The following is a 288,358-nucleotide window of genomic DNA, read 5'->3' as shown; positions in this document are numbered from 1 at the left end:
GGGAAACCTTGGTGGCGTGGTGGCGTAGTGGTTAAGTGCTACGGCTGCTAACCAAAGGGTTGGCAGTTCGAATCTGCCAGGTGCTCCTTGGAAACTCTATGGGGCAGTTCTACTCTGTCCTATAGGGTCGCTATGAGTCAGAATCGACTCGACGGCACTGGGTTTGGTTTTTTTTTTTTTGGAATTGCTAATAATCATGAGCATTTCTTTATACATTTGTTACCTGCCTGAATGTCTTCTTTGGCGAAGCGTCTGTTCATATCCTCTGCCTATTTTATATTTGGATTGTTTGCCTTTTTCTTGTTGAGGTGTTGGAGTTTTCTATAATTTTTTTATATTAGACCCTTGCCGTGTATGTGGTAGCCAAAAAATTTTTTCCCAATCTGTAGGTTCTCTTACTTTTTTGGAGAAGTCTTTGGTCGAGCATAAGTTTTTAATTTTTAGGAGGTCCTGTTTAGTTCATCTTCTGCTGTGTGTGTACATTTTTAGTTACGTTTGGTATTCTATTTATGCATATATTAGGGTCCATAGTATTGTCCCTATGTTTTCTTTCACGATCTTTAGTTTTAAGTTTTATATTTAGGTCTTTGATCCATTTTGACTTAGTTTTTGTGTATGGTGTGAGGTATGTGTCCTGTTTCATTTTTCTACAGATAGATATCAGGTTTTGCCAGTACCATTTGTTGAAGGGACTGTCTCCCTCCCATTTAATGGACTTCAGTGGATGGATTTACATCTGGGTTCTCAATTCTCTTCCCTTGGTCCATGTCTGTCATTGTAGCAGTACTAGGCTGTTTTGACTACCGTGGCTGTATAGTAGGTTCTGAGATCAGGCAGTGTGAGGCTTACTACTTTGTTTTTTTTTCTTGAACAATTCTTTGCTAATCTGGGGCCCCTTTCCTTTCCATGAAAGTTGGTGATTAGTTTTTCCATTTTGGTAAAGAATGCTGTTATTATTTGGATTGGGATTGCATTATATTTGTAGACTGTTTTGGGTAGTATTGACATTTCACAATGTCGTGTCTTCTTATCCATGAACATGATATACTTTTCCATTTATGTCAGTCTATTTTGGTTTCTTGCAGTAGTGTTTTGTAGTTTTCTTTGTGTAGGTCTTTTATATCCCTGGTTAGATTTATTCCTAAGTATTTTATTTCTTTGGGAGCTATTGTAAATGGTAGACACTTGGTGGCACAGTGGTTAAGAGCTCAGCTGCTAAGCAAAAGATCAGCAGTTCGAATCCATCGATCACTCCTTGGAAACCCTATGGGGCAGTTCTACTCTGTCCTATAGGGTTTCTATGAGTTGGAATCGACTCTTCGGCATTTTTTTTCCCCTTTTAATTGTAAATGGTATTGTTTTCCTGATTTTCTTTTCGAAGTTCTGTTTCTTGGTGTAGAGGAATTCAACTGATTTATGTATGCTGATCTTTTATCCTACTACTTTGCTGAATTCTTCTATTAGTTCTAGTAGCTTTCTTGTGGAATCTTAGTAGCTTTCTTGTGGATCCTATGTATAGGATCTTATCGTCTGCACATAGGCATAGTTTTACTTTTTCCCTACAAATTTGTATGCTCTTTAATTCACTTTCTTGCCTTATAGCTCTAGCTAAGAATTCCGGTACAATGTTGAATAAGAGTGGTGATAAACAGCATCTTTGTTGGATTCCAGTTCTCAAGGGGAATGCTTGCAGTGTCTCTGCTGAGAATAATGTTGGATGTTGGTTTTATATAAATGCCCTTTATTATGTTGAGGAATTTCCCTTCTATTCCTATTTGGCTGAGAGTTTTTATTGGGAATGGGTGTTGGACAATATCAAATGATTTTTCTGTGTCAGTTGAGATGATCACATGATACGTTTATTTTATTTATGTTGTGGATTACGTTGATTGATTTACCAATGTTGAACCATCCTTGCACACCTGGTATGAATCCCACTGATCATGATGTATTATTATTATTTTGATATGCTGTTGAATTCTATTGGGTAGAATTTTTTGTGGATTTTTGCCTCTGTATTCATGAGGAAAATTGGTCTGTAATTTTCTTTTTTAATGGTGTCTTTTCCTGCCTTTGGTATCAGGGTTATGCTGGTTCATAGAATGAATTCAGGATTAGCCCTCCCTTTTCTACACTCTATAATAGTTTGAGTAGTATTGGTGTGAGTGCTTCTCTGAATGTTTGGTAGAATTCTCATTGAAGCCATTCAGACCAGGGCTTCTTTTGTTGGGAGATTATTTTAATCACCTCTTCGATCTCTTCTTTGGTTGTGGGTCTGTTCAGCTTTTCTACCTCATTTTGTGTTAGTTTTTCTAGGAATTTGTCTCAAATTTATTGAAGTACAATTTTTCATTTTTATATTTCACTTGATTCTGTTGTAATGTCACTTATCTAATGTCTTATATGGGTTATGTGCTTCCTTTCTTGCTTTTCTTATGGCAATTTGGCCAATGGTTTCTCAATTTTATTGAACCCTTCCAAGAACCAACTTCTGGTCTTGTTCATTCTTTCTAGAGTTTTGCTGTTCTCTATTTCACTTATTTCTGCTTTAATTTTTTATTTCCTTTCTTCTGGTGACTGTGGTCTTCATTTGTTGCTCTCCGTTTAAATTTTATGGTTAATGTTTGGATTTGGGCTGTTTCTTCTTTATTTATGTGTGTGCTTTTTGATATAAATTGTCCTCTGAGATGTAAAAGACCTATACAAAGAAAACTATAAGGCTCTACTGCAAGAAACTAAAAGAGACCTACATAAGTGGAAAACATACCCTGCTCATGGATAGGAAGACTTAACATTGTCAAAATGTCTATTCAACCAAAAGTGATCTACAGATACAATGCAATTCCGATGAAATTCTAATGACATTTTTTAATGAGATGGAAAAACAACTCACCAACTTCATATGGAAGGGAAAGAAGCCTTGGATAAGTAAAGCATTACTGGAAAAGAAGAACAAAGTGGGAGGCCTCACACTACCTGATTTTAGAACATATTATACAGCCACAGTAGTCAAAACAGTCTGGTACTGGTACAACAGATACATAGACCAATGGAACACAATTGAGAACCCAGACATAAATCCATCCACATATGAGCTGTTGATATTTGATAAAGGCCCAAAGTCAGTTAAATGGGGGAAAAGACAGTCTTTTTAACAAATGGTGCTGGCATAACTGTATATCCATCTGCAAAAAAATGAAACAAGACCCATACCTCACTCCATGCACAAAAACTAACTCAAAATGGATCAAAGGCCTAAATAAAAAACTAAAATGATAAGATCATGGAAGAAAAAATAGGGAAAATGCTAGGAGCTCTAATACATGGTATAAAGAGTATACAAAACATTACTAACAATGCAAAAACACCAGAAGAGAAAGGAGATAACTGGGAGCTCCTAAAATCAACCACCTATGCTCATCCAAAGACTTCACCAAAAGGATAAAAAGGTTACCTATGAAAAAAAATTTTTTAAGTTTTTAGCTATGACATTTCCGATCATGGCCTGATCTCTAAAATCTACACGATACTGCAAAAACTCAACTACAAAAAGGCAAATAACCCAATTGAAAAATGGGCAAAGGATATGAACAGGCACCTCACTAAAGATGACATTCAGGTGTCTACCAGATACATGAGGAAATGCGATCATTAGCCATTAGAGAAATGCAAATCAAAACTACAACGATATTCCATCTCACTCCAACAAGGCTGGCATTAATCCAAAAAACACAAAATAATCAATGTTGGAGAGGTTTTGGAGAGACTGGAACACTTATACACTGCTGGTGGGAATGGAAAATGGTACAACCACTTTGGAAATCTATTTGGCACTTCCTTAAAAAGCTAGAAATAGAACTACCATATGACCCAGCAATCCCACTCCTCAGAATATATCCTAGAGAAATAAGAGCCTTTATTTGAACAGATATATGCAAACCCATGTTCATTGCAGCACTGTTTACAATAGCAAAAAGATGGAAGCAACCAAGGTGCCCATCAATGCATGAATGGATAAATAAATTATGGTATATTCACAGAATGGAATAATATGCATCAATAAAGAACAGCGAGAAATCTGTGAAACATTTCATAACGTGGAGGAACCTGGAAGACATTATGCTGAGTGAAATTAGTCAGTTGCAAAAGGACAAATATTGTATAAGACCACTATCATAAGATCTTGAGAAATAGTTTAAACTGAGAAGAAAACATTCTTTTGTGGTTATGAGAGAAGGGAGGGAAGAAGTGTGGGAGAGGGGTATTTACTAATTAGATAGTAGGTAAGAACTTTTTTTCTCTTAAGAACTGCTTTAGGTGAAAGGAAGGACAACACTCAATACAGGGGAGGTCAGCACAACTGGACTAAACCAAAAGCAAAGAAGTTTCCTGAGTAAACTGAATGCTTCGAGGGCCAGTGTAGCAGAGGCAGGGGTATGGGGACCGTGGTTTCAGGGAACATCTAGGCCAACTGGCATAATAAAATCTATTAAGAAAACATTCTGCATCCCACTTTGAAGAGTGGAGTCTGGGGACTTAAACACTAGCAAGCGGCCATCTAAGATATATCAGTTGGCCTCAACCCACCTGGATCAGAGGAGAATGAAGGACACCAAAGACACAAGGTAATTATGAGCCCAGGTGACAGAAAGGGCCTCATAAACCAGAGACTACATCATCCTGAGGCCAGAAGAACTAGATGGTGCCTGGTTACAACTGATGACTGCCCTGACAGGGAACACAACAGAGAACCCCTGAGGCAGCAGGAGAGCAGTGGGATGCAAACCTCAAATTCTTATAAAAAGACCAGACTTAATGGTCTGACTGAGACTAGAAGGACCCTGGAAGTCATGATCCCCAGACCTTCTGTTAGCCCAAGACAGGAACCATTCCCAAAGCCAACTCTTCAGACAGGGATTGGACTGGACTATAGGATAGAAAATGATACTGATGAGGAGTGAGCTTTTTGGCTGAAATAGACACATGAGACTATGCAGGTAGCTCCTGTCTGGAGGGTAGATGAGAAGGCAGAGGGGAACAGAAGCTAGCTGAATGGACATGAAAATAGAGGGTGGAGAAAAGGAGTGTGCTGTCTCATTGGGGGAGAGCAACTAGGAGTATATAGCAAGGTGTATATAAATTTTTGTATGAGAGACTGACTTGATTTGTAAACATTCACTTAAAGAGCAATAAAAATTTTTTTTAATGTCCTCTGAGTACTGCTTTTGCTGTGTCCAAATTTTGGTAAGACATGTTTTCATTTTCTTTTGATTGTATGAATTTTTTTTTATTTCATCTTCGGTTTCCTTTATTACCCAGTGGTTTTTAAGCAGTGTTATTCAGTTTCCATGTATTTGATTCTTTTCCCTTGCTTTTCCTGTGATTGATTTAAACATTTATAGCATTGTGATAAGAGAAAGTGCTTTGCCTTATTTCAATGTTTTGGATTTTATTGGGGCTTGCTTTGTGGCCTAAAGTGTGGTCTATTCTGGAGAATGACCCACGTGCAATGGAAAAGAATGTATACTTTGCTGCTGTTGGGTGGAGTGTTCTGTATGTCTGTGAGGTCAAGTTGGTTGATTGTGGCAATTGGATCTTCTCTTTGTTGAGTTTCTTCCTAGCTGTTCTGTCCTTCACTGAAAGTGGTATGTTGAATTTTCCTATTATTGCAGAACTGTCTATTTCTCCTTTCAAGGCAGTTAGAGTTTGTTTTCTGTATTTTGATGCTCTGTCATTGTGTACATATGTATTTATTATGGTTATGTCCACTTGGTGGACTAACACTTTAATCAATATGTAATGTCCTTCCTTATCTTTTATGGTGGATTTTGCCTTGAAGTCTATTTTATCAGGTATTAATATTGCCACCCCTCCTCTTTTTTGGTTACTGTTTGCTTGATATATATTTTCCCCATCCTTTGAGTGTTAGTTCACTTATGTCTTTATGTCTAAGGTATGTCTCTTGTAGACAGCATACTAATGGGTCATGTTTTCTTTTTCTTTTCCATTCTGCCACTCTGTGTCTTTACTGGTGCATTTAAGCAATTTACATTCAGTGTGATTATCAATAGGTATGTGTTTATTGCCATCATTTCGTTGTGTGTGTGTGTGTTTGGTGGTGATGATTTTTTAGTTCCTGTTAGTTTTCTGCTCTGATTTCTTATTATTAGCTGATGTTCTTTTCGTTTCTTGCATTGTTGTTGAATTTGTGATTATTGAGACTATGTTTTTCTTCTTATTTTTTAATTTTTTTTAGCATGTAACACACAATTTTTATTTATTTCTTTTCACTGATTAATTTTTTTAATTAACTTTTATTAAGCTTCAAGTGAACATTTATAAATCCAATCAGTCTGTCACATGTAAGTTTACATACATCTTACTCCCTTCTCCCACTTGCTCTCCCCCTATTGAGTCAGCCCTTTCAGTCTCTCGTTTCGTGACAATTTTGCCGTCTTCCCTCTCTATCTTCCCATCCCCCTTCCAGTCAAGAGCTGCCAACACACTCTCAAGTGTCCACCTGATTTAATTAGCTCACTCTTCATCAGCATCTCTCTCCCCCCCACTGACCAGTCCCTTTCATGTCTGATGAGTTGTCTTCGGGGATGGTTCCTGTCCTGTGCCAACAGAAGGTCTGGGGACCATGCCCGCCAGGATTCCTCTAGTCGCAGTCAGACCACCAAGTATGGTCTTTTCATGAGAATTTGGGGTCTGCATCCCACTGATCTCCTGCTCCCTCAGGAGTTCTCTGTTGTGCTCCCTGTCAGGGCAGTCATAGATTGTGGCCAGGCACCAACTAGTTCTTCTGGTCTCAGGATGATGTAGGTCTCTGGTTCATGTGGCCCTTTCTGTCTCTTGGGTTCTTAGTTGTCGTGTGACCTTGGTGTTCTTCATTTTCCTTTGCTCCAGGTGGGTTGAGACTCTTCTTATTTATTTTGATGAGTAGGTTTGTCAACTTTCTTTGTGGTTACCTTCAAATATACCTTTACATTCTTGAGTTTAAAAGTCTTTTATTTCTTGATATCACCTTGACTTACTCTTCATATGAAAGTTTTATAACTACAGCATTTATTCCCTCTTTTTTTTTGACGTCATCATTTACAGATTGATGTCTCTGATTCCCTGTTTTCAGTCTTTAAGCATTGTTTTAATTTTGGAAATTCTTTATCTGGGTTGGTATCTGGCTGACGTGCTCCCATGTTCTTAATCTCAGGTTGTTGCCTGATGTTGTTGGTTCTCTGTCCAAAAAGGGCTCCCTTAAATATTTCTTGTAAATTTCATCTGGTTTTTACCAATTCCTTTAGCTTCTCTTTCTCTGGAAATGTCTTAATTTCTCCATTGTATTTGAGAGATAATGTTGCTGGGTATGTAATTCTTGGTTGGCAAATTTTTTCTTTCAGGGCTTTATATCTGTCATCCTATTGCCTTCTTGCCTGCATGGTTTCTGCCTAGTAATCAGAGCTTGTTCTTATTGGTTCCCCTTTGTAAGTGACTTTTATTTTTTCCTAAGCTGCTTTCAGAATTCTTTCTTTATCTTTGGTTTTGGTAAGTTTGATTGTGATATGTCTTGGTAACTTTCTTTTGGAGTCTATCCTGTAAGGGTTCGCTGATCTTCTTGGATGGATATCTTCTTGCCTTTCATTATGTAAGGGAAATTTTTTGTCAATAAATCTTTGACAATTCTCTCTGTGTTTTCTATTGCCTTCCCCTGTTTTGGAACTCCAATCACACACAAATTTTTCCTTTTGATAGTGTGCCACATAATTCTTAGGCTTTCTTTGTTCTTATTTCTGATTTTTCCTCAAACAAATTGGTGTGAAGGGATTTGTCCTCAATTTTGCTAAGTCTGGCTTCCAATAATTCAATTCTGCTCCTATATCCTTCTATTAAGTTTTCTATTTCTGAAATTTTATTATTAAACTTTGAATTTCTAGTTGCTGTTTTTGTATGGTTTCTAATTGTCTATTTTGTTTTTTGTTCTTGTATTGTTTTCCTGAGTTCTTCTATTGTTTTATCTACATTTTCCTTGATCTGTTTCTCGATATCTTGGAGAACTCTGTATATCAGTCTTTTGAATTTCTTATCAGGTAGTTCCATTACCATTTCTTCCTCTGAAAGGTTTTCTGGTTCTTTATTTTGATCACTTGCTGGAGCAACCTTGACCTGCCCATTTATGTGATTTGATATTGTCTGTTGTCTCTGAGACATCAAGGTATCTTTATATTTATTGACTTACTGTATGTTTGTTTGTTGCACCCTGATTTTTTGTTTTATTTTGATATATCTGAGTCAGCAGGGCATGTGTGTTACTCTGGTTGCTAGTCTGGCCACACAGGAGCTCTCACCTCCTGTCTCTGGGTGGGTGGAACAGTGACTGTGTGTGTGAGCACAGGCCTCTGATTACTGGTCTTTCGGGATGGCTGAGGATGTAGCTGGTGTTTCTAGTGAGATGATGTGTCTGCCAGCTGGTCAGTTGGGCATGGGTGCAGGGAGTGTTCTCACTGGTCACTGGGTTGGAAGTTGTGTGTATGCACTATTGGTTACTGGGTGTTCTGGATGAGGGTGGCCAGGTCATTAGTCACCGGGTGGTGGCATGGAAACACTCATTGACAGTCCTGGGACAGCTGGGCTGGCTGGGGGTGGTCAGAGTTGTCACAAGCCTCTGGCTATGGAGGGGCAATGAGGGGGGCAAGGCAAGGAGGATGCCGCCAGTCCATGGGTGCCTGGTTGGAGGGAGTGCCCCTGTCCAATAGAGTGCACCATGGGGAGGGTATGCCACTGGTCCTCAGTCTCCCAGCACAGATGGCTTGAGGGAGTAGGACCACAGGCCACTGTGAGGGTGGCTGGACATAGGAGTACAAGGACACCTCTGCTTGCCGGGGAGGGAGGTGGATGATGGGCACGTGAACACATGCTTACACTCACCTGGTGGGCAGGGTGGGTGATGAGTAGACCAGCTCATGACTGCATGCACGCATGATTGGGTGGGCAGTAAAGGTGGGGCTGGTGGCTGAAACCACACTGGAGTGACCTGCTGGCACTTGGCGGGGCGGTTGGCAGGTGAGAAGAGTAGCCAGGTCCATGTGAGAGTGGCCTTCCAATGCTTGCCACAGTTGGGCAACATGACTGGTGGGACAGGGGGCTGAAGCCTAGCTGGCATAGCCTGCCAGCACTTAGTGTGGTTGGGCAGGCAGGAATGGAAGAGCATTTGGATGGGTCTGTGCTGGAACAGCCTGCCAGCACTTGGCTCAATTGGGTGAGTGGGAAAGGCAGGGTGGGCGGCTGAAGCTAAGCTGGCGTGGCCTGCTTGCACTCAGTGCAGCCAGCTGAGCAGAAAAGGAAGGGTAGGTGGCGGGGTCTGTGCCAGAGTGGCCTGTCAGTGTTCAGGTCGATCAAGCAGGTGGGAAAGGCAGGGAGGGCAGCCAAAGGAATGCTGGAGCAGCCTACCGTCACTTGGCTTAATCAGATGGGTGGGAAAGGCAGGGTATGTGGCTAAAGCCACGCTAGAGAGGCCTACTGGTGCTCAGCTTGAGTGGGTGGGTGGGAAAGACAGGGTGGGTGGCTGAAGCCAAGCCCGTGTGGCCTTTCAGCACTCAGCATGGTTGGTTGAGTGGGACAGGATGGGCTCACAGCTGGGTCTGTGCTGGAGTTGCCTGCTGGTACTTGGCTCAATTGGTCATGCAGGAAAGGTGGGACAGGCAGCTAAAACCACCCTGGAGCATCCTACCAGTTCTCAACTCTATTGGACAGATGGGAAAGGAAGGGTGGGCAGCTGGGTTCATGCTGGAGAAGCCTACCAGTGCTCGGCTTGATTGGGCAGGCAGGAAAGGTGGGGTGGGTGGTCAGAGCCATGCCAGAGTGGCCTGCAGGTGTATGGTGTGGTCGGGTGGACTAGTAAGACAGGGAGGGTGGCTAGGTTCATGCCATAGCAGCCTGCTGGTGCTCAGCATGATCAGGTGGGTGAGAAATGCAGGGAAGGTGGCTGGGTTGGGGGGGAGGGAGACCGCTCCTGGCAGTCTGGGCTGCAGGGATGGGGCGTTTGTGCCACTGTTCACCCTGTTTCACTCCACATGTGTCTTCTCAGTTTCTCTGAGTCCTGATGGGAATTTTGAGAAGTTGCCTTCTGTGCTCCTTACTCAAGATGGCCATGCTATGCTGGACCAGTTAGCTGGGCACCTCCACTCTGTCCCTTCTTCTTTGCTGTTTTCAGTCTGTTTCTTCTTCTGTTTGGTGTTTGATCTAGTTCCTTATCCCTTCATTCAACACTCAAATTTCCAGGATTGACATCTGTATCTGTTTTACTTGGATAGCAAGGTGCATCCGACTAGTTTGCCATCTTGGCTCTTCCTTCTTTCTCAAGGATTTTTTGGTTCTCTAGGGCCCCTTGCAATTCTATATGAATTTGAGAACTACTTTTACCATTACTGCCAAAAAAAAAAAGGTTATTGACATTTTGATAGGGATTGTGTTGAATCTGTAGAACACTTTGGGTAGTATTGATATCTTAACAATATTAAGTCTTCCAACCCATGAACACAATGTTTTTCTCATTCTTTCAGCAATGTTTTATAATTTTCAGTGTACAAGATTTTCACTTCCCTGGTTAAATTTATTCCTAAGTGTTTTATTCTTTTAAATAGTATTGTAAAAGAAGTTATTTTCTTAATTTCATTTTCAGATTGTTCATTGCTAGTGTATAGAAATGCAACTGATTTTTGTGTGTTTATCTGGTACCACACCACTTTGCTGAATTCATTTATTAACTTGTGGGTTAAAAAAGAACTAGTTTTACTCCAAGTAAGGTGGCTTTTGTCCTTGGCTCTGGAGAAATAACCCTATGAGTAATTGGTGTATTTTGGACTAGGACTTCTGGGTCACACTTGAGGATTTGTGCTGATGAGTGGGGGTTGGCCAGCCCAGAGAAGACTCACCTGGGAAGCTGATATCACCTAGCCTCAGGGGGATGCAGAACTGGTAGATAAAATTCCTGAATAGAGGTTCAGAGATCTTCCTGTTTTATGAGACCATCTGCTCTTGAGACGGTAACATGTCCTTTGGGATATAGAAGCCCTATTTTGGGAACCCTTCCATACTTCACCCTATGTGTCTCTTCATTGTATCCTTTTTCGATATAATAAACTTGTAGCTGTAAGTATGGTACAATCTTTATGAATTCTGTGAGTTTTTCCAGTGAATTATTGAACCTAAAGGGATAGTAGGAGCCACTAGATCAGAAAGTACAAGTGTCATGTGGACTCCTGATTTTGTGGCTGGCATCCTGAAGGGGTAGTGGGAAACCAGCCCTGAATTTGTGGCCAGCAGGTCAAAAGATTGCTGTGTCATATGAACTCCCCAAAATTTCAACTGGTAACCATCACTATAAATCAGATTTAGAACAGGTTTCTCATGTTCACAAATATCCATCACCACAGAGCTGTCATTATTTGACTTGTCTATAAGCACCTGAAAAAAATCACATCCACAGGACTTGCCTTTATTTGGCCTATCTATCTCAGAACAATGCCTCATAAGCAATGTCATATCCCCAGGGACTTTGTAGGGGAAAAAATCAGTTACAATTGTTTACAGTACATTAGAATGTTGGAGTAAATAACAGGACGGACAAAAACCTTAAAAGAAGAATCTAGTGAATAAAATGTCCATAGGGGGCTTTGAAAAGCTCCAACATGTTTCTGGGAATCTAAAAGGGCACATGTATGCCCAGGGCTGTGTGCATGTCAAAAAAATACCTGAGAAGGCCATAATCTATCAACTCTGGATGATCTTGAGGCCCTGTTCAAGCAGGAAGTCCAAGGCTAAGGAAGAGTTGTAAACTATTGGAATTTTGAAGGTGTTCCCCAACGTATGCTCAATTCCTCTTACCAAATGGTAGAAGACTTATTTGTTCAGTGCATTTAAGGAAATCTCTGTCCAATTATTCGTTGGCCACTAAGCTAAATGAGAAAACACTTCACTGGCCACATATAACAAAGAATGCAGACTTTACAGAAGTATTCCAGGAAAATCACTAAACAAACAGACAACAACAACAAAAACAAACCCTGAAGAGGGGAAGTATCTGATTTCCAGAGTTACTATATTATATTATTTAAAATGTTCAGTTTAAAACACAAAATTATGAGGCGGGGCCAAGATGGCGGACTAGGTGGACGCTACCGCGGATCCCTCTTGCAACAAAGACTCTGAAAAACAAGGGAATCAATCACATACATAACAATCTACGAACTCTGAACAACAAGCACAGACTTAGAGACAGAAAACGAACAAATACGGGCAGACAGCGACTGTTTTCAGAACCAGGAGCCAGCGTACCAGCCGACTACCTGGAAAATCTAGTTTCCCAGTGATGGCTCAGAGACAGCAGTCCATATCAAACCACATAAAGAAACAGACCATGACAGCTTCTCCAACCCCCCAAACAAAAGAATCAAAATCTTTCCCAAATGAAGATACAATCCTGGAATTATCAGATACAGAATATAAAAAACTAATTTACAGAATGCTTAAAGATATCACAAATGAAATTAGGATAAATGGAGAAAAAGCCAAGGAACACACTGATAAAACTGTTGAAGAACTCATAAAGATTATTCAAGAACATAGTGGAAAAATTAACAAGTTGCAAGAATCCATAGAGAGACAGCATGTAGAAATCCAAAAGATTAACAATAAAATTACAGAATTTGACAACGCAATAGAAAGTCAGAGGAGCAGACTCGAGCAATTAGAATGTAGACTGGGACTTCTGGAGGACCAGGGAAACAACACCAACATAGCTGAAAAAAAATCAGATAAAAGAATTTTAAAAAATGAAGAAACCCTAAGAATCATGTGGGACTCTATCAAGAAGGATAACTTGCGAGTGATTGGAGTCCCAGAACAGGGAGGGGGGACAGAAAACACAGAGAAAATAGTTGAAGAAATCCTGACACAAAACTTCCCTGACATCATGAAAGACGAAAGGATATCTATCCAAGATGCTCATCGAACCCCATTTAAGATTGATCCAAAAAGAAAAACACCAAGACATATTATCATCAAACTCGCCAAAACCAAAGACAAACAGAAAATTTTAAAAGCAGCCAGGGAGAAAAGAAAGGTTTCCTTCAAGGGAGAATCAATAAGAATAAGTTCAGACTACTCAGCAGAAACCATGCAGGCAAGAAGGGAATGGGATGACGTATACAGAGCACTGAATGAGAAAAACTGCCAACCAAGGATCATATATCCAGCAAAACTCTCTCTGAAATACGAAGGAGAAATTAAGATATTTACAGATAAACACAAGTTTAGAGAATTTGCAAAAACTAAACCAAGACTGCAAGAAATGCTAAAGGAGATTGTTTGGCCAGATGACCAATAATATCAGGTACCAGCACAACACAAGGTCACAAAACAGAACGTCCTGATATCAACGCAACTCAAATAGGGAAAGCACAAAAACAAACAAATTAAGACTAATTCTAAAAAATAAATAAATAAACAAAATAATACACACAACAGGAAATCATGGAAATCAATAGATAAACGATCACAATAATCAAAAAGAGGGACTAAATATAGGAGGCATTGAACTGCCATATGGAGAGTGATACAAGGCGATATAGAAGGATACAAGTTAGGTTTTTACTTAGAAAAATGGGGGTAAATAAAAAGGTAACCACAAAAAGGAATATCAATTCCATAACTCAAGAAAAAAGCCAAGAAAAACGTAACGACTCAATAAACACAAAGTTAAACATTATGAAAATGAGGATCTCACAAGCTACTAAGAAAAACGTCTCAGCACAAAAAAGCATGAGGAAAAATGAAACGGCCAACAACACACATGAAAAGGCATCAAAATGACAGCACTAAAAACTTACTTATCTATAATTACGCTGAATGTAAACAGACTAAATGCACCAATAAAGAGACAGAGAGTCACGGACTGGATAAAAAAACACGAACCATCTATATGCTGCCTACAAGAGACACACCTTAGACTTAGAGACACAAACAAACTAAAACTCAAAGGATGGAAAAACATATATCAAGCAAACAATAAGCAAAAAAGAAGAGGAGTAGCAATATTAATTTCTGACAAAATAGACTTTAAAGTTAAATCCGCCACAAAGGATAAAGAAGGACACTATATAATGATAAAAGGGACAATTGATCAGGAAGACATTACCATATTAAATATTTACGCACCTAATGACAGGGCTGCAAGATACATAAATCAAATTTTAACAGAATTGAAAAGTGAGATAGACACCTCCACATATATAGTAGGAGACCTCAACACACCACTTTCGGAGAAGGACAGGACATCCAGTAAGAAGCTCAATAGAGACACGGAAGACCTACTTACAACAATCAACCAACTTGACCTCATTGACTTATACAGAACTCTCCACCCAACTGCTGCAAAGTATACTTTTTTTTCTAGTGCACATGGAACATTCTCTAGAATAGACCACATATTAGGTCATAAAACAAATCTTTCCAGAATCCAAAACATTGAAATATTACAAAGCATCTTCTCAGACCACAAGGCAATGAAGCTAGAAATCAATAACAGAAAAACTAGGGAAAAGAAATCAAATACTTGGAAAATGAACAATACCCTGCTGAAAAAAGACTGGGTTATAGAAGACATCAAGGAGGGAATAAGGAAATTCTTAGAACGCAACAAGAATGAAAATACTTCCTATCAAAACCTCTGGGACACAGCAAAAGCAGTGCTCAGAGGCCAATTTATATCGATAAATGCACACATACAAAAAGAAGAAAGAGCCAAAATCAGAGAACTGTCCTGACAACTTGAACAAATAGAAAATGAGCAACAAAAGAACCCATCAGCCACCAGAAGAAAACAAATAATAAAAATTAGAGCTGAACTAAATGAATTAGAGAACAGAAAAACAATTGAAAGAATTAACAAAGCCAAAAGCTGGTTCTTTGAAAAAATTAACAAAATTGATAAACCACTGACTAGACTGACTAAAGAAAAACAGGAAAGGAAACAAATAACCCGAATAAGAAACGAGAAGGACCACATCACAACAGAACCAAATGAAATCAAAAGAATCATATCAGATTACTACATAAAATTGTACTCTAACAAATTTGAAAACCTAGAAGAAATGGATAAATTCTTGGAACAATACTACCTACCTAAACTAACACATTCAGAAGTAGAACAACTAAATAGACCCATAACAAAAAAAGAGATTGAAACGGTAATCAAAAAACTTCCAACAAAAAAAAGTCCTGGCCCAGATGGCTTCACTGCAGAGTTCTACCAAACTTTCAGAGAAGACTTAACACCATTACTATTGAAGGTATTTCAAAGTACAGAAAAAGACGGAATACTACCCAACTCATTCTGTGAAGCTACCATCTCCCTGATACCAAAACCAGGTACAGACATTACAAAAAAAGAAAATTTTAGACCTATATCCCTCATGAACATAGATGCAAAAATCCTCAACAAAATTCTAGCCAATAGAATCCAACAACACATCAAAAAAATAATACACCCTGATCAAGTGGGATTTATACCAGGTATGCAAGGCTGGTTTAATATCAGAAAAACCATTAATGTAATCCATCACATAAATAAAACAAAAGATAAAAACCACATGATCTTATCAATAGATGCAGAAAAGGCATTTGACAAAGTTCAACACCCATTTATGATAAAAACTCTTATCAAAATAGGAATTGAAGGAAAATTCCTCAACATAATAAAGGGCATCTATGGAAAGCCAACGGCCAATATCACTCTAAATGGAGAGAACCTGAAAGCATTTCCCTTGAGAACGGGAACCTGACAAGGATGCCCTTTATCACCGCTCTTATTCAACATCGTACTTGAAGTCCTAGCCAGGGCAATTAGGCTAGACAAAGAAATAAAGGGTATCCAGACTGGTAAGGAGGAAGTAAAGCTATCACTATTTGCAGATGACATGATCGTATACATGGAAAACCCTAAGGAATCCTCCAGAAAACTACTGAAACTAATAGAAGAGTTTGGAAGAGTCTCAGGATATAAAATAAACATACAAAAATCACTTGGATTCCTCTACATCAACAAAAAGAACACCGAAGAGGAAATAACCAAATCAATACCATTCACAGTAGCCCCCAAGAAGATAAAATACTTAGGAATAAATCTTACCAACGATGTAAAAGACCTATACAAAGAAAACTATAAAACTCTGCTACAAGAAATTCAAAAGGACATACTTAAGTGGAAAAACATACCCTGCTCATGGATAGGAAGACTTAACATAGTAAAAATGTCTATTCTACCAAAAGCCATTTATACATACAATGCACTTCCAATCCAAATACCAATGTCATACTTTAAGGGGATAGAGAAACAAATCACTAATTTCATATGGAAAGGAAAGAACCCCCAGATAAGCAAAACATTACTGAAAAAGAAGAAGAAAGTGGGAGGCCTCACCCTATCTGATTTCAGAACCTACTATATAGCTACAGTAGTCAAAACAGCCTGGTACTGGTACAACAACAGGCACATAGACCAATGGAACAGAATTGAGAATCCAGATATAAATCCATCCACATATGAGCAGCTGATATTTGACAAAGGACCAGTGTCAGTCAATTGGGCAAATAATAGTCTTTTTAACAAATGGTGCTGGCATACCTGGATATCCATTTGCAAAAGAATGAAACAGGACCCATACCTCACACCATGCACAAAAACTAACTCCAAGTGGATCAAAGACCTAAACATAAAGACTAAAACGATAAAAATCATGGAAGAAAAAATAGGATCTACCCTAGGAGCCCTAATACAGGGCATAAACAGAATACAAAACATTAACAAAAATGATGAAGAGAAACCAGATAACTGGGAGCTCCTAAAAATCAAACACGTATGCTCATCTAAAGACTTCACCAAAAGAGTAAAAAGACCACCTACAGACTGGGAAAGAATATTCAGCTATGACATCTCAGACCAGTGCCTGATCTCTAAAATCTACATGATTCTGTCAAAACTCAACCACAAAAAGACAAACAACCCAATCAAGAAGTGGGCAAAGGATATGAACACACATTTCACTAAGGAAGATATTCAGGCAGCCAACAGATACATGAGAAAATGCTCTCGATCATTAGCCATTAGAGAAATGCAAATTAAAACTACGATGAGATTCCATCTCACACCAACTAGACTGGCATTAATTCAAAAAACACAAAATAATAAATGTTGGAGAGGCTGCGGAGAGATTGGAACTCTTATACACTGCTGGTGGGATTGTAAAATGGTACAACCACTTTGGAAATCCATCTGGGGTTATCTTAAACAGTTAGAAATAGAACTACCATACAACCCAGAAATCCCACTCCTCGGAATATACCCTAAAGATACAAGAGCCTGCACACAAACAGATATATGCACACCCATGTTTATTGCAGCTCTGTTTACAATAGCAAAAAGCTGGAAGCAACCAAGATGTCCATCAACGGACGAATGGGTAAATAAATTGTGGTATATTCACACAATGGAATACTACGCATCGATAAAGAACAGTGACGAATCTCTGAAACATTTCATAACATGGAGGAATCTGGAAGGCATTATGCTGAGCGAAATGAGTCAGTTGCAAAAGGACAAATATTGTATAAGACCACTGTTATAAGATCTTGAGAAATAGAAAAAACGGAAAAGAACACATACTTTTGTGGTTACAAAGGGGGGAGGGAGGGAGGGAGGGAGAGGGCTTTTTATTGATCAATCTGTAGATAAGAACTGCTTTGGGTGAAGGGAAAGACAACACTCAATACATGGAAGGTCAGCCTAATTGGACTGGATTAAAAGTAAAGAGGTTTCCGGGATAAAATGAAAGCTTCAAAGGTCAGCGAAGCAGGGGCTGGGGTCTGGGGAACTTGGTTTGAGGGGACTTCTAAGTCAATGGGCAAAACAATTCTATTATGAAAACACTCTGCATCCCACTTTGAATTGTGGCGCCTGGGGTCCTAAATGCCAACAAGCGGCCATCTAAAATACATTAATTGGTCTCAGCCCACCTGGAGCAAAGGCAAAGGAAGAACACCAAGGTCACATGACAACTAAGAACCCAAGAGACAGAAAGGGCCATATGAACCAGAGACCTACATTATCCTGAGACCAGAAGAACTAGTTGGTGCCCAGCCACAATCGATGTCTGTCCTGTCAGGGAGCACAACAGACAACTCCTGAGGGAGCAGGAGACCAATGGGATACAGACCCCAAATTCTCACTAAAAGACCACACCTAATGGTATGATTGCAACTAGAGGAATCCCAGAGACAATGCTCCCCAGAACTTCTGATGGCACAGGACAGGAACCATCCCCGAAGACAAATCATCAGGCATGAAAAGGACTGGTCAGTGGGGGGGAGAGAGATGCTGATGAAGAGTGAGCTAATTAAATCAGGTGGACATGGGAGAGTGTGTAGGCAACTCTTGACTGGAGGGGGGATGGGAAGATAGAGAGAGAGGGAAGATGGCAAAATTGGCATGAAACGAGAGACTGTAAGGGCTGACTCAATAGGGGGAGAGCAAGTGGGAGAAGGGAGTAAGATGTATGTAAACCTACATGTGACAGACTGATTGGAATGGTAAATGTTCACTTGAAGCTTAATAAAAATGGAAAAAAAATAAATAAAAATAAAACACAAAATTATGAGACTCACAAAGAAACAGGAAATTATGGTCCATGAAAGCAGTCCACCTGAGGGAGCCCAGATGTTGGACTTACAAGAAAAATACTTGCAATCAATTATTACAAATATTTTCAAAGAACTAAAGGAAACCTTACCTAGGGAATTAAAGGAAATTATAGAACAATGTGGAGCCCTGGTGGTGTAGTGGTTAAGACTTTGGCTGTTAACCCAAAGGTCAGCAGTTCAAATCCACCAGCCACTCCTTGAAAACTTTATGGAGGCACAGTTCTTCTCTGTCCTATAGGGTCTGTTTGAGTCGGAATTGACTTGATGGCAATGGGTTTAATGGGTTTAAAGAACGATGTCTCTTTAAGTACAGAGTATCAATAAAGAGATAGACATTATAAAAAAAGAACCAAATAGAAATTCTTTAATTGAAAACAACAATAACTAAAATTAAAAAATTAAACCCACTCTTCATCAGAGAGGCTTAATACCATATTTTAGCTGGCAGAAGAACAAGTCAGTGAACTTGAGATTATTCACTCTGAGGAAAAGAAAGAAAATAGAATAGAGTGGAAGGGGCCAAGATGGCTGACTAGGCAGATGCTACCTCGGATCCCTCTTGCAACAAAGACCCGGAAAAACAAGTGAATCGATCACATACATGACAGTCTACAAACCCTGACCATCAAACACAGATCTAAAGAGTTGACCTGAGTGACAGGTGAGCGGAAAGCTGCGCTCTGAACCAGCAACCGCTTCTGGAACCCGTGACCCACCCCACAGCCTTGAGCCCCCGTGGTTCCCTGGTGCCGAGTGGCAGGGCTGCTTGCGGCTTGCTGAGGCAGGGCAGGCACCAGACACAGCCCTAACCCCTAGCCCCCTGGGGTAACCTCCGTAGAGACTCAGCCAGTGCAAGCAGGCTGCACACAGATGGGGCTAAAGAGAAAATGAACAACCACGCAGAAGCAGTGACTGTTTTCGGAGCCCGGAGGCAGCGTCACAGTCAGAAAACCTTGGCACCGGGCTTTGGACTGGGCGCAGGGGAGCTGAGCATGGCATCCTGAGACAGCACAAACATGGGGCGCAGCCCTAGTCCCATAAAGTGACCTCGGGGGAAGCCCAGCCAGCGCACGCAGGCAGTGCAGTGATGCGGCTGACAGGAGGAGAAGTCACCGGGAGGCAGCGACTGGTTTTGGAGCTGGGCGTGCGGTGTCCCAGGCTGGGAACCTTGGCGCTGGGCTTTGCACTGGGAGCAGAGGAACTAACCACGGCTTCTGGGACAGCACAAGCACAGGACGCGGGCCTGACCCTCAGGGGCAATCTCTACCCAGCCAGCGCACACAGTCGACACGCCCCTTGGGAATCTCAGATAAAACACTCATCCCAAGCAAGATAAGTAACTCTGTTTATATTCCTGGGTAGACACTCTCCTGTCTATCTGATCCCTCCCCTCCCCTTCCCAGGCAGCTTCATTAACATTGGAATTTCCTGGGCCAGAGAGTGAAGTGCACTGTGGTTTTTTTTTTCTTTGTTTGTTTGTTTTGTCTTTTCCTAACCCATTCTCCTGGCCTGAGAGAAGCAGCTACAAAAAACTGAGGGACTAAGAAACCTTTCCTGACTTCCTGAAATTGGACTAAAAATACAGAACCAGCTCCAGCCAAGCATTTGTGATCCACACTCTTGGGCTTTCATCCCTACAGGGAACAAGGTGGCTATTATAATGCAAAGGCAATTCTGATAGTGATCTGACTGCAATTGTTTTAGGGGATTACTGGAAAGACAAGTTTCCCAGGTCTGATATCTCTACCTACTAAACAGAGCCCTCACTGACCCACAATGGGGAACTGAGGGCTGAAGCTCCACCCAAACCACCTAACCTCCTGCCATAGGGGTCTGAGGATAGTGACATCTACCAATCTGTAGACGTACATGCATTGGGTGTCTAAGGTACAGCTGCAGAGCCCACCCACCAAAGTGCTTTAGGAATAGAGACACACCCACCTCACTGGCACTTGGGGAAGCCTGTCAGCATCCTGCCCCCCCCCGGAATGTGACCCCCTGCTGCTACTAGAATCTGGTGCACACAACTATCACCACTATTCCTCTAAGAGAATGGATGACAGTCTACCCCACACGCTTGGTGACCCAAAATCAGATTCTACTCAAGAATAGTGAATGGACTCTTAGGCTTATATTTCTGGTAACAGCCCAAACCAGCTAGTAAGAGGACATAAGTGATTCAAAGGCTACAGCAATCAAGACAGCGCAGTCTAGTAGCCCATCTATGTATATTGAAAGAAAACAAAACAAGGTAAGACTCAGTGAGCAAATATAAAATAAATCATTACAATATCTTATAGATGGCTCAGAGACAACAGTCAATATCAAACCACATAAAGAAGCAGACCATGATTGCTTCTACAACTCCCCAAACTAAAGAATCAAAATCTTTCCCAAATGAAGATACAATCCTGGAATTCCCAGATGCAGAATAACAAAAACTAATTTACACAATTTTTTTTCAAGACATCAGGGATGACCTCAAAACTGAAATAAGGCAATCTACACAAAAAGCCAAGGAACACACTGAAAAAGCAGTTGAAGAAATCAAAAAGATTATTCAAGAACATAGTGGAAAAATTAATAAGCTACAAGCATCCATAGAGAGACAGCATGCAGAAATCCAAAAGATTAACAGTAAGGTTACAGAATTAGACAACTCAATAGGAAGTCAGAGGAGCAGAACCGAGGAATTGGAATGCAGAGTGGGGGAGGTGGAGGATAAAGCAATTGACACCAATATAGCTGAAGAAAAATCAGATAAAAGAATTATAAAAAAATGAAGAAACCCTAAGAATCATGTGGGACTCTATCAAGAAGAATAACTTGCGTGTGATTGGAGTTCCAGAACAAGGAGGGATAACAGAAAATACAGAGAGAATAGTTGAAGATCTGTTGGCAGAAAACTTCCCTGACATCATGAAAGATAAAAGGATATCTATCCAAGATGCTCATCGAACCCCATATAAGATTGATCCAAAAAGAAAATCGCCAAGACATATTATCATCAAACTTGCCAAAACCAAAGATAGAGAGAAAATTTTAAAAGCAGTCAGGGATAAAAGAAAGGTCTCTTACAAAGGAGAATCAATAAGAATAAGTTCGGACTACTCAGCAGAAACCATGCAGGCAAGAAAGCAATGGGGTGACATATATAGAGCACTGAAGGAGAAAAACTGCCAGCCAAGTATCATTTATCCAGCAAAACTCTCTCTCAAATATGAAGGTGAAATTAAAACATTTACAGATAAGCACAAGCTTAGAGAATTTGCAAAAACCCAACCAAAGTAACAAGAAAAACTAAAGGAAATTGACTGGTCAGAAAATCAATAACACAACACAAGGTCACAGACCAGAACATCCTGATATCAACTCAAATAAGGAAATCACAAAAACAAATTAAGATTAATTTTAAAAAGAAAAAAATGCTCAAAACAGGGAATCATTGAAGTCATTATGTAAAAGATCACAATAATCAAAAAGAGGGACTAAATACAGGAGGCATAGAACTGCCATATGGAGAGGAAAACAAGGTGATATAGGATGATACAAGTTAGGTTTAACTTAGAAAAATAGGGGCAAATATTAAGGTAACCACAAAGAGGTCTAACAATTCCATAACTCAAAATAAAAACCAAGAAAAACATAACGACTCAACTAACATAAATTCGACTACTATGAAAATGAGGAACACACAATTTACAAAGAAAAACGTCTCGGCACAAAAAAGTATGTGGGAAAATGAAATTGTCAACAACACACACAAAAAGGCATCAAATTGACAGCACTAAACACATTCTTATCTATAATTACACTGAATGTAAATGGACTAAATGCACCAATAAAGAGACAGAGAGTCTCAGACTGGATAAAGAAACACGATCCGTCTATATGCTGCCTACAAGAGACACACCTTAGACTTAGAGACACAAACAAACTAAAACTCAAAGGACGGAAAAAAATACATCAAGCAAACAACAATCAAAAAAGAGCCGGAGTAGCAAATTAATTTCTGACAAAATAGACTTCAATGTTAAATCCACCACAAAGGATAAAGAAGGACACTACATAATGATTAAAGGGACAATTGGCCAGAAGATATAACCATATTAAATATTTATGCACCCAATGACAGGGCTGCGAGATACATAAAACAAACTTTAACAGAACTGAAAAGTGAGATAGACACCTCCACAATTATAGTAGGAGACTTCAACACACCACTTTCAGAGAAGGATAGGACTTCCAGTAAGAAGCTCAATAGAGACACGGAAGACCTAATTGCTACAATCAACCAACTTGACCTCATAGACCTATACAGAACACTCCACCCAACAGCTGCAAAGTATACTTTTTTTTCTAGTGCACATGGAACATTCTCTAGAATAGATCACATATTAGGTCATAAAACAAACCTTTGCAGAATCCAAAACATCGAAATACTACAAAGCATCTTCTCAGACCACAAGGCCATGAAAGTGGAAATCAATAACAGAAAAATCAGGGAAAAGAAATCAAATACCTGGAAACTGAACAATACCCTGCTGAAAAAAGACTGGGTTATAGAAGACATTAAGGAGGGAATAAAGAAATTCATAGAATGAAAACACTTCTTATCAAAATTAACAAAGTCAAAAGCTGGTTCTTTGAAAAAATTAACAAATTTCATAAACCATTAGCCAGACTGACTAAAGAAATACAGGAAAGGAAACAAATAACCCGAATAAGGGACGAGATGGGCCATATCACAACAGACCCAACTGAAATTAAAAGAATCATATCAGATTATTATGAAAAATTGTACTCTAACAAATTTGCAAACCTAGAAGAAATGGATGAATTCCTAGAAAAACACTACCTACCTAAACTAACACAATCAGAAGTAGAACAACTAAAGAGACCCATAACAAAAAAAGAGATTGATAAGGTAATCAAAAAACTCCCAACAACAACAAAAAAAAGCCCTGGCCCGGATGGCTTCACTGCAGAGTTCTACGAAACTTTCAGAGAAGAGTTAACACCACTACTACTAAAGGTATTTCAAAGCGTAGAAAATGATGGACTACTACCTAACTCATTCTATGAAGCCACCATAGCCCTGATACCAAAACCAGGTAAAGACACAACAACAAAAGAAAATTACAGACCTATAACCCTCATGAACATAGATGCAAAAATCCTCAACAAAATTCTAGCCAATAGAATTCAACAACATATCAAAAAAATAATCCACCACGACCAAGTGGGATTTATACCAGGTATGCAAGGTTGGTTTAATATCAGAAAAACCATTAATGTAATCCACCATATAAATAAAACAAAAGACAAAAACCACATGATCTTATCAATTGATGCAGAAGAGCCATTTGACAAATCTAACACCTCTCTGTGTGAGTGAGGTGAACACCCATTTATGATAACAACTCTCAGCAAAATAGGAATTGAAGGAAAATTCCTCAACATAATAAAGGGCATCTATGAAAAGATCAATAAAACCAACAAAACTTTAGGTAGACTGATAAAAAAAAAAAAAGACAAGATGCAAATAACTAAAACGGGGACATTACAACTGACTCAATAGAAATAAAAAGGATCATAACAGAATACTATGAACAACTGTACACCAACAAATTAGATAACATAGATGAAATGGACAAATTCCTAGAAAAACACGATGTACCTAAGTTGACTCAAGAAGAAATACAAAATCTCCAACAGACTCACGACAAGTGAAGAGATTGAATCAGTAATCAAGAATCTCCCAATAAAAAAAGTCCTGGATCAGATGTATTCACTGTCCAATTCTACCAAACATTTAAAGAAGAATTGGCACCAATACTGCTTAAACTCTTCCAAAAAGTGAAGGAGGAAGGAACACTCCCTAACTCACACTATGAAGCCAGTTTTACCCTAATACCAAACCCAGAAAAAGACACCACAAGAAAAGAAAACTACAGACCAATATCCTTTATGAATATAGATTCAAAAGTTCTCAAGAAAATGCTAGCAAACAGAATCCAACAGCATATTTAAAGTATTATACACTATGACCAGTTGGAACTTATTCCAGGAATGCAAGAATGGTTCAATATAAGAAAATCCATCAACATAATACAAAAAGGGTTCAATCCAAAAAAAAAAGCAACTAAACAACATTAATAGAACAAAGGAAAAGAGCTACATGTTCATCTGAATCGATGTAGTACACACTTTATTAATTAAACAAAACAAAAACACTCAACAAGCAAGGAACAGAAGGAAAATTCCTCAATATAATTATACTCAATGGAGAAAGATTGAGAGCCTCCCGCTTGTGATCAGGAAAAGACTAAGACTCTTGGTCTCAACACTGCTATTTAATGTTGTGCTAGAAGTCATGGCCAGAACAATAAGGCATGAAGAAGAAATAAAAGGTATTCACATCAGGAAGGAAGAAGTAAAACTATCCCTATTTGCAGATGACATGGTCCTATATTTAGAAAAGTACAATTCACAAGAAAGTTTCTAGAGCTAATAGAGGAATTCAGCAAAGTCTAGTGTACAAGGTCAACACAGAAAAAGCAGCTGGGTTTTCACCAGCAATGAGTGATATGAAAAGGAAATTAAGAAAATTCCATTTGCAATACCTTCTGAAAGAATAAAATACCTAGGAATGAATTTAATTAAGGATGTGAAATACTTATACAATGGAAATTATAAAATACTGCTGAAATAGATGAAAGAAGACATAAATAAGTGGAAAGACATTCCACGTTCATGGTTTGGAAGACGTAACATGTTAACAGTACTGAAAGGTGTCTAGATTCAACACAATCCGTATCAAAATCCCAACAGTTTTAGTAACATGAACGGAAAAACCAGTCCTCAAATTATATGGAACTGCAAGGGACCCTGAATAGCCCGAGCGATCTACCTGTCCATCCATCCATCTATCCAGGTATCCACCTATCATTTATATGTATATATAGTTTATATTATTTCTGTTATTCCTGTTGAGAATACACACTGCAGAACATAAACGAATTCCACAATTTCTACATATACAATTCAGTGATATTGATTACATTCCTCGAGTTGTGCAATCACTCTTACCGCCCTTTTCCGAGATGTTCTTCCCCAATTAATATAAACTTCCTGCCCCCTGAATTTCCTGTCTAATCTTTCAAATTGTTGTTGTCAATTTGATCCCATATAGATAGTTCTTTCAAAGGGCACAATGCTCAAGGCAGACATTCTTTACAAGTTAAGCTAAATTATTGTTTTAAGAAGACTTCAGGGATATTCTTGGTTAAGGTTTAAAGATTACCTCAGGGCAATGGTTTCAGGGGTTCATTGAGCCTCCATGACCCCAGAAAACCTGTATTCCATGAGAAATTTAAATTCTGTTCTGGACTTTCTCCCATTTGATCAGGATTCTTATAGAATCTTTGATCAAAATGTTCAGTAGTGGATTGGGGCCAAGATGGCTGACTAGGTAGACGCTACCTCGGATCCTTCTTGCAACAAAGACTCGGAAAAACAAGTGAATCCATCACATACATGACAATCTACGAACCCTGAAAAACAAACACAGATTTAAAGAGTTGACCTGAGTGACAGAGACGGAGGACGAACAACTACGGGGAAGCAGCGATTGTTTTCGGAGCCTGGAGCCAGCGTCCCAGTCAGGTAACCTTGGCGCTGGGCTTAGGACTGGGCGCAGGGGAGCTGAACATGACATCTGTGACAGCGCAAACACGGGGCGCAGTCCTACCCCCCTGAACTGACCCTGGGAGGGGGCCCAGCCGGTCCGCGCGGGCAGTGTGGCGACGCAGCTGGTGGGAGGAGAAGTCCCCAGGAGGCAGTGACTGGTTTTGGAGCTGGGAGTGCAGTGTCCCAGCTGGGGAACCTTGGCGCCGGGCTTTGGATTGGGCACAGGGGAGCTGAACACGGCATCCGGTCATGGCACAAACACGGGGTGCAGCCCTACTCTCCTGAACTAACCCCGGAAGGGGGCCCAGCCAGTCCACGGAGGCAGCGCGGCAACGTGGCTGGCGGGATGAGAAGTCCCCGGGAGGCAGCGACTGATTTTGGAGCCAGGAGTGCAGCGTCCCAGCAGGGGAACCTTGACACTGGGCTTTGGACTGGCAGCAGAGGATGTGACCACAGCTTCAGCGGGCCAGACCCTCGGGGACAATCTCCACACAACCAGCACACATAAGCGACACGCCCCTCGGGAATCTCAGATAAAATAGTCATCCCAAGCAAGATAAGAAACTCTGGCTATATTCCGGGGTGCTACTCTCTTCTATTTTTCTGAACCCTCCCCTCCCCTTCCCAGTCGGCTTCATTAACATTGGAATTTCCTGAGCCAGAGGCAGAACAGCTCCGGCTCCACAGCTTTGCTTCCCCCCCCTTTTTTTTTTGGTCTTTTCCTAACCCATTCTTCCGGCCTGAGAGAAGCAACCACAAAAAACCCAGGGACCAAAAATCCTTCCCTAGTTGGACTAAAAACACAGAACCAGCTCCAGTCAAGCATATATGATCCAAATCTCTGGCTTTCATCCTTACAGGGAACAAGGTGGCTGTTATAATGCAAAGGCAATTCTGATAGGGATCTGACTGCATTTTCTTTAGCGGATTTACTGGAAAAACAAGGTTCCCAGGTCTGATATCTCTGCTTATTCAACAGAGCCCTCACTGACCCACAACAGGGAACTGAGAGCTGAAGCTCCCCCCAGACCACCTAGCCTCTTGCCTTAGGGGTCTAAGGAGGGTGACATCTACCAATCTGTAGAGGTACTTGCATTGGGGGCCTAAGGTACAGCTGCAGACCCCTCCCACTAAGGTGCTTTAGGAATAGAGACACACCTACCTCACGGACACTTGAGGGAAACCTGTCAGCATCCTGTCCCCCCTGGAGTGTGAACCCCAGCTGGTAATAGAATCTGGTGCACACAACTATCACCACTACATCTTGAGGTGGATAGGTATTAGGGTGCAGCACACACGTGATGACCCAAAATCAGATTCTACTCAAGAATAGTGAATAGACTCAGGCATATACATCTGGCAACAGCCCAAACCAGCTGGTAATAGGTCATAAGTAAGTCAAGGGCTACAACAAACAAGACAGCACAATCTAGTAGCCCATCCACGTACATTGAAAGAAAACAAAACAAGATAAGACTCAGTGAGCAAATATAGAATAAATCACTACAATATCTTAGAGATGGCTCAGAGACAGCAGTCCATATCAAACCACATAAAGAAGCAGACCATGACATCTTCTACAACCCCCCAAACTAAAGAATCAAAATCTTTCCCAAATGAAGATACAATCCTGGAATTATCAGATACAGAATATAAAAAACTAATCCACAGAATGCTTCAAGACATCAGGGATGACCTCAGAAATGAAATAAGGCAAACTTCAGAAAAAGCCAAGGAACACACTGATAAAACAGTTGAAGAACTCAAAAAGATTATTCAAGAACATAGTGGAAAAATTAATAAGTTGCAAGAATCCATAGAGAGACAGCGTGCAGAAATCCAAAAGATTAACAATAAAATTACAGAATTAGACAATGCAATAGGAAGTCAGAGAAGCAGACTCGAGCAATTAGAATGCAGACTGGGACATCTAGAGGATCAGGGAATTAACACCAACATAGCTGAAAAAAAAATCTGATAAAAGAATTAAAAAAATGAAGAAACCCTAAGAATCATGTGGGACTCTATCAAGAAGGATAACTTGTGTGTGATTGGAGTCCCAGAACAGGGAGGACAGAAAACACAGAGAAAATAGTTGAAGATCTGCAGACAGAAAACTTCCCTGACATCATGAAAGACGAAAGGATATCTATCTATCATCAAACTTGCCAAAACCAAAGATAAAGAGAAAATTTTAAAAGCAGCCAGGGAGAAAAGAAAGGTCTCCTTCAAGGGAGAATCAGTAAGAATAAGTTCAGACTACTCAGCAGAAACCATGCAGGCAAGAAGGCAATGGGATGACATATAGAGAGCACTGAAGGAGAAAAACTGCCAGCCAAGGATCATATATCCAGCAAAACTCTCTCTGAAACGTGAAGACGAAATTAAGATATTTACAGATAAACACAAGCTTAGAGAATTTGCAAAAACCAAACCAAAGCTACAAGAAATACTAAAGGTTTTTTGATCAGAAAACCAATAATATCAGATACCAGCACAACACAAGGTCACAGAACACAACATCCTGATATCAACTCAAATAGCGAAATCACAAAAACAAATTAAGATTAATTAAAAAAATGCTCAAAACAAGGAATCATTGAAGTCAATATGTAAAAGATCACAATAATCAAAAAGAGGGACTAAATACAGGTGGCATAGAGCTGCCATACGGAGAGGGATACAAGGCGATATAGGACAATACAAGTTAGGTTTTTACTTAGAAAAATAGGGGTAAATATTAAGGTAACCACAAAGAGGTATAACAACTCCATAACTCAAAATAAAAGCCAAGAAAAACGTAACGACTCAACAGACATAAAGTCAAATACTATGAAAATGAGGATCTCACAATTTACAAAGAAAAACGTCTCAGCACAAAAAAGTAAGTGGAAAAATGAAATTGTCAACAACACACATAAAAAGGCATCAAATGCTCCCCAGACCTTCTGTTGGCACAGGACAGGAACCATCCCGGAAGACAACTCATCAGACATGAAAGGGACTGGTCAGCGGGTGGGAGAGAGATGCTGATGAAGAGTGAGCTAATTATATCAGGTGGACACTTGAGATTGTGTTGGCAACTCTTGTCTGGAGGGGGGATGGGAGGATAGAGAGAGAGGGAAGCTGGCAAAATTGTCACGAAAGGAGAGACTGAAAGGGCTGACTCAATGGGGGAGAGCAAGTGGGAATACGGAGTAACATGTATGTAAACTTATATGTGACAGACTGATTGGATTTGTAAACGTTCACTTGAAGCTTAGTAAAAGTTAATTTAAAAAAAGGCATCAAAATGACAACACTAAACACTTATCTATAGTTACACTGAATGTAAATGGACTAAATGCACCAATAAAGAGACAGAGAGTCTCGGACTGGATAAAGAAACACGATCCGTCTATATGCTGCCTACAAGAGACACACCTTAGACTTAGAGACACAAACAAACTAAAACTCAAAGGATGGAAAAACATATATCAAGCAAACAATAAGCAAAAAAGAAGAGGAGTAGCAATATTAATTTCTGACAAAATAGACTTTGAACTTAAATCCATCACAAAGGATAAAGAAGGACACTACATAATGATAAAAGGGACAATTGATCAGGAAAATATAACCATATTAAATATTTATGCACCCAATGACAGGGCTGCAAGATACATAAATCAAATTTTAACAGAATTGAAAAGTGAGATAGACACCTCCACAATTATAGTAGGAGACTTCAACACACCACTTTCGGAGAAGGACAGGACGTCCAGTAAGAAGCTCAATAGAGACACGGAAGACCTACTTACAACAATCAACCAACTTGACCTCATTGGCTTATACAGAACTCTCCACCCAACTGCTGCAAAGTATACTTTTTTTCCTAGCGCACATGGAACATTCTCTAGAATAGACCACATATTAGGTCATAAAACAAACCTTTGCAGAACCCAAAACATCGAAATATTACGAAGCATCTTCTCAGACCAAAAGGCCATAAAAGTAGAAATCAATAACAGAAAAACTAGGGAAAAGAAATCAAATACTTGGAAACTGAACAATACCCTCCTGAAAAAAGACTGGGTTGTAGAAGACATCACGGAGGGAATAAGGAAATTCATAGAATGCAACGAGAATGAAAATACTTCCTATCAAAACCTCTGGGACACAGCAAAAGCAGTGCTCAGAGGCCTATTTATATCGATAAATGCACACATACAAAAAGAAGAAAGAGCCAAAAGCAGAGAACTGTCCCTACAACTTGAACAAAGAGAAAGTGAGCAACAAAAGAATCCATCAGGCACCAGAAGAAAACAAATCAAAAAAATTAGAGCTGAACTAAATGAATTAGAGAACAGAAAAACAATTGAAAGAATTAACAAAGCCAAAAGCTGGTTCTTTGAAAAAATTAACAAAATTGATAAACCATTGGCTAGACTGACTAAAGAAATACAGGAAAGGAAACAAATAACCTGAATAAGAAACGAGAAGGGCCACATCACAACAGACCCAACTGAAATTAAAAGAATCATTTCAGATTATTACGAAAAATTGTACTCTAATAAATTTGCAAACCTAGAAGAAATGGATGAATTCCTGGAAAAACACTACCTACCTAAACTAACACAATCAGAAGTAGAACAACTAAATAGACCCCTAACAAAAAAAAGAGATTGATAAGGTAATCAAAAAACTCCCAACAACAACAAAAAAAAATCCCTGGCCCGGACGGCTATACTGCAGAATTCTACGAAACTTTCAGAGAAGAGTTAACACCACTACTACTAAGCATAGAAAATGACGGAATACTACCCAACTCATTCTATGAAGCCACCATCTCCCTGATACCAAAACCAGGTAAAGACATCACAAAAAAGGAACATTACACACCTATGTCCCTCATGAACATAGATGCAAAAATCCTCAACAAAATTCTAGCCAATAGAATTCAACGACATATCAAAAAAAAAATTCACCACGACCAAGTGGGATTTATACCAGGTATGCAAGGCTGGTTTAATATTAGAAAAACCATTAATGTAATACACCATATAAATAAAACAAAAGACAAAAACCACATGATCTTATCAATTGATGCAGAAAAGGCATTTGACAAAGTCCAACACCCATTTATGATAAAAACTCTCACCAAAATAGGAATTGAAGGAAAATTCCTCAACATAATAAAGAGCATCTGTGCAAAGCCAACAGCCAACATCACTCTAAATGGAGAGAGCCTGAAAGCATTTCCCCTGAGAACGGGAACCTGACAAGGATGCCCTTTATCACTGCTCTTATTCAACATTGTGCTAGAAGTCCTAGCCAGAGCAATTACGCTAGACAAAGAAATAAAGGGCATCCGGATTGGCAAAGAGGAAGTAAAATTATCTCTATTTACAGATGACATGATCTTATACACAGAAAACCCTCAGGAAGCCTCCAGAAAACTACTGAAACTAATAGAAGAGTTTGGCAGAGCCTCAGGTTATAAGATAAACATACAAAAATCACTTGGATTCCTCTACGTCAACAAAAAGAACATCGAAGAGGGAATCACCAAATCCATACCATTCACAGTAACCCCCAAGAAGATAAAATACTTAGGAATAAATCTTACCAAGGGTGTAAAAGACCTATACAAAGAAAACTACAAAGCTCTACTACAAGAAATTAAAAAGGACCTACTTAAGAGGAAAAACATACCATGCTCATGGATAGGAAGACTTAACATAGTAAAAATGTCTATTCTACCAAAAGCCATCTATACATACAATGCACTTCCAATCCAAATTCCAATGTCATTTTTTAAGGGGATAGAGAAACAAATCACCAACTTCATATGGAAGGGAAAGAAGCCTCAGATAGGTAAAGCATTACTGAAAAAGAAGAAAGTGGGAGGCCTCATTCTACCTGATTTCAGAACCTATTATACAGCCACAGGAGTCAAAACAGCCTGGTACTGGTACAACAACAGACACATACACCATTGGAACAGAATTGAGAACCCAGATATAAATCCATCCACATATGAGCAGCTGATATTTGACAAAGGCCCAGTGTCAGTTAAGTGGGGAAATGACAGTCTTTTTAACAAATGGTGCTGGCATAACTGGATATCCATTTGCAGAAAAATGAAACAGGACCCATACCTCACACCATGCACAAAAACTAACTCCAAGTGGATCAAAGACCTAAACATAAAGACTAAAACGATAAAGATCATGGAAGAAAAAATAGGGACAACCTTAGGAGCCCTAATACAAGGCATAAACAGAATACAAAACATTACCAAAAATGACGAAGAGAAACCAGATAACTGGGAGCTCCTAAAAATCAAACACCTATGTTCATCTAAAGACTTCACCAAAAGAGTAAAAAGACCACCTACAGACTGGGAAAGAATTTTCAGCTATGACATCTTCTACCAGTGCCTGATTTCTAAAATCTATATGATTCTGTCAAAACTCAACCACAAAAAGACAAACAACCCAATCAAGAAGTGGGCAAAGGATATGAACACACACTTCACTAAAGAAGATCTTCAGGAGCTAACAGATACATGAGAAAATGCTCTCGATCATTAGCCATTAGAGAAATGCAAATTAAAACTACGATGAGATTCCATCTCACTCCAAAAAGGCTGGCATTAATCCAAAAAACAGAAAATAATAAATGTTGGAGAGGCTGTGGAGAGATTGGAACTCTTATACACTGCTGGTGGGAATGTAAAATGGTCAACCACTTTGGAAATCTATCTGGTGTTATCTTAAACAGTTAGAAATAGAACTACCATACAACCCAGAAATCCCACTCCTCGGAATGTACCCTAGAGAAATAAGAGCCTTCACACAAACAGATATATGCACACCCGTGTTTATTGCCCCTCTGTTTACAATAGCAAAAAGCTGGAAGCAACCAAGGTGTCCATCAACGGATGAATGGCTAAATAAATTGTGGTATATTCACACAATGGAATACTACGCATCGATAAAGAACAGTGACGAATCTATGAAACATTTCATAACATGGAGGAACCTGGAAGGCATTATGCTGAGCGAAATCAGTCAGAGGCAAAAGGACAAATATTGTATAAGACCACTATTATAAGATCTTGAGAAATAGTATAAACTGAGAAGAACACATACTTTTGTGGTTACGAGGGGGGGAGGGAGGAAGAGTGGGAGAGGGTTTTTTACTGATTAATTAGTAGATAAGAACTGCTTTAGGTGAAGGGATGGACAATACTCAATACATGCAAGGTCAGCTCAACTGGACTGGTCCAAAAGCAAAGAAGTTTCCGGGATAAACTGAAGGCTTCAAAGGTCAGCAGAGCAATGGCTGGGGTTTGGGGACCATGGTTTAAGGGGACTTCTAAGTCATTTGGCAAAATAATTCTATTATGAAAACATTCTGCATCCCACTTTGAAATGTGGTGTCTGGGGTCTTAAATGCTAACAAGCGGCCACCTAAGATGCATCAATTGGTCTCAACCCACCTGGAGCAAAGGAGAATGAAGAACACCAAGGTCACACAATAACTAAGAGCCCAGGAGACAGAAAGGGCCACATGAACCTGAGACCTACATCATCCTGAGACCAGAAGAACTAGTTGGTGCCCGGCCACAATCGATGACTGCCCTGACAGGGAGCACAACAGAGAACTCCTGAGGGAGCAGGAGATCAGTGGGATGCAGACCCCAAATTCTCATAAAAAGACCATACTTAATGGTCTGACTGAGACTAGAGGAATCCCGGCGGCCACGCTCCCCAGACCTTCTGTTGGCACAGGACAGGAACCATCCCCGAAGACAACTCATCGGACATGAAAGCGACTGGTCAGCGGGTGGGAGAGAGATGCTGATGAAGAATGAGCTAATTATATCAGGTGGACACTTGAGACTGTGTTGGCATCTCCTGTCCTGAGGGGGGATGGGAGGATAGAGAGAGTTGGAAGCTGGCAAAAATGTCACGAAAGGAGAGACTGGAAGGGCTGACTCATTAGGGGGAGAGCAAGTGGTAGTACGGAGTAAGGTGTATATAAACTTATATGTGACAGTCTGACTTGATTTGTAAACGTTCACTTGAAGCTCAATAAAAGTTAATAATAAAAAAAAATGTTCACTAGTGGTAGCTGGACACAATCCAGTTCTTCTGGTCTCATGGCAAACAGTTAGTTGTTCATGAAGACAATTAGTTACGCATTCCATTTCCTCCTCCTATTCCTGACTCTCCTTCTTCCTCTGATGCTACAGTATATAGAGAATAATTGTTGTACCTTGGGTGGCCACTTGCAAGCTTTTAAGACCCCAGGTACTATGCAACAAAGGTGGGGGTAAAACAGAAACACTGAACACAATATTAGGCCAGTTAAGTGGGGTGTTCCATGAAATCATGACCTTAAACCTCCAAACTAAGGAATCAAATCCCTCCAGGTGTTTGGTTGCACATATGCAGCCTAAGCAGCTAATCTTTTTTGTCATTGTTGTAAATATATCTGTCACACAACTTTTGCCAGTTCAACTTTTTGCAGGTGTACAACGTAAGGACAGCAATTATATTAACCAGCTGTGCAACCCTACCCTTAATCAATGTGCTCCATAAACAATAACCACCCTTTCCACTTCCCTGCCACCCCTGGTAACCACTAATAAACCATGGTCTCTGTAAATTTGCCTTTTATTGTCTTTTTATATACACGAAGTCATACACTTTTTGCTCTTTTATGACTGATTTATTTCACTCAGAGTGTCTTCAAGCTCCATCCATGTTGTAGTATTCATTAGGACTTCATTTCTCTTTCTAGCTGAGTAGAATTCTATTGTATGTATGTAGCACGTTTTGTTTATCCCTTCGTCCATTGATAGGCATTTAGGTTGTTTCCACCTTTTGCCTATCATTGTAAATAATGAGGCAATGAACACTGGTGTACAAGTCTGTTTGAGTCTCTGCTTTCATGTCCTTTAGTTATATACCTAGGAGTGGAATGGGTCATATGGTCTTTCTATTTTTAGTTTTTAGGAACTGCCACACTGTTTTCCACAATGCCTGTATCATTTTGCATTCCCACCAGCAATGGCTGAGGGCTCCAATTTTGCCACATCCTCACGAAAATTTCTTATTTTTCTGTTTGTTTGTCTGTTTGTTTTATCTTAGTCATCCTGTTGTTGTTGTTAGATGCTGTTGAGTCAGTTCCGACTCATAGTGTTCATATTTACCACAGAACAAAACACTGCCTGACCCTGCGCCATCCTCACAATCGTTGTTATGTCAACATCTCATTGAGGGTCTTCCTCTTTTTCACTGGCCCACTATTTACCAAGCCTGATGTCCTTCTCCAGGGACTGATCCCTCCTGATAACACGTCCAAAGTATGTAAGATGTAGTCTTCCCATCCTTGCTTCTGAGGAACATTCTGGTTGTACTTCTTCCAAGACAGATTTGTTCGTTCTTTTGGCATTCTACGATATACTCAACATTCTTCACCAACACCACAATTCAAAGGCATCAATACTTCTTTGGTCTTCTTTATTCATTGTCCAGCTTTCACATGCATATGAGCAATTGAAAATACCATGGTTGGGTCATGCGCACCTTAGCCTTCAAGGTGACATCTTTGCTTTTTAACACTTCAAAGAGGTCTTTTGCAGCAGAGTTTCCCAATGCAATGCATCTTTTGATTTCTTGACTGCTGCTTCCATGGGTGTTGACTGTGGATACAAGTAAAATGAAATCCTTGACAACTTCAATCTTTTCTTTGTTTCTCGTGATGTTTGTTGTCTATTGGTCCAGTTGTGAGAATTTTTTTTCTTTAGCCATTCTAGTGGGAGTGAAATGGTATCTCATCGTGGTTTTGATTTGCGTCTCTCTGATGGCTAATGACATTGGTCATCTTTTCATGAGTTTGGTGGCCATTTAACTATCCTTTTTGGTGAAATGTCTACTCAAGTCCTTTGCCCATTTTGTAATTGAGTTATTTGTCTTTTTGTTGTTGAGTTGTAGAAGTTTTATATATGTTTTGGTTATTAGATTTTTATCAGATATATAGTTTCTGAAGATATTCTCCCAGTCTACAGTTTTTCTTTTCACTTTCTTGGTACAGTCTTTTCATGAGTAAAAGTTTTTAATTTTCATGAGGTTCCACGTATTTATTTATTTATATATTTTATAATTTTTATTGTGCTTTAAGGGAAAGTTTACAAATCAAATCAGTCTCTCACACAAAAACCCATATACACCTTGCTACACACTCCCAATTACTCGCCCCTTAATGAGACAGCCCGCTCTCGCCCTCCACTCTCTCTTTTCCTGTCCATTTCACCAGTTCCTAACCCCCTCCACCCTCTCATCTCCCCTCCAGGCAGGAGATGCCAACATAGTCTCAAGTGTCCACCTGATCCAAGAAGCTCACTCCTCACCAGCATCCCTCTCCAACCCATTGTCCAGTCCAATCCATCTCTGAAGAGTTGGCGTCAGGAATGGTTCCTGTCCTGGACCAACAGAAGGTCTGGGGACCGTGACCACCGGGGCCCTTCCTGTCTCAGTCAGACCATTAAGTCTGGTCTTCTGAGAATTTGGGGTCTACTTATCCCACTGCTCTCCTGCTCCCTCAGGGGTTCTCTGTTGTGTTCCCTGTCAGGGCAGTAATTGGTTATAGCTGGGCACCATCTAGTTCTTCTGGTCTCAGGATGATGTAGTCTCTGGTTCATGTGGCCCTTTCTGTCTCTTGGGCTTGTAATTGCCTTGTGTCCTTGGTGTTCTTCATTCTCCTTTGATCCAGGTGGGTTGAGCCATCTTAGATGGCTGCTTGCTAGCATTTAAGACCCCAGATGCCACTCTTCAAAGTGGGATGCAGAATGTTTTCTTAATAGATTTTATTATGCCAATTGACTTAGATGTCCCCTGAAACCGTGGTCCCCAGACCCCTGCCCCTGCTATGCTGGCCTTTGAAGCACTCAGTTTATTCAGGAAATTTCTTTGCTTTTGGTTTAGTCCATTTGTGCTAACCGCCCCTGTATTGTGTGCTGTCTTTCCCTTCACCTAAAGTAGTTCTTATCTACTATCTAATTAGTGAATGCCCCTCTCCCACCCTCCCTCCCTCCCTCCACCCTCTCATAACCACAAAAGAATGTTTTCTTTTCAGTTTAAACTATTTCTCAAATTCTTATAATAGTGGTCTTATACAATATTTGTCCTTTTGCACCTGAATAATTTCACTCAGCATAATGCCTTCCAGGTTCCTCCGTGTTATGAAATGTTTCACAGATTCCTCACTGTTCTTTACCGATGTGTAGTATTCCATTGTGTGAATATACAATAATTTATTTATCCATTCATCCTTTGATGGGCACCTTGGTTGCTTCCATGTTTTCGCAATTGTAAACAGTGCTGCAATGAACATGGGTGTGCATATATCTGTTTGTATAAAGGCTCTTATTTCTCTGGGATATATTCCAAGGAGTCGGATAGCTGGATCCTCCTGGTAGTTCTATTTCTAGCTTTTTAAGGAAGCACCAACTGATTTCCAAAGTGGTTGTACCATTCTACATTCCCACCAGCAGTGTATGTGTCCCAATCTCTCCACAGCCTCTCCAACATTTATTATTTTGTGTTTTTTGGATTAATACCAGCCTTGTTGGAGTGAGATGAAATCTAATTGTAGTTTTGATCTGCAATTTCTCTAATGGCTAATGATCATGTACATTTTCTCATATATCCATTGGCTACCTGAATGTCTTCTTTAGTGAAGTGTCTATTCATATCTTTTGCTCATTTTTTAATTGGGTTATGTGTCTTTTTGTAGTTGAGTTCTTGCAGTATCATGAAGATTTTAGAGATCAGGCGCTGATCAGAAATGTCATAGCTAAAAACTTTTTCCCAGTCTGTAGGTAGTCTTTTTACTCTTTTGGTGAAGTCTTTGGATGAGCATAGGTGTTTGATTTTTAGGAACTCCCAGATATCTAGTTTTTCTTCTGCATTCGTTATAAGGTTTTGTATACTGTTTATGGCATGTATTAGGGCTCCTAACATTGTCCCTATTTTTTCTTCCATGATCTTTATCGTTTTACATTTTATATTTAGGTTTTGGTCAATTTTTAGTTTTTGTGCATGAATTGAGGTATGGGTCATGTTTCATTTTTTTGCAGATGGATATCCAGTTATGCCAGCACCATTTGTTAAAAAGACTGTCTGTCCCCCATTTAACTGTTTTGGGGCCTTTGTCAAATATCAGCTGCTCATATGTGGATGGATTTATGTCTGGATTCTCAATTCTGTTCCATTGGTCCATGTATCTGTTGTTGTACCAGTACCAGGCTGTTTTGACTACTGTGGCGGTATAATAGGCTCTAAAATCAGGTAAAGTAAAGCCTCCCACTTTGTTCTTCTTTTTCAGTAATGCCTTATTTATCCAGGGCCTCTTTCCCTTCCATATGAAGTTGGTGATTTGTTTCTCCATCTCCTTAAAGAACGTCGTTGGGATATGGATTGGAATTGCATTAAATGTATACATCGCTTTTGGTAGAATAGACATTTTTATGTTGTCTTTCTATCCGCGAGCAAGTTATGTTCTTCCACTTATGTAAGTCTCTTTTGGTTTCTTGCAGAAGTGTAGTGTAGTTTTCTTTGTATGAGTCTTTTACATCTCTGGTAAGATTTATTCCTAAGTATTCTACCTTCTTGGGGGCTACTATCAATGGCATTGACTTGGTGATCTCCTCTTCGATGTTCTTTTTGTTGGTATAGAAGAATCCAACTGATTTTTGTATGTTCATCTTGTATCCCGATACTCTGCTGAACTCTTCTATTAGTTTCAGTAGTTTTATGGAGGATTTCTTACGGTTTTCTGTGTATAAGATCATGTCATCTGAAAATAGAGATACTCTGACTTCTTCCTTGCCAATCTGTATGCGCTTTATTTCTTTATCTAGTTTAATTGCTCTGGCTAGGACTTCCAGCACAATGTTGAATAAGAGTGGTGATAAAGGGCATCCTTGTCTGGTTCCCGATCTCAATGGGAATGCTTTCAGGCTCTTTCCATTTAGGGTGATGTTGGCTGTTGGCCTTGTATAAATGCCCTTTATCACGTTGAGGAATTTTCCTTCTATTCCTATTTTGCTGAGAGTTTTTATCATGAATGAGTGTTGAACTTTGTCAAATGCCTTTTCTGCATCAATTGATAAAATCATGTGATTCTTGTCTTTTGTTTTATTTACATGATAAAAAAATTTTTTTTTTGGACTACATTAATTGTTTTTCTAATGTTGAACCATCCCTGCATACCTGGTATGAATCTCGCTTGGTCATGGTGAATTATTTTTTTGATATGTTGTTGAATTCTATTGGCTAGAATTTTGTTGAGGACTTTTGCATCTACATTCGTGATTGATATAGGTCTATAAATTTCTTTTTTTGTGGTGTCTTTACCTGGTTTTGGTATCAGGGATATGGTGGCTTCAGAGAATGAATTTGGAAGTATTCTGTCCTTTTCTATGCTCTGAAATACCTTTAATAGTAGTGGTGTTAATTCTTCTCTGAAAGTTTGGTAGAACTCTGCAGTGAAGCTGTCCGGGCCAGGGGTTATTTTTGTTGGGAGTTTTTTGATCACCTTTTCAATCTCTTCTTTTGTTATGGGTCTATTTAGTTGTTCTACCTCTGTTTGTGTTAGTTTAGGTAGGTAGTGTGTTTATAGGAATTCATCCATTTCTTGTAGGTTTTCAAATTTGTTTGAGTATAGTTTTTCATAGTAATCTGATCCCAATCTGATATGATTCTTTTAATTTCCGTTGGGTCTGTTGTAATATCGCCCACTCATTTCTTATTCGGGTCATTTTCTTTCTCTCCTGTTTTTCTTTTGTCAGTTTGCCCAGTGGTTTATCAATTTTGTTGATTTTTTCCAAAAACCAGCTTTTGGTCTTGTTAATTCTTTCAATTGTTTTTCTGTTTTCTATTTCATTTAGTTTAGCTCTAATTTTATTATTTGTTTTCTTCTGGTGTCTGTGGGTTTCTTTTGTTGCTGTCTTTCTATTTGTTCAAGTTGTAGGGATAATTCCTTGATTTGGGCCCTTTCTTCTTTTTGGATGTGTGCATTTGTTGATATGAATTGACCTCTGAGCCCTGCTTTTGCTGTGTCCCAAAAGTTTTTTTTTTTTTTAAAAAAAGTTCTAATAGGAAGTGTTTTCATTCTCATTGGAGTCTCTGAATTCCTTTATTCCATCCTTAATATGTTCTATAATCCAGTCTTTTCTGAGCAGGGTATTGTTCAGTTTCCAAGTGTTTGATTTCTTTTCCCGTTATTGATTTGCACTTTTATGACCTTATGGTCAGAGAAGATGCTTTGTAATATTTCAATGTTTTGTATTCTGCTAAGGCTTGCTTCATGACCTAATATGTGGTCTATTCTAGAGAATGTTCCATATGCACTAGAAAAGAAAATATAGTTGGTTGCTGTTGAGTGGAGTGTTCTGTATACGTCTACGAGGTCAAGTTGTTTGATTGTGGCATTTAGATCTTCCGTGTCTTTATTGAGCTTCTTTCTGGATGTCCTGTCTTTCACCGAAAGTGGTGTGTTGAAGTTTCCTACTATTATTGTGGAGCTATCTCACTTTTCAATGCTGATAGAGTTTGTTTTATGTATCTTGCAGCCCTGTCACTGGGTTCATAAATATTTAATATGGTTATATCTTCTTGGTGTATTGTCCCTTTAATCATTATATAGTGTCCTTCCTTATCCTTTCTGATGGATTTAACTTTAAAGTCTATTTTGTCAGAAATTAATATTGCTACTCCTGCTCTTTTTTGATTGTTGCTTGCTTGATAGATTTTTTTTCCATCCTTTGAGTTTTTGTTTGTGTCTCTAAGTCTAAGGTGTGCCTCTTGTAGGCAGCATATAGACGGATCTTGTTTTTTAATCCATTCTGCCACTCTCTGTCTCTTTATTGGTGCATTTAGTGCATTTACATTCAGGGCAATTATGGATAGGTATGAAGTTAGTGCTATCATTTTGATGTCTTTTTTTGTGTGTTGTTGACTGTTTCTTTTTCCCACTTGATTTTCTGTGGAGTAGATTTTCTTTGTATATTGTCCTTTCCTTATATTTGTTGTTGTTGATTTTGTTTCTGCTAGGTCTCTATTTTTCCCTCGTATTCCATTTTGATGAGCAGGATAGTTTGTCTCCTTTGTGGTTACCTTCTTATTTGCCCTATTTTTCTGAATTTAAAACTAACTTTTATTTCTTTGTATTACCGTATTTTCCCCTTCATATGGAAGGTGTATGATTACATTTCTTAGTCCCTCTTTATTATTTTATTGTTGTCTTCTTTTATATAATATCATCGTTGTTACACTGTTTTGGGCCTTTTTTATATATAATCTTGCTTTCTTTTTTGGTTTTCCTGTGTGGGTTGACTTCTGGTTGATCTGCTCTAGTCTTGGGTTGATGCCTGATATTATTGATTTTCTAACCAAAGAACTCCCTTTAGTATTTCTTGTAGTTTTGGTTGGGTTTTTACTAATTCTCTCAACTTGTGATTGTCTAGAAATGTCTTAATTTCACCCTCCTATTTAAAAAAAAAATTTTTTTTTTTTTAGTTATTTAGGAGACAGTTTTGATGGATATATGATTCTTGGCAGGCAATTTTTTTCCTTCTATTTTTTAAATATGTCATCCCATTGCCTTCTTGCCTGCATGGTTTCTGCAGAGTAGTCCGAGTTTATTCTTATTGGCTCTCCTTTGCAGGTGACTTTTCGTTTATCCCTCACTGCTCTTATAATTCTCTCTTTATCTTTGGTTTTGGCAAGTTTGATTATAATATGTCTTGGTGACTTTCTTTTAAGATCTACCTTATGTGGAGTTCGATGAGCGTCTTGGATAGATATCTTCTCATCTTTCACAATATCAGAGAAGTTTTCTGCCAACAAATCTTCAACAATTTTCTCTGTATTTTCTGTTATCCCTCCCTGTTCTGGTACTCCAATCACTTGTAGGTTATTTCTCTTGATAGAGAAATAACATGATTCTTAAGGTTTCTTCAGTTTTTTAAATTCTTTTATCTGATTTTTCTTCCAATATGTTAGTGCCAAGTGATTTACCTTCGAGTTCAGAAATTCTAGCTTCTACTTGCTCAATTCTGCTCCTCTGACTTTCTATTGAGTTATCTAATTCTGTAATTTTATTGTTAATCTTCTGAATTTCTGATTGCTGTCTGTCTATGGATTTTTCCAGCTTATTAAACTTTTCATTATGTTCCTGAATAATCTTTCTAATTTCTTCAGTTGCTTTATCTGTGTGTTCCTTGGCTTGTTATGCATATTACCTCATTCCCTTCCTGATGTCTTGAAGAGTTCTGTATATTAAACTTTTGTATTCTGCATCTGGTAATTCCAGGAATGCAGTTTCATCTAGAAGACCACTGGGTTGTTTGTTTTGAGAGCCTGTTGAGGTGATCATGGTCTGTTTCTTTATGTGACTTGATATTGACTGTTTTCTCCAAGCCATCTATAAGTTATTGTATTAGTTTATTCTTGCTTACTTTGTTTTGTTTTGGTATACCCCTATGGGTTGCTCGAATGAGCTAGCTTGATTATTTTCACCTTCAGAGCTCTGGTGTCCTGTCCCCAGCTGGCTAGAGCTGTTATCAAGTATATCAGTCTAGGAGTCTATTCAGTTTTCTCGTATGAATTCAGCTCAGGTTTCCAGGTGGCTGATATCAAATGTGCAGTACAGGCTCTGTCCTACAGTCTTAGAGGGGCAGGGGTGATTGGCGTATATACCCGTATCTGATTGCAGCAGGGGGCCACGCTCTGAACAAGGCAGGGGGCTGAGAACTGACCCCCAAGTGTCTCTGAGGAAAACGCATCTCTGTTCCCTAGAGCATGCTGGTGGGTGGGTTCTGCAGAGGGACCGTGGGCACCCAAAGTTTTCGGTTTAAGGACTGGGAGGTACCAGTTATCTTTGGACCCCTGTCGCGTGTGGCTGGGTGACCTGAGTGGAGCTACCAGTGCTTAGGTCCCTGATGTGGGTAGGTGAGGACCTTGTTTCATGGGCAAAGCAAAGTCAAACGTCAAACGCCCACCTCTCCACGGCACAGCTGAAATGGTTGGAGTTTGCCAACAAGGGCCTATTCTCCCAAAATACGCCCACACAGGTACATGCAGAAGGGAAAGGTGATCAAGGTCCATGGATGATTTATGCCTGGACAGAAGCCACTTCTGTCCTGAGCTCCCCTGGTTAATGGAGCTAGCAAATTATCTTTTCCCCCCAATTGCAAATTTTTTCCTTCCCCAAGGCTGGGAGGATGACTCTAGGTGCTCACCAGGGTCTATCTGAGGCCCAGAGATTCAGCTGCTGAAGGCTGCTTGGGGGTGGAGGGGATGTGGTAAAATATACGCAAGTACTTAGCTTTTGCCGAGAGCGCCCTTCTCCTCAGGTTCCAGAGGTGTGAGTGGGCTGTGTGGCTGGCTGCTTCTCCCTTAGGAAACTCCAGCCAAACGCTACGACCAGCCTGCTGCTGCTGCCACCGCTCTGGGAATGGTGCCTGAGGGTTCCCGGCAATTCAGGTCCAGTAACGCCTCTCCACTTCTGAACGGCTTCTTCCTCCCCCTGCCCCTCAGTTCGTTTTCTAAGCTTGCCTTTGATGCTCAGGGCTCCCAGTTTGTCACAAATATACTGGTTTCACTTGTTTTTTCAGGTCTTGTGGTAAAGTGGGCTCGCTGGAAGCGTCTGTCTATTCCGCCATCTTGGTTCCGCCTCCCACTTTTTTGTGTGTGTCTTTTGGTTTTTGGGCTTTTGTTTTGCCTGACAGCATTGCCACTGCATTTTCTTCTAAGAATTTTGTAGTTTTAGTTTACACATTTAGATTTTTAATCCATTTTGAATTTTGTTTTTTTGTTCGTTGAGAGGCATGGATCCTGTTTCATCTTTCTGCTTGTGGAAATCCAATTTTCCCAATACCGTTTATAGAAAAGACTCTTCTTTCCCCCAACAAATAGACTAAGCAACCTTGTCAAAATCCATTGAGCATAGATATGTGGGTTTATTTCTGAACTCCCAATTCTATTCCATTGGTCTATGTGTCTGTTGTTATACTGGTACCAGGTTTTGTCTTTTTTTTTTTACTGTAGCTCTTTTAAAATCAGGAAGTTGTGTCCCCCTACTCTGTTCTTCTCTTTCAACACTGCTTTAGCTGTCTGGGGCCTCTTACCATTCCATATAAAGTTGAGAATTTGTTTTCCTATTTCTGTAAAGAAGGCATTTGGAATTTTGATCAGAATTGCATTGAATATATAGACCTTTTTGGGTTGTATTGATATCTTAACAATATTGAGGCTTCCAACTCATGAACACAGAGCATCTTTCTATTTATTTAAGTCTTCTTTAATCTCTTTAAGCAGTGTTTTACAATTTTCATTGTATGTCTTTCTCACCCCTGGTTTAATTTTTTATTCCTAGACGCTATTGTAAATGGAATTGTTTCCCTAATTTCCCTTGCAGATTTATCATTGCTGGCGTATAGAAACCCAGATGATTTTTGTGTGTTAACCTAGTATCTTGCAACTTTGCTAATTTCTTCGATTAGCTCTGGAAGCTTTCTTGCAGACCTGTTGGGATTTTCTATATATAGGATCATGTCGCCCACAAATAGAAATAATTTTATTTCTTCTTCTCCCATTTGTATACTTATTTCTTTTTATTGCTCTGGCCAAGACTTCTAATCAATACTGAATAGAATTGGTGAGAGTAGACCCCTTGTGTTCAAGGGGAAAGCTCTCAATCTTTCACCAATAATTATAATGTTGGCTGCTGGTTTTTCATATATGCCGATTCATATTGAGGAACTTCCCTCTATCCCAATCTTCTCGAGCATTTTCATCAAGAAAAGGTGTTAGATATTTTCAAATGCTTTTTCTTCATCCATAGAGAAGATCATGTAGTTCTTTTCCTTTGTTCTACTGATTTGGTGTATTACATTGATTTTATAGTGTTGAACTATCTTCCATTCCTGGAGTAAATCCCACTTGGTCATGGTGTGTGACTTTTTTAATATGCTGTTCTCTTCTCATTTTGCTAGTATTTTCTTGAGATTTTTTGCATTTATATTCATAAAGGGTATTGGTCTGTAGTTTTCTTTTCTTATGATGTCTTTGTCTTGTTTTGGTATAAGCCCAAGCAATCTTAAGAAGAACAAAGCACTTACCAATCTCAAAATATAATATACAGTTACAGTAATCAAAACAGTCTGGTACAGGTATAACAATAGACACATAGACCAATAGAATAGAATAAGAATCCAGAAATAAACCTATACATTTACAGCCAACTGATTTTTTACAAGGCTGCTAAGTCCATGCAATGGGGAAAGAATAATCGCTTCAATAAATGGTGCTGGGATAACTGGATTTCAACATAGAAAAGAATGAAGCTGGACTTATATTTTCCACTATATACAAAAATTAACTCAAAATGAATCAAAGACCTAAAGATAAAAACTAAAACCATAAAACTCCTAGAAGAAAACAGGTGTATTGCTCTCGGACCTAGATTTTGATAATGGAATTTTAGATTTCATACCAAAAGCACTATCACCAAAAGACCAGATAAAGTGGACTACATTAAAAAAAAAAAAAAGTTTGTTCAACAAAGGATTTAAACAACAAAGTGTAGAGACAACCTACAGACTAGGAGTAATTTTTTGGGAACCATATATCTGGTAAGGGTTTAATATCCAGAATATATAAGTAGCCCCTACAACTTAACAGCAAAAAGACAAACTGAGATCAAGCAAAAAAAAATGGGCAAAAGACCTGAATAGACATTTCACCAAGGAAGAAATAGAAATTGCCAACAAACGTATGAAAAGATGTTTAACATTATTAGTCATTTTTGTTGTTAGTTGCTATTGAGTCAGTTTCTACTCAAGGGGCCCCATGTGTGCAGAGTAGAAGTGCTCTGTAGGGTTTTCAAGGCTGTGACCTTTTGGAAGCAGATTGTCAGGCCTGTCTGCTGAAGCACTTTTGGCTAGCAGTTCAGCACTTAACTGTTTGTGCCACCAAGGGACTCCTCATTAGTCATTGTTGTTGCTGTTGGTTGCAATAGAGTCAATTATGACTCATAGCGACCTCATGTGACAGAGTAGATTTGCCCCATAGTGTTTTCTAGGCTGTAATCTTTATGGGAGCAGTTCGCCAGGTCTTTTCCCCCATGGAGCCTCTAGGTGGCTTCGAACCGCCAACATTTCAGTTAGCAGCTAAGCACTTGTTGCATCACCAGGGCTAATTCCATTAATCATTAAAAAAAACTCATTGCCCATTGAGTTAATTCTGACTCGTAGTGACCCTATAGGACAGGGTAAAACTGCCCCATAGGGTTTCCAAGGCTGTAATCTTTACAGAAGCAGACTGCTTAGCCATTAAAAAAAAAAAAAAAGTTGTGTCAAGTTGATTTCAACTCGTAGTGAACCTGTAGGCCAGAATGGAACTGCCCTATAGGGTTTCCAAGGAGTAGCTGGTGGATTTGAACTGCCAGTCTTCTGGTTAGCAGCCACGCTCTTAACCACCGTGCCACCAGGGCTCCAAAAACACGTCGCTGTCCATTAATTCTGACTCATACCCTATAGAACAGAGTAGAACTGCTCCACAGGGTTTCCAAGGAGAGGCTGGTGGATTTGAACTGCTAATGTGTTGATTAGCAGCCAAGCTCTTTTTGTTTGTTTGTTTTTTATTGTACTTTAGATGAAGGTTTACAGAGCAAACTAGTTTCTCATTAAACAATTAATACACATATTGTTTTGTGACATTGGTTGCCAACCCCACGAAATGTCAACAGTCTCCCTTTCTCAACCTTGAATTCTGCATTACCAGCTTTCCTGTCCCCTCCTGGCTTCTCGTCCTTGCCCCTGGGCTGTTGTGCCCATTTAGTCTCCTTTTGTTTTATAGGCCTGTCTAATCTTTGGCTGAATGGTGAATCTCAGGAGTGACTTCATTACTGAGTTAAAAAGGTGCCCCGGGGCCATACTCTCGGGGTTTCTCTAGTCTTTGTCAGACCAGTAAGTCTGGTCTTGTTTTGTGTGTGTGTGAGTTTGAATTTTGTTCTACATTTTTCTCCAGCTCTGTCCAAGACCCTCTATTGTGATCCCTATCAGAGCAGTTGGTGGTGATAGCGGGGCACCATCTAGTTCTGCTAGACTCAGTCTGGTGGAGGCTGTGGTAGTTGTGGTCCATGAGTCCTCTGCACGAATCTTTCTCTTGTGTCTTTGATTTTCTCCGTTCTCCCTTGCTCCAGATAGGGTACGGCCTGTAAAGTACCTTAGATGGCCTCTCACAAGCTTTTAAGACCCCAGATGCTACTCATCAAGTAGGATGTAGAACATTTTCTTTATAAACTATGTTATGCCAATTGAGTTAGATGTCCTCCAACACCATGGTTCTCACAGCCCTCAGCCCAGTAATTCAGTCCCTCAGGGAGCTTAGATGTGTCTATGGAGCTTGCCTTGCCTTGGACAAGTTGTGCTGGCTTCCCCAGTATTGTGGACTGTCTTACCCTTCACCAAAGTGACCACTTACCTATTGTCTATTTAGAGTATTTTTCCTTACCGTCCCTTGTAACCATCAGAGATTGTTTCTTTTTGTATAAGTATTTATAGTAGCGGTCTCATACAATATTTGTCCTTTTGTGATTAACTTATTTCACTCAGCATAATACCCTCCAGGTTCATGCATGTTGTGAGATGCTTCACAGATTCATCATAGTTCATCGTTGCAGTTGTGTGTATATACCATAGTTTGTTTATCCATTCATGTGTTGATTGGCACCTAGATTATTTCCATCTTTTTGCTATTGTGAACAATGATATAATGAACATGGGTGTGCATAGGTCTATTCGTGTGACGGCTCTTATTTCTCTAGGACATATGCCTAGGGGAAACGCTGGTGACGTAGTGGTTAAGTGCTACAGCTGCTAACCAAAGGGTCGGCAGCTTGAATCTGCCAGGCACTCCTTGGAAACTGTATGGGGCAGTTTTACTCTGTCCTGTAGGGTCGATATGAGTCAGAATCGACTCGACAGCCCTGGGTTTGGTTTTTGGTATATGCCTAGAAGTGGTACTGCTGGATCATATGGTATTTCTATTTCTAGCTTTTTAAGGAAGTGCCATATCTTTTTCCAATATAGTTGTACCATTTTGCATTCCCACCAATAGTGCATAAGAGTTCCAGTCTCCCTGCAGCCTCTCCAAAATTTGTTATTTTGTGTTTTTTTAGATTTGCACCAATAATGTTGGGGTGAGATGGTATCTCATTGTGGTTTTGATTTCCATTTCTTTAATGGCTGGTAATTGTGAGCATTTCCTCATGAGCCTTAGCCACTTGAATGTCTTCTTTGGTGAAGTGTCGTTCCATATTCTTTGCCCATTTTTCAATTGGATTATTTATCTTTTTGTTGTAGAAGTGTTGGATTTTCCCATAGATTTTAGACATTAGACCCTTGTCAGATTTGTGACAGCCAAAAAATATTTCCCAGTGTGTAGGTTCTCTTTTTTACTGTTTTGGTGACGTCTTTTTTTTTTTTTTTTGTACTTTAGATGAAGATTTACAAGACAAATTCATTTCTCATCAAATAGTTAGTACACACATTGTTTTACAACATTGGTTAACCACCCCACGACATGTCAACACTCTCCCTTCTCAACCCTGGATCTCCTTTTGCCAGCTTACCTGTTCCCTCTGACTTCCAGTCCCCACCCCAGGGCTGGTGCACCCCTTTAGTCTTGTTTTGTTCCATGGGCTGATTCAATCTTTGGCTGAAGAATGAACCTCAGGAGTGACCTTATTACTAAGCTGAAAGGGTGTCCCTGGGCCACACTCTCAGGGTTTCTCTAGTCTCTGTCAGGCCAGCAAGTCTAGTCTTTCTCTTTGAGTTAGAATATTGTTGTACATTTTTCTCCAGCTCTGTCCAAGACCGTCTATTGTGATCCCTGTCACAGCAGTCAGTGGTGGTGAATGGGTACCATGTAGTTTTACTGGACTCAGTCTGGCGAAGGCTGTTGTAGATGTGGTCCGTTAGTCCTTTGGACCAATCTTTCCCTTGTATCTTTAGTTTTCTTCATTCATCCTTGCTCCCGAAGGGGTGAGACCAGTGGAGTATCCTAGATGGCCGATCATAGGCTTTTAAGATCTAGACGCTACTCGCCAAAGTAGAATGTAGAACATATTCTTTATAAACTATATTATGCCAATTTGAGCCAGATGTTCCCCAAGACCATGGGCACCACAGTTCTCAGCTCAATAATTCAGTCCCTCAGGGAGTTTGGATATGTCTATGGAGCTTCTATGACCTTGCCTTGTACAAGTTGTGCTGGCTTCCCCAGTATTGTGGACTGTCTTACCCTTCACCAAAGTTGCCACTTACTATTGTCTATTAAGTGTTTTTCCATCCCCACCCCTCCCCTCCCTGGTGACCATCAAAGGATGTTTCTTTTTGTATGTAAATCTTTTCATGAGTTTTTACAGTAGTGGTGTCATCAATATTTGTCCTTTTGTGAGTGACTTATTTCACTCAGCATAATGCCCTCCAGATTCATCCATGGTATTAGATGCTTCACAGGTTCATCATTGTTCTTGATCGTTGCATAATACTCCATTGCGTGTATGTACCACAGTTTTTTTATCCATTCATCTGTTGATGGGCATCTAGGTTGTTTCCATCTTTTTGATATGGTGAACAATGCTGCAGTGAACATGGGTGTGCATACGTCTATTCGTGTGACAACTCTTATTTCTCTATGATATATTCCTAGGAGTGGGATTGCTGGATCACATGGCGTTTCTATTTCTAGCTTTCTAAGGAAGTGCCATATTGTCTTCCAAAATGGCTGCATCATTTTGCATTCTCATCAGCAGTGTATAAGAATTCCAATCTCCCCGCAGCCTCTCCAACATTTGTTATTTCCTGTTTTATTTATTTGTGCCAGTAATGCCAGTGTGAGATGGTATCTCATGGTGGTTTTGATTTGTATTTCTCTAATGGCTAGAGATCATGACCATGGCCCAGGCCATGGTATTTTCAATCACATCATATGCATGTGAAAGCTGGACAATGAATAAAGAAGACTGAAGAAGAGTTGATGCCTTTGAATTGTGGTGTTGGCAAAGAATATTGAATATACCATGGACTGCCGAAAGAACGAACAAATCTGTCTTGGAAGAGGTGTGGCCGGAATGCTCCTTAGAGGCAAGGATGGCGAGACTGCGTCTTACATACTTTAGACATGTTGTCAGGAGGGATCAGTCCCTGGAGAAGGACATCATGCTAGGCAGAGTACAGGGTCAGCGGAAAAGAGGAAGACCCTCAACAAGGTGGATTGACACAACGGCTGCAACAATGAGCTCAAGCATAACAACGATTGTAAGGATGGCGCAGGACCGGGCAGTGTTTTGTTCTGTTGTGCATAGGGTTGCTATGAGTTGGAACCGACGCGAGGGCACCTAACAACAACAAACAGAGATCATGAGCATTTCCCATGTGTCTACTGGCCGCTTGAATGTCTTCCTTTGCGAAGAGTCTGTTCATTTCCTTTGCCCATTTGTTAATTAGATTGCCTTTTTGTAGTAGAGGTGTTGGATTTTCTTGTAGATTTTAGAGATTAGACCTTTGTCTGACTTGTAATAGCCAAATTTTTTTTCCCAGTCTGTAGGTTCTCTTTTAACTCTTTTGGTGAAGTCTTTTGATGAGCATAAGTGTTTAATTTTTAGAAGATCTCAGATATCCAGCTTATCCTCTGGAGCTTGTGTGTAGTTGGTTGTAGTTTGTAACCTGTTAATGCCATATATTAGGGCCTCTAGCATTGATCCTATTTTTTCTTCTATGAACGTCATGGTTTTTGGCTTTGTTTTTAGGCCTTTGATCCATTTTGAGTTGGTTTTTGTATATGGGGTGAGGTATGGGTCCTGTTTAATTTTTTTATAAATATACATCCAGTTTTGCCAACCCCCTTTTGTTAAAAAGACAGTCTTTTCCCCATTTGATGGACTTTGGGCCCTTAACAAAGATCAGGTGACTTTAGGTGGATGGATTTACATCCGGATTCTCAATTCTGTTCCATTGGTCAAAGTATCTGTCATTGTACCTGTACCAGGCTGTTTTGACTACCATAGCTTTCTAGCAGGTTCTGAGGTCAGGTAGTGTGAGTGAGTCCTCTTACTTTATTCTTCTTCAATAGTACTTTACTTATCTGGGACTTCTTCCCTTTCCATATAAAGTTAATGATAAGTTTTTCCATCTCTTTACAGAATGTTATTGGTATTTGGATCGGTATTGCATTGTATTTGTTAATTGCTTTGGGTAGAATTGTCATTTTCACAATGTTTAGTCCACCTATCCATGGGCATGGTACATTTTTCCATTTATGTACATCTGTTTTGGTTTCTTGGAAGAGTAGTGTTTTGTAGTCTTCTTTGTATAGGTCTTTTACATCCCAGGTTAGACTTATTCCCAAGTATTTTTTTGTTGTTGTTGTTATAAATGGTATTGTTTTTGTGATTTCCTTTTCATCGTTCTCTTTATTGACGTATACGAATCCAACTGATTTTTCTATGTTTATCTTATATCCTGCTGCTCTGCTGAATCTTTCTATTAGTTTCAGTAGTTTTCTCCTGGAGTCTTTTGGGTTTTCTGTGTATAGTATCATATCATCTGCAAATAGCGAGAGTTTAACTTCTTCATTATGAATTTGGATGCCCTTTATTTCTGTTTCTTGCCTTATTGCTCTAGCTAAGACTTCCAGCACAATGTTAAATAGGAGTGGTGATAGAGGGCATCCTTGTCTTGTTCCTGTTCTCAAGGTGAGTGTTTTCAGCCTCTCTCCACTAAAAATGATGTTGGCCATTGGTTTTGCATATTTGCCCTTTATTAAGTTGAGAAATTTTCCTCCTATACCTATTTTATGGAGAGTTTTTATCAGGAATGTGTGTTGGGCTTTGTCGAATGCCTTTTTTGGTCAATTGAGATGATCATGTGATTCTTTTCTTTCTTTTTATTTACGTGGTGGATTACTTCGATTTTGTAATGTTGAACCATCCTTGCATACCTGGTATGAATCCTGCCTGGTCGTGGTGTATTATTTTTTTGATATGAAGCTGATTTAACTCTATTGGCTAGAATTTTGTCGAGCATTTTTGCATCTATATTCATGAGAGATATTGGTCTGTAATTTTCTTTTTTGTGGTGTCTTTGCCTGGTTTTGGTATCGGGGTTATGCTGGCTTCGTAGAATGAATTAGGAAGTATCACTTCCTTTTTTATGTTCTGAAATAGTTTGAGTAGGACTGGTGTAAGCTCTTCTCTGAATATTTGGTAGAATTCTCCAGTAAAGCCATCTGGGCTAGGGCTTTTTTTTGTTGGGAATTTTTTTATTACCTTTTCAATGTCTTCTCTTGTTATGGGTCTGTTCAGATTTTCAACATCATTTTGTGTTAGTTTGGGTAGATAGTGTGTTTCTAGAAATTTGTCCATTTCCTCTAGGTTTTCAAATTTGTTGGAGTATAGTTTTTCATAATACTGTGTTATGATAATTTTTATTTTGGTTGCGTCTGTTGTAATGTCCCCCATTTCATTTCTTATTTGGGTTATTTGCATCTTCTTGTGTTTTTCATTTGTCCATTTGGCCAGTGGTTTGTTGATTTTATTGATCCTTTCAAAAACCAACTTTTGGTTTTGTTGATTCTTTGTATTGTTTTTCTATTCTCTATTTCATTTATTTCTGCTCTGATCTTTATTATTTCCTTTCTTCTGGTGGCTGTGGGCTTTTTTTTGCTGTTCTCTTTCTGATTGTTCCAGTTTTGTAGCGAAAATTTTGATTTTGTCCCTTCTTTTTTGATGTGTGCATCTATTGCTATAAATTGACCTCTGAGCATTGCCTTTTCTGTGTCCCAAAGGTTTTGATATGATGTGTTTTCATTCTTGTTTGATTCTAGGAATTTTTTAATTCCATTTTTGATTTCTTTTGTTACCCAGTGGTTTTTAAGGAGGTTGTTTGGTTTTTGTTGTTCAGTTTGCAAGTAATTGATTTTTTTCCCCTTACTCTTACTGTTGTTAATTTCTACTTTGATGGCATTGTGGTCAGAGAAGATATTTTGCATTATCTCAATGTTCTGGATTTTGTTAAGGGTTGCTCTGTGGCCTAAGATGTGGTCTATTCTGGAGAACGTTCCATGTGCACTGGCAAAGAGTGTGTACTTTGCAGCTATTGGGTGGAGTGTTCTATATGTCTATGAAGTCAAGTTAGCTGATTGTGCACTTTAGCTCTTCTGTATCTTTGCTGAGTTTCTTTCTAGATGCTCTGTCCTTTACTGAGAGCAGTGTGTAGATGGTTAAGCCTTCATGATGGTTTGTCTCTTTAATCATTATATGGTACCCTTCTTTGTCTTTTATGGTGGATTTTGTTTTAAAGTCTATTTTATCTGAGATTAGTATTGTTGGTCCTGCTCTTTTTTGTTAGTTATTTGCTTGATATATGTTTTTCCATCATTTGATTTTTAATAAATTTACATCTTTGTTTCTAAGGTGTGTCTCTTGTAGACAGCATATTGATGGATTCTTTTTTTTTTTTTTTTTTACCCACTTTGTCACTCTATGTCTCTTTACGGGTGCACTTAGACCATTTGCATTCAGTATAATTATTGATAGGTGTGAGTTTATTGCTGTCATTTTGTAGTTTTTTTTTTTCGTGGTGATAACATTCTCTTTGTCCACCTTACTTTCCTGTGCTGACTTCCTTTTGTTTGTGGATTTGTTTTGTTTTTTGTAGAATTTTTTTTTATTGAGACTTTATGTTTTCCTCCTTTATTTTGATGAGTAGGCTTGTTAATTTTCTTTGCAGTTACCTTGAAATTTACCCTTATCTTCCTGGATTTGAACCAGTCTATCACTACTTAGTATTACCTTGCCTTCCTCTCCTTTGGAAAGTTCAATACCTACACCATTTATTACCTCTTCTATTGTTCTAACATTGCTGTCATTTAAAGATTAACCTCTCTGGTTCCCTGATGCAATTCTTTTGGTTTTGGATAGTACTTGAGAGTTCATTTTCTACATTGGTATCTGGCTGGTAAAATTTTGTGCCCTAGATTCAGGCTGTGGTCTGATGTTGTTTGTTCATAGACCAAAGGACTCTCTTTAATAATTCTTGTAAGTTTGGTTTGGTTTTTACATATTCCCATAATTTCTGTTTATCTGGAAGTGTCCTAATTTCACCATCATATTTGAACGAAAGTTTTGCAGGATATATTTTTTGTGGTTGGCAATTTTTTTCTTTCAAGGTTTTATATCTGTTGTTCCATTGCCTTCTTGTCTGCATGGTTTCTGCTGAATAATCAGAGCTTAGTCTGATCGTTTCTCTTCTGTATGTGACTTTTTGTTTTTCTCGAGCTGGTCTCAGCATTTTATCTTTGTTTTTGGTTTTAGCTAGTGTGATTATATGTCTTGGTGTTTTTCTTTTCAGGTCTATCCTTCATGGGGTTCATTGACCTTCTTTGATGGTCTGCTTTTCATCATTCATGATATTAGGGAAGTTCTGTGTCAGCAACCTTCAATGATCCTCTCTGTGTTTACCATTTTCTCTCTCTGTTCTGGAACTCTGATCACTCACAGATTTTTGCTTTTGATTGTATCCCACATGATTCTCAGAGTTTCTTCATTTTTCTTCGTTCTTTTTTCTGATTTTTCTTCAAACAGAGTTGTATCGAAGTGTTTGTCTTCAATTTCACTGGTCCTGTCTTCCATCATTTCAAATTTGCTCCTCAGACCTTCTATGACACTGACCATTTCTGAAATCCTGTTGTTTATCTTTTGGCATTCTAATTGTTGTTTCTGTATGATTTCTAGTTGTGAATTTATTTTGGCTTTTTGTTCCAGTGTTATTTTCCTGAATTTTTCCTTTTTTTGTCTGTATTTTCCATGAATTTGTCTTCCTTTTCTATAAATTTGTCTATTTTTTCCTTATTTTTGTCTTCTTTTTGCTTCAACTCTTGGATAGCTCTAAATATTAGAGATTTGAATTCCCTGTCAGGTAGTTCTAGTGTTTTTTCTTCTACTGGAAAGTCATCTGGTGTTTTGTTTTCATGCCTACTGGGATCATCCTGTCCTTTTTTTGATATGTTTTGATATTGTCTGTTGTCTTTGGGACATTCAGTAGTTATTTGCTTTGTTCTGGATTGTAGATTTGTTTGTTTTATCTTTTTATTTTATTTGGTTGTCTGAGCAGGCAGACTGTGCATTCTTTGTTGTTTGCTCATCTGTAGTCACGATATTTTTCACCTCCTGGTCCAATCGGCGGGGTCAGTCACTCAACTATGGTGCAGCAGAGCTGGTCCAGCTGAAGGGGAGGGGCTGGGATGGGTTGTTTGTGGCACATACCACGGCTGACAGGGCAGGCCAGGAATCAGCGCCAGGCAGGTTCTGGTAGGCCTTGCCTGTGGTGCTCGGAGGTGTTATGTTCAGCACACGGTGCAGGTAGGCAGAAAAGAGAGGGGAGGTTGTGATGTATGGAGCAAATATGGGTATGGAAAAGAGGAGAGAGAAACAGGAGCCAAAAATAAACAAAGGAAAAAAAAGAGTGCAAAGGGAGCTTGCCATTGGAGTGGAGTGATGAGAAACCAAGAAATGGAGAAAAGGAAAAAGAAAAAAAAGCTAGATAAAAATTTGGAATAGAAAAAAAATGACCCTAGGGGTCCCACCAGTGTGGCTGTGACAACTGGGGAAGTCTCCCAGATTGTGGCAGTATATCCTGGCTAGAGGGGATATAGGTGTCACACAGCACCAGGTATTCAGGAGACAGGAAAAGAGGGTAAATATAGACAGATGAGAAATGGAGAAAGACAGAAAGGGAGAAGGAGAGAAGAGAAAAAGAAAGAAATTCCCCTAGGGATTTTGCCTAGCAGCTGCACAGATTTGGGGAGTGGCTCCTAAGCTGTGTAATGCAGCCCTGCTAGAAGGAGCTCTTGAGTGTGAAAAGAGGAAAAAAAATGAAACAAAACATAACAAAGCAAAAAAAGCACCAGGGATCCCACCAGCATGGTGTCACAGGTGGGGGGAGTGGTTCCCCAGTTGAGCCAGGCTTCACAGCCTTTGAAGACGAAGAAGTATCACCAGCTCAGCGACCCTGCCAGCAGGGCGAATCCAAGCAGCCTGGAGTGGAAGCAGTTACCTCCTGGCCAAGAGACTGCGGCTGGCAGGAAGCAGAGGAGGCTGAAGTGGGAGGGGAGCAAGGGTCGGTGTAGGAAAGTGTATATCACTCATTACCAGGTGCTCTGTCTTCTGCTGGGAACTTTGTGGAGCTGCTTTCCAGGACTCCCTGTCCACTGATCTGCTATGTGGGCAGGGCAAATCCAAGCTGCACGGATGCTGCACTTCCCCACCAGCCAAGACACTGCAGCCAGCCAGGAAGCTCAGAGGTAGAGCAGGGGGGAGAGGATGGGGGGTGGGAAAGCATGTATCTGTCTGTCTCCTGCTGGGAGCTCAGTGAAGCTGCTTTCCCGTGCTCCCTGTCCATGGATCCCAGACAGGAGTCCAAGATGGCAGATCCATGCTGGGTTAGCTGATAAGGAACCTCCACGTTTATCTCTCCTCGCTCTCTGCTCTCTGTCAGTTTCTTATTCCATTCAGTGTTTGGTTGAGTACTTTCTCTCTTCATTTGACACTTCGGGTTCCAGGAATGATGTTTGTCTCTGTTCACTTAGTTTTTCGGGTCTTTGGTGTGGAGAGACGGGGTGGTGCTTCTGTCTATGACACCATGTTGGCAGGAAGTCCCCTGGTGAGGTCTTTTGAAGAGCATAAGTGTTTAATTTTTAGAAGATCCCAGTTATCTAGCTTGTCTTCTGATGTTTGTGTATTGTTAGTTATGGTTTGTATCCTATTGATGCCTTGTATTAGGGCCTCTGGTGTTGACCTTATTTTTTCTTCTATGATCTTTATAGTTTTTGGTTTTATATTTAGATCTTTCATTCATTTTCAATTACATTTTGTGTATGGTGTGAGGTATGGGTTCTGTTTCATTTTATTGCAGATAGACATCCAGTTTTGCCAGAACCAGTTGTTTAAAAGACTATAATTTCCCCTATTTGATGGATTTGGGCCTTTGTCAAAGATCATTTGACCTTTGGTGGATGGGCTTACATCTGGGTTCTCAATTCTGTTCCATTAGTCAATGTGTCTGTCATTGTACCAGTACTAGGCTGTTTTGACTGTAGCTGTATAGTAGGTTCTAAGGTCAGGTAGTGTAAGGCCTCCTACTTTATTCTTCTTCAATAGTGTTTTACTTATCTGGGGCTTCTTCCCTTTCCATATAAAGCTAATGATTAGTTTTTCCTCTCTTTAAAGAATGCTACTGCTATTTGGATGGGGATTGCATTGTATTTGTAGATCGGTTCGGGTAGAATTAATATTTTCACAATGTTCAGTCTACTTATCCATGAGCAAGGCATGTTTTTCCATTTATGTAGGTCTCTTCTGGTTTCTTGCGTAGTGTTTTCATAGTTTTCTTTACATAGGTCTTTTAAGTCCCTGGTTAGATTTATTCCTATGTATTTTATTTTTAAAGGGCTATCTAAAAAAAATTTTTTTGTTTATTATAAATAGTATTGTTTTCCTGATTTCCTTTTTGCAGTTCTGTTTATTGGCATATAGGAATCCAACTGATTTTTGTATGTTTAGCTTGTATCCTGCTAATCTGCTGAATCTTTCTATTAGTTCCAGTAGTTTTCTTATGAAGTCTTTTGGGTTTTCTATGTATAGTATCTTATCCACAATTAGGGACAGTTTTACTTCTTCCTTACCTTTTACCCTTTATTTCTTTTTCTTGCCTTATTGCTCTAGCTAGGACTGCCAGTACAATGTTAAATACTAGTGGTGATACAGGGCATCTTTGCCTTGTTCCTGCTCTCAAGGGGAAAGTTTTCAGTCTCTCTCCTTTAAGAATGATGTTGGCTGTTGATTTTGTATAGATGCCCTTTATTATGTTGAGGAATTTCTCTTCTGTACCTATTTTACTGAGAGTTTTTATAAGGAATGGCATTGAACTTGGTTGAATGTCTTTTTTGTGTCAATTGAGATGGTCATGTGATTGTTTTATTTATGTGATGAATTACATTGATTGATTTTCTAATGATGAACCATCCTTGCATACCTGATATGAACCCGACTTGGTCATGGTGTATTATTTTTTTCTTGTGATGATGTATTCTATAAATAATAGAAAATTCTAAATAAGAATTTTTGAATCTATATTCACATGAGGTATTGGTCTGTAATTCTCTTTTTGTGTGATGTCTACCTGGTTTTGGTATCAGGGTTATGCTGGCTTCATAGAATGAAATTGGATGTATCTCTTCCTTTTCTATGTTCTCCCCATTACCAGCTTTCCTGTTCCCTCCTACCTTCCAGTCCCCGCCCCAAGGCTGGTGTACCCCTTTAGTTTTGTTTTGTTCCATGGGTCTGTTCAATCTTTGGCTGAAGGGTGAACCTCAGGAGTGACCTCATTACTGAGCTGAAAGGGTGTCTGGGGGCCATACTCTCAGGGTTTCTCCAGTCTCTGTCAGGCCAGTAAGTCTGGTCTTTTTTTGTGAGTTAGAATTTTGTTCTACATTTTTCTCCGGCTCTGTCCAGGACCCTTTATTGTGATCCCTGTCAGAGAGTCAGTGGTGGTAGCCAGAAACCATCTAGTTTTACTGGACTCAGTCTGGTGGAGGCTGTGGTAGATGTGGTCCATTAGTCCTCTGGGCTAATCTTTCCTTTGTATCTTTAGTTTTCTTCATTCTCCCTTGCTCCTGAAGAGGTGAGACCAGTGGAGCATCTTAGATGGCTTGTGTTAAGCCCTTTGGTGTTCTTCTTCTTACCCTTTGTGTACATTTTTTAGATATATTTTCTCTGGTTGCCATAAAGATTACATTTAACACCTTACATTTGCAACCACCTAGTTTCACTTTATTCCAACAAATAATATACAAGCAACAAGTAATATAGAACAGTAACACAAATATTCTATTCCTCTTTCACTCCCCCATCTTTGTTATTGTTGTCACCAATAATTTGCAGACAAAAATCCCATAAAATTGGCTCTTTTACTTGCCCATGCCATTGCCTTTACTGTATTATCTCTCTTTTTTCCCATGATCAGCTTTGAGTAGCTGTCTAGTGTCCTTTCCTTTCCATCTGAAGACCTCCTTTAGAATTTCTTTCAAAGCAGGTCTGCTAGTAACACATTCCTTCAGCTTTTGTTTATGAAGGAATGTCTTGATTTCACCCTCATTTTTGACAAACAGTTTTGGTGGATAGAAAATTCTTGGTTGACAGTTTTTTTTTTCTTTCTTACAGCACTTTATTTATATGGTTTCATTGCCTCTGGCCTCCAAAGTTTCTGAAAAGAAACAGCATTTAATCTTATTGAGAATCCGTTATATGTTACACAGGGCTTCTCTCTTGCTGCTTTCAAGAGTCTCTTCTTATCTTTGGACTTCAGGAGATTGATTACAATCTGTCTCAGTGTGGATCCATTGGAGTTTGTTGAGCTTCCTGAATTTGCAGATTCAACTCCTTCATCAAATCTGGAATGTTTTCTGCCATGTTTCTTCAAATATATTATTTTGTCCCTTTCTTTTTCTCCTCTCCTTCCAGGATTCTCATGACATGTATGTTGGTTCACATGGTGGTGTCCCACGTTTCCATTCAACCTTGCTCATTTTTCTTTATTATTTGTTTCTGTTTCCTTTGAGATTCAATAAATTTGACTACATTTTCTTCTAGTTCACTTATTCTTTCTTCTGCCAGCTCAGATTTTTGTTTTTGTTTAATCCCTCTGTTGTATTTCTCATTTCAGTTATTGTATTCTTCAGCTCCAATATTTCTGTTTGGTTCTTGTTTATATGTTCTATCTCCTTATTCAGATTTATTTAGCTTATTGTCCATATGTTCTTTAAATTCATTGAGCATATTCAATATTGTTATTTGAATGACTTCTATTTTGCCCATTATCCAGACTTCCATAGAGCTGATTTCTGTTTCTTCATATTGTTCTTTTATTTGGGACATCTTTTCTGCTTTTTTCTATGCCTTGTAATTTTTTAGGCAAGCCACATTTGAATATTATACTGTGGTAACCCTGGAACTCAGTATCTTCTTCCCCAGGGATTTTAAATTTCTTTCTATAGATAGATAGGTATAGATATAGATGATATACACATAGATTCAATTCATAGCAACCCTATAGGACAGAGTAGAACTGCCCCATAGACTTTCCAAGGAGTGCCTGGCAGATTCCAACTGCCGACCCTTTGGTTAACAGCTGTAGCACTTAATCTCTACACTACCAGAGTTTATATATAAAACCCTGGTGGCATAGTGGTTAAGTGCTACAGCTGCTAACCAAAAGGCCAGCAGTTTGAATCCACCAGGAACTCCTTGGAAACTCTATGGGGCAGTTCTACTCTGTCCTATAGCTTCACTGTGAGTTGGAATCAACTCAATGGCAGTGGGTTTTATGTATATATTTCCCCTTCCCTGATTTTTGAAGGCTGTAGTAGTCCACCTGTTCAGTAAATGTCTTTAACTATTGTTAAAAGGACTGCCCTCCAGGACATGTGTTGATAGCAAGAACTCTGATCCAAAGCTCTTGTCCACTTAGAGTTTCAAAGGATATTTTCTTATAGTTCAGGGAGAAAAACAAACAACAGAGTACAGAAAGTGTCTGATTCTCTAACTCTTCAGCAATTGTGATTTTTACTTGATGTAGGTTGTAGTCAATTGTTTACTTAGTGCTTTTTCCAAACCACTTTTTGTGTAGCATCAGTTTCAGTTATGGTATATTTGCAGTCAGTCAGTGATCTGGCTTATCAACTAGAATGCACTCTGGCCCTTTGATTCTGCAAGCAATGACTCAGCACTAGCAAAAGGCCAAAATCTCCACTCTTTTTTTTTTAATTTTTATTGTCTTTAAGTGAAAGTTTACAAATCAAGTCAATCTCTCACACAAAAACTTATATATACCATGCTACATACTCCCGATTACTCTCCCCCTAATGAGACAAAAAAAAAAAAAAGAGAAAAAAGATTTTTTTTTTCCTAACGAGACAGTCTGCTCCCTTCCTCCACTCTCTCTTTTCGTGTCCATTTCACCAGCTTCTAACCCGCTCTACCCTCTCATCTCTCCTCCAGGGAGGAGATGCCAACATAGTCTCTAGTGTCTACCTGATCCAAGAATCTCACTCCTCACCAGCATCCCTTTCCAACCCATTGTCCAGTCCAATCCATGTCTGAATAGTTGGCTTTGGGAATGGTTCCTGTCCTGGGCCAACAGAAGTTCTGGGAGCCATGACCACTGAGGTCCTTCTAGTCTCAGTCAGACCATTAGGTCTGGCCTTTTATTGGGGTCTACGTCCCACTGCTCTACTGCTCCCTCAGGGGTTCTCTAAAATCTCCACTCTTGTTTGAATCTTTCAGCACACTCCCTGACCAAGCCTTCTTTGCACACTGTGCAACCCCCAAACATTGGAGTACAATGTCCCCACTCACAGTGCTGGCATCAACTAGCTGTTCTGGGAACATGGGCCACTGTCCCCACTTCTATGTCAGGGCTGAGGAATGAGGGATATTAGCTAGTTGGTACACATGGAAGCATTAGATTATTCCTTCTTCAAGTACTTCCCTGGTTGATTTAAATGCTCTATCTGCTTCCAGAGTCCCAAAATAGTTCCAGGAGCTCTTTCACGCACAGTATATGATCTGGTGGAGAGGCCGATATTTATAAATTTTTAATCTGCTTTTTTGTTTTTTGAGTTTTAACTTCTGTGTTAAACTCTCCCTCCCAGCACAAGGCTTCTTCAGACTTCAGGCCATGGAAGCCTATTGTTTGCAGTTCTTAAGTAAATTGCTCCCAACTGAATCATGGCATGTGGGAGAATTATAAGGTTTTCTCTCTCTCTCTCTCTAGTCGTGCCAAGAGCATGGGACAGGCCTTCCTGAGGATCTTGTGTTGCCTCAGTTTTTCTGGATCTCCCCAGAAATATATGAAGAATTTGATACAACAGTCCTCCAGCAAAGCTACACTCCAGGACCAAAGCGGAGCACAGTTTGTGGTTTGTGGGTGGTAGGTTGCAGTTCACAGCCCAGTGTGCCTGGAGCTTCCACTGCCACAGAAGCTGAAAGGGCAAAGCCTTAAACTATAGACAAACTTTCCTACCTTGCTGGATTTTCTTTGTTCGGTTTTTGATTGGATTCTGTATCTTTTTTACTGGTATACAAAGTTTTGAGTCCATTAGTTCACCAAATTATTTTATTTTTTCCTGTAATTGTTTTTTGGGGGATGGCAGCATTCGGTTGCTTATGCCACCATCTTACCCCTGGTGCAAGGGAAGTTTTTGAATCCAATTTTTTAGGTTTATTCAGATCCCAGCAGGACTCTTCTTAGCTATGCTTTTCTTTGGTTCTGTCCGGTGAACTAACTGACCTATGGTTTATCTTGTTGCTCTTAATTAAGAGTTGAGGTTTTCAAGAGTGCCTTTAGCCTTGAACTTCTCCACACTCTGTTACAAATAAAGTCAGTTCTTTTGGGAAGACCTTCAGAGCTCTTTTTTCCTATGGACTGCCTCTCCCCCTGGGAAAAAAATCTCTTAGCCACTACTCTGGGTATTGGGTGGGGCAGTAGCTTCTTGTTCTTCTCAGCTTGCCTCTCCTGGTGTGGAAACTTTGCCCTATGAGCAAGCTGGGATGAGGTTGATTGGTGCCCCTGTATTATCGGCCTGTTGTGCTTGAGGTAGAGCCTCCTCACTATGAATGGGAGCTGAGTGGAAGAATGGATCTTCATGTATCTTGAACACATTCACTAGGAATTAAGCCTCTTTGTCTTGGATTTGGAAAAAACTTGGATTTGGAGGGGGTGAGAAATGCTGGTGGCCGTTCCTATGAGTAAAATATGGTAATACTTGATTTGGTGCTGAAAGGCCATATTCACCCAGAGCAGGTGAACAAGATGGGAGTGAGAGGGAAGGACTGGCTCAAAAACCACAGACTGTCACTGTTCTTATCTATTTTTTGTAGATTTTCTTGAGTAAATGCTTCTTCATTTGCTGTATGCCCTTCAGACAATTTCTAGAGGCTTTAAATGAATTGTGTGTGTGTGTGTGTATATATATATATGTTTTCATCAGTTTTTCTTGTTTTCCTAGAAAGTGATTCTGTGGAGCTTCTCACTCTGTCATTCTGGAAGTGAACTCTATATTTCAGCAATATTTTCATTTGTTTTGTTTTCTAAAATGCAAGAGACTTGAACATGTTTAATGGCTTCATCAGTAGAAATCAGTAGAAAAGAAGAGGGTGAAGATACTGTTTGGAGAGAGGAAACTTATAGATCAAGGTTCCTGAGGAGATATCAAGGAATGGGACAGAGAATGCTGCAGGTAGGATTAGAAGCAGGAAAAAGGGCACCTCTTCTACTGTGTCAGGAGGGAAGGAACAAGGAAAAGGACAAGTGGGGATTATCATGAGTTTGTAGGTAGTTTGCAGGAAGGATTTAAGGACACTGCTGTCTGGGGTCTTCTATTTTCAGTGCAGTAGCCACGGAGGTCATCTACTGAGGGTGAGGAAGAGGTGAGTGAGGGAAGGCTTGAGGAGAATAGGAGTTTGGAAAAACTACTCTGGAGACTCAGGGTAGACTTTCATATTTCTCTTGGTCTTCGAAGGAAGATGCTCAGAGTCATGTGTGAATAGACTTTTAGTGTCCTGTGAAACCACAGGTAAATTTTTGGTTGCAGATGTTTACTGAGCTGGCCAAAAGATTAACTCCTCCTGGAATTTTAGTCCAAAGCAAATATCCATTTAGACATGTCTGCACGCCTCCTTTTATCCAGGAAATGGAAACTTAGAAATTCTGCCTCCCCCATACCTGCTACAGCTGTCAGGAAGTTTAGGAACAATCCCCCGTACTCTCTGAGGCACTTGCTTACATACATTTCCTTGGCTTCCTTCCTTTTAGAGATCATTGTTCTGTTTTATCCTCACAGAATTGCTCCTACCTTCTGTTTTAACCTTTAAAGAGAAGGAGGGTGGGGCTGCCAGTTATAGTTTAGGGCTTAAGCATGCAGACTCCAAGGATTAGATGCCCTGTGAGCCCAAGTCCCTGCTGCTGACTGTGTGATCCTGGACAAGTTATTCACACTCTCTAAGCCTCAGCCTCCTCATCTGTAACATGGAATTTTAAGAGCTCTTATTTCATACATGGTGGTTGTGGGGATTAAATGAGACCATTTCTATAAAGCATTTGGCACCATATTAAGTTCTCAATCATGTTAGCTAATACAGTTATCATCAAATCCTCATTACTCTGCACCAAATGATTTGGAGGGAGGAGTTACCTCAAATTCTTACAATGGCCCCGAACCAAAGATGCATTTCCCCCATTGTACGGATGGGAAAACTGAGGTCCCATGTCAAGGGAGGATTAAAACTGGGATTTGAACCCAGGACCATGTGTCTGTCTACCTGTCTCCACTACTTAAACCACACTGCCTCTCTGGGTCAACAGCAGGGTCAAATTAGTCAGAATCTCCAATGCAAAGCATTTCTGTAAAGGTAGCCACATGAACTCTGTGGCTTCTCTGTGCCTGTCCACTCATCTCTCAGATGAGGTGGCTAAGCCACTCAGTGGTTCCCCAACCTGGCTGGGCTTCAGGTTCACCTGGAAACTGCTTAAAAACAGATTCCTAGGTCCCACCCCAACTCACTGAACCAGACTCCAGAAGTGTAAGGTTCAGAAATCTGGACATCTAGATGAAATTTGAAACAAACTCAGCAGCCAGGACACCTCATGCTCTCCAGGGACTGAGATAGAGCCTCAAGGGCTGCCCACACTTCACACTGTCCTTTCATTCTCTTCCATTGTCAGTGGTGATGCCAGGGGAAAGCAAGATTTGGGCAGCATGGCTTCCACAGCCTTTTACACCTTCTCTCATTTATTCTTTCCCTCATTCACAGCTACTTGCTTAATATAGTCATTTACTCACATTACGTTCACTCACTCTTCCCTTTACTCCCACATTCACTTATTCACCTTCTCACTCATATTCCCTCTCTGGTTCACCCCATATCAGTCAATCAATGAGTAAACTGAAGATAAATTAGTGAACACATTATTTACAGCAGTGTGGGCATGTTAAGGGAACCCACAAGGGATGGTCCAATACCCATGGACTAGCATCAGTGGAAAGGCATTACTACTCCAAGAATTGAAGGGTTAAAGGGGAAGTGGTTGTAGAAAACTGTCAAAAATTACAGCCATGGAAGAGGGGCTGCCCAACAGGAACTTATGGCCATAGCTCAGGGAACTTAGACACTGCCAGATAGGGTGGCATGGGGGTAAATACCACCAAACTCTCACCACTCCCACCCTCAATCTTGTGCCAGTGCTTCTTATTTGCAGAACAAGGGAGCCCAAATGATGCAGTCAATAAGGGTCAGCCTTCTGAGACTTACAGCTGCACAGTCATGGGTGGAGAGTGGATCTAGAGGACCAAATGGTGAAAAACAATGACAGCCCCCCATCACGTGTCCTCCACATTACCCTTGCTTAGGTCTGTCCCAGCCACCTGTCCTACATGAGGATCTTTGACACGGGCATCTGCCACATGGTGAACTGAGTGCAGGACAACATCCAGAATGGCATGGTCTACTACTACTACTCGACGGCAACGGGTACTACCTCATAAACTATCCATGTCACACCCCGCTCCATCTACCTATGCCAGCATGGTGAGAGTGAACTTAACCTCAGAGGTCACACTGGAGGCGACTCTGGTGTCTCAACTCAGGGCAAGCAGGTAGAGAGGGCCTCCTGCACCCAGATGGGGTTGGCTGGGCCAGCCCAGGTGGGGTGGGATGGTCACTGCCTGAGTCCTGAGGACAAAGGACCCAGTGTTGGGGTAGAAGCAGATTCTGGTCACTCCCCCTCTTGATCCCATCACTCAGTCTTGACCATCCATTGAATGGCTTCCATGTGCCACCTGCATCTGGAGGTGGATAGCTTGGATCTGGCTTTTCTCCAGCCCCATTACAATGATCACCTCTGCCCCTGCCTGACTGGTCCCCTCATCATTCTGACAGCTCTGTACATTTCCTTATGCAATTCTCCCAACCTAGTCTGCCCTCCCCTCTCCCCTCTGTCAGCTGGTGGCCATCAGTTGCAGAGACAGTGACCCTGAAGTGCCCACCCTTGAATCCATCTTCTCTTCCCAGACTCAGGACCGATGCTACTATCCCCATCCCCACCCTAGCCACAGGTCTTCACACTGTCATCATTTGTCCCCAACCAGTTACTGCTTCTCTCCTGACCTCCTTCCCTCTCTTCTCTCCCAAGACCCAGCTCCTACTCCAAGGCCTGGTCCAGGAAGCCCTCCCCTGAGCTCTCCTCTCCTCTCCATCTGTCACCTGACCCTAGGCTCAGTCTCTCCCGGTTGTGGCCCCTTGCTGACTCTCATGGCACGAGTCTCTTCTCCTCAGACAAGTATAGCGACCTGACCATGATGAGTGCTGTTTAAACCACAAGATGCATTTTCTGCAGCTTTTGGCCCTGTCCCTGGGTTTTTGGGTACAGGCCTTATTCTTGCTGAAAGGACCTCTAGGGGGTTGAGAATGGACTGCAGGTTGGAGGGAGCTTCTTCATCTACTGGACACCTACTATGCATAGTCATTTAATCTTCACAACAGCTCTGTGGGATGGGCATTGCCAGTTTTATAGATAAGGAACCCAAGGCCCAGAGAAGAGTAGAGAGGCCCTGGTAAAAGACAGAGCCAGGACTGAAAATCGGGCCTTCTTGCTGCCCTCCTCAGCATCCCCCACTGTAGACTCTGAGGTGCTCCAGGCAAGATATGGGACCACAAAGTCCCAGGCCTCATGGCTCCCTTTCTGTTACCTTCAGACTAGCATTCTTCATGCACAGGAGATGCTGGACTCTGACTCTCACCGATCCTGCTCCTCAGAGCAGAGCCAGAGTCCACTGGAAGGTGTCACCTTTACCCCATGACAACACCTGCAGTCAGGGGTCTCTTGGTTTCTCTGTGCCCCCCTGTTGGAGCAGGACATGGTGCCTTGTTGAAGCATCTCAATTGGTATCATCAATTCCTACAGCCTTGTTTAAGCCCTGGTGGTGTAGTGGTTAAGAGCTCAGCTGCTAACCAAAATGTCGGCAGTTTGAATCCACCAGCTGCTCCTTGGAAACCCTGTGGGGCAGTTTTGTTCTGTCCTATAGGGTTGCTGTGAGTTGGAATTGACTCAACAGCAACGGAGTTTTTGTTTTGGGGTTTTTGTTTGTTTGTTTTTTGCCAATGCCTTCAGCATGGCTTCTAGTTCTTCCTTCAGTACCAGCATTTCTTTGTTGTTGTTGTTGTTTTTTCAGGCGTGCAAGTAAATAGTTTATTTTCAAAAGTCCTGGTTGCTTACATATAAGCAACCCTCTGGGAAGGGAAAATGAAATTCCGATCTACACTTTTCTTGACCCAAGACATTCACTGAATATTTTTACTGGGCAATTTAGAATACCCATTCCCAATACAACTTGTCTGTTTACATTAATTATGACAACTTTTATGGTGTTGAGATTTGAACTCTGTCTATACAACTTCCCGCAAGTCTCCATTTACAAGTTCCCTATAGTACGGATTCAGTGATGTTTATCAAGGTCTAACCTCTGTCTGAAGACTTTTCTATACTTATGCTGGCTGGATTTCTCTTTAGTGTGAATTCTCCAATGCTGAATAAAGTTGATGATTCCATAGAAAACATTTCCACATTTATAAGATCTCTCTCCAGTAGATTATTTGGTGCACAGCCAGTCCTGACTTCTGGGTGAAGGCTTTCTTACATTCTTCACACAAGGTTCTATAAGGTTTCTTTGCTGAATGAAGACCTCCTCATGGTCCTCACATTTATGAGCTCTCTTTCTTACTTGGATTCTCTGATATCAACTAACGTCACTATGACTAAAATCTTCCTCACATTCCTTACACATTTTTCCTTGTGGTGGATCTCCTGGTGAGAAAGGAGGGATCCACTATATAAAAATATCCTTTTCAAACTTGTTACTCTCAAAGAGATTCTCTTCAGCATGGACTCTCTGATGCTGTGTAATGACTCACTTTTAACTAAAGGGATTACTACATTTGTTGCATCGATGTGTCAGTTCTGTAGAGATTCCACCACATGATTCAGTATCTTCAGTTTTTTTTTTGTGTGTGTGAGTGTTGGAGCCAAGTTTTTATTTCCTTAATAAGACTTATGTTGAGGAACAGAGAGATAAAAATAAAACCTAGTTTTACCTGAAGTGTGCTGCTTTCTATGTCTCTAAACTGGCACCCAATTTTGTGAAGTACCAAAGGGGAGAGAGGGAGTTCAGTTTGAATGAAAAGAGGAGACAGCAGGGCAGAAAGAGATTGGAAGAACATGGGGGATTTTCTCACAAAATATGACAAAGAATCAGGAAAGGATAATAAAAAATTCAAGAGAGTTTGAATCCAGAACTGAGAAACAGGGAGTATTATGAAACCAAGGGAATTTAATATGTTAAGGATAGTTAAAAGAACTATTTACACTTACATAAATGTACCTAGTCCACTAATACAGACGTATGAAATGCTCAATAAATATTTGTTGAGTGGATCAATAAACTATGGGATTTTTTAAAAATATTTTATTGTGTTCTTGGCAAAAGTTTACACAGTAGTTTAGATTCCCGTTCAACAATTTCTACACAAATTTCCAGATGACATTGATAACGTTCTTCACAACATGTGAACATTCTTATTATTTCCGTTCTAATTGTTCTGTTTCCATTAATCTAGTTTCCCTACCCTCTTACATTCTCATCTTTGTTTTAAAGTAATTGTTGTCTATTTGGTCTCAAAAAGGTGATTTTTTTTTTTAAAGGAGCACAGTACTTATGGGTGATATTCATTATTTTATGAGACAGTTTGTTATTTAGCTACAAGGTTACCTTAGGGGTTAGTTTTGGTTCAAGGTTTGAAGAGTATCTCAGGGCAGTAGTCTTGGAGAGTCCTCTAGTTTCAACCAGTGGAGTAGGTCTGGGTTCACTTGTTTTTGTTTCTTAGGAATTTGAGGTTCTGTTCTAAATTTTTCTCCCATTCTATCAGAGTCTGTCTATTTGGCCCTGATTAGAATGGTTGGTAGTTTTAGCTGGGCACCGTCTAGTTCTTCTGGTTGCAAGGTAGATGAGGCCATGATTTGTGTAGACTATTTGTCTTATAGACTAGTGTTTTCTTTATGTCTTTGGTTTCCTATCTTTCTCTTTTACTCTGGTCAAGTAGAGACCAATAGTTGTATCTTATATAGCCACTTACAAGCTTTTAAGACCCCAGACACTGCTCACCAAACTAGGATGTAGAACATAACTTTATGAACTATATTATGCCAGTTGACCAAGATGGTCCTAATTCTATATACCCACACATATATTTTGGGGTTGTTTTTGCTGTTGCTTAAAAATTATATATGCCATAGCAATTACCAACAGGCTCTTTTTTTCTTGTGTATTTTTAGTGGCATTGTTTACATTTGCCAAGCTGTGTACACTTCACCTTCATTCAGTGTTGCCTTTCCCATCACCAAAAATAACAAGTGTCTACTATCAAGAGAGGAAACCCTGGTGGCGTAGTGGTTTAGTGCTATGGATGCTAACCAAAAGGCCAGGGGTTCGAATCCAGCAGGTGCTCCTTGGAAACTCTATGGGGTAGTTCTACTCTGTCCTATAGAGTCGCTATGAGTTGGAATCGACTCGACAGCAATGGGTTTGGTTTTGGTTTTTACTATCAAGAGAGTGAATCCTCCTCTACCCTCCCCTCATCCCTGGTAACCAATAATGAACATTCATTTCTATATATTTACTTGTTCATGTCATTTCATAAAAGTGAGAACATGCAGTATTTGTTTTTTTGTGAATGACTTATTTCACTCAACATAATGTCCTCCAGGTTCATCCATGTTTCAAGATGTTTTGGGAATTCATTTTTTCTTTATTGCTGAGTAGTATTCCGTTGTATGTATATACCACCTTTTACTTATCCATTCATCCACTGATGGGCACTTAGGTTGTTTCCATCTTTTTGCTATTGTGAATAGTGCTGTGATGAACATAAGTGCATATGTCTGTGTCACTTCTATTAGATTCCTAGGGTGTACACCCAGGAGTGGAATTGCTGGGTGATATGGCAGCTCTACCTCTAGTGTTTTGAGGAACTGCCAGACTGTCTTCCACAAGGGTGTACCATTTTGCATTCCCACCATCAGTGGATGAGGATTCCAGTTTCTCCACATCCTCTCCAACACTTGTTATTTTAGGTGTTTTTTTTTCTTTTTTTTTTTTTAAATCTTGGCTTTCCTGGTGGGACTATCTCATTGTGGTTTTAATTTGCATTTCTGTTGTGGCTAATGACACGGAGCATCTTTTTGTGTGTCTGTTGGTCATTTGAATATTCTCTTTGGAGAACTGTCTGTTCATGCTCTTTGCCCAGGCTTTGATTGGGTTATTTGTCTTTTTTTTGTTAAGTTGTAGAAATTTTCTATATATCTAAGATATTATCAGTTATATTTTTCCCAAAGAATTTTTCCCGGTCTGTAGGTTGTCTCTTTACTCTTTTGATAAAGACTTTTGATGAACATAAGTATATAACTCTTACGAGGTCCCAGTTATCTATTTTATTTTCTGTTGCTCATGTATTCACTGTTGTGTTTGATAATCTATCATTGAAAAAAATTAGATCCTAAAGCTTTGCTTCTACATGTAGTACTGGCAATTCTTGATTATATGTTACTCCCTGAAATGGTTGAATATTGACTAATTCTTTTTGAAGCAGTGACTCTGTGTATTCCTTCCATCTTCTTTTGATGCTTTCCACATCATTCAATTTTTTGCCCATAGAATTCTTCAAAATTGCAACTTAAAACTTGAATTTTCTCTCAGTTCTTTCAGTTTGAGAAATGCCAATTGTATTCTTCCTTTTTGGTTTTCTAACTCCAGATCTTTGCACATTTCATTAAAATAATTTACATTGTCTTCTTGAACCACCCTTTGAAATCTTTTGTTCAGCTCTTTTACGTCATCATTTCTTTCATTCACTTTCAGTATTCTATGACCAAGAGCAAGTTTCAGAATCTCTTCTGGCATTCCTTTGGCCTTTTCCTTCATTCCTTTCTTCTGGGATGATGTCCTTGACATCACCCCACAATGCTTCTAGTCTTTGGTCATTAATAACAAGAATACAATAAAATACTTATAGAGTATATTATGTGCAAAGCACAGTTCCAATCATTTTGCCTACATATATATGAGGAGTAAGCGAACAAATCTTTTCACTTAGTGAAAGTCTTTCAAAAATTTTGTTTCACAGGAAGTTGATGTTGCCCCCTGGTCACTTGGGGCTCCTCCGGCCATTGAACCAACAGGCAAAGAAAAAAAAGGATGAAGTTTACTGTGCTGGCTGGGATGAGTGATCCTTATTATCAAGGGGAAATAAGGTGTTTGCTACAGAGTGGGGCTGGGAAGAGCACGTCTGTAACCCAGGAGAGTTCCTGAGTGACCCTAGTACTGTCATGTCCAGTAACAAAAGTTCATGGCAGATGACAGCAGATCAATACAGGTAGAACCTCCAAGAGCTCAGATTCCAAACAGTCATTACGGAGGCAGCTTCTGGGGTCCTTTAGGAGCATAATGCACAGCTTGCTCCTACCAGGCATACTGAGCACGGCTAGACCCACTGGAGAAGGGCTAAATTGTCCTTCTGTATGTGAGTGTCAGGACATTCCCTGGGTGCTTTCATCCACACCATGTCCAGTGATAAAGGCTAATCAAAGATTAGCCATACATACTCAGTACCACCAAGGATATCACCCTACAAAGCAAATGACCATAATGAGCTAAGGTGCTTTCTAAAGGTAAGAGGCACACAAGGATTCAATATAAAAAGGGGGAAGTAAAAAACAACAGCTATGGCCTCTGGACTAGTTTCAGCAACAAGGACTATCCCAAGCCCACTGCCGTTGAGTCAATTCCGACTCATAGCGACCCTATAGGACAGAGTAGAACTGCCCCATAGATAACCATTCTTATTTCCTTCCTTGCTCTGTGTGCATGTGTATGCATTTATATATTATCTATCTTTTTACCTACCTGCCTACCTACCTACCTATCTATCTATATCTACCTATCATCAGTTAACCAGAAGACCCTGGGTGGTGCAAATGGTTAATGCACTCAGCAGTTAACCAAAGGGTTGGAGGTTGGAAGCTACCCAGAGGCACCTCAGAAGAAAGGCCTGGCTGGCTATCTACTTCTGAAAATTCAGTCATTGAAAATCCTATGGAGCACAGGTCTACTGCAATATACATGGAATTGCCACGAGACAGAATCGACTTGAAGACACCTGGTACTGTTGATAGTGCCTTGTTTAATGCATTCCACACTTAATTCATCTTGGTCTGATTTTAAGATTGTTACTCCAATATTGTGAAGTGACTATTCAAGTCTTTGTTTCTATTGTTCAGTGGCAATGGTGAAAGACCATTCCTGTAGAAAATCTTAGCTGTGCCATGTCATACCTACCTTGGTTCCTGACCTCACCTGGTTCTCCAGGTCTCTCATGGATCTCATGGATTACCTGACACCTTTTCCTATTATGCTTTTGTAATAAATAAATCCCAAATATCAATGAATTAACACATACAAGTTTATTTCTTTTTTTTAAATAATTTTTATTGTGCTTTAAGTGAAATATTACAAATCAAGTCAGTCTCTCACACAAAAACTTATATACACCTTGCTACATACTCCCAATTACTCTCCCCCTAATGAGACTGCCTGCTGTCTCCCACCACTCTCTCTTTTCCTGTCCATTTTGCCAGCTTCTAACCCCCTCCACCCCCTCATCTCCCCTCCAAGCAGGAGATGCCAACATATTCTCAAGTGTCCACCTGATCCAAGAATCTCACTCCTCACCAGCATCCCTCTCCAACTCATTGACCAGTCCAATCCATGTCTGAAGAGTTGTTTTCGGGAATGGTTCCTGTCCTGGGCCAACAGAGGGTCTCGGGGCCATGACCACCAAGGTCCTTCCAGTGTCAGTCAGACCATTAAGTCTGGTCTTTGTATGAGAATTTGGGGTCTGCATGCCACTGCTCTCCTGCTCCCTCACGGGTTTTCTGTTGTGTTCCCTGTCAGGGCAGTCATCGGTTGTAGCTGGGCACCATCTAGTTCTTCTGGTCGCAGGATGATGTAGTCGCTGGTTCATGTGGCCCTTTCTGTCTCTTTGGCTCATAAGCGCCTTGTGTCCTTGGTGTTCTTCATTCTCCTTTGATCCAGGTGGGTTGAGCCATCTTAGATGGCTGCTTGCTAGCATTTCAGACCCCAGATGCCACTCTTCAAAGTGGGATGCAGAATGTTTTCTTAATAGATTTTATTATGCCAATTGACTTAGGTGTCCCCTGAAACCGTGGTCCCCAAACCCCTGCCCGTGGTACGCTGGCCTTCAAAGCATTCAGTGTATTCAGAAAACTTCTTTGCTTTTGGTTTAGACAATTTTATTTGTTGCTTATGCAATATCTATTGCAAGTCCACTGGCTTTTCAGGACAGCTCCCTTCCAAGCCATAACTCAGGAATCCAGGCTGAAGGAAGCTCCATCATTTTGTGGCTACCTCATCTAGCACCTGAGGCCTCCATGGCTGTCATAGCAGAGGACAGAGAGCTAGAAGACTGAGTACTAGTTCTTAAATACACAGCCCATTGGCCAGAACATGGCCCCATCTAACCCTAAGAGGACTGGGACATGTGCGGGACCACATGGATATTCAGTAAAGATCAAATGACTCTGTAACACCTTCCAATGATTTCATTTTCTGTGACAGTTACCCAGAGTCATCTCTGATATTTGCAATCAATATCCCTGACTAGTAAAGTATATGGGGATTTGACAATAGATGGTCCTGGAGAGAATGGGAGAAAAATGTAAAACAAAACAAATTCCTAAAAAAACAAAGGCCAGACTTACCAGACCCGTAGAGACTAGATGAACCCCTGAGACTATCAACCTGAGATATTCTTTTAAACCACTCCCAGAGGTCACCTTTCAGCCAAATGACAGTTTGGCCCATAAAATAAATATGGCCCATGAGTACTGTGCTCCTGAAAATAATCATCTACATGAAACCAAATGGTTAACATTTACTCTAAACCAAAGATGAGAAGGCTAGGGGAGAAAGGGAAACTAGATTAATAGGAACGGTACAGCCAAAATGAAAATAACAAGAATGCTGATGTATTGTGAAGAATGTAACCAATGTAATTGAGCAATAATAGAAATTGTTAACTGAGAACCTAATTTCCCATGTAAACGTTCACCAAAAACGCAGTAAAATATTTAAAAAAAAAAAAAAAAAGGATATGGGAGGCCAAATATTTTAAAATATATATCTTCAATTGTTTTTCTGATTATGAAAGTGATAAACATTTAATGTAGAAAGTGAAAAGTCCATCATAATCCACCCCCTGAAATAGCTATTATTAATACTTTGGTATATATTCTTCCTCTATATATTTTCTATGCTAATAATAATACATTTTGAATTAAAAATAGGATCATACTCTACATATTGTTTTGCAAATTTTTTTTCACTTAATGCTATATATTTGACATCTTTCAAAGGTATATAAATCTATACATTTCTTGTTCTTTCCCCCATCTTCATTTTTAATAACTTTTAATTACACAGTAATACAGGAATCTCCTGTTGCTGTTAGTTGTCAACTCTGACTCATGGCAACCCTATGGGTGCAGAGTAGAATTGCTCCATAGGGTTTTCAAGGTTGTGACCTTTCAGAAGCAGATCACCAGGCCTGTCTTCAGAGGCACCTGTGGGTGGGTTTGAACCACCAACCTTTGTCTAGTAGTGGAGCACTTAACTGTTTGTATCACCCAGGAACCCCCAAAGATGTTTACTGTATTAGTTAACTACTGCTGAGTAACAAAATACCACAAATGTAGTTGCTTTGGGAAAAAAAAAAGTATATATCTGTGGGTTTCTGTGGGTCAGGAACCTGAATACAACTTATCTGATCAGGAACCTGAATACAGTTTAGCTGGGTCATCTTCTTAGACTCTCCTATTAAAAAAAAAAAAAAAACATTGCCATCAAGTCGGTTCCAACTCATAGGACAGAGTAGAACTGCCCCATAAAGTTTCCAAGGAATGCCTGGTGGATTCAAACTGCCGATCTTTTGGTTAGCAGCCAGGCTCTTAACCACTATGCCACCAGCGCTTCCCTTAGACTCTCACAAGGCTGTGATCAAAGTGTTGTACAGGGCCGGGGGGGGGGGTCTCATCAGAAGGCTTGATGGAGGAAGAATCCGTTTTGAAGATCACCTGGTTGTTGACAGATTTTCAGCTCTTTAAGGACTGTTGGAATGAAAGCCTCGATTTCTAGCTGAATGTTAGCCTTCAGCTCCTTGCCACATGGGTCTTCCCAACGTGGCAACTTGTTTTATCAAAGCCAGCAAGAGAGAGAGCTAGCAAGATATAAGTCACAATCTTATGTAGCCTAATGACGGGTGACATTTCATTACCTTTGCTGCATTCTGTCGATAAGAATCAAGTCACTAGACCAGCCCCACTCAAGGAGAGGCAATTACACAAAGGGATCAATACCAAGAGTTGAAGATCACTGGGGCCATTTTGGAGGCTACCTGCCCCAATTACCAAGGATAATGGACAGAAATGTAAGGCATGGTAGGTTTGGTGGCATTAACTAACTCAAAATTTGCTGAAAGAATGTCCTAGAAGTTCACTGGCACGTGGGCAAAAGAAGAGATATGGGGTTCTCAGGGATCTTCTGTAACCTAGATCAATTGCATTTCCAAGAGAATTATGGCCTCTGGTGGAAAAGGAGACTCCAGTCTCTTTAGACCAAGTAAATAATTATCACCTCTTTCTTTGTATAGCACTTTAGGGTTTACAGCCTGTTTTTTGGAGCCATTGTTTAATTTGATTCTCATAACAATCTTGTGAGGTAGACAGGCAATGAAAGTAACATTCAAAGAGGCCATGCAGACTCTCCAGATCTTATAATCCCATTGGTGGCAGAGTTGGAACTAGAACTTCAGTCTCCAAATTCCTAGCCTGTTACACCAGAGTTCTTTCTCCAAAACCCAGACATATGCTGTTTCCTCTTTGGTAGCCTCTCCCTCCATCTTCTTCCATCTTTGTGTTCTTGTCCTGGCTCAGTTATAGCTCCACCTTCCAGAATTACTGTAAAGATTAGAGATGTTTGTAAAAGCCCCAGCACACTGTCATATTACGCAGTACTTCTCACTAAATGGTTGTTGTTGTTAGTTGCTGTGGAGCTGCTTCCAACTCATGGCAACCCCATATGTGCAGAGTAGAACATTTTTTTTAGAATTGCTCCATAGGATTTTCAAAGCTGTGACTTCCAGAAGCAGATTGCCAGACATGTCTTCCCGGGACATTTCTGAGTGGGTAAGCTATTAAACCCACTGCCGTCGAGTCGATTCCAACTCATAGTGACCCTATAGGACAGGGTAAAATTGCCCCATAGAGTTTCCAAGGAGCACCTGGTGGATTTGAACTGATGACCTATCATTATTCTTTCAACAGTTCCAGCCCAGCCTCATTGCCAATCACCTCCAAACCAGTTCCTTCCCTTAAATCTCTATGGTACCACGTCTCAAGGTACAACATGCTTTCAGAAGACACTGGCACCCAACAGCTTTTCCAATAGAGACCATAATTCTTTTGGAAATGCAATTGATCTAGGTTACAGAAGACCCTGGAAACCCCGTATCTCTTCTTTTGCCCATTGGCCAGGGAACTGCTACAGTGAAAAGCTCTGCCCAACACCTTTTATAGGCAGATATTTCACATCTTCCAATACTTCCAACAAAGAGCATTTGGCGGTCAGTAGTATGACTTCAGCTCTTTTGGAAAATGTGATGTGATCACCCAATCAGTCATATGGGGAGATTCCTTGATGGTATGGCCTGAATCCAGTATATACATGGACATTTTGGCAAAACTCACTCTAGTGCTCTGGATCCTGCTTCTGGCTCATCATCATCTGAACTCTGGTTCTCGGGACTTGAGCCAGCTGCATGCTGTATTGCCTGTAGATCTTGGAAATCATCAGCCTCCACAGCCTGTGAGTCAGCAGCCTGCCATCTTACCTGCCAATCTTTGGTTCATCAGCCCCTGCACTGCATAAGTCAAGTGAAGCCTTCAGCCTGACCCCTGACCCATGGACTTGGGATTTGCCAGCCTCTACAACCATGTGAGTCATTTCCTTGAGATAAATATCTCTTTATATATATATATGTATATATACACTTCACTGGTTTTGCTTCTCTGGACAACCCAGCTGAAGGCATTTGGTACCAAGAGTGACAAATCGTAAGGATGAGTTTTCTAAATTGGTTTCAAGCCTGACTAGTTTTAAAAGTGCTGATGGGGGGCCAAGATGGCAGAATAGCCAGATGTTTCCGGCAATCCCTCTTACAACAAAGACCCAAAAAATCAAGTGAAATGATTATATTTATGACAAGCTAGGAGCCCTGAACATCAAAGGCAAAGTTAGAACAAGGACTGGGTGTCAGGGGGAGAGAGAGGCAGTTTAGAAGTGGAGAGGAGTTGCCAGACCTGAATCGCTGGGATCCCTCAGACACCATTCCCGGGAGCAGCTGCTGCGGGCTGGTAGTAGTTTTTGGCTGCAGCTTCCTCAGGGAGAAGCAGCCAGCTGCACAGCCTACTCACACCTCCTGAACCAGAGAAGAATGGCACTCTCAGCAAAAGCTAAGTACTTGCATGTATTTTACCACACACCCCACCCCCAAACCGGCTTCAGTGGCAGTTGATTTCCCTGGGCCTGAGATAAGCCCATATGAGGGCCCTGAGCCATACTCCCAGACTTGAAGAAGGAATAAATTCACATCAGAAGGGAAAGAAAATTTGCCAGGACAGAAGTGGCTCCTGTCCAGGCATAAAAGGTCCGTGGACTTTGAATACCTTTCCCCCCTGCATGGACTTGTGTGGGCCTATTTCAGGAGAATAGGCCCTTGCTGGCTGACTGCAACTGTTTAAGCTGTGCAGTGGAGAGGTGGGTGTTTGATATTTGACACCACTTTGCCTATTAAACAGGGTCCTCGCCTACCCACATCAGGGGCCTAAGGACTGGTTGCTCCATTCAGGTCACCAAGCCATCCATGACAGGGGTCCAAGGATAACTGGCACCTCCTAGATCTTACAACCAAAAGCATTTGGTGCTCATGGTCCAACTCCAGAACACACCCACCTGTACGCTCTGGGGAACAGGGACATGCTTTCCTCAGAGACACTCGGGTGACAGTTCTCAGCCCCTGCCATGTTCAGACTGTGACCCCCTGCTGCAGTTAGATACCAGTACCTACACCAAACACCTCTGCCCCTCTAAGACTGTACAACAGAGACTGTATCGCACACTTGATGACCAGCTACTGGACATATGAACTGAATCCATACAAGAAAAGCGAATAAACTCATAAGCTCATATACCTGATAACAGCTCTAGCCATCTGGAGCAGGAGGTCAGAGTTCCAAAAGTCAAAATAATAAAGTTAGCTCACTCAAGCAACCCATTTGGGCACATGAAAACAAAACAAAGAAAAAAACTAGGATACAGTAAGCAAACATAAGATAAACTAATATATTAACTTATAGAAGGCTTAGAGACAACAGTCAATATCAAACCACATAAAGAAACAGACCATAATTGCTTCAACAAGCTCTCAATACAGAGAATCAAAGGATCTTCTAGATGAAGGTGCCTTCCTGGAATTACTGGATGCAGAATACAAAAGATTAATATACAGAACTCTTCAAGATATCAGAAAGGAGATCAGGCAATACACAGAACAAGCCAAGGAACACACAGATAAAACGGTTGAAGAAGTTAAAAAGGTTACTCAAGAGCATAAGGAAAAATTTAATAAGTTGCAAGAATCCTTAGAGAGAGAGCAGTCAGAAATTCAGAAGATTAACAATAAAATTACAGAAGTAGACAACTCAATAGGAAGTCAGAGGAGCAGAATCAGGCAAGTTGAAGGCAGAATTAATGACCTTGAAGATAAAGCCCTTGGCACCAATATATTTGAAGAAAAACCAGATAAAATAATTAAAAAAAAATGAGGAAACCTTAAGAATCATGTGGGATTCTATCAAGAGAAATAACCTACAAGTGACTGGAGTACCAGAGCAGGGAGGGATAAAGAAAATACAGAGAGAATTGTTGAAGATTTGTTGGCAGAAAACTTCCCTGATATCATGAAAGATGAGAAGATATCTATCCAAGATGCTTGCTCATCGAACACCACATAAGGTGGATTTTAAAAGAAAGTCACCAAGACATATTATAATCAAACTTGCCAAAACAAAAGATAGAGAATTTTAAGAGTGGCTAAGGATAAACGAAAAGTCACCTACAAAGGAGAGTCATTAAGAATAAACTGGGACTACTCGGCAGAAACCATGCAGGCAAGAAGGCAACGGGATGACTTATATAAAGCATTGAAGGAAAAAACTTTCCAGCGAAAACTGCTTCTCAAATATGAAGGTGAAATTAGGACATTTCCAGATAAACAGAACTCTAGGGAATTCATAAAAACCAAACCAAAACTACAAGAAATAATAAAGGGAGTTCTTTTTTTTTTTTTTTTTGGTTATAAAATCAATAATATCAGGTATCAACCTAAGACTAGAACACTTGACAGAACAATAAATGTTAACCCAGACAGGGAAACCACAAAAACATAAGATTAAAAAAACACTGAAAACAGGGAACCAGCGATGTAATTATGTAAAAGAAGACAACATGAAAATAATAAAGAGGGACTAAGAAAGGTAGTCATAGATCTTTCATATGCAGAGGAAGACAAGGTGATATAAAGAAACAAAAGTTAAGTTTAAACTTAGAAAAATAGGGGTAAATATTAAGGTAACCACAAAGGAGACAAACTATCCTACTCATCAAAATAAAATACAAGAAAAAAATAGAAACTCAGTAGAAAAAAAATCAAAAACAACGAATTAGAGGAAACGACAACATAAAAAGATAAACTACTCAGCAAGAAAAATTAAGTGGGAAAAAGAAACTGTCAACAACACACAAAAAAAGACATCAAAATGACAGCACTAAACTCATACCTTTCCATAATTCCGCTGAATGTAAATGGACTAAATGCAACAATAAAGAGACAGAGAGTGGCAGAATGGATAAAAAAACTCGATCCATCTACATGCTGCTTTAAAGAGACACATCTTAGACATAGAGACAAAAACAAACTAAAACTCAAAGGATGGAAAAAAACATACCAAGCAAATAACAATCAAAAAAGATCCGGAGTGACAATATTAATTTCTGACAAAATAGTCATTAAAGTTAAATCCACCACAAAGGATAAGGAAGGACATAATATAATGATTAAAGGGACAATATACCAGGAGGATATTTATGCACCCTAAGACATGGCTGCAAGATACATAAAACAAACTCTATCGGCATTGAAAAGGGAGATAGACAGCTCTACAATAATAGTAGACACTTCAACACACCACTTTCAGTGAAGGACAGGACATCCAGAAAGAAGCTCAATAAAGACACGGAAGATCTAAATGCCACAATCAACCAACTTGACCTCATAGACTTACACAGGACACTCCAACGAATAGCAGCCAAGTATATTTTCTTTTCTAGTGCACATGGAACATTCTCTAGAATAGACCACATATTAGGTCATAAAGTAAGCCTTAGCAGAATCCAAAACATTGAAATATTACAAAGTTTCTTCTCTAACCATAAGGCCATAAAAGTAGAAATCAATAACAGAAAAGCAGGGAAAAGAAATCAAACACTTGGAAAAAGAACAATACCCTGCTCAAAAAAGACTGGGTTATAGAAGACATTAAGGATGGAATAAAGAAGTTCATAGAATCCAGTGAGAATGAAAACACTTCCAATCAGAATCTTTGGGACACGGTGAAAGCAGTGCTCAGAGGTCAATTTTAATATCAATAAATGCACACATCCAAAAAGAAGAAAGGGTCAAAATCAAAGAATTATCCCTACAACTTGAACAAATAGAAAAAGAGCAACAAAAGAAACCCTCGGGCACTAGAAGAAAGGTAATAATAAAAATTAAAGCAGAACTAAAAGAAATAGAAAACAGAAAAAAATTGAAAGCGTTAACAAGACCAAAAGCTGGTTCTTTGAAAAAACTGATAAACCATTGGCCAGACTGAGAAAAGAAAAACAGGAGAGGAAGCAAATAACCCAAATAAGAAATAAGAGGGGGGATATTACAACAGACCCAACTGAAATTAAAAGAATCATATCAGATTAGTATGAAAAATTCTACTCTAACAAATACGAAAACCTAGAAGAAATGGATGAATTCCTAGAAACACACTACCTACATAAACTAACAAAAACAGAGGTAGAACAACTAAACAGACCCAGAACAAAAGAAGAGATTGAAAATGTAATAAAAAAACTCCCAACAACAACAACAAAAAAAACCCTGGCCCAGACGACTTCACTGCAGAGTTCTACCAAACTTTCAGAAAAGAGTTAACACCACCACTTCTAAAGGTATTTCAGAGCATAGAAAAGGATGGAATACTCCCAAACTCATTCTATGAAGCCAGCATATCCCTGATAGCAAAACCAGGTAAAGACACAGAAAGAAAAGAAAATTACAGACCTATGTCCCTCATGAACTTAGATGCAAAAATCCTCAACAAAATTCTAGCCTATAGAATTCAAAAACATATCAGAAAAAAAAATTCACCATGACCAAGTGAGATTCATAACGGGTATGCAGGGATGGTTCAACATCAGAAAAACAATTAATGTAATCCATCATGTAAATAAAACAAAAGACAAGAATCACATGATTTTATCAATTGCTGCAGAAAAGCCATTTGACAAAGTTCAACACCCGTTCATGATAAAAACTCTCAGCAAAATAGGAATAGAAGGAAAATTCCTCAACATAATAAAGGGCATCTATGCAAAGCCAACAGCCAACATCACTCTAAATGGAGAGAGCCTGAAAGTATTTCCCTTGAGATCAGGAACCAGACAAGGATGCCCTTTACCACCACTCTTATTCAACATGGTGCTGGAGGTCCTAGCCAGAGCAATTAGGCTAGATAAAGAAATAAAGCGCATCCAGACTGGTAAGGAAGAAGTAAAAGTATCTCTATTTGCAGATGACATGATCTTATACACAGAAAACACTAAAGAATCCTCCAGAAAACTACTGAAACTAATAGAAGAGTTCAGCAGAGTATCGGGATACAAGATAAACATGCAAAAATCAGTTGGATTCCTCGGCACCAACAAAAAGAACATCGAAGAGGAAATGACCAAATCAATATCATTTACAGTAGCCCCCAAGAAGATAAAATACTTAGGAATAAATCTTACCAGAGACATAAAAGACCTGTACAAAAAAAAACTACAGGACACTACTGCAAGAAACCAAAAGAGACCTACATAAGTGGAAAACATACCTTGCTCATGGATAGGAAGACTTAACATTGTAAAAATGTCTATTCTACCAAAAGCCATGTATAGATACAACACCATTCCGATCAAATCCCACCGGCATTTTTTAACGAGGTGGAGAAACAAATCACCAATTTATATGGATGAGAAGGAGGCCCTGGAAAAGCATTACTGAAAATGAAGAACAAACTGAGAGGCCTCACTCAACCTGATGTTAGAAGCTATTTTACCACCACAGTGGTCAAAACAGCCTGGTTTTGGTACAACAACAGATACATGGAGCAATGGAACAGAATTGAGAATCCAGACATAAATCCATCCATATAGGAGCAGCTGATATTTGACAAAGGCCCAGAGTCAGTTAAATGGGGAAAAGACAATCCTTTTAACAAATGGTGCTGGCATAACTGGATATCCATCTGCAAAAAAACGAAACAAGACCCATACCTCACACCATGCACAAAAACTAACTCAAAATGGATTAAAGACCTAAATATAAAATCTAAAACAATAAAGATCATGGAAGAAAAAATAGGGACAATGCTTGGAGCCCTAATACATGGCATAAACAGCATACAAAACATTACTAACAATGCAGAAGAGAAACCAGATAACTGGGAGCTCCTAAAAATCTAACACCTATGCTCATCCAAAGAATTTGCCAAAAGAGTAAAAAGATTATCTACAGACTGGGAAAAAGTTTTTAGCTATGGCATTTCTGATCAGTGTCTGATCTCTAAAATCTACATGATACTGCAAAAACTCAACCACAAAAAGACAAATAACAGAATTAAAAAATGGGCAAAGGGTGTGAAAAAACACTTCACTAAAGAAGACATTCAGGTAGCTAACAGATACCTGAGGAAATGCTCACGATCATTAGCCCTTAGAGAAATGCAAATCAAAACTACAATGAGATTCCATCTCACTCCAACAAAGCTGGTATTAATACAAAAAACACAAAATGAAAATAAGACTGGAACACTTCTACAGTGCTGGTGGGAATGTAAAATGGTACAACCACTTTGGAAATCGATTTGGCGCTTCCTTAAAAAGCTAGAAATAGAACTACTATACGATCCAGCAATCCCACTCCTTGGTATATATCCTAGAGAAATAACAGCCTTTACACAAACAGGTATATGCACACCCATGTTCATTGCTGTACTGTTTACAATAGCAAAAAGATGGAAACAACCAAGGTGCCCATCAATGGATGAATGCATAAATAAATTAAGGTATAGTCACAGAATGGAATACTAAGCATTGATAAAGAACAATGATGAATCTGTGAAATTTTTCATAACATGAAAGAATCTGGAAGGCATTTTGCTGAGTGACATTAATCAGTTGCAAAAGGACAAATATTGTATAAGACCACTATTATAAGAACTCGAGAAATAGTTTAAACAGAGAAGAGAATATTCTTTGATGGTTACAAGACAGGGGAGGGAGGGAGAAAGAGAGAAGGTTTTCACTAATCAGATAGTAGATAAGAACTATTTTAGGTAAAGGAAAGACAGCACACAATACAGGAGACATCAGCACAACTGGACTAAACCAAAAGCAAAGAAGTTTCCTGAATAAACTGAACGCTTCAAAGGGCAGTGTAGCTGGGACAGAGGTTTGGGGACCATGGTTTCAGGGGACATCTAAGTCAATTGGCAGAATAAAATCTATTAAGAAAACATTCTGCATCACACTTTGAGGAGTGGCATCTGGGGTCTTAAACACTAGCAAGTGGCCATCTAAGATGCATCAATTGGTCTCAACCCCCCTGGAGCAAAGAAGAATGAAGAACCCCAAAGACACAAGGTAATTATGAGCCAAAGAGGCAGAAAAGGGCACATAAAGCAGAGACTACATTAGCCTGAGACCAGAAGAACTAGATGGTGCCCGACTACAACCAATGACTTCCCTGACAGGGAACACAACTGAGAACCCCTGAGGGAGCAGGAGGGCAGTGGGATGCTAACCCCAAATTCTCATAAAAAGACCAAACTTAATGGTCTGACTGAGACTAGAAGGACCCCCGTGGTCATGGTCCCTAGACCTTCTTTTAGCTGAAGACAGGAACCATTCCCAAAGCTAGCTCTTCTGATAGGGATTGGACTGGACTATGGGATAGAAAATGATACTGGGGAAGAATGAGCTTCTTGGATCAAGTAGACACATGAGACTACATTGGCACCTCCTGCCTGAAGGGGAGATAAGAGGGTAGAGAGGGTCAGAAGCTGGCTGAATAGACACAAAAAGAGAGAGTGGAGGGAAGGAGTGTGTTGTCTCAGTAGGGGGAGAACAATTGGGAGTATATAGCAAGGTATTTATAAATTTTTGTATGAGGATCCACCTTGATTTGTAAACTTTCACTTAAAGCAAAATAAAAATTTTTAAAAAATGCTGATGACTCTGCCTCCAGTAGTAAAGAGGGTGCTGCTAATCCATGGCATGCGGTGGCAATATTAATATGCAAAATATCACCAAGTATTGGTGAGGAGCAAGGCTCTGGGTGGTTTCATGTTTGACACTTTTCCACAATTTTGTGAGAATGAGAATTATAGGAAGCTGGTTGATTGGTCCTACTTTCTCTAGAGAAAATGGTGAAGGAAGGAGATGAGTTCAGGGCTTCAGAGTCACAGCTGAACACTGCATAAAAGATCTCAAAGTTGTCACTTGTGCCCTGAAAGAAAGCCATATTTTTTTGTAGTAACAGACCTGATATTGCTGAAAACCAAACCCAGAGTCTGGTTGTAAGAGTGGCTGAATTACAATGCCACCTGAATTCCCAGCCTCAAATGGTGCCTGAAGTTAAAGTGATTGGGAAAAAATGGGATCCTGAAACCTGGTATGGGGACATATGAGCAGATAATCAGGAAGCTCAGGACTTTGAGCCCCTAAATTCTGTTGAATCACTGCTGCCAACAAAACCAGCCCTCTGGCTCCCAACCTAACATATTACTCTGTCTTTGTCTGCTCAGCCACCCTTCCCAGTAAAACCATTATCATCTCTACCCCCATCTGACGAGATTAACCAAAATGTGTCTGAAGACCTTTGTCTGAAACATCGCTGTGGTGGGTTCTCATCAGCAGTGTCTGAATTATTGCCTGAGGCATCCCCTGTGGTAGATGCTTTACAAGATATTCAGAATGTTCCCAAAACCCACTCCCACCACCCATTTTAAGACTTAAGTCCCAGTGAGCCCCAAAGGTGAAGTACAAAGTGTGACGCAGGAGAAGATACGCTACACTTCAAAAGACTGCTCGACTTTTCTAATATGTACAAACAGAAACCTGGGGAATATATGTGGGAATGGCTATTAAGGATGTGGGATAATGGTACAAGGAACTTAAATAAAGACGGGTCAGTCTGTGTGTATTTGATATGGGCCCACTAAGCAGAGGTTCTTCATTCAACATTTCAGATCAGGAAGTTGAGAAAGGATCTAATAGTTTAATTTGTTGGTTCACTGAAGCATGAGTTACACAGTGGCCTGCACTAAATCAGATTGAATTGCCAGACCTGCCTTGGCATACTGTAGAAGAAAGTATCCAAAGGCTTAGGGAAATTGGCATGTGAGAGTGGGTTTATCAGGTTAGACCTACAGACCCACACATAGAATACCCAGAAGACACACCTTTTACCACAACTGTGAAGAACAAATTTGTGAAGGGAGGCCCAGCATCCTTTAAGACTGCTGTGATTGCTATTTTATGTAAGTCAGATTTGACAGTGGGAACTGCCCTAACTGAACTAAGACACCTAACTACAATGGAGCTGATTGGATTCTGTGGTGGTAGGGCCAAGTGGCTTCACTCAATCAACAAAGACAAAGTGGGCATGGTTGCCATAATGGACAGCGGAGTCATAGCAGTAATCAGAATAGTCTAACTTGTATGGATTTATGGCATTGGCTACTTAGTCACGATGTCCCTAAAGAGTGAAATAGATGGGAAGTCTACTAAATATTTACTTGATCTGTACAAGTGGAAGAATTCTAGGTCAAGCGAAGGGCAGTCTAACTTGAATCACCAGAATAGAGTCACGACCCGTCAATCAATTCCCAGACCCACTACTCCTTGAATGAAGGGGAGGCCAGGTCCCCTTGAGAAAAGTTCCCACTACACACTGCCAAAAATTTATACTGTTAATCTTTCTCCCAGCCCTCCCCAAAGGGATCTATGGCCTTTTATGAGAGAGACTGTTCCTTTGGGAAAATGAAGTAATCAGGCTTTTGGGGGATTGCTGGACGCTGGCTGCAAACTGACACTAATTCCAGGAGACCCAAAATATCACTGTGGGCCACCAGTCATATTGGTGATCAGGTTATTAGCGGAGTCTTAGATCAGATCTGTCTCACAGTGAGTGCAGTGTGTACCCAAACCCATCCTTTAGTGATTTCCCCATTCCAGAATGCATGATTGGAATAGATATACTCAGAAACTGGCAGGACCCCCATATTTTATCCCTGACAAGTGGAGTAAGGGCTATTATGGTAGGAAAATCCAAGTGGAAGTCATTAAAACTGCCCTTTCTTGGAGACAAGGAAGTATGGGGAAGATGTATGTGGATAGATCTCTCTGAATGGGCAAAAAAAGTGAAAGTGTTTGTGTCTCATGTGAATGCTCACCACAGGTTGACCTCAGCAGAGGAGAATTTTAACAATCAAGTGGATAGGATGACACATTCTGTGGAAACCAGTCGTCCTCCCTCCCCAACCACTCCCATTATTGCTTAATGGGCTCATGAACAAAGTGGCCATGGCAGCAGGAATGGAGGTTATGCATGGGCTCAGCAACATGCACTTCCACTCACCAATGCCAACTTGGCTACAGCCACCGCTGAGTGCCCAATCTGCCAGCAACAGTGAACAATACTGTGTACCAATATGGCACCATTCCTTAAGGTTATCAGCCAGCAACCTGGTGGCAGGTTGATTATATTGGGCCACTTCCATCACGATAAAGGTAGCATTTCTTTCTTACTGGGATAGACACTCTTGATATGAATTTGCCTTCCCTTCATGCAGTGTAAAACTACCATCCACCAACCTACAGAATACCTTATTCACTGTCATGGCATTATACACAGCATCACCTCAGATCAAGGAACTCGCTTCACAGCAAACGAAGTGTGGCAGTGGGCTCATGCTCTAGGAATTCACTGGTCTTACCATGTTTTTCATCATCCTGAAGCAGCTGGCTTGATAAAACGATGGAATGGCCTCCTACAGACACATTAACAGTGCCAGCTAAGTGGCAACACTTTGCAGAGTTGGGGCAATGTTCTCCAGGAGGCTGTATATGCTCTAAACCAGCGTCCAATATATGATGCTGTTTCTCCCATAGCCAGGATTCACAGTTCCAAGAATCAAGGGGGTGGAAATGGGAGTGGTACCACTTACTATTACCCCTAGTGACCCGCTCGCAAAATGTTTGCTTCCTGTCCCCATGGGCTTATGCTCTGTGGGTCTAGAGGTCTTAGTTCCAAAGGGAGTAATGATTCCACTTGAAGACACAACACAGATTCCATTGAACACTGGGAGTTTAGAATGCCACCTGGTCACTTTGGGCTCCTCATGCCCAAATCAGCAGGCCAAGAAGGGAGTTACCATATTGGCTGGTGTGATTGATCCTAATTTTTGTACGAAGGGGAAATCAGATTTGTGTTGCATAATGGAGGTAAAGAAGATTATGTCTGGAATACAGGAAATCCCTTAGGGTGTCTCTTAGTACTCCCATGCCCTGTGATTAAAGTCCATGGAAAATCACAGTATCCCAATTCTGACATGTCTACTAACGGCCCAGACCCTTCAGGAATGAAGGTTTGGGTCACCACACCAGGCAAAGAAACACGACCAGCTGAGGTGATTGCTGAAGGCAAAGGAAATACAGAATGGGTGGTGGAAGAAGGTAGTTCTAAATACCACTTATGACCACATGACAGTTGCAGAAATGAGGACTGCAATTGCTATAAGTATTTCTTCCTTGTATGTGTGCATCAAATATTTTTGTTTTCTTCACATCTAAAATGTAAGGTATAAATAGGGCTAGTGCATTGTACGCATGTGAGTTGTATCATGTTAGGCACAAGTATGACTTTGTAATTGTCTTTACTTAGAGATCATGTATGGTTTAAGGAGATCTGTACAGGTGCCAAGCTGACAAGGGGTGGACTATGATGGTTAAGTTTGTGTCAACTTGGCTGGGCCTTGATTTCAGTGGTTTGGCAGTTATGTAATGATATAGTTTGGCAGTTATGTATGATGTAACTTGGCAGTTATGCAATGATGTAGCCATCCTCCATGATGTGGCCTGATGTGATCAGCCAATCAGTTGTAAGAAGAGTCTCCTTGAATGTGTTGCCTACGTCCAACATTCTGTCAAAGCTCGCTCGCTTGCTCTGGATCTTGAATCCGGCTTGTCATCATCTGACCTCTGGTTCCTGGGACTGGAGTCAGCTCCATGCCGTACTGCCTACTGATCTTGGGATTCATTGTCCTCCACATCCTGTAAGCCAGCAGCCTGCCATCTTACCTGCTGATCTTGGGTTCTTCATTAGCCCCTGCAGCCATATGAGTCAGGAGAAGCCTCCAGCCTGACACCTGATCCATGAACTTGGGAATTGCCAGCCTCTACAACTGCATGAGCAATTTCCTTGAGATAAATCTCTCTCTCTCTATATATATATGCTTCACTGGTTTTGCTTCTCTAGAGAACCCAGCCTAAGACAGGTGGCATTAGAAAATCACCATTTGGCAACCACACAGGTGAGGATCAACAGTAAATGCTAAAACTTGGGGGTGAAAGTGGAGTGACCTGGCCAGCATTGCTTAACCAAATGATCAACATTAACATCACCATTAATGGGATGAAAAGATATGATGCCCTGAAAAGGACACATCACATTTGTGATATTTCTACCAAAAAATGCATAACCTGAATCTAATCACGTGGAAACATCAAGACAAACCCAAGTTAAGGGTCAATCTAAAATAACTTGCCTCTGCCCTTCAAAAGGAAACCCTGGTGGCATAGTGGTTAAGAGCTACAGCTGCTAACCAAAAGGTTGGCAGTTCAAATCCACCAGGTGCTCCTTGGAAACTCTATGGGGCAGTTCTACTCTGTCCTATAGGGTCTCTATGAGTCGGAACTGACTCGACAGCACTGGGTTCGGTTCGGTTACCCTTCAAAGCTGCCAGTGTTGTTAAACACAGAGACTGAGGAACTGTTGCAGATGGAAGGATACTAAAGAGATATGATGACTGAATGCACATGATTCAAAATTTTCTTTCGCTATAAAGGACATTGCTGAGGAAAATGGTGAGATCTCAATAAGTTAGGTAGGATATATATATATATAACACTATTGTATCAATAGAGGGTCCCAGACAGAGCTGGAGAAAAAGGTAGAACAAAATTCTAACTCAAAAAGAAAGACCCAGGGGACCTCATACCACCAAGAAAGCAGCACCGGGAGCAGAACGTGTCCTTTGGACCTGAGGCTCCTGCACTGAGATGCTCCCAGACCAAAGGAAGACTGATGCATCACAAGGACCTTCCTTCAGAGCGGACAGAGAGAGATAGCCTTCCCCTGGAGCTGGCACCCTGAATTCGGGCTTCTGACCTACTGGACTGTGAGAAAAGAAACTTCTCTTTGTTAAAGCCACCCACTTGTGGTATTTCTGTCATAGCAGCACTAGATGACTAAGGCAGAATGTAGTACTGAGAGAGTGGGGTGCTGCTCTAACAGATACCTAAAATGTGAAAGCAGTTTTGAAACTGTGAATGGATAGAGTTGAGACAGTGGCAGAGGGCCAGTGCAGCAGAGAATCTGCAGCGGCAGAGAACCAGCAACAGCAGGGAACCAGCAGCAGTAGAACCAGGAAACCAGTGGGAGACAGTGCTGGAGCTGACCCACGGAATGAGAGAGCTGAGTGCCTGTGCACAGGTGGCTTCCTGGCAGAGTGGGGTGCCTCCAGGCACTTATCGATGGAGCTAGGCTTGCTGATCCACGGAGCCAGGGAGCTGAGTGCCTGTGTGCAGGAGGCCTTCTGGCTGAGTGGGGTGCCTCCAGGCACTTATCGGTGGGTTACTGAACTTTGGAATACTTATCCCAGCAGGGCAGATGTGGGCATGTGGCCCAAGGAGCCAAGAGGCCAAGAAACCAGGAAACAGAAGCTGAAGAGACAACACAAGAAGCCCAGCTGCCTCAGTCCCAAAAGGTATGGCCATGACCTCAGGGGCTTCAAAGGGTGGAGCCATGGCCTCTGGTGTTTCTAAGGGTGGAGTCGCCACTCAGATGGACTAGGAGAATGATGCGTCTAAAGCCAAGGGAGCAGAGTTACTATCCCATTGGGCCTGGAAGGCAGAGTTGAAGCCCAGAACTGAGAGGCTTCCACTCAGAATCTGGAGTGTAGCCAATACTCAGAGTCTGGAGGGCAGGTCCGTTGTATAAATTGTCTCAGAGAACAGAGAATTATTTTCAAAACTCTGAGGGCTAGTGTAATGTGTTCTGCTGACTTGCTTGGTGCCTGTTATCCCTTCTTTTCCTCCAGTTTTTTTCCGTTTGTAATGGAAATGTCTAGCTTGTGCCTGTTCTGCTATTGTACACTTGGAAGCAGATAACTTGTGTTCTAGATTTCACAGATGAAGAGGAATTTTTGGATTTTGGACTTGGAGTTAAGACTTTTGCTATGATATGATGAGATGAATATGTTTTGCATGTTGCAAGACATGAATTTTTGGGGGCCAAAGGGTAGAGTGTGATGGATTGAATTGTGTCCCCCAAAATTATGTGTCAACTTGGTTAGGCCATGTGTGGTTGTCCCCCGTTTTGTGATTTTCCTATGTGTTATAAACCATAATCTCTGCCTGTGGTTAAAAGGATTAGGGTGGGATTGTAACACCACACTTATCCAGGCCACCTCCCTGATCCAATGTAAAGGGAGTTTCCCTGGGGTGTGGCCTGCAACACCTTTTACCTCTCAGGACATTAAAGGAAAGGGAAGCTAGCAGAGACTTTAGGACCTCATACCACAAAGAAAGAAACAGTGGGAGCAGAGCACGTCCTTTGGACCTGTGATTCCTGCACTGAGATGTTCCCAGACCAGGGGAAGACGGATGCATCACAAGGACCTTCCTTCAGAGCCAACAGAGAGAGAGATTTCCTCTGGAGCTGGTGCCCTGAATTCTGACTTCTAGCCCACTGGACTGTGAGAAAATAAATTTCTCTTTGTTAAAGCCAAAAAAAAAAAAAAAACAGAAAGACCAGACTTGCTGGCTTGACAAAGACTGGAGAAACCCTGACACCCTTTTAGCTCAATAATGAAGCCACTCCTGAGGTTCACCCTTCAGCGAAAGATTGGACAGGCCCATAAAACAAAACAAGACTAAAGGGGCATGCCAGCCCGGGGCAAGGACTAGAAGGCAGGAGGGAACAGGAAAGCTGGTAATAGGGAACCCAAAGTTGAGAAGGGAAAGTGTTGAGACGTCATGGGGTTGTTAACCAATGTCATAAAACAATATGTGTACTAACTGTTGAATGAGAAACTAGTTTGTTCTGTAAACCTTCATCTAAAGCACAACTAAAAAAGAAAAAAAAATAGTATCAATGTGGATTTCCTGATTTTGATAATTGCTCTGTGCTTAGGTAAGATAATTCCTTGTTTTAGAAAATACACACTGAGGTATTTAAGTGTAAAAGTGCATCATGTCTGAAACTAACTCTCAACTGGTTCATGGGAAAAAGATTATATATATGTACAGGATTGACACAGTGGCTATAACAATGGGCTCAGACATAGCAACAATTGATAAGATGGCACAGAACTGGGCAATGTTTCATTCTGTTTTATATAAGGTCACTATGAGACAGAGGTCACTTGATGGTACCCAACAACAGCATATATAAACATGTTGTTGCCATCAAGTCGATTTCAACTTGTTGTGACCCCATGTGTGCAGAATAGAACATAGGGTTTTCAAGGCTGTGACTTTTCAGAAGCAGATTGCCAGACCTCTCTTCCCAGGCACCTCTGGGTGCATTGGAACCACCAATCTTTCGGCTAGTAGTCGAGTGCTTAACTGTGTCAGCCAGGGACTCCCACACACACAAAAAAAATTTCCTACATATACTTATATAAATAGATATTCATATATATGTATGTATATATTATTTTTTTTTATATATTATATCCCTGGTGGTGTAGTGGTTAAGTGCTACGGCTGCTAACCAAAGGGTCGGCAGTTCAGATCTGCCAGGCACTCCTTGGAAACTCTATGGGGCAGTTCTACTCTGTCCTATAGGGTCGCTATGAGTCAGAATCGACTCGACAGCACTGGTTTTTTTTTGGTTTTATGTACTTTATGACAGGAGAGGGAGAAATAGACAAGATAAAGCAAACGTGGTAAAATGTTAACATCTGGAGAATATGAGTGAAATAGACAGGAGTTCTTTGTACTATTCTTGGAACTTTTCTGTACGTATGACATACTTATAATAAAAATGTCAAATTAAACACTTACGCTCATCAAAAGACTTCACCAAAAGAGTACCCATGGACTGGGAAAAAAAATTTGGCTATGACAAATCCGACAAAGGTCTTATCTCTAAAATCTACAGGAAAATCCAACACTTCAACAACAAAAAGACAAACAATCCAATGAAAAAATGGACAAAGGAAACGAACAGACACTTCACCAAAGAAGACATTCAGGCAGCTAACAGACACATGAGGCAATGCTCGTGATCACTAGCCATCAGAGAAATGGAAATCAAAACCACAATGACATGTCATCTCACCTCAGCATTACTGGCACACACACACACAAAAACAACAACAACAAACAAACAGAAAATAACAAACGTTGGTCAGGCTTCAGGGAGATTGGAACTCTTATGCACTGCTGGTGGGAGTGCAAAATGGCACAACCATTTTGGAAAGTGATATGGCATTTCCTTAGAAAGCTAGAAATAGAAATACCATATGATCCAGTAATCCCACTACTAGGAATATATCCTAGAGAAATAAGAGCTGTGACACGAATAGACAGAAGCACACCCATGTTAGTTGCAGCATTGCTCACAATTGCAAAAAAGATGGAAACAACCTAGGTGTCCATCAACAGATGAATGGATAAACAAACTATGGTAGATACACACAATGGAATACTATGCAACAATAAAGAACAATGATGAATCTGTGAAGCATCTCACAACACTGATGAACCTGGAGGGCATTATGCTGAGTGAAATAAGTCAATCACAAAAGGACAAATATTGTATGAGACCACTACTATAAAAACTCATGGAAAAATTTACACACAAAAAGAAATAATCTTTTATGGTTATAAAGGAGGGGAGGGGTGGGAATGGAGAAACACTAAATAGACAATAGATAAGTGGTAACTTTGGTGAAGGGTAAGACAGTACACAATACTGGGGAAGCCAGCACCACTTATCCAAGGCAAGGTCATGGAAACTCCATAGACACATTCAAAATCGCTGAGGGACTGAATTACTGGGCTGAGGGCTGTGTGGACCGTGGTCTCGGGGAACATCTAGCTCAACTGGCATAATACAGTTTACAAAGAAAATGTTCCACATTCTACTTTGGTGAGTAGCATCTGGGGTCTTAAAAGCTTGTGAGCAGCCCTCTAAGATACTCCATTGGTCTCACCCCGCCTGGAGCAAGGGAGAATGAAGAAAACAAAAGATACAAGGGCAAGATTAGCCAAAAGGACTAATGGACCACAACTACCACAGCCTCCACCAGACTGAGTGCAGCACAACTAGACGGTGCCCAGCTACCACCACTGAATGCTCTGACAGGGATCACAATAGAGGGTCCCAGAGAGAGCTGTAGAAAATGTAGAACAAAATTCAAACTCACACACACACACACACAAACCAGACTTATTGGCCTGACAGAGATTAGAGAAACCCCAAGAGTATGTCCCCCAGACACCCTTTTAGCTCAGTAATGTAGTCACTCCTGAGGTTCACCCTTCAGCCAAAGATTAGACAGGCCATTAAAAAAAAAAAAAAAAGGAGCACACCAGCACAGGGACAAGGACTAGAAGGCAGGGAGGGGGACAGGAAACCTGGTAATAAGGAACCGAGGGTTGAGAAGGGGAGAGTGTTGACATGTCGTGGGGTTGGTAACCAATGTCACAAGCACTATGTGTGCTAATTGTTTAATGAGAAACTAGTTTGTTCTGTAAACCTTCATCCAAAGGAGAAAAAAAATGTCAAAGAAAAAAAATCCTAATTAAATACATAGCTACACATACATAGGCTTAAAATGTCCACACACGGGATATACGAGGAACTGATAATTGATAATAGTTGTGGCCTCTGAGGGAACTGAGGGTGAGCGGTGAGAAACGACTTATTTTTTACTGTGTATCTTATTGCATCTTTTGAAGATTTTATCTTGGGCATGTATTCCATACTCCAAAGTTCCCCTCATATAATGATGAGGTAGTTGTTAGCTGCCATCAAGTAGGTCGTAGACTCATGGTGATCCATTGTGATCCACTGGCTGATTTTTCAGAAGTAGATATCCAGGCCTTTATCCCCAGTCTGTCTTAGTCTGGAAGCTCTGCTGAAACCTGTTCAGCATCATAGCAACACGCAATCTACTACTGACAGACAGGTGGTGGTGGCTGCACTTCAGGTCCACTGGGGGGTGGGAATCGAACTCAGTTCTCCCACATGGAAGACAAAAACTCTACCACTAAACTACCACTGCTCCCTTCAAGTAGTACTGCTTCCCACTCTGCTTTTCCTAAATTCTCTCAAATAACAACACAAAAATATGAAACTAAAACCCAAACAAATTTAAACAAAGAAACAAGGAATTTTCTTGTTTCTTTAAACAAATTTAAAGAAAGAAAATAAGGAATGCCAAAACCCAAGCAAAAAGGAATTCCTTAAGTACATCCATTCATTGGAGTATTTTGCAGCCATTTAAATGATGCTTGCAAAGAATTTTAATGGAAAAATGTTTCCATGAAAATGACAGTATGTAATTGAGCATACAGCATGATCTCAAATTTTTTTTTTTAAGGCCTACCATAAAGCCTAAATTCAAGATGCTAACATAGGTTGTGTATGGGTGGTAAGATGTGGTTTCTTCTCACATTTTCATCAATGAACAGGCATTACTTTTAAGGGTTGTCATGATTAAGGCTGGGCCATGATTCTTATTGGGGCAGTTATGATGTAGTTTGGCAGCTATGTAACAATGTAATCACCTCCATAATGAGATCTGATATAGTACAATCATCTCCATGATGAGATCTGCTATGAGCAGCCAATCAATTGAAAGGAAGTTTTCTTGGGGGTGTGACCTGCATCCAATATAAGTGGACTTTCTGGCAAAGTTCATGGGCTTTTACTCACTCTGAATCCTGCATCTGGCTCCTGTTCATCTGACCTCTGGTTCTTGGGACTTGAGCTATCAGCTTATCTGCCGATCTTGGGTTTGTCAGCCCTGCAGCTACATGAGTCAGGAGAAGCCTCCAGCCTGACCCACGGACTTGGTACCTTCCAGCCTCTACAACCACATGAACCATTTCCTTGATATAAATCTCTCTCTCTATATATATACATATATGCTTCACTGGTTTTGCTTCTCTAAAGAACCCAACCAAAGACAGGGGGAAAGGAATTTATTTTAATATTTTGGAACTTCAGAGTAGAGGGTAAGGTTACCCATGCTCCTCAGATAAGACACATTATCATCATTGGCTCTTTCAAGGTTCTTCTCTTGATTGATTGTGCATTTATTTATTCTCCTGAATTCCCACATCCCACTCTTTCTCCTTCCTCCCAAAGACAAACATCTTAATGTATTTAATAAGTTTTACTTTTAGCATCAGAAAATTTTAAATATATATATGTGTGCGAGTGTGTGTGTATAGTTGTTGTTAGTTGCCTTGAGTGTATTCCAACTCATGGAGACTCTGTATGTGCAGAGTACAATTGATCCATAGGGTTTTCAAGGCTGTGACTTTTCAGAGGCAGATGCCAGGTCTGTCTTCCTCTGGGTGGTTTTGAACTGGCAATCTTTTGGCTTGTAGCTAAGTGCTTAACTGTTTGTGCACCTATAAAAAAAAATTAAAAAATTTTTTGATAGAAAGTGCCCTGTCTGGATCTGATGTTCTAGTTTGGGGCCCTCCATTGCCAAACTCCACCCTTCCTTTCCAAACACAACTCCCACGGGTCCCTTCTCTAAGCAGGGGCATAGGGAAGGTAACAAGTGCCCAGGGACAATCTCTAGGTTGTGCCCCCCCAATGTGAGCGCCCAGGAGCAACCTTTAAGTTGCCCCCCCCACACCCCGAATTTCAAGATGAATAGGTGTTTATAGTGGCGCTTAGCAGAATGCCCTCCCCCCTCTTATCTGGCTGCCTCAGTCAGGTGCCTTTCATATTTGTGGTGCCTTGGAATATCATTTCACACCTTATCTGGTGCCTCCTTGGATTTGCACCCTGGGGCAAGTTTTCCCCTACCCTCCCCCATGCTAAACCAGGCCAATTCCCTCTTTTTCACTCTTGTTCCAGCCCCTTGCAGAAGCCACATTCCAATTTGTTTCTGAGCCTTTGCTTTTCCCTTTCTGTTGTGGAGTCAGGCATACCTATTTAAGTGTTGCTCTTGCTGCTTACTGGGTTCCTAACCTTAGGCAAGTCACTTCCACTCTATGAGCCTCAGTTTTTTCAGACATGACTTGAGGACATTAGTAAATTCCACATAAAGAGGCTGCTTTGAGTATTACGTATGGAAACAACTGAACAGAAAATAAAAACTTAATGTTCAAACTCCACCCCCTGCTCTGCCCCCACACCCGCCATCTCCCATTCTTCTTGGTTGGTATGGCACAAGGGCACAGTAGGTGTTCAAAATACAATAACTTCTCTCTCCTGCCTTCACAATTGTTTCTCTAAGACCCAAGCTCGAGGCCTAACTCCACCATTAACTACCAGCAAACTTGTTGTCCAAAGAGAATGTCGTGAGAGACCAGGACTCTATGGAAAGAGATGTGGATTTGATTAGAGTCGAGTCTCATCACACCAGTATTAAACTTTGTGACTATGGCAAGTTGCCTGTCTCCCTGTGCCTCATTTTCCTCACCTACCTGAGAGGGTCTCCTCATTTTCTATCCCACACCCCTTCCCTTCCACTACTCCTCCAAGACCTGGCTAGTTTTGATTGTAGTCCACCTCATCCTGTTCCAGCTGACCCAAGTCACACCCCTTGCTGGAAAAACCACGTCCATGGAGGGGAAACAGCCAGGCAACAACTAACATTATGCAGGCACTTTTGGGCAAGAGTATGCAATCACAAAACTGAACCTGAATTTCATTCATCATTCAACCATTGATCAATTCATTGGCTGACATTTCATCTGGGACCTGCCCAGTGCTGGGCTGGATGGAATTACCATAAGATCCAGGAATTCCACTGCTAGGTATATGCCCAAAATAATTAAAAGCAGGAACACAAACAGATACTTGTACACCAATGTTCATTGCAGCACTATTCACAATAGCTAAAAGTTGAAAACAGCTGAAATGTCCATCAACAAAAGGATGGATAAACAAAATGTGATACATACATACAATGGAGTATTACTCTGTCATAAAGAGAAATGACGTTTTGATACATGCCAGAATGACAAATTGATGAGGAATGGTGTCAAATTCATCACCAAAAAGAACATTTCAAGATCTATACTGAAGTACAATGCTGGCAGTGATAGGATAATATCCATAGGCCTACAAGGAAGTCCAGCTAATATGACTATTATTCAAATTTACACACCAACCAATAAGGCCAAAGATGAAGAAATTGAAGATTCTTACCAATTTCTGCAATCTGATATTGATCAAACATGCAATCAAGATGCATTGATAATTACTAGTGATTGGAATGCAAAAGTTGGAAACAAAGAAGGATCAGTAGTTGGGAAACAGGGCCTAGATAGAAACAACACCAGAGATCGCATGATAGAATTTTGCAAGACCAGTGAGCTATTCATTGAAAACATCTTTTTCCAACAACATTAATGGACACAACACGTGAACCTCGCTGGATGGAATACACAGGAATCAAATGGACTACATTTATGGAAAGAGAAGATGGAGAATATCATCGGCCAGAAAAAAACAGGAGCTGACTGCAGAGCATCAGTTGCTCATATGAAAGTTCAAGTCAAAGCTGAAGAAAATAAGAATAAGTCCACAAGAGCCAAAGTACAACCTTGAGCATATACCACCTGAATTTAGAGGCCATCTTAAGAATAGATTTGATGCATTGAACATTAATGACTGAAGACTAGATGAGTTGTGAGATGACATCAAAGACATCATACACAAAGAAATCAAGAAGTCATTAAAAAGACAGGAAAGAAAGAGAAGACCAAAATGGATGTCAGAAGAGACTATGAAGTTTGCTCTTGAATGTAGAGTAGCTAAAGCAAAAGGAAGATGGAGTTAAAGAGCAGAACAGAAAATTTCAAAGGGTGGCTCAAGAAGACAAAGTAAAGTATTAAAATGAAATGTGTAAAGACCTGGAGTTAGAAAACCAAAAGGGAAGAAGACACTGGGCATTTCTCAAGCTGAAAGAACTGAAGAAAAAAATTAAGCTTCGAGTTGCAATATTGAAGAATTCTGTGGGCAAAATATCAAATGATGCAGGAAACATCAAAAGAAGATGGAAGGAATACACAGAGTCACTGTACCAAAAAGAATTGGTTGACATTCAACCATTTCAGGAGGTAGCGTATGATCAAGAGCTGATGGCATTGAAGGAAGAAGTTCAAGCTGCACTGATGGCATTAGCAAAAAACAAGGCTTCAGGAATTGACGGAATACCAATTGAGATGTTTCAACAAATGGATGCAGTGCTGGAAGCACTCATTTGTCTATGCAAAGAAATTTGGAAGAGAGCTACCTGCCCAACCTACTGGAAGAGATCCATATTTGGGCCCATTCCAAAGAAAGGTGATCCAGCATAATGGGGAAATTATCAAACAATATCATTAATATGACACCCAAATAAAATTTTGCCAAGAAAAATTTCAAAACATTTGCAGCATTTACATTGACAGGGAACTGCCAGAAATTCAAGCCAGATTCAAAAGAGGACGTGAAATGAGGGATATCATTGCAGATATCAAATGGATCTTGGCAAGATGTTTCAGCCAAGAATACCAGAAAGATGTTTACCCATGTTTTATTGATTATGAAAAGACATTTGACTGTGTGGATCACCACAAATTATGGGTAACATTGCAAAGAATGGAAATTCCAGAACTCTTGATTGTGCTCTTTCGGAACCTGTACATAGACCAAGAAGCAGTTATTGGAACAGAACAATGGGATACTGTGTGGCTTAAAGTCAGGAAAAGTATATGTCAGGGTTGTATACTTTCACCAAACTTCTGAATAAGTCTGTATGCTGAGCAAATAATCAGAGAAGCTGGACTATATGAAGAAAAACATAGCATCAGGATTGGAGGAAGGAAGACTCATTACAAACCTGCAAAATGCAGATGACATAACCTTGCTTGCTGAAAGTGAAGAGGACTTGAAGCACTTACTGATGAAGATCAAAGACTACAGCCTTCAGTATGGATTACACCTCAACATAAAGAAAACAAAAATCCTCACAACTGGACCAATAAGCAACATCATGATCAACGGAGAAAATATTGACATTGTCAAGGATTTCATTTTACTTGGAGTCACAATCAATGCCCATGGAAGAAGCAGTCAAGAAATCAAAGCGCAAATCTGCTTCAAAAGACCCCTTTAAAATGTTAAAAAGCAAAGATGTCACTTTGAGGACTAAGGTGTGCCTGACCCAAGCCACGATATTTTCAATAGCCTCATACACATATGAAAGCTGGACAATGAATAAGGAAGATGGAACAATAAAAAAAAAAAAGATACCTTTAAATTATTGTGTTGGTTGAAGAATATTGAATATACCATGGACTGCCAAAAGAAAGAACAAATTTGTCTTGGAAGAAGTACAGCCAGAAAGCTTCTTAGAAGCCAGGATGGTGAAACTTTGTAACACATACTTTGGACGTGTTATCAGGAGGGACCAGTCCCTGGAGAAGGACATCTGCGAAAAAGAGGAAAACACTCAGCAAGATGGATTGATACAGTGGCTTCAACAATGGGCTCAAACATAGCAAAGATTTTGAGGATGGCACAGGACTGGGCAGTGTTTTGTTCTGTTGTACATAGGTTCACTATAAGTTGGAACCAACTCGACAGCACCTAAGAACTACACAACATGGATGAACCTTGAAAACATTAAGGTGAGTGAAATATGTCAGTCACAAAAGGACAAATGTCCTATGATCCCACTTACATGAAATACCTAGAATTTGGAAAAAATATAGAGACCAAAGCTTATTCATTGATACCAGGGGCAGGAGGGAGAGAGAAAGAGGGAGTTATTACTTAGAGGACACTGAGCTTTTTTAAGGGTGATGGAAAAATTTGGAAATGGATGGTGGTGATGGTTGCAAAACATGTCACTGAATTGTACATGTAAAAGATGTTGAAATGACACATACACACATGCATATTCATCACAAAAAATGTTCTTTAGTAAGATTGTACACAATTAAAAAGACAGAAAGTCAATCAGATCCAGGTTCTGCCCTCGGGGAGCTTCCAGTCTGATAGGAGAGAGAGCCCCAGTTGTCAGGTCCGCACAGTGCAGGGGCACAGGGGAGCTCTGGGGGCTGTGGGAGCCCAGAGGACAGGATCCAATCCAACTTGGGAATCCAGGTAGGCTGCTTGGGGGAAATGGTACTTGAGCTGAGTTTATCAGTTTAGGGAGTCAGTGTGAAGGGCCTTTCACGCAGAGGGAACAGTAATTGCAAAGACATCTAGATAAGAGAGCCTGGTACCTCCTCTGGTAGGTAGCTCAGTGGTCAGAGCACAGTGTGTGAGACCAAGAATGGGAAGAGATGAGGCTCGAGAGGTTTGGCAGAGGCCAGAATTGTGGATGATCTTAATTTACAAGCAAGGAGCTAGAACTTTACCCTGTGGGGGGTGGGGTGTCATAGAAGGAAGTGATGTGTTAACTTTTTCCTCAAAGCCCTCTCACTGCTGCTGTGCAGAACAGTAGATTGAAGATGGCCAGTCTGGAAGCAGAGGTCTTCCATGAGAGGGATGGTGAGGCTGGAGCAGGGCAATGGCAGTGGGACTTGGAAAGACGCAGACTTGAGAGAAAGAAAGGAGATCAACTGGGCCTGTAAGGGATTGGCAATGATGAGAGAGGAGGAATCTGGACTGCATATAAGAGAATACAAAGAACATGTATTGCAAAGTGCCAAGGGAGTGTTTGCAACAAAGATCAGTGTTGGAGGAACTCTGAGGGCTGAGAAATAAGTGTGGGATAGAATGGACAGAATTGCCTTTCTGGAGGAGGAAGGATCCATTGGGCTAATACTCAGTGTGCAACCTTGGGCCGGTCACTATATTTCTCTGGTCCTTTAGGTTCTCACTTGCTAAATTGGGAGAAGGGGAATGATAATTTTGAGGATTTAATTACATAACAGAACACTGAGTAAGTGCCTAGCCCTGTAAGTGATTTGGAGGGGGAGGTGTGTGGCAGGTGTGCTAGGGCCAGGATGAGGTGCAAGTGGGGGTGGAAGGGGTGGGCTGCCATTTTTGAAAAAGAGTTGGTGTAGGTAGAACACCACACATACATGCAGACAATTGGGGTGGAGTGGAAGAGGAGGGGAAATGTGACCCGAACACATGCCTATTGGATTGAGGGATCAAAGGCCAAGACAGCCAACTCAGTCTTACCCTGGAAAGACTTATCTTTGCAGTCAGCAGTGAGGGGCTTCTCTGAACCTTGATTCTAGACTGTCACTTCCCCAAGAAGTACCTGGTCCTGGAAGGCCCAGGGTCTCTAGGTTCTGGTCTCAAGTCAGTGCCTGAATTGCTGTGAGACCTTGAGTCAGTCCTAACCCATTCTGGGTTCCAGGTTTCCCACATAAACAACAACAGAAAGGTGTGTGTGTGTGTGTGTGTGTGTGTTGGTGGGGACGTGGATGAAATATTTCCAAAGGATTTCTCCAGGTTTATTATGCGGCATTTCTGTGGCCCTGAGTCTTTTTAAAAAGTCCAGCCCTGTCTCTGTCCTAACTTCCTATGTGGCCTTGAGTCATCTGCTGGACCTCTCTGGGCCTATTTTCACATCTGTAATATCAGAAGATTAGGCAGGAGTGTCTCCAATGCCCAATGGTTCTCCTGGGAAGATTATCACCCTCATCTCCAGCTGAACAATTCAAACAAATCAGGGAAACGTGAGGTGCTGGTCACAGGCACCCCCATCTTAGTTATCTAGTGCTGTTATAAGAGAAATACTACAAGTGGGTGGCTTTAACAAAAATAAATTTATTTTCTCACACTTTACGCTAGAAGTCTGAATTCAGGGTACCTGCTTTAGGGGAGGCTTTTTCTGTTGGCTCTGACGGAAAATCTTTGTCTCTTCTGAGCTTCTGCTCCTGGGTAAACTTCATGTGTCTTGGCATCTCTCTTCCCCCATATCTGCTTAACTAGCTTTCATTAAACACTTTTATATCTCAAAAGAGATTGACTCAAGATACACCCTACACCAATCCTCTCTCATTAACATAACAAAAATAACCTATTACCAAATGGGCTTATAACCACAGGCATAGAGGTTAGGATTTACAACATGCATTTTGGGGAGATACAATTCAATCCATAACACCTGGCTTCCAATCTTCCATCTTCTCCCACTGCCCTTTTCCTCCCTACTGTCAGGAACTTACATAACTGGCTTGCTTCCCAAACTTGTTGCCATGACAACGAATTACAAGTAACTCAGATGCAGACAAAGATTTTAACTTAAGAGCTGCGCGGGCCAAGGACGTCTTGCCAGACCAGACTGAAGGAACAAGCCAACAACTTCCTTGGGGTCAAGACACGTCTATGCTCACAAGCCTTCCACAGCTCCTTAGTGTCAACAAGAATAAATCCTGGCATTTGAGACTTCCCGAAAACCTCATTCAAATCTTTCAAATCACATTTCCTACTTGCTTCCTTTATAAAAGTGACCACTCCCACTTATTGAGTGCCTACAGCCAAGCCTTGTGATGAATCCTTTACATATAATATCTAAGGAAATCCTCCTAGAATTCTATCAGGTAGACATTATTATTCCCGTTTTACAGAGGAGAAAATTGAGGCCCATGGATGGAAATAACATGAGTAAGTCAGATAGTCAGGATTCAAGAAGCTTAAATCCATCAGATTTCCAGGCTCAGGCTTTTGTCACTACCAATATAATATTGGCCTACAGACTTGTATATACAAACCATCTGGGGCAGTTAAAAATTCAGATGCTGACTTCCATTCAGGAAGGTAGAATCCATTTGTCTCCTCCTCCTGAGACCCCATAAGAGTAAAAGAATAAGGAATCAAGTGTATAAACCCATAAATCCAAAGAAAACTGAGGAGGACTTATCAGTGGGGGAAGGATTTCAAAACTTCTCTGGCAAGCAGAAAAGGGATGGAGGGGTGAGAAAACAAGGTAAGACAAGGCATAGGCATAGTCCACACATAGGAGGGAATCAGCTCAGGAGAGAGCTAATCTCCCTGCAAAATCCTGGAAAGGCTCTGGCTTAGAAAACATGAGATCTGCCTGATGGTGAGAGTGAGGTTTAAGAGTCCCAAAATAAGGGAATAACTGAAAGTTTGCATTATATCCATAGACCTCCCCCACACTTTCTCTACCCTCTCCCATGCTCATGGGCAGAAATCACAAGAGCCAACCATCTGCACTCAGGCAAAACATTGGAGTTCTCTAAAGAAATCAAACGGCCCTGAGCAAAAGCCTTCATTTTCTATACTTAGGGCTCCTCTGACAGATTAGGCAGGTCTCTGCCCAGTCACCTTAAAGGGAAGTCTAACAGTGGTCTCGAAAAACCTTGCACCTTACACAGGGCTCCCAACCAACCTTTTATTACTTTCTGCTTAAATCAATGGGCTGATATATTTGAACATTTGTGAAAATGTGCTAATAGGTTTATGAATGAATTGATGAATCAAGTGGGAAAAACTAAGGCTAGGAAGAAGAACAATGTGGGAGGCCTCACACTACCTGATTTTAGAACCTATGGTAGTCAAAACAGCCTGGTACTGGTACAACAACAGATACATAGACCAATGGAACAGAATTGAGAACCCAGACATAAATCCATCCACCTATGAGCAGTTGATATTTGAGAAACGCCCAAAGTCTGTTAAATGGGGAAAAGAGTCTTTTTAACAAATGGTGCTGGCATAACTGAATATCCATCTGTAAAAAAATGAAACAAGTCCTATATCTCACACCACACACAAAAACTAACTTAAGTTGGATCAAAGACTTAAACATAAAATCTAAAATGATAAAAATCATGGAATAAAAAGTAGTATACAATCCATAACTAACAATGCACAAACACCGGAAAAGAAACTAGCTAACTGGGAGCTCCTAAAAATCAAACACTCATGCTCATCAAAAGACTTCACCAAAAGAGTAAAAAGAGAACCTACAGAATAGGAAAAATGTTTTGGCTATGACAAATCCAACAAAGGTCTTATCTCTAAAATCCACAAGACACTGCAACACCTCAACAACAAAAAGACAAATAATTTAATTAAAAATGGGCTAAGGATATGAAAAGACACTTCACCAAAGGAGACATGCAGGCAACTAATAGACACATGAGGAAATGCTCATGATCATTAACCATTAGCAAATCAAAACTACAATGAGATACCATCTCACCCCAACAAGGCTGGCGCTAATCCAAAAAACACAAAATAATAAATATTGGAGAGGTTGTGGAGAGATTGCAACTATTATGCACTGCTGGTGGGACTGTAAAATGGTACAACCACTTTGGAAAATGATTTGGCACTTTCTTAAAAGGCTAGAAATAGAAATACCATATGACCCAGCAACCCCACTCCTAGGAATATGCCTGAGAAAAATAAGAGCCATCACACAAATAGACATATACACACCCATGTTCATTGCAGTACTACTCACAATAGCAAAAAGATGGAAACAACCTAAATGCCCATCAACAGACTAATGGATAAACAGATTATGGTACATCCACACAATGGAACACCATGCAATGATAAAGAACAATGATGAATCTGTAAAACATCTCACAACATGGATGGATCTGGAGGGAATTATGCTGAGTGAAATTAGTCAGTCACAAAAGGACAAATATTGTATGAGACCACTATTCTAAGAACTCAGGAAAAGATTTAAACACAGAAAAAATCATTTTTTGATGGTTACAAGGGTGGAGAGGGAGGAGGAGGAGAAATCACTAACTAGATAGTAGACAAGAATCAACTTTGGTGAAGGGAAGGACAACACACAATACAGGGGACGTTAGCACAACTGGACCAAAGCAAAAGCTAAGAAGTTCCCTGGACACATCCAAACACTTTGAGCAACAGAGTAGCTGGGGCTGGGGCCTAGGGACCATAGTTTTGGGGGAAATCTAGGTCAACTGGCATAACAAAGCTTATTAAGAAGATGCTCTACATCCCACTTTGGTGAGTGGTGTCTGGGGTCTTAAAAGCTTGCAAGCAACAATCTAAGATACATCAATTGGTCCCATCCCACATAGAGCAAAGGTTAATGAAGAAAACCAAAGACACAAGGAAAATATTAGCTCAAAGGGCTAAGGGATCACATGAACCAGACTCTAGAAGCCTGAGACCAGAAGAACTAGATGGTGCCTGGCTACCACCAATGACCATCCTGACAGGAAACACAACAGAGAGTCCCAGACAGTAGAACAAAACTAAAATTCACGTAAAAAGACCAGCCTTAATGGTCTGACAGAGACTGGAGGAATCCCTGAAACTATGGCACTCGGATGCACTGTTAGCCCAGAACTGAAAACATTCCCAAAGCCCACTCTTCAGACAAAGATTAGACAGGACCATAAAACAAAAAATAATACCTGTGAGGAATGTTCTTCTTAGTTCAATTAGACAAAAGAGACCAAATGGGCAGCTCCTGTCCAAAAGCAGGATGAGAAGGCAGGAAGGGACAGGAACTGATCCAATGGACACAGAGAACCTGGGGTGGAAAAGAGGAGTGTGCTATTATATTGCGGGGATTGCAGAGAATGTCACAAAATAATGTGTGTATAAATTTTTGTATGAGAAATAAAGAAGAAAAAAAAACTAAGGCTGGGCACGTTGCAAGTGGGAAAAAAAAAAAGCCAAACGGTTACTGTTGTTGTGTGCTGAGGAGTTGATTCTGGTTCATAGCGACCCTATGTGACAGATTGGAACTGCTCCCATAAGGCTTCCTAGGCTGTGATCTTTACGGGAGTAGATGGCCAGGTCTTTTCTCCCACAAAGCTAGTGGGTGGGTTTGAACCACCAATTTCCTTAAGCAATTACTAAGTCCAAGAGAATAAAAAATTTTAAAAATGGGGGGAAAAGGTAATTATATAGCACACTTTTAGGGTCTGTAGCAGCTACTGATTTACGTCCAGAGCAGTACTATCTAATACAAATATGTGGCTACAAACGCAATTTAAAGATTTTCTAGTAGTCACATTAAAAAAGTAAAAAGAAACAGGTTAATTTTAATGATATATTTTATTTAACTCAATATGCAAAGGATTATCATTTCTACATATATAAAAATTTTTTTTTAATATTAATGAGGTAGTTTACTTTCTTTTTTTTTTTTTGGTATTAAGTCATTGAAACCTGGCAGGCAACGTTTCATTCTGTTAGACATAAGGTCGTCATGAACAAGAATTCTTTATATTTGCATATTTTGCTAGGAATTGTGATATAAACATATTGGATAAAGAAAGGCAGGGAAAGTAGAAGTGTGTGTGGAGAAGATATTTTACATAAAACCAAACTAAACCCGTTGCCATCAAGTCAATTCCAACTCATAGCGACCCTATAGGACAGAGTAGAACTGCTCCATAGTGTTTCCAAGGAGCAGCTGGTGAATTCGAACTGCTGACCTTTTGGTTAGTAGCCATAGCTCTTAACCACTGTGCCACCAGGGCTCCTATTTTACATAATGAGGTGTCAAAAGATAGTGTCGAGAGAGGTAGGGCCAAGCTGGCAAAGAAGTCAGATGCTTCCGGTGATCCCTCTTACAACAAAGACCCAAACAAACAAATGAGACAATTATATTTATGACAAGCTAGGAACCCTGAACATCAAAGGCAAAGTTAGAAAACGGAACGAGCAGCAGAAGGAGGGAGAGACAGTTCAGAAGCAGAGAGGAGTTGCCGGACCTGAATCACTGGAAGCCCTCAGGCACTATTCCCTGGAGCGACCTCGGCAGGGCTGGCAGTAGGTTTCCTCAGGGAGAGACAGTGAGCGGCACAGCCTACTCACAATTCCAGAACCAGAGAAGAATGGTGCTCTTGGCAAAAGCTAAGTACATGAGTTCATTTTACCTCACTTCCAGCCCCCAAGGTGGCTTCAGTGGCTGTCAATTTCCCTGGGCCTGAGATAGGGCCTCCTGCGTGCCCTGAGCCATTCTCCCGGCCTTGGAGAAGAAATAAATTCACAGTTGGGGGAAAAGATAATGTGCCAGCTCCACTAAGCTGGGGATCTCGGGACAGTAGCAGCTCCTGTCCAGGCACAAATGGTCCATAGACTTTGAATATCTTTCACCCCTGTGTGGACCTGTGTGGGCCCATTTCAGGAGAATAGGCCCTTGCTGGCAGACTGCAACTGTTTCAGCTGTGCGGTGGAGAGGTGGATGTTTGATGTTTGACACTGCTTTGCCTATTAAATAGGGTCCTCACTTACCCACAGAAACCCTGGTGGTGTAGTGGTTAAGTGCTACCGCTGCTAATCAAAAGGTCGGCAGTTCAAATCCACCAGGCACTCCTTGGAAATTCTATGGGGCAGTTCTACTCTGTCCTATAGGGTTCCTATAAGTCGAAGTCAACTCGATGGCAGTGGGTTTGGTTTGGTTTTCACCTACCCACACCAGCGACCTAAGGATAGGTGGCTCCACCCACATCACCTAGCCACCCATGACAGGAGTCCAAGGATAAGGGGTACCTTCAAGTCCTTACAACCAAAAGCATTGGGTGCCCATGTTCCAGCTGTAGAACCCACCCACCCGTGCACTCTAGAGAACAGGGATCCGCTTTCCTCACAGACACTCAGAGGAAGGTGGTCAGCCCCCTGCCTTGTTCAGAGTGTGACCCCCTGCTGCAACCAGATACCTGTACCTACACCAATCACCCCTGCCCCTCTAAGACTGTAGGACATAGCCCATACCACACACTTGATGACCAACTACCTGGACACCTGAGCTGAATCCATACAAGAAAATTGAATGGACACCTAGGCCTATATACCTGTAACAGCTCTAGCCATCTGGTGACAGGACAATAGAGCTTCAAAAGTGAAAATAATCCAGCTAGCTCACTCAAGCAGCATATTTGGACAAATCAAAACAAAACAAAGCAAGAAGCTAGGATACAGTAAGAAAACAAAATAAACTAATACAGTAACTTATAGATGGCTTGGAGACAAGGGTCAATATGAAATCACTTAAAGAAGCAGACCATGAGTGCTTCAAAAAAATAAAAGATAATTTTTTATTTTTTTTTTTTTGATCGCTTCAACAAGCCCTCAAAACAAAGAATCAAGGAATCTTCGAGATGAAGGTGTCCTCCTGGAACTACTAGATGCAGAATACAAAAGATTAATGTACAGAACTCTTCAAGACATCAGGAACGAGATCAGGAAGGACATCAGGCAAAATGCAGAACAAGTCAAGGAACACACAGATAAAGCAGTTGAAAAAATTAAAAAGCTTATTCAAAAACAAAATGAAAAATTTAATAGGCTGCAAGAATCCATAGAGAGACATTAATCAGAAATCCAGAAGATTAACAATAAAATTACAGAATTAGACAACTCAATAGAAAGTAGGAGGACCAGAATCTAGCAAATAGAAGGCAGAATTAGTGAGATTGAAGATAAAACACTTGGCACCAAACATTCGAAGAAAAACTCAGATAAATGATTTTAAAAACATGAAGAAACCCTAAGAATAATGTGAGACTGTATCAAGAGAAATAACCTACAAGGGATTGGAGTACAAGAACAGGTAGGGACAAGGGAAAATACAGAGGAAATTGTTGAAGATTTGTTAGCAGAAAACTTCCCTGATATTGTGAAAGATGAGAAGATATCTATCCAAGATGCTTGCTCATCGAACACCACAAAAGTTGGATTTTAAAGGAAAGTCACCAAGACATATTATAATCAAACTTGCCAAAACAAAAGATACAGAATTTTAAGAGTGGCTAGGGATAAACAAAAAGTCACCTACAAAGGAGAGTCATTAAGAATAAGCTCAGAATGCTCCGCAGAAACCACGCAGGCAAGACTTATATAAAGCACTGAAGGAAAAAAAAAATTGCCAGACAAGAATCATATATCCAGCAAAACTGTGTCTCAAATGTGAAGGTGAAATTAGGACATTTCCAGATGAACAGTTTAGGGAATTTGTAAAAACCAAACCAAAACTACAAGAAACACTAAAGGGAGTTCTCTGGTTAGAAAATCAGTAATATCAGATGTCAATCCATGACCTGAACACAGAACAGAGCAATCAGATGTTAACCCAGACAGGGAAACCACAAAAATATATCAAGATAAAAAAAAACACTCAAAACAGAGAAACAGTGATGTCATTACGTAAAAGAAGACAACATTAAAACAATAAAGAGGGATTAAGAAATGTAGCCATAGATCTTCATATGGAGAGGAAGTCAAGGCAATACAAAGAAATAAAAGTTAGGTTTAAACTTAGAAAAATCAGGGTAAATATTACGGTAACCACAAAGGAGACTAACAATCCTATCATCAAAATAAATAAAAGAAAAAAATAGAGACTCAGCAGAAAAAAAAAATCACTACAATAAATAGGGGGAAAAGAAAATATATAAAGATAAACTACTCAGCACAAAAAATTAAGTGGGAAAAAGAAACTGTCAACAACACACAAAAAAAACACATCAAAATGACAGCACTAAACTCATATCTATCCATAATTTTGCTGAAAGTAAATGGACTAAATGCACAAATAATAAGACAGAGAGTGACAGAATGGATTAAAAAAACATGATCCGTCTATATGCTGCCTACAGGAGACACACCTTAGACTTAAAAACACAGGAAAAAAAATAAAACTCAAAGTACGGAAAAAATATATCAAGCAAACAACAATCAAAAAAGAGCAGGAGTGGTAATATTAATTTCTGACAAAATAGGCTTTAAAGATAAATCCAGCACAAAGGATAAGGAAGGACACTACATAATGATTAAAAGAACAATATACCAGGATGATATCACCATATTAAATATTTATGCACCCAGAGACAGGGCTTCAAGATACATAAAACCCTCTAACAGCATTGAAAAGTGAGATAGACAGCTCCACAATAATAGTAGGAGATTTCAACACATCACTTTGGGTGAAGGACAGAACATCCAGAAAGAAGCTCAATAAAGACACAGAAGATCTAAATGCCACAATCAACCAACTTGACCTCATAGACATACATAGAACACTCCACCCAACAGCAGCCAAGTATACTTTCTTTACCAAAGCACGTGGAACATTCTTTAGAATAGACCACATATTAGGTCATAAAGCAAGGCTTAGCAGAATCCAAAACATTGAAATATTACAAAGCATCTTCTCTGACCATAAGGCCATAAAAGTAGAAAATCAATAACGGAAAAAGCAGGGAAAAGAAATCAAACACTTGGAAAATGAACAATACCCTGCTCAAAAAAGACTGGGTTATGGAAGACATAAAGGATGGAATAAGGAAATTCATAGAACCCAATGAGAATGAAAACACTTCCAATCAGAACCTTTGGGACACAGCTAAAGCAGGGCTCAAAGGTCAATTAATATCAATAAATGCACACATCCAAAAAGAAGAAAGAGCCAAAATCAAAGAATTATCCCTACAACTTGAGAAAACAGAAAGAAAGCAACAAATGATACCCTCAGGCACCAGAAGAAAGCAAATAATAAAAATTAGGGCAGAATTAAATGAAATGGAGAAGAGAAAAACAACTGAAAGAGTTAACAAGACCAAAACCTGGTTCTTTGAAAAAATTAACAAAATTGATAAACCATTGGCCAAACTGACAAAAGAAAAAGAGGAGAGGAAGCAAATAACCTGAATAAGAAATGAGGTGGGCGATATTACAACAGATCCAACTGAAATTAAAAGAATCATATCAGACTACCACAAAGAACTGTGCTGTAACAAATTTGAAAACCAGAAGAATTGGATGAATTCCTAGAAACACACTACCTACCTAAACTAACACAAACGGAGGTTGAACAACTAAATAAACCCATAAAAAGAGAAGAGATTGAAAAGGTAATTTAAAAACTCCCAACAACAAAAAAACGGCCCAGCCCAGAGGGCTTCACTGCAGAGTTCTATCAAACTTTCAGAGAAGAGTTAACACCACTACTACTAAAGGTATTTCAGAGCAGAGAAAAGGACGGAATACTCCCAAACTAATTCTATGAAGCCAGCGTATTCCTAATGCCAAAACCAGGTAAAGACACCAGAAAAATAGAAAATTATAGTCCTATATCCCTCATGAACTTTGATGTAAAAATCCTCAACAAAATTCTAGCCAATAGAATTCAAGAGTTTATCTAAAAAATAATTCACCACGACCAAGTGGGATTCATATCAGGTATGCAGGGATGGCTGAACATTAGAAAAACAATTAATGTAATCCATCATATAAATGAAATAAAAGACAAGAACCACATAATCTTATCAATTGATGCAGAAAAGGCATTTGACAAAGTTCAACACTCATTCATGAAAAAAACTCCCAGCAAAACAGGAATAGAAGGAAAATTCCTGAACATAAGAAAAGACGTTTATACAAGATCAACAGTCAACATCATCGTAAATGGAGAGTCTGAAAGCATTTCCCTTGAGAACAGGAACCAGACAAGGATAGCCTTTATCATCACTCTTATTCACCATTGTGCTGGAGATCCTAGCTAGAGCAATTAGGCTAGATAAAGAAATAAAGGGCATCCAGATTGGTAAGGATGAAGTAAAAAGTATCTCTATTTACAGATGACATGATCTTACACACAGAAAACACTAAAGAAAACTACTGAAACTAATAGAAGAGTTCAGTAGAGTGTCAGGATACAAGATAAACATAGAAAAATCAGTTGGATTCCTCTACACCAACAGAAAGAACATCCAAGAGAAAATCACCAAATCAATACCGTTTACAGTAGCCCCCAGGAAGATAAAATATTTAGGAATAAATCCTACCAGAGACGTAAAAGACCGATACAAAGAAAACTACAGTACACTACTGTAAGAAACCAAAAGAGACCTACGTAAGTGGAAAAACATACCTTGCTCATGGATAGGAAGTCTTAACATTGCAAAAATGTCTATTCTACCAAAAGCGATCTATAGATGCAATTCTAATTCAAATTCCAATGACATTTTTCAATGAAATGGAGAAAGAAATCACCAACTTCATGTGGAAGGGAAGGAGGCCTCGGATAACTAAAGCGTTACTGAAAAAGAACAAAGAGGCAGGCCTCACACTACCTGATTTTAGAACATATTATACCACCAAAGTAGTCAAAACAGCCTGGTGCTGGTACAACAACAGATACATAGGCCAATGGAACAGAATTGAGAATCCAGACATAAATCCATCCACATATGAGCAGCTGATATTTCACAAAGGCCCAAAGTCAGTTAAATGGGGAAAAGACAGTCTCTTTAACAAATTCGTGCTGGCATAACTGGATATCTATCTGCAAAAAAATGAAATAAGACCCATACCTCACACCATGCACAAAAACTAACTCAAAATGGATCAAAGACCTAAATATAAAATCTAAAATGATAAAGATCATGGAAGAAAAAATAGGAACAATGATAGGAGCCCTCATACATGGCATAAACAGTATAGAAAACATTACTAACAATGCACAAACACCAGGAGAGAGACCAGATAGGTGTGAGCTCCTAAATATCAAACACTGATGCTAATCCAAAAACTTCACCAAAAAAGTAAAAAGGTTATCTACAGACTGGGAAAAAGTTTTTAGCTATGACATTTCTGATCAGTGCCTGATCTCTAAAATCTACATGATATTGAAAAAACTCAACAACAAAAAGACAAATAACTCAATTAAAAAATGGGCAAAGGATGGGAACAGGCACTTCACTAAAGATGACATTCAGGTAGCTAACAGATACATGAGGAAAAGCTCACGTTCATTAGCCATTAGAGAAATGCAAATTGAAACTACAATGAGATTACATCTCACTCCAACAAGGCTGGCATTAACCCAAAAAACACAAAATAATAAATGTTGGAGAGGTTGTGGACAGCCTGGAATACTTATACGCTGCTGATGGGAATGTAAAAAGGTACAACGACTTTGGAAATCGACTTGGTGCTTCCTTAAAAAGCTAGAAATAGAAATACCACATGATCCAGCAATCCCACTTCTTGGAATATATCCAAGGGAAATAAGAGCTTTTACACAAACAGATATATGTACACCCATGTTCATTGCAGCACTGTTTACAATAGCAAAAAGATGGAAGCAACCAAGGTGCCCATCAACAGATGAATGGGTAAATAAATTATGGTATATTCACACAATGGAATACTATGGATTGAAAAAGAACAATTATGAATCCATGAAACATTTCATAACATGGAGGAATCTGGAAGGCATTATGCTGAATGAAATTAGTTACAAAAGGACAAATATTGTATGAGACCACTATTATAAGAACTCGAAAAATAGTTTAAACAGAAAAGAAATATTCTTTGTTGGTTATGAGAGCTAGGAGGGAGGGAAGGAGAGGGGTATTCACTAATTAGACAGTAGATAAGAACTATTTTAGGTGAAGGGGAAGACATCACAAAATACAGGAGAGGTCAGCAGAACTGGACTAAACCAAAAGCAAAGAAGTTTCCTGAATAAACCGAAAGCTTTGAGGGTCAGCGTAGCAGTGGCGGGGGTTTGGGGACCATGGTTTCGGGGGACATCTAAGCCAGTTGGCATAATAAAATCTATTAAGAAAACATTCTGCTTCCCACTTTGGGGAGTGGCGTCTGGGGTCTTAAATGCTAGCAAGCGGCCTAGATCTAAGATGCATCCCAATTGGTCTCAACCGACCTGGAGCAAAGGAGAATGAAGAACACCAAAGACACAAGGTAATTATGATCTAAAGAGACAGAAAGGGCCACATAAACCAGAGACTACATCAGCCTGAGCCCAGAAGAACTAGTTGGTGCCAGGCTACAACTGATGACTGCCCTGACAGGGAACACAACAGACAACTGAGGGAGCAGGAGAGCAGTGAGGTGCAGACCTCAAATTCTCGAAAAAGGCCAGACTTAATGGTCTGACTGAGACTAGAAGGACCCCAGAGGTCATGGTCCCCAGACCTTCTGTTAGCCCAAGACAAGAGCCATTCCCAAAGCCAACTCTTTAGACAAGGATTGGACTGGACTACAGGATAAAAAGTGATACTGGTTAGGAGTGAGCTTCTTGGCTCAAGTAGGCACATGAGACTATGTGGGTGGCTCCTGTCTGGAGGAGAGACGAGAAGGCAGAGGGGAACAGAAGCTGCTGAATGGACATGAAAATAGATGGTGGAGAGAAGGAGTGTGGTGTCTCATTAGGGGGAGAGCATCTAGGAGTATATAGCAAAGTGTATATAAATTTTTGTATGAAAGACTGACCTGATTCGTTAACTTTCACTTAAAGCACAATAAAAAAAATTTTAATATGCATAAAAAAGCATAACATCTTGGCAGTTCTTCAAAAAGTAGAACATATAACTGCCATATGACCCAGCAATCCCACTCCTAGGTTTATACCTAGAAGACAGGAAAGCAGGAATACAAACAGAAACCTGTACACAATGTTCATTGCAACACTTTTCACAACAGTCAAAAGGTGGAAATAACCAAAATGTCCATCAATAGATGAATGGATAAACAGAATGTGGTATATACATATAATGAAATATTACATAGCCATAAACAGAAACAAAGTTCTGATGCATGCCATGTGGATGAACCTTGAAAACATCATGCTGAGCAAAATAAGGCAGTAGGAAAAGAACAAATACTGTATGATCTCACTTATATGAAATAAGCAAATATATAGAAACCAAAGTTTATTAGTGGCTACTTTTTTTTTTTTTTTACCACGGTAGGAGGGAGGGGGAAAGGGGGAATTTTGTTTGGGGGCATTGAGTTGATGTTAATGGTGGTGGAATACTTTGGAAAAAGGATAGTGATAATGGCTGCACAGCATGAAAAATGTAATCAGTATCATTACATTGTAAATGTAGAAGTTGTCACATTGGTGAATGTTTTGATGTGTATATTTTCATCACAATTAACTTTTTTTAAAGGTAATGTCTCAAATTGCTAAATTAAGACATAGTAGTATAAGCATATTATTTAGAAATATGGAGGTCCATTAGTTAAAAATCATTTCAGCTATCAGTAACAAAACAAAAACAAACACAAAAAACCCAATTGACAGTGGCTTAAATACATATGGTTTTATTGATTTATTCATTCAGTTAACAGCAAATGTGACATGGTTCCATTCCTCAATGATGCTATCAAGAAACCAGGGTCTTTCTAATTTTTTCTTCGTTAATATGCTGAGTTTTCATCCTCCTGCTCACTGCCTCATGGTCACAAGATGGCTGTCATAGCACGACTATATTTAAGGCAGAAAGAAGGAAGAGGACGGTATCAAATCAGTGTGTCTCTTTGCTCAGGAATGCAAATGCTTTTCCAAAATGCCTCCACCAAACATATCATTGGTCATAACTGGGCCACATAGTCATCTCTAGCTGCAAGGAAGGCTAAGAAAGCAATTATGTGATTCTTCAGCCTCTGGGTGGGAGGTGGCAAGAGAGAAGAGGGTTGGGAATGATGATACATACCAGAAGAAATAGCTCAAAGAGTGGAAAGCAGTGCCGCTAGGAAGCAGGACTTGCAGTGGGAAGGAGCAGGACAGGATATTGCTGGGTTTCATTATAAACACTCTTTTTTTTTTTTTAACTATGTACATATATTGAGGACCCCTGGTGGCGCAGTGGCTAAAGCAATCGACTTCTAACTGAAAAGTCAGCGGTTCAAAACCACCGGTGGCTCAGCTGGAGAAAGATGTGGCAGCCTGCTTCTGTAGAGATTTACAGCCTTGGAAACCCTATGCAGTTGCTATGAGTTGGAATCGACGGTACTGGGTTTGGGTTTTTGTTACGTGCATATAATACTTTGATAAAATTTTACAAATAAAGTGCTATGCTTTCTATGAAAAAGCATTTTCATAGAAAGCATTTTCATAGAAGCTGGTAGCAATTTTCTGTCTCTAGAGATAGTTAGCTCACCTTGAGAGCTAACTTACCAGAACAAGAGCTTCAGTTTGACTAGGGTAGTTCAGGTATCCATCTACTGATCTTGAGAAAGTGTGCTATCACCACATAGTGGCTAGTGGAAACCTGTGCAGCACTGTGCAGTGGTAACATGGGTTGGGTGTGGTTAGACAGCCCTGGTTTAATTTCCTGTCAACCATTTATTAGCTCTGTGACCCTGGGCAAATGACATCTGTGAGCTCCACTTTCCTTCCTTATGAAAGGAAGATAATTCAAGTGGCTAGTACAGAGTAAGCACTCAGCACATATTATCACCTATGACTAAAATATTAAGTGTTCTGTGTAGCGACATAATTTGGGTGTACCTTTAACAGTATTATGCTAATTTCTTGGGTTCGCCTGCCCTGTGGCTACATGAATCATGAGAAGCCACTAGCCTGATCTATGGATATGAGCTATTTCAGCGTCTAACAACCATGTAAGCCATTTCCTTAACATAAATTTGTCTCTATATATATTTATGCACTTTACTGGTTTTGCTTCTCTAGAGGACCCAGCCTAAGACATTTGGTACCGAGAGTGGTTCTGCAGAAACAAAATTGCAAGGATGAGTTTTCTAAATTGGTTTTCAAGTCTGGTTAGTCTTAAAGATGTTAATGACTCTGTTTCCAGTAGTAAAGCAGGCACTGCTAATCCATGGTGTAGGTAGCAATAGAAACATGCAAAATATCACCACTAATAGATCAGGTATTGTTGAAAGGCGAGGCTCTAGGTGATCATGTTTGATACCTCTCCAAAATTTTGCCATAATAAAAATTATAAGGAAGCTGGTTGGTTGGTCCTACTTTTGCTAGATAAAGTGATGAAAGAAAAAGGTGCACTTCGGGCTTCAGAGTCAAAGCTCAAGTGCCGCATACAAGACCTAAAAGTTTCCACTTGTGCCTTGAAAGAAAGCCTTATTTCTTGTAGTAACAGAGCTGATATTGCCAAAAACCAAACCCAGAGTCTTATCATAAAAGTGGCTGAATTACAACACCAACTTAATTCCCAACCTTAAGTGGTGTCTGAGGTTAAAGTGAGGGCATTTATTGGGAATAAATAGGATCCTGAAACTTGGGATGGGGTCATATGGGCAGATAATCAGGACGCTGGGGACGCTAAGCCCCTAAATTCCGCTGAATCACTCCTGCCAAAAGATCAAGCCCTCTCAATTCCATCTGAAGAGATTACTCCACCTTTGCCTGCTAAGCCACCCTCCCCAGTAAAATCATTAGCCTCCCACTCCTACTGGATGAAGTTAAGCCATCTGTGTCTAAAGAGCCTTTGTCTGAGTAATTGCGTGGAATATTGCCTAAGGCAGATGCCTTACAAGACTATGCCGAATGTTCTCAAAACACATCCGTACTGCCCATTTTGGCTTCTAGGCATATAACTAGACTTAAGTCCCAGAGAGCCCCAAAAGGTGGAGTACAAAGTGTGACCCAGGAGAAGGTACACTATAAAAGAACTGCTTGACTTTTCTAATATGTACAAACAGAAACCTGGGGAATAAGCATGGGAGTGGCTGTTAAGGGTGTGGGATAATGGTGCAAGAAACATAAAGATGGATCAGTCTGAATTTATTGATATGGGCCTACTAAGCACAGATTCGTTATTCAGCGTTTCGGCTCGAGAGGTTAGGAAAGGATCTAATAGTATTTGGTTGGGTTGCTGAAGCATGGATTATACGGTGGCCTACATTACATCAAGTTGAAGTACCAGACCTGCCTTGGTATACTGTAGAAGAAGTTATACAAAGGCTTAGGGAAATTGGCATGTTAGAGTGGATTTATCAGATTAGACCCACAGCCCAACACATGGAGTGCCCAGAAGACAGATCTTTTACCACAATGGTAAGGAATAAATTTGTGAAGGGAGCCACAGCATCCTTGAAGACTGCTGTGATTGCTATTTTATGTAAGTCAGATTTGACAGTGGGAACTGCCCTAACTGAATAAAGACACCAAACTAATATGGAGCTGATTGCACCCCGTAGTGGTAGGTGCCAAGTGGTGGCACTCAATCGACAAGACAATTTGGATGTAATTACTGTAATGGACAGTGGATTCAAAGCAGTAATCAGAATAATCTGACTCGTATGAACTTCTGGCATTGGTTACTTAGTCATGGTGTCCCTAGGAGTGAGATAGGAAATCTACTTAATGTTTACTTGATCTGTACAAGCAGTAAAAAGCAGTCTAATTCAAATTGCCAGAATAGAGTCACAGCCCCTCAATCAATTCCCAGACTTGAGCAAGTTTACAGACCCACAACCCCGTGAATGAAGGGGAGGCTGAGTCCCCATGAGGAAGGACCTCACTACACTACCAAAAATTTATGCTGTTATTCTTTCTTGCAGCCTTCCCCAAAGGGATGTAGGGCCTTTTATAAAAGTGACCATGACCTCTGAGGTCATTCTAGTCTCAGTCAGACCATTAAGTCTGGTCTTCTTACAAGAATTTGGGGTCTGCATCCCACTGCTCTCCTGCTCCCTCAGGGCTTCTCTGTTGTGATCCCTGTCAGGGCAGTCATCAGCCGTGGCTGGGCACCGTCTAGTTCCTCTCATCTCAGGCTGATGTAGTCTCTGGCTTATGTGGCCCTTTCTGTCTCTTGGGCTCATAATTACCTTGCGTGTTTGGTGTTCTTTATTCTCCTTTGCTCCAGGTGGGTTGAGACCAATTGATGTGGCTGCTTCCTAGCGTTTAAGACGCCAGACGCCACTCTACAAAGTGGAATGCAGAATGTTTTCTTAATAGATTTTATTATGTCAATCGACTTAGATGTTCCCTGAAACCAGTCTCCAAACCCCTGTCCCTACTACACTGGCTTTGAAACCTTCAGTTTATTCAGGAATCTTCTTTGCTTTTGGTTTAGTCCAGTCGTGCTGACCTCTCCTGTATTATGTGTTCTCTTTCTCTTCACCTAAAATAGTTCTTATCTACTATCTAACTAGTGAAAACTTCTCTCCCTCCCTCCCTCCCCACTCTCATAACCATCAAAGAAAATTTTCTTCTCTGTTTAAACTATTCTTCGAGTTCTTATAGTGGTGGACTCATACAATATTTGTCCTTTTGTAACTGACTAATTTCACTCAGCATAATGAAATTAGAATAATGAATTATGAAATTCATCATTGTTTCTTATCGATGCATAGTATTCCATTGTGTGAATATACCATAATTTATCCATTCATCCATTGATGGGAGCCTTGGTTGCTTCCATCTTTTTGCTGTTGTAAACAATGCTGCAGTGAACATGGGTATGCATATAACTGTATCGTGTAAAGGCTCTTATTTCTCTGGGATATATTCCAAGGAGTGGGATTGCTGGATCGTATGGTAGTTCTATTTCTAGCTTTTTAAGGAAGCGCCAAATCGAATTCCAAAGTGGTTGTACCATTTTACATTCCCACCAGCAGTGTATAAGTGTTCCAGTCTCTCCACAACTTCTGCAACATTTATTATTTTGTGTTTTTTGGATTAATCTCAGCCTTGTTGGAGTGAGATGGAATCTCACTGAAGTTTTGATTTGCATTTCTATAATGGCTAATTATCCTGAGCACTTCCTCATATATCTGTTAGCTACCTGAATGTCTTCTTTAGTGAAGTATCTATTCATATCTTTTGCCCGTTTTTTAATTGGGTTATTTGTCTTTTTGTGGTTGAGTTTTTGCAGTATCAAGTAGATTTTAGAGATCAGATGCTGATCTGAAATGTCGTAGCTAAAAACTTCCTCCCAGTCTGTAGGTAATCTTTTTACTCTTTTGGTGAAGTCTTTGGATGAATATAGGTGTTTGATTTTTAGGAGCTCCCAGTAATCTAATTTCTCTTCTGCATTGTTAGGAATGGTTTGTATACTGTTTATGGCTTGTATTCGGGGTCCTAGATTTGTCCCTATTTTTTCTTCCATGATCTTTAACGTTTTAGATTTTATATTTAGGTCTTTGATCCAGTTTGAGTTAGTTTTTGTGCATGGTGTGAGGTATGGGTCTTGTTTCACTTTTTTGCAGATGGATATCCAGTTATGCCAGCACCATTGGTTAGTCTTTTCCCCATTTAACTGATTTTGGAACTTTGTCAAGTATCAGCTGCTCATATGTGGATGGATTTATATCTGGATTCTCAATTCTGTTCCATTGGTCTATGTATCTGTTGTTGTACCAGTACCAAGCTGTTTTGACTCCTGTGGCAGTAAAATAGGTTCTAAAATCAGGTAGAATGAGGCCACCCATTTTGTTCTTCTTTTTCAGTAATGCTTTACTTATATGGGGCATCTTTGCCTTCCATATGAAGTTGGTGATTTGTTTCTCCATCTCATTAAAAAATGTCATTGGAATTTGGATCTGAATTGCATTGAATCTATACATGGCTTTTGGTAGTAGAATAGACAATTTTACAATGTTAAGTGTTCCGGCAGAGTCTGTTTTTCCACTTATGTAAGTCTCTTTTGGCTTCTTGCAGTAGTGTCTTGTAGTTTTCTTTCTATGGGTCTTTTACATGTCTGGTAAGATTTATTCCTAAGTACTTTATTTTCTTGGGGACTATTGTGAATGGTATTGATTTGGTCGTTTCCTCTTTGATGTTCTTTTTGTTGGTGTAGAGGAATCCAACTGATTTTTGTATGTTTATCTTGTATCCTGATACTCTACTGAACTCTTCTACTAGTTTCAGTAGTTTTCTGGAGGATTCTTTAGTGTTTTCTGTGTATAAGATCATGTCATGTGCAAATAGAAACACTTTTACTCCTTCCTTACCAATATGGATGCCCTGTATTTTTTTTTATGTAGCCCAATTGCTGCGGCTAGGGCCTCCAGCCCAATGTTGAATAAGAGTGGTGATAAAGGGCATCCTTGTCTGGTTCCCGATCTCAAGGGAAATGCTTTTGGGCTCTCTCCATTTAGGATGATATTGGCTGTTGGCTTTGTATAAATGCTCCTCATTATGTTGAGGAGTTTTCCTTCTATTCCTATTTTGCTCAGAATTTTTATCATGAGTGGGTGTCGAACTTTGTCAAATGCCTTTTCTGCATCAATTGTTGAGATCATGTGGTTCTTCTCTTTTTATGTATATGATGGATTACATTAATTGTTTTTCTAATGTTGAACCATCCCTGCATAAAAAATGAATTCCACTTGGTCATGGTGAATTATTTTTTTTTTTTACTAACTTTTATTAAGCTTCAAGTGAATGTTTACAAATCCAATCACTCTGTCACATATAAGTTTACATACATCTTACTCCGTACTCCCACCTGCTCTTCCCCTATTGGGTCAGCCCTTTCAGTCTCTCCTTTCGTGACAATTTTGCCAGCTTCCCTCTCTCTCTATCCTCCCATCCCCCCTCCAGACAAGAGCTGCCAACACACTCTCAAGTGTCCACCTGATATAATTAGCTCATTCTTCATCAGCATCTCTCTCCCACCCGCTGACCAGTCGCTTTCATGTCCGATGACTTGTCTTCAGGGATGGTTCCTGTCCTGTGCCAACAGAAGGTCTGGGGAGCATGGCCGCCGGGATTCCTCTAGTCTCAGTCAGACCATTAAGTACGGTCTTTTTATGAGAATTTGGGGTCTGCATCCCACTGATCTCCTGCTCCCTCAGGAGTTCTCTGTTGTGCTCCCTGTCAGGGCAGTCATCGATTGTGGCCGGGCACCAACTAGTTCTTCTGGTCTCAGAATGATGTAGGTCTCTGGTTCATGTGGCCCTTTCTGTCTCTTGGGCTCCTAGTTGTCGTGTGACCTTGGTGTTCTTCATTTTCCTTTGCTCCAGGTGGGTTGAGACCAATTGATGCATCTTAGATGGCCGCTTGTTAGCATTTAAGACCCCAGACGCCACATTTCAAAGTGGGATGCAGAATGTTTTCATAATAGAATTATTTTGCCAATTGACTTAGAAGTCCCCTCAAACCATGTTCCCCAGACCCCCGCCCTTGCTCCGCTGACCTTTGAAGCATTCATTTTATCCCGGAAATTTCTTTGCTTTTGGTCCAGTCCAATTGAGCTGACCTTCCATGTATTGAGTGTTGTCTTTCCCTTCACCCAAAGCAGTTCTTATCTACTGATTAATCAATAAAAAACCCTCTCCCTCCCTCCCTCCCTCCCCCCTTCGTAACCACGAAAGTATGTGTTCTTCTCAGTTTATACTATTTCTAAAGATGTTATAATAGAGGTCTTATACAATATTTGTCCTTTTGCCTCTGACTAATTTCGCTCAGCATAATGCCTTCCAGGTTCCTCCATGTTATGAAATGTTTCACAGATTTCATCACTGTTCTTTATCGATGCGTAGTATTCCATTGTGTGAATATACCACAATTTATTTACCCATTCATCCGTTGATGGACACCTTGGTTGCTTCCAGCTTTTTGCTATTGTAAACAGAGCTGCAATAAACATGGGTGTGCATATATCTGTTTGTGTGAAGGCTCTTGTATCTCTAGGGTATATTCCGAGGAGTGGGATTTAACTGTTTAAGATAATGCCAGATAGATTTCCAAAGTGGTTGTACCATTTTACATTCCCACCAGCAGTGTATAAGAGTTCCAATCTCTCCGCAGCCTCTCCAACATTTATTATTTTGTGTTTTTTGGATTAATGCCAGCCTTGTTGGTGTGAGATGGAATCTCATCGTAGTTTTAATTTGCATTTCTCTGATGGCTAATGGCTAATGATCGAGAGCATTTTCTCATGTATCTGTTGGCTGCCTGAATATCTTCTTTAGTGAAATGTGTGTTCATATCCTTTGCCCACTTCTTGATTGGGTTGTTTGTCTTTTTGTGGCTGAGTTTTGACAGAATCATGTAGATTTTAGAGATCAGGCACTGGTCTGAGATGTCATAGCTGAAAATTCTTTCCCAGTCTGTAGGTGGTCTTTTTACTCTTTTGGTGAAGTCTTTAGATGAGCATAGATGTTTGATTTTTAGGAGCTCCCAGTTATCGGGTTTCTCTTCATCATTTTTGGTAATGTTTTGTATTCTGTTTATGCCTTGTATTAGGGCTCCTAGGGTTGTCCCTATTTTTTCTTCCATGATCTTTACCGTTTTAGTCTTTATGTCTAGGTCTTTGATCCACTTGGAGTTAGTTTTTGTGCATGGTGTGAGGTATGGGTCCTGTTTCATTCTTTTGCAAATGGATATCCAGTTATGCCAGCACCATTTGTTAAAAAGACTATCTTTTCCCCAATTAACTGACACTGGTCCTTTGTCAAATATCAGCTGCTCATACATGGATGGATTTATATCTGGGTTCTCAATTCTGTTCCATTGGTCTATGTGCCTGTTGTTGTACCAGTACCAGGCTGTTTTGACTACTGTGGCTGTATAATAGGTTCTGAAATCAGGTAGAGTGAGGCCTCCCACTTTCTTCTTCTTTTTCAGTAATGCTTTGCTTATCCGAGGCTTCTTTCCCTTCCATATGAAATTGGTGATTTGTTTCTCTATCCCCTTAAAATATGACATTGGAATTTGGATCGGAAGTGCGTTATATGTATAGATGGCTTTTGGTAGAATAGACATTTTTACTATGTTAAGTCTTCCTATCCATGAGCAAGGTATGTTTTTCCACTTAAGTATGTCCTTTTGAATTTCTTGTAGTAGAGCTTTGTAGTTTTCTTTGTATAGGTCTTTTGATATGTTGTTGAATTCTATTGGCTAGAATTTTGTTGAGGATTTTTGCATCTAAGATGATGGGGGATATAGGTGCGTAATTTTATATTTTTATGGGTTACTGGTTTTGGTATCAGGGATATGGTGCCTTCATAGAATGAGTTTGGGAGTATTCTGTCCTTTTCCATGCTCTGAAATACCTTTAAGTAGTGGTGGTGTTAACTCCTCTCTGAAAGTTTGGTAGAACTGTGCAGTGAAGCCCTCCGAGCCAGGGCTTTTTTTTTGTTGGGAGTTTTTAAATTGCCTTTTCAATCTCTTCTTTTGTTATGGCTTTATTTTGTTGTTCTACCCCTGTTTGTGTTAGTTTAGGTAGGTAGTGTGTTTCTAGAAACTTGTCCATTTCTTCCAGGTTTTCAAGTTTTTCAGAGTATAATTTTTCATAGTAATCTGATATGATTCTTTTAATTTCAGTTGGATCTGTTGTAATATCGCCCATCTCATTTCTCATTTGGGTTATTTGCTTCCTCTCCTGTTTTCCTTTTGTCAGTTTGGCCATTGGTTTATCAATTTTGTTGATTTTTTCAGAGAGCCAGCTTTTGGTCTTGTTAATTCTTTCAATTGTTTTTCTGTTTTCTATTTTATTTAATTCTGCTCTAATTTTTATTATTTGCTTTTTTCTGAAGCCTGAGGGTTTCTTTTGTTGCTCTCTTTCTATTCAAGTTGTAGGGATAATTCTTTGATTTTGGCCCTTTCTTCTTTTTGTGTGTGTGCTTTCACTGTGTCCCAATGGTTCTGATAGGAAGTGTTTTCATTCTCATTGGATTCTATGAATTTCTTTACTCCATCCTCGATGTCTTCTATAACCCAGTCGTTTTTGAGCAGGGTATTGTTCAGTTTCCAAGTGTTCGATTTCTTTTCCCTGCTTTTTCTGTTATTGATTTCTACTTTTATGGTCTTATGGTCAGAGAAGATGCTTTGTAATATTTCAAAGTTTTGGATTCTGCTAAGGCTTGCTTTATGACCTAATACGTGGTCTATTCTAGAGAATGTTCCATGTGCTTTGGAAAAGAAAATATACTTGGCTCCTGTTGGGTATGAGTGTTTTGTATATGTCTATGAGGTCAAGGTGGTTGATCGTAACTTTTAGATCTTCCGTGTGTTTATTGAGCATCTTTCTGGACGTTCTGTCCTTCACTGAAAGTGGTGTGTTGAAGTCTCCTACTATAATTGTGGTGCTGTCTATCTCACATTTCAATGCTGTTAGAGTTTGTTTTATGTATCTTGCAGCCCTGTCATTGGGTTCATAAATATTCAGTATGGTTATATCCTCCTGGTATATTGCCCTTTAATCCTATAGTGTCCTTCCTTATCTTTTGTGGTGGATTTAATGTTAAAGTCTATTTTGTCAGAAATTAAAATTGCCACTTCTGCTGTTTTTTTGATGGTTGTTTGCTTGATATATTTTTTCCATCCTTTGAGTTTTAGTTTGTGTCTCTAAGTCTAAATGTGTCTCTTGTAGGCAGTTTATAGATAGATTGTGGGTTTTTTTATACATTATGCCACTGTCTATTGGTGCATTTAGTCCATTTATATTCAGCGTAATTATGGGTAGGTATGAGTTTTTTTTTTTATGAGTTTAGTGCTGTCATTTTGATGTCTTTTTTTTGTGTCTTGTTGACAATTTCTTTTTCTCACTTAATTTTTTGTGTTGAGTAGTTTATCTTTATATATTGTCTTTTCCTCTTATTCGTCGTAGTTGATTTTGTTTCTGCTGAGTCTCTATTTTTTTCTTGTATTTTATTTTGATGAGTAGGATTGTTAGTCTCCTTTGTGGCTATCCTAATATTTACTCCCGTTTTTCTAAGTTTAAACCTAGGTTTTATTTCTTTATATTGCCTTGTCTTTGTCTCCATATGAAAGATCTACATTTCTAAGTCCCTTTTTATTGTTTTCATGTTGTCTTGTTTTACCTAATGACATTGCTGTTTCCCTGTTTGGAGCGTTTTTTTTTTTTTTTTAAATCTTGATTTATTTTTGTGATTTCTCTATCTGGGTTGACATCTGATTGCTCTGTCCAGTGTTCTAGTCTTGAGTTGATATCTGATATTGTTGATTTTCTAACCAAAGAACTCCCTTTAGTATTTCTTGTAGTTTTAGTTTGGTTTTTACAAATTCCCTAAAGTTCTGTTTATCTGGAAATGTCTGAATTTCACCTCATATTTGAGAGACAGTTTTGTCAGATATATGATTCTTGGTTGGAATTTTTTTCCTTCAATGCTTTATATAAGTCATCCCACTGCCTTCTTGCCTGCATGGTTTCTGCTGAGTAGTCTGAGGTTATTCTTATTGACTCTCCTTTGTAGGTGACTTTTTGTAGGTGACTTTTTGTTTATCCCTAGCTGCTCTTAAAATTCTTTACCTTTGGTTTTGGCAAGTTTAATTTTAATGTCTTGGTGACTTTCTTTTAAGATCTACCTTATGTGGAGTTTGATGAGCATCTTGGATATCTTGTCATCTCACGATATCAGGAAAGTTTTCTGCCAACAAATCTTCAACAATTCTCTCTGTTCTCCCTCCCTGTTCTTGTACTCCGTTCACTCGTAAGTTATTTCTCTTGATAGAGTCCCACATGATTCTTAGGATTTCTTCCTTTTTTTAAATTTCTTTTGTCTAATTTTTCTTCAAATATATCAGTGCCAAATGCTTTATCTTCAATCTCACCAATTCTGCCTTTCACTTGCTCAATTCTGCTCCTCTGACTTTCTATTGAGTTGTCTAAATCTGTAATTTTATTGTTAATCTTCTGAATTTCTGATTGCTGTCTATGGATGCTTGCAACTTATTAAATTTTTCATTATGTTCTTGTATAACCTTTTTAATTTCTCTACTGCTTTATCTGTGTGTTCCTTGCCTTCTTCTGCGTATTGCCTGATCTCCTTCCTGATCTCATTCCTGATGTCTTGAAGAGTTCTGTATATTCAGCTTTTGTATTCCGCATCTGGTAATTCCAGGAAGGCACCTTCATCCAGAAGATCCCTTCTTTGTTTTGAGAGCTTGTTGAGGTGATCATGATCTGCTTCTTTATGTGATTTGATAGACTGTTTATTTTTGTCTCTGTGCCATCTATAAGTTATTGTATTAGTTTATGCTTGATTACTATATCCTAGCTTCTTGCCATGTTTTGTTATGATATGTCCAAATAGGTTGCTTGAGTGAGCTAGCTTATTTTCGCCTTTGAAGCTCTAACGCTCTGTCATCAGATGGCTAGAGCTGTTACCAGGCACATTAGCCTAGGAGTCCTTTTACTTTTCTTGTGTGGCTTCAGCTCAGGTGTCCAGGTAGTTGGTCAAGTGTTTGGTACAGGCTCTGTCCTACAGTCTTAGAGGGGCAGGGGTGATTGGTGTAGGTGCTGGCAAGTGGTTGCAGCAGGGGATCATGCTCTATCAAGGTAGGGGGCTGACAACCATGCCCTGAGTGTCTGTGAGGAAAGCACGTCCCTGTTCCCTAGAGCACACAGGCGGGTGGGTTCTTCAGACAGACCTTGGGCAACCAATAGTTTTGGTTGTAAGGACTGGGAGGTACCAGTTATCCTTGGACCACTGTCACGGGTGGCTGGGTGACCTGACTGAGCCACCAGTCCTTAGGCCCCTGATATGGGTAGGTGAGGACCCTGTTTAATTGGCAAAGTGGTGTCAAACATCAAATACCCACCTCTCCAACACACAGATGGAACAATTGCAGTCTGCCAACAAGGGCTTATTCTCCTGAAATACGTCCACACATGTCCATGCAGAGGGGAAATTTATTTAAAGACCGTGGACCATTTATGCCTGGACGGGAGCCACTACTGTCCTGAGCTCCCCAGGTTTGTGGATCTGGCAGATTATCTTTTCCCCAATTGTGAAATTATTCCTTCTCAAAGTACAGGAGATAGGCTCAGGGCACGCAACAGTACCTATCTCAGGCCCAGGGAAATCGATAGCCACTGAAGCCGGCTTTGGGGCTGGGGGTGTGGTAAAATATATGCAAGTACTTAGCTTTTGCTGAGAGCGCCATTCTTCTCTGGTTTCAGAGGTGTTAGTAGGCTGCGCGGCTGGCTGTTTCTCCCTGAGGAAACCTCAGCCGAACAATACCACCAGGCCACCGTAGCCTGAGGGTTCCCAGCAATTCAGGTCTGGCAACTTCTCTCCAATTCTGAACTGTCTCTCCCTCCCCTTACCACTCAGTCCATTTTCTAACATTGCCTTTGATGTTCAGGGCTTGTAGCTCGTCATAAATATAATCGTTTCACTTGTTTTTTGGGGTCTTTAAGAGGGTTCACCAGAAGTGTCTGCCTACTCTGCCATCTTGGCCCCACCTCCACATTTCTTTATAAACTAAGTATATATGCCAATTGAACAAGATGTTCCCTAAGACTATGGTCCCCACAGGTCTCAGTCCAGTAATTTGGACCCTCAGAAAGTTTGGATGTGTCTATGGAGCTTCCATGACCTTGCCTTGCCTTGGACCAGTTTTGCTGGCTTTCCCAGTATTGTGTACTGTCTTATCCTTCACCAAATTTACCACTTACCTATTGTCTTAATTTTTTCCCTCCCACTTATCCACTTCCTCATAATCAAAAGCTTTTGTGTGTGTGTGTAAACCTTCCCATGAGTTTTTATAGTATTCTCTTACAGTATTGTCCTTTTGTGATTGACTTCACTCACCATAATGCCCTCCAGATTCATCCATGTTGTGAGATGCTTCACAGTCATCATTGTTCTTTATTATTGCGTAGTATTCCATTGTGTGTATTACCATATTTGTTTATCCATTCATCTGTTGATGGGCACCTAGGTTGTTTCCATCTTTCTGCAATCGTGAGCAATGCTGTAACTAACATGGGTGTGCTTATGTTTATTCATGTGACGGCTCTTATTTTTCTAGGATATATTCCTAGAAGTGGGATTGCTGGATCATAAGGCACTTCTATTTCTAGCTTTTTAAGGAAGCACCATATCGTTTTTCAAAATGGTTGTACCATTTTGCATTCCCACCAGCAGTGCATAAGCGTTCCAGTCTTCCTGCAGCCTCTCCGTTTTTTTTTTTTGATTCATGAGTTAATGTTGGCCTGAGATGGCATGTCATTATGGTTTTGATTTGCATTTTTCTAATGGCTTTCATTGGAAACTATGGGGCAGTTCTACTCTGTCCTATAGGGTCGCTATGAGTTGGAATCGACTTGACAGCAGTGGGTTTAGTGATCACGAGCACTGCCTCATGTTATCTGTTAGCTGCTTGAATGTCGTCTTTGGTGAAGTGTCTGTTCATATCCTTGGTCTATTTATTAATTGGATTATTTGTCTTTTTGTTGTAGAGGTGTTGGGCTTTCCAGTATATTTTAGAGATCAGACCTTTGTCGGATTTGCCATAGCCAAAAAATATTTTCCCAGTCTGTAGGTTCTCTTTTTACTTTTTTGGTGAAGTCTTTTGATGACCATACGTGTTTAATTTTTAGAAGATTTCCACTATCTAGCTTATTTTCTGGTGTTTGTGTATTATTAGTTATGGTTTGTATCCTGTTAATGCCATGTACTAGGGCCTCTAAAATTGACCCTATTTTCTTCTTCTATGATCTTTATATATTTTGGTTTAATATATGGGTCTTTGATCCATTTTGAATTTTTTGTGTATGTTGCAAGGTATGGATCTTGTTTCATTTATTTTTTTTTGCAGATGCACATTCAGTTTTGCCAGCACCATTTGTTAAAAAGACTTTTCCCCATTTGATGGAATTTGGGCCTTTGTCAAAAATCAGGTGACCATAGATAGATCGATTTACATCTGGGTTCTCAATTATGTTCCATTGGTCAATGTGTCTGTCATTGTACCAGTACCAGGCTGTTTTGACTACCATAGCTGTATAGTAGGTTCTGAGGTCAGGTAGTGCAAGGCATTCTACTTTATTCTTCTTCAATAGTGCTTTACTTATCTGGGATCTCTTCCCTTTCCACATAAAGTTAGTGATTAGTCTTTTGGGTTTTCTATGTATAGGAGCATATCATCTGCAAATAGGGACAGTTCTTCTTCTTCCTTACCAATTTGGATGCCCTTTACTTCTTTTTCTTGCCTTATTCCTTTAGCTAGGACTTCCAGCACAATGTTAAATAGGAGTGGTGACAAAGGGCATTCTTATCTTGTTCCTGTTCTCAAGGGGAAGGTTTTCAGTCTCTCTCCATTATGAATGATGTTGGCTGTTGGTTTTGCATAGATGCCTATCATGGGTTGAATTGTGTCCCCCCAAAATATCTGTCAACTTGGCTAGGTCATGATTCCCTTGTATGACCGTCTACCATTTTATCATCTGATGTGATTTCACTATGTGTTGTAAATCCCATCACTATGACGTAATAAGATGGATTAGCAGCAGTTATATTGATATGGTCTACAAGATTAGACAGTGTCTTTAGCCAATCTCTTTTGGGATATAAAAGAGAGAAGCAAGCAGAGAGACATGGGGACCTCATACTATCAAGAAAGCAGCACTGAGAGCAGAGCATGTTTTTTGGACCTGAGGTTCCTGTGCGGAGATGTGCTCAGACCAAGGGAAGACTGATGACGAGGACCTCCCTCCAGAGCCGGCAGAGAGAAAACCTTCCCCTGGAGCTGGCGTCCTGAATTTGGAATTCTAGCCTATTGGACTGTTAGCTCCTGAGGATCCAAATGTTCCTTAATGCCTCTGCTTCACTGTTTCATCACTGATCCACCATAAGGCTCCATAGGACACTAAAAGGCAACCATCCAAGGTCACTGTAATGCTTGTGCATCTCCCCTGGTTACCTATCTCCATGCTTTTGCTGGGGAGCCACCAGCCTCCTTCTACCTGGAATGTCTATTTTAACATGGCCCAAATTCTACCCTTTCAAACTCAAAGCCTACTCTGGAAAGGAGAAGTGTTGTGATTGACTGGGGACACATGGGAACTTTCAGGAGTGATAATGTTCTGTATCTTGATGGGGTGTGGGTTACACAAGTATAGACATTTGTCAAAACTCATGAAATTATACTCTTAATATGTGTGCATTTCATTGTATGTATACTTTACCTAAGAAATAATCACAAATATTGAACTCTAGTTAACGACATGCATGCCGAAATGTTTAAGAGCCTGTGTACTGATGTCAGTAACTAATTTTGAAACGCATAAAAAAAATAAGATGGGTCGATGAATGATGGAGGGATGGATGTGTGATAAAGAAGTACAGTGAAATGCTAAGTGTAGAACCTAGATGATATATGGATGTTCACAGTAGAATTATTTTGACTTTTCTGGATTTTTGAAAATGATCATAGTAGAACATTAGGAAAAAAAAAGTGTGGGTTAACATCTCTGGTATTTTCATAGTGACTGCCCTGGCTTAGACATTACATCTTAACTGGAATCATGCAATCACCTTTACACTGGTGTCCATGCTAGTTCTTTTCAGTGTTTCCCTTACCCCAAGGATTGCCAGGTAGAACATTCTGGAGCATAAATTCAGCCCCCATGATACGGTTTGTGCTAACCTCTTCAGCTTCATCTCCCAAGACTTGCCACCTTACCCAACTCAAGGGTTTGTAGTTCCACCCACATATACCTGGCTGCTTTATGGCTGTACTTTTGCTTATGCTGTCTCTTTTGCTTAAAATGCTTTATTTCAACTAATCCCTCTGCCTCTCCTTGCCTGGTGAATACTCTGAGATTCAATTCAGGTGTTACTCTTCCCAGAAGCCTTTCCTGCTCCTCAGACTGGGTTGGGTCTTTTCTTCATGCTTCCATAGCACCCTGTGCATATTCTTAACATTGTGTTTATCCCAGTATGTTGTACTTAGGTTTCCATGTCTATGTACTATGTACATGCTCCTTGAGGGTCAAAGCCTCCAGTGTCCTGCACAAGGCCTGATACAAAAGAGTCTTTGATAAACTGCTGTACAATTGGACTGCTGATAATGAACTGGCATAGATACTGTGGCACCTTTCAGCAACTTTCTCATAGATTTGGTTGTACGTCCTACGAAGGAGTTTAAGGCCTACCACCCTTATTGACTCAGCCATCTCCCCATGTCCTTCAAACACCACCTCCCTTGTGAAGCTAACTCAATTTCCTTCTCCAATTTGAAATAATCTCTCCAATTCCTTCAAAGGCTTACTTTTCCTGTACTTCTATTTAAGGTTACAGGACCTACTGGGCAAATTGTGACTAGGTAAAATTAACTACATTTACTAATCACCTTGACTGCCAAACACTGAATTAAGTTCTTTAAAAACACTAGCTACAATTCCTCCCAACAACTCTATAAGGTAGGAATTATATCTTCATTTGACAGATAATAAAATTGAGGCAAAGGAATATAAACTAACCAGTTCAAAACCAGAGGTGGAATTAAATTACTGGCCATCTCAACTTCCAGGCACATCCTTTTTCCACCACAGCCCAGTGTGTGTCCAGGTTGGGCCAGATTCTGGGAATCCTTGAAATTCAGAGGGTTTGATAAACAATGGGAAGCCAACGGATGGTGAAGACAGGACTTTAGGGAGATAAACTTGAAAGCCTGTGTATAATGGAATGGAATGGTACGTGGGGAAGGTTGAACTCCTGACAAGGAAATATAAAATGAGTCTTATTGTCTCTCTTACCACATTCATGGGTGAGTGTTGGCATTACAATGTAATCCTATAGGGAAGTAGGTGGCCTGGGAAGGTGAGCTATTTTGAGAGTTGAAGGCTGAAAGGGGGATAGAGTCTACTGTCTCTTGGGTTGTACGAGTGGCTGACCCCATGGCTCTGCCTCCTGGAAACAGCCCGAAATTTCTGCCCTTTAAAAGAAAGATCAGAGTTGACTAGAGTTGGGTGAAGGCTTCCTTAGGGAAAGTGACATTCAATGAGGCATTAGAAGATAATGATGCCCTCCCCATCTCTGGTTCATACAGTGCCCCCTGGAGTAATTTCCTCACTGGTCTTCCTGGCTTCAGTGTCCACCCACCCCTCCACAGTCCAAGATTGCCAAAGGGATTTTTTTTAAAGCAAGTTGGATCATTCCATTGTCTGCTTAAAACCTTTTAATGGTTCCTTTTCTTCATGGGATAAAGTCCAGCCTTTTCACAAACATCATAATTACATATTCTGCATTAGCTAGAGTTTTTAAAATAAGTATTATTCCTAAAAGCTAATCAATTACGATCATATGCCTTATCAAATTACATATTCTAAGAGTCTGTATATGTTTACCCCAGGTGAAAGTCAAAGCTCCAGTTATAGTAAATTGCTTGCCTTTCTCTATATGCACATGCTTTTTTACACCTCTGTTGTATTCATGTTATTGCCTTGGCTTGGAATATTCTTCCCACCATTCTCTGCCTGACTGGCTAATTACTTCTCATTCTTCAGCTCAGGCATCACCCCTGACAGGAAGCCTTCCCTGGACTACCTGCTTCCCTGCCTAGCACTGTGCACTCATTTCTATCATTGTGATGTACCATAATGATGTTCTTCTCCTCCACTTAACTTACTGGAGGGCAAGGGTCATTTCAGTCAACTTGGTGTGAATAGAGTCCTGATGGACATGGAGGGGCCCATGCAGTTGAGCCAGGGGCAACATAAGCAAACAGAAATGGGGATCTGTACTCAGGACAAGTCAGGGCTAGAAGATTCAGTTTGAGAATCAAAAGAATCCAGACAGGTTAGAGATGATCAACATTTCAGAGGGCCTCATAGTGGAGATAATTCCATCTGGCAAATATAGAAACTGAGAGCCAGACAATTAATGTCTCCCAGATTACTTGGTTAGTCATTGAAAAGGTGGGCTCTTAGCAACCAGTCCAGTATACTTTTCCACTCTACGCCGGAATGAGGGAACTCTGAGGTTGGGTGTCCTGTTCCCTTCCCAATTTTTAGACAGGAGCCTCTGGTCTGCCGGCACCTCCTGCCTGGACTGAGGAGTAAGTAAGGTGACTGAGATGATAGCTTATCCTCTAATCTGAGGCCTTGGCCTCTCACTGGAGAGTGTGGGGTGGGAGTTGGGGACAAAGAGAACCAAGCCCATCATTACTGAAAGGGCTCTGACCTCCCTCTTCCTCTTTCCTGTTGCCTTTCTACCAGGAGATACAGTTCCCAATCAATACCCTGGATTTTGTGAGCCTTTTCTATTAAAAAAGACATCACCTTACTGGCAGGAATCCTGCCTAATACCAAGATTTAGATTGTGAGAGCTGGAGGAAGTCATTTAACCACTAGGTGCCAAATTCAGACAGCCTCACCCCAGACCCACAGAAGAATCTCCAGGAAGGAGAAATCCTGGTTAAGTTTAAACTCCTTTTACAGTTGAACCTCAGCCAGCAAGCTGCCTGCCGTGGGTCAGAGTCAGGGTGTAGGTGACTTAGGAACTGAGGCTCCCAACATCATCCCAGGGGCTCTCCTCAGGACACAATTTTCACTTTGCACACAATAGGTGCTCAGTAAACATCTGTTGGATGATCGTGCCCCAAAAGATTTTCTAACACAGTGAACTTGGGAAAGAATGAGCTTTGGGGTTAGGCAGAATCCAGCTGTGGAAGATCACTATCAAGTTTCAGTCTCTTCATCTGTAAAATAGGGCTAGTATCTACTACATTGGGTTGTCAGTCAGGATAAAATGAGATATCCGAAGTAAACCCCTAGCCCAATGCCTGACACACAAAAGGCACTTAATATATGGTAACGGTTATCAGTGATAGGTGGCAGATCAGAGTGATAAGAACACAGACTCTGGAACCAGGCTGGTTCCACAACTTACTACATGTGTGATCCTGGAAGGTTATTCTGTTTCTTAATTAGTAGGATGAGGATGTTCATGAGGATGAAATAAGTCAATATACATAAAGCACTTAGAGCAGTGCCTGGCACTGGGAAGAGTTAGGTATTAGCTCTGACAATTATATTCTATCCTTGCACTGGCCCCAAGCACAGTAATGAAGTCCAAATTGTACCACAAGTGCTTGGAGTAGTATGTCAGAGAAAGAGAGAAAAAACAAAAAAACACATTTGCAGAAAGAGGACAATAGGTGGAGTCATTAAAAACAGCCTGTGGAAGCTATGGAAAGCCCTCCCAAGGAACCTGTCAGGTCCCTTTGAATTGTTGTACCCTTTCTTTTTGGTCCACTGCAATTCTGATTGCCTATTTTGGGTGTGTGGATGTGTTCCTTCTGAAGGCAGGGATCCTGTTCCGTCTCCACCCCAGGCACAAGGTTGGGCACCAGAGAAGTGTCCAAGGACAACTTGCTGAGTTGATGGTAGGGAGGGAGAGACAGACAGAGAATGTGCAAAGACAAGAAGGCACTCCTGGACTCCACTTCTCACCATCACCACCACCGCCACCACCACCACCAAAAAAAGACCAAGCAAAGCAATTGCTAAGATAAATCACTTTTATCTCTATAGGAAAGGGAGGATCTAAAAAAAATATAAATTACATTAGTAACACAACATAAGAAAAAAGCAGGGGGGAAAAAAACCAACAGAGAAGTCTGGATGATGCTACTCTAACCTGTTTATAAAAAGGTCCTGCATCAGAAATTCACAATTCTACCCACTTCTAAAAATATATTTAGACATGTACAGAAGCGGTGGGCTTGTTTTTTAAATTGTTTGCTTTTTTTTTTTGTAAAAAATATATTAAAGGTGAATAGAAATCCTCTCTCCCCTTCCCCTATCCCAGCTCTCTGCTAGGGAGTGGAGACCAGAGATAACTCTCTTACCATGTTCTAAACCTTGGTTACTATCACCCCCAACCCCTCCCCAACTCACTTCAAACACTTAGAACATGAAACAAAAAAAGCACACTAGTCTCTTTGGAAAAGTGTAACTCTGAGGGTAAACTTGCTTTTCATTTGAAACAACACAAAACAACAAACAAGAAATTATGAGAACCCAACCAAACTAAACAAAACCCAGTCAAATGGAGGTTGGGCTTCAGCTCCACAGAAACTTCTAACAAAGAAACAATGGGCAAGAGGTCTGGGACCAGGGGGATTTGCTAGTAATTAGCTGCCTTTGAAAGATCAAGAGGGGTGTTAATGGGCAGAAGGGCTGGAGACCTGGTCTTGGTTACAGCAGTCAGGACCTAGTGGGGCAGATGCCTTCACAGGGACACAGGCCTCCCCTTCCCTCCCCCTCACTACCCTCTGCTGCCTTCAAATCCCTAAGATAAGCAAAGCTGGGTAGAAATAGAGGGGAGGGAGTAGGGGCTTCATGTGCTGGGGGGAGGTAGCCAGGCATTTTGCCTTTGGTGTGACTAGATGGAGGAATGCTTGGCCCCTGGGGTCCCCAATGTAGAAAAAGCTAATGGGGCTGAGGGACCCCTGATTCCAAGGAAGGGGAGTAGAGGCAGGACTGTGGAGAAAAGAAAGACAAACTGGAGAAACAAAGAAGACAAGGGAAGCCTCACATATTCCCTGTGGCCTGCATGGTTAAATTCCCCAGAAGCACTGGGCAAGTTGGAGTGAGGTTATAGTGGGGGGCGGGGGGGGGGTAGAGGGCAAAGATACACTCCACTTGGGCAGTGGCAAAAAGGAAAGAAGAGGGGGTTTTCCATCAAGTGCAGATTGCCAGTGAGGCAAAACAGGTAGGAGGCAGGGAGGTGGGGTGGGAGAGGGAAGAGGACAATGGAGAGGATCCACAAAGGGAAGAAGAGGAGAAGGGGAGGATCAGATTATCCGCTCCTTCACAGAGGGACGTCTCTTCTACTAGGCTTGGGCTCATGAGTGGCCCATCTGAACTCTGCTTGAGTGCTGACCTGACGTCTGGAAGTGCAAAGGCCCAGGAGTGAAGATGTGAGTCCTGAAGTCTTCTTCAGACCAAGACCTCAGGTGGGGAAAGAAGTAGGGAGGTTTCCAATGGCGGACCCAGGGGTGAGCTGTCCCACCACAACCCCTCCAGAAGGTCTAGGCTGTGCTCTGTGATACAGGTGAAGGGAGCAGGCCATAAGGCCAGGGTTATCTGCTTCAGTCACAGGTGCTTTCAGGTTTCTGGGAGATGGCTTTTCACCTGCTGGGGTCCAGCCACAGCCATGTTGATAATGTTCTGCAGGACCTCAAAGTCCAGGCAAATCCCTGGAGCTCACCCTGGGACAAGGGGCTTCACCTGTAGCCACCTAAAAGCAGCTTCCTCCAATAGGCTGCAAAGTCATGGTCAAAGACATAGGCATCTGTCCTCTCCCCACCTTGAGAAGTGACAGGAATCTCCCTTCTTCTCAAGGATGAGTGAAGTCAGCCCATGTCCTTTCTATGCCATCTCTGAAAACGGCCCACAGTGGGGCAGTAAGAACACTCTGGGCCTGCCTCTTTATTTCCATGAAGCATTTGGCATGAGGGAGCAGAGGCTAGACCCTTCTCCACAAGTGTGGAGGTGGGGCACGTCCACTAGACTGGGAGAAAGAAGGGGAAGGAACAGTGGACAGAAATAGGCAGGCTTCTGGAGACAGGACTGGAACTGCAGAAAGTGTCAAGTGCTGGGCCTCCCACTTCATGACCAGGGAAATACCGAGGGACCCAGGCTCTCTTCATGCTGCCTTCTGGCTCTGGGGCAGGGTGGCGAGAGTAAAGGGCAGACAAGGCAAGTAAAAGGAAAATGGGTTGGAGCAGCAGCAAAGAGGGCTCTTGTCAGCTGGACGCCATTCCCATTTACCTGCTACTCAGGGGAACGGAGAAGGCAGGCAGGATGCTTTAGTGGAAGTGGGGAAAAGAGTTGGGAGAAGTTGGTGGAGGGGTCCATGGGGGAGTCCATGCCTTTGGTCAGTCCCAGGAAAGCAGGACAATGCACCTCAGCACCTTGTCTGGGGCAGACAGGATCCAGGAGTGCCCCAAAAGTCGACAATGGAGAAGGTAATGGGGGTGAAGGGGTGGGGGAAGGAGTATAGGGGGGGCTCACAGAAGGAGTTTGCCATTTCTGTGGATTTTCAGGATACGGCCGAGTCTCTGCTTTGCTGTGGCCAGGCCCTTTTTGGGACGCTTTCCTGTAGGGGAAGGGAGAGGTAAGCAAGGTCCCCCCGCAGCTTGGGCAAGGGCTTCAGCATCAACTTTGCCAATGGTCCTCAGGCCACCTCCCTTCTCTTTTCCTCTGCCCAGTAAGTCTCCCCATCCTAAGGCCTGGCTTCCAGCCCACCGTAAGCAAGAAGTTCTTGTTAACTACTTACATTCAACATTACATGCCTTTGCTCTTTTTCCTATGACCTCCTGCAGCAGCTATGAACTACCTGTGCTCTGGTTACAATCTGTCCAGTTCCTTTCCCCCACTGCTTTGGTCTCAATCATTTTGCCTCCTTAATTCTGCAGGGAGGTGATTGTGCTACTGTGTCCTCTTATCCTGACCACCAGGATTGGACACGCACCTAGTTAGTGACTGTAGCTCAGTATATTTGAATTTGTTATCCTCAGGGCCTTGTTTCATTAGAAATCCCTGTCCCCATCACTCTAATGTCATACCAAACTCACCCTCCTTGAGCTGAGCACTCTAGGGACTGGGCTTTGAGGGCCAAAGTGAGGAAAAGAAGGGGCTTGACTCCCCTCTCTCTTGCCTCTTCCTCTTTCCTCATATCAAATCACCTCCCATGTCCTTTTTGACTTCTTTCATATTTGATTAATTTTTTTCTCTACCTCTCTACTTCCTCTGCCAGAGCCCCAGCCCCTCTTTATTCCTTCCTGAATCTGTGTATTTGTCTCCTCCCTAGATTTCCCATATACAGTCCACCCTCCACTCTGGCCACCAGAAGAATCTTTCTAAACCCAAACCTGATCTCTCTGCTTAACACCATTCAATGCTACAACACCATTACCTCTGGGATCAAGTCCATGCTTCTTAGATTAACCCTCAGTGTCCCTCCCTGGTGTTCTCATTTATCAAAGAACTTAGAGGTTGGAGTAGGTGGCCCTAAGATCCTTCTCACTTCTACAACCATACGGTAGTTGTACCTTGTCCTGACTGATTGCTCTGGGAGCCAATTGAAGGGCGCCGCTGGGTCAAGAAGACACCGGGGGCCATGGGTGTAGTGCTGCGGTTTGCCTGGGCCATGCCAAAGGCATTGGGACGAGCAGTATACTCATGGTCAGCAAGGCTTCCTGACAGGGCCTCTTGTTTAGGCTCAGGAGGTGGCAGGGGGTTGAAAAGCTGGGGTGTAGTGGCCAGAGGAGGGGCTGGTGTTGCCAGGTTGAGATTGGAGTCTTGAGGGCGAGGTTGTTCTACCTCCTTCAGCAAAGGTTTCTTCTTGACATATTTCTTCTTTTGGGTCTTCTGCAGCTCCTGAAACACAAGCCAAGTGGGAGGGGAGAGTTCAGGAGTGGAAAAAAGAAAAGAAAATTTCCCAGAAAGGGAACTGGATAATGGACACCCCCTCAGTCTAGCCTGAACGTACACACAACACAGAGGCCTTCCAATATCCAAGGTTATCTCTTTGGTAAATGAGTTAGGAAATTTGGGTTTCGGTCCTAGCATTGCCACTAATGAGGTAGACCATGGACACTTCTATTAATAATAGCTAAATTTATGCCAGCAGCTAAGGTACTTTATCTCATTTAATTCTCCTAACAGCCTTGAGAAAGAAAAATCCTCATTTTACAGATGAGAAAACTGAGGTGCAGGGATATTAAGGAACTTGAGCCTAAAGCTTCACATCTGAAAAGTAGTTTGAGTCCAGTATTCAGCCCAGGTCTACTCAACACAGAACCTATAAACTTCAAGATGGAAGACCTAAGAATAGAAAAAAATATTAACTTTGCAATGAGATAAATCTAAGTTTAAATCCAGGCTTGTGACTTCCTAAATTGTGTGACCTTGGTCAAGTTACTAACCTTTCTGAATCGCAGTTGCCTCATCTGTAAAATGGGGAAAATAATATCTGTTTTTCAGGGTTGTTGGAAAGATTAAATTAAAAAAATGTAAAAACACACAGCACTAAGCAGGAGGAACTCAACAAGTGGTAAATTATTATTTTTAGTTTCATCTCTTATAATGGCTTCTCTTCCTTTTGCTGGTCTTTTTAACAGAGGACTTGACAATCCTCCAGGTCACTGGGTCTTAAAACCTCAATTTTGGATGAGAGGGATGAATAAGGAGCTGTGTCACTTCTCCCAGTGTCTTAGATTCCATCCATCCATTGCTTTATGGCTCTACTATCCACTGCATAGTGGGTACCTGTATAGTGGGCATCTGGAGCCCTGAGAACCTGGAAAAGGTGGTGCTGAGAGCATGTGAACGACTTCACCTTCTGAAATGCTACACAGCCACACAGACCAACACAATGGTTACATTTCTTTGCCTTCTCTTGGCAACACAGGCCTACTCCTGCCACTCGGAAGATCTGACAGGCTGTGGCTACCATAGGAATTTCTGGGGGACAAGAATAATAATATTAGCAATACATGCCAGGCACTGTTCTATATTTACTCATTTAATACTTATAAGAACCTGAAAAGTAAGAACTATAATCCCATTTTAAGGATAAAGAAAACTGTGGCACAGAGAGGTTAAGTCTTTTCCCCAAGGTTAGGGGACCAATAAGTGGCCAAGCCAGGATTTAGACCCAAGCCACCTAGCTTCAGATCTCTGCTCTCAGCCACACTGCTATTCCACCCATTCCAGGAATTGCATTTCTGCTCCCATTTCTCTCATCCTAATCCAGAAATTATCTCTTCACATCTAGATCACTTAGCCTAAGTTTTTCTTCCTTTGCCACCAATCTCTTTCTCATCCAGACACCCTCACAGAAGATTAGACTGTCTTATGACTAGACCACTTTTATCTTGCCAATTTCTTTACTCAAAAAACTGTTAGCAGGTTTCTACCCAAGTTCAAGCTCCTGACCTGGTGTGTATATCCTTCCAGTCTGCCCACTTACGCCTAGCCAACCCATGATGATAATGATGAAAGGCTAACATAGCTAACATGTCTAAGGCACTTGCTCTGTGCCAAGTACCGTTCTAAAAGCTTTTACATGTATTACCTCATTTAATCTTCATACAAAATCTATGAGGAAATTGAGGCACAGAGATGTTAAGTAACTTGCCCAAGTGGCAGAGGCAGGATTCAAGCCCAAGTAGGCTAGCTCCAGAATTCATGCTTTTAACCACTATTTATCTTACCCCATTCCCCAACATGAAGCTTCCAATCCAGAAATATCTGATTATTCATTCATTCACTCACTCCAACACTAAGTAGATACGTGTGCTTAGCATAATGGGAATACCAAGTTGACTTAGATATATCCCCACCCCAGGGGCACTTAAGAGTTTAATAAGGGTCACAGAAAAGTATATTTATGATTGTAAGTACCATGAGAGAATGCTATGGAAGCACAGAAGGAGGCTAATGAAATAAATTGGTAATAGGTGTTGTGAAGGGATGTTAGGTAAGATGTCTGAAGGAACATGATGCCCAATGGGCAGAAGCTTGTGTAAAGGGACAGAGGCATAAAACAATCTGATATGATGACTGAACTATGAGTACCATGCATATTACATGAGTACCACAATGCAGTATGGTTGTAAAGTGCATCTATGAAGGGCTGGCAGGCAAGAGAGGAGAGGTGACTAAGACCAAATCAAGAGGACCTTGTGTGCTATATCAAGGAGTCCCTTTTTCCTGGAATGCCTCCTTGTTCCCTACCAGAAGCTTAGCCTACAAAACCCCTCCCCAATTTCAAAACCTCTTCATTGAGGTAATTCCAAACAGAAGTGAGGTCCTTAAAAGGCACTAACAGTAGTTTTCACACCTTTCATTAATTTATCTGTTTATTTAAAGCAGTAGAACCCCTTTTATCAAATCACATCTTACATATACATCTTGCATATACGCAACACAGAGAAGTTCTGGTCAAAGAAGGGCTGTTTTGCCAGCTTGGTTTCTGCTGGCTCCCAATGATAGCCTCTGAGACATTTCTAAGCAACTCTAGAGCTCCACAGAACATCATATGAAAAACAAGTCTATTAAATTTTATTAAAATAGGATTTACTTAATTCTATAAACATTTAACTATTTCATTTTATTTAAATAGCAAGTAACATGAAATTTGAGGTTAGAGGATATGAGTTTGAATCTTGTCTCCTCCATTTACTGGCTGTATTATCCTGGACTAGTCACTTAAAGAGAGTCTCATTTTCTTCACCTGTAAAATGATGAAAATACCACCCATTGAACGGGGCTATTGGGCATGTTACATGAGACATTGTAAATGGAAGCACCTAGCATACAGCAGATATTCAATAAATGCTCTAAGCTGCAGGATATGATATGAGGAGCTAAGGGGATATTGATAAGGGAAGAATTAGAAGATTCATCTCCAACTGCTCCCAGAGTCACTGAGCACATTACACAGGTTAAAGAACGCTGTAAACTGTAATGTTTGGGGGTGAACTTGATTCTAGTGAAGATGGCCCTTTAGGACAAAAAGTAGCGGTGGAGTTTTCTTAGGAAGCAGGGGATGAAGATCAAGGCAATAGTATTTGGTAAAGAAAACAAGAAAAACCTCTTTCCAATATACCAAATTACAGTACTAGTCGGTGGCTGAGACCTTGAGTGTACTCAGCTGAGTCACCTTCTTGAGGTGTCATTGAGGGTAAATGCTCTCACCCAAGGACAGACTTGGCCCTTCCCAACTGAGAGGTTTTTACATATCCAGGAAGGCAAGTGATATTAGCAAGGGTCTTTCCCTGGCCCCGTATTTTCTTTCATACCAAATATGTAACCAGTGGAAGCAGTATGTTAATAAGTTGGGGTGTGAAGTATATAGGAGGGGATTGGGACTCTACCACGGATAAAGACCAAAGGTTACCCACTACCCAGTAAGACAACAGTGGGATCCTATCAGCCTGAAGGTCTGAGTTTTGAGGCTTTAAGTCAAACAGGGATAAGTAGCAGGACCATTGCCTGGGGTGTCAGCACCTACCTGCTGGGCCAACTTTGCAGCTGCTGCAGCCAAGCCTGTCTCAATGGAGGCTACCCGGGTCCCCTCACGCACAGGGCGGTCCTGTTTTGGTAGGGTTGGGGTCACACGGGCTGCAGGAGAAACAGGATGAAAAGGTGTCACTCTCTTGAGTATAGCTGAAAAAATGTATCTGAATGTCAATCATGTCCCACACCTCCCAGCTCCCCAAAAGGTGGTTTGATTGGTCTTCATGGTTCTAGTTTTTTATAAAGACAGATTTTGCTTTCTGTAGGTAAGAAGCTAATCCACAAATGACAAAAACACACAAAGCACACACTGATGAAAGCATCGAAGGTATCCTCCCTGAACTGGCATTGAAGGTTATCCATGTTCTGGCTCCTGATCTACCTACCCCCCTCCCCCGCCCACAACTTATTTCTACACCCACAACCACAGCCTCTCCAGACAGCATGGCTTCCTTATTACACTTCCAAAATATGTACAGCTGTGTCTTTACCCTCACTATCCACACTGCCTGGAGTGCACTCTTGCTTTTTGTTTACCTATTCAAAACCTGCCCATCCTTTAAAGGTAAGCTGAAATCATTCTCCCATGTAAAACCTCTGGAACCTCTCCAGCACACATGATCTCTCTGTCCCCTAAACTTATGATCTGTACAAGTCACTTGATACATACCACGTACAACCCTGTCTCGTTCCCGATTATTGATGCATGTTATTTTGTCCACCAATCACACTATGAGCTCCTGAAGAAGACTGTCTTCTCTTATAACTCCCTTATACTGCTTTAACAACCCTGAATCAAGAAATAGTGAAAGTCCTACCTGGGCAAGAAAAAGAAAGGGCGTCCAAATGGGAAATGAAGAAGTAAAACTACCCCTACTCGCAGATATGATGCTATACATATGGAACCCCAAAGATTCCACACCGTTGTCCTTCTGCAGCAAAGATCCGAAAAACTAAGTAAAACAGATACAAACGTAAGTCCTAGAACCCTAAGCATCAAATGAAGGGATAAAGAACTCAATCAAGCACTGAATGGAATAAGAAACTGACAGAGAACAGAGAACAAAGAGAGCTACAGAGTGGAGGTCCCCTACCAGCTAATGTGGCATGGACTCACCATCTCGGACCCCTCAGCCACCAAGAACAATGGAAAGGGAGTACAGGAAGGCAACTTCGCAGAGCTCCCAGCAGGAGACAGAGCACCCAGTAACCAGAGATACATGCTTTCCCAACCCCACCCTTCTTCCCCCTGCGCAGCTTCTGCTGCTTTCCTGCAAGCCGTGGTCGCTTGGCCAGAGAGATGTCAGTTCCATGCTGCTTAGATTTGCTCAGCCCCCACCAGCTGGCTCCTTCAGTGCCATCTTTGGTTGTTGTTGTTTTGGCTTCTTTTTGTTTCTTCTCTCTCTCTCACCTCCTTCCTTTCCTTTCTCCTGTCCAGCTGGCACCATGTGCCATCTCTGCTCCCAAGCCCCACACTGTGGGCCCCAGGACGTGCTGCAAATACCCATTCCTGCCCCTTCCCATACGCTGGACCTACCCTGCTGCACCATAGGTGAGCGACTGTGAGAAGTATCATGCCCACAGGCGAGCAAACAAGAACGTCCAGCCCGCATGCCCAGAAATAACCAAATAATACAAAAAAGCAGGACAGAACAACCAAATCTACAATTAATAAATGAAGAAAATAATTACTGACTGTCTTGAAGACAGCAGACAATATCAAAACATAAAAAAAAAGAGACAGGATGGCTCCAAAATGAGTCCAATATAAAATACCAGATGACCTTTGGATAGAAGAAAAAAAAATTTTTTTTTTTTTTTGGAATTACCTGATAGGGAATACAAAGCTCTAATATTCAGGGCTCTCCAAAAGACGATGGAAAAAAATAGACAAAATCATGGAAAATACAGGAAAATCATAGAAAACACAAACAAAAGAATGGAACAATTCAGGAAAATAATACAGAAACAAAATGTCAAAATAAACAAACAACTGGAAATAATACAAAAACAGCAATTAGAAATCCAACAGATACACAACAAAATTTCAGAAATAGTGCCATAGAAGGTTTTAAGAGCAAATTTGAAACACTGGAAGAGAGGATCAGCAAAATTGAAGACAAATCCTTGGATACCATTTCATTTGAGGAAAAGTCAGAGAAAAGAATGAAGAAAAATGAAGAAAGGTAGAGAATTAAGTGGGAGGCAATCAAAAACAAAAATCTATATGTGATCAGAGTTCCAGAACAGGGGGAGAAAATGGAAAACACAGAGAGGATCATCGAAGATTTGCTGACAGAAAACTAATATCATGAAAGGTGAAAAGCTGACAATCCAAGAAGCTCAACAAATGAAATACAGGATAGACCGCTAAAGAAAATCACCGAGACATATTATAGTCACACTCACTAAAACCAAAGACAAAGAAAGAATCCTGAGAGCAGCTTGAGAAAAACAAAAAGTCACATACAAAGGGGCAACAGTAAGTCTAAGCTCTGATTACTCGGAACAAACCGTGCAGACAAGAAGTCAATGGGATGACATATATAAAACCTTGAAAGAAAAAAATTGCCAACCAAGAATAATATATGCTGCAAAACTCTCACTGAAATATGACAGTGAAATGAGGACATTTCCAGATAAACAGAAATTAAGGGAATACATAAAAACCAAAGCAAAATTACAAGAATTATTAAAGGAAGTCCTTTGGTTAGAGAACCAATATCATCAAACAACAATATGAATCTAGGACCCGAGACTGCATCAACCAGACACCAAACTAGGTAATGAACTCTCAAGGATAAAATAAAACTAAAAAATATACAATACGAAACCAGGGTTCAATTTGAAAATGACAACAACGTCAGAACAATAAAAGAGGGAATAAAGGTGTAGGTATAGAGCTTTCAAATGGAGAGGAAGTCAAGGCAATACCAATAAAAGACTGGTTTAAACTTAGGAAGATAGGGGTAAATTTCAAGGTAACCACAAAGAAAGGCAACAAACTTACTCATCAAAATAAAGAAGAAAAACAAAGTCTCTGTAAACACAAAATCTACAAAAATGAAATAAAGGAAAAAAGATCCACAAATAAAAGGAATTCAGCACAGGGGAGTAACAGGAACAAAGAAAATGTCAGCACCATGAAAAAAAAAAGGCACTACAAAATGACAGGAACAATCTCACAGCTATCAATAATCACACTGAATGTAAATGGCTTAAATGTACCCATAAGGAGACAGAGTGACAGAATGGATTAAAAACAAACAAAAAAACAGGACCCATCAATATGCTATATACAAGAGACACACCTTAGAAACAATGACATAAATATATTAAAAATCAAAGGATGAAAAAAAATCAAGCAAAAAAAAAAGAGTAGAAGTGGCAATACTAATCTTAGATAAAATAGACTTTAAAACAAAATCCACCTTAAGAGACAAAGAACGGCATTACATAATGATCAAAGGGACAATCCATCATGAAGGCATAACCGTAATAAACATCTATGCACCCAATGAGAGGGCTCCAAAACACAAAAAACAAACTCTAATAGCACTGAAAAGAGAAAGACAGTTATACAATAATAGTAGAAGACTTCAACATACCACTCTCAGTAAAGGACAGAACATTTAGAAAGAAACTCAACAAAGATGCAGAAGAGCTAAAGGCTACAACCAACCAACTTGACCTCACAGACACATATAAAACACTTGACCCAACAGCAGCAAAGTCCACATTCTTTTCCAACAAACATAGAACGTTTTCCAGAACAGACTACATCTTAGTCCACAAAGGAACCCTCAACAAAATTCAAAACACTGAGACTATAATACAAAGTATCTTCTCTGATCACAATGTCATCCAAGTAGAAATTAATAACAGGAAGAGCAATGAAAAAAAAATCAAATACATGAAAACTGAGTAACAGCCTGCTTAAAAACTACTGGGTAACAGAAGAAATCAAAGATGGAATCAAAAAATTCCCAAAATAAATGAGAATGAAAACACCCCATACCAAAACCTTTGGGACATAGCAAAGGTAGTGCTCAGAAGTCAATTTATAGAAAAAGAAGCACACATCAAAAAAGATGAGACAAAATCAAAACATTAATGGTACAACTCAAACCAATAGAAAGGGAACAGCAAAAGAAGCCCACATCCACCAGAAGACAGGAAATAATAAAGATCAGAGCAGAAATAAATGAAATAGAGAATAGAAAAACAATACAAAGAATCAACAAAACCAAAAGTTGGTTCTCTGAAAAGGATCAACAAAATCGACAAACCATTGGCCAAACGGACAAAAGAAAAACAGGAGAGGATGCAAATAGCCCAAATAGGCAATGAAATGGGGGACATTACAACAGACACAACTGAAATAAAAAGGATCATAACAGAGTACTATGAAAAACTATACTCCAACAAATTTGAAAATCTAGAGGAAACGGAAAAATATCTAGAAACACACTATCTACCCAAACTAACAAAACTGAAGCTGAAAATCTGAACAGACCCATAATAAGAGAAGAGATTGAAAAGGTAATAAAAAAAAAACTTCCAACAAAAAAAAAGCCCTGGCCCAGATGGCTTGATTGGAGAATTCTACAAAACATTCTGAGATGAGCTTACACCAGTACTACTCAAACAATTTCAGAACACAGAAAAGGAAGGGATACCTCCAAACTCATTCTATGAAGCCAGCATAACCCTGATACCAAATCCAGGGAAAGATACACACAAAAAGAAAACTACAGACCCATATCTCTCACGAATATAGATGCAAAAATTGTGAACAAAATTCTAGCCAATAATATTCAGCATCATAACAAAAAAATAAAACACCACAACCAAGTGGGATTCATACCAGGTATGCAAAGATGGTTCAACATTAGAAAACCAATCAACGTAATCCACCACATAATTAAAAGAATCATATGATCATCTTGATGCAGAAATGGCATTCAACAAAGTCCAACACCCATTCCTGATAAAAACTCTCAATAAAATAGGTACGGAAGGGAAATCCCTCTATGTAATAAAGGGCATCTATACAAAACAAACAGCCAACATCATTCTTAATGGAGTGAGGCTGAAAACATTCCCCCTGAGAACAGGAACAAGACAAGGATGCCCTTTATCACCACTCCTATTTAATGTTGTGCTGGAAGTCCTACCTAGAGCGATAGAGCAAGAAAAAGAAATAAAGGGTATCCAAACTGGTAAAGAAGAAGTAAAACTGTCCCTATTTGTGGATGATACAGTACTATACATAGAAAACTTAAACGACTTCATGAGAGAACTACTGGAGATAATAGGAAGATTCGGCAGATTAGTAGGATACAAGATAAACATACAAAAGTCAGTTAGATCCCTATATGCCAATAAAGAGAATGACAAAAAGGAAATCAGGAAAACAATATCATTTATAATACCCACCACCCAAAACCCACTGCCATCGAGTCGATTCCGACTCATAGTGACCCTTTAGGACAAAGCAGAACTGCCCCATAGAGTTTCCAAGGAGCACCTGGCGGATTTGAACTGCTGACCTTTTTGGTTAGCAGCCATAGCACTTTTATAATATCCCCTAAAAAAATCAAAATACTTAGGAATAAATCTAACCAGGGACGTAAAAGACCTATACAAAGAAAACTACAAAACACTACTGCAAGACACCAAGAAACTACTGCAAGACACCAAGAGATCTACATAAATGGAAAAACATACCATCCTCATGGATAGGTGGCCTCAACATTGTCAAAACGTCAATTCTACCCAAAAAAAAAAGCCATCTACAAATACAATGCAATCCTGATCCAGATACCAACGGAATTCTTTAAAGTGATGGAAAAACTAATCATTAAGTTTATATGGAAAGGGAAGAGACCCTGGATAAGTAAAGCACTACTGAATAAGAATAAAGTAGGAGGACTTGTAGTACCTGACTTCAGAACCTACTATACAGCTATAGCAGTCACAACAGCCTGGTACTGGTACAATGACAGACATATTGACTAATGGAACAGAATTGAGACCCAGATGTAAATCTATCCACCTATGGTTACCTGATCTTCGACAAAGGCCCAAAGTTCATCAAATGGGGAAAAGACAGCCTTTTAAAAAATGGCGTTGGCAAAACTATCTATCTGCAACAAAATGAAACATGACCCATACCTCACACCATGCACAAAAACATTCAAAATGGATCAAAGACCTAAATAAAAAACCAAAAATAAAAATGATCATAGAAAAAAAAATGCAGTCAATGCTAGAGGCCCTAATCCATGGCATAAACAGGACACTAAACGATACCTAACAACACATAAACACCAGAAGATAAACTAGATAATGGGGATCTTCTAAAAATTAAACACTTATGCTCACCAAAAGACTTCACCAAAAGTGTAAAACGAGAACCTACAGACTGGGAAAAAATTTTTGGTATGACACATCCTACAAAGGTCTAATCCCTAAAATCTACAGGAAAATTTGACACCTCTACGACAAAAGGACAAATAATCCAATTAAAAATGGGCACAGGATATGAACAGACACTTCAACGGAGAAGACATTCAGGCGGCTAACAGATACATGAAGAAATGTTTATGATCACTAGCCATTAGAGAAATGCTAATCAAAATCACAATGAGATAACATCTCACCACGACACAACTGGCACAAATCAAAAAAAACAGAAAATAACAAATGTTGGAGAGGCTGTGGGGAGATTGAAACTCTTAAGCACTGCTGGTGGGAATGCAAAATGGTACAACCATTTAGAAAAAAAATATGGCACTTCCTTAAAAAGCTAGAAATAGAAATGCCTTATGATCCAGCAATCCCACTCCCATGAATATATCTTAGAGAAATGAGTCATCAGATGAATAAACATATGCACACCCATGTTCACTGCAACATTATTCACAATAGCAAAAAGATGTCTTTAGTTACCACTCACGTTAAAAAATAAATAAATGAAAAATAAATTTTTTATTTATTGTCTATTTAGTGTTCTCCCCTCCCCTGTAACCATCAAAGATTGTTCCGTTTTGTGTATAAGCCTTTTCGTGAGTTTTTATAGTAGCAGTCTCATAAAATATTTGTCCTTTTGTGATTGACTTCTTTCACTCAGCATAATGCCTTCCAGGTTCATCCACTCACAGATTCATCATAGTTCTTTGTCGTTGCATAGTCGTTGCTGGGCACTTAGGTTGTTTCCAGTGAAGGGTAAGACAGTATCCAATACTGGAGAAGCCAGCACAACTTGACCAAGGCAAGGTGAGAGATACCCCATAGACACCCCAACTCCCTGAGGGACCGAATTACTGGGCTGAGGATTGGGGACCATGGTCTTGGGGAATGTCTACCTCAACTGGCATATAGTTTATAAAGAAAATTTTCTACAATCTATTTTGTTGAGTAACATCTGGGGTCTTAAAAGCCTGTGAGTGATCATCTAATATACTCCACTGGCCTCACACCGTATGGAGCAAGGGAGAACGAAGCAAACCAAAGACTCAAGGAAAGATTAGTTCAAAGGACTAATGGACCACAACTACCACAGCCTCCACCAGACTGAGTCCAGCACTACTAGATAGTGCCCAGCTATCACCACCGACTGCTTTGACAGGGATCACAACAGAGGGTCCCAGACAGAGCTGGAGAAAAAAGCAGAACAACATTCTAACTCACATAAAAAAAGACCAGACTTACTGGTCTGACAAGACCAGAGAAAATCTGAGTATGGCCCATGGACACCCTTTTAACTCAGTACTGAAGTCACTCCTGAGGTTCATCCTTCAGCCAAAGATTAGACAAGCCCATAAAATAAAATGAGACTAAATGCATATACCAGCCCAAGGGCAAGGACCAGAAGGCAGGAAAGAACAGGAAAGCTGGTAACGGGGAAACCAAAGTTAAGAAGGGGAGAGTGTTGGCATGTTGTAGGGGTCACAAACGATGTCACAAAACAACATGTGTATTGTTTAATGAGAAACTAATTTGCTCTGTAAACCTTCACCTAAAGTACAATTAAAAAAAAAAAAGATTCAGCAGAGTGGCAGGATACAAGATCAACATACAAAAATCACACCAACAACGAGAACTTCAAAAAGGAAATCAGGATAACAATACCATTTATAATAGCCCCTTAAAACATAAAATACTTAGGAAAAATCTAACCAGGGATATAAAAGAAAGAAAACTACAAAACACTACTGCCAGAAGCCAAAAGAGACCTATGCAAAATGGAAACACGTACTATATGATCATGGATAGGAAGACTCAACATTGTGAAAGTGTCAGTTCTACCCAAAGCAATCTACAGTTGCAATCCTGATCCAAATGCCAACAGCACTCTTGGTGGAGAAACTGTCAACTTTATATGGAAAGGAAAGAGGCCCCAGATAAGCAAAGCATTATTGAAGAAAAACAAAGTAGGGGCCTCATACTACCCTGTCTCGGAACTTACTATACAGCCATGGTAGCCACAACAGCCTGGTACTGGTACAACAAGAGACACATAGACCAATGGAACAGAATTGAGAACCGAGACATAAATCCATCCACCTATCGTCAGTTGATCTTTGACGAAGCATCAGAGTCCATTAAATGGGGAAAAGACAGTCTTTAACAAATGGTGTTGGCAAAACTGGATATGGATATCCATCTGTAAAAAAATGAAACAGGACCCATACCTCACACCATACACAAAAAGTAACTCAAAATGGATCAAAGAACTAAATACAATATCTAAAACGATAAGGATCATGGAAGAACAAATAGGGACAATGCTAGGGGCCCTACTACATGGCATAAATATAATGCAAACCATAACTAGCAATGCATAAACACCCAAAGATAAACTAGATAACTGGGAGCTCCTAAAAATCAAACACTTAGGGTCATTGAAAGACTTCACCAAAAGAGTAAAAAGAGAACCTACAGATGGGGAAAAAATTTTGGCTACAACATACCTGTCAAGAGCGTAATCTCAAATCTATAAAATACTTCAAGATCTCAACAACAAAAAGACAAATAATCCAATTTAAAAAGAAGCAAAGGATATGAACAGACACTTCACCACGATCAGTAGCCATTAAAAAAAAAAAAAAACCCAAATCGAAACTACAATGAGATACCATCTTACCCAGACATTACTGGCACTAATCAAAAAAACAGAAAATAACAAATGTTGGAGAGGTTGTAGGGAGACTGCAATCCTGCTGGTGGGAATGTAAAATGGTACAACCACTATGGAAAAGGATATCCCTCACCCACTGCCATTGAATCAATTCTGACACATAGCAACCCTGCAGGACACAGGAGAACCACCCCACAGAGTTTCCAAGGAGCAGCTGGTGGATTCAAACCGCCGACCTCTTGGTTAGCAGCTGAGCTCTTACCACCGCGCTACCAGGGCTCTAAAAAGTGACATGGCATCTCCTTAAAAAGCTAAAAGTAGAAAAACCATATGACCCAGCAATCTCACTCCAAGGAATATATGCTAGAGAAATAAGATTCGTCACACAAATAGATACATGGACACCCATGTTCAATGCAGCATTATTTATAATAGCAAAAAGATGGAAACAACCTAAGTGTTCATCAACAGAAGAATGGATGAACAAATTATGAAGCACACAATGGAATACTATACAACGATAAAGAACAATGATGAATCCACGAAACATCTCACAACATGGATGACTCTGAAGGGTATTATGCTAAGTCATAATAAGTCAATCACAGAAAGACAAATATTATATGAGACCACTATTATAAAAACTCAAGAAAAGTTTTACAAATAGAAAAATACAATCTTTGATGGTTATGAAGGAGGGAAGGGAAAATCACTAGCTTGATAGTAGACAAGTGTTAACTTTAGTGAAGGGAAAGACAACACACAATATAGGGGATGTCAGCACAACTTGACCAAAACAAAGTCTTAGAAGCTGCCTAGACACATCCAAACACCTTGATGGACGGAGTTACTGGGGCTGAGGGGTGGTCTTTCAGGGGACATCTAGGTCAACTGGCATAACATAGTTCACAAAGAAAATGTTCTACATTCTACTAAGGTGAGTAGTGTCTGGGGTCTTAAAAGCTTGCGAATAGCCATCTAAGATATTGGTCCCATCCCGTCCAGAGCAAAGGAGAATGAAAAAACCAAAGACACAAGGAAAATATTAGTCCAAAGGACTAATGGACCACATGAACCACACCCTCCCTCTACCAGCATGAGCCCAGAAGAACTAGATGGTACCCGACTACCATCACTGATGGCTCTGACAGGGATCAAAATAGAGGGTCCCAGACAGAGCAGGAGAAAAATGCAGAACAAAATTCAAATTCACAAAAAAAGACCAGACTTACTGGTCTGACAGAGACTGGAGGAACCCCTGAGACTACGACCCCCGGATACCCTGCTAACTCAGAACTGAAGCCACTCCCGAAGTCCACCTTTCAGCCAAAGCTTAGACAGGCCTATAAAACAAACAGGTAACCCTGGTAGCATAGTGGTTAAGTGCTACGGCTGCTAACCAAAGGGTTGGCAGTTCAAATCCGCCAGGCATTCCTTGGAAACTCTATGAGGCAGTTCTACTCTGTCCTATAGGGTCGCTATGAGTCAGAATTGACTCGACGGCACTGGGTTTGGTTTTTTTTTTTTAATAAAACAAACAATAACACACATGAAGAATGTGCTTCTTAGTTTAGTCAAGTGTGAGACCAAATGGGTAATAACACCTGTCCAAAAGTAAAGATGAAAAGGCAGGATGGGACAGGAAAACTGGACGAATGGACACAGGAACCGGGGGTAGAAAAGGGAAGAGTGCTGACACATTGTGGGGGTTGCAACCAATGTAACAGAACAATTTGTGTATAAATTTTTGAATGAGAAACTAATTTGTGCTGTAAACTTTCACCTAAAGCACAATTAAAAAAAAAAACCTATTTGCTAACTAAATTGAGGCAAAGGCATCAAAAACACAAAGAAAGAAATCATTACTCATTTTGACTTTTCAATAGGAAGTATATTTCAGGATAACCAAACAGCCAGAATACTCATTAGAAGCGAGGCTGGTGAGACTTTGTCTCACAGACTTTGGATGTGTTATCAGGAGGCACCAGTCCCTGCAGAAGGACATCATGCTTGGTAGAGGGTCAGTGAAAAAGAGGAAGACCCTCAATGAGATGGACTGACATAGTGGCTGCAACAGTGGGCTCAAACATAATAACAATTGTGAGGGTGGCACAGGACTGCGCAGTGTTTTGTTCTGTTGTACACAGGATCGGTACGAGTCTGAACCGACTCGATAGCACCTAACAACAACCACCACCAGCCCAGTTGGTGAGAGAAAGCTCTTCTTTATACGAGGATGCTAGCCAATAAATGCAGGAGTGACATAATTAGAAAATCACAAGTTTTGCAAATCATCTAATGAAACAATTCATGCTAGGGAATTGAATATTCATGCAATGCCGAAGTACTGCCTCCCAGATTATTTGCTAGTTGCAAGATGAAAAACCTAACTTTACAATAGTGAGATTAGGGGATCATCACCTTAACTAAATATTAAACTTAATGTCACTAATAGTGGGACAATCCAACTTCATGTGTCTCCTGACGAAATAGGAAATTCATAGCATCATTTGAGAAGTAGTTTTGCCAAAGACCTCAAATCAAGCAATCCTTTGATAACTTCCATTTTTTAGCAAACACGAGGGCAGAAGAATGAGTTAAGTGACACCACTAAGAAAAATCTATCTACAAGATACCTGTCTCTTCAAAAAGACAGTGTCATAAAGAAGCAAACAGACAAATCTAGAAGGTGGGGCATGCTACAGGCCAATTAAGAGACTCAAAAGGCATGACAACCAAATGCCATGTGGATCCTGCTCGGATTCTGATTTAAACCAACTGTAAAAATACCATTTTATTTTTTTGTTACACAACTGGAGAGAATTGATTATGAACTCGGTATTAGATGACATTAAGGACTTATGGTTAATTTTGTTACGTATGTTAACAGGATTATGGTTATGTGAGAAAGTGTCTATATTTTTTAGAGATGCATACTGATAAACATGGTGATAAAAATAACACAATACCTGGGGGTTTGCTTTAAATACTTCAGCAAGGAAATTTTTTTTTTAAAAGGAGAAAGCAAATATGGCAACATCTTAGTAACTGCTGATTCTCAGTGCTAGGTATATAGGGAGTCCATTCTACTAGTCTCTATTTTTAATTAAAGAAAAAAGCCAGTATCACAGAACAAACAAGATATGGTGGCACTTACCTAGATTAAAAAACTCCTTAGTAGGTTAGCTATTATTTTTGTTAAAAGGAAAATTTCTGGATAAGCAGCATGCAGATACTAGAACAGCCAACTCGGGGGGCTGGAGTCTTTCTTTAAAGGTGACATTTTGTTTTTTTAAAAAAATGACCTAAAACAACTCTAGCAAAAATGTTAGTACATAAATTTTGGGTCATGGATGCTTGGGTATTTTTTATATTATTCTCTATAGTTCTGTATGTGTGGTAGTTTTAAGACATGGTCCCAAATTCATGGATGCTTTTCCTACTGATAGGTGGGGTCTGTGACCCCTCCCCTTAAATCTCAACAAGTTCCTTTATAACCCATAGAATGTGGTAGAAGTGATACTGCATGATTTCTGCAGCTAGGTTAGAAAAGGCAATTTCAGTTTCCATTTTGCTCGCTAGAACAGTCATGCTTGGAGCCCTGAGCCCCCATGCAAGAAGTCTGACTAGCCTGAGGCCACTAGGCAGTGAATAAACCAGAACATGGAGAAGCTACATGTTGGAAGTCTGGTTGGCACCTTTAGTCTTTGAGTCCTTTCAGCCCAGGCACCAGACATGTGAATGAATGAGACTTTGGATGACTCAAGCCCCTAGCTATGAAGTCACCCTAGCCTTCCAGTTTTCTCAGCTGATGCCCCAGACATCATGGAGCAGAGATAAGCTGTCCTCACTGGGCCTTTTCCAAATTCCTGACCTGCAGAGTTTATCATGAGCATAAGAAAAATGATTGTTTTAAGCTGAAAACACCAAACACCTTGATTGGACCTGAGATTTGGGCAGGGAATGGGGGGAGGGAACAAACTATAAAAGACATTTTGGGGGAACAATTGGAAAAATTTTTATTATGGATGGGGTATTAGAAGATATTCTAAAACCAAAATCAAACCCATTGCCATTGGGTTGATTCCAACTCATAGTGACCCTGTAGGACTGAGTAGAACTGCCCCATATGGTTTCTATGGAGCGGCTGGTGAATTCGAACTGCTGACCTTTTGGTTAGCACCCTGAACTCTTAACCATTGTGCCATCAGGCTCCATTAGGAGATATTAAGGAATTATTACTAACTTGTTAAGTATAATAAAGGTATTGCTATTGTTATTAGGTGCTGTTGAGTCAGTTTCTACTCATAGTGACCCTATGCATAACAGAACAAAATGTTCGGTCCTACACCATCCTCACAGACCACCTGTCTGTCAGTTTGTCATGCTGTGGTAGCTTGTGTGTTGCTGTGATGCCGGAAGCTACGCCACCGGTATCTCAAATACCAGCAGGGTCACCCACAGTGGACAGGTTTTCAGTGGCATGGTGGTTAAATGCTACAGCTGCTAACCAAGAGGTCAGCAGTTCAAATCCGCCAGGCGCTCCTTGGAAATTCTATGGGGCAGTTCTACTCTGTCCTATAGGGTCACTATGAGTCAGAATCGACTCGACAGCAGTGGGTTTGGGTTTTTTTTTTTTTTTGGCCAGACTAGGAAGAAGGACCCAGCGATTTACTTCCGAAAAAAAATTAGTCATTGAAAACCTTATGGATAGCAGCAGAACATAGTCTGACATAGTGCCGGAAGATGAGCCCCTCAGGTTGGAAGGCACTCAAAGCATGACTAGGGAAGAGCTGCCTCCTTAAGGTAGAGGTGACCTTAATGACATGGATGGAGTAAAGCTTTCGGGAACTTCATTTGTTGATGTGGCATGACTCGAAATGAGAAGAAACAGCTGCAAACATCCATTAGTAATTGAAATGATGAATGTGAGAAGTATAATAAAGGTAGCATGATTATATAGGAAGGTGCCTTTATTCTTAGGAAATAATGAAGTATTAAGGGGTAAAATATGTTATGATGGCTGCGTATTATGTTGAAGTGGTTCAGCAAAAACTACAGATAGATGGATGAAGCCAATAAGGCAAAATATTACAATTGTAGAACCTAGGTATTGGGAATATGGGTGTTTATGTACTAGGCTTCTTTATGCATAATTGAAAACTGTCACAATAAAAAATTTAAAATAATGAATGAGACTAAGAGATTATAATAACCAATGGGTAGTCCTTGAATGGATCCTGATTTGAATAAACCAACTGTAAAAGATACTTTTGGTATAATTTGGGGAAATTTGAATAAGGACTTGATATTAGATGATATTAGGAAATAAACGTTAATATACTTTAGTAAGATATAATGGTACTGTGGTTATGGAAGAAAATGCCATTATTTTAGAGATGCATACTGAAGCATTTAAGATGAGATGTCATAATGGGTGACATCAGTAAAAATGGCAGAGTAAGGACCTCCAAAGGAGCCTTGGTAGTATAGTGGTTAAGCACTCAGCTGCTAAACATAAAGGTCATTGGTTTGAACCCACCAGCCGCTCCACAAGAGAAAGATGTGGCAGTCTGCTTCCGTAAAGACTTACAGCCTTAGAAACCCTATGGGGCAGTTCTACTCTGTCCTACAGGGTCACTATGAGTTGGAACTGACTCTACGGCAATGAGTTTTAAGGACTTCCAAAAACTTGTTCCTCTATAAAAGCCCCAAAAAACTGGCAAAAATTGTCAGAATCAGTGTTTCCATTCATCAAATACTTGTTGAACATCTCCATGTGTTAGGTACTATGTGAGTAGCTGGACACAGTGATGGACAAAAATAAACCGATTCCCACCCTTTAGTGGTGATAATGGGCACATTTGTCTGGTTCCTGATTTTAATGCGTATACCTATAGAATGTCTCTTATAATCTCTTTTGGGTTAAGAACTCAAAATGTGGCTCACGTTGAAAATGTGATAAGTTATTAGCTTTTTCTCTAGAGAAATATACATGCATATATGCATACATTTATATAAAATTTATATACAATTTTAGGGGATTCAAGGACCCAAAAGTCCATGGACGCCAACTAAAGAAGCTCTGTTCTACTGTTTCATCCTATTGGTTTAAGCTAGATGCTCTTCTTCATACTAAGGTAGCATCCTTTTATTTTTAGCTGACTAAAAGTCACTTTAAAAATATATTTTATTGTTTTTCGGTCAAAGTTTACACAGAAAAAAGGTTTGGAGATTTTTGGTTTGTTTGTTTTTTCCCCAGCATAAATAGGCATTGAATGAGTAAAAGACCAATAGAAATACAGAAACAGATAAAAGGCTGATGAAACAAAATGAATGATCCCCAAACAGCTCCGGATATATATGAGTCAAGAGATACGGCAAAGAAAACTCCCAGCTTAGTGGGAAGGGGAACAACTGTTCCATATGATTTTGGAACCAACAGTTACCTATTGGGGGGAGGGGGAGAAACTTAGATCTTCTGTTTGGTACCATATGCTAAATAAATTATAGATTAAAAATTAGAGTTAAATTAAAAAATCAAGCTTTAAAAAATACCAAGGTGGTAATTATCTGCTCTCTGAATAGGGAAACAATGGGAAAAGATCAATATTTGATATAAAAATATTCCTATTTTTCATGTAGAATGAGAAAAAATACCATAAGCAAAGGAAAAAAAATTATTTATATATACATATATAGAACAAATAATGACTATTTCTTTACTATATAAAAAAGGCAATTTGAAAAGCTTAAAGACTCATATAGATAAATGGGCAAAAGACAGAAAAAAAATTACAAAAGAAAAAATTTTAATGCTAATGCAAACATATGGGAAGTGTTTAATCAAAGAAGTACAAATTAATCAATGAGATACTATTGTTTGCTTGTGAATTACCAAGATCGAAACAATATTGTAATAAGAGACTGCTTGTGGTCAACCCAGTATCATTCTCCCTTTCTTGCTTACTAATCCTGATTTTGTAGGGACAACAATATTGTTGCTGCTGTTATTTGCAATTGAGTCGATTCTGACTCATGCGAGCAGAGTAGAACTGCTCCATAAGATTTTCAAGGTTGTGACCTTTTGGAAGCAGATTACCTGGCTTGTCTTCAAGGTGCCTCTGTGTGGGTTTGAACCACCAACCAACCTTTTGGCCAGCCGCTGAGTCCTTAACCATTTGTACCACCCAGGGACTCCGGGAAAGCAATGTGCCTAGCTAAAAACTACATTTTCTGGCCTCCCTGGCAGAGAGTTGTGGCCATGTAACACAATTTTGGCCAAAGGAATGTAAAAAGAAGTGGAACTTGGGGGTGAGGGGCCTCAGCATGCCAATTCCATCTTCTTTTTGTTCTTCCCCTTCTTCCTGACTACAACCCAGCCTGATGCTGGAAGTAAACAGTCATCTTGTGACCCTGAGAGGGTAAGCACTCACTAAGGATGCAAAATTCCTGTTACTCACAGGCAACCACTATTCCTAACTGAAAGACATACTCAATGCTTGGGAGGATTTCATAAACAAGTAGGAGTGTAAATTGGTACAACCTTTCTGGAAAGCTATTTGGCAATATGTATCAAGAGTTTTTAAAATGTTCATACTAATAAACTGTGTTGGCATGGGTGTAGGGAAACAGGCATTCTTATGCGTTGATTGTGGGAATGTTAACATTCTCTAAGACGTATTGTTAAGTGAGAAAAGTGAATAACAGCGTATAAAGTATGCTTCCAATTGAATAAAAGTGTGGGGGAAATATATACATGTATTTGCTTGTATATGCATAAACTATCTCTGAAAGAAAACCCAAGAAACTTTTAACAGTGGTTGACTCCAGGAGTGGAATTGGAAAACTGAGTAACAGGGGTGGGACGGAGATTTTTCCTATGTATTCTCATATACCTTGGCCTTCTAGGATTTTATGGAGATCCATTGTTAAGTAAATAATCAGAGAGATACAAACATTTATATATAAACGTTCATTCTAAATGTTATCAGTAATTGTGAAAAACTGGCAACCTTAAATGCCCCACATTAAAGAAGAAGTTAGGTAAATTACGGTCTTTTTATGCAAATAACATGCACCTTTTCCATTTGCTTGCCAACCAGTCCAACCTCTGCAATGTATTTTCAGAAGTACCCCTATGCCAACTTGTTTTTACATGTTGTTATAAAAAAATTAGCAGAGCATGCTTATGAAAATACCTCACAGGGGGAGGGAGTGGTTGGCAAACAAACATAGAAGGCACATGCTATTTGTATAAAAACACAGTAGGTATATCCATGGAATGGAATTATAATATTATTTATAAACAATGACATAGAAACATGCTTATGATATAATATTAATTTGAAAGGCCATATACTTTTATTGGTTTTCAACTTTTACAGTCACCTAGTCAATGACTCGATGGCACTGGGTTTTTGGGTTAGTCAATGTAGACTATTAATTTTAAGACAGAATGTAAATGTTAACAACTTTGACAATGTAAATGAAAAAGTGTGGCTCATAGAAGGAAGAAAGAATAGGAGCACAAATGTCCATATCCCTTAAAGTGGGTAGTCACGACAGACAGATGGGAAATGATGGAAGGAGAAATAGACGTTAAGTTGATAAATCAAGAAATGGCAAAATAACCCTATTATTATCTTGAATTTTGGAGGTAACTACCAGAAAAATGAAAACTATAAGGATGTCTCTCAGGCATAGGACTGAAGGTACAGAAAGACCATTGCTTTTCATCCTAAACTTCTCTTACTAATTTATTTGCTACCAGGTACACACACTAAAACCAGTAAACCAAATGCTGTTGAGTTAACTCCTACCCATGCTGACCCCGTATGTATCAAAGTACTCCATAGGGTTTTCAATGGCTGATTTTTCAAAAGCAGATCACCAGGCCTTTCCTCCAAGGTACTTTTGGTGGACTCAAACTTCCAATCCTTCGATTAGCAGCCAAGTGTGTTAACCATTTGCACCACCCAGGGACTCCTGTGCACATACTACTTTGATTAAAAGCCAAAAAATAAAGAAGCAGGATATAAGATTATATACTTTGTGATTTCAACCATAAAAAGAAAAAATACATAGAAAAAAAAGCCTAGAAAGAAATATGTCAAAATGTTAATAGTAGATGCTTCTGGGTGGCAGACTTACGGGTGGTTTCTTCTTTATGTTTTCCTCTATTTTCTGTATTTTCCAAACTTTCTGTTATTATAACCAGAAAAATCTACTCTGACAGGTGAAAATAAAGCCAGAAAGTATAGAAGAAAAAAATTAGAAAATAGGCCTGAAGAAAACTGAAGAAGAAAAAAAAGGGAAACATTTGCTGACTGACTAAGAGAACACTTCTTAGTACAGCCCCACACCTCCCTAACCTCAAGCAACCACTACAAAGGTCAAAATAAGGCTGGGTGGAAGCAGCAGGCTCTTTATTTCTTGGGGAAACACAGGTATTGAGATCTCAACACTCTCTCTGGTAGATTCTTGCAGTAATAGCCCTCAATTTGCTAATACCATCTTATATGCATGACCCTCTGCAATGTGACTTTGCAGCTTTCTACCTCAGGAGGTGGAATCTATTTCTCCACCCTTGGAATCTAGGCTTGGCCATGTAACTTGCTTTGGCCAACAGGACAACAGCAAACAAGATGCAAGCAGAGGCTTGAAAAGTACTTGCATATTGGGGCTTGTCCTCTCTTGCTATTGGAAACCCTTCTGCCACTATGTGAAAAAGCCCCGGCTGGCCACCTGGTGGGTGAGAGACTATATGGACAAAGGCCCTTTTTAAAAAAAAAAACCCATTGCCGTTGAGTTGGTCCTGACTCATAGTGACCCTACAGGACAGAGTAGAACTGCTCCAGAGGGCTTCAAGGAGCGGCTGGGGAACGTGAACTGCCGACCTTTTGGTTAGCAGCCAAGCTCTTAACCACTGTACCACCAGGGCTCCTAAATTGTGCCACCAGGGCACCAGCCATCCTATATTAGGTCCCAGATACCTGAGGCAGGTCTTTTTAGACTATCCAGCCCTAGTCTAACTATCCCAGACTAGAATAACAGCTCAGCCAACCTACAGAATCATATCAGAAATAATCAGTGGTTGTTGTTTTAACCCACTAAGTTTTGGGTAGCTTGTTAAGCAGCAAAAGAAAACTGATACACCATCCAATATGAAAACTACCTGGCCAGTGAGATGAGGAAAATACTTTTATAACCTCCTAAACTCCATGCTCTCAACTCAATGAACATTCTTCCCTCCTTCCTCAGAGATGGCCTCTCGAGCCAGTACAGGTGGTAGTCTAAAGAGTCTTGGGCCCTTTGGAGCTCAACAGTTGATAGAATTTCCCTCCTTGGACAGCAATATTATCAGAGGACTGGGCAGATGGTATCAGAATGTTCTTCAAAGCATTTAGGCTGCTTGCTGAAATCTGCTCAAGGTCTTTCCTATCCATCTCAAGTCACATAATATCAGAAGCCAACAAGCTCCTTTACCTCTGATTTTGCTGCACTGGGAACACCCTGAGGGCATGAACTCTGTGTCTCACTGATCATTTTAGCTCCAGAAGAATATGCTAAACAAACAAATCAATGACTGAATCAGATCTTCCTATCTTAAATATCTTTCCTCCTCCCCAGCCTATTTTTTCTCCGACCACCCTCACAAAATTTAAAGGACAGAATACTGAATCACCTTTAGGGCTCCATGGAGCATCATCTGAATTCTTCTTTTTCTTGTGTCGAGATTTTAAAGCAGGATCATCATCATCAGACTCCAGGGATGGATAGACTGCAGGAAGAAGGAAAAGAAGGGTTACTGAGATCTCAACGAAAATGGTGAAGACAGAATGATACCTACACCTCAGCTACTCCTACTCCCCTACAAGTGTATCCTTTACTTAATCCATTCTCAACTCCAGCAGTCCCTGAATATTCCACACTTTTCATGCCCTTGTACTTCTGCTGCAAATGCCTTTATTGCAGCTTCACGTAATTAACTTCAGTTCATTCACCCAACATCCATAAAATGAGTAACTTCAAGAGCTACTTTACACAACGTTCAAAATTCAACTCTTGACTCAACTCCTACAAGAAGACTTACCTCACTCCTTTAATCTGATTCAGATGCCTCCTTCTAAACTCTCCACAGCATCCTGTACATACCTCTACTGGAGCTATTTGTCATATAGTATTTAAGAGTTGATTGGTAAATCGGTTGCCCCCAATTTACTGTGGGGGCAGGAATGTGTATTATTTTATTTCATAACAACAGAGCCTAACACAATGCACAGTAGGTGCTCAGTCAATGTGTGTTAATGAATAGATAAAGAAATAATACACACATTATTCACACAAATGGAGCAGAAAGACTACCTGGGTTGAACTGGGAACAAGATTACGGGGACTAAATGCTCTGAATAACAAAACACACATATACAAGTTTCCCATCTAATACAAACATACACAGACATACAGTCTTATCACATACTCCTTCACAATCTACATACAAAACATAAGATTTAATGCGAAGACAGACCAGAAAGGTCCTACTGATGGGGTCTGCTGTGCTAACCCAGAAGAGAAAAAAAGTGAGAGAGAGAGAGAACTTCTACCTTTCCAACTCCTCCCAATGACCAGCTTCATGCTTTTTTTTTTTTTTTTTTGCCCTAGAATTCTATTTCATCAAAGGAATACAGTCTTCCACTTCTTCTAGAATGGCTCCATTCTGGGAAAATGAGTCTATTTTTTCAGGCCTTCCTCCTTGGGCAAAGAGGTAAAACCCTGCCCCTGATTTCTTGAATAAATAAATAAATAAATAAATAAAAAGAGGGCTCACTGTCCCTAGAAAGAAATGACAGCTGGTAACAGTTATTTGAATGTCTCATCCCTAATAGCTCCAATGGCTGTCAATGTTATTTCTTCGGTTCTGAAAGGTTTTTCCACTTCAAGGAAAGCAGCAGTGTGCTATGGTAGAAATACCCAAGTCTCCGGGTCAGCGATTAGTTTGAAACCCTGGATTGATCTGCTAGCTCTGTGGCCTAACGAAACTTCTGAGTCCCAGTTTCTCCATCCATTACATCGAAATAACAGATATCACCTATTTTGCAAAGTTGTTGTAAGGATTAAGAAATAATATGTGTAAATTAACTTGTAAAAGGTATTCCATTTGAAGGTTCATGCCTTATTCAAGAGTGGGCTAAGACATATATATAATAATTAGGATATTAAAAGAAAATATAAGCTTAAATATGTATATTAAAAATAAAAAGGGGGAAAAGTGATGACACCAAAAACGGCAGAGTAGAGAGCTCCAAGGCTCCGCTCCTCCACTGAAACAATTACTAAGCTGGCAAAAACTGTGAGATTCAACTTTTTGGAACTCTGGAATCTAATAAACTTACAGCAACCAAGGAAGGTTTAATGAAGAAAAAGGTTGCTAAATTTAGGTGTTTAAGGAAATCTCTGTCAGGTCACTGGCTGACCACGGAGGTAACGGAATAGAAAATGTAGTGACCACACTTAACAAGGAATATAGTCTTTCCAAAAAAAAAAAAAAAGGGAGAAGTCACTAACTAAATGGATGATTTCAGCCCGCAACAAGAAACAAAGAGCAAACCCTGGGAACAGGGGGAAATCTGATTTCCAGAGTGACTATAATTTTAAAACGTCTAGTATTCAGCAAAAAAATTATGAGGCCTGCAGAGAAACGGCAACACATGGTTCATTCACAGGAAAAAAAGAAATTGACAGACACTGTCCCTGAGACTTATAAGACTTTAAATCAGCTGTATTAAATATGCTCAAAGAGCTAAACAAAAACAGGAGAACAATGTCTCAACAAGTAGAGAATATCAATTAAGAGACAAATGATAAAAAGAAACCAAATGCAAATTCTGGAGTGGAAAAGTACAATAACTGAAATGAAAAATTCACTAGATGGTTCAACAGTAGATTTGAACAGGCAAAATTAAGAATTAGGGAACATGAAGATAGTTTAACTGAAATTCAGTCTGAGGAGCATAGAGAATAAAGAAAAATTAAGAGTAAGGTATGTGTGGAATGCCATCAAGCATACAAACATATACATAGGAGAGTCAGAAGAAGAAGAATGAAAGAAAGGGTAGATATGATATTTGACAAAATAGTGGCTGAAAACTTCGCAAATGTTATGACACAAAGCTACACATCCAAGAAGTGCTAAAAACTCCAAGTAAGATACTCTAAAACATCCACGCTGGGACACACTATAATAAACTGTCCAAAGTCAAAGACAAGGAGAGAATCTAAAAAGCAGCAAGCCCACCCAGTAACCCAGTGCCATCGAGTCAATTCTGACTCATAACGACCAGATAGGACAGAGTAGAACTGCCCCATAGAGTTTCCAAGGAGTGCCTGGCGGACTTGAACTGCTGACCCTGTGGTTAGCAGCCGTAGCGAGACGTAAATTATCATGTACAAGGAAGCCACAAAAAGATTAACGGCTGTGCTGGGAAAACTGGATTTGCACGTGCATAAAAATGAAAAAGGATATATGCCTCACACTACATACAAAAACAAATATGGATTAAGGACCTAAATGTAAAAAGTAAAACCATAAAATTCTTAGAAGAAAATGCAGGAGCAAAGCTGTCAGGTCTAGCTTTTAACAATGGATTACCTAATATAATAACAATAGTACAAACAGTAAAACACAAAATAAATGGGACCTGATAAAAATGAAAAACTTTTGTTCATCAAATGACCTTACCAAAAAAAGGAGAAGACGAGCTACTGACTGGGAGAATATCTTCAGAAACAATTTTTCCAATAAGAATCTAATACCCAAAATATATATACAACTAAAACAACTTAATGGGCTCAAGTATAGCAAAACATTATAAGTACAGCACAGGACAGGGCAGTGTTTCATTCAGCTGTACGTGGGGTCACTATGAATCAGAATCAATTCGATGGCACCTAACAACAACAACTTAACAACAAAAAGACAATGCAATCATAAAATGAGAAAAGGACTTGAACAGACATTTCACCAAAGAGAATATGCAAATGGCCACCAAACACATGAAAAGATGCTCAATGTCATTAGCTATCAGAGAGATGCAAATCAAAACCACAATGAGATACCATTTAACTAACACTAGGATGGCTAAGATTAAAAAAACGAAAAAAAAAATCCAGAAAATTACAAATGTTGGTGAGGACATGGGGAAGTTGGACCTCTTACTCACTGCTAGTGGGAATGCAAAATGTCATTGTATAAAACAGTGTGCAGTTCTTCAAAAAACTAAAAATAGAACTACCATATGACCCAGTAATTCCATTCCTAGGTATATACTCAAAAGACGTGAAAGTAGAGACTCAGAGACTTGTACACCAATGTTCAGTACGGCACTATTCACAACAGCCAAAAGGTGCCCATCAACAGATGAATGGCTAAACAAAATGAGGTACATACAATGGAATACTACTTAGCCAGCAGGAGAAATGAAGTCTCGATACATGCTATAATATGGATGGAGCTTGAAGACATTACGCTAAGTGAAATAAGTCAGTTACAAAAAGACAAATATTTTATGACCTTATTTACATAAAAAGACAAGAAAAGGCAAATGCATAGAGACCAAAGGAGCAGGAGGGAAGGGGAAAAAAGAGGATTAACAGTGATGGAAAAATTGCATTGATTAAGGGTAGGGTTGCACAGCTGATTATTGTAAGTGCTGTCAATAAGTTGTACAGCTGCAAAAATCTGAAGAGGCAAAAGTTGTATGAGATATTTACAACAACAAAAAAGAGTAGTTGCTGAGGCTGCTTATGTACAACACCTCATGGGATTTGGTTCCTTTCTCATGGGCCATCTCAGTAAACTGGCCTAATAACATATTTAGTGCTTCTGTTCTGCCTCCTAATTCGTTGCGTAGTGCCTGCGGTCTTGTAAGCTTCCAAGCAGACATCCAAGGCACAACAATTGGTCTCTCTATCCCACGGACCAACAGAAGAAGGAGAGCCAGGAAGGAGTAGCATATGGACTGTATGGCTAATTGCCTCCGTGAATAACTGCATCCTTTGCCATGAGACCAGAAGAACTAGATGGTGTACTGAACATTTTGATCAAAGATTCTATAGAAGAATCCTGATTAAAAGGGGAAAGTGCAGAGCAGAATTTTAAATTCTCATGGAATTTGGATTTTCTGGAACCACAGAGGCTGGATGAACCTCTGAAACTACTGCCCTGAGATAAAACTCTGAACTTTAAACCAAAAATATTCCCTGAAGTCATCTTAAAACTGAACAACAGTTCAGCTTAACTAGTAAAAAAAAAAAAAGCCTGCCTTGAGTGGTAATGCTCTCTTAAGAACTACCCCAATGGGAAGAAATTGACAACAGAAACTTAGAAGATTAGATAGGAACCTTAGGGAGCAGCGAGTTTATGTTAATGGGGGAAGAACAACTCACAAAAGGAGAGTGAGAATGGTTGCACAACTCAAAGAATATAATTGATGTCACTGAATTGTACATGTATAAACTGCTGAATTGGTGTATATTTGCTGTGTATATTCTCAACAACAACAACAAAATAAATAAATAAGAGATTAAAAACTGATTTCTCCTCAGAAACAATGGAGGCCAGAATGCAGCTGGATGATGTATTAGAAGTGCTGAAAGAAAAGAAAAGAAAACAAAACAAAACAAAAAACTGTCAATTAAGAATACTTTATCTGGCAAAATTCTCCTTCATTCCAAGATAAACAAAAGTGGAAGCAGTCTATTGCTAGTAGGTCTTCCCTACAAGAAATGCTGAAGTGAGTTTTTCAGGTTGAAATGAAAGAACACTAGAGAGTAACTCAAAGCAATGCAGAGAAATAAAGAACATCAGTAAAGGTAAACATGAACGGCAGTATTATTATATTTTTAATTTGGAACTCCTATATATATAATTTAAAAGACAAATGCATAAAACATTAATTATAAATCTATGTCAATGGAAACACATGTATAAAGGTGTAATTTGTGACAATAACTACATAAAAAGGAAAAATGAATCTGCACAGGGCCAAAATTTTTGTATGCAATTAAAGCTAAATGTTATCAATTCAAACTAGAACGTTATAAATTTAGGATGTTAATTGTAATCCACATGCAATCATTAAAAAAAAGAAAGCTAAAAAAAATGAGAATCAAAACTAGAAAATAAACACAAAGGAGAACAGTAATGGAGTATCTGAAGAGTAAAAAAGATGTAAGGCATACAGAAAATACCAAAATGGTAGAAGTAGGTGTTTCCTTATCAGTAATCATTTTAAATGTAAATGGATTAAACTCACCAATTAAAAAACAGAAATTGGCAGAATGGATAAAACACATGACGCAACTATATGTTATCTACAAAAAATTCACATTAGATCCGGACACAAATAGGTTGAAAGTAACTGGATGGAAAAAGATATCCCATGAAGAGGTGGCTATACTAATATCTTAAAAAAAAATTTGAAATGAAAAATTTTTACAAGAGACTAAGAAGAGCATATTGATTAAAGGATAAATCCATCAAGAAGGAATAACAATTAAAAACACATACCACCCAATAACAGAACCCTGAAATATATGAAGTAAAAATTGACAGATTAAAGGAAGAAAAAATCAATTCTACAATAATAGTTGAAGACTTCAATAACCCACTTTTAATAATGGATAAAACAACCAGAGAGAAGATAAATAAAGAAATAGAGGACTTCAACAACACTACAAGCCAGCTAAATGAAACAAGACATATATAAAACACTCCACCAAACAACAGTAAAATAGACATTCATCTCAAGGGGACATGGAACATTCTCAATAAATTTGAAAAGACTGAAACCATACTAAGTATCTTTTCTGACCACAATGGAATGAAATTAAAAAAGCAAACACAAGGAAAACTGGAGAATTCACAAATATGCTGAAATTCAACAACACACTATTAACAACTCAATGGGTCAAAGAAGAAATCACAGGGAAATTAAAAATACTTTGAGGCAAATGAAAATTAAAACATAATATACCAAAACTTACGGGATATAGCAAAAGCAATGTTTGGAGGGAAATTTATAACTACAAACCTCTACATTAAAAGAGAAAGTCTCAAATCAATTACCTAACTCTTTATACCTTAATTAAAAAAATACCTTAAGGAACTAGAAAAAGAAAACTAAACCCATAGTGAATTAAGGACAGAAATTAATGAAGCTGACAAAGAGGAAAAATAAAGAAAATTAAAACAAAAACTGGTCCTTTAAAAAGATCAATAAAACTGATAAAATACTAGAAATAATGAAAACAATAGAGAGAAGACACAAAATACTAATTTCAAGAATGAAAAGGAGACTCACTAAAGACCCCAAAGACATTAAAACGATAATAAGTAAATACAACAAATGACCCTATCACATCAATTCTACAACTTAGATGAGATGGGACCAACTGCTTGAAAGACACAAATTACCAAAACTCACACAATATGAAATAGATAACCTGAACAATCCTACATATATTATAGCAAACAAATTTACAGTTAAAACCTGAAAAAGAAATCTCCAGGCCCAGAGGGTTTCACTGACAAATTCTACTAAATATTTATAGAAGAAACAACACCAATTCTATACAACCTCTTCCAGAACAGAAGAGGGAACATTTCCCAAGTCATTCATTGTGGCCAGCATTACCTTGATACCGAAACTAGAGAAAGACAGTATAAGAAAAGATATCCCTCAGAAGCACGGACACAAAAATCCTCAGTGAAATACTAGCAAATCTAATCCAGTGATACGCACTGCGCCACAAGGGCTCCTTGTAAGTGGAGTTTATTCCAGAACCACAAGGCTGGTTCAACAAGTGAAAATCAATCCAGGTAATCCACTATATTAACAGACTAAAGAAGAAAAACCACATGACCTTAGCCATTGATAGAAGAAAAATACTGGACAAAATTCAACGCCCATTCATAGTAAAAAAACACTCAGCAAAATAGAATAAAAGTGAACTTTATTAACCTGACTCAAAGCTATGAGTTGCAATCGACTCGAAGGCAGTGGGTTCGTTTCAGTGGTTTGGTTATTAACCTGATAACCTAAAGCTAGTATACTTAATGGTAAAAGACTGAATGCTTCTCCCTTACATTAGGAACAAGGCAAGGATGTTGACTCTCACCACTCTCATTCAACAGCATGCTTGACGTGTTAGCTAGAAAAAAAGGCAAGGGGGGGGGAAGACATACAGATTGGAGAGAAAGGAATAAACCTGTTCCTATTTGGAGATGGCATCATCATCTATATATAGAAAATCACAAGAAATATACAAAAAAGCTCCTAAAACTATTAAGTGAGTTTACCAAGGTTGCAGGATATAAGGTCAACACACAAAAATCAATCATATTTATACATACTAGCAAAAAACAAAAGGAGCCCTGGTGGCACAGCAGTGAAGTGTTCGGCTGCTAACCAAAAGGTCAGCAGTTTCAAACTCACCTGCCGCTCCAAGACAGATATGGCAGTCTGCTTCTTTAAAGATTTACAGCCTTGGAAACACTGTGGGGCAGTTCTACTTTTCCTATTGGGTTGCTATGAGTTGGACTTGACTGGACGGCAACAAGTTTGGTTTTGGTTTAGCAAAAAACAATAGGAGACCAAAGGTTTAAGAAAATACCATTTATAATATCTCCAAAAACAATGCAGAACTTAGTGATAAGTCTAACAAAACATGTGCAGGATCACTACGCTGAAAACTGTAAAATGCTGATGAAAGAAAAAAAAAGACCTAAATAAGGAGGGATATACCACATATACGACTTTGAAGACTCAATATATTTAAGATGTCAATTATCCACAAGTTTAAGTTTTGATTTAACTCAACTACAATCAACATCCCAGCAGAAATTTTTGTGAACTCAGACAAACTGATTCTACAATTTATACAGAAAGGGAAAGTTGAACAAATCACACTACTCAATTTTAACCTACAGTAATTAAGACAGTATGGTGTTGATAAAGGGATAAACACACAGATCAGTGGAATAGAATAAAAAGTCCAAAAACAGACACACAAATATGGCCCTTTGATTTTTGACAAAGATGCAATAGTGATTCAATGGAAAAAGGATAGTCTTTTCAACAAATGGTGCTGGAACAATTATACTATCCTTATGCAAAAAGAAAAAAATGAACCTTGACCTAAACATCATACCTTATGCAAAACTTAACTCAAAATGGACCATGGATATAAATGTAAAATCTAAAAGTATAAAAATTTTAGGTGAAAAAATAGGAGAAAATTGTAATGGCCTGGGGTTACACAGAGTTGTTAAATGAGACATCAAAAGCACAACCCATAAAGAAATGATAAACTGGAATTTAAAGAAAATAAAAGTGCTTGCTTTATGGAAGACAATGTTAAGAAAATGAAGGACAAACTACACACTGGAAGAAGATATCTACAAATCATATATCTGATATGGGACTTGTATTCACTATATAAAAAGAACTTTCAAAGCTCAACGGTTAAGAAAAAACAAAACCCAATTAAAAAAATGGGGAAAAGTTGTTCAAAGTGTCTGTTTAAAGACACTACAAAAGGCAGGGCACATGAGGAGACGGAGCCAAGGTGGCGGAATAGACGCTTCCGGAGAGCCCTCTTTACAACAAAGACCTGAAAAAAAAGTATATTTGTGACAAGCTGGGAACCCTGAGCATCAAAGGCAAGCTTAGACAATGAACTGAGGGGCAGGGGGAGGAAGACACCGTTCAGAAGTGGAGAGGAGTTACAGGACCTGAATCATGGGGAGCCCTCAGGCACCATTCCCGGAGTGCCAGCGGCGGCGGGCTGGTACTAGCGTTCGGCCGCAGTTTCCTCAGGGAGCAGCCAGCTGCACAGACCACTCACACCTCTGGAACCAGAGGAGAACGGCGCTCTCGGCAAAAGCTAAATACTCAGGTATATTTTACCACGCCCCCGCCCACCCCGAGTCGGCCTCAGTGGCTGAATCCCTGGGCCTGAGATAGACCCTGGTGAGCACCTAGAGCCATCCACCCGGCCTTGGGGAAGGACAAAATTTGCAACTGGGGGGAAGAGATAATTTGCTAGCTCCATGAACCGGGAGGGCTCAGGACAGAAGCGGCTCCTGTCCAGGCATACACCGTCTGTGGACCTTGAGCACCTTTCCCTTCGGCATGGACCTGTGTGGGTGTATTTTGGGAGAATAGGCCCTTGTTGGCAAACTCCAACAATTTCAGCTGTGCGGTGGAGAGGTGGGTGTTTGACGTTTGACATTGCTTTGCCTGTTAAAAAAGGTCCTCACCTACCCACATCAGGGACCTAAGGACAGGTAGCTCCACTCAGGTCACCCAGCCACCCGCAACAGGGGTTCAAAGATAACTGGTACCTCCCAGTACTTACAACCAAAAACTTTGGGTGCCCGTGGTCCCTCTGCAGAACCCACCAACCAGCACGCTCAAGGGAAGAGAGACGTGGTTTCCTCAGAGATACCTGGGGGTCGGTTCTTAGCTCCCTGCCTTGATCAGAGCGTGACCCCCTGCTGCAGTGAGATACCGGTATATATGCCAATTGCCCCTGCCCCTCTAAGACTGTAGGACAGAGCGTGCACCACACATTTGATGATAAGCTACCTGGAAACCTGAGCTGAATTCATACAAGAAACCTGATAACAGTTCTAGCCAGCTGGGAACAGGACACTTGAGCTCCAAAGGTGAAAAGAATCAAGGTAGCTCACTCAAGCAACCCATAGGGGTATACCAAAACAAAAAGCAAGCAGCTATGACACAGTAAGCAAGCATAAACTAATACAATAACTTATAGATGGCTTGGAGACAACAGTCAATATCAAGTCACACAAAGAAACAGACCATGATCACCTCAACGGGCTCTCAAAACAAAGAATCAAGGATCTTCTAGATGAAAGTGCATTCCTGAAATTACCAGATGCAGAATACAAAAGTTTAATACACAGAACTCTTCAAGACATCAGGAAGGAAATGAAGTAATACGCAGAACAAGCCAAGGAACACACAGATAAAGCAACTGAAGAAATCAGAAAGATTATTTAGGAACATAATGAAAACTTTAATAAGCTGGAAAAATCCATAGACAAACAGCAATCAGAAATTCAGAAGATTAACAATAAAATTACAGAATTAAACAACTCAATAGAAAGTCAGAGGAGCAGAATTGAGCAAATAGAAGCTAGACTTTCCGAACTCGAAGGCAAATCACTCGGCACTAATATATTGGAAGAAAAATCAGATAAAAGAATTAAAAAAACTGAAGAAACCTTAAGAATCATGTGGGACTCTATCAAGAGAAATAACCTATGAGTGAGTGGAGTACCAGAACAGGGAGGGATAACAGAAAATACAGAGAAAACTGTTGAAGATTTGTTGGCAGAAAACTTCTCTGATATTGTGAAAGATGAGAAGATATCTATCCAAGACGCTCATCGAACTCCACATAAGGAAGATGTTAAAAGAAAGTCACCAAGACATAATCAAACTTGCCAAAACCAAAGATAAACAGAGAATTATAAGAGCAGCAAGGGATAAAAGAAAAGTCACCTACAAAGGAGAGCCAATAAGAATAAACTCGGACTACTCGGCAGAAACCATGCAGGCAAGAAGGCAATGGGATGACATATTTAAAAAACTAAAGGAAAAAAATTGCCTGCCAAGAAACATATCCACCAAAACTGTCTCTTAAATATGAAGGTGAAATTAAGACATTTCCAGATAAACACAAGTTGAGGGAATTTGTAAAAACCAAACCAAAACTACAGGAAATACTAAAGGGAGTTCTTTGGTTAGAAAATCAATAATATCAGGTATCAACCCAAGACTAGAACACTGGGCAGAGCAACCAGAAGTCAACCCAGACAGGGAAATCCAAAAAAACAAAGCAAGATTATTAAAAAAAAAAAAGCCCCAAACACAGTAACAGCAATGTTATTATATAAAAGGAGACAACATTAAAACAATAAAGAGGGACTAAGAAATGTAATCATACACCTTCCATATGCAGAGGAAGATACAGCGATACAAGGAAATAAGTTAGTTTTAAATTTAGAAAAATAGGGGTAAATAATAAGGTAACCACAAAGAAGACAAACTATCCTGCTCATCAAAATAAAATACAAGGGAAAAATAGAGACTCAGCAGAAAAAAAATCAACAACAACAAATATGAGGAAAGGACAATATAGAAGGAAAATCTACTCAGCATATAAAATCAAGTGGGAAAAAGAAACTGTCAAAAACACACAAAAAAAGACATCAAAATGATAGCACTAAACTCATAAAAACCCTGAATGTAAATGGCCTAAATGCACCAATAAAGAGACAGAGAGTCTCATACTGGATAAAGAAACATGATCCGACTAATTGCTGCCTACAAGAGACACACCTTAGACTTAGAGACACAAACAAACTAAAACTCAAAGGATGGAAAAAAAATATATCAAGCAAACAACAATCAAAAAAGAGCAGGAGTAGCAATATTAGTTTCTGACAAAATAGACTTTAAAGTTAAATCCAACGGAAAGGATATGGAAGAACACTATAAAATGATTAAAAGGACAATACACCAAGAAGATATAACCATATTAAATATTTATGAACCCATTGACAGGGCTGCAAGATACATAAAACAAGCTGTATCAGCACTGAAAAGTGAGATAGACAGCTCCACGATAATAGTAGGAGACTTCAACACACCACTTTGGGTGAAGCACAGGACATCCAGAAAGAAGCTCAATAAAGACACGAAGATTTAAATGCCACAATCAACCAACTTGACCTCATAGACATACACAGAACATGCCACCAAAAAGCAACCAAGTATACTTTCTTTTCTAGTGCACATGGAACACTCTCTAGAATAGACCACATATTAAGTCATAAAGCAAGCCTTAGCAAAATCCAAAACATTGAAATATTACAAAGCAACTTTTCTGACCATAAGCCCATAAAACTGGAAATCAATAACAGGAATAGCAAGGAAAAGAAATCAAACACTTTGAAACTGAACAATACCCTGCTCAAAAAAGACTGGATTATAGAAGACGTTAAGGATGGAATAAAGAAATTCAAAGAATCCCATGAGAATGAAAACATTTCCTATCAGAACCTTTGGGACACAGCTAAAGCAGTGCTCAGAGGTCAACTTATATCAATAAATGCATACATCCAAAAAGAACGGCCAAAATCAAAGAATTATCCCTATAACTTGTACAAATAGAAAGAGAGCAACAAAAGAAACCCACAGGCACCAGAAGAAAACAAATAATAAAAATTAGAGTTGAAAAAAAAAATGAAATAGAAAACAGAAAAACAACTGAAAGAATTAACAAGACCAAAAGCTGGTTTTTTGAGAAAAATCAACAAAATTGATAAACCACTGCCCAAACTCACGCAAGAAAAACAGGAGAGGAAGCAAATAACCCGAATAAGAAATGAGAGGGGTGATATTACAACAGACCCAGCTGAAATTAAAAGTATCATATCAGATTACTAGGAAAAACTATACTCAAACAAATTTGAAAACCTAGAAGAAATGGATGAATTCCTAGAAACACACTACCTACCTAAATTAACACATAGGTAAAACAACTAAACAGACCCACAACAAAAGAAGAGATTGAAAAGGTGATCAAAAAGCTCCCAACAAAAAAAAAACCCTGATCCAGAAGGTTTCACTACAGAGTTCTACCAAACTTTCAGAGAAGAGTTAACACCACTACTACTAAAGGTATTTCAGAGCATAGAAAAGGACAGAATATTACCGAACTCGTTATATGAAGCCACCATCTCCCTGATACCAAAACCAGGTAAAGACAACACATGAAAAGAAAATTATAGACCTATATCCCTTGTGAATGTAGACACAAAAATCTTCAACAAAATTCTAGCCAACGCAATTCAACACCATATCAAAAAAAAATAATTCAGCATGACCAAGTTGGATTCATACCAGGTATGCAGGGATGGTTCACCATCAGGTAAACAATTAATGTAATCCACCAGATAAATAAAACAAAAGACAAGAATCAAATAATTTTATCAATTGAGGCAGAAAAGGCTTTTGACAAAGTTCTACACTCATTGATGCTAAAAACTCTCAGCAAAATAGGAATACAAGGAAAATACCTCAACATAATAAAGGGCATTTGTACAAAGCCAACAGCCAAAAGCACCTTAAATGGAGACAGCATGAAAGCATTCCCATTGAGATCGGGAATCAGGCAAGGATGCCCTTTATCACTCTTCTTCAACATTGTGCTGGAGGTCCTAGCCAGAGCAATCAGACTAGATAAAGAAATAAAGGGCATCCAGATTGGCAAGGAAGAAGTAAGAGTATCTCTATTTCCAGATGACATGATTTGATACACAGAAAACCATAAGGAATCCTCAAGAAAACTACTGAAGCTAACAGAAGGGTTCAGCAGAGTATCAGGATACAAGATAACACACAAAAATCAGTTGGATTCCTCTATACCAACAAAAAGAACATCGAAGAGAAAATCACCAAATCGATACCATTTACAGTAGCCCCCCAAGAAGATAAAATACTTACGAATAACTCTTAACAGAGATGTAAAAGCCTTACACAAAGAAAACTACAAAACACTACTGCAAGAAACCAAAAGAGACCTACATAAGTGGAAAAACATACCTTGCTCATGGATAGGAAGACTTAACATTGTAAAAATGTCTATTCTACCAAAAGCCATTTATAGATACAATGCAATTCCAATCGAAATTCCAATGGCATTTTTTAATGAGATGGAGAAACAAATCACCAACATCATATGGAAGGGAAAGAGGCCCCGAATAATTAAAACATTACTGAAAAAGAAAAACAAAGTAGGAGGCCTCACTCTACCTGATTTTAAAAACTATTATACCACCACAAATTGACTCGAGGGCACTGGGTTTAGGTTATACCACCACAGTAGTCAAAACAGCCTGGTACTGGTACAACAACAGATACATGGACCAATGGAACAGAATTGAGAATCCAAACATAAATCCATCCACATATGAGCAGTTGATATTTGACAAAGGCCCCAAAACAGTTAAATGGGGAAAAGACAATCTTTTTAACAAATGGTGCTGGCATAAGTGGATATCCATCTGCAAAAAAAATGAAACAAGACCCATACCTCAGTCCATGCACAAAAACTAACTCGAAATGGATCAAAGACCAAAATATAAAATATAAAACGATAAAGATCATGCAAGAAAAAATAGGGACAACGTTAGGAGCCCTAATACATGGCATAAAGAATATAAAAAACATTATAAAGAATGTGGAAGAAAAACTAGATAACTGGGAGCTCCTAAAAATCAAACACCTATGCTCATCCAAAGACTTCACCAAAAGACTAAAAAGACTACCTACAGACTGGAAAGGTTTTCAGCTATGACATTTCCGATCATCACCTGATTTCTAAAACCTATGTGATTCTGCTAAAACTCAACCACAAAAAGACAAATAACCCAATTAAAAAATGGGCAAAGGATACGAACTTCACTAAAGGAGACATTCAGGCCGCTAAGAAATACATGAGGAAATGCTCACGATCATTAGTCATTAGAGAAATGCAAATCAAAACTACAATGAGATTCCATCTCACCCTAACAAGGCTGGCATTAATCCAAAAAACACAAAATAATAAATGTTGGAGAGGTTGTGGAGAGACTGGAACACTTATACACTGCTGGTGGAAATGTAAAATGGTATAACCACTTTGGAAATCGATTTGGCGCTTCCTTAAGCTAGAAATAGAACTACCATAGGATCCAGCAATCCCCCTCCTTGGAATATATCCTAGAGAAATAAGAGCCTTTACACGAACAGATATATGCACACCCATGTTCACTGCAGCACTGTTTACAATAGCAAAAAGGTGGATGCAACCAAGGTGCCCACCAATGGGTGAATGGATAATTAAATTATGATATATTCAGACGATGGAATACTACACATTGATAAAGAACAGTGATGAATCTGTGAAACATTTCATAACATGGAGGAATCTGGAAGGCATTACCAAAAAACCCAAACCAAACCCAGTGCTGTCAAGTCGATTCCAACTCATAGCGACCCTGTAGGACAAAGCAGAACTGCCCCACAGAGTTTCCAAGGAGCGCCTGGCGGATTTGAACTGCCGACTCTGGTTAGCAGCCGTAGCACTTACCTGCTATGCCACCAGGGTTTCCTGGAAGGCATTATGCTGAGTGAAATTAGTCAGTGGCAAAAGGACAAAAATTGTATAAGACCACTATCATAAGAACTTGAGAAATAGTTTCAACAGAGAAGAAAATATTCTTTGATGGTTACGAGACAGGGAAGGGAGGGAGGGAGGGAGAGGGTTTTTCACTAATTAGACAGCAGATATAAAGTATTTTAGGTGAAGGGAAAGACAACACTCAGTACAGAAGTGGTCAGCACAACTGGACTAAACCAAAAGCAAAGTTTCCTGAATATACTGAATGCTTTGAAGGCCAGTATAGCAGGGGCAGGGGTTTGGGGCTCATGATTCGGGGAACACCTATGTCAACTGGCATAATAAAATTTATTAAGAAAACATTCTGCATCCCACTTTGAAGAGTGGCGTCTGGGGTCTTAAACATTAGCAAGCAGCCATCTAAGATGCATCACCTGGTCTCAGCCCACCTGGAGCAAAGGAGAATGTAGAACACCAAAGACACAAGGTAATTATGAGCCCAGGAGACAGAAAGGGCCACATAAACCAGAGACTATATCAACCTGAGACCAGAAGATCTAGATGGTGCCCAGCTACAACTGATGGCTGCCCTGACAGGGAACACGACAGAGAACCCCTGAGGGAGCAGGAGAGCAGTGGGATGGAGACCCCAAATTCTTGTAAAAAGACCAGACTTAACGGTCTGACTGAGACTAGAAGCACTCCCGTGGTCACGGTCCCTTGGCCTTCTGTTAGCCCAAGACTAGAACTATTCCCACAGCCAAGTCTTCAGACAGGGATTAGACTGGACAATGGGATAGAAAATGATACTGGTGAAGAATGAGCTTCTTGGATCAAGTAGACACATGAGACTATGTTGGCATCTCCTGTCTGGAGGGGTGATGAGAGGTTGGAGGGGGTCAGAAGCTGGCTGAATGGACACGAAAAGAGAGAGTGAAGGGAAGGAGTGTGCTGTTCTCATTAGGGGGAGAGCAATTAGGAGTATATAACCCAAACCAAACCCACTGCCGTCGAGTCAATTCTGACTCATAGCGACCCTACAGGACAGAGTAGAACTGCCCCATAGAGTTTCCGAAGAGCGCCTGGCGGATTCGAACTGCCGACCTTTTGGTTAGTATCCATAGCATTTAACCACTATGCCACCAGGATTTCCATAGGAGTATATAGCAAGGTGCATATAAAATTTTGTATGAGAGACTGACTTGATTTGTAAACTTTCACTTAAAGCACAACAAAAATAAAAAAAAAATGATGACGACTAGGCCCTGAATCAGATTTTAATTTGATGAAGCTGGTATTTATTTTAAGCAAATGCCCTCAAGGATCTATATCTGAGAGTGGTAAGCTGCATTCCAAGGTTTAAGGCTACAAAGGATGCTGGGTGCAAACGGGAATGGGCTCTAACTGGGCAAGGATTATTATTAGGACTGTCATTATTTGGGTCAGTGTTTTGGCTTCAAAACCTATCCTACTTTCCAGAGATAACCGTTGTTAATAGTTTGGTAGGACAAGTACAAAATATTTAACAAATAACAGTCCCTAAACCTCTTTTTCTTGCAAGCCCTATTATTTTTAGCATGTACATTTGAAGAATGTGAGGTTTTCCAGGAATGCATAATCCATTGCCATGGAGTAGATTCTGACTCATAGCGAGCCTCTGCATACATTCCATTATAGCAGAAAGGCTTCTGATGAAAAGATTTCATTCTCCATGAATTAATCTACAAATGCCATGCAATCCCAATAAAAAAATCCTAATTTTTCACTGAATTTGACAACCTGAAGAGAAAAAGCTCAATAATATTCTAGAAAATTTGGGAAACTAAGAACAAGTAGGGAGGTCTCTCATTGTTAAATTGCCTTTCCAGTGTTGCTGGGCAAAGGAGGCAGGGGGAGAGGGAAGCAGAAGATGAGTGAGCTGTTTGCTCTAAAGGGACTGATTAAACCAGGTACAGGTGTCTTGGCTATAGAATGATGTGATTGGCTATTGATGGTGGGGTGGGTGGCCAGGAGAACTTGGAAGGTCACTAAAGATCAATCACAGATTAGCCCAGAAATGATGGGTTTGCTGAGTAGCTGTACTCTGCTCAAGTTCAAAGCAAGTCCTGCAGAAGGGATCTGCCCTACCTCAACCAAAGCCTATCTTAACTCACCTACATGGTACTGCCACAGGAACAAATTAATTTATGGAACAGAAAAATATTAATAATATATAACATTTACCATGTGACATTTGCCATGTGCTGTGTACTGTTCTAAGTACATTAAAAAAAAAAGTACATTACACATGTTAAATCATTTAATCTTCACAACAACTTATAAGGTAGGTTCTATTATCACAGAGAGGCATAGAGAGGTTAACTAACTTGCCCAAGGTCACATAGCTACTAAGGGACAGAACTGGGCACAGAATAGAAAAACAAGTCCACATATATATGGGAATTTAGGTTATGACAAAGGTGGAACTTGAAATCAGGATAATGATGAATGAACTAGTTAAATAAATGGTGCTGGTATAAATGACTATTCATATGGGAAAAAAATAAAGTTAGATTCTTACCTTCCATAATTCATAAAACTTAACTTCAGATAAAGAGCTAAAATTTTAAATCTTATATAGGTTTTAGGTGAAAACATAAGTAGACGAGTTTAAAGAAGACATAAAATACAAGAAATATTAAAAATTGAAATCTACATGCTCAAAGATACCATAAATAAAATATGAACAACAGACTAAAATAAATTATTTTTTAACATATGCAGGATATACGAAAAACACTCCAACAAATCTGGAATATATTTAAAAAAAAAAAGAACTCCTATAAATCAATTAGAAAAACAAACATAGCAACAGAAAAATGGATGAAAGACTGAACTAGGTAAGTCACAGGAAAGGAATAAAGAATAGCCAAAACCCATTGCCGTTGAGTCAATTCTGACTCATAGTGACCATATAGGACAGAGCAGAACTGCCCCATAGGGTTTCCAAGGAGTGGCAGGTGGATTCGAACTGTCAACCTTTTGATTAGCAGCCAAACACTTAATCGTTGCGCTACCAGGGCCCCAAAGAATAGCCAATAAACATAAAACAAAATTGAGACACCATTTTTTGCCCGTTGGATTGGCAAAAACTAAAAAGGCTGATAATATCCACTGCTGGAAAGGCTGTAGGGAAACATGTATTCTCATACACTGCTCATATACTGGCCCCTTTGGAGGGGAATTTGGCACTATCTTTTTTCTTATTAATATTTATCTCGTGCATACCCTTCATGCTTTCTTTTTTATACCCTTCAACCCAGCAAGTATGTCTACCCTAAATATTAATTGGCACACAAAAGGTTATTTACAAGAATTTTCACTACAGTATTGTTAAAACCCACCACCCAGTGCCGTCGAGTCTATTCCGACTCACTATTGTTAGTAACAGTAAAAAATCAGAAAAAACCTGAACATCAATCAGTAGGGAATAGTTGCATATATGACGGTACATCTATGATATAGAATACCATATAGCAGGTAGATCTCTATGTACTGATGCTAAAAGATACCCTAGCGAGTTGTAAAACAATACACACTAAACAAAACTCTGTGTGTATGTGTGTAAACACAATAAATGAAAATGAAAGGTATGCACCAAACTGATAACAAAGGTTATCTGTGGGCTCGCAGGGGGAAGGGTGTACCATCAAAGGGAATTTTTGCTTTCTCTGTTCTAATTTTGGTCAATGAGCATTTATTCATATTTGTACAATTTTTAAAAATAATATCTAAAAAATCTACATTAAAGTCGTTGGCACTACAGAAAAATGTGCTTTATATATCATTGATAGTAAATTTATCATTGGTGGTAAATCTTAGCTTAAAAAAGAGTTACCTCTTAAATGTAAAATATCCACTGAAAGATTATAAACCTCTGCAAGGCATGAACTGCTGACACAGAATACAAACGATATAGGGGATAAAGGTAAAACAGGCAAGAGGGAAGAAAGAGACACTAGCAGTGAAGGTTGGACAATGCTAAAAATAGACGATAGCTAATTATAACAGCTACCATTACTTGAGGGCCTCCAATGCGCAAGGCACTGTGCCAGGTGTTCTGCAAGAACATGCCAGGTAATCTGTAAGAACATCAACCTGTGAAACATCCCCATTTTACAGATTAAGAAAATATAGCTTGTTTTGTTATATATATTTTACCATGATAAAAAAAAGAAAATATGGGTCAGAGAAACTAAGCATCAGGCTTAAGGCCAGGCCTTTGCTCACTACAGTCTGGACTCTCTTGGGGTTTGAGATTGAAATTGGGACTGGGGGGGCCCTCCTGGCCTGGACCCAAGGGCCCAGCTGCCCTTACTATACTCTGCATCCTTGAAGCATGCTCCCAAGCTGTCCTGTTCATCCAGACTGGCGTTCTCCTCCTCCTCGCTCTCGGTTCTCCAGTATGCTGGCCGCTTGATGGGCCTCTTTCCTGGGGTGCGCTGGGAAGCAGGACTGTTAGACACCGTGCCCAGCCCACTGCTGGAGCTCCCACTGCTTCGGTCCTGCCCCCCGGTCCACCAGGCTTGCAGGCTGGAGGTAGCTGGTGAGGATGATGAGGACTGCAGGTTGGCCATGCACAGCATGCCCTGGATGGCCTCCTGAGTGCTGGGAGAGGCAGGGGCCTCACTGTAAGGGAGAGAGGAGAAACACTGAGGGAGTTTCAAAGGAAACCAGTCATTAGAATAGTCAGGGAAGATGGACAACAGCTTCAAGGGTCAGGGTGGGAGGAAGAAGGGGAGAATCATCCAAGGTGAAAAATCAAGCTAAAGGATCAAGGCTGTATCGAAGATTGTTTTCATCAAAAAGCCAGTCCTTCTTGCCTTTAGCCTCTCCATAGAGAGCAGAGAAGATGGCAAAAAGAAAGGTGTGAGCTGAAGCCCTTGGCTCTGACTCAGTACCTTGTTCACCCATGCTGCATTCTTTCCTTTTTTTTAATCAATACTCAGAAAAGGCTCAGTTCTCCCTTTCATGACTCTTCTAGCCCCTCTTCCAACTTCCAAAGTACCCAAAATTCCCCCTAAAACTCCTCAGGTTATAAGAAATCTGTATATTCTATCAATGTCAAATATTAAGTTCCTCAGGACAGGCTTTGTGTATACTTTATTCTTTTAGCCCAAATGTCCCAGGTAATTCTTTGTCACTTTAAATGACTGACTGACTGACCTAGCCCTTGAGGGGTAGCAGTTGCTGTCTGATGGCCCAGAAAGGGGAGATCAAAGCCAGTACTCACGTGAGAACAGCATAGTCAGGTCCCCCCACCTGCCTGCTGGCCTTGAGCAGATCAAGAATTCCACCAGCTCCAGTCCCATTCCCAAGCTTGCCTTCAACCCCTACTACCATGTCCTCATCTGTTGTATAGTCCTCCTGTTGGGAGAGAGAATATCACCTCAGCTGCTCAGGATTAGTCTGGTAAGTCCTCAATACAGGGCTGACAGTTTCACTTGTGTTACTAATAGCTTCTGAGCAACAAGTATATAGAGCAAGTACTCAGCAGAATATCCATTCTTCTTTCATCTTTTCATTTTAATCTCCATAGCATCTTTGTAAGGTAGATATTATAGTTCCCACTTCACAGAGGAGGAAACCGAGGTTCAGTGAGGTTAAATAATTTGTGTAAGGTCACACAGCTCCAATACTGATACTCTTTCTGTTACATCATACTGCCTTTTATTCTACTCCATATTAAAGGATTTTAAAAATATTTCAACTAAATTGTAATCTATTTATATGCTTAGCAGCATTCAGGACATAATCCTTCCCTTAATAAATATTTTAGGAATTGAATGCATAGAATGTTTCTTTTTCTTCTAACAAGAATGACAATCTGCCTTCTGTCTCTGTGACCAGAATGAGCAGAAGGCTAGACATAAAACAGGCTCTTACCTCAATGTCAAACTCAACTTCTCCTGGTTCACGAACTCGGTTGGGGTCAGAGCAAGGCTTCGCACGGGGCAACTTCCGAGGAAACTCTAGAAAACAACGGAATACACTTGTTATGAAGCTAAGATTAGGATTTGAGCCAAACATCCAGGGGAAAGAAAATAAGACTATCTTTCCTAGAAGTAATAACCACAGATGACTCATTTTGGAAGGCCAGAGATAAGCTTATAAATAAATCTGTAGAATAAAGGAAATGGTAGTGGCCTACCAAAAAACCCCAAAACAAAACCCACTACTGTTGATTCCGACTCATAGCAACCCTACAGGACAGAGGAGAACTGCCCCAAGGTTTCCAAGGCTGTAATCTTTACAGAAGCAGACTGCTACATCTTTCTCCTGTGGACCAACTGGTGGGTTCAAACTGCTGACCTTTTATGGTTGGCAGCAGAGTGCTTTAACCACTGCACCACCAATGCTCCTTCAGAGGCCTACAGAGCCTGGTAAATCAAGCCCAGGCCTAAGGTCTTAAGAGTAACAAGGGCGCCCAAAACAAATGTGAAATGGGCAGGGAAGGAAAGAGAAGGAAGAGACACACTTGGTCTAATTATCAGGGTCGTCTTCTCCTTTCCTAATCTTTCGTCAATCTGCAGTTCATCTTCTGAATCCAAGTCAAATTCATCCTCCATCACCTGTTCTGTCACCAGTCTAGCTTTATGTGTTTTCTTTGCGATCTTGGCTCGCCGAGACTTGGATAAGCTCTTCACCCTCTTGGTACTGGGGAGAAAAGGAAGGAGAACATAAAAAAAGTCACACTCAATACTGTTAAGATGACAGTTCTCCCCAAACTGACTTACAGATTCAATGTAATTCCTATGAAACTCCACCTGGCTTTTTAGTAGAAATTGATGAGCTGATTCTAAAATGTACATGGACATGCAAAGGACCTAGCCTAGCCAAAACAATTTTGAAAAAAGAACAAAAGTTGGAGGGCTTACACTACCCAATTTTAAAACTTACTATAAAGCTACAGTTATCAAAGCAGTGTGATATTGGCGTAAGGACAGACATATAGATCAATAAAAACAGAGCTAGGCATCTAGAAATAAACCCTTAAAACTTATGATCAATTGATTTTTGAAAAAGGTGCCAAGACAATTCAGTGGGGAAAGGATGGTCTTTGCAACATATGGTACTGAAACAACTGGATATCCACATACAAAGAAATTAATGTGGGCCCTCACTTCATACCATACATAAAAATTAACTCAAAATGGATCACGCATCTAAATATAAAAGCTGAAAATACGAAACTTCTAGAAGAAAACATAGGACAAAATCCTTGTGGCCTGGGATTAGGCCAAATTCAAAACTTTTGTGCTTCAAAAGACACCATTAAGAAAATGAAAAGACAAGCCACAAACTGGGAGAATGTATTTGCAAATCATATATCTGGTTAAGGATGTGTACCCAGGATATTTAAGAGCCCTTACAATTTAATAATAAGACAAGCAACAAAACTAAAAAAAATGGACAAAGGTCTGAATAGACATTTCTCCAAAGATGATATATAAATGGTGAATAATCACATGAAAAGATGCTCAACTTCATTACTTATCAGGGAAATGCAAATCAAAAGCACAATGAGATACCACTTTATATCTACTAGAATGGCTATAATTAAAAAGACAGACAATAACAGTGTTGACTAATATATGGAAACATTCATACACTGTTGGTGAGAATGTAAAAATGGTATAGCCACTTGGGAAAAAGTTTGATAATTTCTTAAAAAGTTAACGATAGAGTTACCATATGACCCAACAATTTTACTACTAGGTGAGAAACAAAAACCTATATGTATGAGTATGTTCACAGCAACTTACACGTAAAAGTAAAAAAATGGAATCAATCCAAATGACCATCAACTGATAAATGGATAAATAAAATGATAATCCATGCAATGGAAAACTATCAAGCGATAAAGAGGAAAAAAACTACTGATACATGCTATATCATGGATAAGCCTCAAAAACATTACGATAAGTGACAGAAGCCAGACACATATATGATCCCATTTATATGAAATGTCCAGAAAAGGCAAATTTATAGAGGCAGAAAATAGGTTTAATAGTTGCCTGTGCCTGACTTGTACAAGTCAAGGTCATGAAAGCTCCAGGGACACATCCAAACTCCCTGAGGGACTGAATTACTGGGCTGAGGGCTGTGGGGACCATGGTCTCAGGGAACATCTAGCTCAACTGGCATAATATAGTTTATAAAGAAAATGTTCTACATTCTACTTTGGTGAGAAACCTCTGGGTCTTAAACGCCTATGAGAGGACATCTAGGATACGCCACTGGTCTCACCCCTTCAGGAGCAAGGGAGAATGAAGAAAACTAAAGATACAAGGGAAAGATTAGTCCAAAGGACTAGCAGAGCCACACCCTTCACCAGACTGAGTCCAGCACAACTAGATGATACGTGGCTACTACCACTGACTGCTCTGACAGGGTCACAAAAGAGGGTCCTGGACAGAGCTGGAGAAAAATGTAGAACAAAGTTCTAACTCACAAAAAAAAAAAGATCACGCTTACTGGCCTGACAGAGGCTGGAGAAACCCTGAGAGTATGGCCCCCGGATACCCTTTTAGCTCAGAAATGAAGTCACTCTTGAGGTTCACCCTTCAGCCAAAGATTACACAGGCCCATAAAACAAAATGAGACCAAAGGGGCACAACAGACAAGGGGCAAGGACTAGAAGGCAGGAGGGGACAGGAAAGCTGGTAATAGGGAACCCAAGGTCAAGAAGGGAGAGTATTGACATGTCACGGGGTTGTTAACCAAAGTCATGAAATAATAGGTGTACTGCTTAATCAGAAGCTAGTGTGTTCTGTAAACCTTCATCTAAAGTACCAAAAAAAAAAAAAGAGTTGCCTGTGGCTGAAGATGAGAATGAGGACTGGAAATGGGCACAAGGGAGTTTTTCTGGGTGACAGAAATGTTCCAAAATTGGCGGTAGTTGCAAAATTCTGTAAATTTACTAAAAGTCATTTAATTGTATACTTAAAATGGATTAATTTTATGGTATGTAAATTATACCTCAAGAAAGCTGTTAAAAGAATAAAACCCAAACCCACTGCCATCGAGTTGATCCCAATTCATAACAACTCTATAGGACAGAGTAGAATTGCCCCATAGGGTTTCCAAGGCTGTAAATTTTTACGGAAGCAGACTGCCACAACTTTCTCCTGCGGAGCAGCTGGTAGATTCAAACCACTGACCTTTTGGTTAGCAGCCAAGCACTTAACCACTGTGATGCCAGAGTTCCTTCGTTAAAAGAATAAAGAGAGTAAAAAAAAAAAACCCTCAAAAGTCACTTAAACAATCCTGTTACACATGGTAAGCAATACTAACCAGTACAAACTGCTGAAATAAATATTATAAACAGTTAAAAAGGAAAAAGTTTTTGGTAAATAAGTATATTTGATACATTCAGCAAATGGGGAATTACTTTCAGCAAATTGTCATTGAAATGGCCTGTTTTCTTGTAGGAGACCACTATTATAAGAACTCCACAAATAGTTTAAACAGAGAAGAAAATATTCTTTGATGGTTACAAGAGTGGGGAGGGAGGGAGGGAGAGGGGTATTCACTAGATAGAAGACAAGAACTATTTTAGGTGAAGGGAAAGACACAATACAGGAGAGGTCAGCAGAACTGGACTAAACCAAAAGCAGTTTCCTGAATAAACTGAATGCTTCGAAGGCCAGCGTAGCAGCGGTGGGGTTTTGGGGACCACAGTTTAGGGGACATCTAGGTCAATTGACATAATAAAATATATTAAGAAAACATTCTGCATCCCACTTTGGAGAGTGGTGTCTGGGGTCTTAAACGCTAGCGAGCGGCCATCTAAGATGCATCAATTGGTCTCAACCCACCTGGAGCAAAGGAGAATGAAGAACACCAAGGACACAAGGTAATTATGAGCCCAAGAGACAGGAAAGGCCACATAAACCAGAGACTACATCAGCCTAAGACCAGAAGAACTAGATGGTGCCTGGCTACAACTGATGACTGCCCTGACAGGGAACACAACAGAGAACCCCTGAGGGAGCAGGAAAGCAGTGGGATGCAGACCTCAAATTCTCATAAAAAGACCAGACTTAATGGTCTGACTGAGACTAGAAGGACCCCGGAAGTCATGGTCCCCAGACCTTCTGTTAGCCCAAGACTGGAACCATTCCCAAAGCCAGCTCTTCAGACAGGATTGGACTGGCCTATAGGATAGAAAATGACAGTGGTGAGAGTGAGCTTCTTGGATCAAGTAGACACATGAGACTATGCGGGCAGCTCCTGTCTGGAGGGGAGATGAGAAGGCAGAGGGGAACAGAAGCTGGCTGAATGGACATGAAAATAGAGGGTGGAGAGAAGGAGAGCGGTGTCTTAGTAAGGGGAGAGCAACTAGGAATACATAGCAAGGTGTATATAAATTTTTGTATGAGAGATTGACTTGATTAGTAACCTTTCATTTAAAGCACAATAAAAATTAAAACAAAAAAGAAAGAAATGGCTGCTTTCTACCCCATAAGGTTGTTGGGAGGGTTAAATGAGCTAATGCAGGGTCTGACATATGGCAAGTAGCCAATGGTAACTAATCTTAATAATTAAGTTCTCTGGGACTCAGTTTCCACATCAGTAAAATGAAGATAATAACACCATCAGTGTATAAATAGCTACCATTTATTGCACACCTGCTTTGTGTCAGAATCTATCCTAGCTGTTTACTAATTAATGTATGTAAAGTTTGAAGAGTATATCAGGAAAATAATCTAGAGGAGTCCTCCAGTCTCAACCAGTCCAGTAGGCCTGGTTTTCTTTTTTCAAATTTGAGGCTCTGTTCCACATTTTATTTCCATTCTATCAGGGTCCAGCTATTGTGGCCCTGATCAGAACAGTCAGTATTGGTTGCTGGCACCATCCAGTTCTTCTAGTCTCAGAGTAAATGAGGCCTTGGTTCATGCAGACTATTTGTCCTATAGACTAGTTTCTTTTTTGTGTCTTTGGTTTCCTTCTTTCTCTTTTGCTTCTGACCAGCAGAGACCTCTAACTAGACAGCCACTTGCAGGCTTTTAAGACCCCAGACACTACTCACCAACCTAGGATGTAGAACATAATTTTATGTACTATATTATATCAATTGACCGAGATGTCCCAAGAAACTATGGTCCTAATCCTTCAAACCTAGAAAATTCAATTCTGCGAGGTGTTTGGATATGTCTAAGAAGTATGCATAACCGTGCCCCCTATATGCTTTATTATATATATAAATATATGTACATACATTCACATACATGCATATGCCTATATACATACACATATATACATACCTAAACACGTATATGCCTACATACATACATATCAGCACATGTATTTCTGGTTGTTTTTGCTGTCGTTTCTAAATTATATATGCCACAGTAATTACCAATAAGTCCTTTTTTATCGTGTACTTTTTAGTGACATCATTTACCTTCATCAAGCTGTGTACACTTCAACCTCATTTGGTGTAACCTTTCTCATCACCAAAAATAACAAGTAAATCTAGAAAGTGAATATCCCCATTCCCCATTCTCCCATCCCTGATAATCACTAATGAACATTAGTTTCTGTATATTTACTTGTTCATGTCATTTCATAAAACTGAGAACATACAATATTTTTTTGTGACTTATTTTGCTCAGTATAAAACTGAGAACATACAATATTTTTTGTGACTTATTTTGCTCAGTATAAAACTGAGAACATACAATTTTTTTTGTGACTTATTTTGCTCAGTATAATGACTAACAGGTATATGCATGTTCCAAAATGTTTTGGGAACTCATTTTTCTTTTTTTTTAATTTTATTTATTTTGTTGTTGTTGTGCTTGCCAATATACACAGTAAAACATACAATTCAACAGTTTCTACATGAACAATTCAGTAACACTGATTAAATTCAAGTTGTATAACCATTCTAACCCTCCTTCTGAGTTGTTCCTCCCCAATTTACATAAACTCACTGCCCCCTAAAGTTCCTAGCTAATCTTTTCAGTTGCTGTTGTCAATTTGATCCCATGTAGATAGTTCTTAAAAGAGCACTATGCTCCAGGCAGACATTCTTTACTAGTTAAGCTAAACTATTGTTCAGTTTTAAGAAGACTTCAGGGGATATCTCTGGTTGAAGGTTTAAAGGTAATCTTAGGGCAATAGTTTCAAGGGTTCGTCTGTCCTCCATGGCTCCAGCAAGTCTGGAGTCCATGAGAATTTAAAATTCTGTTCTGCACTTCCCCTTTTGATCAGGATTCTGTTCTGGAATCTTTGATCAAAATGTTCAGTAATGGTAGCTGGGCACCATCCAGTTCTTCTAGTATCATGAAAAAGGAGGTAGCTGTTCATGGAGACAATTCCTCTTCCCATTCCTGACTCTCCGCTGTTGCTCCAGGCAAAGAGAGACCAACTGTTGTGTTTTGGACATTACACAACAAATTAGGAGATAGAACGGAAGCACTAAACATGTTATTAGGCCAATTAACCGGGAAGTCCTATGAAACCATGACCATAAAACTCGAAACTAAGAAGCCAAATTCCATGAAGTATTTGGTTGTACATAAGCAGCCTCAGCAGCTACTCTTTTTTTAGTAGTTGTTGTAACTGTACCGCACAACTTTGCCAATTCAACTTTTTACAGGTGTACAACTTACTGACAGCAATTACAATAACCAGCTGTGCAACCTTAACCTTAATCAATGCAATTATTCCATCCCCATTAACCCCTCCTTTCCCCCTCCCTCTCAGCCCTGGTCACTACTAATAAACCTTGGTCTTTATACATTTGGCTTTTCTTGTCTTTTTATAAGTGAGATCATACAATACTCGACCTTTTGTGATTGACTTATTTCACTCAAGCTCCACCCATATTGTAGAATGTATCAAGACGTCAAGTCTCCTACTGGCTGAGTAGCATTCCATTGTACATATATACCACATTTTGTTTATCCATTCATCTGCTGATAGGCATTTAGGTTGTATCTACTTTTTGGCTATTGTGAATAGTGCTGCAATAAACATTGGTGTACAAGTCTCTCTGTCTGAGTCTTTGCTTTCGAGTCTTTTGGGTACATACCTAGGAGTGGAATTGCTGGGCTATACAGTAGTTACTACTTCTAGTTTTTTGAGAAACCACCACACAGTTTTCAAGGTCTGTACCATTTTACATTACCACCAGCAATGAATAATGGTTTCAATTTCCCCACATCTTCACGAACATTTCTTATTTTCTTTTTTTAAATCTTAGCCATCCTAAACCAAAAAAGCCTGTTGTCATTGAGTCAATTCCGATTCATAGCGACGGTATCTCATCATAATTTTGATTTGCATCTCTCTGATGGCTAATGATGTTGAGCATCTTTTCATGTTACTGGTGGCCATCTGAATGTCCTCTTTGGGTGAAATGTCTGTTCATGTCCTTTGCCCATTTTATGATGGGGTTACTTGTCTTTTCGTTGTCAAGTTGTCAAAAATTTATATATATTTTGATTATTAGATTTTTATTGGAGAGATGGTTTCTGAAGATATTCTCCAAGTCAGTAGTTTGTCTTTTCATTTTTTTGTAAAATCTTTTGATGAACAAAACTTTTTAATTTTTACAAGGTCCCATTTATTTTACATTTTGCTGATTGTGCTTTTGTTATTATGAGACAATCCATTGTTAAAAGCTAGGCCTGACAGCTTTGCCCCTGCATTTTCTTTGAGGGATTTTATGGTTTTAGTTTGCACATTTAGGTCCTCAATCCCTTTGAGTTTGTTTTTGTGTATGGTGTGAAGCATGGGTCCTATTTCATTTTTCTGCAGGCAGAAATCCAATTTTCCCAACATCATTTATCGAAGAGACTCTTCTTTCCCCATCAAATGGAGTTAGCACCATTGTCAAAAATCAGTTGACCACAAATGTATGGGTTTATTTCTGGACTCTCAATTCTCTTACATTGGTCTATGTATTGTTATATCACCACAGTAGTTTTTTAGTAGTGTGTTACATAGATCCCATGTAGTTATTTTTTCCCGTTGTTGACTTCTAGCTTCATACCATTCTGGTCAAAGAAGACACTTTGTAAGATTTCAATCTTTTTTAATATCTTGAGACTTGTTTTGTGTTCTAGCATATGGTCTATTCTAGAAAATGATCCATGTGTGCTGCAGAAAAATGTGTGTCGCTCTGATGATGGGTGTTGTTGTTTGGTGCCGTTGAGTCTGTTCTGACTCATAGCCACACTATATACAAAAGAACAAAACACTGCCCAGTCCTCTGCCATCCTCAGCCACTGTTATACTTGAGTCCATCATTGCAGCCATTGAGTCAATCCATCTCTTTGAGGGTCTTCATCTTTTTCGCTAACCCTCTAGTTTATCATCTGCATAACACAGGTTGTTAATGAGTCTTCCTCCAATCCTGATGCCCCGTTCTTCTTCATATAGTTCAGCTTCTTGGATTATTTGCTCAGGATACAGATTGAATAAGTATGGTGACAGGGTACAACCCTGATGAACACCTTTCCTGACTTTCAACCATGCAGTATTCCCTTGTTCTGTTCCAACAACTGCCTCTTGATCCATGTACAGATTCCTCATGAGCACAATTAAGTGTTCCAGATTCCCATTCTCCACAATGTCATCCATAATTTGTTATGATCACAAATGCCTTTGCATAGTCAATGAAACACAGGTAAACATTTTTCTGGTATTCTCCGCTTTTAGCCAGGATGAACCTGACGTCGACAATGTTATTCCTCATTCCACGTCCTCTTCTGAATTTGGCTTGAATTTCTGGCAGTTCCCTGTCTCTTTTGAATGGTTTTCAGCATAATTTTACTTGTGTGTGATATTAATTATATTGTTCAATAATTTCCGCATTCTGTTGGATCACCTTTCTTTGGAATGGGCAGAAATGTGGATTTCTTCCATTCAGTTGGCCAGGTAGCTACCCTCAAAATTTCTTGGCACGGATGAGTGAGCACCTCTAGCGCTGCATCCAGTTGTTGAAACATCTCAATTGGTATCCCGTCAATTCCTGCAGACTTGTTTTTCACCATTCCCTTCAGCGCAGCTTGAATGTTGACCAATTCTTTTTGGTACAGTGACTCTGTGTATTCCTTCCATCTTCTTTTGATGTTTCTTGCATCGTTTAGTATTTTCCCCATAGAATCCTTCAATATTGCAACTTGAGGCTTGAATTTTTTCTTCGGTTCTTTAAGCCTGGGAAATGTTGAGTGTGTTCTACCCTTTTGGTTTTCTAACTACAGGTCCTTTGCACATGTCATTATAATACTTTGTCTTCTCGAGGTGCCCCTTGAAATCTTCGGCTCAGCTCATTTACTTCATCATTTCTTCCTTTCGCTGTAGCTACTCTACATTCAAGAGCAACTTTCAAAGTCTCTTCTGACATCCATTTTGGTCCATCCTTTCTCTCCTGTCTTTTTAATGACCTCTTGCTTTCCTTGTGTATTATGTCCTTTATGTCATTCCACAACTTGTCTGGTCTTTGGTCATTACTGTTCAATGCCTCAAATCTATTCCTGAGATAGTCTCTAAATTCAGGTAGGATATACTCAAGGTCATATTTTGGCTCTCGTGGACTTGATCTAATTTTCTTCAGCTTTAACTTGAATTTGCATGAGCAATTGATGGTCTGTTTTGCAGTATGCCCCTGACCTTGTTCTGACTGATGATATTGAGCTTCTCCATTGTCATTTCCACAGATGTAGCCTATTTGATTCCTGTGTACTCCATCTGGCAAGGTCCACATGTAGAGTCACCATTTATATTGTTGAGAAAAGGTGTTTGCCATGAGTAAGTCACTGGTCTCGCAAAATTCTATCATGTGATCTCTGGCATCGTTTCTATCACCAAGACATATTTTCCAAATACTGATCCTTCTTTGTTTTCAACTTTCACATTCCAATCACCAGTAATTATCAATGCATCCTGATGGCATGTTTGAGCCATTTCAGACTGCAGAAGTTGGTAAAAATCTTCAATTTCTTCATCTTTGGCACTAGTGATTGATGTGTAAATTTGAATAATAGTTGTATTAACTGGTCTTCCTTGTAAGCATATGGACATTACCCTATCACTGACAGCGTTGTACTTCAGGATAGATCTTGAAATGTTATTTTCGACAATGAATGTGATGCCATACCTCTTCAATTTCTCATTCCTGGCATAATAGACCATATGACTGTCTGATTCGAAATGGCCAATATCAGTCCATTTCAGCTTACTAATGCCTAGGATATTGATGTTTATTCATTTCCTTTTTGACAACTTCCAATCTTCCTAGATTCATACTTTGTACATTCCACGTTCCGGTTATTAATGGATGTTTGCAGCTGTTTCTTCTCATTTTGAGTCATGCCACATCAGCAGATGAAGGTCCTAAAAGTTCGACTCCAGATAATGGGTAGAGTGTTCTATATATGACCATTAGTTCAAATTGGCTTATGGCTTTAAAGTTTTCAGTGTCCTTAGTGATCTTCTGTTTATATGTTCTTTCCAGAATTGAAAATGGTGTGCTGAAGTCCCCAACTATTATTTGGAGTTGTGTATTTCTCCTTTCATATTAGTATTTGTTACATGTATTTTGGAACACTGATATTAGGTGCATATATAATTTTTATGTCTTCATGCTGGATTGACCCCTTTATTACTATGTAATGTCTTTCTTTATCGCTTGTAATAGATTTTTATTTAAAGTCTATTTTATCTGATATCAGTATGGCCACCTCTGCTCTTTTTTGTTTACTGGTTGCATGAGATATTTTTTTCCATCCTTTTTATTTTTGGTCTGTTTGTGTCTTTATGTCTAAGGCGTGTTTCTTGTAGACAGTTAAAGGATGGATCATTTTGTTTTTTTTAATTAATTCTGCCACTCTCTGCTGTTTGTATGTGAAGTTTAGACCATTTACATTTGAGGTTATTATGGAATACGAAGTGTATTCATTTTGCTAGATTTTTGAATGTTTCATATATTATTTGTCTTTTTATTCTCATTCTTCTGTTACTGTTTTGCTACCTTCTTGTGATGAATCTTTTTTATTTTTTCTTGTGTATTTTTTCTAGTTGATTTCTTAGTGGTTACCACACGTTACATTATACAATTTATAATTTTGACAACATTTATCATATGAACACGAGGTAACATACATTAGCTTATTAAATCTATTCCTGATTTCCTCCTCCCTTCCCCATTTCTGTTGGTGAGTCTCCCTTAACATCGCTGCACATGTTATATCCGATAGGTTTACTTTGTTCTTAGTTTTTGTTAACTTGATGTTGTATTGTTTGCAGGATTAAATAATTGAATTCATTCCCTGAAAATGTCTTATACGTAGTCCTTATGATTGCCCATGTTGTTGAGTTTTTTTCAAGATCTCTCTCTTATTTTTCCCCCAGTATAGATTTGACTGTTTAATGTTCTTGCCTTTCCCTTTGGAGAATTCCCTTGAGTAATATTTTCAGAGATTGTCAGTGGCAAATTCCCAGAGCTTCTGTTTATTTGGGAATACCTTGATTTCTCCCTCATTTTTGAATGATACCTTTGAGGGGTAAAGAATTCTTGGTTGGCAATTCTATTCATTCAATATTTTATGTATGTCACCCCATGTCTTCTGGCCTCTAGAATTTCTTGGGAGAAATCACACTGATTCTTATGAATGACCCTTGATGTCATATTGTGTTTTACTCTTGCTGCTTTCAGAATTCTCTCCTTGTCTTTGGTTTTCAGGAACTTTATTAGAATATGGCTCAGGGTGGATCTTTTTGTATTTCTTCTAGTTGGCATTTGTGTAACTTCCTGTATTTGCAGGCTTGGTTTTCTGTGCAGTTCTGAGAAATTCTCTATGATTATCCCTTGGGAAATTCTATGCCTTTATTGCCATAGCGCTTTGGGATTCCAATAATTCCAATGTCAGATTTCTTAATTGAATCTCATTTCCATTTGGCTTTGTCTGCTTTTCTTTGTTTTCTCTTGAGATTTGATAACTTCAGTTAGTCCATCTTCTAGTTCCCTTATTCGATCTTCTGTCTTTTCAATTCTATTGAGTGTTTCTCTTGCATTTTCTAATTCAGTTGCTTTATCCTTCAATTCCAGTAATTCTCTTTTTTTTTAATATTTTCACTTTACTTATTTTCTTATTTTGTTCCTCAATTTGTTTCCCGATCTCCACTAGTTTTCTGTGAGCTTTTTGCTTTTTTTTAAACCATATTTAGCACCACTGTCTTGAAAGTTTTCTGATTCTTTCCATTAGGCTGGTCTCCATAGGAGAAATTTCCTCTTCATATTCTCCTTTTGATTGGTCCTTCTTTTCTTATGATTTTGTTTTACTAATTTTTGTTAAAGTTGAGACATTTTTATATCTTTTTTAATATTTTAATTTCTAAATTTTCTGATTTATAAGGGAATTGTACTTGTTAGATTTAGCTCCACTATCTTCTCCTAAGGGCACTCTTGTCCTTAGGTTTTTTTGGCAATGGGTTAGGAATTTGGTCTGCAGTATTCATCTGGGTGCTTATGTCTCTAGGTGCTTATTCTGGTTTTTCCTGAGATGGCTGACTTTGTTGGTATGTCTTCTGATGTTTTGGCTGTGGCCCTATGTGTAGCCCTGTGGTTGGTTTTTTCACTCCCATAAGTGGGGTTTCCGATGTCTTAGGCTTTGCAGCTCAATGCACATGCATGGGGGTTTTTCGCTGGCCACAGACATGAAAGAACATTAAGTGGTGGGGCTCAGCTTTCCTGAGGAAAAGGTGGGGAGTGCTTTATGTCCTTCCCTCATGGAAGCCACTGTACAGGGTCTCCCATGTGTGTCCTCCTGTGGGCAGGAAGTCAGTTGTTTTTCTCTGTGGTGCCTACTGAAGTATTTTTCTTGCCCTGGCTGAAGTATGTGTCACATGGCTATTCTGTTTGTTTGGGTCTTAGAGCCCGTCCACCTCAGGTCTCAGGGAGATACAACAACACTCACTCACAGTACGTTGGTCTACAATCGCCCCTTCCCAAGTGTGCAGCCTGAGAACTTTCACAGACAATCTGCACCGCCTTAACAATTGGGCTACTACTTCCTTAGTTTAGATCCCATCCTATGTTCTTTGTTCAGGATGTTACCTGCCCCATCCTAAAATGGCCACAATAAGCCAAGTCCTTCAGGCACCAGTGGCTAGAATCTTTCAGCTTCTGTGCTGCCCCTACTCTTTTTCTCCCCCACTTCTGGACTCAGCTCAACTCTCCAACACTTTAGCTGCCTTACAGGGTTCTGAGATCTCAGTCTGCACTCATTTTTTTTTCATTGTTCAGTGAGATAGTCGCTGGGGGATAAACAAGAGCACGTACTTACTCTGACATCTTGCCCTGCCTCTCTTTGCCCAGCTTTTGATTGGGTTGTCTTTTTGTTGTTACATTGTAGAAGTTTTCTATATAATTTGCATATTAGACCCTTAACAGTTATATCATTCCCAAAGGATTTTTTCCAGTTTCTAGGTTTTCTCTTTACTCTTGATAAAGTCTTTTGATGAACATAAGTATTTAACTTTTATGAGGTCCCAGTTATTTAAATTTTGTTTTCCATTGCTTGTGCATTCATTATCATGTTTGATAACCTGTTACTGAAAAAAATTAGGTCCTGAAGCTTTACTCCTATATTTTCTTCTAAGAACCTTATGGTTTTAGATTTTAAATTTGGGTCCTTGATCCATTTTGAATTAGTTTTTGTGTATGGTGTGAGGTATGGATCTTGTTTCATTTTTCTGCATGTGAAAATCCACTTTGCCAGCACGACTTGTTGAAGAGACTATTCCTGCTCCATTGAATGGATTTAGTACCCTTGTCAAAAATCAACTGACCATAGATGTTTGTATTTCTTTCTAGATTTTGAACTCTATTCCATTGGTCTATGTGTCTATCATTAAAACAGTGTCAGGCTGTTTTGATTATTGTAGCTGTACACTATGTTCTGAAGTCAGGAAGTGTGAGGCCTCTTACTTTGATTTTCTTCAGAATTGCTTTGGCTATTGGGGGTCTCTTGTCATTCCATATAAAACTAAGGATTAGTTTTTGTATTTCTGTAAAGAATGCTGTTGGAATTTTGATCAGGATTGCATTGTATCTGTAGATTGCTTTGGGCAGTATTGACATCTTGACTATATTAAGTCTTCCAATCCATGAACGCGGAATGTCTTTCCATCTATTTAGGTCTTCTTTAGTCTCTTAGTATTTTATAATTTTCATTGTATAAGTCTTTCATATCCCTGGTTAAATTTATTCTGAGATATTTTATTATCTCAGATGCTACTGTAAATGGAGTTGTTCTCTTAATCTCCTTTTTGGACTTCTTATTGCTGGTGTATAGAAACCCAACTGATTTTTTGTTTGTTGACTTATATGCTGCAATTTTGCTAAATTCCTCTATTAGTTCTAGCTTTTTAGTAAATTCTTTGGGATTTTCTATATATAGGACCATGTCATCTGCGAAGAGGGATAGTTTTACCTCTTCCTTTCTAATTTGGATAATTTTTATTTCTTTTTCTTGTCTTATTTCTCTGGCTAGGACTTCTGGTACAATATTGTATAGGAGTGTGGAGAGTGGGCATCCTTGTCTTGTTCCCATTTTCAAGGGGAAAGTTCTCAATCTTTCTCCATTGAGTATAATGTTGTCTGTTGGTTTTTCATAAATGCCCTTAATCATATTGAGGAAATTTCCTTTTATTCCTATCTTGTTAAGAGCTTTTATCAAGAAAGGGTGCTGGATCTTATTAACTTTTGATTATAAAAAATTTCAAGCACATACAAATCATAAAAGTATAATGAACTCCCAAGTACTTATCGCCCAGTTTAGTTTCAGCAATTATTACCACACAGTCAATTTTGTTTCATCTACACCTCATTCCCCCCAAAACATTGGATTATTATGGATAAAATTACGTATATTCTGTAGCTATAATATGTTGTTGTTAGGTACCATCAAGTAGATTCCAACTCATAGTGACCCTACGTGACAGGGTAGAGCTGTCCATAGGGTTTTTTAGGCTGCAATCTTTATGGAAGCAGATGGCTAGGTCTTTCTCTTGTGCAGCTGCTGGGTGGGTTCTAACTGCCAATCTTTCTGTTAATAGCCAAGCACTTAACTGTTGCACCACCATGGCTCCATAGCTATATCATCTGTAAATATTTCTATATCTTGACTCTCTAGGTTCACGTTACAGCAGCCTCTGGCAGCTGCAGCAGGTAAAAGCAGCACAAGTAAGGAGGGGGTGTCTCATTGTATCCTCAATAGCCATTGTGGGGTGGACCCTTAGAACTCAATTTTCTCCTGTCTAAGAGACCTACCATGGCAAAGGTAAAACTCAACAGCCTTTTTAATCCTACTCGTTAGTTACAGGATTCTCAAACCCAAAGGGTAGCTCTTTTGTTTTCAGAATCTGCCCTGCTCTTGCTCCCTTTCCCCTTCTCTTCTCTCCTTTAGGAATTGAAGATAACCTTTTCCTACAAAGAGGCTATTAAGGCATCCTTGTTACTTGTGTTCCTACATTGTTCATACTCTCTATATGGCTCTTGACTGCTGCTGTCTGGTTTCCTGAGTATCAAAATGACAATCCTCACTGCTTTCCCCTGCCTCTGACTCCCTACATATTTCAGGGTTTGTGATGACCTACCTGGCTGCTTGTCGTTCCCATATAACCATACCATCATCATCATTATCATCTTTCATCTCATCATCATATTTATAAGAGCTACTAATTAAGCATTTATGATGTGCGAGGTCCTGTGATAAGCACTTTATATATATTATCTCACTTGATCCTCCAACAACCCTAAGGTAAGTTTTATCTACAGAATAGATCTGATGAGGACCCTGAGGCTCAGAGACATGTCAGAGCTGGGATTCAAACTCAGGGTTGTATGATTCCCAAGCCCATGTTTTCACTTGTGAACAGCTCTTATTTTATTCTTTTAAAAACTATTTTAAGAAAAGTATACATGCTCAATGTACAAAACTCAAACACTATTGAAGTGAAAATTCCCTCTCTCTTCTATTCTACTTTCCATAGATAACTGCTGTCAATAGTTTGGTGTGACAAGTATAAAATATGTAACACATATATTTGCTTAAATGTGTATAAATATCTCTAGAAGGTAAGTATTAACACTGATTGCCCATGGGGAGGGGAACTGGGGAAAGGGGGTGGAAGTAAGATTTTTTACTGTGTACTCTTTCACACTTTTTTTGAATTTTTAACCTCATAAACATGTTACCTCTTCAAATAAATTAAAAATAAAAATAAAGGAAAAAGTCTTTATATCACTTATACACATATATACATATGTGCACAAAGGCCTTTTTAAAAATAAAAATGGCACTATTCCTACATATTTTTCAACCTGATTTTTTTTTTAACGTAAGAATATATCTTGGACATCTTTCCTTGTCAATAGATATTAAACTGTTTCATTGTTTCTAACAGCTACATGGTATTCTATTCTATAGATGTAATTTATTTATCTAACCATTATTGATGAACATTTGGATGTTTCCAATTACTTACTATCACAAATAATGATGCAATGAACACTGGACTTTTCTCTTTACACAACTGTACAAAGACTTCTGTAAATTAAATTCCTAGAAATCAAATTGCAAGGTCAAAGAGTATATAAAAATCTAATGCTTTTAACCAGTATGCTATGAATATAAATATTTGTAGGCATTTCTATAATTTATATAAGATCTTTCTCAGAGTTACCCTAATTAGATTTCAGACCTCTCCCCCTACCATGGTTTTCTGAACAAAGCAATAATATCTGATAATATCTGGGTATTTCTCTAAGTACAGTCTCTCCCCCACCCATGTCCAAGGCTGGGTCCTGATTCCATGCCCTGTCTTGACAGTATGTTGCCACCAACAGTCCCAGTATCACTATGCTTTTTCTCCCCACCTCACCTGCCATTAGGCATCAACAGGGCCAGCGGGCTCTCATTCCCATCAAGGTCCAAGTCTGGCGAGTCATCATCTGAGTCATTCAAGCAGGTGCCACTGATGTTGAACTGCAGAAGGAGGATGCTCAGTTGTCACCTGTCTGGTACTCCCACATGAATCAGGATGGCCAGTTCCTTCCTGTTTCACTTGTTAATTCATCTGTCAAACCATCTGAACCAAGGTCTTTTGCTACCCTCCCACCACCAAATGATCGTAGGATCAAGAGGCTGAGACTGTGTGGCTGGCTCAGGGGAAACCCATCAATCTTGTGAAACATGTTCCATAAAATAGGTGGGGGGGTCATCTTTAGATGCCCATGAAGGGCACCGCTGTCTTAAGGCCTGGTAGAACCCTAGAGAAGGGCTCCAACCTGACACTCATACATCATGTTCTCAATTGTCACCCCCCTCACAGCATTTCAAAACTCAAGTGTCATGTTTTCTAAAAGATCCTGACCATCTTCCCTAAGGAGACAGAACTAACTCCCTCTGCGTCTCAGGGTCCAACACACGCCCTTGATTGTGGCATCCACAACACTTCACTGAACTCATTTGTTTTTATGCCTGTCCTTCTCAATAGCCTGTAAGCCTCTTGATGGCTACATCCACAGTACCTATCACAGTGCCCAGCACAGAAAAGGTCTCAATAAATGCCTGATAAATGAGTGGGACTGGTAGCCAAACACCAGGGGCCCTAAGGGAGGTGGGAGCAGGACAGGACAGCCTGTCCTTTCGAAACCCTGCACTTCCCAGGGACCCAAAAGGGTTGGGCTGAACCCATGGGCCAGGACCCACCTTTGCTTTCTGGGAAGAGCCTGTCTTCAGTGCCTGATGATTGTATGTGTCCATGAGATTATAGCTCAATTGGCCAGCAGGCCCCAAGGCTGAGCTCTCCTTGCCCTTTCGCTCTGCCTTCTTGAAGAAGTCCGTGGGCTTCAGGCCTTTCTTCTTTGAACCACTTTTGGAGGGCAGTGACAGCCTGGACATGGACTCTGAAGTGCAATGAGCTGGCCTGGTTAAAGGAATGGAGCCAGCTGGGAAGATCCTCTGCAGGCCAAAGATATTGCTTGTCTTCCCAACGTTCTGTTGGAAGATATCCTACAAGAGTGTTAGTACACAAGGGGATTAGAGCTTACTCAGTGGTTACCTATATGCTAACAGCAGAGATCTGCCTGGCATTGGCAGTACTGCCATGGAAGTAGCTTACAGAAGCTCTACATATACACAGCTCATGCACAATGAATCATCGAGAATTTACTGAGTGGCATTTCTTTACCCAGCCATTGACAAGTAAGGAGAAGACGAGCAAAGGAAAAGCCTTGGGTCTACTGTCAAAACTGGAGAGAAGACTCCAAGAGTAACTGACATGAAATAAAAAATAATCAAGTGCTAAACAGAATAGTTCAAACCCTAGGGACTACAGGATTTGAGATGAGAGGTTCCAGTACTAATTCTGCTACTAGCTAGATATATGAACTCAGGAAAGTCTTCTGACCAATTCTGGGGCTGTTTGTTCAGTTGTAAAATGAAAGAATTAGGTTGGACAGGTGGTTTTCAAAGATGCTCTGTGGCTCCTTTGAGCTTCTCAGGAGGAACCTTGGGGACTGGTGGCAGGTGGAAGGCAGACAAGTGAACTCTAGGCTTCCCACCTTTATCTCATTGAGAGTAGCTGTGCTTTGATTTGTTGTATATATCAGGCTTCCACGTAAGATTTCATTTGAAAAAATGATTCAACTGCTCTAAAACAATGAAAACCACCGGACCTGATATGATCTATCTCTTTGTCCTCTTCCAACCAGCCCTAAGCTTGGTGTACACAAGATGGGTTTAAGTGAGAAGAGTTGAGGAGAAGGTGGGCCTTTAACTAAACCCTGAAGGATCCTGACAGATGGCAGTGGAGGAAAATGAGGCAGGAGGTGGACAACATAAGCTATGGTACAGGCAGTGAAACATGTTGCAAAAAGTGGGACTAGAAGCCCGATTTCCCAGTAGCTCTCTCTGACCACCCTTCAACACGGATGTATATCCCGAATATTTCAGAACATTAATGTGCATATCAGAAAATCACAGCTTCTGAGCCAAAGGAAAGTTTTAATATCCTGAAGTCCAGTTCTCCTCTGGTGCCTCTGCTACTTCACCAGCCCACGCTAAGTTCTCTCTTTACTGTAAAATCTATTAATAACAATGGTTCACATTTATTGAGTACTTACTCTGCCAGGCACTGTGTGAGGGGCTCTATACATTAGCTCTTAATTCTAAAAAAAACTCTGAAACGTTGGTATGATCCCCATTTTACATATGAGAAAATTGAGGATCTGAAAGGTTTGCAAGTGACAGAGTGGGAAACAGAACTAAGTCTCTTACCACTATACCTCACTGCCTTGTGGTGTATGCAACCTGCTGACACATGGCTTTGTAATCATCTTCAACCTGAGAGAACTGTCATTTTGCAGAATGCAGAGACTGAGTCAAAATATTAATAATAACAAAAACTAATACTATGACTACCACCACCCACCACCACCATAACCCAACATTAGAATTTATTGAGCATCTACGGTGTGCTAGGCACTATGCTTAGTGTTCACCCTGCATTACTTTAATTAATCCTTTTAACAACCCCTGAGTAGATATAACTGTCCCTATTTTAGAGATGAGGAAACTGAGGCTCAGAAAGGTTAACTTTTCCCAGGGTTTCCTACTAGTCTTTAAGTTCTTTGTGGGCAGAGACTGTTGTTATTTATGTATCTTAAGAGCCTAACATAATGTGTGGCACACTGTAGGCCCATAATAATTATTCAAATAAATAGGCTCCTTGGTAGGGTTTCCCAACCCTTCCCCCAGGCTCTTATGCCAACTGCAGAGACCTGACTCAAGCCCTTCCCAAATGCCTTCCCTCCACCCACGCCTCTTACTTCCACCAGGCGGATCTCCCTAGCCAGATCTTTAATGAGCTGTACGGTCCGCACTGTCTCTGGGATCTCATCTTCGTGGTCTGGCAGAGCCTGTCAAACAAAAAGCACGAGGAATAGACCCACACATCAATGGACAATTGATTTTCAAAAAAAGTATCAAGGCAATTCAGTGGAGAAAGGATAGACTCTTCAACAAATGGTACAAATTGGATATCCATATGAAAGAAAAAAAAGACCCCCAATTCACACCTCATGCCATATTAAAAAAAATAAAAACCCTCAAAATGGGTCACAGACCTAAATGTAAAATCTAAACTATAAACCTGCTAGAAGAAAACAGCGCAGAAAAATCTTTTTGCTCTTGAGTTAGGCAAAGATTTCTTAAATATGACACAAAAAGCACAAATCATAAAAGATAAAATTGGTAAGCTGGACTTCATAAAAAATAAAAACTTCTCTTTGAAAAACACTGTTAAGAAAAGACAAGTCACAGATTGGGAGAAATATTTGCAAAATATATATATCTGGGTAAAGGACAGGTATCAAAAGGTACAAGAACTCAGTTGTGGGCTCGGACCTCCCATTAGCTAATAAATGACAGAACACAGAATGGAAACAAGTTTTTCTGACTCCAAGACCTGTGCTCTGTCAATGCACTGATTCTGTTGCTGTACATCCTTCGCAGTGGGGAAAAAGCAAACAAAACTGTATCACAAAGTTGAATTTAGTCAAAAGTGCTATTCTAAGGGAGAAGTTTTTAAAACCCAAATTCAACTTACTTGGGTAGAAATATCCTGAAGCTATGTTACCATGTGGAAACCCTGGTGGCGTAGTGGTTAAATGCTACGGCTGCTAACCAAGGGGTCAGCAGTTAGGATTCGCCAGGTGCTCCTTGGAAACTCTATGGGGCAGTTCTACTCTGTCCCATAGGGTCGCTATGAGTTGGAATCGACTCCACGGCACTGGGTTTGGCTTTTTTTGGCTTATGTTACCATGTTGCTGCCATGGAGTGGGTTCCTATCCATAGCGACCCTGTGAACAAAAGAATGAAACACTGCCCGGTCCTGCACCATCCTCACAATCGGTGTTATGCTTGGGCCCACTGCTGCAGCCACTGTGTCAACCCATCTCATTGAAGGTCTTCCTCTTTTTTTGCTGACCCTTTACTTTATCAAGCATGATATCTTCCTCCAGGGACTGATCCCTCCTGATAACATGCCTAAAGTATGTGAGATGTAGTCTCGCCATCCTTGTTTCTAAGGAGAATTCTGGCTGTACTTCTTCCAAGAAAGATTTGTTTGTTCTTTTGGCAGTCCATGGTATATTCAATATTCTTCGCCAACACCACAATTCAAAGGCGTCAATTCTTCGGTCTTCCTTATTCATTGTCCAGCTTTCACATGCATATGAGGCAATTGAAAACACCATGACTTGGGTCAAGTGCACCTTAGTCTTCAAGGTGACATCTTTGCTTTTTAACACTTTAAAGAGGTCTTTTGCAGCAGATTTGCGCCCATTGCAATAAGTCATTTGATTTCTTGAGCGTTGATTGTGGATCCAAGTAAAATGAAACCCTTGACAACTTCAATCTTTTCTCTGTTTTTTCATGATGTTGCTTATTGGTTCAGTTGTGAGGATTTTTGTTTTCTTTATGTTGAGGTGTAATCCACACTAAAGGCTATAGTCTTTGATCTTCATCAGTAATTGCTTCGAGTCCTCTTCACTTTCAGCAAGCAAGGTTGTGTCATCTGCATTTTGCAGGTTGTTAATGAGTCTTCCTCCAATCTTTTATGCCCTGTTCTTCTTCATATAGTTCAGCTTTTCAGTTTATTTGCTCAGCATACAGATTAAATAAGTATGGTGAAAGGATACAACCCTGACGCACACCTTTCCTGACTTTAAACCATGCAGTACCCCCTTGTTCTGTTTGAAAGACTGCCTCTTGATCTATGCACAGGTTCCTCATGAGCACAATTAAGTGTTCTGGAATTCCCATTCTTCACAAATGTTATCCATAATTTGTTATGATCCACACAGTCAAATGCTTTTGCATAGTCAATAAAACACAGATAAACATCTTTCTGGTATTCCCTGCTTTCAGCCAGGATTCACCTGACATCAGCAATGATATCCCTCGTTCCACATCCTCTTCCAAATTCAGCTTGAACTTCTGGTAGTTCCCTGTCAATGTACTGCTGCAGCCACTTTTGAATGGTCTTCAGAAAAATTTTGCTTGTGTGTGATATTAATGATATTGTTCTATAATTTTTGCATACAGTTGGATCATCTTTCTTGGGAATAGGCATAAATACGGATCTCTTTCAGTTGGCTGGTCAGGTAGCTGTCTTCCAAATATCTTGGTATAGATGAGTAAGTACTTCCAGTGCTACATCCATTTGTTAAAACATCTCAATTGGTATTACATCAGTTCCTGAAGCCTTGTTTTGTTTGTTACCACAAGCAAACAAATTTTATAAAAACATCAATGTCAATGCAATGGCTGATTTGGCCAATTATCAGTTAATTATATAAAAATGTTTTTAAATGGAAAAGATGCAGACAGGTATTTGATGTTATGAAATGCAATCAACAAACATTTTTACTTTTCAAAAACCAGTGTTGGCACAGTGTAGGGAAATAAACTATGAACTTTTGGAATCTCAAAAAAATAAATAAATAAAAATCAGAGACCTCAGGGAGATTAACGGGGACAAACTAGCCTCTTCACTTGTGAGGACAGAACTCAGTGCTGGGCAACTACAGGCCCACATATAGCTCAACAGCAACCCAGGGGGAGACTCGTTGGTTGTCTCTCTTTTAATTTGTTTGCAATATTTTGAGTACCTGAGATTTATATTTTTATGCATACCGATCTCCCAAGCTTTTCTTTTGTGATTTCTTCCACTATTTTTCACCTCCCTTCTGTATCCAGAGAAGTGATAAAAATTCCTCAGCATTTCCTTCTTATTTTCCACAGTTTGATTGTTTATTTTTTCCTTTAACACGATTAATCCATCTGAAATTTATTTTGGTGGATGGGGGTCGGGGTGAAGATGAGTCCATGTGTCACAGCTGGATAACTTTAATGGTTCCCTTCCTCCCCACCCAGGGGTTCTGAAGCGGTGAAGGAGCAATGCCTCCTGTGGAACTCATTTGCACTTCATAAAAGATCCATTCCATGAGTGTGGACTCCTCAGATATGTTCCTACTCCCCTCCAGCTCCCTTTGGCCAAGATATTTGGGGCCATTCCTCGGTTCCTGGGTCTATCCTGGCCAGGGCATTAGTCCTTAGGGCCCACCTATTCACCTTCCTCCCTTTTGGTGTTCCTAGGACACGGTTACTCAGATGTTCATTTCATGGGAGGGGTCAGAGATGAAACTCAAGGTAGTCACACTTGAGGGGTGTGGAGAAAGAGAGATCACAGTTGAAGGCACAGGTGTAGGTGAGCCCAGGGAGCAAGGGAAGGCCCAAAACATGAAGTCCAAGGATATTTGAGGGGAAGGTTGGCAACAGGAAATAGATTATACAAGTTAAACTGCAGTGGCTGAAAAGTCTCCTTATGTCATTGTATGCAGAGGAAGGAGACTGTAAGGAGTATCTGAAGTCTAGAAGTGTATATTGATATTTTTTCTTTCTTTTTTTTCATTTCTTAATTTTTTAATTCAATATTTTGAATAATTCATTCACACAGTTCAAAAATCAAACAATATAATAAGATTGTCAAAGTATCACTTCCACCCCTGCCCCCATCATAAGCCCATGATCCTATTCCCACTTTTATCTAGTTTCTTAGGTATCCCTCCAGATTATATCTTCATGCAAATACAAGTACAAACATACATAATTCTTGTTTTCCCTCTTTTTTACACATAAGATAGTACACTATACACACAGTTCTGCGCTTTTACTTGAAAAATTCTGATCTTTTCAAATCAGTACATAAGAGATTTCTTATTCTCCTTTATATCTGTTTAGTATTCCACTGAATAGATGGATATTGGTGCATTTCTAAAATGGCATTTTGGCAGTATACGTCAAAAGTCTTACAATTTTATATACTTTGATCCAGTAAATTGCTCTTCCAGGAATCTATCCTGAAGAAATAATCAAAAGATGAGGGACAAAGACTGATGCATACAGGTATTATTCACTGCTGGATTTTCTGTAACTTGTTGTTGTTGTTCGGTGCCATTGAGTCAATTTTCGACTCATAGCAATTCCATGTGACAGAGTAGAACTGCCCCATAGGGTTTTCTTGGCTGTACTCTTTATGGGAGCAGATTGCCAGGTCTTTCTCCCACAGAGCCACTGGGTGCGTCCAAACCGTCAACTTTTCAGTTAGCAGTCAAGCGCTTAGCTGTTACGCCCAGCAGGGCTACTTTCTCTATAACTATCCCCTCCCCAAAAAATAGATAAAAAGGAATCGACTATAAGCAAGTAGTTAGGTAAGGAATGTTACATCCCTGCAAAGGAGTATCATGTAACTATTAAACGTTTATGAAGAACTTTGAGACACAGGGAAACAAGATAAGCCAACAGATTCAGATACAAAACTGTAAGCATAACGTGACAGCAAGTATGTTTGAAAGACGCATATAAAAAATATCAGAAGGAAATATACCAAAACATTAACAGTAGTTCCCTCTGAGTGTTAAAATTATGGGTGATTTTTTTCTTCTTATACTATTCTGTATTTTTCTAGTTCTCTATAGTAAACATGTATTATTTTCTATAATCAGAAAGAAAAGTTTAAAAATGTAATCCAAGAAATCCTTGCCCAGTCCTCTATGTTAACCCAGTAGTCCACAAGCTTCCCTGGTCCCTTCTGTTTCCCCAAAGTGTCTACCCAAGGCAGTCCCTGCAGAGGAAGAGCTCTAGAGGAGGTAGAGAAATAAGTATATTACTTCTTTCCTTGTCCAGGCTCTAAAGGCCAAATTCAGGGCTTTGCCACCATGGACCAGGTAGGAGGCAGGGTGTCTCTTGTTCTCTCGCAAACCTAAGGAAAGAGGAAGGCATGGTGTCAACGAAGCCATGTAGGGAAGTGAAAGACTTATTACCTTTGTCAGGCAACCAGAGAAAATGTTCAGGGTTCTGAGCAAAACTATAGATTTGGATTTTTATAATGTTGTTCCTTTACTGAGTAATTACTAAGTACCAGGCATTTGACATTCATTATCTCATTTAATCCTTATCCCCACCCTATGAGGCAGGCATTATTATCTTCATTTCACAGTTCAGGAAACTGAGGCTCAGAGAGGCAGAGAGACTTAACCAAGGGCACACACCTAGCCAGAGCCATGACTGAAACCACGTCTATCTGAAGCTGAGGCCTGTGTTCCTTTTGCTACACTGTCTCTTGGGTTTCAAAATGAGAACGTTCAGAAGGACCATGATTGCTACCTACACATATTTGAAGGGCCGTTAATGTAGAAGAGGGATTAGCTGTGTTCTGGGTTACTACAGGGGAGATTATTACAAACAGCCAGATTTAGGCTCAATTATTTTTTTTATTGAACTTTATTGAACAGGTAATGTGCACTTAATCACCAAGCCTCTGATTGAACACTTAAGTGCAATCTTCCTAGGTGGCAGAAAAATGGTTTGAGGTGTTGGGTAGGACACTGTACTCATTGGTCTCTGAGGTTCTTCATAATTCTGAGATTCTGATTCCTCCCGGCCAAGTCACCTTGAGAAATCTCAGGCCCAAGCAAGGAACCTTCTCTATTTCAAAGAAGATCAGGAAAGAGAAAACCCAGCAAGCTGGTTTCCATCTGGATTGATACCCAAGAACCAATGAGATGATGCCAGATGGTCAGGACTGGGCCTTTTCCCCATGGGAAGCACATCCAGGAAACTCTGAGGCTATCCATACTGAGTTTCTTAACTTAAAAGAAATAGGGATAATTTCACTCTGATCCAATTTTCTCAGCTACCCTTGTTAACTAAGAAAGTTAAAATCCATGTCCTGCCCTATTATGGTTAGTGAAAAAAAGCCAGTCTCAAAAGGTTACATAGTGTATGATTCCATTTATATAATATTCTTGAAACAACAAAATTATAGAGATGGAAAACAAATTAGTGGTTTCCAGAAGTTAGGGATGGTTCAGGGGTAAGGGATAGGTGATACAATAAAGGGGTAGCACTTGGGAGATCTTTGTGGTGATGGAATAGTACTATATTTTGATTGCAGTGATGGTTACACACACATAAATACCCACACTCAGTGGAGCGGGACATAAGAGATAGTTGGCAAAGGGCTCCATACCTCGAAATATGTCCAGGATGTGCTTTCCCACATACCAACAGATGGTCTCAAAGTTGGGGAACTTGAAGAGGTCTGCTGTGCTCAGCCGCTTCTCAATCTCATAGGCTCTGGAGGAAGGAGGCATGACAACAGGGCTTCCATTTACTGAGCACCTACTCTGTATCAGGTATTGTTATGGCTGCTTTATATCCATTATCTCTACTTTTCACAACCACCCTAGAAGACCCTACATTATAGATTGTGAAATTTGGACTCACAGGTTATGTTACTTGCCCAAAGTCATATAACTATTAAGTTAAGGATTAGGTGTTAGTTCTCAGACTAAACATCATCAAGAACCAATAGCCATCCTTCTCTGAGCATCTTGCCTCCTTCTATGCTGCATTCCTCACTCTAGGGGAGAGCCCAAGGACTCTAGCAGACAGGAGTGGCTAACTCAGGATCATCACAGCATCAGGACTCACTTGAGCTGCATTTCAATGTTAAGACTGTGTAAGAAGTTCCCTCCAAAGGCAAGGCAGTCCACGGGGGTCAGCACAGCATGGATCCAACCTACAGTGCAACAAGGCAAAATCATACCATCAGGAAGTAGGTGAGGAAGAGGGAAGGATGAAATCTGGTTAGCATGGGAAGTGTGGCAGAGGACCTTTCTTCCTCTCGACATTTCTTCTGTCCACTCAGTTCAACCCTAACTCCTTAGAGCAGTTAGCCTGTGACTCAGAACATTCTAAGTTCTTCCACTATCCCAACACCATTCCTTCCTAATCTGTCATTATTATAACCCTGAATTGGACCAAACTATGGCATTAATAAACTCCATTTCCTTCCTCTCCACTTCAAAATCTCTCTGATGCTTCTCTCTTGTATCTAAGAAGGGCATCACATTCTTGCTGTGGCTACCCCTTCTAACTCTGCCCTAGGTAAAACAAAAAGAGCTTTTGTGTTGGATAGGGCTGGTTCAAATTCTTATTCTGCTATTTTCTAGTTAAATATCCACTGCACAGGCTGGTTGTTAAACATGCACCTAGCTAGAACTCAATTATTCCCCTTGCCTTTGACCCTGCACCTTCTTGTGGGACCTTCTGATTTTTCTTCTTAAATCTCTCACATAAGCATCTCTTCCTCTCCATTCATCCTACTATTGCCTTGGTTAAGATCCCTCTTTATCTCTCAACCTAGCTACTGCAATAGCCTCCAAACTGGTTCCTCTACACTAGAGTGGTAGTTAAGGTATGGTCCAGGAAACCCTCGGGCTCCTTGATACTCTCTTTCAGAGAACATGTAATGTCAAAACTGTGTTCATGGTAATACAAAGATGCTATTTGCCTTTTTCAGTCTCATTCTCTCACAGGCGTACGGTGTAGTTTTCTAGAGGATATATGAACTGATATCACAACAGACTGAATGCAGAAGCAGATATGAGGCTGCCTTCTGTTAACCCAGATATTAAAGCAAATTACAAAAATGTAAAACAATACCACTCAACTTACTAAACTTTTGTTTGGAAAATAGTTATTCTTCTTAAAAAAAATTGTTATTTATGTTAACATGCAATGCTTTATTATTGTAATTTTTCAATAAATTCATAAATATTTTAAAATTTTCTGTTTTAATTTATAATATGATAAATACTAATAAATACAAATCACATAATAAAGGCTCTTTAGGGCCCTCAATATTTTTTTTAATATAAAGGGGCCCTGAGTCCAAAAAGTTTGTAAACCACTGCTCTACACCAATCTCAGCCCCTCAAACCAATCCTACACATCCAACCCTACGTGATATGTCTAAAATATAAATCTGCCCATGACATTCCCCTGATCAAAACCCTGCGAAGAAATGTCCATCCACAGGAGAATGAATAAATTGTGGTATATTCACAATGGATTACTAGGAAGCAATTAAAATGAATGAACTACAGCTACAGGTATCAACAAGGATCTTACAATCATAACGTTGAGAGAAAAAAGAAGAGAAGAATATATCCAATATGATTTCATCTATGTAACACTCGAAAATATGTCAAATAATACTATATATCGTTTAGTGAGGCATACCTATACAACAAAAGCATAAAAATGCATAAAAGCCTGACTTGCCTCACCATATATTAACCAACCTCAAAACAACAGTTAGCTCTGAGAGAGAAGAATGGGAAAGAAACTGAGGAGGAGTATACAGGAGGCTTAAAATATATTTGTAATATTTTATATTTTTAGTTGAGTAAGGAACACATGAGTGGTCATTACATTATTATTTATATCTTTTGCTACATCTGAATATTTCATTGGAAATTAAACAAACCAACCCTCAATAGTCTCCAATTACCTCTGTGTTAAGTTCAAGTATCTTGGTTGGGGAAAGTTCAGCCTGCATAGCTTTTCAGCTTCATCTACACCCAATCCTTGCTCTTTAGGCTCTAGTATCCATAAACTGCTTCATATAGCCTTGCTCTGCTTATCCCTTTCTCTAAGTCTAAAATGCCTTTCCTCCTCTTTTACTTGGTCAGTCCCTCCATGTATCATTATTCTGGGAAGATTTTCACAAACCCCTGGCTAGACTAAGTGCTCTCATCTCTGCTTCCACAACTTCTGGTGAATACCTCTACTGTGGCTATTAGAACAATACTGAAATGACCTATTTTATTTTTTTGTCCTTAGCATATAAACCAATGCTGGGGCACATAGTAGACACTCAATGTTTTTGAAACTAAGTAGATTGCACCCAGTTTGTGGGCATTTCTACCAAGATGCAAATTAATCTTGCCTGAACCTATGGTAAGCAAATTCAATTCACCAAACAGTTACTAGGTGCCCATTATGGAAAAGGCATTATGCTAGACCTGGCAAAGGATTCAAAGATGGGCAAATAAATGCCTTGGAATAAAAACTATAAAAGAGAAAAGCAGATCAATGGTGTGTGGGGTAGGGGGAGGGTGCTGACTTGCCTCAACACATACTAAACATTCTATAAAACCAATGTAATCAAATCAATATGACATTGACATATGAATAGACAAACAGACCTATGCAACAGAATAGAAAATCTGGAATACCAATATACATGTGAAGGAAACCCTGGTGGTGTAGTGGTTAAGTGCTATGGCTGCTAACCAAAAGTTTGGCAGTTCAAATCCACCAGGCGCTCCTTGGAAACTCTATGAGGCAGTTCTACTCTGTCCTGTAGGGTCGCTAAGAGTCAGAATTGACTCCAAGGCAACGGGTTTTGTTTTTTGGTTTTTTATACATGTGAAACCAATATATGGCAATGGTAGCAGTCCAATTCAGTGGGGAAAGAATGGATTATAGTGCTAGAACAAATGGCTATCAATCTGGAAAAATAATACAATACCCAAAATAAAGGACACAATGGACGGACTCAATGGAAGAATGGAGGCAACAGAGAAATTGAAAACAGAACAATAGAAATTACCCAATCTGAACAAGAGAGAGAAAACAGACTAAAAGAAAAATAAACTCAGGGACCTGTGGGACTACAACAAAATACGTCGCATTCATGTAATCATATGATTATAAGAATTATGATTATATTAAACCAGAATTCTGTATCCAGCAAAAATATCCTCCAGGAATGAAGGGGTAATCAAGACAATTTCAGATAAAAGAAAACTAAGAGAACATGCTGCCAGCAGGCCTAACCTAAAAGAATAGCTAAAGGAAGCTCTCTAAATAGAAAGGATAAAAGAAGGAATCACAGAACAGGAAGGAAGAAAGGACAATAGAAGAATAAAAATATGGGCAAATACAATAGACTTTCCTTCTCCTCTAAGGTATGTTTTCTAAGGTATGTTTGATGGTTGAAGCAAAAATTATAATATTGTGTGATGTGGTTCTCAATATATAGAGGAAATATTTAAGACGATATGGAGGTAAAGTTTCAACACTTCCCTCAAACAGTGAAAATGTCAATACCAGTTGGCTGTGATAAGCTATGGAGTTAAAATGTAATAACTAGAGCAACCACTTAAAAACCTATACAAAAGCTGAACCTAAAATTCATAAGGAAATTCAAATGCCAAAATAATCATGAAAAAGAAAACCAAAGAGAGAACTGACACTTCTTGATTTCGAAACTTACTACAAAGGTACAATAATCGAGATAGTGTGGTACTGTCATAAGGATAAACATACTGATCAGTGGAATATAACTGAAAGTTAAGAAATAAATCCATACATCTATGTTCAACTGATGTTTGACAACTGATCAATTCAATTCAAGACAATTCAATGAAGGAAAGAATAGTCTTTTCAACAAATGGTGCTAGGACAACTGGATATCCACATGCAAAAGAGTGAAATTCAATCCGTACCTCACACCATATACAAAGATCAACTCAAAATGAATGAAATACCTAAATGTAAAAACTAAAACTATAAAATTCTTAGAAAACTAATGTGTAAATATTTGTGGCCTTAGATTACGCAATGGTCTTTTAGCGATGACACCAAAAGTACAAGGAACCAGAGAAAACAGAGATAAATTGGACACATGAAAATTAATAACTTTTGTGCTTCACAGGACAATGTTAAGAAAGTGAAAAAAAAAAACCCAGAATGAGAGAAAGTATTTGCAAATCATGCACCTGATAAGGGTCTAGTATCCAGAATTTATAAATTCTTTCAGCCTTCTTTACAGAAATAGAAAAGCCAATCCTCAAATTTATATGGAGGGCAAAATCTATGGCCATCGGGTCAATTCCAACTCATAGCAACCCTATAGGACAGAGTAGAACTGCCCCGTAGGGTTTCTAAGGAGCAGCTGGTGGATTCAAACTGCCAACATTTTGGTTGGCAGCTGAGCTCTTAAGCACATTGCATCACCAAGGTTCCTATGGAAGGGCAAGGGCCCATAAACAGCTAACGCAATCTTGAAAGAGAATAAAGTAGAAGGACTCACACTTCCTGATTTAAAAATATACTATAAAGCCACAGTAATTAAAAAGAGCCTGGTACTGGTATAACAACTGGCATATACAGACGAATGGAATAGAACAGAGTCCAAAAGTAAATCCATACATCTACAGTCAACCGATTTTTGACAAGTGTATTAAGACCATTGAATGTAGGAGTCTCATCAATAACTGGTGCTGGGAAAACTGGATTTCCACATGCAGAAGAATGAATCAGGATTCATGCCTCACACTATACACAAGAATAAATTCAAAATGTGTTGTTGTTGTTTGTTGTTAGGTGTCATAGAGCCAGTTCCGACTCATAGCAACCCTATGCACAACAGAACGAAACACTGCCTGGTCCTAAGCCATCCTTACAATCGTTGTTATGCTTGAGCTCATTGTTGCAGCCACCTTGTTGAGGGTCTTCCTCTTTTCCACTGACCCTGTACTCCGCCAAGCATGCTGTCCTTCTCCAGGGACTGATCCCTCCTGACAACATGTCCAAAGTACATAAGATGCAGTCTCACCATCCTTGCTTCTAAGGAGCATTCTGGTTGTACTTCATCCAAGACAGATTTGTTCGTTCTTTTGGCAGTCCATGTCATATTTAATATTCTTCACCAACACCACAATTCAAAGGCGTCAATTCTTCGGTCTTCCTTATTCATTGTCCAGCTTTCACATGCATATGATGAGACTGAAAATACCATGGCTTGGGTCAGGTGCACCTTAGTCTTCAAGGTGACATCTTTGCTCTTCAACACATTAAAGAGGTCCTTTGCAACACATTTACCCAATGCAATGCATCTTTTGATTTCTTGACTGCTGCTTCCACGGCTGTTGATTGTGGATCCAAGTAAAATGAAATCCTTGACAACTTCAATCTTTTCTCTGTTTATCATGATGTTGCTCATTGGTCCAGTTGTGAGGATTTCTGTTTTCTTTATGTTGAGGTGCAATCCATACTGAAGGCTTTGATCTTCATTAGTCTTTGATCTTCATTAGTAAGTGCTTCGAGTCATTTTCACTTTCAGCAAGGAAGGTTGTGTCATCTGCATAACGCAGGTTGTTAATAAGCCTTCCTCCAATCCTGATGCCCCATTCTTCTTCATACAGTCCAGCTTCTCGTATTATTTGTTCAGCATACAGACTGAATAGGTATGGTGAAAGAATACAACTCTGACGCACATCTTTCCTTACTTTAAACCAGTCAGTATCCCCTTGTTCTGTCCAAACAACTGCCTCTTGATCTAGGTAAAGGTTCCTCATGAGCACAATTAAGCGTTCTGGAATTCCCATTCTTTGCAAAGTTATCCATAGTTTGTTAGGATGCACACAGTCGAATACCTTTGCATAGTCAATAAAACACAGGTAAACATCCTTCTGGTATTCTCTGCTTTCAGCCGGGATCCATCTGACATCAGCGATGATATCCCTGGTTCCACGTCCTCTTCTGAAACTGGCCTGAATTTCTGGCAGTTCCCTGTCAATATACTGCTGCACCTGTTTTTCGATGATCTTCAGCAAAATGTTGCTTGGGTGTGATATTAATGATATTGTTCTATAATTTCCACATTCAGTTGGATCACCTTTCTTGGGAATAGGCATAAATATGGATCTCTTCCAGTCAGTTGGCCAGGAAGCTGTCTTCCATATTTCTTGGCATAGATGAATGAGCACCTCCGGCACTGCATCTGTTTGTTGAAACATCTCAATTGATAGTCCATCAATTCCTGGAGGCTTGTTTTTTGCTGATGCCTTCAAAGCAGCTTGGACTTCTTCCTTCAGTACCATCGGTTCCTGATCATATGCCACCTCTTGAAATGGTTAAACATCAACTAATTCTTTTTGGTACAATGACTCTGTGTATCCCTTCCATCTTCTTTTGATGCTTCCTGCGTCATTTAATATTTTCCCCATGGAATCCTTCACTATTGCAACTCGAGGCTTGAATTTTTTCTTCAGTTCCTTCAGATTGAGAAACGCCGAGAGTGTTCTTCCCTTTTGGTTTTCTATCTCCAGCTCTTTGCACATGTCATTATAACACTTTACTTTGTCTTCTCAAGAGGCTCTTTGAAATCTTCTGTTCAGTTCTTTTACTTCATCAATTCTTCCTTTTGCTTTAGCTGCTCGACGTTCGAGAGCAAGTTTCAGAGTCTCCTCTGACATCCATTTTGGTCTTTTCTTTCTTTCCTGTCTTTTCAAAGACCTCTTGCTTTCTTCATGGATGATGTCCTTGATGGCATTCCACAACTCATCTGGTCTTCAGTTACTAGTGTTCAATGTGTCAAATCTATTCTTCAGATGGTCTCTAAATTCAGGTGGGATATACTCAAGGTCATATTTTGGCTCTCATGGACTTGCTCTGATTTTCTTCAGTTTCAGCTTGAACTTGCATATGAGCAATTCATGGTCTGTTCCACAGTCGGCCCCTGGCCTTCTTCTGACTGATGATATTGAGCTTTTCCATCATCTCTTTCCACAGATGTAGTCAATTGACTTCTGTGTGTTCCATCTGGCGAGGTCCATGTGTACAGTTGCTGTTTATGTTGGTGAAAGAAGGTATTTGCAATGAAGAAGTCGTTGGTCTTGCAAAATTTTATCATTCGATCTCCGCCATTGCTTCTATCATCAAGGCCATATTTTCCAACTACTGATCCTTCTTCTTTGTTTCCAACTTTCACATTCCAATTGCCAGTAATTATCAATGTAACTTGATTGCATGTTCAATCAATTTCAGACTGCAGCAGCTGATAAAAATCTATTTCTTCATCTTTGGCCCTAGTGGTCGGTGCGTAAATTTGAATAATAGCCGTATTAACTGGTTTTCCCTGTAGGCGTGTGGATATTATCCTATCACTGACAGCACTGTACTTCAGGATAGATCTTGAAACGTTCTTTTTGATGATGAATGCAACACCATTCCTCTTCAAGTTGTCATTCCCAGCATAGTAGACTATATGATTGTCTGATTCAAAATGGCCAATGCCAGTCCATTTCAGCTCACTAATGCCTAGGATATCGATGTTTATATGTTCCATTTCATTTCTGATTATTTCCAACTTTCCTAGATTCATACTTCATACATTCCAGGTTCCGATTATTAATGGATGTTTGCAGCTGTTTCTTCTCATTTTGAGTCAAGTCACAACAGCAAATGAAGGTCCCGAAAGCTTTACTCCATTCACATCATGAAGGTCGACTCTACTTTGAGGAGGCAGCTCTTCCCCAGTCATTTTTGAGTGCCTTCCAACCTGGGGGGCTCATCTTCCAGCACTATATCAGACAATGTTCTGCTGCTATTCATACGGTTTTCACTGGCTAATGCTTTTCAGAAGTAGACTGCTGGGTCCTTCTTCCTAGTCTGTCTTAGTATGGAAGCTCAGCTGAAATCTGTCCTCCATGGGTGACCCTGCTGGTATCTGAATACCGGTGGCATAGCTTCATAGCAACACGGAAGCCCCGACAGTACGACAAACTGACAGACACGTGGGATTCAAAACACACACAGTCAAAATGTATCAGGACCTAAATGTGAAAACTAAAACCATAAAATTCTTGGAAGAAAACAAAGGCGTGGCTCCAGGTCCTGGTTTTTAACAATGCATTATCAGATTTGTTGACCAAAGTACAAGAAGCAAAAGTCAAAATAGGTAAACAGGACCTCATAAAAACTAAATAATTTTGTTCATCAAAATACTTTATCAACAAAGTGAAAAAGACAATCTACAGATTGGGAGAAAATTTTTCGGGAACCATATAGCTGATAAGGGACTAATATTCAAAATATATTTAAAAAATTCAGCAACTAAACAACAAAAAGACAAGTAACTCAATCAAAAAGTGGACAATGGACTTAAACAGACATTTCACCAAAGAAGATATCCAAATGGCCAACAAGCACATATAAAGGATGCTCAACATCATTAGCCATTAAAACTAAAAACTACACCCATTGCCATCGAGTTGATTCTGACTCACAGTGACCCTATAGGACAGAGTGGAACTGCCCCATAGGGTTTTCAAGGCTGTAATCTTTACAGAAGCAGACTGTCACATCTTTCTCCCACAGAGCGGCTGGTATGGACCTTTTGGTTGGCAGCCGAGCGCTTAACCACTGCGACACCAGGCCTCCTTCATTAGCCATTAGAGAGATACCAATCAAGAGTGACAATAACCAAAATAATGGAAAACGATAGGTGTTGAGAAGGTTGTGGAGAAACTGGAACCCTCCATTCACTGCAGGTTGAGAATGTAAAATGGTATAGTCACTACGGTAAACAGTTTGGTGGTTCCTCAAAAAGCTGAACACAGCACTACCATATGACCCAACACTTCCAATCCTAGAATTCCAGAACAAGTAAAGGCAGGAACACAAACAGAAAACTGTACACCAATGTTCATTGCAGCACTTTTTACAATAGCTAAAAGGTGCAAACAACCAAAACGTCCATAAACACATGATTTAATAACAAAATGTGGTATATACACACAATGGAATACTGCTCAGCCATAAGTAGAAATGAAGTTCTGATGCATGCCACAACATGGATGAACCTTGAAAATATCATCCTAAGCAAAATAAGTCAGCCACAAAATAACAAACACTGTATGTTCTCACATATTTGAAATAGGCAAATATACAGAAGTCAAAGATTATTAGTTGTTACCAGGGGTAGGAAGGAAGAAGTAAGAGGTAGTTTTTGCTTAGGGTGCACTGGTGGAATGATTTGGAAAAGGATAGCAAGAATGGTTGTACAACTTGAGGAATGTAACTAATGTCACTAAATTGTACTTTCAGAAATGGTTGAACGGGTGTATACTTTGTTATGTACAGCTTCACCACAATAAACAAACAAAAAGAATTCTTACAACTTAACAATAAAAAGATAAATAGCCTAATTAAACAATGGGCAAAGTAACTGAACATACAACATTTCTCCAAGGAAGATATACAAATATCCAATAAACACACAGAAAGATGCTCAACATCAACAGTCATTAAAAAAAAAAACCACTGCCGTCAAGTCGATTCCGATTTATAGCGGAGATACAAACCAAAACCAGAATGAGATACTACTTCACATCCACTAGGATGACTATAATCATAAAGACGGACAGTAAGTGTTGGCATGCACATGTAGAAATTGGAACCCTCATATATTGCAGGTGGGAATGTAAAATGATACAGCTGCTCTGGAAAATAGTTTGGCAGTTCCTCAAAAAGTTAAACATAGAGTTACAATATAACCTAGCAATTAACACAATGGATTACTATTCAGCCATTAAAAGGAATAACGTTCTGATACACGGTACAATATGGATAAGCCTTAAAAACACAGAGAGTTCATTCAGTGGTAGAATTTCTGCCTTCCATGCAGGAGTCCTGGGTTCATTCCTGGCCAATGCACATCATACGCAACTACCACCTGTCTCTCAGTGGAGGCTTGTATGTTGCTAAGATGCTGAACAGGTTTCAGTGGAGCTACAAGACTAAGATGGACTGAGAAGAAATGGCCTGGCAATCTACTTCTGAAAATCAGCCAATGAAAATCCTATGAATCACAATGGCCCAATCTGCAACTGATCAAGGGACCGGTGCAGGACCGGACAGCAATTTGTTCCACTGTGCATGGAACCACGAGTTGTTACTGACTTAATGGCAGCTAACAACAACAACAAGTGAAAGAAGGCAGACACAAAAGAAACCACATATAGCAAGATGGTGTACTAGGTGCACGCTACCGAGGACCCCTCTTGCAACAAAGACTCGGAAAAACAAGTGAATCGATCACATACATAACAATCTACAAACCCTGAACAACAAACACAGATTTAGAGACGGAGAACGAACAAATACGGGGAGGCAGCGATTGCTTTCAGAGCCTGGACCCAGCGTCCCAGTCAGGTGACTTTCGGCGCCCGATTTGGGGCAAAGCCCAGGGGGGCAGACGGCACAAACAAGGGGCCTAGCCCTGGCCCCTGAACTCATTCCGGGAGGGGGCCTAGCCGGTTCGAGCAGGCGGCGTGACGACGCAGCCAGTGGGAAAAGACCCTGGGAGACAGTGACGGGTCTTGGAGCGGGGAGAGCGGCGTCGCAGCCGGGGAGCCGTCCCACCAGGATTTTGGCGAGGCGCGGGAGCGGGGAGCTGCTCCACCCCCCTGAACTAACCCCGGGAGGAGGCCCAGCCGGTTCGCACAGGTGGCGTGGCGACGCAGCTGGTGGGAGAAGTCCCTGGGAGACAGTGACGGGTCTTGGAGCGGGAAGAGTGGCGTCCCAATCGGGACACGCGATCGCGGCGCAGGCGCGGGGAGCTGCTCTGCTCGCCTGAGCTGACCCCGAGGGGGAGCCCAGTCTGTTCGCGGAGGCGGCGCGGCGACGCGGCAGGCGGGACGGGGAGTCCCCGGGAGGCAGCGACTGATTTTGGAGTCGGGAGTGCACCGTCCCAGGCTGGCAGCGGAGGATCTGACCGTGACTCCAGCGGGCCAGACCCCCCGGGGGCAATCTCCACACAGCCAGCACACATAGGAGACGCACCCCGCGGAAATCTCAGATATAATAGTCATTCCAAGCAAGACAAGCAACTCTGGCTATATTCTGAGGTGCTACTCTCCTATCTCTCCGATCCCTCCCTCCACCCTCCCCAGGCGGCTTCATTAACATCCGAATAGCCTGAGCCAGAGGGAGAACTCTGATAGGGATATGACTGCATTTTTTTTTTAGCGGATTTTCTGGAAAAACTAGTTTCCCAGTGATGGCTCGGAGACAGCAGTCCATATCAAACCACTTAAAGAAGCAGACCATGACAGCTTCTACAACCCCCCAAACAAAACAATCAAAATCTTTCCCAAATGAAGATGCAATCCTGGAATTATCAGATACAGAATATAAAAAACTAATTTACAGAATGCTTCAAGACATCACAAACGAAATAAGGCAAACTGCAGAAAAAGCCAAGGAACACGGTGATAAAACTGTTGAAGAACTCAAAAAGATTATTCAAGAACATAGTGGAAAAATTAATAAGTTGCAAGAATCCATAGAGAGACAGCATGCAGAAATCCAAAAGATTAACAATAAAATTACAGAATTAGACAACGCAATAGGAAGTCAGAGGAGCAGACTCGAGCAATTAGAATGCAGACTGGGACATCTGGAGGTCCAGGGAATCAACACCAACATAGCTGAAAAAAAATCAGATAAAAGAATTAAAAAAAATGAAGAAACCCTAAGAATCATGTGGGACTCTATCAAGAAGGATAACTTGCGGTTGATTGGAGTCCCAGAACAGGGAGGGGGGACAGAAAACACAGAGAAAATAGTTGAAGAACTCCTGACACAAAACTTCCCTGACATCATGAAAGACGAAAGGATATCTATCCAACATGCTCATCGAACCCCATTTAAGATTGATCCAAAAAGAAAAACACCAAGACATATTATCATCAAACTCGCTAAAATGCAAAATAAACAGAAAATTTTAAAAGCAGCCAGGGAGAAAAGAAAGGTTTCCTTCAAAGGAGAATCAATAAGAATAAGTGCAGACTACTCAGCAGAAACCATGCAGGCAAGAAGGGAATGGGACGACGTATACAGAGCACTGAATGAGAAGAACTGCCAGCCAAGGATCATATATCCAGCAAAACTCTCTCTGAAATATGAAGGCGAAATTAAGATATTTACAGACAAACACAAGTTTAGAGAATTTGCAAAAACCAAACCAAAGCTACAAAAAATACTAAAGGATATTGTTTGGTCAGAAAACCAATAATATCAGATACCAGCACAATACAAGGTCACAAAACAGAATGTCCTGATATCAACTGAAATAGGGAAATCACAAAAACAAACAAATTAAGATTAATTAAAAAAAAAATAATACACATAACAGGGAATCATGGAAGTCAATAGGTAAAAGATCACAATAATCAAAAAGAGGGACTAAATACACGAGGCATTGAACTGCCAGATGGAGAGTGATACAAGGCGATATAGAACGATACAAGTTAGGTTTTTACTTAGAAAAATAGGGGTAAATAAAAAGGTAACCACAAAAAGGTATAACAACTCCATAACTCAAGATAAAAGCCAAGAAAAACGTAACGACTCAACTAACCTAAAGTCAAACACTATGAAAATGAGGATCTCACAATTTACTAAGAAAACCTCTCAGCACAAAAAAGTATGTGCAAAAATGAAATTGCCAACAACACACATGAAAAGGCATCAAAATGACAACACTAAAAACTTATTTGTCTATAATTAAGCTGAATGTAAATGGACTAAATGCACCAATAAAGAGACAGAGAGTCTCGGACTGGATAAAGAAACACGATCCATCTATATGCTCCTACAAGAGACACACCTTAGACATAGAGACACAAACAAACTAAAACTCAAAGGATGGAAAAAAATATATCAAGGAAACAATAAGCAAAAAAGAAGAGGAGTAGCAATTTTAATTTCTGACAAAATAGACTTTAGACTTAAATCCACCACAAAGGATAAAGAAGGACACTATATAATGATAAAAGGGACAATTGATCAAGAAGACATAATCATATTAAATATTTAGGCACCCAATGACAGGGCTGCAAGATACATAAATCAAATTTTAACAGAATTGAAAAGTGAGATAGACACCTCCACAATTATAGTAGGAGACTTCAACACACCACTTTCGGAGAAGGACAGGACATCCAGTAAGAAGCTCAATAGAGACACGGAAGACCTAATTACAACAATCAACCAACTTGACCTCATCGACTTATACAGAACTCTCCACCCAACTGCTGCAAAGTATACTTTTTTTTCTAGTGCACATGGAACATTCTCTAGAAAAGACCACATATTAGGTCATAAAACAAACCTTTGCAGAGTCCAAAACATCGAAATATTACAAAGCATCTTCTCAGACCACAAGGCAATAAAACGAGAAATCAATAACAGAAAAACTAGGGAAAAGAAATCAAATACTTGGAAAATGAACAATACCCTCCTGAAAAAAGACTGGGTTATACAAGAAATCAAGGAGGGAATAAGGAAATTCATAGAATGCAATGAGAATGAAAATACTTCCTATCAAAACCTCTGGGACACAGCAAAAGCAGAGCTCAGAGGCCAATTTATATTGATAAATGCACACATACAAAAAGAAGAAAGAGCCAAAAGCAGAGAGCTGTCCCTACAACTTGAACAAATAGAAAATGAGCAACAAAAGAACCCATCAGGCACCAGAAGAAAACAAATCATAAAAATTAGAGCTGAACTAAATGAATTAGAGAACAGAAAAACAATTGAAAGAATTAACAAAGCCAAAAGCTGGTTCTTTGAAAAAATTAACAAAATTGATAAACCATTGGCTAGACTGACTAAAGAAATACAGGAAAGGAAACAAATAACCTGAATAAGAAACGAGAAGGACCACATCACAACAGAACCAAATGAAATTAAAAGAATCATTTCAGATTACTATGAAAAATTCTACTCTAACAAATTTGCAAACCTAGAAGAAATGGATGAATTCCTGGAAAAACACTACCTACCTAAACTAACACATTCAGAAGTAGAACAACTAAATAGACCCATAACAAAAAAAGACATTGAAACGGTAATCAAAACACTTCCAACAAAAAAAAAGCCCTGGCCCGGACGGCTTCACTGCAGAGTTCTACCAAACTTTCAGAGAAGAGTTAACACCACTACTACTGAAGGTATTGCAAAGCATAGAAAATGACGGAATACTACCCAACTCATTCTATGAAGCCACCATCTCCCTGATACCAAAACCAGGTAAGGACATTAGAAAAAAAGAAAATTATACACCTATATCCTTCATGAATATAGATGTAAAACTACTCAACAAAATTCTAGCCAATAGAATCCAACAACACATCAAAAAAATCATTCACCCTGATCAAGTGGGATTTATACCAGGTATGCAAGGCTGGTTTAATATCAGAAAAACCATTAATGTAATCCATCACATTAATAAAACAAAAGATAAAAACCACATGATCTTATCAATTGATGCAGAAAAGGCATTTGACAAAGTCCAACACCCATTTATGATAAAAACTCTTACCAAAATAGGAACTGAAGGAAAATTCCTCAACATAATAAAGGGCATCTATGCAAAGCCAACAGCCAATATCACTGTAAATGGAGAGAACCTGAAAGCATTTCCCTTGAGAACGGGAACCAGACAAGGATGCCCTTTATCACCGCTCTTATTCAACATCGTGCTGGAAGTCCTAGCCAGGGCAATTAGGCTAGACAAAGAAATACAGGGCATCCAGATTGGCAAGGAGGAAGTAAAGTTATCACTATTTGCAGATGACATGATCTTATATACAGAAAACCCTAAGGAATCCTCCAGAAAACTACTGAAACTAATAGAAGAGTTTGGCAGAGTCTCAGGTTATAAAATAAACATACAAAAATCACTTGGATTCCTCTACATCAACAAAAAGAACACCGAAGAGGAAATAACTAAATCAACACCATTCACAGTAGCCCCCAGGAAGATAAAATACTTAGGAATAAATCTTACCAAGGATGTAAAAGACCTATACAAAGAAAACTACAAAGCTCTACTACAAGAAATTCAAAAGGACATACTTAAGTGGAAAAACATACCTTGCTCATGGATAGGAAGACTTAACATAGTCAAAATGTCTATTTTACCAAAAGCCATCTATACATATGACGCACTTCCGATCCAAATTCCAATGTCATATTTTAAGGGGATAGAGAAACAAATCACCAATTTCATATGGAAGGGAAAGAAACCCCGGATAAACAAAGCATTACTGAAAAAGAAGAAAGTGGGAGGCCTCGCTCTACCTGATTTCAGAACCTATTATACAGCCACAGGAGCCAAAACAGCCTGGTACTGGTACAACAACAGGCACATAGACCAATGGAACAGAATTGAGAACCCAGATATAAATCCCTCCTCGTATGAGCAGCTGATATTTGACAAAGGACCAGTGTCAGTCAATTGGGGAAAGGATAGCCTTTTTAACAAATGGTGCTGGCATAACTGGATATCCATTTGCAAAAGAATGAAACAGGACCCGTACCTCATACCATGCACAAAAACTAACTCCAAGTGGATCAAAGACCTAAACATAAAGACTAAAACGATAAAGATCATGGAAGAAAAAATAGGGACAACCCTAGGAGCCCTAATACAAGGCATAAACAGAATACAAAACATTACCAAAAATGATGAAGAGAAACCCGATAACTGGGAGCTCCTAAAAATCAAACACCTACGCTCATCTAAAGACTTCACCAAAAGAGTAAAAAGACCACCTACAGACTGGGAAAGAATTTTCAGCTATGACATCTCCAACCAGCACCTGATCCCCAAAATCTACATGATTCTGTCAAAACTCAACCACAAAAAGACAAACAACCCAATCAAGAAGTGGGCAAAGGATATGAACACACATTTCACTGAAGAAGATATTGAGGCAGCCAACAGATACATGAGAAAATGCTCTCAATCATTAGCCATTAGAGAAATGCAAATTAAAACTACGATGAGATTCCATCTCACTCCAACAAGGCTGGCATTAATCCAAAAAACACAAAATAATAAATGTTGGAGAGGCTGTGGAGAGATTGGAACTCTTATACACTGCTGGTGGGAATGTAAAATGGTACAACCACTTTGGAAATCTATCTGGCGTTATCTTAAACAGTTAGAAACAGAACTATCATACAACCCAGAAATCCCACTCCTCGGAATATACCCTAGAGATACAAGAGCCTTCATACAAACAGATATATGCACACCCATGTTTATTGCAGCTCTGTTTACAATAGCAAAAAGCTGGAAGCAACCAAGGTGTCCATCAACGGATGAATGGGTAAATAAATTGTGGTATATTCATACAATGGAATACTACGCATCGATAAAGAACAGTGACGAATCTCTGAAACATTTCATAACATGGAGGAACCTGGAAGGCATTATGCTGAGCGAAATTAGTCAGAGGCAAAAGGACAAATATTGTATAAGACCACTATTATAAGATCTTGAGAAATAGTAAAAACTGAGAAGAACACATACTTTTTTGGTTCCAAAGGGGGGAGGGAGGGAGGGAGGGAGGGAGGGAGGGAGAGGGTTTTTTATTGATTAATCAGTAGATAAGAACTGCTTTGGGTGAAGGGAAAGACAACACTCAATACATGGAAGGTCAGCTCAATTGGACTGGACCAAAAGCAAAGAAGTTTCTGGGATAAAATGAAGGCTTCAAAGGTCAGCAGAGCAAGGGCGGGGGTCTGGGGAACATGGTTTGAGGGGACTTCTAAGTCAATTGGCAAAATAATTATATTATGAAAACATTCTGCATCCCACTTTGAAATGTGGCGTCTGGGGTCTTAAATGCTAACAAGCGGCCATCTAAGATGCATCAATTGGTTTCAACCCACCTGGAGCAAAGGAAAATGAAGAACACCAAGGTCACATGACAACTAGGAGCCCAAGAGACAGAAAGGGCCACATGAACCAGAGACCTACATCATCCTGAGACCAGAAGAACTAGTTGGTGCCCTGCCACAATCGATGACTGCCCTGACAGGGAGCACAACAGAGACCTCCTGAGGGAGCAGGAGATCAGTGGGATGCAGACCCCATATTCTCATAAAAAGACCATACTTAGTGGTCTGACTGAGACTGGAGGAGTCCCGGCGGCCATGCTCCCCAGACCTTCTGTTGGCACAGGACAGGAACCATCCCCGAAGACAACTCATCGGACATGAAAGGGACTGGTCGGCGGGTGGGAGAGAGATGCTGATGAAGAGTGAGCTAATTATATCAGGTGGACACTTGAGAGTGGGTTGGCAGCTCTTGTCTGGAGAGGGGATGGGAGGATAGAGAGAGAGGGAAGCTGGCAAAATTGTCACGAAAGGAGAGACTGAAAGGGCTGACTCAATAGGGGAAGAGCAGGTGGGAGTATGGAGTAAGATGTATGTAAACTTATATGTGACAGACTGATTGGATTTGTAAACGTTCACTTGAAGCTTAATAAAAGTTAATAAAAAAAAAGACCACGTATAGTGTGATTCCATTTATATAAAATACCCAGAGTAGGCAAATCCATAGAGAAAGAAAGTACAAAAGTGACTGCCAGGGGCTGGAGGGGGGAAGAATGAGAAATGCCTGCTAATGGGGTTTCTTTTGGGGGCGATGAAAATTTTCTGATGTTAGACAGTAATAATGGTTATAGAACCTTGTGAATATTCTAAAAAAACTGAATTGTACCCTTTAAAATGGTAAATTTTACGATACATGAATTATATCTCAATTTTTAAAAAGTACATTTAACCGAATGAAAATAAAAATATGGCGTATCAAAAAATTTGTGGGATACAGCTTAATCACTGCTGAGGGAAACTTACAGCACTATATGCTTACATTAGAAAAGAAATTCTCAAATCAATAACCTAAACTCCCACCTCAAGAAACTAGAAAAAGAAGAGCAAAATCAACCCAAGGCAAGCATAAACGAAGGAAAAGTAAAGATGAAAGCAGAAATCAATGAAACTGAAAACAAAAAGACAGTAGAGAAAATCAATGAAACAAAAAGTGGCTCTTTGAAAAGATAAAAAAAAATCGACAAGCCTTTAGCAAGACTGAAGCAGAATAAAAGAGAAAAAACAAACTACTAATACCAGGAATGAAAGAGAAGGTATCACTAGAGACCTAGAAGACATCAAAAGGGTAATAAGAAAATACTACAAACAAATCTATACATGTGAATTTGACAACTTAGACAAAATGGGCCAATTCCTTGTAAAGCACAACTTAATATGAAACAATTTGAATATCTTATAAAAACTAAGAAAATTGAATTGTAATTAAAAACTTAACCCAAAAATCTCTAAGTCCATATGATTTCATGGAGAATTTTACCAAACATTTCAAGAAAATTTAACACTAATTCTAATTAAAGAAATCAAAAGATCTAAATAGATGGAGAGACTTACTATGTTCATGGACTGGAAGATTCAACATAGTAAAGATGTCAATTCTCCCCAAACAGACAACTGAGGGGACTTTTTCAAAACACACATATTTTGATTCCCCAGTTAATAATTGCTAGGGGTGAAGCCCAGACATGTATTGTTTAGAGGAAAAAACCTCTAAACCCACCCCAGGTCATTCTGATTTATAACCAGCCTCCAAGTCACTATCACTAGAGTCATGGGGCTGAAAGTTCTGTACTCTATCTGTCCACCAACTTGACATCAGCCCAGTGCAACGGAATCTATTAACCTCCTCCTAGACTTTCCCACCCACAACCTCCCCAAGTGACCATGCTGCCTACTGGCCACCATATGAATTTTCTTTAAGTCCAGTTCTGAGCCTTTAGCTGATAAGGGAGGGATATCCCACATAATTGGATTAATGCATTATGGGGAGTGGTTGGCTCTGGAGCCACAAGCTCTCTTCCTCTTCCCACCCTTCCAAAACCCTCCCAGAGGAACCCAGGGAAGACCTGTAGGAATGAAAAGTGTCTGTCCTTGCTTCACGGAACACCTGTAGCACTTATCCACCTGGTCCCCAAAGAACATCTCATTCTGATTAGAGGAGCTGCTCCAGCACTCAAAGAGAGTAAGGTTGGCATTGGTTGGGCGGATCAGGTAGAAGATCTTCTCACCCTGAAACAAAAAAAGGTTGAAGTGCCAAAAATATCAACGATTTCCAGAAAAGTCCTCCAGAGGGACTCCAAAGCCCTATTCTCTCTCTCACACTCTAAGACCATGGTAGTTTATCAGAATTCTTTCCCAAAACTACCCAAGTATCATTTTTCCATGGATCTGGAAAACTTCAAAAGGTCCTTTTGCACTTCTCACTAACTGAGCCCAAAAGATTGGCAAAAACAATTTAGAAAGGGCATTTCAAACAAAATTGCTCAAGTTAGGACAAATGTACACCGAGGGCTCCTATTTTCAATGTCATGCCAGATGAAAAATGGTCTCTATAGAAAAGTAGATCAATACTACTAGCCCTAGGAGAATTTAAGGCCACATTACTGAAGACAAGAAAACTGAATATCCCTTTAAAAGCCATTTACAGAGTGTTCCCACTCGCACCTGCAATCAAAGCTAATAAAAGTTTAAAAGTTCAGTAATAGCCCAAGGACTTCTGAAAAAGTATATGTTAGGTGATTATCTGTTGGAAAAACATTTTATTTCCTGATTGTGTTTTGCCTGGATAATCACCAGAGATAATTTGGCAAAATAAAACAAAAACTCATTAGTACAAAGATATCCCTAATCCACAGCTTGATTTGTTTAACCAATATTTCATGATAAGAATTTTCAACATAAAAAAAGTACCATTAGAAATATCTCATGTACAATTGGAGAAATTTGCATTGGGTCTATAGATTATAGTATCATATCAATGTTAATTTCTGATTTTGATAACTATACTGTGGTAATAAAAGATAATGCCTTTGTTTTTAGGAGCTACGCATTGAATTATAAAGAGATAAAGAGACATCTAACATTTACATGACAGCACTTTCGTTTATACATTCTAATTTCTTCCTGATAAAACAATGGAAACAACTAGTTCAGGATTTGTGATCATTTGGATAGGAGCTATATCCAGGTTTTCTGCCCTTTTCTTTGAGTTTCTGATAATAAAACTAAATAGTATGAAGAATGATGAAAAACAATTTTAATTATTTTTAAAAATTTTTTTCCAGACCTCAAAGCTCCTTTACAGTCATTGACAATCAGTGTCAATTACAAATTTGTAATAACCACTAAAAGGGAAACCATCTACGGGAGGCCTGACATTTAAAAAAAAAAAACTCATAAATGTTTTATCTTGATTATGGTGGTAGTTACACGACCATATACAACTGTTAAATTTCATCAAATTGTATGCTTAAATGGGTGAATTTTATGGTATAGAAATTATACCTCAATAAAGTTGAGAGAAGGGGAAGTTTCTCATAATGTTATCAGGAATGTCTGAAGTAAATATAGCCATTTCCATACATGGTGGTAGGAGTGTAAATTGGTTCACTGAAGAAGATAAGAGTTGGAGAAAACCTTAGGCACCTACTGGTATTCAAAAATTTTTGTGATTAAACATCAAAACTGTAGAGCAGAAACAGGCCACCATTGTAGCCACCAAGTGCCCAATCTAGATAGAGCAGTAATGTGGAAATGTCACCCAAATAGAATCTGGGAGGTGGGCAGGGCTCAGCAGCCTGTTCTGTGCTGACAGAAATAGGGAGGTGCAAGGCCTGTCTGCCTCCAGAAGCCATATCCATTCCTACCTTGAGCACATGGTACCAGACTGAGGTGCCGCCAAAGTCAATGTGAAAGTCTGTATAGCTATCCCGTACACTCATGAGGCAGTACTTCTGCACACTGGGCCTCTCAAATACACACTCCTCCGGCCACAAGTTCTCCACCCATGAAAGCTTCCGAACAATCTTGGGTGTCTCCACAAGGTTAGAAAGCCTAGCAAGGAAGGGGTGGAGAGCAGACATCAGCTAATGGAGGTATGCTGAGGTAGACTGACAAAGTCCATTGGCTTCCAATACTTTTGAATATTGGGAATTTCACCAATTGAAGGTTGAAGTCTGAATGAAATGACCATATCTCAGTGAGGGTCAGATAAGACAGAGAACAAGTTCTCTCCATAGAATCCCTAAGAGCACATGCGACATATTTCCATAAGTCTAGTCAGCATCCTCATTCCACTCAGTTCCAGAAGTCCCAAGTCCCAGCTCCAGTTGAAGGTGATCATTTCCTCTACGAAATGCTCATGCTTCCCTTCTCTTCCACTGAGGCCCGCACACTTGGCACTTGGTTTATTACAGATTTTGTACTGTCCCCGTCTCATAGTGTCTTCTTTATGAAGAACCACTACAGAACCCTCTCGGGGCTGAGTTCAGGTAAAGAAGCATTTCTCCCAAGTATGGGGCTGGTTGTGTCCTATGTAAAACCACAAATTTTGTAATAGATCATGCTTCCTTCTTTGTTCTGATCTTGGGGAAACTCCGTAAAAACTCTACAGCCTATCTCCACCAGCTATACAGACATCCAACTATCCGGACTATTCATTTTGTGTGTAGACTACTTACCAGATGCATCCTATTTCCTAATCTTTATCTTCCTTTTGTTCCAATTTTCCCTTCCTTTCCCCTCTATCCTGTATAGTATTCATCTCTGAAAGCTACTTCACATAGTACTTCAGGATGAAGTGAAGTATAAATTAAAAAATGCAATTAAAAAAAATCCTCAAGTTATTTAACTTTGCATGTTAAAACCAACTGTAACAGTTTTGATATTGCAATACAGTTATGTAAAATGTTACCATTGGGGTAAAATGGCTGAAGAGTATAAAGGACCTTCTTGTACTTTTTTTTTTTTTTGCAATTTCCTGTGTCTATAATTGTTTCAAAATAAAAAGCTTTAAAAAACCCAGTAGATAATCAGACAGTAAGCTTCCTAAGGGCAAAAAGGTTACATTACAATTTCTTAGTATTTCCTACAGTTCTGAGTACAGAGGAGACTACTTATCTATTGAGTGAATGAGTTCAGATAAAATCATTTAAGACTCTCATTAAAATGTTATAAGTGTTTTCTTTTTGTTTCTTTTTTAATATATAACCTTATTCTTAATAAAACAAAACTACTTGGGGATAATTTTAGTAAATCTATTTCCAAGGACAGAGGACTTATCCTGGTAGTTAAACAGTGACTATGCCACACTTTAAGTATCAGAAAAAAGGTCTAAGAAAGTTGTGCTAGGACTTGTAGGAGACAAAAAGAATAATTAACACAGCTACTGTGTAATCTATCCAATGCTAGAAACTGTGGAAGAGAAATAGGTATCGGCAGTTTGAACATGAGCAGTTACCCTAGAAAGTATAAACAAGCTCCCCATCCCAAAGAAAGAAATCTCCAGGAGGAAGGGAAAGGAACACTAATACATATTCAGTTCAAGTTCAAGGAGTCCATGAGTGTCACAAATGGTTAAGTGCTTGACTATTAGCCAAAAGGTTGGCAGTTCAAACCCACCCAGAGGCACTTCAGAAAGCAGGCCCGGCGATCCGCTTCTGAAAGGTTACAGCCTTGAAAACCCTATGGACCAGCTCTCTGCTCAGCACACATGGGGTCACCATGAGCTGGACTCAACTCAGTGGTAACTAACAACACCACCATAAGTTCCAAGCACTTTGTTAGACTTTTTAGTTACTCCTGCCCCTCCTACCTTGTATCAGAGAATTCCAAACTAATGACATTGAGAACTTTCTCCCTCTTCCCGCTGTAATAATATTTCACAAAATCACCGAGCTTCATCTTGCAGTCAGCCTGGCGGGTCACATCAATCACATCAATCTCTTTGTCAGAACCTGGAATAAAAAGATGGGTTCTGCACCAAGTGGTTTCAAGGACTGGGAAGACTCTCTCATCCTCTCACCAGTCCCTAGAATGGCCTTAAAACCCCTCTCCCCAGGCACCGTATGTGTATGTGTGTATGTTTGGGGAGTGGGGAGCTGGGGATAAAAATCCATCCACACGTTCCTTAAACCTATGTGCTGGGTCCAGGCCTGCCAGAACTATGGAAACGGCTGACACACAGCCCGACCCATAGTACAACCTACCTGCTTGGACCCTGCTTCCTAACTTCGTCTCTTCCTCTCCCTCAAAAAATCATACCCAAAGACAACTGACATGTGAGAGCAAGAGTCAGAGGTTTTACCATCTCAACAGAGAGATCATAATCCCTAGTACTCCCCAGATAAATAATGGGGTTCGACCTGGGGTTTTGTTGTATATTAGAAGGAGGAGGAAGAAGAGACCAGGATTTTGGTTCTAGCTTTGCCAAAAAACTACTTTAGGCAAGAGATTTTCACCTCAGATTTGCAAGATGGCTAGAAAGGAAATACAACAGGTATATTGGAGGGGAAGGGACACAGGTGTTGACAGGAACGAACAATGTCACAGTTAAGAGGGCCTGTGGTTTGAAAACATTATGCTGAGTGAACTAAGTCAGTTGCAAAAGAACAAATACTGTATGATATCACGTATATGAAATAAGCAAATATATAGAAACCAAAAATTATTAGTGTTTACCAGGGGTGGAAGGGAGGAGGACAGGGGGAGTTTTTGCTTAGGGGGCAGTGAGTTTATGTCAATGGTGGTAGAATAATTTGGAAAAGGACAGTGAAATTGGTTGTACAAGTTGAAGAATGTAATCAATATCACTGAATTATATATGTAGAAACTGTTGAATCGGTGTATCTTTTCATAATTAAAAAAAGCATAAAAAAGAGGGCCTGTGGTGTCTTACCAACATAGTGTTCCACATCCCTCACAGTGAATGATGGTGAGGGTAGCGTCATCCCTAACCCATCCTTCTTCAAGACCAGGATGGGTACACTGAAGCTATTCTCTTCCAGGAATTCCACGGTAAGCTGACTTCCAGTGGGCTTCAGAATCACTTCATCTGAGCTGTGGGCCACACAAGAGAAACCCTGAGCCTCCAGAGGCCCTGCCCACTGAAAGCCTCACTGGATGCTGCCATACACCCAAGAGGTGGTTGGGGGCAGAGAGAACAGGAGCTTCCTGAGGGGACACAGCATAGGCTGGCAACTAACGACATAAACTTCACATGACAGGGAAGAAATGACCTGTACAAGGCAAGAGGCTAGGTCATGGGCAGAGATGGGGAACTAAACCCAGGGTATCAATCGGTGCTCTTCTCTGGATGACCAGGGAAGAAATGAGTCAACAGCCTACCCAGGAGGAAAAGACATAGCTTACAAGTTTAGCTGATTTGTTCTAACCCAGAGCAACAATCTCCACATTTCAAAAAACTGACAAAGAGAAAAGACAAAAGCAATTTTTACAACCACTTCTTCAACCGAAAAAAAAACCCAAACCCATTGCCATCAAGTCAATTCCGACTCATAGTGACCCTATAGGACAGAGTAGAACTGCCACATAGAGTTTCTAAGGAGCACCTGGTGGATCTGAACTGCCGACCTTTTGGTTAGTAGCCATAGCTCTTAACCACTATGCCACCAGGGCTTCCACTTCTTCAACACATGTACTCCATTAATTAAACAATGGGAGTTTAAAAATAATAATAAATTTAACTACATAAAAATCCAAATGTTTTGCAAGGAAAAATATGATGGAGTTTTAAAAACTAACAAAACTAGGAAAAAGATATTTGTAACACGTATGCCAAAGGATTATTTTCTTTACAATACAAAGAGCTGTTAATAATCAGTAAGAAACAGAGTCAGTAACCCAACAGAAATGTCAAACAACAAAAGTAGGTAGTTAACAGAGAAAAAAAATAAAGATGGTTTATAAGCATAAAAAAATACTCACCTTCATAATTAAAGAAATGCAAACAGAAACAAGATTTTATTTTTTTATCTTATCAAAAAAGGCAAACATCAAAAAGTTTGATAATAAACATTGTTAGCCAGAAAATAAGGAAATAGGCACCCTCACACACTGTCCGGTATAGCCACTTTGAAGACAATTTGGAAATATTTATAAACATTTCTAAAGTACATACTCTTAGACTTAGCAATTTCACTTTTAGGCATTAAACCTAAAGATATACTCACGCACATGTGCAAAGACAAATACAAAGATATCCTTTGCAGTATTTTTTTTCTAATAGCAAAATACTGGAATTAAATGTTTACCAATAGAAGACTGGTTAAATAAATTATTATATATCCATAAAATAGGACACTAAACAGCCGTGAAAAAGGACAAAGAGCATCCGTATGTATTGATGTACTGTTATGGATTGATTTCCAATATACATAATTTAGGTTAAAAAAAAAAAGCAAGACCAGAACAATACAGAAAGTTTCCATTTGTGTAAAAAAAGAGAAAATGATACACACACGTATACAATAATACTTTAAAAAATCACCTATATGAGACCAAACAGTCAACAACTACTTTAAAACAAAGATGAGAATGTAACGGGGCAGGGAAACTACATTAACGGAAATGAACAACCAGAACGGAAATAATGAGAATGTTCATGCACTGTGAAGAATGTAACCGATGTATGTCACTGAACAATTTGTGCAGAAATTGTTGAATGGGAATCTAAACTGCTGTGTAAATCTTCACAGAAAACACAATAAAATATTACTAAAAAGACAAAAAAAATGCACAAGAAATTGTTGATTTGGAGGAAGGGGCCTGAGGAGTCTGGAGTAGAAAGGAGACACTTCCGACTCCCTCCCTTTAAATAAATATCTACATACATATAAAGTTAAAGAAACACTTATAATTCCAAACACTTCGATTACAGAACAGCTGAAATGGTTCAGTGAGTTAAAAGCCAAGCAAGAGAGTGCTTTATTCATTTATTTTTTAACTCATTATTTCTGCTCAATTCCAGTGATTTATTTTTAATAAGGCCAGCTTAATAAATTCTTTTTCATGATTGTAAAAGAAATACACAACCACTCAACATTTTTTGTTTTAAGTTTCAAACTTTCTAATCTTTAAGACTCTTGAAAGTTCCAGCATTTGAGTGCATCAAAACATCCTCTCCTGAATTAGGGGATTATTGCTTCCCTATCTACCAAAAGTTTCTGCAAGAGGACCTTAATATATTCTGCACAAGAAATGGAACTCTAGCAACTGTTTCTCAGAAACTGACCAAAATACAAGATTCCTCACCAGAGGGAACTTGCAGAAACCTGAACCCAAATGGGGAAAGCACATAATGGGATGTCTAGTGGGAAACCTGGGAAGAGATGGGTCTCAGCCTCCCAGAGCCCTGGCATTCACCAGCTGTTGGACAGGAGTCCTCACCTGTCAAAGGTCCTACTCCGGAGCTCTCGAATGAACGAAGGACTCCCAGTCTTCACCGGCTTTCCCTTGTGTGTATCATGCCCTTTTGAAGATCCACGGCGTTTTTTCACTAAGCCAGGAAAAGACATGAGACCATGAGTCAGAATGGCCATAAGGTATAGATCCAAGAGCAAAGGCCTCTGCAAATCCTGCTTCTCTTCCAATCTAACATCCCCTTGGAGCATCTGGAGTCAACAAGGCCCTCGCAGACTCAAGAAAGTTGGTGGAGAGGATGGATGCTTCCTCTGTGGAAGCCCTAGGGAGGAGAAGCCTCAAACTCCGCTTTTAGCAGAGCAGTTGCTGGCCTATTGGGCCTTCACAGGCTTCTGCTATTTCCAAAGGGAGGCAAATCTTAAGTACTTAGGCAAAGGTAACCACACTGTCAAGCTTCCTTTGCTTTGCCTCTGTCTGAAACCCCTTCTCTTGGAAACCTCAAGATCTACTTACTAACAGAGGGCCCATGTAAGACCTCGCAGTTGGGGCAGTGGTAGAGGTCAATGTCAGCAGCCTTCTCCTCTTCAACACCAACACAACTGGAAAAGAAAAAATCGGCCACAGTTTACAAAAATTTTATTTTTCATAAGGTCTAGAATTGTGCTGTCCAGTACAGATAGCTATTAGGCATACATGGGTTTCTACATATAAATTGATTAAAATTAAATAAAATTTGAAATTCTGTGCCTCTATCACTCTAGCCACATTTCAAGTGCTCAGTAGCCACTTGAACGTTTTTATCGATGCAGAAAAGTCCTATGGAACCACACTGGTCTAAAACAATTATGACAAAGCTAAAAATGTATATACAGTAAAGCTTCCTTAAGATTCGGAATGGTCAAAGCAGGAAAAGACTCTAGAGCAGTGGTGTCTAATAGAAATCTAATGTGATCCAAACACGTAATTTAAAATTTTCTAATAGCCACATTAAAAAAGTAAAAAGAAACAGGTGAAATTAATTTTAACACTTTATTTAACCCAATATACCCAAAATATTATTTTAACATGTAATCAAAATTTTAAAATTTAATGAGATATTTTATTAAATGAAAAGAACTGAAAAAGAATATTTTATAGTCAACAGTGGTTCTCTTGAAGATTACAAGTAGTCTTGTTTTCTCTTCCCTTTTCTGTATTTTCTACAACTAACATGTTACTTATGTCATATTTTAAAGTCTAAAAAAGATTTATTTAATTTTGAAAATCTGAGTTTGCAGTATGTGAGGTGGTAATTGCACAAAATTAAACCCTTCCTCATAAGGAAAGTCATCACTGGACCTCCAAATACCTACTGGCTAAGATTAATCTTCTAAAATCTTTGATCTGCTACACAAAGCAAAAAAAAAAAAAAAAAAAACCACAGTCACCATCGAGTCAACCCCAACTCATGCCAACCCCATGCATGCAGAGTAGAACTGTGCTCCATAGATTTTTATCAGCTGAGTCTTCAGAAGTAGCTGGGTAGGCCTTTCTCCCAAGATGCCTCTGGGCGGATAGGACCTCCAACCTAACCTCTAGCCTTTCACTTAGCAGCCAAGCTTGTGAACCGTTTGCACCACCCATAACAGGGAACATAAAATAGAGTACCTATTATCCGTTGCCACTGAGTCGATTCCAACTCATAACAAGCCTATAGGACAGAGTAGAACTACCCCATAGGGCTTCCAAGAAGTGGCTGGTGGATTTGAACTGTCAACCTTTTGGTTAGCAGCCAATCTCTTAACTACTGGGCCAAAATGTTTCAGAAAAATCATTCTCATAAACTTGACTTCCCGGGATAAGGACTCCACCATGTTCCTGACTATCCTATGCTTATAAGCCTATTGCATATCAATAAATTAGGGATATCACCATCAACTTTGTAGATTTTTAAGGGACAATTCAATCAGATAATGTATGTAAAGTGCCGAGCACAGTGAGCAGTCTAGTATGCAACAAGTTAAGCAATAAGTGATAACTAATATTATTCTTTTACCCAGTTTACACCCCACCCTTCACCTCAAAACTTTTTTTTTAAATGCATTCCGTATACCTTGCAGCATTGACCCTTCCAGTACTATTGGTGTAACTGTGTAACAGCCACTTTTTTATGCCTCTGGATCTCGTAGATAGTGCGTTATTCTGGTTCTATTGCATTTAGCGTCAAGGTGGGTCCCTTTTGAAATGCATGAAGCTCAGCAGACCGGAGCTGGAGCCTCACTGTTGTGTAGGTTGAGCATTCTATTAGGTGATGCTTCCTGGATGTGTTAGTTTTGTAAACTTTTGCCTTTTTTTCCTTAATTTCTGTGAGATAAGGCTTGCAAGCATGATTATGGCTTTCCTGTGTAATAGTTAGGGAGCCTCGATGGGTTTGTTTTGGTTTTTCTATGTCATATTTGGCAAACCAGAGGTTCCCCATGGAACCTAATGGAAAGGCCTTCTCAAACTATCTTTGTATTTTTTATTGGTATACTGTCACACCACAGATCAGTGGCGCCACAGTGCTTGTATTACCATATCATGTATCTCAAAATCCATAACTCATATCAAAAATACTGAATTGGTCTTTGAATCAGCATGCCATAATTAGTGAAAACACAGCATCAAAAAAAATTTTTTTAATAAAAATTTAGTAATTAAATTAACTCACTTTCATGGACTACATGCTTTCTGTCTCACATCCCTGTTACCCTAGGACACCGTTCAAGAAGGAAGCCCCTCCAGGCATCTATCTTTCTTGAACTTTCATCCCCATATAGCTATGTGTTTTCTCTACCCCAAACACCTACTGTTCTTCTCCTTCCACAACTTTTCTGTTGTACCTTTAATAACCCCATTCCCTGGTAAACAAACCCATCTACATTCGCATTCCCTTCAATAAATCCATCCTTCTCTTTCTGGCTTAAATGAACCTGGGTTCTCTTCCTCTATACCAGTGCTACTCAAAGTGTGGTCCTTGAATTGATCCTGGTCCATGAAGTGTTTATTACAGGTCTGTAATAAGAACAGAAAGGGACAGTAAGCATCTAAAAACTTTTACAACAATCTGGCAGAGCAGTATTATTCTGTTGAATCTAATAATAAAAAATTGGGATTTGTATTTTGTGTTACCTTTTTCATATCATTTTTCTGGTAATTCGCTTTTTAATTTTATAAAAGAATTGGTTCACCATGGTTTGAAAAAAAATCCTGGTCCTTTGCCACAGAAAGCTGGAGAAGTACCATGATAGAGCTCTGTCAGGTAGAGGCTACACATTCTCCCATGGCCTCATAACTCAGGGCTGGACTGTGGGTAGACATCCCCCTCACTCTCCGGTGAGATTTCTAGATCATCTCTCCTCTAACCTTGTGTTAAGTCCCCTAGTCCTCTGAGTTTCATACCATCCACTTCATACTCTTCTTCATCATTGCTCACCTCCCCAGCATACCTTCTGCACTCACTGATGAACCTGCTCACAGATTCCACTCCATCCCAAGTCCTGCTAACATCCCATGTGACATAAGTATCAACGTGGAGGCCTAACATCCTGGCCTCTTAGTTTTTTGACCTTTTCCTCTTCTGAGACTGTTATCTCCACTCCCATTTCTGCCACCAACTCTCATGGCCTTACCCCAGACCTTGTCAACACCTGCAATCACTCCATCTCTGGAATATATTTCATACATCACACTCTCTGACCACGAGAATGTATCCATCCAACAATCACTAACCACACCTGTTCGCCCTCACACCTCTCACAACCCCTTGATCCTCTTACTTTTCCCCTATCCAATCACTCTAGACTTGATCCTCCTTCCCTATCTAGCTTAGATTCCAGAATTCCTCACTTCAACCATCTTCTTACAGATATCTTCACCTCACTTGCCCCACTGCCTTTCCATCACACCCATGTGCAAACCCCAACCCTGGATCAATCCAACTACATAAAACTGAACCATTGGACATGGCTGGAGAAAAAATCGCCCAATGGATTGGTGCCAGAATAAATTTACACTGTCCAAAATATCTGGGTTATGTTGCCTGGCAGTCCTACATTTCCCTGCTCAGTTCTCCCTCCCATTCTCCAAAGTGGCTATTTCAAATCTCTGGCCCCACTAACTTCCTAGTCTCTCAGCAAATGACCTTGCCTCCTACTTCTTGGAGGAAATGAAGTACTCAGATGTAAACTTACCTCAACTTTCCACCATCAAATCTACTTTGTTCTGCATCTACCCTTGTCTCCTGCTATCCTTCCTTCTTTCTAAAGCCAGTTGTTCCACCTGAATCATATCTCTTCTTATCTTCTCAATCAATTTCCCTTCTTTCTGCAGTATCTTCAACCTCTCTCTCTTTCCCTTCTCCTTCTATTAGCATTTAAACAAGCTCCTCAATCTTTACAAATAAAAAAGAGGTGATCCACCTCTTCCTCCTTCCTGTTTGCCCCTCTCTGCCCCTTCACAGTCAAATATCTTCTTTGTTTAAACCTATGCAGCTTCATAATGATTTTTATTCTAACAGATAACACTTGTCCATGGTCTAAAACACAAAAGGTACAGAGGTGTATACAGCGGAAAAAAAAAGTCTCCCTTCCACCCCAGCCACCCAGTAGCATCCAGAGATAATCTGTATCACAATCAAATCTATAAAAAAAAATTTAGAATTGCTGTGTACACTCTCTCACCCTTCTGCTGCAGTCCCCATCCTCTTTCTAAAACAGATCTCACCAAGGTCCTGACCTCCTTGTTGACACATGCAATAAATACTTCTTTTCTTCATCTCGCTTGACCTCTTACCAGCATTTGCACACTACTGACCCTGCACTCTCTACCCTTGATTTCCATAACACCCTGTCTCCCCAGTGTACACTCATTCAGCAAATATTTAATGAGCATCTGCTATAAGGTTGCTATGAATCGGAATCAACTCAACGGCAACGGGTTTGGGTTTTTTTTTGGTTTGCCAGACCCTGGTCTAGGTGCTGGGGAGACAGACACAGAACAAAGCATACAAAAACCCCTGCCTTCACTGAATGCTCTGACAGGGATCACAAAAGAGGGTCCCGGACATAGTTGGAGAAAAATGTAGAACCAAATCCTAACTTGCAAAATAAGATAGACTTACTGGTCTGACAGAGACTGGAAAAAACCCAAGAGATGCCCCCTGGACACCCTTTTAACTCAGTACTGAAGTCACTCCTGTGGTGCACCCTTCAGCCACAGATTAGACAGGCCTATAAAATAAACAATAACACACATAGTTCCACTATGTGTATGAGACTAAATGGGCACACCAACCCAGGGGCAAGGACAAGAAGGCAGGAGGGGATAGGAAAGCTGGACAAATGGAAATGGGGAATGGAAGGTCGAGAAGGGGAGAGTGCTGACACATCACAGGGTTGGCAACCAGTGTAACAAAACAATATGTGTATTAATTATTGAATGAGAAACTGATCTGCCCTGTAAACTTTCATCTAAAGCACAAAAACCCTGCCTTCCTGCTGGCATTGTAGTGGAGGAAGCAGACAAGAAACAAGAAAAATCAGTGAAATATATGTCAGTGAGAAGAGCTGACACACACACACACACGCAGTGGAAGGGAAATGGCAGTGGTAGTGAAATTTTAGGGAAGGGAAACTTTTGAATAAAGACCTGAAAGAAGTAAGGTAACAAGCCATACGGATATAAGGGAAAAGCATTCCCAATTAGAGAGAACATTAAGTACAAAAGCCTTGTGGCAGGAGAATGCCTAGAATACTGAAACAACAAAAAGGAGGACAGTGTTTCTGGAATAGAGAGAGCAAAATCCCAAAAAACAAACTTCGAAGCCATCAAGTCAATTCCAACTTATAGTGACCCTATAGGGCAATGTAAAGAAAACAAAAATCCTCACAACTGGATCAAAAAGCAACATCATGATAAACGGAGATCATAGTGAGACTGCCAAGGATTTCATTTTCCTTGGATCCACAATCAGCACTGACAAATCTGCTGCAAAAGACCTCTTTAAAGTGTTGAAATGCAAAGATGTCACCTTGAGGACTAAGGTGCCCCTGACCCAAGCCATGGGTCATATGGCTCATACGGCTGCAAAAGCTGGATCATGAATAAAGACAGCTGAGGAAGAATTGGCACCTTTGAATTGTAGGGTGGGGATTCTCTCTTAACCTAATCCTGTAGATTGAGTCCTGCCTCATTAACATAACTGCCTCTAATCACACCTCATTAACATCACATAGGTTAGGATTTATAACACATAGGGTAACCACATCAGATCACAAAATGGTGGACAACCACACAATACTGGGAATCATGGCCTAGCCAAGTTAACACACATTTTTAGGGGACACAATTCAATCCATAACATATCTCATGAGATTTGGTTCCTCGGTTTGGAGGTTTAGGGTCATGGTTTCATGGGACATTCTAGTTAATAGGCATAATAATGTGTTTGGTGCTTCTGTTCTACCTCCTAGTTCACTGCCTAGGGTCTAGGTCTTAAAAACTTGCATGCAGCCTTCCAAGACACAACAATTGGTCTCTATTCACCTAGAGCAACAGGGGAAGAAGGAGAGTCAGGAATAGGAGGAGGAAGCGGACCGTGTAGCTATTTGCCTCCATGAACAACTGCCTCCTTTGCCATGAGACCAGAACTGGATGGTACCTGACTACCATTACTGAACATTTTGATCAAAGATTCTATAGAAGAATCCTGATCAAAAGGGGAATGCAGAATAGAATTTCAAATTCTCATGGAATCTAGATATTCTGGAGCCATGGAGGCTGTATGAACCCCTGAAAGTAGTGTTCTGAGATAATCTTAAACCAAAACTATCCTCTGAAGTCTTCTTAAAACCAAACAATAGTTTAGCTCTACTAGTAAAGAATGTCTGCCCTGAGCATTGTGCTCTTTTAAGAACTATTTATATGGAATCAAATTGACAAGAGCAACTCAAAAGATCAGACAGGAACCTTAGCAGGCAGTAAGTTCATGTTAATGGCGGGGGGGGGGAACAACTCAGAAAAAGAGGGCAAGAATGGTTGCAAAGCTCAAAGAATGTAATCAATGTCACTAAAAGTAGAAGCTGTTGAATTGGTGTATGTTTTGCTGTGTATATTCTCAACAACAACAAAATAAAATTATTTTACAAAAATGAATACAAAAGCAAATGAATCAATTTATATAAAGTGCTTAGTACAGTGCTTGGCACACAGTAAGTGATCACTGTGTATTTGCTACTATAACCCAAGTTATCACTAAGTTCTATCAAATCCATCTCCTGAGTAGCTATCAATTCTGTCCTGTCATCTTCATGGCCCCTATCCTAGTCCAGGCCACCATTATCTCTAACTGGGATTATTTTCCTGCCCTCCTAAATGGGCTCCTGGCCTCTATTCTGTCCCCACTCAACTGGTCCTCTATACTACAGCCAGAGCGATCATTTAAAAATATTATTTCAATCCTGTCAACTCATCCTTAAAACATTTCACAGGCTCCCTATTTTAATAAGGTAAAATATAAACTTTTGAACGTAACGTGACCTAAAAGGCTTTGCCTGTCTGGCCTCACCTTCAGCCCCTGACACACCTCTGGCTCCATAATTTATAGGGCCTAGAACAAAAAGAAAATTGGGGCCTCTTCGAAAATTGGGAAAAAGGCTTTTTCCTTTCTTCTGTGGTCTCTCTTACTCAGTTTGTCATGGTGTTCATTTGCTATTTAACGTCACATTCCCTTTGGTAAGCGCAGGCCCTCACAGGTGCCCAGGGGCCCTGTACCAAGATGCAGTGCACAGGGTACACGCACCTGACCCCAACTCTCCCCAAACCTGCACCCTGGCCCAGCACCCCAGGAAGCTGTTCGAGGAGGCAGGGAGGCAGCAGGAGATAGGACCACATGTGAGCCAAGGCTCTAAGTCCCTAGCACAGGCCCATTGTCCCATCGGACTTCCCTTACAAAACACAAATTCAAAGGAAAAATTATTAAGACTTTCAAGACAACAACCACAGAGCATTCATTAAGCCTCAGATGCTGGGCCCCCTTCTGAGTGACTACAATGGTCCCATGCCCATGAAACCAGTCCTGCCCTAAAACGCCAGCTGGATTCTCAGTGCCAATCTCTTTCTGGTCTCTCGGCTTCAACACATGCAACTCCCTCTGCCTGGAACATTGCTGGTCTACTTCTTCCCTGCTGCTGTGGCACACCACACTGTTCCTATTTCAGTACTCAGCATGCTGACTTGTAACTGCTCATTTACTTGCTGTCTGCTCCCACTACATTCAACAGACAGTATATCTTGTTCACCAAAGTCCTTACCTTATCCATCTCCAAGTCTTGCTCTACCTATTATCTAACCCAGTTCAACAAACATTCACTGGGCTAGATAACTCCTCAGATCAGGGAGGGAGACCAGTGAAAATCAGGCTTCTGGCTCAATAATTATCACCTAGGACCAAGGGTAGTAAATGCTTCGCTTTGGACGGTTTCCCTAGTGAAGAGAACAATTATTACAGCTCCAGGTCTTGAGATTAAGATGAATTATCCTCAGTGCTCACCAGAGTCCAGCATATGGTAGGCACTCAATAAATATTTATTGAGTTAATAACTACACAAATTCAACAAATATTGAGCACAGATATGCCCTCATGAAGTGGGCACTCTAGAGATGGAGATAAGTGGTGTCAAAACAGTTTCGTATAGTAGTAAGTGCTATAAAGAAAATAAAGTAGGGTAAGGGGATGGTGGGGACCCTGGCAACTCAGTGGTGAAGAGCTCGGCTGCTAACCAAAAGGTCGGCAGTTCAAATCCACCAGCTGCTCCTTGGAAACCCTATGGGGCACTTCTACTCTGTCCTATAGGTCACTATGAGTTGGAATCAACTTGACAGCAATGGGTTTGGTTTTTTGGCTTTTAAGGGGATGGTGACTGAACAAGTGAATTTGAAGCCTGCAGAAAGGAAAATGAGGAGAAAACTGAACTATGAATTTCAACATATTATCACATTTAAACTCCACAACAAATCAGAGAATTCTGTACAGTATTCAGAGACAGCATAGCACAGCAGTTAAAAGTACCAAGTTGTGAGCCAAAATGCATGGGTTTGAATTCATCTCTGTCACTTACTAGCAATGTGAACTTAGGCAACTTACTCAACCTCTCTGTGCCTCAGTTTCTATACCTGTAAAATGGGAGAAATAATAGTACCACCTTGTAGGACTGTTAGGGGATTAAATGAGCTAAAATAGGGAAAGTGCTTAAAGCAAAACCCGTCACATAAGTATTGGCTATCATCATTATCATTTTTTTTATCACCATTATCATTATTAATATTATTCTAATTTAGCAGGTGAGAAATCTGAGTCTCAGAGTGGGTAAGTAGCTTGGTGGAGATTACAAAAATAATAAGTAGCAAAGCAGGATAAAAATCCAGGTCTGTGTGACTCTACTATACCACTACAATATGTGACTAGAATACAAAGTGGGGATGTTAGTAGAGGTAGTAGCATCAAGTGTTATTAGAACACAAAAGTAGGCACTCAATTCCTTCAGGGGTGTGGAACTGAGTGGTGGCTGAGGGTTGGAGAAACTGTAGAGGTGACAAGGTTGCTCAGAATTCTGTCTGGCTATTTGTCTGCTCAATCTCTGTTCTTTGAGAATACCCAAGAAGTTGGGCCCTACTCCCACCTGTTTCCTGGAAAGACAATATCTTCATTCATAAATAAAGAGTTAAAACAGCATTTTTATCAATCTTTGTTATTTAAAAAAGATCAGAAATATCCAAGTTAATTTGTCATTTCCTGCAAAGTTCGAAGTGGAACTTTTAGAAGCGAAAAATACATTAGAAAACTCACTGGATGGACTCAACAGCTAAGTGGAGACAACAGAAGAAAGAATCAGTGAACCTGAAGATAAAGCAATAGAAATTACCTAATCTGAACAACAGAAAGAAAATAAATTGAAAAAAAAATGAACAGAGCTTCAGCAAATACAGAACTATAAGAAAAGATCTAACATTTGTGTCATCAGAGTCCCAGAGGAAGAGGAGAAAGAGTGTGGGGTTGAAAAGTATTTGAAGAAATAATGAGTGAAAATTTCACAAATGTGACATAGAAATCCTATATGCATATGCAAAATATGTGAAGCAACAACTGACAGAACAAAAAGGAAAAAGACAAATGCATAATTATCCTTGGATACTCAATACTTCTCTCTCAACAACTAATCGAACGACTAGACAAAATCAGCAATGATAGAGAAGAATTCAACAACGTCATCAACCAACAGAAATTAATGGCATTTATAAATACTCCACTCAACAACAGAATATACATTTTTTTTCAAGCAGCCATGGAACACTTAACAAGATAGACCATATCCTGGGCCATAAAACAAAACTCAACAAATTTAAAAGGACTGAAATCATACAGAGTATACTCTCTGATGAGTATGGAATCAAACTTGAAATCAATAACAAAGATGAAAGGAAGTCTACAAATCTACAAACATTTGGAAACTAAACAACATACTTCTATATAATCCACGGGACAAAGAAAAAGTCTAAAGAGAAATACATTGAACTACATGAAAATGAAAATACAACATATCAAAATTTGTGGGACACAGCTAAATCAGTGCTGAGAAGGAATTTTATAGCACTAAATGCTTATATGAGAAAAGATAAGTCTGAAATCAATAATCTAAGTTCCCACCTCAAGAAACTAGAAAAAGAGCAAAATAAACCCAAAACCAGCAAAAGGAAGGAAAAAATAAAGTACAGAAATCAATGAAACTGTAAACAAAAAGACAATTTAAAAAGTCAATGAGAAAAAAAAGCTGGTTCTTTGAAAATATCAATAAAATTAAAAACCTCCTTCAAGACTGACAAAGAAAAAGAGAAGACACAAATTATCATATCAGGAATGAAAAGAAATATCACTATAGAGCCTACAGAATTGAAAGGATAATACGGAAATATTATGAACAATTCTACATTCCTTGAAAAGCACAAACTTCCACAGCACACCCAATTTATAATGTTGTTAGGTGCCATCAAGCCGGTTCTGATTCATAGTGACCCTATGTACAACAGAATGAAATACTGCCCAGTCCTGTGCCATCCTCACAATTGTTGCTATGTTTGAGCCCATTGCTGCAGCCACTGTGTCAGTCTATCTCATTGAGGATTTTCCTCTTTTTCGCTGACCCTCTACTAAGCATGATGTCTTTTTCCAAGGGCTGGTCCCTCCTGATAACATGTCAAAATAATTTAAGATGAAGTCTTGCCATCCTCTCTTCTAAGGAGCATTCTGGCTGTACTTCTTTCCAGACAGATTTGTTTGTTCTTCGGGCAGTCCACAGTATATTCAATATTCTTTACCAACACCATCATTCAAAGGCATCCATTCTTCTTTGGTCTTCCTTATTCATCGTCCAGCTTTTGCATGCATATGTGGTGACTGAAAATACCATGGCTTGGAGCAGGCACACCTTAGTTCTCAAAGTGATATCTCTGCTTTTTTACACTTTAAAGAGGTCTTTTGCAGATTTACCCAGTGCAATAAATGCACTGATTTCTTGACTGCTGCTTCCATGGGTGTTGATTGTGGATCCAAGTAAAATGAAATCCTTGACAATATCAATATTTTCTCCATTTATCATGATGCTATTTATTTGTACGGTTGTGAAGATTTTTGTTTTCTTTATGTTGAGGTGTAATCCATACTGAAGGCTGAAGTCTTTGATCTTCATCAGTAAGTGCTTCAAGTCCTCTTCACTTTCAGCAAGCAAGGTTGTGTCATCTGCAAAACGCAGGTTGTTAATGAGTCTTCCTCCAATCCTGATGCCCTGTTCTTCTTCATATAGTCCAGCTTCTCTGATTATTTGCTCAGCATACAGACTGAATAAATATGGTGAAAGGGTACAACCCTGATGCACACCTTTCCTGATTTTAAACCATGCAGTATTCCCTTGTTCTGTTCGAACGACTGCCTCTTGATCTATGCACAGGTTCTACACGAATACAATTAAGTGTTCCAATATATAACAGATAATTTAAATGATCCTTTAACTATTACATAAATTGAAATCATAATTTAAAAACTCCAAAAAAAGGTTAAAGATAATTTGGCAAAGTGTTTAGCATAGTGGCTAGCACACTAGCTAGTGTTCAATAAATAGCTATTACTATTTTATTTAAATCATCACATCCACCCTCAGGGGAACTGAGGTTTTTCAGGAATGAAATCCTTTACAAATAAGTAGCAGAGTCAGAATTTGAACCCAGATCTTCCAGCTCTGAAACCGGGGCCATTTCTTCTACAATTCAGAGTTCACATCACAGCCACCCCCTTAGGGATGTGACAACCAATTCTTCTATAGATAGGAAAACTGTAAGGGACGAGGTTTTTGCCAAAACCTGTTCTAGCAAAAAAAAAAACACTAAACCGGTTGATGTTGACTCATGTTGACCCCATGTGTTGCAGAATAGAACCGCACTCCATAGGCTTTTCAACCCTTGGTGGTGCAGTAGTTAAGAGCTTGGCTCCTAACCAAAAAGTCAGCAGTTCAAATCTACCAGCTGCTCCTTGGAAACCCTATGAGATAGTTCTGCTCTGTCCTATATAGGGTTGCCATGAGTCGGAACTGACTTGATGGCAATGGATTCTAACCTTTCAGAAGCAGAACTCCAGGCCCTTCTTCTAAGGTGCCTCTGGGTGGGCTTGAAACATCAACCTTTTGGTTAGTAATTGAACACTTAACTGTTTGGGCAAAGCCCCAGACATCAATAAATACTCGCCAACTAGCTTTCTCTGGCAGTGTAGAGCAATGATTCTCAAAGTTTAGGGTACATCAACATCACCTGTTTGTTAAAATACAGATTGCTGGGTCCCAGTCCTAGCCTGGTGATCTGCATTTTAAACAAATTACCAGTTAATGAGTCACACTGTGAAAATGCATGGTGTATGGTAACGATATGTTACCCTACCCATCCCCCAATATTAGAAGCTGTCACACTCCACAGAAGGGGAGGGAATCAAGACAGGATAAGTGATTCTTGCCGGCAGACCCCACTCATCTACTGAATCAGAAACCCTACAGGCGGAGCTCAACAATCTTGTGTTTTAACGGGTCTTCCAAGCAATTCTGATGGACTCTAAATTCTGAGGACCACTGTTCTACAAATCAAAGTATTTTGCAAAATCCAGCCCTTTACAGTTAGAGGAATGGAGCTATGCCATATTCTTTCCACTTTTGAGAACCTGGGCTCTAGAATCAGACAATGCTAAATTCAAATCCAGACTCAGAAAGTCACTTAACCTCCATGAGTTCCAGAGTCTCATCAGCAAAATGGAATAACTGCCTCCCTTGTTATAACCTTTCCAGGAAGTAACTTGGCATTATATACCATAATCCCTTATAGGACTTCAAAAAAGCCATATCCTATGGAAGTCATCAGAGATGCAAAACCAAACCAACCAAACCCAATGCTGTCGAGTTGATTCCGACTCATAGCGACCCTATAAGCCAGAGTAGAACTGCCCCGTAGCATTTCCAAGGAGCACCTGGCGGATTTGAACTGTGCTACGGCTGCTAAACAAGAGGTCGGAGATGCAAGCAGGTTTATATTGCCTCTAGGCATTTGTGGGTTTATAATTTGTGAGTTTAACTATTGTGAGCAACAATGAAAAGTTCATAATATTTAGTAATTTTTAATTGTGCTGAAGTACAAACTTAAATGGAGGACTATGAGCTGTGTGTGTACATGTGCACATGTACAATGCACTGAATAAGCAAAAACAGCTACCCACCAAAGAACTGATTCTCAGCTGGCTTCCTTGTTCTCTAGCAGCCCATAGAGAGAAACAGGAGAAACAATAAAAACTTGGTTTCTTCCGTGGAAAAGAAATTAAGGCAGTGAACTTGTCAGGGTATGCACAGAAACAGGACTTGCCATAGAAATGTGATTAAGGAGAGGCCTGGCCCATACGCCCATTGTGATATTTATAAATCTGGAATTCTTAAAGGTCTTAATGGTGTTCATTGTAAATGTTAAGTGACTACAAAAGTGTTCACCACATTTTTTTTCTTTTTTGTTTTAACCAGCACCCATATCAACATACAAAACATTTCCAGAACCCCTAAAATTTCTCTCACATCACAGTATTATTTATAATATAAAAAGTACAAATAACCTAAGTGTCCAACCATAGAAGAAATGACCAAGTAACTGATGACACATACATACGGTGGAATATCAGAAATCAGTTTTCTGATGAATAGTTAATGACCTGGTAAGATACATTATAATGTTCGGTGGGGAAAAAGATAGGTTACAAAACAGTATTTATAACAGAATCCCATTTTGTAAAAGTAAATGCTTACATTTAAAATAAACAGGTAGGAGTTAATGCAACAAAAAATTTAACAGTGAATTGTGCTGGATCATAGGTGATTTTTATTTTCTTTATTCTTTTTCTATATTTCTATATAGAAATATATATTTTATATAATGAGACTGTCTCATCTGTATAATCAGGAAAAAAATTTAAAAAACATTATTTAAAAGAATAATATCTAATTTTCAAGCTTGGGTACAGATTAAATGAGATAATTTATGCAAAGTCTCCGTCATGGGGTCTGGCACACAATAAGTACTCAGGAAGCATTTGTTCCTGTTCCCTGTTCCCAGATTACAGAATTAAGGGCTCTCTATATCGTGGACAGGAGCCCATTTCCCGGGTCTGAAACAATCTAAAGCAATAGCCTTTTTCATGAAGATTCATTCATTCATTCAAAAATGTACTCAGCATCTATTACATCTATTACATGTTCGGCATTGAACGATTCTGAGGACACCAAAAATGAAAAGATGACTTCTCTGCCCTGAGAGAGCTCTCGCTAGTGAATGACACCGACATACTTATAATTATGATCTAATGAAATAATTAATAAAGATGCAATACAAAGTACAATGGGAACCCAGAGGAAGGAGGCCTATTACAGAGGAAGGGTATTCTGTGAGCTATAAAAGGGAGGACAATAGTGGGAATAACATGGGAAAAGACACAGAAGCATAAAACAGTATAAAGCAATTCAGTCTCACTGGGACATAAAGAGCAAGGGAAGAGGAATGATAATAAATGAGACTGAACAAGTAGATCACAAAAGGTCTTGTCTGTCACACAAAGGAGATCAGATTTTATCCTGTAGAGGAACCACTGGAAGAATTTTAAGCATAAGTGTGACTTTATCAGCACTATCAAAAATACTAAAAATCCTGAAAAAAACCAAACCCAGCGCTAAAAATCCTGAAAGACATCTTAGTTCTCACCTGTTTCCAGAGGAAAGGAAAAAGAAATCACCCTCTAGGTCTGTCCCCTCTTAAATGAAATAACATGAGGCAGTTGGACCATGGTAAATATGCAATAAAGATCAGTTAAATACGAATTTGACTCTTTTGCGGAGAAACTGCATGGCGTAGTCCCTGCCAAGAGCAGAATTTCAGCACCATCACCTTCAGTTTGGTCTGGGCTTGGTAATAGGAATGGCTCCTTTGGAAGGGACTAATGACAACTGAAAATTTTAGAATCTAACATGCAACAAAGGAGGACACCCTATACTGTTTTGTTGTACTATAGTGTACAAATCCCTCTCGGGGTTGTCTTTACATAGTTGGGATATAAATCCCAAATAATAAAAAAATAATTGGATAATATTACAGTTGTATCCCACACACTAACCTCTCTGGAATCTTAGGTGACAGGTGCTTATGAGTACACATGGTTAACTGGAAGGAATGCATTAGTAGTATTACTCCTGCTGTTTTACCCATATTTCTTCTACTAATTCAATTTTAGTTGGATGGCTCTGCAGATAAATATTGTAAAAATAAAACACTATTGCATTTCTGCCCCCATGTATTGAGTGCATGCAAAATCACGAAGTATTTATTACATTTTATAAATGAAGACAATGAGGCTCAGAGAGGCAAAGTAACTTGCCCAAGGTCACATTGATAGTAAGTTGCAAAGCCAGGACTCAAATTCACATGTTACACTCAAATATCTCAAAAATGTAGTACTGTCTCCCCCAAAGTCAGTGTCTGAGGAAAAACAAAATTGCCATAACATAAAAACTGATAATGTCTTCGTGGTTGGAAATTAATTATAATTTTTTTTAATATTATAAAGAAGAGTGAAAAGAAGAAATACGTAGGGGAAAAGAGAAACAGCACAGGCCAATGTCACCTATGTCCTGGTCACCAAAGGGAGACAGAAGAACCTGGATCTCTGAGGTGGGCTGGAGTTAATTCTTGATGAGAGAGGGAAAAAAAAGTTTTGAGTGGGAACCCAAAACAGCGGAGCAAAGGAAAGATCAGTGAGCTGTGTACAGCTTGGCTTGCCCTCTTACCTGCCGTGAAACCAATCCTGGCACATGTCACACTCAATCATGAAGCGGGTCACATCATAAGGCAGCCTGCAGAGGCAATACACTGGCACAGAGGCCATCTTCGCCTGGCCTTGGAGCCTTCTGCAGCCGGCCAGGTTCGTGGCGTCAAGAGATGTGGAAGGTGGTAGCAGGAGTCCTTTCTGAATGAAGGCTGGGCACAAACAACAATTTTTATAGAGTGAATCAGGTCCCCCGGGGTACCAGCCTGAGTTCACAAATGGGGAATTACCATTGCCAGGATGCAGCACAGCTGGATCGGCTGTAGGGGGCAACAGGAGAATGTCCACCAGGCCTTCAAAATTTCATTAACAAATAAAGGACGGCACTGTGCCATCGAGGCTCCCCTCCCCCTCCCCCTTCTTAAGCCCCCTAGAGTCAGTGATAAGTTCTCATCGGGTTTCAGGTAAAATATCTGAAGCCTTTTCGGGAAGCTTCTTTAATCCCTCACTGAACCTTCTCCTTGCTCCCTCCCCTTGCTTCCCAGGGCTCCCTTTATTATGACGCAAACCATAGCCTTAAGAATGAGGCTGGGGGCACCAAAGGAAAAAAGTCTTCCCTAACCCCAAAATAGGGGTTAACTAGAGAGAGATGAAGGATCCCTGAAAGTCTGTAAGGATTACTCGAAAACTACCTCAATACCTGCAGGTACAAGGCAGGCAAGGCTTAGTGCCCAACTCAAATCACGGTCCTGGGGCTGTGTTCTGAGAGTTTAAATGATCTTTTCCTTCACTCTCAAAATCACTCCTTCCACGGCCAGTCAAGAGTCTCGTCATCCCCCAAAACTGAAATAAATCTCAATTTTAAAACTGATCAGATCGTCCTCTACTTCAAAGATGACAGGGTTCTCGTCGCACCCTCTCTTCCAAACCCCTGGAACTGACTAGAATTCCCTCACACTCCTGAAACTAAACAAGGATTTTTTCACTGCATCTCCTTACAGTCCTCCCAAACTGACAAGGAGTCCCCTGTTCCCCGAAACTGACAGGGATTTCATCATAGATCTTTAAGCTGACAGGAATCTCCCAGCAGCCCCCAAAACTTACGAGAATATCTTCACGCCTCCAAAACTGACAGGAACCTCCTCAGCTCCAAACCTGATAAGGTCTTCGGTCCGAACCCTACAGGAGGCTCCTCATCCCCAAAGCTGCAGGGACTTCTCACGCCCGCAGAATTCACTCCCACCGACACGCCTGCGGCGGGACTAGCTTCGGCACAGTTCGGCGCCTAGCTCAGCGGAGGCTCAGCGGGCAGTTCCGGCCCCACCGGCGGCGCGCGCCGAATTCTGGGATTGTTACAATAAGGCTATGAACCTTGCTCGCCTTCCTTCGAACCACCCGCTGGGTCTGCACGGCGGTGCTTTAGGGCAGCCCTCTCCACAGCACCCCGCAGGCCCGCCCGTTAGGGCCTACTGGAGACCGCGGCTCTGGCCTAGTCCGGCGGCTGCCCGGCGAACGGGCAAGCGGCGTTGTAGCTGAGCCAGCAGGAGATAGTCGCGAGCAACCCAACGAGGAATGAGACCAGTCGGCAGCCAGATTCAAGAAAAACAACCCGGTAAATCGCCGGGAGAAGCCCAGTGGCGGTGGTGGTAAATTGTAGTAGTCAATAAAGTTTATTCAAAACAATGAGGAAGTAGAGGCAGAGAGGGGAGGAGAAATATGGGGTAAACAGCTACCATATTGAGAGTGGCGCCGCTGCCGCGAGGGGACGAACCCGACCGCCATCTTATGAGGGCCGGACACGCGAGGTAACCCCGGCACACGCAGAGAAAGGAAAAGCAGCCATCTCCCATATGATGTCACCAGGGGCGTAGCGCCATTTGCGGAAGAGGGGCGGGGCTCAGCTACCTTTGAACCAACCCAATCGAAGCTGCAGACCTTGAGCAGAGAGGCCGCCATCTTAGATGAGGCAGTGTTTTGGCTCCATTTTGAGTGGGGCCAGAAACATGCTAGCCTTTCCCTCTTCCAGGCAAACATGGAGTTAAGCACCCCCCCGCTACTCCTCCTTCCCAGCCTTTTACCCCTATGAGAAGAGGTAAACTCGGTGACTCCAAAAGGCAAAATTAATAGGTGGAGGCGGGGGCGGGCTTCCCGCAGGGTAGAGGCAGAGTACTTACAGCAGATCCCATTCATCGAGCCTGGTCAGCAGACCCTTTCACCAGAATTTCGTGTCGTTTATTCTTTACCTTATGCGGGAAGCTCTGTTACTATCCCCATTTGACAAGTGAGTTGAGTTTCAGAAATAGGAAGTTAACCCTTGCACCCGCTACTACCCCCTTGTCCTCAGTCCCTCAGTCGTAGTTCCTCTGTACTTCTGTCAACTTCCCAGACCCCTCTGAACCCTCTCTTTTTTTATCCTACTGTTTCAGTCCAGTTCAGTTCAGATAAAGTTAAGGCATTTTCATGCATCTGTTCCACAATTTTCTGACTGCAGCCTGAGGGTGTGTTGTGAAAAGAGGTTTGAGTGAGTTCCACACACATGCTTAAAAATGGCGCTAGTTTACTCAAAACCTTCTAGAAAATCCTCTGAGTTCTCTTACTACTACACTTTCTTAAAGGGTCCCACCACTAAAAGAAAACAATGTGTGTGTGCACACCAGCGGCAATTGGTTAGGTTCTGAGGATACAAGGATGAAAAGAAGGCCTCAGCCGTGGGAAATCACCAGTGAGTGCAGGAGAAAAGCATGCAAGTAAATACTTGGAATATAACATCCAGTAAGCACACAAATACATTGTGCAAAATGAAGGTAAGGAAGAGCCCCAGAAGCTGCTTGCTGCTGTCAAAGAAGACTTCAGGGAGGCTTGGGGAATACATAAAAGTTCACTAAGTTAACAAGCCTGAACATTGTACATAAAAGGATCAGCATGTACAAATGCTTGGAGGCACATCGGGAACATTTGTTAAAAGTAGTTCAGTATTGTTGGAACAAAGGAAGGAGAAAAGAAGGGTAGGAGATTTAAACAGTGAGACGAGTCAGGTTGTAAAAGACGGCAAATATACAAAAAGTTTTAGATTTTTTTTTTATAAGAAACCATTAAAGGTTTTTGAGCAGGAGTAATATGAGTCACACTTGTGTCTTAGCCAGAGGAAAATCCAGGTTTAGTGGGACCTGAAGCTTACATATTTGGGAGGTGGGGCTTTAAGAAAAGAATATAGACTTATGAATATAAACTTAGGTTCAAAAGTGAGCAGTATTTCTAGAAGCCATTCTTACACCTGGGCGATAATTATACATAGAAGTTATACAAACCACATGTGTCCAACTAAACACAAACTAAATGTATCCCCCCCAAATCAGCTTCCCATTGGTGGGGTCTCAAAAATGTCTGCGGTATCTCCAACACCACCTAATACACAGGAAAGTGTGAACCAGGGAAAGACTCAGTGGAAATGGACAGCAGTTTTAACCAATTGTGGTTTAAATATATTTTAAAAACTTTGCAAAACATATTACTGTGTGACCGACCACATAGCAAGTGACAGGCTCTGTAGCTTAAGCTTCCTTAGCTTCACAAGTAGGCAAGAGGGAAGGAGGCTGTTGTACTAGTCTAGAACAAAAGATGAGACCTGAACCAGGATAGGTTTAGAGAATAATTAAAAATAGCGGGTGAATGAGGGAAAGGAGTATGAGTTCATGTCTCGGTTGGGTGTCAGGGTGGGTGATGGTGCCATTGCCTGAGCCAGAATACATAGAAGGAAAAGCAGTTTTGGTGGAGGAGAAGACTAAGTTTGAGTAAGTTGAGTTAAAGTACGTGTAGAACATTAATTCACTTGCCCAACAATTCTTCATTGAGTTTCAGAGGTAGGAAGTTAACCCTTGCACCCAGGTCTGGGTAGTAACCCAGACCTGGCTTTCATGGAGCTGACATGCTACTGGGAGATCAGTCAATAATCAAACCAATTTTAATTTACATATTTATTGAGCACCTATTATGTGCCAGGCACTGATCTAGGCACTGGGGATTTAGGGGTGAACAAGACAGACAAGGTCCCTGCCCTCCTGGAACTCACATTCCAGTGAGGGAGACAGACAATAAAGTGAGTCAAACAACAGAATTTTAGATTCCAGTGAATGCTATGTGAAAATAAAACAAGTTATGACACAGGGAATGATTTGGAGGGAAGGCATTCTATTTTAGATAGGGTAGCCAAGTAAGTCTTCTAGACAAAGTGTCATGTGAGCTGAGACCTGAATAACAAGAAGCCAACTGACAACAAGAGTAGAAGGAATAAGAAGTGCAAAAGTGATGGCAGAAGCCAGTTGAGTCCACTCTCAATATCACTTCCTGAGCATTTACCGGGCAGGGTACAGGTGGGGGTTGGAATGGAGGCTCCAGACATGAATATGAAACCCTATATGTACCCTTTAAGATTGTACAGTCTAATGAAGGAGACAAGAATACAATAAACAATAACAAGGGTGGGGGAAAAAAGCTCAAGAGTTCTATCTAGAGATATGAGCTAATATTTGTGGGAACAAAGAAGGAGCCACAATTATTTCAAACATGTTTAGTGGATATGTCAGGAAAGGCATCGCAGGAGGTGTCATTTGACCTAGGCACTGTGGTACCCACTCTCGCCCCTACCCCTAGAAGATCCCAGTGTTCTTGGGATGTGGGGAGAGGAAGCTAAAGAATACTGGGAAAGGGAAAGCTGTCAGGGGGCTGATCCCAGTCAGGCAGGTTTGCTTACAAAGGAACTGCCAAGGGTGCTTCTGCCAAGGATGGGAAGCAGCCAGCTGTTGCCCTGAAAATGTGTGGTTTGGTTATGTCTCACAGAATGCAGTGCATGATCTGAACTAGCCACCACAGCACAAGGCTGCTGTGGAAGCCTTCCTTCCTACCCCACCTCCACTTAACAGTTATACAATTTTATTTTTATTACATAAACAGTAGTAAATGCATTCTCATTGCAAACATTCAAACAGCTAAAGCTGAAGTTCCCTCTGGACCACCACTCAATCCCTGCTTACCTCCCTAGAAGGAGAATCTTAGCAGGATCTTTTCCAGTTAATTTCTCATAGAACTGTTCAGATGAAAATGATGAGGGATAAAGTGGAGTATAAAATATATGAGGAAAAATTAAGAAAAAAAGGCGGGGGAGAAATTACACGTGAAAGAACAGGCTTGCTCCGAAACAGACTTGAAAGTACAAGGGCAGTGAAAGCAAAAAGACAAAATAATGATAAATAACATGATCTGAGAATTCACTGTCCTGAACTCTTCACATCCATTTACTCAATCTATGCAGTGACTCTATGAGGCAGATACTAGTACTATTCCCACATTATGCATAAGAAAACTGAGTATAGAGACTTTAAATCACTTTCTCAGGTTACATTGCTAGTAAATATCCAAGCACAGGTTCCTGACAATGCAGGTCCAGAGTCCAGGTTCTTAACCACTCAGCTATACCACTGGTCTATATTTAACAGCAACTGGTGTCTCCAAGATTGATGTCATTGGGGAAGTTGATGGTTCTTTGCATGATTTGAATCACAGAAGCAAAATAGGGTTTGTACCCACTTGGAAAAAAACAACTAGCCGTGGGATCGGCACTCCACCAAGAGGATGGTCCCTCAGGTGCCAAACTACGTAGCTGAGAACACCAACCCACACCTCCAGGGCCATCGTCATGGGTATGCCACTTGTGTAGAGCTCTGCTCCAGAGGGGCTTTAGGAGTGGTTTAATGCTATGCTGTTGCTATCTTGAAATTCCTAATAATTTTATTTATTAATTTTTTATAATTTTTATTGTGCTTTAAGTGAGTTTACAAATCAAGTCAGTGTCTCACACAAAAACCCATATACACCTTCCTACACACTCCCAATTACTCTCCTCCCTAATGACACAGCCCAGTATCTCCCTCCACTCTCTATTTTCGTGTCCATTTCGCCAGTTTCTAACCCCCTCCACCCTCTCATCTCCCCTCCAAGCAGGAGATGGCAACATAGTCTCAAGTGTCCACCTGATCCAAGAAGCTCACTCCTCACCAGCATCCTTCTCCAACCCATCTCCAGTCCAATCCCTGTCTGAAGAGTTGGCTTCAGGAAAGGTTCCTGTCCTGGGCCAACAGAAGGTCTAGGGGCCATGACGACCGGGGTCCTTCTAGTCTCAGTAAGACCATTAAGTCTGGTTTTATGAGAATTTGGGGTCTGCATCCCACTGCTCTCCTGCTCCCTCAGGGGTTCTCTGTTGTGTTCCCTGTCAGGGCAGTCATCAGTTGTAGCCAGGCACCATCTAGTTCTTCTGGTCTCAGGCTGATGTAGTTAGTCTCTGATTTATGTGGCCCTTTCTGACTCCTGGACTCATAATTACCTTGTGTCTTTGGTGTTCTTCATTCTCCTTTGCTGCAGGCGGGTTGAGAACAATTGATCCACCTTAGATGGCTGCTTGCTACCGTTTAAGACCCCAGACGCCACTCTTCAAAGTGGGATGAATAATGTCTTCTTAATAGATTTTATTGTGCCAATTGACTTAGATGTCCCCTGAAACCATGGTCCCCAGACCCCTGCCCCTGGTACACTGGCCTTCGAATCATTCAGTTTATTCAGGAAACTTCTTTGCTTTTGGTTTAGTCCAATTGTGCTGACCTCCCCTGTGTTGTGTGCTCTCTTTTCCCTTCACCTAAAGTAGTTCTTATCTACTAATTAGTGAATGCCCCCTCCCACTCTCGCTCCCTTCCCCCTCTTGTAACCACAAAAGAATGTTTTCTTCTCAGTTTAAACTATATCTCAAGTTCTTATAATAGTGGTCTTACACAATATTTGTCCTTTTGCAACTGACTAATTTCACTCAGCATAATGCCTTCCAGGTTCCTCCATGTGATAAAATGTTTCGCAGATTCCTCACTGTTCTTTATCTATGCGTAGTATTCCATCGTGTGAATATACCATAATTTATTTATCCATTCATCCGTTGATAGGCACCTTGTTTGCTTCCATCTTTTTGCTGTTGTAAACAGTGCTGCGATGAACATGGGTGTGCATTTATCTGTTCGTGTAAAGGCTCTTATTTCTCTACGATATATTCCAAGGAGTGGGATTGCTGGATCATATGGTAGTTCTATTTCTAGCTTTTTAAGGAAGCGCCAAGTCGATTTCCAAAGTTGTACCATTTCACATTCCCACCAGCAGTGTATAAGTGTTCCGATCTCTCCACAACCTCAACAACATTTATTATTTTGTGTTTTTTGGATTAATGCCAGTTTGTTGGAGTGGCATAAAATCTCAGTGTAGTTTTGATCTGCATTTCTCTAATGGCTAGTGATCGTGAACTTTTCCTCATATCTGTTAGCTACCTGAACGTCTTCTTTAGTGAAGTGTCTGTTCATATCTTTTGCCCATTTTTTAATGGGGTTATTTGTCCTTTTGCAGTTTAGTTTTTGCAGTATCATGTAGATTTTAGAGATCAGGAGCTGACCAGAAATGTTATTGCTAAAAACTTTTTCCCAGTCTGTAGGTAGTCTTTTTGCTCTTTTGGTGACGTCTTTGGATGAGCATAGGAGTTTGATTTTTAGGAGTTCCCAGATATCTAGTTTTTCTTTTACATTCTTTATAATGTTTTGTATACTGTTTATGCCATGTATTAGGGCTCCTAACGTTGTCCCTATTTTTTCTTCCATCATCTTTATCATTTTAGATTTTATATTTAGGTCTTTGATCCATTTTGAGTTAGTTTTTGTGCATGGAGCAAGGTGTGGGTCTTCTTTCATTTTTTTGCAGATGGATATCAAGTTATGCCGGCACCATTTGTTAAAAAGACTCTTTTCCCCATTTAAATGTTTTGTGACCTTTGTCAAATATCAACTGCTCATATGTGGATGGATTTATGTCTGGATTCGCAATTCTGTTCCATTGGTCCATGTATCTGTTGTTGTACCAGTACCAGGCTGTTTTGACTACTGTGGCGGTATAATAGGTTATAAAATCAGGTAAAGTAAGGCCTCCCACTTTGTTCTTGTTTTTCAATAATACCTTATTTATCCGGGGCCTCTTTCCCTTCCATATGAAGTTGGTGATTTGTTTCTCCATCTCATTGAAGAATGTCGTTGGGATTTGGATCGGAATTGCATTAAGTGTATAGATCGCTTTTGGCAGAACAGGCATTCTTATAATGTTAGGTCTTTCTATCCACAAGCAAGGTTTGTTCTTCCACTTATAAGTCTCTTTTGGTTTCTTGCAGAAGTTTAGTGTAGTTTTATTTGTACAAGACTTTTACATCTCTGGTAAGATTTATTCCTAAGTATTTTATCTTCTTGGAGGCTACTGTAAATGGCATTGATTTGGTGATTTCCTCTTCGACGCTTTTTTGTTGGTATAAAAAAAAAAAACAGTGCCGTCGAGTCGATTCCGACTCATAGCGACCCTATAGGACAGAGTAGAACTGCCCCATAGAGTTTCCAAGGAGTGCCTGGCAGATTTGAACAACTACTGTATTTGTTGGGGTAGAGAAATCCAACTGATTTTTGTATGTTTATCTTGTATCCCGATACTCTGCTGAACTCTTCTATTAGTTTCAGAAGTTTTCTGGAGGATACCTTAGGGTTTTCTGTGTATAAGATCATGTCATCTGCAAATAGATATACTTTGACTTCTTCGTTGCCGATCTGGATGCTCTTTATTCCTTTATCTAGCCTAAGTGCTCTAAATAGGACCTCCAACACTATGTTGAGTAAGAGTGGTGATAAAGGGCATCCTTGTCTGGTTCCCGATCTCAATGGGAATGCTTTCAGGCTCTCTCCATTTAGGGTGATGTTGGCTGCTGGCTTTGTATAAATGCCCTTTATTATGTCCAGGAATTTTCCTTCTATTCCTATTTTGCTGAGAGCTTTTATCATGAATGAGTGTCGAACTTTGTCAAATGCCTTTTCTGCATCAATTGATAAAATCATGTGATTCTTGTCTTTTGTTTTATTTATGTGGTGGATTACATTAATTGTTTTTCTAATGTTGAACCATCCCTGCATACCTGGTATGAATCGCACTTAAAAAAAAAATTTTTTTTTTTTTAGTCATGGTGAATTATTTTTTTGACATGTTGTTGAATTCTATTGGCTAGAATTTTGTTGAGGATTTTTGCATCTATATTCATGAGGGATATAGGTCTATAATTTTCTTTTCTTGTGGTGTCTTTACCTGGTTTTGGTATCAGGGATATGGTGCCTTCGTAGAATGAGTTTGGTAGTATTCTGTCCTTTTCTATGCTCTGAAATACTTTTAGTAGTAGTGGTGTTAACTCTTCTCTGAAAGTTGGTAGAACTCTGCAGTAAAGCCCTCCGGACCAGGGCTTTAATTTGTTGGGAGTTTTTGATTACCTTTTCAATCTCTTCTTTTGTTATGGGTCTATTTAGTTGTTCTACCTTTGTTTGTGTTAGTTTAGGTAGGTAGTGTGTTTCTAGGAATTCATCCATTTTTCTAGGTTTTCAAATTTGAGTATAGTTTTCATAGTAATCTGATATGATCCTTTTAATTTCAGTTTGGTCTGTTGTAATATTGCCCCTCTAATTTTTTATTTGGGTTATTTGCTTCCTCTCCTGTTTTTCTTTTGTCTGTTTGGCCAGTGGTTTATCAATTTTGTTGATTTTTTCAGAAAACGAGCTTTTGGTCTTGTTAGTTCTTTCAATAGTTTTTCTGTTTTCTATTTTATTTAGTTCAACCCTAATTTTTATTATTTGTTTTCTTCTGGTGCCGGTGGGTTTCTTTTGTTGGTCTCTATTTGTACAAGTTGTAGGGATTCTTTGATTTTGGCCCTTTCTTCTTTTGGGATGTGTACATTTATTGATACAAATTGACCTCTGAGCACTGCTTTTGCTGTGTCCCAAATGTTTTGATTCTCATTGGATTCTCTGAATTTCTTTATTCCACCCTTAATGTCTTCTATAATCCAGTCTTTTTTGAGCAGGGTATTGTTCAGATTAAAAGTGTTTGATTTTTATTGTATAAGACCACTATTCTAAGATCTTGAGAAATAGTATAAACTGAGAAGAACACATACTTTTGTGGTTACGAGGAGGGGAGGGAGGGAGGGTGGGAGAGGGTTATTTACTGATTAGTTAGTAGATAAGAACTACTTTAGGTGAAGGGAAGGACAATACTCAATACACGGAAGGTCAGCTCAACTGGACTGGACCAAAAGCAAAGAAGTTTCCACGATAAACTGAATGCTTCAAAGGTCAGCAGAGCAAGGGCGGGGGTTTGGGGACTATGGCTTAAGGGGACTTCTAAGTCAATTGGCAAAATATTTCTATTATGAAAACATTCTGCATCCCACTTTGAAATGTGGCGTCTGGGGTCTTAAATGCTAACATGCGGCCATCTAAGATACATCAGTTGGTCTTAACCCACCTGGTTCAAAGGAGAATGAAGAACACCAAGGTCACACGATAACTATGAGCCCAAGTGACAGAAAGGGCCACATGAACCAGAGACTTACATCATGCTGAGACCAGAAGAACTAGATGGTGCCTGGCCACAACCGATGACTGCCCTGACAGGGAGCACAACAGAGAACCCCTGAGGGAGCAGGAGATCAGTGGGATGCAGTCCCCAAATTCTCATAAAAAGACCAGACTTAATGGTCTGACTGAGATTAGAGGAATCCCGGTGGTCATGGTCCCCAAACCTTCTGTTGGCCCAGGACAGGAACCATTCCCGAAGACAACTCATCAGACATGGAAGGGACTGGACAATGGGTAGGAGACAGATGCTGATGAAGAGTGAGCTACTTGTGTCAGGTGGACACTTGAGACTGTGTTGGCATCTTCTGTCTGGAGGGGAGATGGGAGGGCGGAGAGGGTTAGAAACTGGCAAAATTGTCACGAAAGGGGAGACTGGAAGGGCTGACTCCTTAGGGGGAGAGTAAGTGGGAGTATGGAGTAAGGTGTATATAAGCTTATATGTGACAGACTGACTTGATTTGTAAACATTCACTTAAAGCTCAATAAAAATTATTAAAAAAAAAGTGTTTGATTTTTTTCCTGCTTTTCCTGTTATTGATTTCCACTTTTATGGCCTTATGGCCAGAGAAGATGCTTTGTAATATTTCAATGTTTTGGATTCTGCTAAGGCTTGCTTTATGACCTAATATGTGATCTATTCTAGAGAATGTTCCATGTGCACTAGAAAAGAAAGTATACTTGGTTGCTCTTGGGTGGAGTGTTCCATATATGTCTACGAGGTCAAGTTGGTTGATTGTGGCATTTAGATCTTCTGTGCCTTTATCGAGCTTCTTTCTGAATGTCCTGTCCTTCAGCAAAAGTGGTGTGTTGAAGTCTCCTACTATTATTCTGGAGCTGTCTATCTCACTTTTCAATGCTGATAGAGTTTGCTTTATGTATCCTGCAGCCCTGTCATTGGGTGCATAATTATTTAATATGGTTATATCTTACTTGTGTATTGTCCCTTTAATCATTATATGGTGTCCTTCCTTATCCTTTCTGATGGAATTGACTTTAAAGTCTATTTTGTCAGAAATTAATATTGCCACTCCTGCTCTTTTTTGATTGTTGTTTGCTGGATATATTTTTTTCCATCCTTTGGGTTTTTGTTTGTGTCTCTAAGTCTAAGGTGTGTCTCTTGTAGGCAGCATATAGACGGATCTTGTTTTTTAATTCATTCTGCCACTCTCTGTCTCTTTATTGGTCCCTTTAGTCCATTTACATTCAGGGTAATTTTGGATAGGTATGAATTTAGTGCTATCATTTTGATGTCTTTTTTTCTGTGTTGTTGACTGTTTCTTTTTCCCGCTTGATTTTATGTGCTGAGTAGATTATCTTTATATATTGTCCTTTCTTCGTGTTTGTTGTTGTTGATTTTGTTTCTGCTGAGTCTCTATTTTTCCCTTGTATTCTATTTTGATGAGTAGGATAGTTTGTCTCTTTTGTGGTTACCTTCTTATTTTCCCCTATGTTTCTAAATTTAAAACTAACTTTTATTTCTTTGTATTGCCGTATCTTCCTCTTCATATGGAAGGTGTATGATTACGTTTCTTAGCCCCTCTTTATTATTTTAATGTTGTCTTCTTTTATGTAATAACATCACTTTTACCCTGTTTTGGGCTTTTTTTTATATAATCTTGCTTTGCTTTTTTGGATTTCCCTGTGTGGGTTGACTTCTGGTTGCTCTGCCCAGTGTTCTAGTCTTGGGTTGATACCTGATATTATTGATTTTCTAACCAAAGAACTCCCTTTAGTATTTCTGGTAACTTTGGTTTTTATGAATTCCCTCAACTTGTGTTTATCTGGAAATGTCTTAATTTCACCTTCATATTTAAGAGACAGTTTTGCTGGATTCTTGGCAGGCAATTTTTTTCCTTCAATTTTTTTAAATATGTCATCCCATTGCCTTCTTGCCTGCTTGGTTTCTGCTGAGTAGTCTGAGCTTATTCTTATTGGCTCTCCTTTGTAGGTGACTTTTCATTTATCCCTCGCTGCTCTTATAATTTTCTCTTTATCTTTGATTTTGGCAAGTTTGATTATAATATGTCTTGGTGACTTTCTTTTAACATATACCTTATGTTGAGTTCGATGAGCATTGGATAGACATCTTCCCATCTTTCACAATATCAGAGAAGTTTTCTGCCAACCAGTCTTCAACAATTTTCTCTGTATGTTCTGTTATCCCTCCCTGTTTGGTACTCCAATCACTCATAGGTTATTTCTGTTGATAGAGTCCCACATGATTCTTAAGGTTTCTTCATTTTTTTTTAATTCTTTTATCTGATTTTTCTTCAAATATATTAGTACCAAGTGATTTATCTTCGAGTTCAGAAATTCTGGCTTCTACTTGCTCAATTCTGCTCCTCTGACTTTCTATCGAGTTGTCTAAGTCTGTAATTTTATGGTTAATCTGAATTTCTGATTGCTGTCGGTCTATGGATTTTTCCAGCTTATTAAACTTTTCATTATGTTCCTGAATAATCTTTCTAATTTCTTCAGTTGCTTTATCTATGTGTTCCTTGGCTTGTTCTGCGTATTGCCTCATTTCCTTCCTGATGTCTTGAAGGGTTTTGTGTATTAAACTTTTGTATTGTGCATCTGGTGGTTTCAGGAATGCACATTCATCTAGAAGATCCCTGGATTCTTTGTTTTGAGAGCCTGTTGAGGTGATCATGGCCTGGTTCTTTATGTGACTTGATATTGACTGTTGTCTCCGAGCCATCTACAAGTTATTGTACTAATTTATGCTTGCTTACTGTGTCGTAGCTTCTTGCTTTGTTTTGTTTTGATATGCCCAGATGGGTTGCTTGAGTGAGCCAGCTTGATTATTTTCGCCTTTGGAGCTGTTATCAGGTATATCAGTCTAGGAGTCCATTCAGTTTTCTTGTATGAATGCAGCTCAGTTTTCCAGGTAGTTGATCATCAAGTGTGTGGTACAGACTGTCCTACAGTCTTAGAGGGTCAGGGGTGATTGGCATATATACCCATATCAGATTGCAGCAGGGCGGTCATGCTCTGAACAAGGCAGGGGGCTGAGAAGTGACCCCCAAGTGTCTCTGAGGAAAACACCTCTCTGTTCCCTAGAGCGTGCTGGTGGGTGGGTTCTGCAGAGGGACCATGGGCATCCAAAGTTTTTGATTGTAAGGACTGGGAGGTACCAGTTATTTTTGGGCCCCTGTCACGGGTGGCTGGGTGTCCTGAGTGGAGCTACCAGTCCTTAGGTCCCTGATGCGGGTAGGCGAGAACCTTGTTTAATAGCCAAAGCAATGTCAAACGTCAAATACCCACCTGTCCACCGCATAGCTGAAATGGTTGGGGTTTGCCAACAAGGGCCTGTTCTCCCAAAATACACCCACCTAGGTCCATGCAGAAGGGAAAGGTGCTCAAGGTCCATGGACGGTTTATGCCTGGACAGGAGCCACTTCTGTCCTGAGCTCCCCCGGTTAATGGAGCTAGCAAATTATCTTTTCCCCCCAGTTGCAAATTTTTTCCTTCCCCAAGGCCAGGACTGCCTCTAAGTGCTCACCAGGGTCTATCTCAGGCCCAGGGATTCAGCCGCTGAAGCCGGCTTGGTCGGAGGGGGGGGCACAGTAAAAGATACGCAAGTTCTTAGCTTTTGCCGAGAGTGCCGTTCTTCTCAGGTTCCAGAGGCACGAGTGGGCTGTGTGGCTGGCTGCTTCTCCCTGAGGAAACTGCAGCCAAACGCTAGTACGAGCCCGCCGCCCCCGCCCCCGCCGCTCCGGGAATGGTGCCTGAGGGCTCCCCACAATTCAGGTCCAGTAACTCCTCTCCACTTCTGAACAGTCTCTTCCTCCCCCTGCCCCTGAGTTCGTTGTCTAAGCTTGCCTTTGATGCTCAGGGCTCCCGGCTTGTCACAAATATACTCGTTTCACTTGGTTTTTCGGGTCTTTGTTGTAAAAAGGGCTCGCCGGCAGCGTCTGTCTATTCCACCATCTTGGTTCCACCTCTCCATAGGGTTTTTTCCTAATAATTTTAGTTTTGAACTTGCTTTAAGTGTGGTGCAGTGGGACAATGGAGCATGTACATGAGCGGAAGAAATATGTTGGGTTGTCGTGACCACAGTCTGTTGGCACGGCAGTACTTGTACATGCTGAAAAATTGGCCAGGCTGCCTGGCACACACAAGCACATCTGGGGCAGTCTGGGGCACCATGGGGTTCAGAAGGGGATGTCAGGCCAGGACTTGAGCCCAGGTTGACAGCAGTGACAGTGGCAGGAGTAGCAGAAGCAGCAGTGATGGCAGCATTAGCTGTGGCTCTGGGAAAGAGGAAGGGCTCTGCATGGGGCAGTGCTGGACCCATGGTAAGAGGCCTGATTGCCCTTCTGTCACCAGAGCCTGTCCCTGCAGCGTCTGGAAAAATAACTCTTCAGCCTGAGCACCTGGGCAGGAGCTGCTGTGCTCAGGCAGTAAACTGTGACAATAAATTATTACAAAATAAATGCATACGCATAAACATTGCATTACAGTAATCAGGAAGTTATTAGAATTCTTGGAAAACTTCAGAATTTCTGGGTTTTTTTTTTCTTCTTTTTATTGTACTGTAGATGAAGGTGGAAACCCTGGTGGTTAAATGCTACGGCTGCTAACTAAAGGGTTGGCAGTTCGAATCTGCCAGGCACTCCTTGGAAACTCTATGGGGCAGTTCTACTCTGTCCTATAGGGTCACTATGAGTTGGAATCCACTCGAGAGCACTGGGTTTGGGTTGTTTTTTTTTTTTTTTTTGGTAGATGAAGGTTTACAAAACCAATTAGCTTCTCCTGAAACAATTAGTACGCTGAGTTGTTTTTCGACATTGGTTACCAGCCCCACAACATGTCAACATTCTCCCCTTCTTGACCTTGTGAGACAGGGTTAACTGTGCTGGTGGAACAAAAGAGCTGTTAAAAGATTTCCATCTAGAAGTTGGGTAAACAGGAACCACACCCTGTCAACGTGAGATAAGGCTGAAAGAACTCATGAATTACTATCTCCTTCTTAGTGTTTTTCTACTCCCTTCCCCCTTTACGGTCTCCCGCATGTGCAGAAGAACAAACTGTGGCCACTGTTTAACCTTCCTTAGCCCTCTGAAATGGTGATGTAGTGCCAAAGATCAGTGCACTGGCCCTATATCCCAAATTAAGTGATGTCAAGAGCAGCCGAGAGAACTCCATCTTGAATATCAGAGGGTTCTATCTTGGATTCCAGATGCCCGTGCAACCTAATTAACATGCACCGCTATTCTGAGAAGTACTGCTCCTCGAAAGAAGCCCACTAGGTATTCATTACTCTATTGTCTTCAGCAAACCCATATAAGCCCGAGCCTTGCTTTTCTTTTTGAGTCAGCCTTTTGGAGAGGCTTAGAACCCTGCTGACTCCTTTTGCTTGACTCAAGCAGAATAAAGCTTGCTGAAGATAAAGTTTGTCTTTTGAGAGTATTCTTACTTGGGAAAAGAAATTGGCAATTAGTAACACTTGGGTTCCCTATTACCAGCTTTCCTGTCTCCTCCTGCCTTGTAGTCCTTGCTCTTGGGCTGGTGTGTCCCTTTAGTCTCATTTTGTTTTATGGGCCTGTCTGACTTTTGGTTGAAGGGTGAACCTCAGGAATGACTTCATTACTGAGCTAAAATGGTGTCTGGAGCCATACTCTCAGAGTTTCTCCAGTCTCTGTCAGGCCATTAAGTCTGGTCTTTTTTGAGTTAAAATTTTCTTCTACATTTTTCTCAAGCTCTGTCGAAGACCCTCTAGTGTGATCCTGGTCAGAGCGGTCGGTGGTGGTAGTTGGGCACCATCTATTTATGCTGGACTCAGTCTGGTTGAGGCTGTGGTAGTTGTGGTCGATTAGTCCTTGGGACTAATTTTTCCCTTGTCTTTGGTTTTCATCATTCTCCCTTGCTCCAGATGGGGAGAGACCAGTGGAGTATCTTAGATGGCAGCTTACAAGCTTTTAAGGCCCCAGACACTACTCACCTAAGTAGAATGTAGAACATTTTCATTATAAACTATGTTATGCCAATTGAGCTAGATGTTCTCCAAGACCATGGTCCCCAGGGACCTCAGCCCAGTAATTCAGTCCCTCAGAGAGTTTGGATGTGTCTATAGATCTTCTATGACCTTGCCTTGGACAAGTCGTGCTGGCTTTCCCAGTATTGTGAACTTTCTTACCCTTCACAAAAGTTACCTCTTATCTATTTAGTGTTTTTCAGCCCCCACTCCTCCCCTCCCTCATAACCATCAAAGATTGCTTCTTTTTGTGTGTAAAACTTTTCATGAGTTTTTTTTAGTGTATAATTTTCCTTTTATTTTGGGTGCATTTTAATTTTTTTTAATTTTTATTGTGCTTTAAGTGAAAATTTACAAATCAAGTCAGTCTCTCACATAAAAACTTATATACACCTTGCTACATACTCCCAATTGCTCTACCCCCTAATGAGACAGCCCAATCCCTCCCTCCACTCTCTATTTTCCTGTCCATTTCACCAGCTTCTAACCCCCTCTACCCTCTCATCTCCCTTCCAGGCGGGAGATGCCAACATAGCCTCAAGTGTCCACCTGATCCAAGAAGCTCACTCCTCACCAGCATCCCTCTCCAACCCATTTTCCAGTCCAATCCCTGTCTGAAGAGTTGGCTTTGGGAAAGGTTCCTGTCCTGGGCCAACAGAAGATCTGGGACCATGGCCACTGGGGTCATTCTAGTCTCAGTCAGACCATTAAGCCTGGTCTTTTTATGAGAATTTGGGGTCTGCATCCCACTGCCCTCTTGCTCCCTCAGGGGTTCTCTGTTATGTTCCCTGTAAGGGCAGTCATTGGTTGTAACCAGGCACCATCTACCTCTTCTGGTCTCAGGCTTATGTAGTCTCTGGTTTATGTGGCGCTTTCTGTCTCTTGGGCTCATAATTACCTTGCGTGTTTTGTGTTCTTCATTTTCCTTTGATCCAGGTGAGTTGAGACCAATTGATGCATCTTAGATGGCCGCTTGCTAGCGTTTGAGACCCCAGACGCCTCTCTCCAAGGTGGGATGCAGAATGTTTTCTTAATAGATTTTATTATGCCAATTGACTTAGATGTCCCCCGAAACCATGGTCTCCAAACTCCGGGCCCTGCTATGCTGGCCTTCGAAGCATTCAGTTTATTCTGGAAACTTCTTTGCTTTTGGTTTAGTCCAGTTGTGCTGACCTCACCTGTATTGTGTGTTATCTTTCTCCCCAACTAAAGTAGTTCTTATCTACCATCTAATTAGTGAATGCCCCTCTCCAACCCTCCTTTCCTCCCCCTCTTGTAACCATCAAAGAATATTGTCTTCTCTGTTTAAACTATTTCTTGAGTTCTTATAATAGTGATCTTATACAATATTTATCCTTTGGCAACTAATTTCACTCAGCATAATGCCTTCCAGATTCCTCCATGCTATGAAATGTTCCACAGATTCATCACTGTTCTTTATCGATGTGTAGTAAGTATTCCATTGTGTGAATATACCATAATTTATTTATCCATTCATCTGCTGATGGGCACCTTGATTGCTTCCACATTTTTGCTAATGTAAACAGTGCTGCACTGAACATGGGTGTGCATATATCTGTTCGTATAAAGGCTCTTATTTCTCTAGGATATATTCCAAGGAGTGGGATTGCTGGATCATATGGTAGTTCTATTTCTAGCTTTTTAAGGAAGCGCCAAATCAATTTCCAAAGTGGTTGTACCATTTCACATTCCCACCAGCAGTGTATAAGTGTTCCAATCTCTCCACAGCCTCTCCAACATTTATTATTTTGTGTTTTTTGGATTAATGCCAGCCTTGTTGGAGTGAGATGGAATCGCATTGTAGTTTTGATTTACATTTCTCTAATGGCTAATAATCGTGAGCGTTTCCTCATGTATCTGTTAGCTACCCGAATGTCTTTTTTAGTGAAGTGTCTCTTCATATCTTTTGCCCATTTTTTAAATTGGGTTATTTGTCTTTTTGCAGTTGAGTTTTTGCAGTATTATGTAGATTTTAGAGATCCGGCACTGATTGGAAATGTCATATCTAAAAACCTTTTCCCAGTCTGTAGGTAATTTTTCTATTCTTTTAGTAAAGTCTTTGGATGAGCATAGGCGTTTGATTTTTAGGAGCTCCCAGTTACCTGATTTCTCCTCTGCATTTTTAGTAATGTTTTGTACACTGTTTATGCCATGTTGTCCCTATTTTTTCTTCCGTGATCTTAATCATTTTAGACTCTATATTTAGGTCTTTGATCCGTTTTGAGCTCATTTTTGTGCAGGGAGTGAGGTACGACGGGTCTTGTTTCATTTTTTTTTTTGCAGATGGATATCCAGTTATGAGAGCACCATTTGTTAAAAAGACTCTTTTCCCCATTTAACTGTTTTGGGGCCTTTGTCAAATATCAGCTGCTCGTACGTGGATGCATTTATGTCTGCATTCTCAATTCTGTTCCATTGGTCTATGTGTCTGTTGCTGTACCAGTACCAGGCTGTTTTGACTACTGTGGCGGTATGATAGGTTCTAAAACCAGGTGGAGTAAGACCTCCACTTTGTTCTTCTTTTTCAGTAATGCTTTGCTTATCCGGAGCCTCTTTCCCTTTCGTATGAAGTTGGTGATTTGTTTCTGCATCTCATTAAAAACTGTTGTTGGAATTTGGTTCGGTATTGCATTAAATGTATAGATCGCTTTAGGTAGAATAGACATTCCTATTCGTAAGCAAGGTATGTTTTTCCACTTAATGTAGGTCTCTTTTGGTTTCTTGCAGAAGTGTATTGTAGTTTTCTTTGTATAAGTCTTTTACATCTCTGGTAAGATTTATTCTTGAGTTTTATATTCCTGGCGGCTACTGGAAATGGTATTGATTTGGTGATTTCCTGTTCAATGTCCTTTTTGTTGGTGTAGAGGAATCCAAATGATTTTTGTATGTTTTTCTTGTATCCTGATACTCTGCTGAACTCTTCTATTAGTTTCAGTAGTTTTCTTGAAGATTCCTTAGGGTTTTCAGTGTATAAGATCATGACGTCTGCAAATAGAGATAATTGTACTTCTTCCTTGCCAATCTTGATGCCCTTTATTTATTAATCTAGCCTAATTGTTCTGGCTAGGACCTCCAGCACGATGCTGAATAAGAGCGGTGATAAAGGGCATCCCTGTCTGGTTCCTAATCTCAAGGGGAGTGCTTTCGGGCTTTCTCCATTTACAATGATGTTGGCTGTTGGCTTTGTATAAATGCCCTTTATTGTGCTGAGGAATTTTCCTTCTATTCCTATATTGCTGAGAGTTTTTATCATCAACGGGTGCGGAACTTTGTCAAATGACTTTTCTGTATCAATTGATAAGATCATGTGATTCTTGTGTTTCGTTTTATTTATGTGATGGATTACATTAATTGTTTTTCTAATGTTGAACAATCCCTGCATACCTGGTATGAATCGCACTTGGTCATGGTGAATTATTTTTTTGATATTCTGTTCGATTTTACTTGCTAGAATTTTGTTGAGGATTTTTGCATCTAAGTTCATGGGGGATATAGGTCTGTAATTTTCTTTTTTTGTTGTGTCTTTACCTGGTTTTGGTATCACGGGTATGCTGGCTTCATAGAATGAGTTTGCGTGTATTCCGTCTTTTCTATGCTCTGAGTTACCTTTAGTAGCAGTCGTGTTAACTCTCCTCTGAAAGTTTGGTAGAACTCTGCAATGAAGCTGTCAAGGCCAGGGCATTTTTTGGGGGGGGAGTTTTTTGATTGCCTTTTCTAAACTTGTGTTTGTCTGTAAATATCTTAATTTCGCCTTCATATTTCAGAGAGAGTTTTGCTGGATATATGATCCTTGGTTGGCAGTTTTTCTCCTTCAGTGTTCTGTATATGTCGTCCCATTCCCTTCTTGCCTGCATGGTTTCTGCTGAGTAGTCTGAACTTATTCTTATTGATTCTCCCTTGAAGGAAACCTTTCTTTTCTCCCTGGCTGCTTTTAAAATTTTCTGTTTATCTTTGGTTTTGGTGAGTTTGATGATAATATATCTTGGTGTTTTTCTTTTTGGATCAATCTTAAATGGGGTTCGATGAGCATCTTGGATAGCTATCCTTTCGTCTTTCATGATGTCAGGGAAGTTTTCTGTCAGGAGTTCTTCAACTATTTTCTCTGTGTTTTCTGTCCCCCCTCCCTGTTCTGGGACTCCAATCACCCGCAGGTTATCCTTCTTGATAGAGTCCCACATAATTCTTAGGGTTTCTTCATTTTTTTTAATTCTTTTATCTGATTTTTTTTCAGCTATGTTGGTGTTGATTCCCTGGTCCTCCAGATGTCCCAGTCTGCATTCTAATTGCTCGAGTCTGCTCCTCTGACTTCCTAGTGTGTTGTCTAATTCTGTTATTTTATTGTTAATCTTTTGGATTTCTACATGTTGTCTCTCTATGGATTCTTGCAACTTATTAATTTTTCCAGTATGTTCTTGAATAATCTTTTTGAGTTCTTCAACAGTTTTATCAGTGTGTTCCTTGGCTTTTTCTGCAGATATCCTAATTTCATTTGTGATATCATTAACCATTCTGTAAATTAGTTTTTTATATTCTGTATCTGATAATTCCAAGATTGTATCTTCATTTGGGAAAGATTTTGATTCTTTTGTTTGGGGGGTTGGAGAAGCTGTCACGGTCTGCTTCTTTAAGTGGTTTGATATGGATTGTTGTCTCCGAGCCATCACTGGGAAACTAGTTTTTCCAGAAAATCCGCTAAAAAAAAAACTGCAGTCAGATCCCTATCAGAGTTCTCCCTCTGGCTCAGGCTATTCAGATGTTAATGAAGCCGCCTGCGGAGGGTGGGGGAGGGAACAGAGAGATAGGAGAGTAGCACCTCAGAATATAGCCAGAGTTGCTTGTCTTGCTTGGAATGACTATTATATCTGAGATTCCCGCGGGCGCGTCGCCTATGTGTGCTGGCTGTGTGGAGATTGCCCCCGGGGGGTCTGGCCCGCTGGAGTCACGGTCAGATCCTCCGCTTCCAGCCCCACGCCCAGCGTCAAGGCTCCCCTACTGGGACGGTGCACTCTCGACTCCAAAATCAGTCGCTGCCTCCCGGGGACTTCTCGTCCCTCCAGCCACGTGGCCATGCCGCCTCCGAGAACCAGTTGGGCCTCCTCCCAGGGTTAGTTCAGATGGGTGGAGTAGCTCTCCGTGCTTGTGCCGTGACCGAGTGTCCCGGCTGGGACGCTGTTCTCCCCGCTCCAATACCAGTCGCTGCCTCCCGGGGACTTCTCCTACCGGCTGAGTCCCTCGCCGCCCGCGCGACCTGGCCGGTCCCCTTCCCGGGGTTAGTTCAGGGGGGTGGAGCAACTCTCCGTGTTTATGGCGTACCTGCGTCCAGTCCAAATCCCTGCGGGACGGTTCCCCGGCTCGGATGCTGCTCTTTCTGCTCCAAGACCAGTCACTGCCTCCCGGGGACTTCTCCTACCGGCTGCGTCCCACGCCGCCCGTGGAACCGGCTGGTCCCCCTCCCGGGGTTAGTTCAGGGGGGTGGAGCAGGTCTCTGTGCTTGTGCCGTACCTGACTGGTACGCTGGCTCCAGGCTCTGGAAACAATCACTGCTTCCCCGTATTAGTTCGTTCTCCGTCTCTAAATCTGTGTTTGTTGTTCAGGGTTCGTAGATTGTTATGTATGTGATCGATTCATTTGTTTTTCCGTGTCTTTGTTGTAAGAGGGATCCGAGGTAGCGTCTGCCTAGTCCGCCATCTTGGCTCCGCCCTAGTAATTCTTGATTGCCTTTTCAATCTCTTCTTTTGTTATGGATCTGTTTAAATGTTCTATCTCTTTTTATGTTAGTTTAGGTAGGTAGTGTGTTTCTGGGAATTCATCCATTTCTTCTAGGTTTTCAAATTTGTTAGAGGACAATTTTTCATGGTAATCTGATATGATTCTTTTAATTTCAGTTGGGTCTGTTGTAATATCGCCCATTGCATTTCTTATTCGGGTTATTTGCTTCCTCTCCTGTTTTTCTTTGGTCAGTTTGGCCAATGGTTTATCAATTTTGTTGAGTTTTTCAAAGAACCAGCTTTTGGTCTTGTTAATTCTTTTAATTTTCTGTTTCATTTAGTTCAGCTCTAATTTTTATTATTTGTTTTCTTCTGGTGCCTGAGGGCTTCTTTTGTTGCTCTCTTTCTATGTGTTCAAGTTGTAGGGATAATTCTTTGATTTTGGCCTTTTATTCTTTTTCTGTGTGTGGATGTATTGATATAAATTGAGCTCTGAGCACTGCTTTCGCTGTGTCCCAAAGGTTCTGATAGGAAGTCTTTTCATTCTCATTGGATTCTATGAATTTCTTTATTCCATTCTTTATGTATTCTATAGTCCAGTCTTTTTTGAGCAGGGTATTGTTCAGTTTCCAAGCGTTTGATTTCTTTTTCTCTGCTTTTTGTTATTGATTTCCACTTTTATGGCCTTATGGTCAGAGAAGATGCTTTGTAATATTTCAGTGTTTTGGATGCTGCTGAGGCTTGCTTTATGACCTAATATGTGGTCTATTCTAGAGAATGTTCCATGTGCACTAGAAAAGAGAGTATAGTTGGTTGCTGTTGGGTGGAGTGTTCTGTATATGTCTATGAGGTCAAGTTGGTTTATTGTGAAATTTAGATCTTACGTGCCGTTATTGAGCTTGTTTCTGGCTATCCCGTCCTTCACTGAAAGTGGTATGTTGAAGTCTCCTACTATTATTCTGGAGCTGTCTATCTCACTTTTCAATGCTGTTAGAGTTTGTTTTATGTATCTTGCAGCCCTGTCATTGGGTGCATAAATATTTAATATGGTTATATCTTCTTGGGTGTATTGTCCCTTTAATCATTATATAGTGTCCTTCCTTATCCTTTCTGATGGATTTAACTTTAAAGTCTATTTTGTCTGAAATTAATATTGCCACTTCTGCTCTTTTTTGATTGTTGTTTGCTTGATATATTTTTTCCATCCTTTGAGTTTATGTTTGTCTCTAAGTCTAAGATGTGTCACTTGTAGGCAGTGTATAGATGGATTGTGTTTTTTAATCCATTCTGCCACTCTCTGTCTCTTTATCGGCACATTTAGTTCATTTACATTCAGCATAATTATAGATAGGTATGAATTTAGTGCTATCATTTTGATGTCTCTTTTTGTGTGTTGTTGACAGCTTCTTTTTCCCACTTAATTTTATGTGTTGAGTAGATTATCTTTATATATTGTCCTTTCCTCATGTTTGTTGTCATTGATTTTGTTTCTGCTGAGTTTCAATTTTTTTCTTGTATTTTATTTTGATGAGTAGGATCGTTTGTCTCCTTTGTGTTTGCCTTATTATTTACTCCTGTTTTTCTAAATTTAAACCTAAATTTTATTTCTTTGTATTGCCATATATTCCTCTCCGTATGGAAGGTCTATGATTATATTTCTTAGTCCCTCTTTATTGTTTTAATATTTTCTTCTGTTATATAATAACTTCACTGTTCCCCTGTTTTGAGCATTTTTTTTAATCTTGCTTTTTTTTTTTTTATTTCCCATCTGGGTTGCCTTCTGATTGCTCTGCCCAGTGTTCTAGTCTTGGGTTGATTCCTGATATTATTGATTTTCTAACCAAATAACTCCCTTTGGTATTTCTTCTAGTTTTGGTTTGGTTTATACGAATTTCCTAAACTTCTGTTTATCTGGAAATGTCCTAATTTCACCTTCATATTTAAGAGACAGTTTTGCTGGATATATGATTTTTGGCTGGCAATTTTGTTCCTTCATTTTTTTAAATAAGTCATCCTATTGCCTTCTTGCCTACATAGTTTCTGCAAAGTAGTCCGAGTTTATTCTTATTGGCTGTCCTTTGTAGGTGACTTTTCATTTATCCGTAGCTGCTCTTAAAATTCTCTCTTTATCTTTGGTTTTCGCAAGTTTGATTATAATATGTCTTGGAGACTTTCTTTTAAAATCTACCTTATGTGGAGTTCAATGAGCATCTTGGATAGATATCGTCTCATCTTACACTTTATCATGGAACTTTTCTGCCAACAACTCTTCAACAATTTTCTCTGTATTTTCTGTTATCCCTCCCTGTTGTGATACTCCAATTACTTGTAGGTTATTTCTTTTGACAGGGTCCCACATGATTCTTAAGGTTTCTTCATTTTTTTAAGTTCTTTTATCTGATTTTTCTTCAAACATATTAGTGCCAAGTGATTTATCTTCAAGTTCAGAAATTCTGGCTTCTATTTGCTCAATTTGGCTCCTCTGACTTTCTATTAAGTTGTCTACTTCTGTAATTTTATTGTTAATCTTCTGAATATCTGATTGGTGTCTGTCTAAGGATTTTTCAAGCTTATTAATTTTTTTATTATGTTCCTGAATAATCTTTTTAATTTCTTCAGTTGCCTTATCTGTGTGTTCCTTGGCTTGTTCTGCGTATTGCCTCATTTCCTTCCTGATGTCTTGAAGGGTTCTGTATATTAATCTTTTGTAGTCCTCTGGTAATGCCAGGAATGCACTTTCATGTAGAACATCCCTTGATTCTTTGTTTTGAGAAGTTGTTCAGGTCATCATGGTCTGTTTCTTTATGTGACTTGGTATTGACTGCTGTCTCTGAGCCATCTATAAGTTATTGTACTAGTTTATGCTTGCTTACTGTGTCGTAGCTTCTTGCTCTGTTTTGTTTTGATATGCCCAAATGGGTTGCTTGAGTGACCTAGCTTGATTATTTTTGCCTTTGGAGCTCTGATGTCCTTTCCCCAGATGGTTAGAACCGTTATCAGGTATATCAGTCTAGGAATCCATTCACTTTTCCTGTATGAATTCACCTCAGGTGTCCAGGTAGCTGATCATCGAGTGTGTGGTACCAGCTCTGTCCTACAGTCTTAGAGGGGCAGGGATGTTTGGTGTATGTACCGGTATCTGATTGCATTAGGGGGTTATACTCTGAACGAGGCTGGGGGCTGAGAACCAACCCCCAAGTGTCTCTGAGGAAAGCACATCCCTCTTCCCTAGAGCATGCATGTGGTCAGGTTCTGTAGACAGACCATGGGCACCCAATGTTTTTGGTTGTAAGAACTGGGAGGTACCAGTTATCCTTGGACCCCATGGCAGGTGGCTGGGTGACCTGAGTGGAGGTACCAGTCCTTAGGCCCCTGATGTGGGTAAGTAGGACCCTGTTTAATAGGCAAATCAATGTCAAACATCAAACACCCACCTCTCCACCGCACTGCTGAAATTGTTGGAGTCTGCCAACAAGGACCTCTTCTCCTGAAATAGGCCCACACAGTTCCACGCAGAGGGGAAAGGTGCTCAAAGCCCACAGACCATTTATGCCTGGACAGGTGCCGCTTCTGTCCTGAGATCCCCCGGTTAGTGGAGCTAGCAAATTTTCTTTTCCCCCAATTGCAAATTTTTTCCTTCTCCAAGGCTGGGAGGATGGCTCTAGGCACTCAACAGGGCCTATCTCAGGCCCAGGGAATTCAGCTGCTGAAGCTGGCTTGGGGGGGGCGGGGTAAAATATACGCAAGTACTTAGGTTTTGCCGAGAGCGCTGTTCTTCTCTGGTTCCAGAGATATGAGTAGTCTATGTGGCTGGCTGCTTCTCCCTGAGGAAACTGTAGCCGAACAGTAGTACCAGCTCACCACCACCGCTCTGGGTGGTAACTCCTCTCCGTTTCTGAACCGTCCCTTCCTCCACCTGCCCCTCAGTTCTTTTTCTCAGCTTGCGTTTGTTGCTCAGGGCTCCTACCTTGTCATAAATATACTCGTTTCACTTGTTTTTTCGAGTCTTTGTTGTAAAGAGGCTCGCCATAAGAGTCAGTCTATTCTACCATCTTGGCCCTGCCTTCATGAGATTTCATAGTAGTGGTCTCATGCAATATTTGTCCTTTTGTGACTGATTTATTCCACTCAACATAATGCCCACCAGGTTCATCTTTGTTGTGAGATGCTTCACAGAGTCATCATTGTTCTTTGTCATTGCGTAGTACTCCGTTGTGTGTCTATACCATGATTTGTTTATCCACTCATTTGTTGATGGACATCTAGGTTGTTTCCACCTTTTTTTTTTTTAATTTTTATTGTGCTTTAAGTGCAAGTTTACAAATCAAGTCAGTATCTCATACAAAAATTTATATATAACTCGCTGTATACCCCTAATCACTCTCCCCCAATTAGACAGCACACTCCTTCCCTCCACTCTCTATTTTCGTGTCCATTTGGCCAGCTTCTGACCCCCTCTGTCCTCTCATCTCTGCTCCAGACAGGAGATGCCAACATACTCTCAAGTGTCTACTTGATCCAAAAAGCTCATTCTTCACTAGTACCATTTTCTATCCCATAGTCCAGTCCAATCCGTCTGAAGAGTTGGTTTGGGCATGGTTCCTGTCTCGGGTAAACAGAAGTCCTTCTAGTCTCAGTCAGAAGATTAAGCCTGGTCTTTTTACGAGAATTTGGGGTCTGCATCCCAGTGCTCTCCTGCTCCCTCAGGGGTTCTCTATTGCGTTCCCTGTCAGGGCAGCCATTGGTTGTAGCCAGGCACCATCTAGTTCTTCTGGTCTCAGGCTGATATAGTCTCTGGTTTATGTGGTCCTTTCTGTCTCTTGGCCTCATAATTACCTTGTGTTTTTGGTGTTCTTCATTCTTTTTTGCTCCAGCTAGTTTGAGACCCATTGATGCTTCTTGGATGGCCAGTTGCTACCCTTTAAGACCCCAGAAGCCACTCTCCGAGGTGGGTTGCAGAATGTTTTCTCAATAGATTTTATTATGCTCATTGACTTTGATGCCCCTGAAATGCTGGTCCCCAAACCCCCACCCCTGATATGCTGGCCTTTGAAGGCTTCAGTTCATTCAGGAAACTTCTTTGCTTTTTGGTTTAGTCCAGTTGTGCTATCCTCTCCTATATTGTGTACTGTCTTTCCCTTCTCCTAAAATAGTTCTTATCTACTATCTAATTAGTGAAAAGCCCTCTCCCTCCCTGCCTCTCTCCCTCTCCCTTCTCATAACAATCAAAGAATATTTTCTTCTGTGTTGAAACTGTTTCTCGAGTTCTTATAATAGTGGTCTTATACAATATTAGTCCTTTTTTAATTTTTTTTAGTCATTAACTTTCATGTATTTCTTGTCAGGATTTTTTTTTTTTGCTTTGCTTTTTTCAATTTTTTGGGGCTTGAAGTGAAAGTTTGCAAATCAAGTCGGACTGTCATACAAAAATTTATAAACACCCTGCTGTATACTCCTAATTGCCTTCCGCCTAATGAGACTGCACACTCCTTCCCTCCACTCATTTTAGTGTCAATTCAGACAGCTTCTGACCCTTTCGACCCTCTCATCTCTTCAGACAGGAGATGCCAACACAGTCTCATGTGTCTACTTGATCCAAGAAGCTCATTCTTCACCAGTATCGTTGTCTATCTCATAGTCCAGTCCAATCCCTGTCTGAAGAGTTACCTTTAGGAATGCTTCCTGTCTTGGGCTAAAAGAAGGTCTGGGGACCATGACTTCCGGGTTCATTCTAGTCTCAGACCATTAAGTCTGATCTTTTTATGATAATTTGGGGCCTGCATCCCACTGCTCTCCTGCTCCCTCAGGGGTTCTTGTTGTATTCACTGTCAGGGTGGTCATCGGTTATAGCTGGGCACCATCTAGTTCTTCTGGTCTCAGGCTGATGTAGTCTCTGGTTTATGTGGCCCTTTCTGTCTCTTGGGCTCATAATTACCTTGTGTCCTTGGTGTTCTTCATTGTCCTTTGATCCAGGTGGGTTGAGACCAATTGACGCATCTTATATGGCTGCTTGCTAGCGTTTAAGACCCCAGATGCTACTCTCCAAAATGGGATGCAGAATGTTTTCTTAATAAATTTTATTATGCCAGTTGACTTAGATGTCTCCTGAAACCATGGTCCCCAAACCTCTGCTCCTGCTATGCTGGACTTTGAAGCATTCAGTTTATTCAGGAAACGTCTTTGCTTTTGGTTTAGTCCAGTTGTGCTGACCTCTCCTGTATTCTGTGTTGTCTTTCCCTTCACCTAAAATAGTTCTTATCTACTATCTAATTAGTGAAAACCCCTCTCCCTCCCTCCCCACTCTCATAACCATCAAAGAATATTCTCCTCTGTTTAAACTATTTCTCGAGTTCTTATAATAGTGGTCTTATACAATATTTGTCTTTTTGGAGCTGACTAATTTCACTCAGCATAATGCCTTCCAGATTCCTCCGTGTTATGAAATTTTTCATGGATTCATCGTTGTTCTTTATTGATGCATAATATTCCATTGTGTAAATACAGCATAATTTATTTATCCATTCATCTGTTGATGGGCACCTTGGTTGCTTCCATCTTTTTGCTGTTGTAAACAGTGCTACAATGAACGTGGGTGTGCATACATCTGTTCGTGTAAAGGCTCTTATTTCTCTAAGATATATTCCAAGGAGTGGGATTGCTGGATCGTATGGTAGTTCTGCTTCTAGTTTTTTTAAGGAAGTGCCAGATGGATTTCCAACTTGGTTGTACCATTTTACATTCCCACCAGCAGTGTATAAGTGTTCCAGTCTCTCCACAACCTCTCCAACATTGATTATTTTGTGTTTTTCAGATTAATGCCAGCCTTCTTGGAGTGAGACGGAATCTCATTGTAGTTTTGATCTGCATTTCTCTAATGGCTAATGATCATGAGCATTTCCTCATGTATCTGTTAGCTACCTAAATGTCTTTTTTAGTAAAATGTCTGTTCAAATCTTTTCCCATTTTTTAATTGGGTTATTTGTCTTTTTGTAGTTGAGTTTTTACAGTATCGTGTAGATTTTAGAGATCAGACACTGATCAGAAATGTCATAGCTAAAATCTTTTTCCCAGTCTGTAATCTTTTTACTCTTTTGGTGAATTCTTTGGATGAGCACAGGTGTTTGATTTTTAGGAGCTCGCAGTTATCTGGTTTCTCTTCTGCATTGTTAATAATGTTTCGTACACTGTTTATGCCATGTATTAGAGCTCCTAACATTGTCTCTATTTTTACTTCCATCATTTTTATTGTTTTAGGTTTTATATTTAGGTCTTTGATCCAATTTGGGTTAGTTTTTGTGCATGGCATGAGATATGGATCTTGTTTCTTTTTTTTGCAGATGGACATCCAGTTATGCCAGCACCATTTGTTAAAAAGACTGTCTTTTCCCCCATTTAACTGTTTTGGGGCCTTTGTCAAGTATCAGCTGCTCATATGTGGATGGATTTTTGTCTGGATTCTCAATTCTGTTCCATTGGTCTATATATCTGTTGTTGTACCAGTACCAGGATGTTTTTACTACTGTGGTGGCATAATAGGCTCCAAAATCAGGTGGAGTGAGGCCTCCCACTTTGTTCAATATTTGTCCTTTTGCAACTGATAATTTCACTCAGTAGAATGCCTTCCAGATTCCTACATGTTATGAAATGTTTCACAGATTCATCATTGTTCTTTATCAATGCATAGTAGTCCATTTGGTGAGTACACCATAATTTATTTATCCATTCAACCATTGATGGGCATCTTGTTTTTTTCCATTTTTTGCTATTGTAAACAGTGCTGCATTGAACATGGGTGTGCATACATCTGTTCGTGTAAAGGCTCTCATTTCTCTAGGATATATTCCAGGGGGTGGGATTGCTGGATCATATGGTAGTTCTATTTCTAGCTTTCTAAAAAAGGAAGTGCCAAATCAATTTCCAAAGTGGTTGTACCATTTTACATTCCCACCAGCAGTGTATAAGTGTTCCAATCTCTCCACAAACTCTCCAACATTTATTTATTTATTTGGGTTAATGACAGCCTCATTGGAGTGAGATGGAATCGCATTGTAGTTTTGATTTGCATTTCTCTAATGGCTAATGATCATGAACATTTCCTCATGTGTCTGTTAGCTACCTGAATGTCTTCTTTAGTGAAGTGCCTGTTCATAACTTTTACCCACTTTTTAATTGGGTTATTTATCTTTTTGTAATTTTGTTTTTGCAGTATTATGTAGATGCTAGAGATCAGGCGCTGATCAGAAATGTCATAACTAAAAACTTTCTCCCGGTCTGTAGGTAATCTTTTTACTCTACTGGTGAAGTCTTTGGATGAGCATAGGTGTTTGATTTTTAGGAGCTCCCAGTCATCTGGTTTCTCTTCTGCATTGTTAGTAATATTTTGTATACTGTTGATGCCATGTATTAGGGCTCCTAACATTGTCCCTATTTTTACTTCCATGATCTTTATTGTTTTAGATTTTATATTTAGGTCTTTGATCCACTTTGAGTTAGTTTTTGTGCATGGTGTGAGGTATGGATCTTGTTTCTTTTTTTTTTGCAGATGGATATCCAGTTATGCCAGCACCGTTTGTTAAGAAGACTGTCTTTTCCCCATTTAACTGACTTTGGGCCTTTGTCAAAAATCAGCTGCTGATATGTGGATGGGTTTATGTCTGGATTCTGAATTCTGTTCCTTTGGTCTATGTATCTGTTGCTGTACCAGTACCAGGCTGTTTTGATTACTGCGGTGACATAATAGTTTCTAAAATCAGGTAGAGTGAGGCCTCCCACTTTGTTCTCCTTTTTCAGTAATGCTTTACTTATCCGGGGCCTCTTTCCCTTCCATATGAAGTTGGTGATTTGTTTCTCCATCTTATTAAAAAATGTTGTTGGAATTTGGATCGGAATTGTGTTGTATCTGTAGACCGCTTTTGGTAGAATAGATATTTTTACAATATTAAGTCTTCCTATCCATGAGCAAGGTATGTTTTTCCACTTATGCAGGTCTGTTTTGTTTTCTTGCAGTACTGTCGTGTTTTCTTTGTATAGGTCTTTTACATCTCTGGTAAGATTTATTTTTATATATTTTATCTTATTAGGGGCTACTGTAATTTATATTGATTTGGTGATTTCCACCTTGATGTTCTCTTCTTTGGTGTAGAGGAATCCAACTAATTTTTGTATGTTCATCTTGTATCCTGATACTCTGCTGAACTCTTCTATTAGTTTCAGTAGTTTTCTTGAGGATTCTTTAGGGTTTTCTGTGTATAAGATCATGTTATCTGCAAATATACTTTGACTTCTTCCTTGCCAATCTGGATGCTCTTTATTTCTTTATCTAGCCTAAGTGCTCTAGATAGGACCTCCAACACTATGTCGAATAAGAGTGGTGATAAAGGGCATCCTTGTCTGGTTCCAAATCTCAAGGAGGATGCTTTCAGACTGTCTCCATTTAGGATGATGTTGGTTGTTGGCTTTGTATAAATGTCCTTTATTATGTTGAGGAATCTTCCTTGTATTCCTATTTTGCTGAGAGTTTTTTTCATGAATGGATGTTGGACTTTGTCAAATGCCTTTTCTGCATCAATTGATAAGATCATGTGGTTCTTGTCTTTTGTTTTATTTGTATGATACATTATATTAATTGTTTTTCTAATGTTGAACCATCCCTGCATACCTGATATGATTCGCACTTGGTTATGGTGAATTATTTTTTTGATATGTTGTTGAATTCTATTTGCTAGAATTTCGTTGAGGATTTTTGTATCTAGGTTTATGGGGGATACAGGCCTGTAATTTTCTTTTTTTGTGGTGTCTTTACCTGGTTTTGGTATGAGGGGTACGCAGGCTTCATAGAATGAGATTGGGAGTATTCTGTCCTTTTCTATGCTCTGAAATACCTTTAGTAGAAGTGGTGTTAACTCTTCTCTGAAAGTTTGGTAGAACTCTGTAGTGAAGCCTTCAGGTCCTGGGCTTTTTGGGGGGGGCAGTTTTTTGATTACGTTTTCAATCTCTTCTTTTGTTATGGGCCAATTTAGTTGTTCTACTCTGTTTGTGTTAGTTTAGGTAGGTAGTGTTTTTCTAGGATTTCATCCATTTCTTCTAGGTTTTTGAATTTGTTAGAGTACAATTTTTCATGGTAATCTGATATGATTCTTTTAATTTCGGGTGGGTCTGTTGTAATGTCGCCCATCTCATCTCTTATTTAGGTTATTTGCTTCCTCTCCTGTTTTTCTTTGATCAGTTTGGCCAGTGGTTTATCAATTTTGTTAATTTTTTCAAAGAACAAGCTTTTGGTCTTGTTAACTCTTTCAGTTGTTTTTCTGTTCTCTAATTCATTTAATTCTGCTCTATTTTTTATCATTTGTTTTCTTCTGGTGCCTGAGGGTTTCTTTTGTTGCTCTCTTTCTATGTGTTCAAGTTTTAGGGACAGTTCTTTGATTTTTTGTATGTGTGAATTTATTGATATAAATTGACCTCTTAGCGCTGCTTTCACTGTGTCCTAAAGGTTCTCATAGGAAGTGTTTTCATTCTCATTGGATTCTATGAATTTCTTAATTCCATCCTTAATGTCTTTTATAACCATCCTTTTTGAACAGGGTATTGTTCAGTTTCCAAATATTTGATTTCTTTTCCCTGATTTTTCTGTGATTGATTTCTAGTTTTATGGTCTTATGGTCAAAGAAGATGCTTTGTAATATTTCAGTGTTTTGGATTCTGCTAAGGCTTAAGGCTTGCTTTATGACCTAATATGTGGTCTATTCTAGAGAATGTTCCATGTGCTTTGGAAAAGAAAGTATACTTGGCTGCTTTTGGGTGGAGTGTTCTGTATATGTCTATGAGGTGAGTTGGTTGATTGTGGCATTTAGATCTTGCGTGTGTTTATTGAGTTTCTTTCTGGCTGTCCTGTCCTTCACTGAAAGTGGTGTGTTGAAGTCTCCTACTATTATTGTGGAGCTGTCTATCTCACTTTTGAATGCCGAGTTTGTTTTATGTATCTTGCAGCCCTGTCATTGGGTGCATAAATATTTAATATGTTTATGTCCTCCTGGTCTGTTGTCCGTTTAATGTAGTGTCCTTCCTTATCCTTTGTGGTGGATTTAACTTTAACATCTGTTTTGTCAGAAATTAGTATTGCCCCCAGTGTTCTTTTTTGATTGTTTTTTGCTTGAGATATTTTTTCCATCCTTTAAGTTTTCATTTGTGTCTCTAAATCTAAGGTGTGTCTCTTATAGGCAGCATATAGACATATTGTGTTTTTTTAATCC

The 288,358-nt window shown here is 40.0% G+C and overlaps 1 protein-coding gene across 4 annotated transcripts; it reads right to left on the bottom strand.

Annotated features, from left to right (window-relative positions):
• Positions 1 to 136,652: 136,652 nt before the first annotated feature.
• Positions 136,653 to 256,584, bottom strand: PHF8 (PHD finger protein 8). Of its 4 annotated transcripts, XM_049872587.1 has the most exons (22): positions 255,988 to 256,583; positions 254,906 to 255,095; positions 238,995 to 239,080; positions 238,509 to 238,617; positions 235,999 to 236,159; positions 234,916 to 235,057; positions 232,970 to 233,156; positions 231,170 to 231,332; positions 212,205 to 212,292; positions 211,741 to 211,847; positions 210,380 to 210,471; positions 205,475 to 205,564; positions 203,355 to 203,657; positions 202,525 to 202,628; positions 186,098 to 186,276; positions 185,506 to 185,591; positions 184,853 to 184,986; positions 183,938 to 184,248; positions 164,009 to 164,104; positions 144,172 to 144,281; positions 140,204 to 140,531; positions 136,655 to 139,248 (listed from the first exon to the last, which is right to left on the bottom strand). In XM_049872587.1, the coding sequence occupies exons 2-22, from the start codon at positions 255,001 to 255,003 to the stop codon at positions 139,160 to 139,162; spliced, it is 3,063 nt and encodes a 1,020-aa protein (XP_049728544.1). In that variant the 5' UTR covers positions 255,004 to 255,095; positions 255,988 to 256,583; the 3' UTR covers positions 136,655 to 139,159. The 4 variants fall into 4 exon arrangements, with proteins under 4 accessions (XP_049728547.1, XP_049728546.1, XP_049728544.1 ...); XM_049872588.1 differs by lacking the exon at positions 203,355 to 203,657 and having other exon boundaries at positions 255,988 to 256,584; XM_049872589.1 differs by lacking the exons at positions 234,916 to 235,057; positions 235,999 to 236,159 and having other exon boundaries at positions 136,654 to 139,248; positions 255,988 to 256,584.
• Between the last annotated feature and the right edge of the window lie 31,774 nt (positions 256,585 to 288,358).

Source organism: Elephas maximus, chromosome X, assembly GCF_024166365.1.
Source record: "Elephas maximus indicus isolate mEleMax1 chromosome X, mEleMax1 primary haplotype, whole genome shotgun sequence".
NCBI classification, from domain to species: Eukaryota; Metazoa; Chordata; class Mammalia; order Proboscidea; family Elephantidae; genus Elephas; species Elephas maximus.
Note: the sequence above shows the minus strand (reverse complement) of the source record. Positions and strands in the feature narration are given on the sequence as shown.

Coding starts and splice junctions, on each gene's coding strand:
- PHF8 (XM_049872587.1), bottom strand. CDS start 255,003: ATGGCCTCTGTGCCAGTGTATTGCCTCTGCAGGCTGCCTTATGATGTG. Junction 233,157..234,915: donor TTGGAATTCTCTGATACAAG/GTAGGAGGGGCA, acceptor CTTCCTTGCTAG/GCTTTCTAACCTTGTGGAGA. Junction 202,629..203,354: donor GCTCTTCCCAGAAAGCAAAG/GTGGGTCCTGGC, acceptor CTCCTTCTGCAG/TTCAACATCAGTGGCACCTG.